Genomic DNA, 246,291 nt, shown 5'->3' with positions numbered 1-246,291 from the left:
TGGGAAAAGCTCTGGGAATTGTGTGGGGATTTGGGGGAGGCAGAGGGTGAAGGGGGACCAGGGGCACGTGGGGTGGGCAGAGGATTCCTTCCTGGCTCCATGCTTTGAGAATTTGGACCAGAAGAGGATTTTGTGGTGCTGGGCTCTCCTGGGGAATGTTTGGGATCCTAGTGATGGATGCTACAGCATCCAGGGGTGCCACTGATGGAGGCTCAGGACCTTGGGGATCCCAGTGATGGAGGTTCAGAAATCCAGAGATCCAGGTCCCAGGCTCATCCCACAGTGTAGGCAGGAGGAGAAGGGGGAATTCTGCCCCTCTGTCCTGCTCAGGTGAGACCCCATCTGCACAGCTGCCTTCAGCTCTGGGGTCCAACAGCAGAAGGACGTGGAGCAAGTCCAGAGGAGGCCATGGAGATGCTCCAAGGGCTGGAGCTCCTCTGCTCTGGAGCCAGGCTGAGAGAGCTGGGAATGTCCAGCCTGGAGAAGAGAAGGATCCAGGGAGAGCTCAGAGCCCCTTCCAGTGCCTAAAGGGGCTCCAGGAGAGCTGGAGAGGGACTTGGGATAAGGCATGGAGGGACAGGACACAGGGAATGGCTTCCCACTGCCAGAGGGCAGGGATATATGGGATGTTGGGAAGGAATTCTTCCCTGGGAGGGTGGTGAGGGGCTGGAATGGGATTCCCAGAGAAGCTGTGGCTGCTCCATCCTTGGAAGTGTCCAAGGCCAGGTTGGATGGGGCTTGGAGCAACCTGGGATAGTGGGAGGTGTCCCTGCCCATGGCAGGGATTGGAACTGGATGACCTTAAAAAATCCCTTCCAATCCAAATTCTTTTGTGATTCCATGACTCCAGTGGGGCTGGATGGCCATGGAGCAGCAGTTTGCACCAGCTGGCAGTGGCTCAGTGAGGATTGGGATATTTAGGATTTTACCCCCATGTGGGCTGGAGTTGCAGAGAGAGAAATCTCCATCTTTCCACTGGCTGCCTGCAAATCTCCCCTTTCCCAAAGAATTTGGGGACATAGAGGGTGGAAAGGAGATCGCGAAGGGATTTTATTTTCCTCGCTTTATCCATGAATTAACTTCTGTTTCCCCCCCTCCTCTGGAGCAGAATAAGCTTTTGTTCAGGGCAATAAGCTGCAGAGATAGTGGCTGCTTGTGTTTATCTTTTCCATTTCCAGGCAAAAATCCCATTCCAGAGCCCCCTGAACGCCAGGCTGGGAACTGAATATCCCGACTGGAGAGAGCTGTGGTGGATGGAGGATCAGAATAGAAGATTGTTTTTCCACAGGGGACTGAGCAGCCGGGGTTTGGCTTCTGATGTCCATCCAAAACACGTGGGTGGAGAAGGAATGCTCTGTTTTCAGTCGGCGATGGAATCACTGGTTTAATTTTAGCCTCTCTGGAGCAACGCTCGAAGGAAGGAGTTCCCAGAGCAAAGCACCCTATGGAGGCTGGAAGGGGCAGAGGAGCTGGAGTCTCCATGTGGCTCCCAGGAATTGTGGTGTTTCCCAAACTGGTGATGATGCTGAGCACCCAAAATTCATGGTTCTTCTTAAAAAACTCATCCGTGCAGGTCAGAGGAAGCATTGGGACATCGTGGAGCTGTCGGGAGGACAAGGAGAAGCCATGGATGTGCCAAGCTCTGTGAAGAGGAGCCCCACCAAAACACAAAGGAGCTTCAGTGGGTGAAATGGCAGGAAAAACGGATGCCAAGAGGAATCAAGCCAGTTGAATTCCCTCTGTGACTTTCGGATGTGCATCGACCTCTGTTTTTCTGAGTGGTGCCGCCCACAGAGCTCCAGAGATCCAGCTGGGAGAGGGACCAGGTCCAAAAAAAACCCCAGGAAGGTCTCAAAAATTCACCGCCTTCTTCCTGAAAATCCTTCCCTCTCATCCAGGGCTCTGATGCCGCTTTTCCCTCAGCTGCCGTAAGATCCAGCAAAAGCCACGGCTCAGATTGCCAGGAACAGTTTGTTTCCCCTCTCTTTGGTGCTGTTGTGAAATTCCTGAAACCAAAAGGATTTGCAAATGTTTTTTGCAAGGAACACAGGAGTGGCAGGTCCTGCAAGGTGAGAATTTGGTAACGGCAGCTGGTGGTGTAACTACATTAAATTGGGATAAAAACAGATCCTGGGATGGCCACGGGCTCTGGGAAGAGCTCTGCTGGACAATGCTGGTCAGTGGTGCAAGATGAGCATCCAAACAGTATTTCCAATCCAAATATTTACAATTGGCAGTGTATGGATTTCTTTCTTAACCTTTCCAAGCAGGGAAAAGTCCAAGGCCCAAGCGGCTGGGGAGCAAAGTCCTCTCCCCTTCCCAGCTGAAGGTGGATCAATATGGATGTTTTCACACAAACAAATATTTTTGGGCATTCTGCTATGGTTTCCTGGTGGATTGGTTCTATCCCTTGGAATTGGCACAGGAAAAGCCATGATTCCATTGCCAGGATATGGTGGAGAATCATGGGATGGTTTGGGTTGGAAGGGACCTTCAAGATCATGGAATTCCAACTCCTTCCATGGGCAGGGACACCTTCCACTATCCCAGGTTTCTGCAAGCCCCGTCCAACCTGGCCTTGGACACTTCCAGGGATGGAGCAGCCACAGCTTCTCTGGGAATTCCATTCCAGTTCCACATCACCCTCCCAGGGAAGAATTCCTTCCCAATATTCCGTCCATCCCTGCCCTCTGGCAGTGGGAAGCCATTCCCCCTTGTGCTGCCACTCCATTCACTTGCCCCAAGTCCCTCTCCAGCTCTCCTGGAGCCCCTTTAGGCCCTGGAAGGGGCTCTGAGGTCTCGCTGGATCCTTCTCTTCTCCCGGCTGGACATTCCCAGCTCTCCCAGCCTGGCTCCAGAGCAGAGGAGTTCCAGCCCTTGGAGCATCTCCATGGCCTCCTCTGGACTCGCTCCAACATCTCCACATCCTTCTGCTATTGGAGGACTCCAGAACTGGGTCCTGTGAGTCTCTGTGGTCACCTCCTCGCTCAGTAAAGAAAACACATTTTGCTGTGGGATGTCACAGCCCCTACGATCCCATTCCTGCAGAGCAGAGGATTTAGGACATTTTCGGATTAATTGAGGTTTTTTATCCATGGTTGGTCCTTCTGCCTCTGTGGAATTGCCAAATGAACCATCCTGAATTCAGTGGGAGAACCACAGAGGAAGATTTGCTCTCCCATCCCTGCTTGAAATACCTTGGAAAATAATTCCTACTGGGAATGACAACAACATGGAAGCACAGAGATCATCCCTCTGGTTTCTCCCTTTCCCAGACACGTGGATTCAGGTCTGTGTGCAGCTCCTGCCCCAGCAGCCACACTGGAGGCAAGAAACATCCTCAAAAACCAGACACCACAATAAAACCCCCAGCACCCACTTGATAAATGCCAGCAGCTTTTCCTTTAGGATCCTGCAGCCATTTCTTTTCCTGTTACTGACATTTCCCTCTCTGTTTTCCATCTAACCCAGGAGACATCTCCTTCCCTTGAGCCTCGCTCCGGAGTCTTGCTGTTATCAGCAAAAAAAATGTGAGTCGAGAGTTTGTTTGCCCTTGGGAAGCACTTTTCTTTTTTTTCCCCCCCCTTTGAGTTAAAATAGGAAAAATCTTTTGGAGAAGAAGCAAATTTCTTCAGTGGTAAATAATTGCTGAGCTCCTCTCGGAGCTGGGGCTGTGTCCATGGATTTCTGTAGGAATGGGAGAAAGGGTTTTTATTATGGCTAGGAGTGACAGGATGAGGGGTGATGGATTTGAACAGAAAGGGGAGAGGTTTAGGTCGGAGATAAAGAGGAATTTGCTCACTATGAGGATGGTGAGATCCTGGATTGGGTTGCTCAGGAGAGTTGTGGATGCCCCATCCCTGGAAATATTAAGGAGGGGAAGGAGAAAGACACATGAAAAAGGAGGAGGAGGAAGAGGAGGAGAGAAAGAGGAGAAGAAGGAGAAGGAGGAGAAGGAGAAGGAGAAGGATAAGGAGAAGGAGAAGGAGGAGAATGAGAGACAAAGAAAAGGAGAAGGAAAAGGAGGAGGGAGAAGGAGAGAAAGAGAATGAGGAAGAGAATGAGGAAGAGAAGGAGGGAGAGAAGGAGAAGGAAAATGAAAAGGAAAAGGAGAAGGAAAAGGAGGAAAAGGAAAAGGAAAAGGAGGAAAAGGAAAAGGAAAAGGAAAAGGAAAAGGAGGAAAAGGAAAAGGAAAAGGAAAAGGAAAAGGAAAAGGAAAAGTTCTGTGGCTGGATCACATCCCATGAGCCCATGCCATGGCTGGTGCTGGTAAAGGAGGGAATGGGTCACTCACCTCCAGGCTCTTTTCTTCCCAATCCTTCGGGAAAAGGATGCAGGGAACAACCACTGACCTTGAGACTGCGCAGGTGATGTTTTAAACCTTCACTCTCTTGATTTTCCACTTGCTCCTGGGTTCTCTCCCATTTCTTTTTTTGCATTTTAATTAAGGCATCTCCCTGAAATCTTGACACAATGATCCAACTGAGACTCACAAGTGCTGGAAGACATTCCAGAGAATCTGTGGCTGCCCCATCCCTGGAATTGTTCCAGGCCAGGTTGGATGGGGCTTGGAGCAACCTGGGATAGTGGAAGGTGTCCCTGCCCGTGGTGGGGGGTGGAATTCCATGACTTTGAAGGTCCTTTCCTATCCAAACCATTCCATGATTCCATGATGTGCCCCCAGAGAGAACGATTGCTGTCCCACACCTGCTGTGCCTACAAATGGATCTCTGGCAGTGCTGGGTGTTTTAGGATCCACGGATCCTCTGGCACTGGATCTGCCCTGGGATAGTGCTTTAGGACATTGGAAGGATTTATTTTGGGCTGAACGAGACAATTTGATTCCTATTCCATGTGTTCCCTTCCCTAGGGTGTTTACTCACACCCAAAACCCTGCACTTGCTTTTGGGGTTTTTTTCCCCCTTTTTTAAAAAAAATTAAATTAGACTTCCAAAGTGTCACAGAAATTTCATTAATTAAAAGTGCCATGAATTTCTTTTGGATATGTTGCTTGGAACAGGAATGGGCTGGAAAGCCAAAAAAAAAAAAAAAAAAAGGATTTATTTTAATATTTAATATTTTAACATTTTTGTTTCTTCTTTGCCCTCTGCACAAATCCCAGGGGAGATTCAGGAAATTCTGCCAGCTGCTTGTCCCAAGGCAGGATGCTCCTCTCTATTCCCTGGAGAAGATCCAGTTCATGCTTCAATTGCTGCTTCTCCTCCTTTGGATACCCCCATCCCAAAGCTCTCCCGATGGAAAACATCTGAGGATGACCCCAAGTGTGTCCAAGATCCTCCAAACTTTGCATTTTCTCCTTACAAATTTTGGTGTAAATTGGCAAAACAGCTTTGAGTTCGCCTTTTCCCCGAGGTTGGATTTTGTGGGAGTGGTGGATCCACGGCGTCCCTGGGTTAAAAATGAGCATTTCCTCCACGAGTGCTGAATTCATTTCAATTCAGAGCAGCTCGTTCCGAGCTCATTTATGCAAAGCACTCGACTCCCTGTGCCAGCACAAGGGAGGGAAGGAGCAGCTGGGAGTGGAGGAGGATTTTTTTTGGCACAAGTGCCAATTCCTGTCAGTTTAAAGCCATTATGGAACCCTGGGTGGGATTTGGGATCGATTGAAGCTGATCTGAGGCCGCCCAAAGGGAAGAGATCTGTCAGTTCTGCCTGCCTGGTTCCCAGCCTGCTCCCATGTGTGCAAGACTTGGAGAAAAAGAGAGGATTTGGGGTGTTTTTTTAGCAGTTTTAGGCAATCAGGAGAGGATAATAAGGGTCAGACTCCCTAAATTCTTTGTATTTTGCTCCCAGAATGGTTTATCCCAACAAGCTGGTTCTTCCATATTCCACTTTAAAACGCCACAAAACACCATTAATAATTTACCAAATCTCCCTTTCCAAGCAGGGAAATTGTGGGCTCATCCCAGAGATGTGATTTGACCAGAGCTGGGACAGGCAGAGCTCCCCAGCTGCATCGGGAAGTGAGAGATCCCAAGGGGCAGTGTCTGGTTTAGGGATTTGAGGCTGATAATGGGTTGCTTTTCCAAAGGTTCCATCCTGGTGTTGTGTTGCTCCAGCTCCTTGGCTCGTTTTTTTGTTCCCTGAATAATTTTAGGCTGGAGTTTTATCTCCTTTGCAGACTTGACGCTCTGCTACTCTTTGTTTATGGGGTTTATTCCCTCAGGGAAGAGCGAAAAGATTTGGAAAACAAACTCCTTCAGGATTTTCATCAGTACCATGAGTGAATTTGCAGCTTTGGGACTGGTTTTCCTGTAAAACCTTTCAAAAATGACAGCTGAAGTGGGGGAAATAAGGAATCATGAGGCTGATGGGTGGAATTGAAGTCTTCTTGCTGGAGATTGTCCCATGGATCACCCTCATGCCTGGCTGTGGGAAAATACTGGTGATGGGAGAGGGCAGAGGGGACAGGGGATGGGGACAGCTGGACCAGATTCACCTTGGTACAGGAAATTCCAGAATCCTGGAATGGTTTGGGTTGGAAGAAACCTTGAAGATCATCCAATTCCAATCCCCTGCCATGGGCAGGGACACTTTCCCCTGTTCCAGGTTGCTCCAAGCCTCATCCAACCTGGCCTTAGACATTTCCAGGGATGGGGCAGCCACAGCTTCTCTGGGAATTCCATTCCAGCCCCTCACCACCCTCCCAGGGAAGAATTCCTTCCCAATATCCCATCCATCCCTGCCCTCTGGCAGTGGGAAGCCATTCCCTGTGTCCTGATATTCCATCCCTTGTCCCAAGTCCCTCTCCAGCTCTCCTGGAGCCCCTTTAGGCACTGGAAGGGTCTCTGAGGTCTCCCTGGATCCTTCTCTTCTCCAGGCTGGACATTCCCAGCTCTCCCAGCCTGGCTCCAAGATTTCCAGTTTCCAAGTAGATAAACTGTGCTTCACACATCTCAGTAATTGCAGCCTGAATGAGCCTCGGGAGCTGCAGATGTGGAGAAAAGAGAGAAGAAGAAACTTGGGATAAAACATCACCCAACCCCCAACACAACAGAACATGGAACCAATGGACCAGGGAGAGGTGGAGAAACAACCAAGGCCAGGAGAAGGAAAAACCAGCTCCCCCTTTTCTGTGCAGAACCGGAAATAATTCCAATATTTTGGCTCAGTTTGTGGATCAGGGTCTTGCACGCTGCGTGGAAGAAGTGTTTTTTGGGACAACAGTCATGGGAGAAATGCTGCAGCCATCTGATCATTGGGAAGATGGGGACAGCTGGACTAGGCTGGGATGGGGACAGGAGATGGCTGGATGAGGTTGTGGAAGGAACAGAGGCTGGGGACAAGGGCTGGGGACAGAAGAGCCAGGGTGGCCCAGGCTGAGGACAGGGGCTAGGAACAGCTGGTCCAGACTGAGATGGGAACAGGGGACAGGGTCTGGTGGCAGTTGGACCAGGCTGAGATGGGAACAGGGGGCAGCCGAGCTATCCTAGGCTGGGGACAGAGGCCAGGGACACCCGGGCCGGGCTGGGTTAGGCCCAATCTCAGGCCCAGCCCCAGGCTCAGTTTAGGCCGCGCTGTCCCGTCCCCGTTGCCCGGCAACGGTCGCGGGCGTCACGTGACCGCTCGGGGGTGCTCACGTGGTCCGTTGGCGGCGGGCGGCGCCGGTTGATGACGTCACGGGGGCGCGGGGCCGTGCGGCAGCGCTGCGGGGATGGAGGAACGGGAGCGGCTGTGCCGGGAGATCCGAGTGCTCCAGGGTGCGGGGATCGGGGGGATCCGGGAACGGGAGCGGCTGTGCCGGGAGATCCGAGTGCTCCAGGGTGCGGGGATCGGGGGGATCCGGGAACGGGAGCGGCTGTGCCGGGAGATCCGAGTGCTCCAGGGTGCGGGGATCGGGGGGATCTGGGAATATTGGGAACGGGAGCGGCTGTGCCGGGAGATCCGAGTGCTCCAGGGTGCGGGGATCGGGGGGATCTGGGAATATTGGGAACGGGAGCGGCTGTGCCGGGAGATCCGAGTGCTCCAGGGTGCGGGGATCGGGGGGATCCGGGAACGGGAGCGGCTGTGCCGGGAGATCCGAGTGCTCCAGGGTGCGGGGATCGGGGGGATCCGGGAACGGGAGCGGCTGTGCCGGGAGATCCGAGTGCTCCGGGGTGCGGGGATCGGGGGGATCTGGGAACGGGAGCGGCTGTGCCGGGAGATCCGAGTGCTCCGGGGTGCGGGGATCGGGGGGATCCGGAAATATTGGGAACGGGAGCGGCTGTGCCGGGAGATCCGAGTGCTCCGGGGTGCGGGGATCGGGGGGATCTGGGAATATTGGGAACGGGAGCGGCTGTGCCGGGAGATCCGAGTGCTCCGGGGTGCGGGGATCGGGGGGATCCGGGAATATTGGGAGCGGCTGTGCCGGGAGATCCGAGTGCTCCGGGGTGCGGGGATCGGGGGGATCCGGGAATGGGGTGAACACCGGGGTACCTGGGATGCTGGAATATCCAGGTCCTATGAGGGGAACGGGGGAAACGGGGAATCAGGAGGGGAATGGGGTGCGGGAACGGGAGCGGCTGTGCCGGGAAATTCCAGTGCTCCGGGGTGGGGGGGATCGGTGGGATCCGGGATTGGGAGAGGCCGGGACACCGAGGGGAGCGGGGAAAAAAGGGAGGAGGGGGGCGAGGAAAAGAAGCCGGGGTCGGGAAACAGGGAGCGGCTGCTACGAGGGGATCCGGGAGGGACGTGAGAGGACCTGGAGGAGGGATAAGGGGAAATCTTGGCATCCTGGGGGGCGGCGCGGTGTTTTAAGGGAATTTTGGGAATCTAGGGTGGGACAGGGACGGGTTGTGGCAGGATCTGGGGAGTCCTTGGTGGAGGAGGGACGAACTGTGGAAGGGATTTTGGATTTTAGGGGGAAGTGTGAGTGGGATGGGGATGGGATCTTCTGGGAAGGGGAAGGGCCCAAGAGGAGGTGGAGGTGGAGAGGGAGGGAATCCAGAAATGGTGGGGGAAAGTGGGAAGGGAAGATGGAGACCCCAGGAGTGCTGGGAAAAGGGAGAAGGGACCCAGGAATGCTGGGAAAAGGAGGGAAAGGGGAGAAGAGAGGACTCTGGAGTTCTGGGAGAAGAGGGGAATGATCCAGGGAGTGCTGGGAAAAGATGGAAAGGGAAAAGAGCCAGGAAAGCCGAGTGGGCCACGGAGCACTGGGGGATTTTGGCATCCCCATGCCAGGGAATTCCCGCCCTGCTGCTCCCGGCAGGATCTGGGACTCTCCTGGCTTTGGGAAGGGGGTGTTCCCTGTCCCACAGCCCCAGGCTGGGAGCACAGAGGTGGGATGTGTATCCATGTGCCCTTCCCAAGCTCTGGAAAGCACCAGGATTTCTCTTTAGCACCAACTCCTTCTATTTTTGTCCCTCAGAGTAATTTTTCCTCGTTAGTGAGGCCACAAGCTCTGCTCAGGACTTGGGATTTGCCTCTCTGGGAGCTCCTCCGTGGGGGAATGATGGGAGCCAGGAAAGCAATCCTTGCTGTTCCATGAGGAATGTGCTGACTCGGCTTTCCCGGCAGCGCCGTGACCCCGGGGAAGGAAAAACTCCTCTTCCTGAAATACCAGGCTCCAAATTCCTTCAGGAATCACTCATGGGAAAGGTTTTCTGAAACAGTGAGGCTGGGCAAGGGCAGAAATTCCCGAGTTAACGGGAATGTTGGTGGATCAAAGCACCAGGGAGAGGTGGTGGCTTCCGGAGGGACGTGGCAGCAAAGCCTCGGAGTGTCCTTGTTGCTGCTTTGAAGGGAAGCAAGGAGGGGAATTTGGGAAGGGTCTGGAGCAGCAGGAGCAGCTGAAGGAGCTGGGGGGGAGAAAAGGAGGCTCAGGGGGGACCTTCTGGCTCCCTAAAATTCCCTGACAGGAGGGTGGAGCCAGGTGGGATCAGGATCTGCTGCCAGGACAAGGAGGAATGGTTTCCCACTGCCAGAGGGCAGGGATAGATGGGATATTGGGAAGGAATTCTTCCCTGGGAGAGCGATGAGGGGCTGGAATGGAATTCCCAGAGCAGCTGTGGCTGCCCCATCCCTGGAAGTGTCCAAGGCCAGGTTGGGTGGGGCTTGGAGCCACCTGTGGAATCCAGGGATATATGGGGATTGGAACAAGATGGTCTTGAAGATCCCTTCTGACCCGAACCATTCCTGGATTCGGTGATTCCATGACTTGTCTTTCCACCCTGGCTTATCCAAAACCTGAGCGACGATGTAATTCCAGCGTGAGGAAAAGCAGCGCCGCGTCACTCTCACATTCCCGTGGGATCAGGGAATTAACGCTCTGCCTTTTCCATAGGTCTCATAAACAGCCACAGGAACATGCATGGGAATGTTCCACATCCGGCGCCGTCGGCTCCTCCCAGGTGGAACAACCCCCACCAGCCCAGCTACACCAGGAGAGGAGCCTTTTCCACCAGGTACCCCCAGCAGGCTCCCAGGAATTTCCACCCACGCCAGACTCATTCCTGGAGGAAAAAATACTCCCTGGTCAACCGGCTGCCGGGATCGGGTTATGACGTTGGAAGCGCTTCCAGCACTTCCCGAGGTTTTGGGAGCCTTGGGGACAGCCAAACTCCCGAGCCACTGGAATCGTCCCTGGAAAGACATGTGGACTTCACCATGGATGGGAACATCGTCGTGGATATCCAGGTGCCACAAAGGGCTGGCCAGGAAAATGTGGGTCCTTACAGCGAGTTTTCCAGGCGGGAAGCGGCGGTGGCTCCTTCGGCGGATGGGAATATCCAGAAATCTCTTCTCCAGAAGGAAGAGAGAAGACCTTCCCTATCCATTTCCTTCAGTTCCACGTCAAGGACGGTGTGCCTGCCTGGAAGTGGAGCTGGGAGCTCCTTTTCCACCTCTGGAAGCACCAGTGAAAGTGCCGTGGCGCTGAAGTCGGAGCCACAAAAACCTTTGGAATTGCCAGGTCAGGAGCCAGCCCAGCACTCGGCACGGATCAAGGCAGAACCCCCCTCTCCAGGGCAGCCGAGTGGTGAGGAAGTCCGGGATGCTTCCTTACACCCCAAACTCTTTGGGAATGCTGAGGTGCTCTCTGGACCTGCTCAGATTGGGGTGGCTCTGGTGAAAAGCAGATTTCCCGTCATTCCCAAAGCTCCCGGTCTCCAAAAAGCTGCCTCAGCATCCATCTCTGGCAAATCGCAGAAATTCAGGAAAAATAACTACACCTGGGTGGCAAACCCTGGGAAAAACTCTCGGATCGTGAAGAGGTGGGTGAGCCCTCGAGCCGAAAATTCCAAGAAGGGCATCCCAGGAACGGACAAAGGTGCTAAAATCTCCCCCAAAGCGGATTTGGGAGCAAAGATAAAAAAATTGGGATTGCAATCCAAGCTGGGGGTTTCTCCCAGTAAATATAAGTGGAAAGCCTCCAGCTTGCAGACTTTGCCTTCCACTTCCAAGTCAGCATTCCAGTGGAGATCCGAGGACCAGAAGAAGCCTCCAGCCCCAAATATCCCTCGAGCCACCTCCATCCCGCCGGCTCCGAGCACGGCGTCCGTTGTTCCCGGTGGGATGAAATCCTTTGGAGAGGCTGCGCTGTCCAGTTACAAAGTGAAGAGCCGGACGAAAATCATCAAGAGGAAAGGGAATGTGGGGTAAGTTGTTGGTTGGATTTTGTGTCCGTGGATTTCGTGTTGAAGTTGTGGCTTCTTGTGGGAGAAATTCCAGTGAGGGTCGTTGGGTGCTGGAGGATTTATGGAATCATGGAACGGTTTGGGTTGGAAGATCTTAAAGATCAGGGAATTCCAGTCCCTCTGTCATGGGCAGGGACACCTTCCCCTATCCCAGGTTGCTCCAAGCCTCATCCAACCTGGCCTTGGACACTTCAGGGGTGGAGCAGCCACAGCTTCTCAGGGAATTCCATTCCAACCCCTCACCACCCTCCCAGCCAAGAATTCCCTCCCAGTATCCCATCTAACCCTGCCCTCTGGCAGTGGGAAGCCATTCCCTGTATCCTGTCCCTCCATCCCTTGTCCCAAGTCCCTCTCCAGCTCTCCTGGAGCCCCTTCAGGCCCTGGAAGGGTCTCTGAGGTTTCCCTGGATCCTTCCCTTCTCCAGGCTGGACATTCCCAGCTCTCCCAGCCTGGCTCCAGAGCAGAGGGGCTCCAGCCCTTGGAGCATCTCCGTGGCCTCCTCTGGACTCGCTCCAGCAGCTCCATATTTTTCTGATGCTGGGTGATCCAGAGTTGGATCCTGGGAATCCCTGTGCTCACTGACACTTCCTCACTCACTAAAGGGAGCTGGATTTTTTTTTCCTGGATTTATTTTCAAATTCCCATAACTGTTTTGTGGGACTGGGAAAAAGAGGAGGAATGTTTTGGATCCCTGTATCGTGTCTGGTCTATCCTTGGGGAAGCCCTGTGCAGATCCTGGGATGCAGCAGCGATGGGATATGAGCTCTGCTGGTATTTTCCTCCCTTCCATCCCTTTGGAAAACTGTTCCAAGTGATGAAGTGAACAGCATTGATTTGGAAATCTGGTTCCTTCATTCCTGCTTGAGTTTCCCACATCCTCTCAGTGCTTCCCAACAGGTTTCCATCCTTTCCTTGCCCTCCTGCTTTGCCTGGAAAGCTGCCAGTGAGTGGATTGTGCTGGGAAAATCACTCTGGAGCAGCCTGGAGAAGCTGGGAATGTTTGGGATTTTTTGGCAGTTCAGGGAGACCTTCCACACCTTGCTAAATTCCAGCAGAATCAGGGAAGGGAACATCCCCCTGTGCTGGGCACTGCTGAGGCTCCTCAAATCCTGGGGGCAGGATATTGAGGATCTGGAGCGTGTCCAGAGATGGGAATGTAGCTGGGGAAGGGTCTGGAGCACCAGGAGTGGCTGAGAGAGCTGGGAGAGCTCATCCTGGAGAAAAGGAGGCTCAGGGGGGACTTCTGGATCCCTAAAATTCCCTGACAGGAGGATGGAGCCAGGAGGGATCGGGATCTGCTCCCAGGGAACAGGGACAGGACAAGAGGAAACAGCCTCAAGTTGCTCCAGGGGAGCTTTAGTTTGGATATTGGGAAAATTCCTTCTTGGAAAGGGTGGTCAGGCATTGGGAATCCCCATCCCTGGAGGGATTTAAGATCCCTGTGGATGTGGCACTTGGGGACATGGTCAGTGGTGGCCTTGGCAGTGCTGGGGAATGCTTGGACTTGACAATCTCAGAGCTCTTTTCCAACCCAAACAATTCCATGATTCCATGATTGAATCCCTCACATCTGTTGAGCAGAAGGCAGCGAGCGAGTTCGGCTGTCAGAACACCTCATTCTCCATCTGTTCCTTGCCAGGAATTCCTCTCATTTGCCTGTTTCCTTGGAATTTTCTGTTCAGAGCTTCTCCTCCCCCTCAGCCAGAGGAGAATCCTGCTGGGATTTGACTCCTCTTGGAGCTCTGGAGAAGGACACCAAGAATGTTTTGGTCCCTTCCCTGCTCCCTCCTAACCGTGTGATATTCCCATTCCCAGTTCCCCCACGGATAAGAAGAACATCTCCCCCACCACAGCTCTGAAGAGCCGCTTCCACCTCCGGAGGAAAAATTCCGTGCGTGGAAAACCTTCGGTGACGCCGAAACGCTCCTCGCCCCGGGGCCTGGTGCAGATTTCCAAGCACAGGCTCTGCCGGATGCCGGCGACCAGGACACAGGTGGCCACCAAGGAAGGTAGGAACAGGCATTCCGAGGGCTCAGTGAAGGGATTCCAAGGGTTCTTGGATTTAGGAATGTGTTGCTGAGTCCTCCTGGAGGTCTTGTTGATCACTGAGGAGAAGTTGGACTCCGTATCTGTGTTGTCCTTTGGCATCTCCACACAAAAGCTGTTTCCTGCTTTTCCTGGGGTTTCCCTGGATTTTCAGGTGTCATGTAGGAAGTTTTTCTGGGAAGGAAGAGGTTGGCCTAGGCAGGAATACACAATCTCTCACCTGTATCCCAGTGCCGTGGCCAGTTTTGCATCTAATTTGCTGAAAACACCGATAATTAGTGGAATACTGAATCCAGCATGGAACAGGGAATTTGCATCCATGTCCTGCTGCCTTGGAGCAGAACTCGGAGCTCAGCGTGGCACCTCTGAGTGTCTGGAATGTTGTTGGGATGTTGGTGGCTCCAAGTGTGGTTCTGCTGTTCCCTGGGGACGTTTTTGTGGATAAAAGGCTTCCCCCACCTGGGATTTAGTTGTTTCAGATGGATACGAGACACATTTTCCCTGTGGCCCCATGAAATTCCCTGTGGGAATTGCTGGAGCTGGGAGAGGGGTTTGGACCGTGACGTAGCTGGGATTTGTCTCCAGGTATATTTTGGGATTATTTTGTGTTCAAACAGCTCCCTTGAGATGTTGACTTTTCCTGGATGAGGGATTTTGGACAAAGGCCTGAAGTGCCAGGACACAGGGAATGGCTTCCCAGTGCCAGAGGGCAGGGATAGATGGGATAATGGGGAGGAATTCTTCCCTGGGAGGGTGGTGAGGGGCTGGAATGGAATTCCTGGAGCAGCTGTGGCTGCCCCTGGATCCCTGGAAATGTCTAAGGCCAGGTTGGGTGGGGCTTGGAGCAACCTGGGATAGTGGAAGGTGTCCCTGCCCATGGCGGGGAACTGGAATTCCCTGATCTTTAAGATCTTCCAGCCCAAATCATTCCATGATGCCATGAAAAGATAGAAAGCTTTGGAAACACGGAGCAATTTTGGATTGCTACAGCATTTTAACCTTGGAGGAGCTTGAGGAAGTGCTGCTTCCAAGGATATCAGCTGGTTTGGAATCCCGTTCCCTTGACTGAAGGGAATGTTCCCATACTGAAATCTTGATTTTAACTGGATAGGAATGAATAAAATAAAGCAGGAATGTGGTTGTGGAAAGTTGGCAAATAAAGAAGGTTGGAGAAAGGAAGAAAAAAAGGGAATAGGTCTGGAAGTGACCTTGGGAGAGCAGGTAGTTCATTCCCCCCTCCAAAAGTGGATCCAATTATCCAACCTTTCCCGACAGATGCTTCTCCATGTGGCACCTTCTCCTTCACAGAGAAATTCAGGAAGGGATTCCCTCAGTGAATTCTTGGATTTGCTTCCTTTGATTCAAATTGCGTTTCTGGATTTGAATCCTTTTGTACTTCAGGATTTTTCCTGGAGAGCTTCAATCCCAGGTGGAGGATTTGCAGCTTCATGTGTTGGAATATTCTTAAACTCTGTGTTTGGAAAGCTGTGGAATTATTCCAGGGCTGTTCCTCCACATGCTCCAGGACTCCCCAGGTTTAGTAGGAAAAGATTATTGGCTGATGGATGGGGCAGGGATATTCCCAAGTCTGGGAGATCCTGGCTGCTCACAGGGTTTGGGGACAACTCCCACATTCCCTGTTCCCCCTAAATGTGTAATTATGGATGAGGTGTCTTCTGGTTCCACAGGGAGCTGGGAGTAAGTGAAGTCTTGTGGATTTGATTCCTGCCTCCCAGGTTATCCAAGAGGTTTTGGGAAGGTTGTTTTGGTTTCTTTTGGGATATGAGTCCCAGCAAAATATTGTGGATATTAATCACCATAAAGTGATGGAATTTTCAGTCTTTTCCACTTCTCCTTGGACAAACGGGAGGGAATTAAATGGGTTTACTGGGATACACTGGGAGCAGAGTGGGGCAGGAATGGAGCAGGGGGATGGATGTTGAGGAGCTGGGATTTCTGGGATCACACCAGACGGAAAGGCAGAGGGGAGGGATGGTCCCAACTTCCTGCATGGCAGCGTGGCTGGAAAAGCTGGATCAGCCCCGTCATCCCCACAGATGTGGGGCCTGTGGTGACACAGCCTGGCTGGTTTCCTGTTTGTCCTGTTCCTCAGGATTTTGGGATACGTGGCACGGCTCTGTGGTCTGTACAAAGACATTGTTCCTGCTTTTCCCAAGTTCTTGTCTCTCTCCCGACTCTTCGATTCCCTTTTGGACCCAAATGGATCTGTTTGGTCTCATCAGTAGGGAAGCTCTTCCAGCCACTGCTGAGTCTTGGACTGGGATTGGTGTTTCCCAAAGTATCCAGAGGCGCTTCCCTCTGTGGGAATTGCTTTTGTTTAGGGATCAGAGAGCCCATGGAAAGTGGCAGATTGGTAGGAATTCTTTTGGGATTATTTGGGCTGTTTCGTGAGAGATCCACCTGCAGCTCTCATCAATTAATGCCAGAATATTAAAGTGGAATGTTTAATAACAGCTCAGATATTGGAATGTGTCCTGACTGGAAGTTTTTTCCAGTGGGATGCTGGAGCAGGGAAGAAGTGCCAGGGCTGCCTCACTCGCCTCTGGGATCTTCAGGGATCAAGCAGTGGTTGCTTCTCTCGTTATCCAGGGAAAAGCTGGAGGACCGGCAAGGATCATCAGGGTCATGGGTGCCACTGTATTGGATAAAACCATGGAATGGTTTGGGTGGGAAGGGACCTTCAAGATCATGGAATTCTCCAGCCCCTGCCATGGGCAGGAACACCTTCTACTATCCCAGGTTGTTCCAAGCCCCATCCAACCCGGACTTGGACACTTCCAGGGATGGGGCAGCCACAGCTGCTCTGGGAATTCCATTCCAGCCCCTCACCCTCCTCACAAGGAGGAATTCCTTCCCAATATCCCATCCATCCCTGCCCTCTGGCAGTGGGAAGCCATTCCCTGTGTCCTGTCCCTCCATCCCTTGTCCCCAGTCCCTCTCCAGCTCTCCTGGAGCCCCTTTAGGCCCTGGAAAGGGCTCTGAGGTCTCTCTGGATCCTTCTCTTCTCCAGGCTGGACATTCCCAGCTTTCCCATCCAGTCCAAATAAGCTTTATGTCCATGTTCTCTCCCATCATCTTGGGAATCCTTTATCCGGTTTCTCGAAACAGGAGTTGGGCTTATTCCCAGAAGTTCAGGGATGGCATCTTTTTCTCACCAGTTTTGAGGGAAAACACCAACTTCTAAGTGAGGTTTGATTGATCCAGGTGTGGTAACAGTGGGATATTCCTGCTTTTCCCATCCTAAAAGTCCCATGCCAGAGGATATGGCAATCCCACGCTTTTCCAACAGCTCTTTCCTGTCTTTATCTGGGATTTCTTGCAGGATGAGGCTTTTTCCCAACTCCTTTTTTAATGACAGACAGGTGAGTTCTGGGAGTTGGGAACTTTTCCTCGCCATTCCTTGGCTCATCCTGCTTGGGATATCCGAGTTGTCACTTCTTGTTCCCAGGGCATTTTCCTTAGAAAAAACTAGGAATAAGTGCTTCAAAGGGAGATTTATTGATTTTTTTGGTGCCATTTTAACGTCGGAGATGTGGCAAATCGGGTGAGGAGAATGGGAGTGCAGTGTGGGAAAATTGGGATTTCTGTGGGAGAATCGGCAGCTTTTCCAGGAGAATTGGGGATTTTGGGAAGCGCACACAGCCCTGCAGAGGGCACTCGTGCCTCTCCCATCTCCTCAGTCCACCTTTTTCTGGTTATTGATGGCCTAATTTCGTCTTTATGTGAAAGAAAGCAGATCTGGAGTAATTTGCAGCAATAACCTGCTAATGCCGGGCCAGTATCAAAATTCCCATGTTCATTCCCGGTGGCAGATAAAACACTAATATATAATTATCCTTGCAAATTGGATTGTTTTAAATAACCAAAAGGCTACGGCCGGCGAGAAAACCATCCCATTTCCCTGGAGTTCCTATTGCGGGGTAATTGCTGCGTTCAATCAATTTCCTTGGCATTAGAAATTCCATCACAATCAACATTAAGCTTTATTCATTGTGATGGCAAAGAGCCGGATCATTTCTCCTCTTTTCCTTAACTGGCAAAATTAATCAGGGAAAAGATTTTAAACATTTACCCGTGCGAAAGAGGTCAGCTCTGCCACTATATTGCTCAGCAGATAAGGGGGCTAATAAAAAGAAAATTGAATTACTAATGATCGCCAGGAACAGAGTATATAAAACCTGGCAATCGCCCGGTGCAGGAAAAAAAGGGAATCAATTTTCTCCGGACAAGGTGCGCTCGTTTTTTATTTTGGCTCATATTATCAGCAATTTAATTGGAGAGAGCATAAACAGGAGGAAACAGTTAGGGAATAATGAGGCTGGAGGTGTAAAATCCTGCAGGATAGATGCTGGACACAATTTATTTGGCACAACAGATAATCACTTTAATTGAATCCAAAAGTGCAGCGTTCAGCAGCGCCGGCTCCGCGCCTCGCCCGGGGGGATCATGGAATATTACAAAGAGGCTCCTCCGTGTCTTTCCCCCCCTCTGTAATGTCCCCTTCCAGGCAGGAATGCTCCGGGATTGCTTCGGCACGGTCACAGCTGGCTGGCAGGAGGAGATGGAGAAAGCAGGAGGGAGATTCTCCAGGGACTTTTCCTTATTTATGTGTGTTTGTTCCTTAAATAATTTGGCGATTGCGGGGTTGGATGGTTCCGTGTGAGACTGGTCGTGTCCTGCTTGAGGTGAACTTGGAATCATGGAATGGTTTGGGTTGGGAGGGACCTTAAGGATCAACTTATCTTGCTGGGTCCTGAGTTCAAAGCCTGGCTCCCTTTTCCTGCTGTGATCGCCAGGTCTGGGCATTAAAGGAGTTTTTAAGGAGCCTTTGGATGTTTTCCTGGGAAAGGTGGGTGGTTCATCCTTGAATTTAGATCCCAAAATGCTTTGGGTTGGAAGGGTCCTTGAAGATCATCCCATTCCACCCCCCTGCCATGGGCAGGGACACCTTCCACTATCCCAGGTTGCTCCAAGCCTCATCCAAGGTGGCCTTGGACAGTTCCAGGGATGGGGCAGCCACAGCTTCTCTGGGAATTCCATTCCCAGGGAAGAATTCCTTCCCAATATCCCATTTACCTTCCCTCCTTCAGCATAAGTAGATGGGGAATTGTTGCAATTCCCCCTCTGTGGTTGTGCAACTCCATGGCCAGAGGAGGAGTAAACTGGGAGCACGTCCTTGTTGGATCCACTACTCCGACCTGGTTTTGTGTTGTTCCCCTTCAAAATATTCCTTCCCTCCTTTGTCTTTCCCTTTCTCCTCCTCCAAAGTGAGATAAGCCAGTGGTTTGTGTTACCAGCTTCCTGCTCTTCCTGTGTTGCCACCCCACTGTTGAAACTCCCAAACAGGAGGAATCCTATTTTTATTCCCATCTTCCTAAAGAGAAATTCCACGGGATTCCTGAGACTCGCTTCACTCTGCATCTGCAGAAGCTTCTATGACTCTTTACTGCCAGAATCACCCTCCAAAAATTTCCCTAAATCCTCGTTTCTCGCCTCGCTCTACAGGGGGGAACATAAGGGGGTCGGGATGGGCAAGGAGCGTTTGCTTGGAAAAACGCTGGAGGCAAAAGTGGCAGGAGCTGCTTTGCATTACTCAGGCGAGTAAAGGGGGTGTAAATGGTGAGGAGCAAGTTATGGGAGGCATCCGAATGCTCAGCTGCTGATAATTTTATTGACACCGCGTGTTTGGATCCCTCTGGCAGCTCTGGAAATCTCAGCCCTGGATTTTATACCCTCTCCTGTTTTTTTTCTTGATGTTTCCAGTGGGATGATTCCCAGTGGGACAGCAACTCAGGGAATGTTTGGAGGTTTTTTCCCTTGTTTTGTGTCTTATTTTGTATTTATTTTTTTTTCTTTTGACTCGCACGAGGTTTTGCTGCTCTTCGAGGCAACGCCTCCGATCGCGTTACAGCCGAGTTAAGCTCTTGATCCCTTCCCTCAGGGAAGCCCTTGGATCACACATAGAACTCCTTGGAGTTCATCACATCTTTTTCTTTGCTCCATCATTACTCCCGTTTTCCCGAGTTCCTTCCAGCTGATCCAAACCCTTCCCAGGTCGCCGCTCAAGGCTAGCGTCGCTCGTTTGTCCCGTGTAGGTTTGACCTTGCCTGGAAATCATCCCACTGCCAGCTCTCTCTTGCCTCTGGCTTGTCCTTGGGATCCAGGGATGGAGCGTGGCTGGTGAGGTGGCTCCTCACTCCTTCAGGAATTGGGAAAAGTTCACATTCTTGGCTCTTTGCCGGCCCCGGTTACGTCAGCGGTCGTAAGTAACGGTTTTGGGTTTCCGCCTTGACTTGGCATTTCCAGGTGACTCGTCCCGAGCTGCAAGAGGAGCTGCGGGCATGGAGCCAGGATTGGGAATTCTCTTTGCGGAGCCCTCTTTTAAAAATAACAGCCTGCCGGGAGCGGGGGAATGGGCCCTGCTCAAGGAAGTGTTCCCGTGTAGATGTTGGATTTGGGATCAGGGAAAGGGAACATCCAGAGGGAAATGGGGCAGAGATCTCGAAGGTGACAATTCCCGAGTGTCTCTTCCCCTGTGGAATTCAACCTGCACACTCAGTTTGTTATGGAAGGCACATCCCTGGAGTGTTCCAGGCCAGGTTGGATGGGAGTTGGAGCAGCCTGGTCCAGTGGAATGTGTCCCATGGCAGGGGGATGGAATGAGATGACCTTGAAGGTCCCTTCCCACCCAAACCATTCCACGTTTTAATCCAAGTCACCTCTCAATCCCTATTTTAGGTAGTTTTTCCTCAGTATTTTTTACCCCAATCCCCATTTTAGAGCATCTCCCTGTACCATGTGCAGCTCCAGCTCCGTTGGATTGGGAAATTCCATTGGTAACCAGCAGCTCTTTGGGGAACGATCTATTTATACACTAAGAGGAAAAATACTTGGCTTTGGGGATGGATGAGATCCTTCTTTGGCTCTGACCCCTGATATTTCCAAGTCCGTGGGGGGCTTTGTCTAAGGATCCAAACCTATCAGGGATGGCGCAGTGTGGAACTAAGACAAGGGAAAAAAAACAGAGGGAAAAAAAACCCGGGAAACAGAGCAGTAGGACCTGAACTCCTCCTTTGGCTTCCTTGGGATTGCCTGGCCTTAAATATTTCCAGGGATGGAGCAGCCACAAAATTCTCTGGGCAACCAGGTCCTCACCACCCTCACAGGGAAGAATCCTTTCCCAAATCCCATCTAAGTCTGCTCTCAGTTTAAGCACTTCCCCCTCATCCTGTCACTCCGTGCTCTTGGAAAGAGATCTTGATCTTGGAAATAGAGATTTATTTGTCCATGGAATGCTTTGGCTTGGAAGGGACCTTTAGGAGTCTCCTAATCCAACCAAAAATGAAGCTTTTAGACCAGTTTTGGACCTCCTGTTTGGAATTGGGTGGAATTTCAGTGCTGATCCCTCTTATCCCTCAGCTTGTCTTTCCTTGGCCTCCTAAATAAAAATAAGGAAAATAAAAACAGGTGTTTAAGGCACTTAAAAAACCCCCCCATAACCTGAAAAGTGATGATGAGTCCCTGTTCCCTGTCTTTTTTTCCTTCCTTTTGCTATTTTCTCCCACTTAATGAACTGTCTGATGGTATTCCCGGCACGGTCACAGTTGGAATTACCGATGCCGGTGTGGATGATCGGAGTATCCTCCACTGCTCTGTCAGGATTCCCAAAATCCCACCTTGGCAGATGCTCAATTCCCTGTAAAACCTGTGTAGGTTTCTCTGTTCTGCTTTCTGCTTCCTGCTCTTTCCCAAATCCCTCTTTACACCCTTCTAATTTTCTTGTGGAAATCTTCCCATTTGATTTTCCCTGTAATGACTCGGAAGCGTCGTAGGGAAAATTCCTCTCCCCGGCTACTGAGCTGAGTTGAGCCGTTCATTCCAGGACTTTGTGGATCACTCCATGTGCTCTACAAAGCGCTAGGAATGAGTAAAACTCCCTTGGAATACGGAACAGATGCCGGAGTGCACCTGGAATAAGGGATTTGTGGACTCGGCAGCATCTCCCGAGTCCTACAAAACTCTGCTGTTCCAGCAGCTTTGCCGGAGTTTCTGCTTCAGCCTAAGGGATGAGGAGACGCCTTGACTTCACTTGTCAATGGGAATTTTGCTGTCATCCCTCGGGAAATTCGAGTCCAAGGAACGTTTCCTTCTCCCCTGTGCCTCTGGATAATCCCCACGCGTGCCGTTTTCGGGGGGTGTTTCTATTTTGGATTCTTTGGAGTGGTGTCAAGTGGGGATTTTGTGTGGATATGTGGACGAGATCAGTTCCAAAGCTGATCCCACATGTTATCGGCCCTTAAGCTGCCCTCAGGGGCTCTCCATTGGAAAAGGGCACGGGAATTCTTGGAGCCTTAGCGTGGGCTGTAAACTCCAGCGTTGATTGCAATGGGAAACTCCGTGTTGTTCCTCATGGCACTGGCAAATGTCCTGGGACATCTTGTCTTTGGATGGGACAGGGAGAGCCCAGAGAGGGGTGAGTGCGTGGGATGTGCCATCAAACTTTGATTTTTTCCATGGAATCACAGAATGATTTGGGAAGATCTTAAAATATCATTCAGTTCCAATCCCCTGCCATGGGCAGGGACACCTTCCACTGTCCCAGGTTGCTCTGAGACCTGTCCAGCCTGGCCTTGGACACTTCCAGGGATGGGGCAGCCACAGCTCCTCTGGGAATTCCATTCCAGCCCCTCATCCTCCTCACAAGGAGGAACTCCTTCCCAATATCCCATCCATCCCTGCCCTCTGGCAGTGGGAAGCCATTCCCTGTGTCCTGTCCCTCCATCCCTTGTCCCCAGTCCCTCTCCAGCTCTCCTGGAGCCCCTTTAGGCACTGGAAGGGGCTCTGAGGTCTCTCTGGATCCTTCCCTTCTCCAGGCTGGACATTCCCAGCTCTCCCAGCCTGGCTCCAGAGCAGAGGAGCTCCAGCCCTTGGAGCATCTCCGTGGCCTCCTCTGGGCTCGCTCCAGCAGCTCCATGTCCTTCTGCTGTTGGACCTCAGAGCTGGAGGCAGAATTCCAGGTGGGATCTCACCTGAGTGGGGCAGAGGGGCAGAAATTCCCCCTTTTCCTGCTGCCCACAGTGTGGGATGAGCCCAGGACATGGGGGATTTTTGGGATGTGAGCGCACATGGATGGGGCATGTCCAGTTTTTCAGCCACCAACACCCCCAAGTCCTTCTCCTCGGGACTGCTCTCGATCCATTCTTTATCCAGCTTTGGGGTGGGAAAGACGCTCGAATCCCGGGAACCAGATGGATCAGTGTCAAATGCTCTTTTTGAGATTAAAAAAAGCAGGGAATTCTTTCCTTTAGAAGAAGAGCCCAACCTGCCACCCAAATAATATTTGCAGTGATTGGTGACCTTAATTTAGCAGCGCTGACTTCCAAATGCTTTCCCTGTTATCAGGAATCCAAGGAGTGGAGTTCTCCCTTATCAGGAAGCAAATCAAAAGGGAATTTGATGGGGTGAAACGAGTCCATCAGAGATCCCGCTCTGTTTTTAAAACAAGATTTACTCTGCTCTCTCCACATTAACTGGGGCATTTTACGGTGCTCCCCTTTCCGTGAGCTTCCGTGATCCATCATTTCCCGGCTCGCCTGCCGGAGTGGTTGTTAGATTTTACTACAGCAAACACTGTAAAAGGGCATTAGAGCAGTTAAATCTGGAGTCTTGCTTCCATAAGGAAAAAGAAAATGCTGAATTAGGCACCAGAAAAGGCAACCACAGCGATACTTTAATCTTGCATAAATTATCAGAAGAGTCAGAGGCAAGTGATTTTATGTATTGTTAGAGCTCTGCTAATTAATTATTCTGGAATAATTGATGTTTAGAAGGACCAAAGTTGGGTCCTTTCCTGCCTTAATGGACTTTCAATATGGCAGCTGGATTTTTATTTCTGTCTTCATTTTAACCCTCCCTTCCACGGGGTTAATGAAGTTGCTTTCCTAAATATGAAGAGTCTAAATAATAATTAATCAAGAAAATATCGCTCCACGAATTGTGGGTCTAAGTCAAAGGGTGGTTTTGGAGACATTCCTGACATCCAGAGGAAGTTGAGTCCCCAGCAGGAATATTTGAAGGATGAAATGCCCTAAAGAAATGGATAAATGGAGATAAGCTGAAGAAGGGGAGGAATTAAATGGGATATTGGGAAGGAATCCTTCCCTGGGAGAGTGGTGAGGAACTGGAATGGAATTTCTGGAGAAGCTATGGCTGCGCCATCCCTGGAAGTGTCCGAGGCCAGGTTGGATTGGTTTTGGAGCAACCTGGGATAGTGGAAGGTGTCCCTGCCCTTTGCAGGGGTGGAACTGGATGAGCTTTAAGGTCTTTCCAGTCCAAACCATTCCATGATTCCCTTTGACAGGAAGAGACGGCTTTCCTCCAGTTGGTGGAATTGCACAGAGTCTTCTCATCAGTGTCTTCATCTCTTTCTGGAGAGTTTGCATTCATTGTTTCCAAAGGATTTCAGATCCCAGTAAACCCAGAGCCCCGAATTCCAGCTGGTGTTAACCCTCTCTTTGGCACCGGTGGGGTCGTACTGGTAACCAGTGGCTGCCTTGGGCCATCCCAGTTCAGGAAGGATACAAAGAGATGATCCCAATGGATCTTGGGATTACCTTGGGAATGTGACCTAAGGAAGAGGTTGAGGGCACTGGGCTTAACTCGGGGAGCGGTGGAGTCTCTGCCTTTGGAAGTGTTTGAGATCTGGGAAGAGGGAGCAGAATTGGTGTCCATGGAGGTCATGCTGAGCAGATGGTTGAGCCGGAGACATCCAGAGGTTCCACCTAAATTTCTGTGGATCTAAGGAAGCAACTTAACCTGCTCCAGGGCTGAATTTCCTACTTAAAGCACTAAAATCCCTTTGCAGCTTTTTCAGGAAAGAATGGAATTGGTGATAAGATCCCTGCACTCCCTTTTCCAGCTGGTGGCCTGCAGCACATCCATCCCCATCTGCTGCTTCCCAAGTGTCCTTCCATGCTGTTGCCAGTCGTTTTTAAGGAATTTTGACCTCTTAAGATGCTGCTGGTGCCTCTCTGGGATGAGAGTTGGATCTGGCTGAACCCTGGAACTTCACAGGCTGAGAGAGCTGGGAGCATCCAGCCTGGAAAAGAGAAGGCTCCAGGGAGAGCTCAGAGCCCCTTCCAGTGCCTAAAGGGGCTCCAGGAGAGCTGGAGAGGGACTTGGGACAAGGGATGGAGGGACAGGACACAGAGAACAGCTTCCCACTGCCAGAGGGCAGGGTTAGATGGGATATTGGGAAGGAATTCCTCCCTGGGAGGGTGGAGAGGGGCTGGAATGGAATTCCCAGAGGATCTGTGGCTGCCCCATCCCTGGAAGTGTCCAAGGCCAGGTTGGAGCATAGTGGGGAATAGTGGGAGGTGTCCCTGCCCATGGCAGGGGGTTGGAATGCGGTGATCTTTAAGGTCCTTTCCAACCCAAACCATTCCATGATTCCATGATCATGACCTTGCAGGGATCCTGCCCTTTCCTGCTGCCTGTGGACATTGAGGAATCAGTGGTAAAATCCACGCAGGCACATTGGATTTTGCAGTTTCTTCCCAGAGCTTGGGAATCATCTGCTTGATTGGATTTTGTAGCACATCCATCCCCTCCCCTGTTTTTTGGGATCAGGGAGGATGGGGCCTGCAAAGGACAGGTGAGGACAGGGCACGAAGTGAACAAACACTTGTTGAGCCGAACGGGGTTTAGGAAAACCGGGACATACAATGCTGGTAAAGTGATCCCTGCTCCCGAGCAATTCCAGCCCCCCGGAGCAGGGGGATGCCCAGCCCCAGCGACTCTCCCACTGTCACCATTCTTCCTTTTGGGGCTGGGCAGGGCGTGGGTGACAGACATTCCATGGCCTGGCCACAACGTGGGGAAAGCAGCTTTGTGGAAAAGCGTCCTGAACTTGATATCCTTGTTTATCTCTTCCCAGGCCCTGCCTGGCCCCTCGAGATAAACAGGTGCCAGTGCTTGCAATTCCCAACAGCCGGAATAACTCCGAAAGGAGGTTGTGTTTACGTGGGGAGTTATTCCTGCCTCCCTTCAGGGCTGGAGCATCCCTGTGGCAAATGGGCTGGCAGTGGACACAGCCCCAGGTCTTGGACTTGCTCCATGCTGGCCTTGGACACTTCCAGGGACGGGGCAGCCACAGCTTCTCTGGGCAACCTGTGCCAGGGCCCCAGCGCCCACCCAGGGAAGGATTTCTTCCCATGATCCCATCTAACCCCACCCTCTGGCAGTGGGAAGTCATTCCCTGTGTCCTGGCATTCTATCCTTTATCCAAAGTCCCCCTCCAGCTCTCCAGGAGCCCCTTGAGGCACTGGAAGGGGCTCCAAGGTCTCCCCAGAGTCTTCCCTTTTCTCCCAGTCTGTCTCCAGCCCCTGGAGCAACTCCATGGCTTCCTTTTGGTTGCTTCCCTCCCTTTCTGGACACATCTAAGACATTCCAGCCCCTTGGACTCATCAATAACTTAAACCCCAGGATCTTGTGCCTGAATTATTTTCCTTTATTTCCCTTTTTTCCCTCTCTCCCTGCCCAGTGGGATCCCTCTTCCTTCTCCCTGCTCCAGCCCAGCCCTCACGTGCCTTGGCTTAGCACAGGGAATCCTCAGCTCCTCTCCTGGGTGCTCCCAGCATTGCTGTCATTCCCTGAGGGAACACTGTGCCCCGCTCCAGGGTTGTTTAGTGTCTCGACTTAGAGACATTCCTGAATGGAACCTCCTTAATTCCCACACGAGTGCTGCGGGAACAGCATAAAGCCCAGTAATAAAATGTAGTGAAGAATTCCAGAGTGAAATCGAGATGGGAAACCTCTGCTGCTGCCAGGCTGGAGATCTCCAGTCTGGAGTTTCCCTGGGCTTTTTAATGGAAGCAGGAGCTTGTTTAATATTGTGTCATGTCATGGGCTCTGAAGTGGAGGCGGGATCAGTTCTGGAATTCCGGGATCAGTTCTGGGGCCCTCATGACAGGAAAGACATTGAGGGCTTGGAGCATATCCAGGGAAAGGAACAGAGTTGGGCAAGGTCTGGAGCAACCAGCAGCAGCTGAGGGAGCTGGAGGGGCTCAGCCTGCAGAAAAGGAGGCTCAGGGGCCACAATTCCCTGAGGGTGGAATCAGGTGGGGATCGGGATCTGCTTCCAGGGAATGAGGGACAGGACCAGAGGAAACGCCCTCAAGTTGTGGCGGGGGAACTTTAGTTTGGATATCGGGAAAATGTTTTCCATGGAAAGGGTTGTAAAGCATTGGAATGGGCTGCTTGGAGGAGTGGGGGAGTCACATCCCTGGAAGTGTCCAACAAAATGTGTGGATGTGTGGATTTGGCACTTGAGGACAGGGATTAGTGTGTGGTGCTGGGCTGAGGTTTGGACTCGATGATCTTGGAGCTCCTTTCCAGCTTTCAGTTCCATGATTTTGTACTTTGCTCTGTGTTTTTCCTCTCGTTCTCACTCTCTGCCTCGATCCTGTGCCTGACAGAAATGGTTTGGAATTTGGACATGGAATTTGATTTCTTTTTTGGAGTATCCCAGAATGGTTTGAGTTGGGAGGGACCTTCAAGACCATCGAATCCCACTCCCCCTGCCATGGGCAGGGACACCTTCCACTATCCCAGGTTGCTCCAAGCCCTGTCCAGCCTGGCCTTGGACGCTTCCAGGGATGGCGCAGCCACAGCTTCTCTGGGAATTCCATTCCAGTTCCTCCCCACCCTCCCAGGGAAGAATTCCTTCCCAATATCCCATCTATCCCTGCCCTCTGGCAGTGGGAAGCCATTCCCTGTGTCCTGTCCCTCCATCCCTTATTGAAATTCCCTCTCCAGCTTTCTTAGAGCCCCTTCAGGCACTGGAAGTACTAATTCTGATTTATTCCTGTTATTTTTTTTTCTTTCATTCCTTAACACGTTCCCAGATTTTTCTGGATTTCTGGTTAACACGTGGTAGGAAACATCAATTCCAATATTTTTTTTTGCCTTGTTATTCCCAGTCAGTTTTCCCTTTCAACTGAAAGGACATTTTCCTCTTTGTTGCATTTCCATTAATGGATTCTCACTATGGATCTGCTTCCCGTTGCGTGTCAGTCGCTGCCTCTTCCGAAGGGCTCATTCCACACTAAGTGGTGTCGGAAAAGACTTTTCCCTTCCCATTCCATCCTCTTAAAACCCAATCCTGGACATCACAGTGGCCACTTTGGCTGTGCTGACGCTTCCTTTGTCCTGTCCTCTCTTCCCAGGGATCTGAGTGCACATTCCAGGCTGCCTCATTCCCTAATGCTTTGCTTTTTCTCCTTTAAATATTCATGGGAGCGGAGTGGCCGGGTTATTTAATGGAACAGCATTATCCTTGGAATTCAAAGCAGGAGTGGGCTTGTCAATATGTTTTAAAAACTTTTCCCAAATCTGGGAGCGTTTGGGATTGAGGTATTTTCCCAATTTTTAAGTTTAAATGAATTCTGGAATTGCTGTGAATGTGCTGCCTTGGGAGAAGGAGAAATTCCATGAACTTCCAGTTTCTCACTAGACAAGGATGTTTTATCCTGTTCAAAGGATCACTGATACCCCTGAGGGATTTTTAGTGGGTGGCTTTCCCTGTAAACCCTGGTTAAGAAGTAGTCAGAAGGAATTTGGAGTCATGGAATGGTTTGGATTGGAAGGGATCTTTAGGATCATCCAGTTCCATCCCCTGCTGTGGGCAGGGACACCTTCAACTATCCCAGGTTGCTCCGAGCCCCATCCAACCTGGAATTTGGGCTTGAGTCAGGATTTGCAGCTCCAGATGCTGTTGGATATCCCATGGATTATCGAAGAGTAAAATGAAGGAATGTCAGAAATTTTTCAGGGGATTTTTTTTTCTTCCAGCTCTGCCAAGCAGGCAGCTCCCAGTTCACTCAGGTCACTGGTGGGATGAGGGCTGGAAGTCTGAGTCTCCTGCTCTTTAAATATTCCATAGATTTAGGAGATGGTGCCTGACACATAGCCGGGAGAGAATAATTGGATGTGGCAGCTGAGTGAAAAAGGCTGGATGGGATTTTTCCTTCCAGTGTGTTATGATGGAGGAAATTTGGGATGGTTTGTTTTATTTTTATTTAGGGGGGGGGGAAATAGAGGAAAACAAAACAAATTCCAGCAAAACCACCAATAAAAAACCTTTATGTTCCAATCAGCTGGGATCAAATGGGGATTCAGCCAACACTGGGAGACAGGAGGGATTTCTTTTCCCAGTTCTGGAATTTCTGGTGGCCTAAAGAGGTGTTTACCATTTGGAAATACTCTTAAATTGGAATACCAGCAGTCTCTGGAATACCCTGGGAATGTCCTTCAAATCCATTTGGAGTTGGTTGAAACCAAACAGACTTCACTGTCACTGGACCTCCGTAACCTTGGGATAAATGATTTTACTGCTGTTCCTGGGTTTTCCTGCCTGGGAGATGGGAAGAGCAAATCTGGGAAGAAAGATGTGTGGGATCTGGGGGAAAAAAAAACCTCAGGCAGATCCCAGCACTGTGGGATCGGGACCAAAATCTCACAATTGGGAGATTGTGAGGTGGGGAGGCCCTGGCCCAGGTTTCCCAGAGAAGCTGTGGTTGTTCCATTTCTGGAAGCATTCTGAGACAGGTTGGATGGATCTCGGAGCAATCTGGGATAATGGAAGGTGTCCCTGCCCATGGCAGGGGTTGGAATGGGATGAGCTTTAAGGTCCCTTCCAAAGCATTCCAGGATTCTGTTTCCGTGTGCTCTCACTCCTTCCTGGGTGTGACTGTTGATCCTACAGGTCCCCATTCCTGTGGGATCACAGTGGTATTGGGGAGATGAAGCAAAAGAAAATGGGGAGAAAACCGAAGGGCTTTGGAGATGGCAGAGGCAAGTGGATGAGGGCCAAAGAAATCATGGAATCATTGAGGTTGGAAAAGGCCTCCAAGGTCATCGAGTCCAACCATTAACCCAGCACCATCCCATATTCCCAAGTTCCACATATTTTTTGAACCCTTTTAGGGATTGTGGTTCCACCACTGCCCTGGAAATCCCATTCCAGGGCTTGTCAACTCTTTCCATGGAGAAATTTTTCCCTGATATCCAAGCTGAACCTCCCCTGGTGCAACTTGAGGGCCATTCCCTCTCATCTTGTCCTTTGTTCCCTGGGAGCAGATCCCAGCTCCCACCTGGCTCCACCCTCCTGGCAGGGAATTGCAGAGTGAGAAGGTCCTTCCAGAGCCTCCTCTTCTCCAGGCTGAGCCCCTTTCCGAGCTCCTTCAGCCTCTCCTGGTTCTCCAGACTCTTCCCAGCTCCATTCCCTTCTCTTGGACTCACTGACGTTTGAGAGCTTTTCCATCGATTCCATGCTGAGCAGGGAGTCAGGATCAGGGAAGAGCTTGGGGAGAGCTGGGTCAGGGAGAAAGATGCCAAGGACATTTTGTGAGCAGGATTTTAAGGAATGACAGGAAACCTGGAGTTGTCACTCTTCTCCCTCAGGAGCGCCGGAGGGATGGGATCCAAGTGGAAAGGAAAAGCATCAAATCCTGGCTTGTTCTTCCTCCCCTTCCAGTTTTCTCTGAGTTCAGAAAGTTTATTTCCGAGGGAGAAGAGCGGAGCAGCTTTTTTCCAGCCTGGAGTGGTGTTAATTGGTTTTTGTTTGAAATATTTACGGGATGGGAACATCAGGGATGAGCCGCTCTCCCTCTTAAGTGGCCTTGACAGGTGACATTCCCTGGCAACTCCAAGTCCCCACAGTGCAATCGGGTGGATTTGGGAATTGCTGACTCTCCAAATAAACCAGGTTTATGGATCGGCCTCAGTCTTGTCCTAAATCTTGTTTTCTTTTGGATTTCATGGAAAAGTTTGGTGTGGACTGGTAATGATTTGGGATCTTGGAAGTTTTTGTGTTCGGGTTGATCCGTCTAAATATAGTGCTAAAATCATAGAATTTTGGGAAAGGTTTTCATCTGGGAAGTAGGATCTGAGGATTGGTGGGATCTCTCTATCCCAGCAAGAGGAGAAGGTGTGTTTTTAGGGATTGGAACGTGTTTAGAATGTGGGGTGGCCCTTGAAACAGCTGGGTGGTACCGGCGGACCACAGTGACCCCAGAACTGCATCTGTGACAGCAAATCTGCACCTGGAAATGTGGAAATCTCTTGGAAAAGGCTGTGGAAGGAATCTCTGCTCTCTCCAGGCCAGGTTGGACAGGACTTGGAGCAACCTGGGATAGTGGAAGGTGTCCCTGCCCATGGCACAGGGCTTGGAATGTGATGGTCTCGGAGGTTGCTTCCAACCTCTGTGATTTATTTTTTCTGTGGAACTTTTTTTTTTGTCGTGGAGTCTCCAAAGGGAGTGTGTCCCTTCTCCAAAGGGAGTGTGTCCCTTCTCCCAGAAATTTCAAAACTGAGGAGCTTGGCTTGAGGGATCCTTGGAGCAAACTTCCACTGGGATATTTCTTCCCCATGCTCTTGTGCCGCCCGTGTTGTTTGCAGCCCTGGGAAGCTGCTGTGTGTATCCAGCAGGTTCCTCTGGAATGTGGTAACCCCATTCCTTGGGAATACAATTTGAGCTATGACATAATCCCTGGAGCAAGTGAGGAGCCATTAGCAGCTTCTTCCTTACGGCAGTTGGTGGAGCGGAGCTGTGCCTTGGGATTCTGCTCATTCCTGGGCATTTTCTCAGGCTCCAAACTCCGACAGGTGGCACCCGGGAATGACTGGGCAGGGAATTCTGTTTTAAATCATTCAGCACCTCGGAACAGCTTCCACTGTTTGTCTGAATTATAGCGCTGACCTCCAGAATTCCTTAGGGATATGCCCTTAATCGGCTCCATGTGATGGGAGAACCCCATCCCGGAGCGTGACGTTGCCTGTGTCTCACCCGCTGTCCAAAGGATCCCATCTTGGGAAAGGGAAAATTGGGATAAATGAGAAGGAGAAGGAGCTTGAGGTGGTCCCAGCTTGGATTACAACTGGATCACAAACGTTGGAAAACATTTACGAAGGAGATCCGGGACCACGTGGATGCGCTCCACAGATTCAGCGCGTTCCAGGGCCCATCTCCCAAGTTGCCACATCCTACAATCCCTCAGACCTGTTGGGATGTGGGTGTGATCCATGGGTGATCATCTCCTCACTCTGCCCAGCTTTCCCTTTGAAAATTTGGGATAAAAATTAAATAAGCAGGGATGTCAATGAGGGATCTTGGAGCACTTGATGGGAAAAAAGGACTGGAAGGAGCAACGCTGGCATTTCCCTTTTTAACTGGGAATCAAGGAACTGTTGGATTGATGTGGCTGAAAATGCTGCTTTTCCCAGCTGTTTCCCTTCCAGCCAGTCTCTTTCCTGGGATTTTCTCCAAACTTCCCTGTCTGGAAGCAAATCCATATTTGAATTCCATGAGAATCTGTGCTCAATCTGGGAGATTTTTGGTTGCTTCTTCCATAGTTCCGGAGAAAGGGACAAGATGAGGTGGTGGTTTGGAAGTTTATCCCTAAAATTCTTGGATGTTGAGTCCTGAGAGAATGGGAATTGCACCTGGGAAGTAAAAAGTTTAAGGTGAAGGTCAGGGAGAAGGGAAAAATGAGATATTCACCTGTGGGATGTTCCTGTGGATCCTTCCATGGGTGGTATCCTGATCATGGAGCATCACTTGGATCCTGCATGGAAAACAGGAGATGGGAAGCATCAGCATCTCCTCAATTCTCCCTCCTTGCTCTCTCCAGGAGCTGCTTCCGTGGGTGAAAGGAGAGGGAACGGATTAAAAATTCCGTAATTAGCGCAGCCAGGGCTCTGCTCCAGGCTCCAGCCGGCATTAATTACTTATCCCAACAATTATGGCATTGTTAGGAAAAATCAACTCATTAAAGCTCTTTGTTTTGGATTTGTTTGGCACCTCCTGGGATGGGATCCCAGACAATGAGTGCGGGATGCTGAGCAGCTGCCACTGGAGCGATCCCATTAAAATACGGAGATCCGATCTCGGATTCAATTCCGGCTCTAAAGACTATCCCGGGAAGTCGTTTTGTTGCTCCCCAGAGCATCTCCAGCTCCCGTGTCACGTTGTCACCCCTTGGAATAGGCTGAATTATGGCTGTTGTTATTTCAGGAGAAATATTAATGGAGTATTTCCTTTTAATCCCATAACTCTTCCTTATTTTCCTTCCCGTAAACCTGCTTTTCCTCCTGCTGTTCCTTGCAGCATTCCCTGCTTGGATTTCAGTGCAGGAGCAGGAAATTCACCCCTCTAAAATGCACTTTATTATCTTTATTTGTTCTCAGATTCTGGGTCGCTGCTCCTTTCCCTCCCTGGCACTTCCCAGGAAAAAAAAATGAATCCTTATGTTGTTCCTTAACTCTTGGGAATTGTTGGGAGACCTCCAGGTATTTTACACCTGTAATAGAAAATAATAAGTGCTGCATTCCTGGGTTTTTGTGGGATTTCAGGGAATTTTTGTGCAGTGGAGGAGCAGAGGTTGAAGAAGTGATGCCTGCAATTCCTTGGAATGCTGCTGATTGTGTTGCAGCCAAGCTTTGACATTGGGAATATTCAGCACTTGTGGGAATTTCCGTATCTGGATTTGGTCCTGCGAACAAACGTCCTGTGAATAATTGTCCTGATCTGGTAAAATTTAGGATTTATTTCCAATTGTCAGTTTGGCAATCCAGGAAAATAAAACCCTTCCTCATCCACAGGATGGGCAGAGGATGGTTTGGGAATTTTGAAAGTCATGGAATTCCAATGACCATGGGCAGGGACACCTTCTACTATCTCAAGTTGCTCCAAGCCTCATCCAACCTGGCCTTGGACACTTCCAGGGATCCAGGGGCAGCCACAGATCCTCTAGGAATTCCATTCCAGCCCCTCACCACCCTCCCAGGGAGGAATTCCTTCCCAACATCCCATCCATCCCTGCCCTCTGGCAGTGGGAAGCCATTCCCTGTGTCCTGTCCCTCCATCCCTTGTCCCAAGTTCCTCTCCAGCTCTCCTGGAGCCCCTTTGGGCACTGGAAGGGGCTCTGAGATCTCCCTGGATCCTTCTCTTCTCCAGGCTGGACATTCCCAGCTCTCCCAGCCTCTCTTCAGCCCTTGGAGCATCTCCATGGCCTCCTCTGGACTCGCACCAGAACACCCACGGATTGGGATGGAGCTGGAATTAGAACCAAGGTTATGACCCCACATCCCATGTCCTGGCAGGTCCTTGGGCTCAGTGGGTCCGGGAAGCGCTGGAAGGATCCACCTCCATGGCTGTGATGCTCCAGGATATTCTTCCATCCAATTTTTCCATGTAACCGGAATATTTGCAGGTGTGAAGTGCAGGTCCAGGAAAGTGTAGGAGAGGAAAAACCTTCCTCTTTCCTCTAGGATTACTTAAAGGAATTGGAATTCCTGCTTATTAAGATTTAGTTCCCCCCTGTGCTATTCCATATATTATTGTTTTCCAATGAAGGAAAATTAATGGGAGTTTTCTGTAGCCACAAACAGAAAAGAACGTTCCAAGAGCATCCCACGGATTTCAGAGGTGACACCCGTGGTTCTTATTCCTTTGAGTGACATTTGTACATCTCCGGAGATTGTCCCATCCCTCAACTCTGGAATCAGCATGGAAAAGGAGCAAGGAATGTCCAAACTGCTCCTTTCCAGGGCTGTGCCTTGGGTTTGACTCCTGGAAGTTGGTTTCGGCAGGCTGTGGAAATATTCCCGCTGAAATCCTTAATGGAAACACCTGTTCCGAGTCATCATCTTTTCCCTTTTCCATCTCTCGTGTCCATATATAACAGCGGGAGTGATGAAAATTCCCAATTAGCTGCCTGTGAGAAAACGAGAGAATGCCAGCTGTGAGCAAGCCACTTCTCCCTCCCTCGGGATAGAGTAACCTTATCCCATTCCCAACTTCCCTCCCCATACTCCCAAGCGGGGGGATCACTTCTGGGGGAGAACAGGGAGACAGCACACGAGGAAAAAGGGGAAAACTGGGAACAAGAGGAACTCCAAACGCAGGTTTGTCTTGGTGTGCTGGATCTATCTTTACCCTCCTTGGCTCGGGATAGCGCTTGGATTTGTCAAGTCCCTACAGAAACATCCAGCTTGGCATCCGACTCATGACAGGAACGTTGGCCCTGGCTCGGCCTCCACTCCGCAGCCTCGGGAAGCTCCTCGCTCCTTCCACAGGTGCCTTTCCAATTTTAAGATTCGGTTCGGATGCGTAGAATTGATGGAATTCATCATGGAATGCTCCGGGCGAGATGCAATTCCCGTCAATTAAAAAAGCATCCCGGGCCAGCACGGAGAGCTGGAGAGGGCTGGAGATCAGGGGCTCTTGAGGCCAACGGGGAATCATGTGGGATTCGATTCCTGACACCTCCCGGGATAATTTTTGCAGATGATCTCATCCCAATCCTCTTGTTGATTTGCCACTTGGCTCATCTGATTCCTTGTGGATTGACCCCCCCTTCCCTTGTCTGTCATTCCATGAGGGCTGGGAAGGAGTTGAGGAGGTGATGGAGGATGGGTGTTATTGCTGTGCTCCCTTCTCCTTTTCCTGGGATAAAATCCCTGCTTGCTGTCAGCTTGGTGGCCCTCGCGTTCTGAAAATCCTGGAATAGTTTGGGTTGGAAAGGACCTTAAAGCTCATCTAGTTCCACCCCGTGCCATGAACAGGGACACCTTCCACCATCCCAGCTTGCTCCAAGCCCCATCCAACCTGGCCTGGAAAATTCCAGGGGTGAGGACTCCACAACTTCTCCACCTTCCTGCAGGTTTCCCTCAAAAAGCAGCGCTGGTGATGGGGAACATCCCTGGAAGTTGTGTCACTGTTGGGTCCAATCCCAGAGCTCCTTTTTCCTTTCTTCACCTTGAATGGAGGGACAGGACACAGGGAATGGCTTCCCATTGCAAGAGGGCAGGGTTGGATGGGATATTGGGGAGGAATTCTTCCCTGGGAGGCACTGAAATGGAATTCCCAGAGAAGCTGTGGCTGCCCCATCCCTGGAAGTGTCCAAGGCCAGGCTGGATGAGGCTTGGAGCAGCCTGGGATAGTGGAAGGTGTAGGGGTTGGAATTCCATGATCTCCAATGTCCCTTCCCACCCAAACCATTCCATAATCCTATAATTCAGAGCCTGGACCTTCCAGTCTGGCTCTGGTACCACCTTCCAAGAACTTCCCAGGTACCACTTGCCAAACTCATTATTCCAACACCACCCACACCTGCAAATGCCTTTCCCTTTTTTTTTTTCCTTTTTTTTTTTTTTCTTTTCTTTTCTTGGACCTTTTCCAAAGCTCCCAAACAAATGGGAAGCTCCTGGTCAGGATCCACAGCTGTCCCTGTGCTCAGGCTGGTGATGAAACAAGTGTGGGGTGGGGTTTATTTTCCCTCCCCTTTTCCCGCTGGGAATGCCACAGGGCTGGATAATTCCAGGTGTCTGATTAGCCACGCTTAATTAAAGAGCCAGGGATCTTGGAACGAGCCTGATGGACTCAGCAGAAGGAAGCCTGAAGGGAAGGCTCAACTCATTCCTTGTGGGAATGTCAGCTCCAGGCTACCCAGTCCTTTGGGATTGCTGCATCCTCATCTTCCCAATTTCATGGTTTTCTTGGAATAACCACTCGGGAAAGGTGTCCTGAGACACTGGGAAGCAGCAAAGTTGTTGCTGACAGTGGAGCAGGACATTCCTGTGCCCCATGGAAAGCGTGACTTGGGGTTTGGGATTTAGGATTTGGGATTTGGGATAAACCAGGGCTGCTGCCTCTGCAAAACCAGGCATTTTTGGCTCCTTAAATTCCACCAGGAAAACACTTTTCCACCCCCAGACAGTTCTTTTAAAGAGGAGCAGTCCCCCTCCTCATCCATGGATGCTCCTCCGGCTCTGTCCTGTGTTGGGATATTCCCTTTCCGTCCCTTTCCCAGGATGGATCCTTCACCTTGGCAGCTCCCTGAGGCAGGAGCAGCCTTTTCCTTGTTTTTCTCCGCCTCATTGACTCCCATCTGTTCCCACTCTCCAGCTTCAAACCTATTCCTTTTGGCTTTTCCCTGTTACTCCCCTTCCACTTTCCCATTTAATTGTAGTCGTGTTGTTGGACTCGGCATTTTCCCAGCGCTGAAATGTGGGAAGAGATTTGGGAATGGGAGAAGGGTCGGTGAATAAACCCCCCCCTGAGGCTTTGAGCAAGTCCACATCCCAGAGGGATCATTTTGGGATGATTTTTAGGGATAACTGGACTCAGCCCAGCAGCAGCAGCTTCCCTGGAGAGCTGAATTCCACATGTGTCTCGCTCCAGCAAAACAAGAAGGGATCTTTTCCCTGTAGTCCTTGGTTTGGGATTGATCTTTTCCCTGTATTCCTTGGTTTAATTACACCAATTTCCTAATTGGAAAGGAAAATTCAGAGGGATAAAATTTGGAGCTTGTTCTGCAAAGTTTAAAATTCCCGGATTCATTCTCCCCCCTTTTTCCCCAATTCTTTACACATTCCGGATTTTACAAAGCGTGTTCAGGCACAGGTGTGAAATCTATGGGAAGAAACGGATTTTTCCTTCCCTCTCTTTCCTGTTGGGATATGGAAAAGTGGGATCTGACACCAGGACCCACCGTGGTACCCTCTAGGGGGCACGATGCCTCCGCCGTTTTTCCAGAGAAAGGAGGTTTTTTTCCATAGGGAAAGACGAGCTGAGAGTTACAAGAAGCAGCAAAATATCCGTGTGTTCAGCAGGAATCGCAGGCTGGCCGGAACTGCTTGGAATTTCCCCGGCAGTGATGCCCTGCCTTCATTTTTGTGGGAATTTTAGGGTATGTTTGGGTTTAATCCCTAATTCTGCCCTTCGATCCCGAATAAAGTGAGGCGTATCCCAGCTCCTCTTTAGTTAAACCCGCTGGGGTCTCCGTGCATCCTGGATAATTTGGGATATCCTGGATAACCTGTGAGGTGCAAGAATTGTATTTAAACACTCTGTTTTTTTTTAACTCCTTCATTCCCAGTATTCCCGAACTATTGGGAATGAGAACGGAATGAGACACCGAGAAAATTATGCTCCGTAAAAAACCCCTTTGGGAATAAATCCTGTTTTCCAGTGCTCCTGTAATTACCTTTTCCCACTCCGTGTGGGATTCCTGCCTTAGGGACAGAGCTGCTGTTGCTTTTGTGCTGCCTCTGGGATGTTTCCCACACGGAGCCGATTCCTGTCCCGTTAATTGATTCCCAAGACCGGTGAGTTAACTGGGAATTTTTTATTGGAGCGTATTATTTTATTTCCCTGCCTTCCCAAAACTTTCACCCTGTCCTTAGCCACAATTAGTTAATTAATTAATTGCTGTTTTAATTGCTCCACAAGAAGAGGGAATGGGGTGGTGGCATCACCTCCGGACCCCGCGGAGCAGGACAACAGCGGGAAAGGCTCCGTCGGGAAATCAAATCCATCTTTTCCAGTCAGTCCCTGACAACCTGGATTATTTTGGATTTTATGGCAAAGAGCTTCGTGCCAGAGTGACCAAATTAAGGAGTGAGGAGATCCCTGGAAAGGATAAAAATGGGATGTGCATCCTTGGCTTTTCATGGACAAAAATTCGGGATTAAAAAAATCCCAAACCACCACCAATTACAGTTTGAGTAAATGGGAACATTCCTGTTTTATAGCATAAAATTCCTTCTCCAAAATAAAAAAACAACTTCCAAATCCTCATTTTTCCATGAAATATCCTCTGGCTGGGATTTCCACCCCCCCCCCCCCCCCCCCCCCCCCCCTTTTTTTTTTTCTTTCTTTTACATCCCCAGGAGGATTTTGTTCCGGAGAGGGGAATGTTGAGGCACAAGCTCCGTGCTGGAACTCCGCTCCAACCCGATCCTGCTGCATCTGCTTCCCTCTGCCTCATCCTTCTCCACTTTTCCTGCTGGGTCAGGATTTTTCCGACTCGTAATCATTCCAGCAGATGGTGGGATAAAGGGATGCTGACCAGGAAATTACCTGGGAGCCGGGAGCAGCGGCACCTTTATGTCACAGAGTGCCAAAAATCCATTTTCAGCACGGCTTGGTTTGTTCAGGGAGGGCACGGATTTATGGAAAAGAGTGGGAAAAACTCCCCACTTCTTTTCTGGGAATCAGGATGAGGGGTTTTTTTTCGGGAAAAGGCTGAATTGGTGATTTCAACCTGCTCTGTTGGTGATTTAAGGTGGGGTTTGGTGATGTGCTACAAAGTTTCCACAGGGAAAATCGGCTGCTCCTGTGGCTTGAGGCTCCAGGAATTTTCTGTGGGAGAGTGGGATCTCTAGGAGATTCTTGGTGGAGCAGGGCAGGCCCTTTGGGATTTTTTCTCCTGCCAGGAAAACGGGGCTGTGCTGTGGATTCAGGCTCCTGGTGTTTGACTTGGGGGAATTGGATTTCTAGGAGATTCCTGGAAAAGCAGGCAGAGCCTTTGGGATGTGTTGTCCAGCCAGGAAAACTGGGCTGTCCTTGGATTCAGGCATTTGGTGTAGGAGGATGGGATCTCCTGGAGATTCCCAGAGGAGCAGGACAGATCTTTTGGGATGTGTTCTGCCAGGGAGCACATTTCTCCCAGGATTTTATCACCTCAGAAAGAGGGAAGTGGAAAACCACCATTCCATAAGATGAATCCCTTCCTCCCTCCTGCCCTGTACCCTTTTTTAAGGAATATCAGCAGGGCAGGTGCTGCCATGGGAATACAAAGCTCTGCTCCCGTTTTCCCAGTGCCTTCCCCCGGCTCAGGAAGTATCCGGTAAATCAGACACTCCCGGCTCACTCCATCGCCGAGTAATGAAGTGGGAATGAACTCTGGAACAGGGAAGGGGGGGGTGGGGGTTAACTCCCGCCAGCCGCGCTCGGCTCCCGAGATTGATGGGATGTGCTGACGTCGGGGCCCAAACACGACCATCTCACTTTTCCAAGCAATCCATCTGGAGCTTCGGTGATCTGTCATCCCAGAGAGCCGGGAAATTCGTTAGGAGACTTGGGAAAGAGCTCCCACCTTGGCGGTTTTTCGGCCGCTCGCTCCTTCCCTTCGGGAAAGAGCTGAAGGGGGACGTAAAGGAATCCTGGGAGCTTTTTCCCGGGATTCCTGAGGGTGTTAATTTGGTGACGCAGGAGTCTAAAAACACTTGGATGAATCAAGGAATTCCTTGATATTTGGAAAAATTGGTTTATTCCGGGTTCTTTTTTTAAAGTAGGGCCAGAATGGAGAATGGGAAGGAGATTCCTTAGGATTTAGGGCAGTCAAAGAAGTGTTAAAGCAGCTTTAGAAGGGAAAAAAAAGGTGATTCTGGGAATTTTTTTGAGTTTTATCCTTGTTTTTGCTGTTGATACTTCTGTCTGCTCTAGGAAGAGTCCATTTGTCTTTCTGCTTCCAGGTTTTTCTGCTTTTAAATGAGGAAAACTGGCATGTTGAGGGCTGTGTTAAAAAATTCCTCCGAGGTATCCTAAGGGAAGGCCACAGTATTCCCCATTGTGCTCATTCCTGCCTGGATTTGCATCAGAATTAATCCCAAATTCCATGGAATGATCCAGAGTAACCACTTTTTAAGTGGAGGGACAATGATCCCTGGAATCTGAGACTTGGAATGTGACAGGGGCTAGACTTTAAAACTGAGTTTGAGGTTTTCCTAGAGGGATTTGCAGGAGAATTAATCCCAAATTTTTAAGGATGAATCTCTGGAAGTGAAAGGCAGAATGATCCCTGGAATCTGAGGGATGTGGGATGTGACAGAGGATAAAGCTCCTTTAAATATCACTTTGAGGTTTTCCTGCAGGGGTTTGTGGCAGAATTAACCCCAAATTCCATGTAATGATCCAGATGAGCCACTTTTTCAGGATGCATTTTGGGAGTTGGGGGTAGAGCGATCCCTAGATCCAGGGATCAGCACTGGGACTGGTTTTATGGAAAGGGCCACACAGTCCTTGGTCCAGACTTCCAACACACAGTTGTTCCCAATCCAGAGGCACAGCTGGCATGCCATGGCCGTGTCCCAGCACCCCGGGATGTATTAATAGTTTGGGAATTCACTGCTGGACCGAAACCTGACTCCAGCCTCTTTCCCACCCTGCACATGGACACGATTATCTTGGAGACTCCCAATGCTGCCATTTCCAGTGCCTGGTGCTGGAAAAGTGCAGCTCTTTTGTTTACATCCCACTTTTTTCCTCTCTCCTGGATGCCCGGAGAAGGGATCAGGTGTTAATTAAAGGGAGGGGAAATCCTGGGAAGTGAGGGCAGCACCGATGTTTCCATTGCTTTTCCAGCAAAGTATCTTGGACACAGCCTCAGTTTCCCCACCTGATTCCCTCCTTCCTAAGCCTCCCACCTGGTTATTCCCAGGAAGCTGCATAGAGAAAGGAATTTCTCCTTCCTTCCATGAAAAGCAGTGACTGGAGCCTCGAGGAGCAAATGTAAGTGGAGGTGGGTGCAAATTCCAGGTGGCAAAATGCAAAGTCCGTGAGATAAAATCATGGAATCATTAAGGTTGGGAAAGACCTTGGAGCCCACTGAGTCCAGTCATTCCCCCCGCACTGCCAAGGCCACCACTGACCGTGTCCCCAAGTGCCACATCCACATGGATTTTGAATTCTTCACTTTGCCAGTGCCTGACCACTTTTTCCATGAAGAAATTTCCCAATATCCAACTTAAACCTCTCCTGGTGCAGCTTGAGGCTGTTTCCTCTCATGCTGTCCCTTGCTCCCTGAGAGCGGATCCTGACTCCCACCTGGCTCCACCATCCTGTCCAGGAGTTGTGGAGAGTGAGAAGGTCCCACCTGAGCCTCCTTTTCTCCAGGCTGAGCCCTCCCAGCTCCCATTTGTGTTCCAGAGGTTCTCCACAGAAATTATCCCTGCAAATCCACCCTCATTCTCCCTTTTTCTTCCTGCAAATCCACACGTAAATACCCTGAATCCCAGAATGGTTTGGAATGGGTTTAGAAGGGACCTTAAAACCACCTCATTCCAACCCTTTTCATGGATAGGGACGGCTTCCACAAGACCAGATTTCTGGGATTCCCTTCCAGGGAATAGAATATTTATGGAATAAACACACCCACGGTGTATTTTGGCAGTGGTGTTGTCACTGCTTTGCATCCAATTTGGTGCAAATTCCCAGTCCCTGTATCAATAATTGCTTCCCAGCTCGTTATAAATTTCTATCAGATAAATATTGATATTCCACTCCCAACTTTATGGATAAACATCCTCCCAGGCTTCCATATTGTCCCAGGTTTTATGGATAGGAAAAAATCAAAGGTGGTTTATGATTTGAAACAGCCTCAAGTTGCTTTGGGTTGTTTCATGTCCACTTGTGTTAATCAACAGTGAGGTGTGGGATTTATTCCAAGAGAGGTTTCGGTGACTTTTGGGGTTTCGGATGGTGTTATCCATGAGGGAATCCAGGGGGATTCTGGGAAGTGGCAAGTTAACGGAGAAGTTCTGGAGCTCTGAGCAGGACATGGATTATTTTTTCCCACTTGAGAGCAACTTTGGCAACTTCCCAGGAGCCCGTGGTGCCGCTCGGTGGTTGTGTCATCCTTGGATCCCGAGGAGCTGCTGGAGGGGCTGGAAAATCTCCAGGTGCAAATGAAGCTCTGATGGAAGGTGCTGCTCCTGGGGTTCCTCTTCCTGCATTCCTTGGGGTGGGAAGCGGATCCCGTGGGCACCTCCCGTGTGATGTCTGTGCCCAGAAGGAAGGGAAAAAACTGGAGACAAAGGATAAGAGGAGGAGTGTGCTGTGTGCTGCTCCGCTGGCTCTCCCCAGCCTCGAATTGCTCGGAGACACGGCAGTGGCTCCGTGCCTTCCTGGGAGCCACCACCCTGAAGGAAGCACATTCCTTCCCCAAAGAGCCAAGGGATGTCTAGGGACCTTCCTGCCGCTTCTGGGACTCTCACAGGTACATCAAGAGGAGAAAATCAGCCCGGAGAAGCCTCTTCCCGAGGTTTGTGCTGAGCTTGGAGGAAGATTTTGCTTAATTGATTGGCTTTTGTTATCCTCAAGGATGTTTAGCCCCCTCTGGAAGACTCATTCCTTGGGCTGGAGGAGTTGGGCGGACACTGGGGACAGCATGTGTTGAGTTCCTGGAGAAAAACAGCTGGAATGTGTAGTCCCAGAAATAAGGATCTGTTAGAGAGGGTCCAAAGGGACATGATGAAGAGTCTGGAGGGGAAAAACCTGGAGAAGAAGAGACTGGAGGAAGAATTGTTGGGATCTGGAGCTTCCTCAGGAGCGGAAACTCCAATCTCTGCTCTCTGTGACCACGGACAGGACCTGAGGGAATGGCTGGAAATGTGTCAGGGGAAGTTTATGCTGGATATCAGGAAAAGGTTCTTCCCCCAAAGGGTCGTTGGGTGGTGGGACAGGATCCCCAGGGAATAGTCACGGCCCCAAGGCTGCCAGAGCCTTTGGAAAGGGCTCTCTGGCACAGGGTGGGATTTTTGGGATGTCCTGTGCAGGGCCAGGAGTTGAACTTGTTAATCCTCATGGTTCCCTTCCAACTCAGGATATCTGATGAGTCCAGAGGGTGTTTTGGCTGGTGGACAAATCCCTTTGACCCTGAAGTCTATTCCCCATCAGGCACAAGTATCCAAGGAATATTTTAACTAAGATTCAGTTATTTTCTGCCTTGAACACCTTAAAACTCTTGGTAAAATCACCACATGCTCGGCAATTTTCTCCTCAAGCCCATCTTTTCCATGAGCATCTGATTCCCAAGTTCTCAGCTTTTCCCCCCTCGCCCCCCCTGTTAATTGTTATAATTACTTTTAAAACCTGGCCCCTGATTAGGCACTAGGTGGACACAGTGGCTGGGTTTTATTGCAGAACCTGCTCCTGCTCAAGGAGTTATTTTTGCTGAAGGCTTCCCCGGAATTGCTGAGTCAAGACAACGCTTTGATGGGATAAACATCTTCCCGCTCCCTTCTGTTCAGACCCTGGAGCCCCATTTGCCTGAGTAAAGATGTTGAGTTTCTTGGAATGCAGCTCCTGTTAAAGGAGCCCTGGAGCAAACACGACGAGTTCTTGCTGTAATTTAAGAGTTGATCCCAAATCCATGAATGACCGACCCAAATCCAGGGGGTCAAAGTTGGTTCCTTGTCTTGACTGCGGGGTCTCTCCCAAGACCTGCAAGTGGTTTGAACTCCCACTGATCTTGGAGCTGGTCAGTGCTTTCCTCATGGAGACACCGCCCAGGAGCCACTGCTGGTCACCTGCTCTTAACGTGACTTTTCCAGAAGGGTTTGGCCAAAAGATCAAAGCTCAAGTGCTCAATGGAGCCGTTCCTGATGGATGTGCGGGGAGGCTTCCAGGGGGAGTGTGCGGGGTTTACACAGAAATAGTCGCTCATCCGACTGAATCGTTAATGCCCATTGCCCGCGGAGACTAATTAAGGAGAGCTGCAGCTGTTTTGGGAAGCACTTTGTGGGGATTACACGGCGAGCGCGGGCTGGAGGAGCTCTCGGAGTGTGAAACATTAGGAAAGGCGTTTTGTGCCACTGCGCTCCGAGGAGTTGAGGGAGGAGGGGTTGTGGGGACAGAGTTCTCCAAACTGTTTTCTTGGAGATGGTTTGAGTTTGGCCAAACAATGGGATGGGAGTGGTGACAGCATGGCTTTGCCATGGACACATCAGGAAGCCTGGGAGAGAAAGGTTAACTAAGTGTCCCTGCTGCCTTTCCTTAAAATCCTGCTGCCTTTTCCGTGTGCCCGTTTGGGCAGTGGGGCAGCTTGGGGAGTTGGTGCTTCCCTCTGTCACGTTGGTGTCTCCAAAGAGCTCATGTGACAGACCTCAGGTTGGCTGTTGTCCAGAGAAGGGAACGGAGCTGGGAAGGGTCAGGAGCACCAGGAGTGGCTGAGGGAGCTGGGGGGGGGCTCGGCCTGGAGAAAAGGAGGCTCAGGGGGGACTTCTGGCTCTCTGGCTCTCTACAGCACTATCCCAGGTTGCTCCAGACTGGCCTTGGACACTTCCAGAGATGGGGCAGCCACAGCTTCTCTGGACAACCTGTGCCAGGGTCTCCCCACCCTCCCAGGGAAGAATTCTTTCCCAGTATTCCATCTAACCCTGCCCTCTGGCAGTGGGGACCCTCTACCCCATTGTGCTAAAACTGTGCGATACAAGATTTCCTTTATTCCTCCTTTTGAATTTTCTGGTGGTTTTATTTGATCATTTTATTAATGTCTCTTCATTTATAAGATAAGATTCATAAGAGCAAATTTTCCTGCACATGGGACGTAAATTTTCCAAGACCGTGGATCACTTTGGGTTATTTTAAAAGAAAATATATGGATGCTTTGTAAAACCTTGTACCTGGTTTTGTGGAACTCATGAGCCATCCTGGAAATCTTTGATTCCTTGGTCATAAACCCTCCCAAAGGATTTGCTGTACTGGATTAGATCCTTAGGCCCTGTGCCTGAGAAACAGCCATTGCATGGATCTTCTGGAAGCCAACGGGAAAACTTTGGGAGGCATTACTGCAGTTGAGATTCGGGATGAGAGTCTGGCTATTCACACTCCACAGTGGCATGTGCAGAATCCCTGGAGCTCCAGGGATTACGGCTTTATGGTTCACACGTGGGATTTGCTGTGAGCTCCTGGTTCTTTTTATAGAGTCTATTCTGGGAGGATTTTGGAGAGGGAATTTCTGACCTTTGGACAAGAAGCCATCAAGCTGTGGATCAGCAGGAAATCCAAAGTGATATAGTCCATGGTCCTTTTTAAAATCCAGCTCTTTCCTGGTTTAGGATGTTGTTTCTTGGGGCTGGAGCTGTGCTAAGGCAGGGTCTTGGTGCACTTGCCTTGTGTCTTCATGGAATCTGGGAATGGTTTGGGTGGGAAGGGATCCTTCAAGACCATCTCATTCCATTAACCCTGGACAGGGTCACCTTCTACTAGACCAGGTTGCTCCAAGCCCCATCCAACCTGGCCTTGGACACTTCCAGGAATGGGGCAGCCACAGCCTCTCTGGAAAACCTGTGCCAGGGTCTCACCACCTTCCCAGTTTCCTGTCCATCCCTGCCCTCTGGCAGTGGGAAGCCATTCTCTGTGTCCTGTCCCTCCATCCCTTGTCCCAAGTCCCTCTCCAGCTCTCCTGGAGCCCATTTAGGCACTGGAAGGGGCTCTGAATTCTCCCTGGATCCTTTCCTTCTCCAGGCTGGACATTCCCAGCTCTCCCAGCCTGGCTCCAGAGCAGAGGGGCTCCAGCCCTTGGAGCATGGTGGTGGAATCACCATCCCTGGAAGTGTCCAAGGAACGTGTGGATGTGGCATTTGGGGACACAGTTTAGTGGTTAATGTGGCAGTGCTGAGTTTACAGGTGGACTTAATGATCTTGGATGTATTTTCCAACCTCAACAATTCCATGATTCTGGGTTTATCTTCCCTCCATCATCCCTCCTGGCTCAGGGCAGGTGAACCGGGCTCCCACGTGGCTTGTGAGATGTATGGAATTCTGCAGGACTCCCACCTGGAGGATTTATTTGGAGGAGGAGGCGGATTGTAGCTGTTTCTCCCCTCTAAAATATGTATTTGGTTAATAACCAGCAAGAGCACGTGCCCTTTTCCCTGAGACTACGGAACAATCCTGGAGCGCTGTCAATGAAAAGATTCCCTGACAGCTTTGGAAGGGAAATGAAAATTTATCAAATATTTCTCCCCCTGTCTGGAGCAGCTCGTCAGATACAGAGGCTGGAAAAGGGAGATTTGTTGTTCTTCCCCTCTCCCACTCTGACACCCCCCGGTGATCCTGAGGGTGCGACAAAGGGAACACTCTGCTCACCTGTCAGCAGACTTTGGAAAATTAGTTTTTTGTTGGAACAGAATCCAGGTGCCCCCGGAGGTTTACAGTCGCAGGAAAAGATCGAAGGAACATGGTTTGGGTTGGAAGAAGCCTCAAAGGTCATCTCATTCCAACCCTTTGCCATGGGCAGGGACACCTTCTGTGAGTCCAGGTTGCTCCAAGCCCCGTCCAACCTGGGCTTGGCCGGATGCTGTTTCCTTCAAGCTGTGCTGTTGAACAGGCTGGGATGATGCTAAGGGATGCAGGGATAGAAACCTGAATGTAAAGCACTGGATCGGAGCACAGAGATGGGATTATGGACATTTTGGGTGAAAGAGCTTTTGCTTTCCACCAAAAATGGAATTTTTTCTTTGTTTTCTTCCCTTATTCGTTATCCTTGGATTTAGCAAAGTTATTTGGGATCAGGTGGCTTGGAGGTCTGAGTTTTCCTTATTATGATGTTGTTGACCTCAGGAACTGAGGAGCTTCCAATGCCAAAGCTTTCCTCTTTTCCCTTTCCTAAAAAAGCGATGTGGGATCATCTTTGTGCCTTTATGCTTCGAAACGATGACTAAAAGGGATCATGGAATATCCTGAGTTGGAAGGGACCCACAGTGATCATCAAGTCCAATTCCTGGCCCTGCACAGGACACCCCAAGGATCCCACTGTGTGCTGGGGAGGACCTTGGATCAAAATTATTCCACAGTCTTGTGGTGTGGTGCTTATTTGGGATTTTCTAAGGAGGAATGGCTCTCCTGAGCCATCCAGCTAGCCAGTGGGAATTTCCTTCTTGTAATCCTGTTTTCCACATCATAAATTTCAATGACCATGGTGCCTATGTGGATTTGAGCCAAGAGAAAGTCCTGGCCTTGTGTTTCCATGATTTAAGCTCCCTCTCACTGCACCCCATCCTGAAGAGGATGTTTATTTGGATCAGACCTATGAGAAAATTCCATCTCTGGGGCAGGAATGGTGGTTTTGGGTCATCAGGTCCCATTTAAACCCTAGTGGTCAATTCCTTGAGTTCTGCCCATGGAATGGGATGGTGGGTAGGGTTTGGGCCATCCAACCCCATGCTGAGCATGGAATGCTGTCGGATTCTTTCTCCTCCAGCACAGCTGAAGCCATGGTCTTTGGGGAGGTGGGAGAAGTGGATGAGTGCCAAGCTCATCCAGCTGGATCACCCAAATGGGCAATCCAAGGAAATCAACCACATGCCCTGATGCTCATGCACAGCTTAGGCTGTGAAATTCCTTATTTATAGGAACTTAACGGATCCTGTAACAGCTTCAAGCAGATGAACACATTTCATTAAAGCAACAGCAACGTTCTTCCTCCTCGAGGGGGAAAGTTTTAACTCAAAGAGGGAAGATTTAGAGCATAAATAAGGAAGGAATTCTTCCCTGTGAGAGTAGTGAGGCCCTGGTACAGATTGCCCAGAGAAGTGTTGGCTGTCCCATCCCTGGAAGTGTTCCAGGCTGGGTTGGATGGGGCTTGGAGTAACCTGGGATAGTGGAAGGTGTCCCTGCCCATGGCAGGTGTTTGGAACTGGAAGATCTTCAAGGTCTCTTCCCACCCAAACCATTCTGGGATTCTCTGAAGTCGTGTTGAAGGGAAGGAGCTGGGATAGAAACAGCACTGAAAAGACCGCACACGTTTTCCCCTTCTTCCTTCCCATCCATCCTGAGCTTTGTCGAGCGATGGATAAAAAGGGGGGAAAAAAAACAACCAACCCACCCACAATAATCTATAGCAACTGTCAGCCAGCAAACTACTCCCATTTCATAGGGATAGGTTGGATGTCAGCGCGGGATCGATGGCTCTCGCGCCGTAATTATAAAAACTCGCGGGTTGTGTTGCTTGAGTGAGTTTGGGAAGAGTAGGGTCTCAATCTTCCCTCTAATGGGGCTTTGGCAGTCGGTGGCGCAGCGGCTTCGTCTTAGTCTGACAGTGTTGTCATTAAACACCAGGTAGCGTGGAACAACAGGGAACACGGCTCCGGAGCGGCCGGGAACACGCGGCTTTGACAGGAGCGATTTGTCATCGAGGAGCTGCCCAAGCTCCTGAGCCTGGAATACGGGCGGCTGCTTAAAGTGACTTATTGCCCCTGTCGGCGGCTGCAGTTGTGATTTGATAATCGGTAAATGTTTGTCAAAGATGAATTCCCTCCCTGATGCAGTGCAGTGCTGGAAAAGCAAATGAAAAGCAGGGAAAAAGAACATATTGGATGCATTAAAGACTAGGGCAGGATAAGGGTGATGGAAACAACAGGTTTCCCTGTTAACTTGGCGTCCTTCCTTCAGGGAGGTGAAGCGTCGAGGTTTGGGATACTGGGATGGGGACTCACTGTCAACATGGGTGCTGGGGGACCAGGAATGCTGCAACATTAATTCAATTTCAGGAAAAATTTCTTCGTGGAAAGGGTTGTTAAGCATTGGAAGGGGCTGCCCAGGGAGGTGGTGGAGTTCCCATCCCTGGAGGTGTTCAAGGAATAACTGGATGTGGCCCTCAGTGCTCTGCTCTGGGTGAGAAGGTGGGGATTGGTCACGAATTGGACTTGATGATCATGGAGGTCTTTTCCAACCTTAATGATTCTGTGATTATAAGGAGGGTTTTTTTTCCAGATTTCAAAGATCCTGGAGCTGTGCTTGGTCTTGAGGGATTGTAGACTGGTGTGGAGCAACGGATATCCTTTGCTTAACTGCATAGAATCATGGAATGGTTTGAGTTGGAAAAGACCTTAAAGATCACCTCATTCCAACCCCCTGCCATGGGCAGGGAACCACTGTGGTGTCCCTGACCTCGTTCTATCCCAGGCATTGCCCAGAAGGTTTCAAGAGGTTTTTTTAGGAAGGAAAACAACGTCCTGATTGTTTCTTTCCATGGATGTGGTGCTTTTCTGGCTTTTTGGCAAATACTTCCCTCGGCAAACCCGTGTGCACCTACTCAGTGGTTACAACTTGTAGTTGAATCTCTTTGTTTCTCATTGGGACGGATTTCGAGCCTTTCCATTGCCTGCTTTATATCAAAGTTTAGAAAGGAGAATTGAAAGGATCTTAATGAACCTTCTGCCTGCAAAGTTTTCCTCCCATCTGCCTGAGTTTGTCCAAGTTCCTCTGCTGATGCTGGAGTCAGGTCAGGTTCTTTTTAAGTGGATACTTAGGAAAGCTTAAAGACGGGTGGCCTTCAGTTGGAAAAGTGGCTTTGAGGGTGGGGAATACCTAAGAGATTCAAATTTTTCCTTGTTAAATTTAAATAAAATAAAATAAAAATGAAGTCAATCCTAAAGCATGAATGCAAATGGAATTCCAGCCCGCCGAGCGCTCCCATCGTTTCCTGAGGCAGAGCCACCTCTCCCCGTGCCACGGCGAGGCGTGAACACGAGATCCCTGAACCCATTTGATTATAACCGGGGTTTTTCTGGTGTCTGAAGTGCTGGAAACGATCAAGAGCAGGAAAAGTGGAGTGATTTATTAGACTCATAAAAATTCATACTTTGTTATTCCAGTCGTCTTCCATCTGCAGCTTGTTAGAACGAGCACCCCTGGCAGCTCCCGCCGTGAGGCCGGGGGGAGGAGGGCATTTATCAGCTTTCCTCCTGCCATCCCGCTCTCATTTAGAGGAATGGATCCAGCTCCTGGAAACACATTAATAATCATTCACTGAGGGAAGGGGGGAAGGAAAACCCACCACCCTCTTTTGTTATAATAATAAAGGTTGTGTTTGAAAAAGGGCCGATGCTCCAGAGACCCATTCAGGCTCTTTAACACAGGCTGGAGCTGGGACAAGGGTGTTTAGAGCCTTCAGTGTGACCTCCTCTTGCCACTCCTGGTGGATAATGTGGGATCTCCTCATCCTTGGAAGGCTCATCCGCTCCTGTGACCTTTGGGAAGGCCATCCTGGGGCTTTTTGGCAGTGGGGATGGGGATGTGACAGAGCTGGTGGGGTTACTGGGATTACTGGGAGCTTGGTGACAGGTGATGTGTCCTACTGTCCCCAGCAAGACCTTGTTGGACCCCTCTATCTCTGCATCTCTCCATGGTTTGGGATTGGAGGGAATAAACCAAGATACTTGCCAGTGTTCTGTTGCAGTTGGAATATTGGTATTGGAATTGTAGGGCTGAGTCAAAGGCACTGTTCTTCCTGTTATTTTCTGTGGCTTCCCAAATCACCTGGCTCCAGGGGCTGGTGGGGTTGAAGTGATCCAGACCCCTTCGGTAAATGATATGGATTGGTCTTGTGTGGATAAATGTAAGATGGCTTTGGTTGGGAAAGACCTCTGAGATCACTGCATCCCAACCGTTCCGCCAGCACTGCCAACGCCACCACTAATTCATGTCCCCAAATGCCACATCCACACATTTTGGAACATTTCCAGGGATGGTATTCCACAAAGGATGGGAAGGATCTGGAGCACCAGGAGCGGCTGAGGGAGCTGGAGGGGTTCAATCTGGAGAAAAGGAGGCTCGGGGGAACCTTCTGGCTCTGCACAACTCCCTGACAGGAGGGTGGAGCCAGGCAGAGGTCGGGATCTGCTCCCAGGGTACAAGGGAAAGGACAAGAGGAAATGACCTCAAGTTGTGCCAAGATTGGGTATTAGAGATCTTCATGGAATAGTGATCAGGCATTGGAATAGGCTCCCTTGGCAGTTGTGGAATTACCATCCCTGGTGATGCCATGAAGATTTTTTGCCTTTTCTTTTATCCCCCTGTTATAGCTTTCATACAACTTCTGTATTCTTAGTGCTTTTTGCCTACATTCTTGGACTTGTTTATCGAGCTGAGAGACTCAACATTTTAGAAGCTTCGTAGCTAGGGATCAGTGTGCCCCAGACCCCAAGGTCCTCTCCAGAACACATTCTGTAAACCAGGATAGAACCACCCAGGAGAAGGCTCCTTGGGGAGGGGGGCTCACTCGAGCTGCTCATTGAGGAATTTTGATAAATATGCTAATTAGTAACACCTATAATGTTATACCTGATCTTTTGGGGTGGGCATTTTGCGGGGTGCATCTCTGTGCATATGACCTGGACGTGTGCACCTAAAGATCCTTAAAATAAATACCGAGGTAAAATCCCTTTTCCCCTTCTAACCGTGTATGACTCTTGATTTTAAGACCAGGAAAAAGCATCACTGAAAGTGTTAAAAAATGTGGGGATGAAGAACTTGGGCTCATGGTTTATTAGGGCCCTTGGCAGTGCTGAGGGAATGATTGGACTCAATGATCTTAGTGCTCTTTTCCAACCTAAACCATTCCATGATTCCACGTTGGGTTTTGTGGCGTGCTGGGAACAACCAAACCCCAAAGACACCAGATCCTCTAAAATCCATTCTGTGCAGCATCCCAGCTGCAGATGGAAGTGGGGATTGCACCAGTGGGCTGGAAAGGGAGTGCAGGTCCTCAGCCATTTGGGAGGCTGATCCTGAGTGTCTTTTGCAGCAGCATTTTTCCAGGGAGTTTCTTGGAGCTCCATGACTTTCACATCTGCTGCTTTTCTTTCTGCTTCTCTCCCGTCACGCTCGCTGCCGATGTTTCCTCACTGTTGGATTTCTCCTGGCTATGCCACCCCCAGCTTATGCAGATGCTCTTCTCCTCACTCCCCTTCTTTCTTCTCAACAGCTCAGGGATCACTTTGTTCCCTTGTGACATCTCCACGCACGGTGCGGCTTTCCTAAACTTTTGGATTTTTGAAAGGCTCTAATATGGTCTCCCTGGAGCCTTCCCTACTCCAGGCTGGACATTCCCAGCTCTCCCAGCCTGGCTCCAGAGCAGAGGGCCTCCAGCCCCTGGAGCATCTCCATGGCCTCCTCTGGACTTGCTCCAGCAGCTCCACGTCCTTCTGCTTTTGGACACCAGAGCTGGATGCAGAATTCCAGGTGGGGTCTCACCTGAGCAGGGCAGAGGGGCAGAATCCCTCCTGCCCCTGCTGCCAGAATTTTTCTCTTCAAGTTGGGTGATGTTTTCCTACTCTGTATTTCCTGGAAACAAAAGTCCTGTACTTTTTACCTAGACCCAGGAATTTTGGATGCAGACCCAGACCCATGGAATTTATTGGATATGTGCATTTGCCCAGAGAGGTTGTGAATCCCCATCTCTGGAAGTGTCCAAGGCCAGGTTGGACAGGGCTTGGAGCAGCCTGGGATAGTGGAAGGCATCCCTGCCCATGTCAAGGGTTTTGGAATATGATGATCTTTAAGACCCCATCCAAGCCAAACAATTCCATGAATTTAATACTTTTCCTGCTAAAATGGGTGTTTCCTTACAGTTCATCTCCAAGTGCCAGTGCCCAACTCAGCCTCGCTCCTGGTGAATTCCATTAACTTCCTCTTTTCCTGTGGTCTGATTGGCATAACGGAATTAGCCAAGCAGATTTGGTATTAATTCCCCAAATATTTCCAGCTGAAAGCAGCTGCCATGCTAAGCAAATTTTCCAACGGTTTTGGAGCCCTCTAAAATGTTTCAGCTCCAAATCCCGCCCTTCTCCCGTCCTCTCTGAATGTGACAACCGGAGCAGCCGCTGTGCTCTGGGTCTCAGGTAAAGCACTTTGGATCAATTGGATTTATTTCCTATTAAGCAGCAGTTCATGATCATAAAGCATCGTTTACATGCTGGCATAAAGAGCCGTCGCTCTTGAAAGAGCTCGGAACTGAATGAGTGTGAAAATTAAATTCCCCTCTTAAACCCAAGGATGGTCCTTTTGGAAGCTGATTCCAGTCGCAACATAATTAACCTCTTGCTGTGCCATTCTGTGGGAACATATTGAACCTGCTCCGAGATAATCAGCCCTAATACTGGTGTCTGCTTTCACACTGAATTCCTAACAGTATTACAGTAATCCCAAAGCTTTTGTTAACTCCAGGGACTTGGCCAAGTTGGCAGCCAGGACAAAAGGTGTCAGAGCTGCGCAGTTCAGAGCTGATGCCATCCAGGTGATGCTGGTGTGATGGGAAACACCAGAACCATTTGCTTTTGGGTGGAGGAGCTGTGGTGGAACTTACTCAGGTTTCTCATGGATTTATTCCTGTTGAAGGTCATTTCCAAATGCTTGGAGCAACTTGGTCTAGTGGAAGGTATCCCTGCCCATGGCAAAAGGTTGGAACTCAATGGTGTTGAAGATCCCTTCCAACCCAAACCATTCCATGACTGTTGTTTTAGCCCAACTTCTCTCTGTCTTCCTCAGTTTTTCCCTCCATTGCTATTCCCTTCCCATCCACAGTTTTTCTCATCCAAGGAAGGAAGTGGTGTTGGGGATAATCCCCAGAAGGTTTGGGTGTTTTTCCACCTCTGCATCCAATGATGAGCTGAAGTCTGAGACTGGAGAAGAGAAGGATCCAGGGAGACCTTGGAGTCCCTTCCAGTGCCTAAAGGGGCTCCGGGAGAGCTGGAGAGGGACTTGGGACAAGCGAATGGAGTGGCAGCACAGGGCGGAATGGTTTCCCACTGCCAGAGGGCAGGGTTAGATGGAATATTGGGAAGGAATTTTTCCCTGTGAAGGTGGTGAGGGGCTGGGATGGAATTCCCAGAGAAGCTGTGGCTGCTGCATCCCTGGAAGTGTCCAAGACCAGGTTGGATGGAGTTTGGAGCAGCCTGGCTCTCGGTTGATATGAAGGGCAATGATTGGGATTCCCAATCCCTGTAATCTGCTGTTGCAGCGGGAGCGACGGTGATCCATCCTGGCCATCAGAGCTTCCTGTGGGGCTTCTGCTGTTGAGGTTGCTCCTGGCTGCAAACTCCTCTTCTGCCCCCACATTTGCCCTTGGACCTTCTTACTAAAATCCTGAAAAGCTCCTCCACCACCACTTCCCTTCATCCGTGAGGTGGGTGACAGCACGGAAGGATCGGATCTATTAGGAAATGGTCTTGCAAGGACTTTACAAGGAGTGGATGTGGGGGCCTCATTCCATGCCTTGACATTGGTCATCCCAAACTCCACATAATGGAAGCCAGCAGCAATTTGTTTTGAGTCAGGGATGCCTTTTCCCATGGAAAAGAGGGAGCTTTGGTGCCATACCATCCCAGAGCATCACTGGATGCGTGTGATTGTCCTGCTGCAGCCTCGGATGGCTTCAGATGAGCGGCCTCTTTGTTCTGGGATACAGGGAGAAGATAATGGTGGGATTTGCTAAATCTTCATTTCCAGACCTGGAGCAAATCCCATGGCGAGGGATTCATTTTCATGTTGGGAAGGGTTTGCTTCCAGAAAACCCTTCAGCAGAGATTTTCAGTTCTTTTTGGAGCTGCTTTGTGTTCCAATTGCAAATTTTTTACCCTCTATCAGGAGCTGGGACATGCTGGTGGCTCCTTTGCACTTATCCTAGTAGTCCTTAACCCTTTATTTTTTTTTCCTCATGCCTGTTTGGAAAGAGCAATTTGGTTTTATCAGAGGTTTTTTGGTCTCTGCATTGCTTTTTCCCTTGGGGTGGTCCTGCTGCATCCCTTTCATCCCTGAGATTTTCCCTGGCACTGAGGACAATCCTGGCAGCGTATCCAAGGTTCAGCTTCTACTCCCCAATTTGCATTCGTGCCTGCTCCTGTCTCGCTTCCAAGTGCTGGAAGATCAATGTACCTGTCACTCACTGCTTCCCGTCTTGCCTCCGATTGGGATTAACGGCACAGCTCGGAATTGAGCCTCGATGGAGACACACGGGAAGGGTCGTGGTGGTCAAGGCTTGAGGATGGGAGGCCTTGTGGCACCCAGGTCATGACTTAATTTAGTTCTTTTCTCCATTCCTGTGCCTGTACAGGAAGCTTTTCTATCCCATATCCTTTTCCAAAAGCAGCAATAATCTCTTGGATTTGGGAATCTGCCCTCCTGAAATTCCCCTTGCTTATTTAACTTCCTTCTTCCCAGCAGTAGCTGGACAGGATTTACTCCACCAATATCGTGGTTTCCCTAATCCATCCTGAGCAGCAGCATCTTCCTCTTGCCTCATGGATTTAGAGTCACAGAATCATGGATAATCATTCAGGTTGGAAAAGAGCTCTAAGATCATCAAGTCCAAATGTTATCGAGCACCAAGGCCACCACTAAACTCTGTCCCCAAGTGCCACATCAACACGATTTTTAGGGACATCTTTCACTAGACCAGGTTGCTCCAAGCCCCATCCAAACCGTGGGTGGGGCACCCACAACTTCTCTGGGCAACCTGTGCCAGAGCCTCACCACCCTCCCAGAGAAGAATTCCTTCCCAGTATCCCATCTATCCCTGCCCTCTGGCAGCGGGAAGCCATTGCTCCGTGTCCTGTCACTCCAGGACCTTGTCCAAAGTAATTTCCTGTATTTCTTTTAAGCCTCCTTTAAAAGAAGGTTTCTCCAGACCCTTCCCCAGGTAAAATATTCCAGGAGCACACTCTTCTTACGCCCTCCCTGCTTCAACTTCCCCAGGGGGCCAATTCCTGGTGCTTCTCTCAGGAAAATAAGAGAAGAACTAAGGACCCTTGCATCCAACCCCTTTCCTAAGGGATGTCTGTGCTGGTGGCTCCTGGATCCCACCTGCTTGGAGCACCCTGGGGAGAGGTTTTGGCAACAAATTCCCCATCTCAAGGTCAGCATTGGACAAGAGGAAGGAGCATTATGTTGCACCAGCGGAAGTTTTGATTGGGTATTTGGAAGAATTTCTCCACTGAAGGGGTGCTTGGGGTGCCCAGGGAAGCGGTGGAATCATCATCCCTGGAGGGATTTAAAAGCCACGTAGATGTGGCACTTGGGAACGTGCTTTAGTGGTGGCCTTGGCAGCACTGAGTTGATGACCTTAGAGGTCTTTTCCAACCTTAACAATGCTACATTTTGTGTTTACACCAGGATTTTTTTCCCTGGGAACGGGAGGCATGAGCGGCGCTCGCGGGATTCGCGGCTCCGCAGAAAGCCCCGAGCTCAGCAGCGCACGGCCCTGGCTGATAAATGATGCTCATATCCCATTCGAATATGATGCAAGCAGTTTTTTTGTAGTTTGTCTTCCATGGCGGTAGTAAAGTTTTTAATTAGGAAAGCTAATGAGATCGATTAGTCATTAGAAGTGACCTCTGGATCGCGGCGAGGAGTGGGGATGTGTGCACCGGGCTGATAACGGGGGACGCTGGGGTATTGTTTGTAATAAAAGCGTGAAGTGTTTGATTTGAGTGAAATGTGCCACGGGGAATACATCACGCGGAGAGGAAAAAATTACAACCCTGGGAGCCTGTAATGAAGGGAATTAAACCAACATCCTGTCTAAATAACATGATTATCTACACAAAACCCCTCAGCTAGCAAGTAATAATAGAAAACGGAGCTCTTCGGAGAGGCTCTTTGAGGAGGTGGTTAATGCCGGAGTCGCGCATCAGGCACTTTCCAAGGAGCAGCTTCGGAATGAATACACCATCCAATTACCTCTGGGAATAGAGTTTACCAGGTGCCAGCGTGTTTTGGGGAAGGAGGAGGAGGAGGGGGATGCCTGCAATAATTTGGGACTTCTCTTTCTTGTCAGGCAGGAGTTTGATGCAGTTCTGGGTTGATTGGTGGCAGCTCGAGCTTGTGTGGGGGCAAAAAAAAGTTAATTATGTATTCAGTGAATTCCCAGTTTAGTAATTCCGTGAGGTTGGAGTGGAGGAGGGAAAGGGGCAACTTGTGCTGTTGCTGTTTGGGGAGGATGTGGGATTGTGGCTCTCATCCCTTTCCCAGTGGGAAGGAAGTCCTTTGGGTACGTGGTTGGTGCTGTATCCATGAGAAGCTGGGTGTGTGCACATGTTCTGGGTGACAAAAGTGACAGAAGGCAGGGTTAGATGGGATATTGGGAAGAAATTCTTCCCTGGGAGGGTGGGGAGGCCCTGGCACAGGTTGTCCAGAGAAGCTGTGGCTGCCCCATGATCCCTGGAAGTGTCCAAGGCCAGGTTGGATGGGGCTTGGAGCAGCCTGGGATAGGGGAAGGTGTCCCTGCCTGTGGCAGGGGATGGAACTGGATGGTCTTCAAAGTCCCTTCCAACCCAAACCAATCCATGATTTCATGATTTCAGGACAGTCCCACCATCACCGTAGCTGGGATTTCATCGTATGTATGGTGTTGGTACCTCTGTCCTTTTATTGTTCCCATTTTCCCATCCTAAATACAGTTCCCTGAAGGAAAAGGCTCCAAGTTTGCCAGTACTTGGGAGCAATTTTAATTGTAATTAGAGCTTCAACTTCGCAAAGGCTTTAAAAGCCCACGCAGGGGTTTGGTCACTGCTCTGAAGAATTTGATCTGCTACAAAAAAATCCCAGGACAGGGAAAGAGCAATAAAATCCTGTTTGCTTTCCGTGTTCTTTCCTCACTCCCTTCTTGCCTCCCCTCTAAAGTGACCTCTAAAGTTCCTCACCTCTAAAGTGGCTGCAATTCCTCCAGTCATTGAATCGTCAAATGGTTTCTACTGGAAGAGAATTTGGAAGATCCTTTAGTTCCATGATTTATCCCATGGGTTCAGATGGCAGAACATTGTGAGCATCATCTTTAATATGAAAAATTCCAGTGATTTTTCTGTTGTGGCAGAGCCTGGTTTTCCCCTTTTCCCATCACCAGGAGTTGTAACTTTTTTGCTGAGTTGGGGAATGGAAATCTGTGTTGCCTGATCCCTCCCAAAGCCAACACAAGTCATCAACTTGTTGGGAATGCTCAAGAAGGAAAATATTCCCTGTATGAAACTGTGAAGCTGTGGATTGATGTTGCCACTGTTGCAGGGAAATGGGGGAGCTGCTCCCTCCTTTCTAGGGAATGGTATCAGCTCTAAAATGTATTTCTCTATTTTTCCTAGTTTACCTGGGAATCCACCTTATTCTCCCTCCTCTCACAGAGACAAACACGGGGATGGGTCTAACGTTTTCAGCGGAAATAACGATCCCGCTTTTCCCCTCCCAATCTCTCCATAATTTTAATGAGAGGATCTCCAAGAAAAACAGCTGGCCCTTTAAATCAGTTATAAAACCCAGAGACCGAGGCTCAGCATGGAGTGTCAGCTTTAATTATCTGGGCAGTTACAGCTGTATGTTATAAAAGTCGGGCAATTAGGTGCATTCCTGAAAGCTTTGGGGGAAAAAAAAAAAAAAAGGGCTCGTGGAGGAAAACCACAGTCAAACGTAGAACTGTTAATTGCACGAAACATTCCGCGGAATAACCCGGGATGTAGATCATCCTGAAACATAGAGAATCCAGGAATGGGTAGGGATGGAAGGGAGCTTAAAGCTCATCCAGTTCCTTGCCCTGGGCAGGGACACCTTCCACTATCCCAGGTTGCTCCAAACCACGTCCAGCCTGGACTTCAACACTTCCAGGGGTGAAAAATATGATGGAAAGGCCAAGAATTAAAGGCATACGTTTATTTCCGGTGTGGATGCTGGCATCAAGGTGTTGTTGGTGAATCCATGATTCCCCCGGTAGAGTTTTGCTGATGGGCTGGTGAGGCCAAACACTCCCAACCCCACCAGGATCTTCCTGTTACCATCAGCCACGGTGGTCCCATTCCTGAAACTTCACCCCTTTTTTCGGGTGCTAAAAAGTTGGATGTAGGACTTAAGTTGGATGTGGGACCAATGACTGTTGAACTTGATGATCTTAAAGGTCTTTTCCAACCTTAAAAATTCCACGATTCAGTGAGAATGTCTGTGAGATCCCTCCTGTCCCATCCACACCTGAATTTCAAGCCTGTTTTTCCATGTTTTTTCTCCTAGGATCCAACTTCCACTTCGTAAGGAGCCCCCCAGCCAACAAGGTGATAAAGACGCGTTATAGGATCGTGAAGAAGAACGTGGTGTCTCCAGCCTTATCATCCTTCACCAGCCCCATTCCCACCTGGAAGACCAGGCGCCCCATGACATCCAGGTAATTCTTCCATCCCTGGAACACAGCTGGTTGGGATGTGGGAGCCACGGGACCTCCCACATTGGCTCCGTGTTTTTCCGTTGCGTCTTTGCTGTTTAATTTCTGTATTTGTTTGGTCTACGAAGAGTTTATTGACTTAAAGTGTAAAATCATATTAGGAATTGTGTTATCCTGAGCTGGTGCCAACAGCTTACGCCTGTGGCTTCCTATTTATTCCCTCTTGGAATTAATTGTTTCCATGGAGCAGTTAACTAAGCTGAAAAGAGGATGAATGCACATGTGGATGTTGGTGATGAAGGGGAGCGTGTTGGATGCTCCAAACCTACACCAGGATGTAGGTGCTGTGCCAAACTGGCTTATTCCCAATTATCTGGATGGGTGGAACATCAGGAAATATTTTGTCACTGCCTAGAGAAGGGAGACACCGAAGGTGCCATAACCTTGAGTTGGAATATTCCTAAATCTGTAGAGGTAGAGATGTTTCCAGGGAGCATCTCAGAGGCCAAGACAAGACCTTGCGTAGAAGCAGGAAGGTCGTTAAAATAATCGATTCTTTAAAACAAGGTGCAATTAGAAGTGATGGGTTTGGTGAAAATACAGATTTTGGCTATTTTTAGGTCAGGAATAACTTGTCCTCCCCCTGAAATGCCAGGAGTCACGGGCAGTGTTTTGGGAAAAGAGAGCCTGCTCTGCTCTTCTCCAGCTTTGTTCTCCTTGCTCTGGGTGATTTCCTCCAAAAGCCGTTCCCCAGAAGTGCCCTGAGGATTGGTGGCTTTTATGGTAGAGCTATGGAGGGACAAAAATTGTGGTGATTGTTTTTGAAGCCTGACTCGGCCTGATTTTTCCCTTTAATAGTGAATTTTGGGATTCACAAATCAGTATCTGAAGGGATGGTTGGTTTTGGAAGAGGTCAGGGTGATGATGCGAAGTATGGGATAAACAGAGAGATTGGAAAAAAAGGTTGGGTCAATTCTTTTGTCTGTTTTCCAAGGTCTTGGTTGAGAAACTCCACATCTCCTATACTCTGCTGGCCTCAAAATGCTTCTTCTAGTATGGAAACTGGGATCCTTTCGGAGTTATGGTCAACCTTACCTTCACCACCTCCTCCTTTGTCTTCACATTCTACTTTTCCCTTTGAGATTTTCCCGCCTGGGCATCATCCCTGAGATCCACACATCTCCTTTTGTTCTGGGTTGTCTCCTCCGATTACTGCTCGACTTGGAGGTGCCACTTCCATTTGCACATCCTTGGGACCAAATTCTTGCATTTCCCTTTCCAGAAACAAACCACGTAATTTTTTGCCTGCTCCATCATCCTGCAATTTCATGGAATCAGAGGATGGTTGGGTTGTAAGCAACCTTTAAGATCCATGAGTTCCAACCCTCTGCCATGGGCAGGGACACCTTCCACTATTCCAGGTTGCTCCAGCCTGGCCTTGAACACTTCCAGGGATGGGGCAGCCACAGATTCTCTGGGAAACCTGTGCCAGGGCCTCAGCACCCTGCCCATGGCAGGAGGTTGAAACAAGGTGGTCTTGTTTCAACCCTCCCAAATCAAAACATTCCATGATTCTGTGACTTTCAGCCTTAATTAATAGAAAACAGCTTATCCTCCAACTGTTGGGCTCAGCTTCTTCCTTCGCACCTTGTTACTCCAGATCTGGATAGTTGATGGATGGAGGATCCATGGTGAGAATCAAGGAGGGGAGAAGCTTTAGGCATGGAATTCAGAGCAGGAACCTCTGGGATCTGGGTGGTGGCTCTAGCTCAACCCAGCGGTGATTTTCCAAGGAACGACCTCGTTCCGCCGCAATTGGCCGAGAGCTCCCACTTGTAGGATCATTTTCTCCGTATTAATCTCCGACGTCATTAAATTGGTGTAGTTTAGATCTTACAGCTGCTTCAGACAAATCTTGATAAAATGCCATCAGCAAATTAAAACAATTATGTTTTAAAGAAGCCATAAATCTCCGTCTCCCAATTACCTTCATTGGGGGTGATCAATCATCTGGCCTGTCTGGAGGAAGCACATGGCAAATGCTTCTCCTGGAGTTTTTACAGGAGTTTTTGCTCCATCGTTCCTATCATCATCTTGGATCTGTCACAAGCAACATGCCAAGAGCTGCTTTTTTCCTGATTTTCTTTGCTCTTCCCAAAACAAGGAGCAGCTCTCCCCTTTAGTCACCTCAGTTTTATTTTTCATACTGGGTAGTCAATTATTTGTAATATTTATATAATATTTTTCATTTTAATAATTATAATATTTCTATAATTATTTGATATTTTTAATATCATCTTCCCCTTAAGCCAGCAGTGGGATGTCAACTGGTGGTGCTGCCCTCCAGTGCTACTCCCAAACTGGTTCCCACCTGGCACTAAGGAGCAATTTCTTCCATGAAGTCCAGGTTTTTGGATATCTGGAAGTGATGTGCCAGGGTTTTACTTCGTTGGGACATCCAGGATGTTGCCCTTTTTGCCAATAAACCCCCAAATAACCAGACTAAGATGAAGAGGGATGTGGCTTTGGGAAATGAGTGACAGGGAGAGTTGCTGGAGGTACCTGATGCCAATCCCTCGGGAATGAATTCCGTCCTCCCTTTCTTGCTGGGTTGCATTAAACTCAGCCCTGCTGCTGACTTTTCTTCAAGGCAATAGGTGGGAGTATATTTTAAATTAATTTTACTCCACTTTTTGTAATATTTTTGTTTTAAATAGATTTATAAGCAGCTCGGGGCCTATTTCTCCAAATTTATGAAGATAATTTTCACTCTCTTGATAAGGTGAAATTTACACCTGCTATTTCCATATTAATTCACATTGCTAAGTGGATCTCATTTTCTTCCGTTCTTCTATCTGGTGAGTGTGGCCTTTCCTAATGCAATTTCCCCCTCACTAAATCACTGTGATCGGGAGTCATGATCGAGTTAAATTAACTTAAATTAATTTACTTAATAAGAGCTCCAGATCATTGTGAATGAGGTTAAGATTTATTGATTCTCCTTTTCACTCCTCCCCCTTATCTCCCGCGGCTTTGCCGGGAGCGCAGCTCACAAGGGCTGTGATTTGCTGGCCTGAAATTTCGGTTGCTCCTGGTGACATTGAGGTTGATCATCCCTTAAAAATCCTGGAGGGAGATGTCCTCTCTCCTCACAGCCTCTCTCTGCTGGAAAAGGGATGAGGGATTTGCCATGGAAGAGTTGGGATGGGTGAAGCGTCACGCTGAGAGATGGCAGCGATGCTGCTCCTGCTTCCAGCCTCTTTCCATGGGTCATGTGGATGTGTCCATCAAAGAAATGGGATGTCCACGTCTCACAGACCTTGCACAGAGGCAGCAGAAGCCTTCTGGGGATGGCGATCAGAGGGATGGAGCACCTTTCCTACAAGGAAAGGCTGAAAGAATTGGGATTGTTCAGCCTGGAGAAGAGAAGCTTCAGGGTGACCTCACTGCAACCTTGCAGTGCCTGAAGAGGCTGACAGGAAAGATGGAGAGGGAATTTTTGCAAGGAGGAGTGATGGGACAAGGGGGAATGGCTTCCCACTGAAAATGAGTAGCATTAGATTGGATATCAGGAAGAAGTTCTTCCCTGTGAGAGTGGTGAGGCCCTTGCACGGGTTTCCCAGAAAAGCTGGGTCCCCAGGGAAGTGGTCATGGTCCCAAAGCTTCCAGATCTCAAGAAGCATTTGGACAACACTCTCAGGCACAGTGTGAGATTTTTGAGGTGTCCTGTGCAGGACCAGGAGTTGGACTAGATGATCCTTGTGTATCCTTTCCAACTCAGAATATTCTAGGCATCTCTAAACTCCTTCAGAAGACTCTAGTTCTCCCTCTGGAGAGCCAGAACAGCTTCTAAGACATGTTTTTGGGAGCAGAGGGACCTTTGAGTTGAGTTTATAGACCCCCAGTGGGGGAATGAAACACTTGACCCACTTTGAAGAGTTTTCTTCTCAAATCCTGCTGCAAGTGTGGAAAACAAAAGTCACCTGTCTGCAAATAATGAGTTGTGTCTGGCACTGCTGGGGAAACTCTGATATTTCTTCCTGAAAACTTTGCGGCGCCTCTTGAGGGACAATCCTACCCCTCCAGCACTATAAATAAGTAAAGAACAAGATGATCCAACATTTGTCAGAGAAATGCCTGCTCAGGAGAAAGGAATTCGTCAGCGGAGGATTTGCTTGTGTGATTTAGTTTTGTTTTCTTTTTTCCTTTTATTTTCTTCTCTTTTGTTCCGTTCTGTGGCCTGGAGCGCGTTGAATGGATTAAGATGGAAACAGTTGTCACCATCCCTGGGGGTATTCAAGAAATGACTGGATGTGGCACTCAGCGCTCTGGGCTGGTTAAGGTGGTGATTGGTCAAAGTTTGGACTTGATGGTCTTTTCCAGCCTAAATGATTCTGTGATATGGTGATTACAAGGATTTTTTTTCCCAGGTTCCAAAGTCTGAAGCCTTTAGGGATTAGAGCTGGAAGATAAAGTGGGCGATGCATGTTTTGAAATGGGGCTCAGCCACTGTGGTGGGTGTGAGGGTCCCTTCCCTGGGAAAGGGGAGATACGGCTGGGCATCCAAGAGGAGGAGGAACCACCATCCCTTCCAGTCACCCTCTGCAGGAGGTTGGGATGTTGTGTTCCAGGTCACTTGGACACACCGACCTCCTTGTCCCATCCCTTCCTTTCCGTCACAGTGCGTGGGTTTGGGTTTCCCATTTCTTTTTGCTCCCTTAGCGACACTTTTTAGGTACCAGCTGCTGACCGCTGACCCAGCTCATGACCCAGTTCAGAGAATCATGGAATGGTTTGGGTTAGAAGGGACCTTGGAACAGCATCTGGTTCCAACTCCCCTGCTATAGGCAGGGATGCTACCCACTAGACCAGCTTGTTCCAAGCCCTATCCAGCCTGGCCTTGAACATTTTCATGGGATGGGACCATCCATTTCATGCAGGCCCTGTCATCCATTCCCAGGGAAGCCTTCCCGATTTTCCTCCCCATTTTTCTGGCATTCCTTGAGTGTTGTTACAAGTTTCCTTGCAGGAGTGATTTCACTGCCTTGAGACAACGGCATCGTGTGGTGGGGAAGGGCACTTGGCTTCCCTTCTGTGGTAGATTATTTCCCATGTTATTCCGGAGTGAGTGGAGCCGCAGGTGCTGGTCCTGGTGTGCTGTCAGCGTGTAATTAACCCTTTCTCCCTAAATCCTTGGGGAAGGGAGACATGGTGGAATGGGAATCTTGGGTTACGAGATAGAGTTGCATGTTGCCCATTGGATGCATTCCAGTTCCTGTATCTCATTCCCACAAAATGGTGTGGTTGACTTGGCATGGATGAAATGAACATAAAAACTCAGTATGTTCCCTCTCTTTTGGGGAGGACAACATATCCTTGGGAATTCCGAGGAAGCTTTCTCATCCTTTCCATCTTCCTCGTGTTGGAGGCTGGGGCAATCAGGGTCTGCACCAAGTCATCCACCATAATCCCATTGATGGACAGTAATGGGTTAAACCAGACTAATTCCATCACTTCTGAGCTTTTCGGTTGCACTCTAAGGGTCCCTAAGAAGTCCATCCATTTGAGAAATGGGATGGGGTCACGCAACAACTGTTACACCTCTGGGAGCTGTTGGGAGGTGCTTGGGATATGTTGGTTGCTCATTGTGCAACCCAATGTTGGCTTGGGGTGGTGGTGAGACCCTGGCACAGGCTACCCAGACGAGTTGTAGCTGCCCCATCCCTGGAAGTATTCCAGGCCGGGTTGGACAGGGCCTGGAGCAACCTGGGACAGTGGAAAGCATCCCTGCCCATGGTTGGAACTCTATGGTTTTTAATGCCCCTCCCAACCCAAACCATTCTGGGTTTCTTTGTTCACGATCCTGGAAGGTCAGTGGTTGGAGCTGAGAACTGAGAGCGGAGTTTGGGACCGTAATTCATGGTGGATGGAGCAAATCCATATTTCTCTGGTTCTGGGGTGTCATCTCAAAAGTTGCAGAGAAAACAGGGAAAACTGTTAACGTCGGCTTCCACGGCGGAAAATTGCCGAGCGCTCCGACGGGAGAGGCTTTAATCGACGTTCCCATATATTGTGAGCAGACAGGGATGGGGATTTTAAAGATCTCAGCAAATGCCGTCTTCTCTCCTTGATCCATTTATTTTTTCCACCAGTCTGTACCTCATGGGGTCCAAGAGGTGGGATCCCAACGTCCCACAGGCCAATTTGGAGCACAAACTGGACTGGTGGTGTGGGCCAGATGCTTTTAAGTAGTGTGAGTGGTTGAATCCCAGTTTTGGGGGGTTTCAAGCACAGCTTTTTATGTTGTTTATTTAATTGGGATGCTGCTCTGTTGGGACTCCACCTCCCGGTGCCGATTGCTCCGGGATCTCCCTGCAACGGGACTAAGGAATCGTGAGCAGAGGGCAGAGGTTGGGACACCGGGAGTTAATTTCCTTTTATCAAGATGATAAAATCCCCCCTCCGCCTTCCCGGCTTTTGCCGCGTTAATCTGCGAACGGAGTCGGAATGTGACGAATGGCCTTAAAGTTGCTGTCAATTTTTTTCTTCCCAAATTCATTTGACATGAAAGTGAGAAGTAAACAGAAAGCCTGTGGTTAAGCAGATAACTTGGAAAGCCTTTTCCATCACATTTAAAAACGGCCGTGTCATGGATTCTGCGAATTGGCGGCTCCTATTTTGTTTGATTTTATTTTGTCTGTGTGGTAAATTTTCTTTTAATAATCCCGACGTGGTTTGACGAGGTTTTAGGCCTCGGATTTTTTTTGAAGGGATGTTAAACCATTCTCCAAAATGACATCTCATTAAAGTGAAATTCATCTGCTGGGATTGGAGCCGTTACAGGCGGGAGGGAACAGTGACTCCCATTTGGAAATCCATATTTTTTGTTTCTATAGGAAGTACTTTTAATCCCTTTAATGAGGCTGGGATGAGATGCACAACCCGGATTGTTTTGGAGCAGCCCTGACATCTGGCCCAGCATAATCCAGTTTCTGTTCCGGACTGGTTTAGAGGCTTTAAAAAACAATGGCACCTCTTTGGGGCAAAGCTTGGGATTAATCCTCCCTGCTCCTGGTGCTCCCCCCTTCCCGAGAGACGGACACTGAGGAAAACTCACTCCTCTCTTCCGTCTTCCTTTGCTTTTTATTTCTTATCTCTGTTTCTTCTTCCCCATTTTCTCCTTCCTCTTTTTCCTCTTTCCCTTTTTCTTGTTATTTTCTTTTTCTTCTTCCTTTCTCTCTTTTCCTTTTTTTGTTTCCCCCTTTTTAATTTGTTTTGCCTTTGCTATCTTTTCTTTTCCCTTTTTCTAGATTTTCCCCCTTTTACTTTATATCTTCTTTCTTTTTCCTTTTTTTTCTTCTTCCATTTTCACCTTCTTGCCTTTTTTCTCTTTTCCTTTTTCCCCCTTTCCTTTTCTCCTTTTTCCTTTTTTCCCTTTTCCCTTTTTTCTCCTTTTATTTCCTACCCTCCTTTCCCTTTCTTTTCTTTTCCTTTGCTTTTTCTTTTTCTCTTTTGCTTTTTTCCTTTTTTTTTTCCCATTTCCTCTTATCGTTTTTCTTTTGCTCCCTTCCATCCTTTTTTGCCTTTTTCCCTTTTACACTTTTTTCTTTTCTTTTTTCCTTTTCCTCCTTTTTTCCTTTCTTCCTTTTTATTTTTCATGATTCTTTTCCCTTCTCCCGTTTTTCTATTTCCTTTTTTCCTTTATTTCCCTTTTTTAACTTTTTCTTTTTCCTTTTTTCTCTGTTCTCATTTTATCTCCTTTACTCCTTTCCCTTTTTTCCCTTTTCCTCCTGTTTTCCTTTTCCTTTTCCTTTTTCCCTTTTTTCCCTTTTTCTTCTTCCTCTTCCTTTTTTTTTTTCTTCTCCCCCATTTTTTCCCTTTTCCCCTTTCCTCCTTTTTTCCTTTCTCATTTTCTTTTTCCCATTTTCCCCTTTTTTCATTTTCCCTTTTTCCTTTTTTTGTTTTTCCTTTTTCCCCTATTTTCTTTCCCCCTTAAAATCGTCTTTCATATTTTTCCTTTATTTCTCTTTTCTCCCCTTTTCTTTTTTCCTTCTTATTCCACTTCTCTTTTTTTTTTTTCATTTTTTCTCCCCTTTTCCTTCCCCCAAACATCTCTCCCAGCCGGTTGCTTTCCCACCCGGCAAACTCAGCAGCAGATCCAAGTTGTGCAGCTTCCAGTGGGATTCAGGGACTCCACCACCCCCACTCCCTGCCCTGACTCCCCCATCCTCCCAGTCTCCCCAGTCCCATCCAGTTCCTGGGCAACCTTATGCTGCGGGGTTGTATTTTTCCTGCTTTTCCATGAATTCCAGGCTGCTGGCGCTGGGGGGAAGCGCTCCTGTTCCCTCCTCGCAGGGTCAGCCCCAGTAATCGAGCTCCACTTCGGAGGAAGTAATGAAACTAAAATAAAAGTGGGACTCAGGGGTTAATGACCAGCTCTAAATGCACATGAACATCCTTAGGAATAATGGGATTTTCCTTTTTTAATTTTGGTTAATGGAGTCGTCGTGTTTTGAATGGATTCCATTAAAAAGAAAACTGCCACATCCGATCCCGGGGACAGGGAGGGGTTATTTACTCGGCAGGGTGTTGTGTGGATCTTGGATCAGCTCTTCCCCTGGAGCCTGGAGCATCCTTGTTGGGGAGCCCAGCATTCCGTAAACCTGGAACTTTTCTTCCTGGGAGATCTGGCAGCTTCATCCTGTGCCGGAGCTGTGTTGGATTTGATGATCTGAAAGGGCTTTTGCCATGTAATCCCTTGAGAGCCCCCCAGCCTGGCAGTGGCTTTCTGCCTCATGAGGTGTTGGATTTTCTGCACCCTTTGGCATGAGATTACAAAATCCCAGGATCATTTAGGTTGGAAGAGACCTCCAAGATCATTGAGTCCACCCTGTGACTGATCCCCACCTTGTCACCCAGATCAGAGCACTGAGTGTCACATCCAGCTGTTCCTTGAACACCTCTGGGGATGGTGATTCCACCACCTCCCTGGGCAGTCCATTTCAATTTTACTCTTTTTTTGTGAAAAAATTCCTCCTAAGATGCTCAAGTTGGATGGAAATGATCTGGAAGCCATCCAGTCCATAATTTGGAAAACATAATTGGAATTGCCTTTCTTCTGTCTCATTTCCCATCACTCCAAACCGAGTTGTGATGGTGCAAAACCACCGTAGGAGAGCTCAGTGCCACTCTTCCCGACCGGAATTGGCGGCATCCTCAGCGGGATTTTCATCTGGGTCAGGACAGCATTTCAAAATTGCTCTCCTGATTGAGACATCTCGAGTTATTGGGCTTCACAGACCAGTCTTGGAGGCTCAAACTCAACCCCAGGTAGATAAAACCATTCGTGAGGATGTTCAGCAGCTCCTGGTGGACTTTGGATTGTCAAGGGCCAGGTAAGAGCAAAGCAAAGGATGTGGTTTTGTTGGAATGTGTTTGATCTGCAGTGTGGATTTAGGGTCCTCAGCACCAGGTTGGCTCTAGAGATCTACTCTGAAGGGTCCCCACTACTTTTGGGATACTGTGGGTCAGGGACGAGGAGATTCTGGAACCCTGATGGAGTTTGCAACCAAAGGATCCTATCGAAAAAGATAAACTGAGATGATAAATGAGATAAAAAAAGGAGACTCTGCATTCCAGGAAGTGTTTGTTTGGAGAGGTGCAGGGGAGTCCCGAGTGGTTTGGGGTGAGGAACCATCTCCCAGTTCCATTGGGGTGCCACACAGGCATTCCCAGTCCCCAGGGCTGGACAAACCAAGGGGAAAGATCCCGTAGGGACTAAAACCAGCATGGAGGGCATCGCTTCTGTTGTGTCACAGAGCAGAGGTGCTCATGGTGGTGCCACTTCTCAGCGAGCTCCTGGGCAACATCTTCCTGACTTGCTGCTGCCACCATTCCATTCCCATTCCATTGGAATTCCCATGGAATTTTGAGTTAATATGTTTTCCTTAGTGTTTCTAATAGGCTGAGAGCACATGCACAGGTGGCTCGAGGAGGATTTGCTCAGGAGCGGTTTTCATCAGCCAGGATTTCTTTCCCTCCTCTTTTGTGAGGCCTTTCCATGCTTTCCAAGTCCAGCAGCTGTCAGAGAAAAGAGGAACATCCTTAGTGAGGAAGTTTAGAGGGATTAAAAGTTGGGATTTCGTGGCTATGGATCAGCGATTTTAGGTCGGGGATAGATTGTCTGGTGCAGGAACTCAGGTGAGAGGGGGAAAATGTGGGCTCAAGTAATCCAAGAGATCTTCCCCAGTGATGGGTGCCATCTCCAGGTGTTGGGACACCCAACTGGAGATGGTCATTCCCATGCCAAGGTGGAAAAAGTAAAAAATTCTCTGAGTGCTCTGGAGCCAGGCTGGAAGAGCTGGGAGGGCCCAGCCTGGACAAGAGAAGGCTCCAGGGAGAACATAGAGCCCCTTCCAGTGCCTAAAGGGGGCTCCAGGAGAGCTGGAGAGGGACTTGGGACAAGGGATGGAGGGACAGGACACAGGGAATGGCTTCCCACTGCCAGCGGGCAGGGTTCCCAGAGAAGCTGTGGCTGCCCCATCCCTGGAAGTGTCCAAGGCCAGGTTGGGTGGGGCTTGGAGCAATCTGGGATAGTGGAAGATGTCCCTGCCCATGGCAGGGGTTTGAAACTGGATGGTCTTTAAGGTCCCTTCCCACCCAAACCATTCCATGATTCCATTACAAAATGTTAATTATGGCTGTGATGCTGTTTTTTATGGATTAGTGTGCAGGGTCCAGGCCCAGATGGGCTCCAAGCAACCAGGGCTGATGCCATGGGAAGGAAGCAGAGGATTGATCCTTCTTCATCCAGTCTTGGGGTAAATCTTGTTCAAAGTCCCCCAGGACCGAGCGTGGTCCTGTTGAGATTTGAGCTGGTCTTTAAAGCCCTTTAACCCTCTTGGTGCTGCTCACTCTGTCCCAGGGCATCCATTTATTCCTGCCCAGGTGCTCCAGGATAACATCTGTCATGGGACCACGAAGTTCCAAGTTGAACTCTTCCTTTTCTCCATCCGAATTCCCCAAACACCAGCTGTAATTTTAAATAATACGAATTTGATGGGATATTATTCACCTTTTCTAACCTGGACTTCAACAGCAACAGAGTAGCTTGGCCAGGTGAAATCTCCCTGAGAATAAAGTTTTCCAAATTGGCCACATGCTGTATTTAAAACTCATTTTGAAGTGGTTTGGACCCTTTGGAAGTGGTTTTTCTAAGGCTAATTATCCCTCCTAAGAGCATCCCATTTGGAATATATTTTCCAGTGCTGGGTATTTACATGCTCCCTGTTTTTTCACCTGACAGTGACAGCTGTGGGAGAGAGGAATGTATTTAATTCCTAAATTTCTACTCTAATAAGAGATTAGTAATGGCAGAGCTGCTTTTTTTCCACCCTTTTCCCAGATGGTTTTCCCTACAAAGGGTCGTAACTTCTCCAACCTTTTAGCAGATTGAGCCCTGAAGTTTTCCTGTGCCAATTCCAGTGTAAAAGTTGGAATTAAAGAGAAAAAACAGCCAAAAAAAGGAGGAAAGGGGAAGCGGAGCATGGCTGAATGGCAGCTCCACAAGGCATAAATTCCCTGAATTACTTCTTATCCTTATAAAATTGGGATAAAATTGGGATAAATTCCTTTAAACCTCATTGTGAGCTGCTGCACTGAGCCGAGTCCAACTGGTGCCGGCATCTGGGCTGAGCTCGGGGCTGTGCCCGGGCAGGTCTCGGAGCTCGGGAATGAGCAATCCAGTTTTTGGGGGCAAAAAAGGTCACTTGGCAAGTGCTGGAGCATCGTTTTCCACTGATTAATTCTGTCCAGGCTAAGTAAACATTTAGGCTTCTTTCAGGCTGAAGGATGGATCCATCTGTTTCATCCTGGTGGGAGAAATCAGGGAGTGTCCTGAGCTGGAAGGATCATCAAATCCAACTCCTGGCTCTGCACAGGAACATCCCCAAAAAAGATACAAAATACTCTAAAAAAGATGGAAGAAACGGATTGGCAAATGCACAGGGATCCTAAATAAGATCTCCAAGAGCTTCACTGGGCAGCAGGATCTGTTTTCCAGGAGCTGGAAAGGGCTTCATGCAATGGAGGGAAGGAAAAGAAGGAAGGAAAGGAAGGAAGGAATTTGTACATCTCCCCCATGGGTCAAATTTCACCCTTGGGCTGAGTTAATGAAATTTCCGCTTAAGCGTCTTTTGTACTCAACATGGAGAAAAATTCCTAAGTAATTATATATTCATATCCAAAATCTACATAATGTTTGGAAGATCTGCTGGAAGGGGGTTGGAATGAGATGATCTTTACGGTCCCTTCCAACCCAAATTGTTCTGGGATTATGTCATCAGCTTTCTCAGTCCCTGGGTGTTTATTTCCTTCTGCTGCCTTGGAAATAATTGGAATTAGCTCGTTAATACCAACTAATATCCCTCCTACCAGGTCTGGTCTCTCTCCAGCAGAGCACTGAGATTTCCTCTTTCTACACCCAAATTCTCTGTCTGACAGAGCTTCCTTTGGGATGAAGCCATTGTGTTCCCTCCAAACCTTGGTTTTATTCCGTTAGGGAATGTGTGGATGATGCAGGACTATCCAGTCTCTCCTTGGCTCTTCCTGGGCTGGATCCTGGCACCTCTGTGTGGATTCTGCACGAGGCCGGATTCGCCACTGCCCTTGGCACCGGCAAAGCCGACCATCTGCATCCGGCAGCTTCCCTGTTCCCGGTCCATCCATCCATCCATCCCCAGGTGCCAGTCAGGCTCCGCAGCATCTGCAGCTCCTGCTGCCCTCCGGGCTCGCCTGGAAGGAGGATTTGCAGGAGGATATGGGGAGGTCTGAGAGGTCACAGCTGTTAGAGCTGGGAAAGTGGGAAAAAAAGAGCAGAGGGATTCCCAAAGTTGGCACGGATCCCGCAGCCACCTGTCCGTGAGCAGGAACGGTTTTCCAAGCTGAAATAACATTTTGATTGCAAATAATTTCCTTTAATCCCCCCCCAATAAGTGGAGATTTAATAATTGCTTCTGGAATTGTTGGTAGTGAATCCAGATCTGTGTTCCTGCCGTCCTCTGGTGTGGAAAGGAGGATGTTAACGGAGGCAATGAGGGGTGAATCTCTGGGGAAACTCCAAAGCTATTCCAGTTCGGGATATTTTATATGGAAAAAGGTTTTATGGCTCAATAAGGAGGAGCAGGGAGTGTCGAAGGTGACGTCTGTGCTGCTTTAAATTCCTTCTTAAATGCAAGGATAAAAGGGGGCAAAGGGGAAGCGTTATTTGTGTCTGGGAAGGAACTTTGTGGGAGTTGTGGGAGGCAGTGGGAATGTTTTCCTGTTCCCTCCCTCTGCAAAATTCCTGGTCTCTTCTGCATCTAAAATAACGCTGTTTCAACCCAAATCAGGGTGTGGAATCATGGAATCATTGTGGTTGGGTAAGCCCTCATTGAGTTGAACCATTCCTCCAGCACGGCTAAGGTCACCACTGAGCCATGTCCCCAAGTGCCACATCCACATGGCTTTTAAATCCCTCCAGGAACGGTGATTCCACCCCTGCTCTGGGCAGCTGTGCCAGGGCTTGATAACCCTTTCAGTGATAAAATTCATCCTCATGTCCATCCTGAACCTCTCCTGGCACAGCTTGAGGCCATTTCCTCTTGTCCTGTCCCTTGTTTCCTGAGAGCAGATCCCGAACCCCACCTGGCTCCACCCTCCAGTCAGGGAGTTGTGGAGAGCCCAAAGGTCCCCCCTGAGCCTCCTTTTCCCCAGGCTGAGTCCCCCCAGCTCCCTCAGCCGCTCCTGGTGCTCCAGACCCTTCCCCAGCTCCATTCCCTTCTCTGGACACACTCAGCTCCTCAACGTCTGTTTTTCTGAACTCCTGGGTTTTTAAGAATAAAAAGGTGATGAATAAGGAGGAGGAGGAAAGGACTTCCTTGTACAACATGTGAAGATGTGGGATTAGAATCATGGAATCATGGGATGGTTTGGGTTGGAAGGGACCTTAAAGACCATCCAGTTTCACCCCCTGCATGGGCAGGGACACCTTCCACTACCCCCAGTTGCTCCAAGCCCCGTCCAACCTGGCCTTGGGACACTTCCAGGGATGGGAAGTCCACAACCTCTCTGGGCAGTCTGTTTCAATCCAGCAGGACTAACCAGATGTGCTGCCCCTGTTTGTAATCCTTGACATTAATTCTGTGTCATCCACGGGATTGTGGATGGACAGGGAATTAGGCAGGATGAATCTTACCCTGCACCTGCTTTCCAGTCCCGGCACATCCCATTGGGCAACTCCTCATGGATCTGCATCATTCCTACCTATGCACAGGTGACACCAACCAACTTGCAAACGTGAGGGAGGGCAGCGACTGCACTGGCCGGACCCAGAGCTGTGGCAAAATCCTCCAGAGGCTGGGATCCATCTGGGAGGGCATCTTGGCAAATCCTCTGTGGGAAATGCAGTAGGAAGCGCTTCGTGGAGCATCCAAGAACGCTCTGCCTGCCCGGGGAGCGCAGCTTTGGGAGCCTTTTTGCCTGCGTTGGTGAAACTCTCGCCTCCTATTTTTCCCCCTTTTTTTTCCCGTCGGCACTGCTGAAGTGAGGCTTCCTTGCGCAGGTTTTTTACAATTTGGATTTGATGAGAACAGTCGGTTACGACTCCCTGAGTGCTGTAAAAGTTGATGCGATGGTCGCTCCGCGCCTGTGCTCATTTTTATAATTTTTTATTTTATGAAACAGGACAGGGAGCTTAGTGACTTATTACTATTCATTTCGTTTCAATGCAGTAAATATTGATTCAGTGGGGGCTTTTCAATTTAAACCACTTGCCAATTATATAAAATATTACTGGCCTCTGGAATTATGCTTACGGATCCCTTTGGCTGCTCATTAACGAAGGAGCGCAATTTTTAGATCCCTTTGCTTTCATCATCCAAATAAATGGGCCAAGCTTCCTCTTCCCAGGGAAGGTGCTGTAGACTCAGCTCGCAGGGGCTTGACAGCCTCGATGGAGCTCTTAATTTGGAGCTGCTTTCAAAGGATTTTGTACGTCGGGATTTTTTTTCATTTTGAGACATTGAGGTCTGTTCCTCTGATTTTTCAGCTGTGGAACGACAGCTGGGATAAACGGAGCTCAGGTTCATCAGCTTCTCCCACTGTTGGGTCCTTGGATGTTGCTTGAGCTCCAAGGATCTGTTTACACCTGTCATGAGGAGCAGGATAAAAAGTTTAGAAAGAGGGAGAGGGGATTGAAACCTGACAGGTGCAATTCCAGTGGTGGAAGGGTCTTGTTGGCTGTGGTCACTTGGGGTTATCTGTGATGGACGTTCCCATGGCAAAACTTCCCATGGAACCAGCTCAGACAACTCACAAAGTGTTGCTTCAACAACAAATGTTGGAGCCCCTCCGTGTAGGGATGGGGTTAAATAAGCTTTGGGAAAATGCCTTTGATGCCACCAGAGCTCATGGTGATGGGACTGTACGCCTGGGATGTTGCCCATGCATAGATGAGCCCATTTCAGAAGCTTTCCCTTCCTATTGTTGGACCTTTCCATGCTCACAGTCTCCTGTTGAGCCCTTTGGAGTGTGAGCTCCTTGCCGTGCTCCTCCTGGCATCTCGTCACTAGAAAGACATGAGATCAGGATCATGAAAACCTCGAGCTCCTTCTCCAACCCGTTTGTCCTGAGGCCACGGAGAGCGGGGCATGGATGGATGCAGGATATTCTAATGAGATTTGAAAGAAATAAATCAGACCTAGAGGAGCATCCCCACAGTTGAGAATTATCACTTTTGGGGGTTAATTACTGGGGAAGAAACTACCTTCAAGTGGTTTCAGGTGCCATCAAGATGAAAAGAGGGAAAAGTTGGGATTGACCTCAACTTCTCGACCGTATTTAAACCCAAATGAGAACGCGCAATGGTCAGGAGGAGACTCGGAAATCGTCTGGTTTAGCAAGAGCTGCATGAATTGGATCAATGTTAAAATGTGATTTAAAGCACGTTGTCAGTGGAGCAGAGGATTTGGCCAAGGATCTGGTTCCAAGGGTGAGTTACGACGCTGGATCTCGGGGCCAAGATGTTCTTCACATTATGCTTTGTGCAGCACTTAACCTGTGGTGGATTTCCCCAAAAATAACCAATGATGTGACCAGAAAGAACCTGGATGAGGCTTCAAATTGGAAAAGAAAGAGCTAAAACTCCACTGCTGTGGAGCCAACTTACATAATTAAACACTGGTTTAAATACCACTTTTAGGCCAGGTTTAAGGGTGGTAGTAAAGCAACTTTACAATAATCAATGGTTTTTAGACTGCCTGCGTAATTCAAACTCACCAGCCCCTTCTCCCCCAGTGGTTCAGAGCTAATCTCACTGATTGGTTGCAGCAGGATCGACACTGTCGCGGTGAAGGTGACCTGGAATCCCTTTGTGTGAGTGGGTTTTTGTCAGCTAAATTCAAGGAATTTATCCTTTTTTATGCAAAACCTCAGGGTAATGTATTCATCAGGTTGCTAGCTCACCTGTTGCTGGAGATGAATGTGTATTATTTTAATGCTAAGATTAATAAGGACTTTCTGAAGTCCTGCTTAAAGTATTCTCTGATGGTATTTGAGGACTTAATTTGAGTGTAAAGACGGGATAATTGTGGGGCATCGCAGCACATGGAAAGCGCTGGGAGTTTCGGAGCAAGACAAGAGCTTCCATGGGAGACTGGCACAAATTGTGGAAAGGCTTCCCCAGATCCCCTTGGAGTCCCTGTGTGCACTTCAACCTGAGGGGTTTTGCAGCAGCAGTGAGCTGGCAGAAGGGGGGTTTACCCCTCGTGTGCCGACACAAAGAAGCCCGGAGGTCAAAGCTGAAACCCCTCTGGAAGGCGGCACTCAGTGCCCAACACACAATGAAAAAGGGGCAGAGCTCCTCACCCAAAAGGGGCCGTATCTTCCTGTCGCTGTTAAGCAGGCACGCAGGCCAAGGCAAAGAAGAAAGAGAGGGGACTCTCCATTTGTGTTCCACACAGGTTTATTGGGGTGAAAAGGCAGGGACAAAGAGGCCAAATTGGCAGGAGGGTCCAGGGATTTTATACTGGGTACAGAATAGGCAGGGAAAGGGATCTCAGCCAATGGGATAGAGACAAGCAGGTGGGATTGACAGGAAGGGAACCAATGGGAACAACACACAGGAGGGACTTAGGGAAGGATCCAATGGGGCATCGAGGAACAAAGAACTTTCTAGAACTGATACATATTAAACAAGGGAAATGAATATACATAACTGCATACATAAAACAGGGAGGGGAAAACATTAACCAATCAGGGAAAACATGCAAACATCAGAACAAAGAACTTACGGGTTTTCACCATGACTGCAAAGTTATATACTAAACTGAGGTTGCTGACCACCACAGCTGGTGGTCTGAGTTCTCCTCGGGAGACAAGTGGCTGGAGCCATGTGCACTGCCACATCAACCACTTTAGGATTTTTAATTGCTTTGTGAAATCATGGAATCATCAGATGATGTGACTTGGAAAAGACTTTTAAAGATTATCTTTTTCCAACCCATGGGCAGGGGCACTTTCCACTCTCCCAGGTTGTTCACAGCTCCACCCAACCTGGCCCTGGATACTTCCAGGGATGGGGCAGCCACAGCTTCCCTGGAAAACCTGTGCCAGGGCCTCCCCACCCTCCCAGGGAACAATTCCTTCCCAACATCCCATCCATCCCTGCCCTCTGGCAGTGGGAAGCCATTCCCTGTGTCCTGTCCCTCCATCCCTTGTCCCAAGTCCCTCTCCAGCTCTCTTGGAGCCCCTTGAGGCACTGGAAGGGCTCTGAGGTCTCCCTGGAGCCTTCTCTTCTCCAGGAGCAGGTTCCTTTTATTGTGAGGGAGACATGGAGTCGTTTGTCCTTGTTGAGTGAGTATTTATGATGGGAGCTCCGGATGGTGTTTCCTTCTGATTGGATTTCTGCAGCTGGCAGGAATTGCTGCCATCCTCCCCAAAGGTCCCTTTTCACCTGGCAGGACACACTGCAGCCTTTTGCCTCTTTATTCTTGTCCGTTGATTTAATCCATGGCCATTGGGGTGGCCAGAACACCGGGATCTTCAGAATTTCTGTGCTGCGCTGTGTCCATGGGTTGGATTTCTCCTACTCTTTTATTTTGAAATTTTTAAAAAATCCTGCTCAATATTCAAGGACCGTAAAAACGTTCCGCACTTATCATGAGCTGTTATCTCAACGACTCCTCACCATTATTAATAATCACTCTCAGAGTTCTGTATTGCTCTTCCTTATGGCTCCTGAGGCAAATCATGGATGCAGGGAAGGATTTCTAATGGTTGAGTCGCAGGCTGGGGAGGATCAGAGCTGTTTTGCCTCTTCCTGAAAGCAGCACGACAGGTTTGGAGTTGTTTCTGTGGGTCCTGGTGGCCACCTGCCGAAGGGGAGCCTCCTGAACATGGTCCTGCTGTGTCCTCCTGCAGACGATGGCATCCATGGAGATGCTCCATGGGCATTTTGGTATCTACCTGGCATAGGGAGGTGCAAATGTGAACAGGTATCCAGGTGCATCCAAGGGGATGGAGGCCGGCCAGTCCCACCAGGATGCTGGGGAACCCCCGAAGCTCCCAAGCTTTGGTGTGAGATCTTTCCCCTTAAATGTATTTGAAAACCGTAGAAGGGTTTGGGTGGGAAGGGACCTTCCAAGGTCATCCAGTTCCAACCTCCTGCCATGGGCAGGGACACCTTCCACTATCCCAGGTTGCTCCAAGCCCCGTCCAGTCTGGCCTTGGATGCTTTCAGGGATGGGGCAGCCACAGCTTCTCTGGGAATTCCATTCCAGTGCCTCACCACCCTCCCAGGGAAGAATTCCTTCCCAATATCCCATCTAATCCTGCCCTCTGGCAGTTTAAAGCCATCTGGTGGTTGGCAACTGGTTCTGGATGGCCCTGCTTGAGCAGGGGATTGGGCCAGATTTCCAGGGATTCCTTCCAGCCTCAAACATTCTGTGATCTCTCCCGCAGACCTCTGGGCATTGCTGTTGTTGATCATGGCACATCCTGTCTTGGGGCACTGGGACATCCAGGGGGATTTGAGATTTTTTCCAGAGAAGCTTTGGCTGCCCCATCCCTGGAAGTGTCCAAGGCCAGGTTGGACGAGGCTTGAAGCAACCTGGTCTAGTGGAAGGTGTCCCTGCCTATGGCAGAGGGGTTTGAACGAGATGATCTTTAAGGTCCTTTCCAACCCAAACCATTCCAGGATTTTATGATTTTATGTCAAAAACTAACCCTGGGCTGGTGATTGGACTCTCCTACTACAAACCTGGAGACGACTTGGTCTTGCATGAACTCTGGGATATCTGGAATTGCTGGTGGATCAAAGAGCTCCCATTCCCACCTTTAGTCTTCCAAATAGATATTTCCAAACCCACCCTTGAATTCCCAATCCATGCTCCTCCTCCACCTGGTTTTCACTGCTGGGTGATGGCCTCGAAAGCAGTGACCCCTCAAAAGTTGACTGATGGGTGCCATCCCACTGGGAAAGGTGACTTCCCTCTTTCCTTCTCCAAGTCAGTAGTGGATTTTATTTTTTCCCCTTGTTTTGGGGGTTGTTTTTGTTTTCCTTTTTCCCAGCTCGGCGCGGTTCAGCGCTTCGGCCTCACGAGCTGGAACGCCCAGATTAATTTGTGGTTAGATCTCTGTTAAGATTGCATCCACTTCCCCAGTCAGCACTTAATTGGCAGTCACTTGATTTAACAGCGTGGGAGCCGGCTCCGGAAAAATGGCTTGGATAAATCACTGCCTGACGCCAGAAAATAGATATAATCTCAACATTAACTACATTAATAGTAGCAGGAGCCGAATTAAGAAAGCCATAAAGTAGAGGCAGGAGAGTATAAATTATGGCCATCTCGCTGTCTTCTTCTCCAGACTCTGCTTTCCTTCCTCTCCTGGCCGATGGGATGGGATCGCGCCAGTCTTGGCTCCAGTTGGCTCTGCTGGGGACAAGGAGAAGAGCAATTCCCACAATTCACACCATTCCCAGCTCATGGCCCATCTTTGGGACAACACCAGATTGGTCTAATCAGTTTTAGTGGTTTGAGATTGATTTAGGTGGATCCGGAATGTTGAAATCACGGATTTTATTTCTTCCCTCCGGAGTCTCGACTGGGGCCATGGGGTCTTTCATGGTCCTTTGGTCACATGGATTTCTAAGATGATTATTTGGGATTGGATAAGGGGAGAAGAGACACTTCCTAATGATGTGGATGGAAATCTTTGTAGGGCATGTGGTGAGGTGGCCAACTCCCAGCTCCTGGAGAGCCCTCAGCATATCCCTCGCTTGTGGGTGTCTGTGCTGTTGTTCCCAAGGGAAACTTTACCTTTATTTCCGGTCTGTGAAAACCAGGGAAATCAACTCGGGATAAGGGCTGCGAGGGCTTGTTTTTCCCAATGCTCTGGATAATGGTGACCTTCACAACTTCTCCTGCTCTTCTGGAGTTCCAGGAGAAGTGTTCCTCCAGCTTCTGTGTGCTGTGGAATTGTAAAAACCATCCCAGCTCTTCCAGTTGTTGCTTTGTATAGGATTTTGATCCTTCCATAATTTATAAACAGTTTTATAAATTTGGAAGCAAATCTGGTTGGTTGGTTGTTTTTCCCTTCAGTCTGGTGTTAGGTCCAGCTTTGGTTCATGAGGTGACACTTCAGGATTTTCTGTGGACATACTGGAGTGGAGATGCTCCACGTGGAGATATTTGGGAGTCCTGAGATGGAGGTGGAGGCTGAGCAGCTTCATGAGGACCAAACCCTCAGAGGGAACATGAGTTAGAGGTGCTGGTGGTACCTCCCTACTGGTGAGGGGGGTGCCATGCAGGTAATGCCCTAGAGCATCATAAAAATCCTTTTCCATCCACTTTTCCATAGAAAAATGTAAAGAGGGGGATGATGATGCCATGGAAGTTGCCTTGAAAGTTACATCCCACCATGTGGAGGATCGGGTCACAAGCTGGAGTGCTACAAGCTGGAGGCAAGTTTTGGGTTCATTTAGGAAGTTTTCTGCATTTTTCTGGTCGGCCTGGAGATTTCCGTGAGGTTTTTGGAAGTTTGGGAATTGTTCTTGGTCTGGTGCCAGCAGAGGGAAACAGCTCTGCAGGAGTCTGGTGTGGGAAGGGCTAATTGGAAGTTAATGAGAGAGGAAGAATTACTTTGTTTCGTCTTTGAGCACACGTTGAACTACTGTGCCAAAATTTGGGACAGTAGAGCCATTAAAATCCTATATAAATGAACCTCTTCCCAAATTTTCCCCCACAGTCCCTGATTAAAAGCATCTCTTGGCTGTTTGGATGTGCAAATGCTGCTAGGGCTTTTATTTTATTTATTATTTTATTTAGTGATAAATTTATATTCTTTATTGATAAATAGTTTTATTTGCTTATATTTATTTTATAAATTTAGCTTGTTATCTATCTCTAGGAAGCATTCACATCACAAAATCATGGAATAGTTTGGTTTGGAAGGGACCTTAAAACTCATCTCGTTCCAACCCCCTGCCATGGGCAGGGACACCTTCCACCAGACCAGGTTGCTCCAAGCCCCGTCCAGTCTGGCCTTGGACACTTCCAGGGATCCAGGGGCAACGCAGCTTCTCTGGGCAACCTGTGCCAGGGCCTCCCCACCCTCGCAGGGAAGAATTCCTTCCCAATATCCCATCCATCCCTGCCCTCTGGCAGTGGGAAGCCATTCCTTTTGTCCTGTCCCTCCATCCCTTGTCCCAAGTCCCTCTCCAGCTCTCCTGGAGCCCCTTGAGGCACTGGAAGGGGCTCTGAGGTCTCCCTGGATCCTTCTCTTCTCCAGGCTGGACATTCCCAGCTCTCCCAACCTGGCTCCAGAGCAGAGGGGCTCCAGCCCTTGGAGCATCTCTGTGGCCTCCTCTGGATTCGCTCCAGCAGCTCCAAGTCCTTCTGCTGTTGGAGACCCCAGAGCTGAAGGCAGCTGTGCAGGTGGGGTCTCACCTGAGCAGGGCAGAGGGGCAGAATTCCCCCTTTCCTGCTGCCCACGCTGTGGGATGAGCCCAGGACACGGGGAATTTCTGGGTTTCCATTGCCGGGTCATGTCCAGCTTCTCATCCACCAACACCCCCAAGTCCTTTTTTCTCAGGTTTGTCCTGACCTTTTCAACTTAAATTCCAGATTTTTGGTTCAGTTGCACCCCCCTTCGCCACGTCCCGTTTTCTCCCCTGGAAATGGATTTTTAAAAGCGTCATCTTCCAGCGAATTTTCCTTTCCATCTTGTTGTTTATTAGGCTCTTAAAGGCAAAGCTTGTAATGCATCCATTGATCCAAATTCCAATTGAAGAGATGTGAGCACATAAAATAGTCCCGACTCTTTAATAATGGAGCGATATCCTTTGGAATGTAGGCAATGCAATTAGGACAAGGAACCAACCCCCTGCCCCTTGATGGGGGCCTTTGAATCATTTTTATCCATTCTGTATGTTCTGAGTTGGAGCTGAGTTCCTTTAAGTGTCTTCCCGGTGAGTATCTGATGGACTGACGCTCTCAGAAGTGTCGGGCCTTTTTTTTTTCTCTTTCTCTTGGAAGCAGATCCAAATTTTTATAGATCTCTATTTATTAATTATGCACGTCTACATTTATAAAATATATATAATGTGTATTTTATGTGTGGATAGAAATTGGGTGGATGGGCCGAGGCCAACGGTGTGAGGGTCAACAAAGCCAAGTGTTGGATCCAGCACCTGGATCACGGCAACCTCGTGGAATGCTCTGGGCTTGTGGATAAAGGGCTGGAGAGATGGAAAAGGACTTGGAGGTGTTGGTGGCAGTAGCTGGACATGAGCCCAGGTGGGCAAGGAGGCCACTGGCACCTGACTTGTACCAGCCATGTTGCATCCATCCCCCTGTGCTGGCACTGCTGGGACACCTCCCATCCTGGCAGGAATTTTGGGACCCTCACCAGAAAGACGTTGAGGGGTTGGAAGGTGTTCAGGGAAAGGAATGGAGCTGGGAAGAGACTGGAGCACCAGGAGTGTCTGAGGGAGCTCAGCCTGGGGAAAAGGAGAGACCTTTGGGCTCTCCGCAACTCCATGACTGGAGGGTGGATCCAGGGGGTGGTTTGAGATCTGCTCCCAGGGAACGAGAAACAGGACGAGAGGAAACAGCCTCAAACTGCACCAGGAGAGGTTCAGGTTGGACATCAGGAGGAATTTCTTCATGGAAAGGGTTGGAATCAGCTGCCTGGGGAGGTGGTGGAATCCCTATCCCTGGAGGTGTCCAAGGAATGCCTGGAAGTGGCACTCAGTGCTCTGGTCTGGGTGACAAGTTTGGGATGAGTGACAGCTTGGACTCAATGGTCTTGGAGCTCTTTTCCAACCTAAGTGATTCCATGATTCCATGATTCCATATATGTGTGTATATACACTTATCTGGGCATGCACAACACTGATATTAATAAATATTTGCTGGATCATGGAATTACAGGGATGCTGAGAGTTCATGCCAAGGAATCAGAGCTGACAGTGCTGCTCCAGTTGTTTTGTGGATCAGCTTATAAATTATGTGGAGACCACAATATTGGATAAATCCATGGATATCCAACTACCTGCTTTAAATTTGGAAAAATAAGCTTGGAGTCAACACCTGACTTTGTTATTTACTCCTTAAATTTAATATAAAGGCAGGAAAATCAACTCTTCAGGGAAAAAAAAAATCATTTATACACTTCTCCCTGCCTTTGTAGCTAAATTTAATTTTAATTTTCAATTAATTAATCAAATTTAAATTTAATTTTCAAAATGCATCGTCCGTGGATGTGTATCCACCCCTAGTCCAAGCCGTGGGCATGGGGTTTTCCAGAGGCAGCCAGTAGCTGGTGTTTTCCCAGCGGATAATTCCCTTTAGCGTGGCCCCGCTGAACTTCTTTAACCTCTTCCGTGCTGAGTTCCTGTTTTTCCATGGAATCCTGCTCCTTGTCCGAGATATTTGCTTTAATTAAAATGTATCAGCTGTTCTGGCTCTTCATAGTATTATTGCTGTTTCCTGTGTGAGGAAAAGAGCATTTAAAGGGAAAATATCTTCGGAAAAAGCAATTATCCCAGGTATTTTTGGAAAGCAGGCAGGAGGGAAAGCCTCCAGTGGGATTTGGCTCCGTGTCTGGCTGATTATTGTGATAAATATTCAAAGTTGGAGCTGTTTGGGTTGGGATACGGACACAGCATTGGAATGATCCTCGGCAATTAGCCTTCCTGGGATATTCCAGCACTTGGAGCACGTCCAGAGCTCTGAAATGGGATTTACAGGGATGAGCAGAGGGAGGAGTATCACTTCTGTGCCAGGACGGGAAGGTCTAGGACCTGCTCTCACTTTCCCTCTGATTTTAGCCCATCACTGAGGGTGGTAGGACACTGTCTGGGAGGGATTAAGGATTAATCCACATGGACACAGGTCCTGGAGCTTCCCAAACGGTGCCACTAAAGCCGGCAACACCTGCCTGGAACGCTGCGAGCTCCATTTCAGCTAATCAGAGTTAAACCCTAACGAACTTTGTCCAATCGCCTGAGCTAATGGGGGTGAAAGGAATCTAATTAACGGGACAATAGTTCCCGGTCTTCCCGGTGTAATCACTGATCCGCCGCCGGCATTAGAGCAGCAGGATGGAAAGCCGAGTATTAGGGACCGTCAGCATTTCCATTCTCAGGCTCAGCCTAAGCGGTTTAACGGGACCTTGGCAGGGGGGTTTGGGCTGAGACTTGACCTACCTTGAAAACAGCTTCATGTGGGCAAATTGTCTTCTCCAAAGGGTCTTTTGTCTCTTCTCCAGGGAGATGTTTTCATAGCGCAGACTTTGCTGGAGAAGCTGGAAATGTTTCCGAGGATCCTGCTGGGGCTCGCTGTGGGTGGGATCAGGCCCAAGGCTGGAGAGAAACCAAGGAGATGGTTTGGAGTTGGGCTGTCAGGGAGTGGGGAGGACAAGAGAATACAGCCTCACATTGTGCCAAGGGAAGTTTAGATTGGATGTCAGGGAGAACTTCTTCATGGAAAGGGTTGTCAAGCATCGGAACAGGCAGTGGTGGAGGAAGGAGGGAAGGGTTAGATGGGATATTGGGAAAAAAATCTTCCCTGTGAGTGTGGTGAGGCCCTGGCCAGGCTTAAAGAATGGTTTGGGGTGGAAGAGATCTTGAAGGTCCCACCCCCTTCTGTGGGCAGGGACACATTCCACTATCCCAGGTTGCTCCAAGCTCCATCCAACCCGGCCTTGGACACTTCCAGGGATGGGGCAGCCACAGCTTCTCTGGGCAACCTGTGCCAGGGCCTCAGCACCCTTCCAGGGAACAATTCCTTCCCAATATCCCACCTGTCCCTGCCCTCTGGCAGTGGGAAGACATTTCTGCTTCTTGTGTCCCTCCATCCCTTGTCCCAAGTCCCTCTCCAGCTCTCCTGGAGCCCCTTTAGGCACTGGAAGGGGCTCTGAGGTCTCCCTGGATCCTTCTTTTCTCCAAGCTGGACATTCCCAGCTCTCCCAGGACAGTTCCACCCCTGCCCTCCTCACCTGGCCACACCAATCCTTCAGTACAGCACATCACAAGGCAAGTTTTTTCCCTGTTTTCCGTGCTTGGCGCGTGGAGCTGGTTTTGTATCCAGGCTCTCCATCTCCCGCAGGAATGAATTGGGTTACAAACAATAGCAGGGATTTAGCAAAGAGGGGCAGGGAAAAGAGCTCTCCTCTCCCACTGCTCTGAGCTCCTCGAGGTGATCCTGGATCTACTGTGTTTTTTGGAGGATTTTGGCAGGATTTCAGGGCTTTCCCTGGGTTCAAGCGGGATGATGAGCCCAGCAGGGGCTGCCAAGTGCCATGTGGAGCTCCAGCTTTTCATGGACACAATGGAGAGGTGAAAGGGAACGGCAGTGTGGGGCTGAATGGCTTCCAGAGGGAAATGGCAATAAATCCAGTGGGAGGGAATAACGGCACACATGAGGGAAGGGATGGCATCCAGAGGGACCGTAACAGGCTGGGCCAGTGCAAACCTTGGGAAGGCCAAGGCCAAGGTCTTATCCCAGAGATAAATCCAGGCTGGATGGAGAATGGATTGAGAGCAGCCTCAAGAAGGATTTGGGGGTATTTATATGGGTGGCTGAAAAACTGAATGTGCCCCATCTATGTGTGCTGGAACCCAGAAATTCCCTGTGTCCTGGGCTCATCCCACAGCACGGGCAGCAGGAGTGGGGAATTCTGTTCCTCTGCCCCACTCAGGTGAGACCCCACCTGCACAGCTGCCTCCAGCTCTGGGGTCCAACAGCAGAAGGACTTGGAGCTGCTGGAGCGAGTCCAGAGGTGACCACAGAGATGCTGTGAGGGCGGGAGCCCCTCTGCTCTGGGCTGGGAATGTCCAGCCTGGAGAAGGGAAGAGGAGGTTCCAGGGAGAGCTCAGAGCCCCTTCCAGTGCCTAAAGGGGCTCCAGGAGAGCTGGAGAGGGACTTGGGACGAGGGATGGAGGGACAGGACACAGGGAATGGCTTCCCACTGCCAGAGGGCAGGGTTAGATGGGATGTTGGGAAGGAATTCTTCCCTGGGAGGGTGGTGAGGCATTGGAATGGAATTCCCAGAGAAGCTGTGGCTGCCCCTGGATCCCTGGAAGTGTCCAAGGCCAGGTTGGATGGGGCTTGGAGCAACTTGAGATAGTGGAAGATGTCCCTGCCCATGGCATGGGGTTGGACTGGATGATCTTGAAGGTCCCTTCCAACCCAAACCATCCCATGATTCTATGGAATGTTCCCCCTCAGTTTAGCCCAAAGGTGCCTGTAAATTTTACAGCCCTTTGAGAAGGCACTGCAGGGATATTGGGATATTTTGTTCATACCTGGGCCTTTCCAAGTGGAATTCTTTAAGGAGAAAAGTTATCCTGTCTATGCAAAGACTGGGGAAAGGCCTCATGCCTAGGAGAGGTGGAAATTGGGAAGAACCACGAAAAACCCCTCCACAAGCCTTCACTGCAGGTGTAATCCCATGTTCCTGGTTTTTTGGGTTTTTTTTGAGGAATCTCTGTTCTCATTGGTTGATAACCATTTAATTTATTTGCAACTATTTTCCTTTCCAGGTCAGGGGGATTTATTGGGAAGGTACGTCTTTATTTAGGTAATTAAGGAGCTTAATAGGTGCTCATTGAAATTCATAATTTTCCCCAGGTTTTGAAAATGCTAAATGAGATCTGGGCTGGATTATTTTTTTTTTCCTTGAGATTAACATTAAGCTGCATTTGAATGGAAATTCAGATTCAATGGAACCAAATTAAAATAGGGGTTTTTTTTTAAAAGTGTTTGTTTCATAATTAGAAGTAATTATTGAAAGGAGGGAATTGTTTATGGGTAAATTAACGAGTTTTTGCTGGTCAGTGTGTATTTAAAACTAATGGATCCTCTGTATTTATGGGTGTATGTTGGGAAAAGAGACATCCCTTTCTATTTTTAATTTCCAATCACTTTTCCAACCTCAAATATCATCAACAGTGGAGTGACTAATTTGAATTATCCCAATCAGGTTCTTTAAATAAATTAAATCTTAATGTAGAAAGTGTTTATTTGAGGTTTGACCTTTTTATTTTAAGGAGAAAACATCGATGTTGATAAAAATCCCATAAATCAAACCTTTCAGTGAAATTACTTGCTTTTAGCTGTAGATTTGGGGTCCTCAGGGATCTGGTGGGTGAGGATAGCGACAGAGCAGCTTCCACAGGAAAGTGGTGAAGCATCTCGAAGCATTCCTGGTGTGTTTGAGGAACACTTTTAACCCTAAAATCCTGTGTTGTTTGCTAAGGAATGACAAATGACTGAGGAAAACATGATTTTTTTGGTTTTGTTTTTCTCCCAAATGGGGATTTTCCATTGCCACCTTCAAGGCTTGTGATGGATGAGCTCTCCCTCCTTCCTCACCTCTCTCCCTGTTGCTTTCCATAACCATTGCCCCTGCGATGATCCGCTCTTTCCTTGGGATTCAAATGCCAGCATGCAAATGTGATTTCTGACTATGTAAGGATTACTTCCAAAAAAAATATAAGCTAAGCCCAAGAAGAAATCCAGTAGTAAAAGAAAACCATTCTTTAAGAGCCACTTGTATCGCCGCCAGCGCCAGGAAATCCTCTCCGTTTCAGCTGGCTGGAAGCGCCGCCGGGATGTTCCTGCTCTGCTCGTGGGGTTGTGTTTAATGTAGAGACGTCAAATACTCTAAAAATTTTCTATTTCAAATATAAGGGAATTTTTGCAGGGGTTTGGGTGGGATTTTTGGATCGCTTGGTCTTGTGTTGATGGGGGGATGGGGGTGTTAAATCTGAGCACGCTGGAGCGACTTGTCCTTGTTTTTAACCTTTGTTTTCCATGTTGGCTTGGAAATCTCCTGGTTTTTTCCTTTTTATAGATTATTTTAAGAGGAACTGTGTTTTCCCAGCATCACTCGCTGGCTCCCGGCTGAAGTTTTGGTGGTTTTACTCCATTCTGAGCAGCTTTGCTGTGTTTGGAGGTGAGGAAAGCGCCTTGAGCTGGGCAGCACCTGACAATTGACTCCACATTATTGTGCTGAGCCCTTTTTCCCCCTCTTCGTCCACTTTGTGCTGTTGGAAGAAACATTTCCATTTCCTAAGGGATTTTCCTTCAGGAAAGCTTGGAGAAAGGGTCCAGATTTTCTTCTTTTCAAGTGATGTGAACTTGGTCAAGGAGAGAAGACTGAGGGAAATTTTGTACACCAGCCACGGTGTGACCAAAGGACCAGGGCAGTGCCTGTCCCCTGTGCCTGGAGCATGTCCAGGGAAGGGAACAGTTCTGGGAATGGAGCTGGAGCACCAGGAGCAGCTGAGGGAGCTTGGGGGGCTCAGCCTGGGGAAAAGGAGGCTCAGGGGGGACTTTTGGCTCTCTACAACTCCCTGACAGGAGGGTGGATCCAGGTGGGATCGGGATCTGCTCCCAGGGTACAAGGGACAGGAAAAGAGGAAACAGCCTCAAGTTGTACCAGGAGAGGTTTAGGTTGGATATTGGGAAGTTTTTTTTCATGGAAAGGTTGGGCAGGCATCGGAACAGGCTGCCCAAGGCACTGGTGGAATCCCCATCCCCGGAGGATTTTAACATCCATGTGGATGTGGCACTTGGGGATGTGGCTTAGTGGTGGTCTTGGCAGTGCTGGGGAATGATCTTGGAGAACTTTTTCCACCTAAAAGCCTCTAGAATTCTCTGAAGGACACAGCAGGGTGGTGTTTAATCCTGGGAAATCAGACTTGGTCGACACGAGCACCTGCAAAGCACCAGCACGAAATGTTCACAGTGAGGCAAAGTTGCTGCTTCAAGAGATGCGCTGGAAAAGGCTGAACCTCAACCCGACAGAATCATGGAATGGTTTGAGTTGGAAGGGACCTTAGCATTTTTCCAAACTGCTGCCATGGACAGGGACACCTTCCACTAGCCCAGGTTGCTCCAAGCCCCATCCAACCTGGCTTTGAGTGTTTTATCAGCCTGGGACTTCCCTTCGTAACGTTTTTAGCACCAGACTCTGATTTTCCCCAGAGTCAGCGTCGAACCTGCGCCGGCTACGCCGCCGTTTTTAAACATTTTTATGTCGTTCCTCCACCCCCTCTTCATTAAAAATTTTTCTTCCACTGTCCACCCCGGGGGTGGGGGAAAGACAACCCTCAACCTTGTGTAGTCAAGGTTATGGCGATAAATTCCGGAGCATTGTCACTTCTATTCGGAGTAAATTGGCCGGCCGCTCTCGGGCTGAAGGGGAGATAATTTGCTGTAGTATTTCAAATGGATTAGAAATGGATTTGAAGGGAAAGTTCATGCCTCCCATTACAAAGGCTAGAAAGAAGACTATCTTAAGGCACTGTTCACACTCTGGCCTTCATTATCCACGCTTAATACCTTTCCTATTTTCCAGCGTTAATGAAATTTCCTGCCGGAGCGGGGCCTTGTGGACGGACGGGAGGACTCTTTAGATCCGCAGGATGCGCGGCAGAAAGGGAATTACAAGGCCCTCGTGTCGAGGGGCCCGGTGTATTCTTCAGGTCCTTGGCCCGGCTATTATCTCATTAATTTTATCCTCTTTTGTCAATACAGTTCATTTCCAAAGGCCGTCCTTTCCATTAGGGTAACAATTCCACGGAGAGCTGGGATCCCGCCGCCGATGAAAAGCGAGTGGGCGTTCGGCTCCGTGCCCTCGCCGGTGGCTTTTTCCCGCCACCGCCAGCTTGGATGTCACTAAGAGGGAGGGGGACACACACTGGTGGCTGTGTTGGGGCCACACAACCACTTGGGAGCAACAACTTGGATGGGAGGGAAATAAAGGGTTCCTGCGAGTGAAGGTTGGGAAATTGAGTGCCCTCCCCGCGCTGCTCTGTGTGCATGGTTTTTCCATATAAAACGTGATTTCCCTTGCATTTTAAATCTCGTGGGGTTCCTATAATATAATAAGTATCCTAGCTAGTATAATAAACAATGAATACAGTAAATATTCTAATAAAGAATATTTTAGATATGTAAAAGGATGAGGGGATATCCCTGCTTGGACATTTGCACCGCCTAGAAGGTGGAAATGGAGGTGGCCAAGCCTCCAGTGAGCTCAAACTGAGTTCCTGGTTGGGACTCCCCATCCCTGGAAGTGTTCAAGGACAGGTTGAATGGGGCTTGGAGTGACCTGTTCTACTGGAAGGTGGCCCTGCCCATGGAGGGGGGATTGGAACTTGGTGATTTTGAAAGTCCCTTTCAACCCAAACCATTCTGTGATTTGATGATTCCATGGCTTCGGTCTGGTGGCGCTGGGGCCTTGGCAGCCCGAGCAGATGTTCTGCAAAAGCTTTGTTTGGAGACCACCCAGAAGTCACTTTTCTACCTCAAAAATCCAACAAATCTAAATGAGAGGAGGTTCAGCCCCACTCCCTTTGGGGAATGAGATGAGTTTTGATGCTCTTCGCCCAAATCCTTGAAAAAATCATAGGTTCATGGAGTGGTTTAGGTTGGAAGGAACCTTAAAAATCATCCTGTTCAAACCCTGTGCCTCAGTGGGAATGTTCTGATACAGTGCCTGTGTTTGGAGGCTCCCTCAGTTTGGAGCTTGGCCATCCCTAAGGAATTCCAAAGAAGAGAGAGGCGTGCAGCCACTGGAGTGGCTGAGTGCAGCAAGGCAGGAAAATAAATATCTCGAGGATTTGTGGGATTCAACCAACTGGATCTTAAACTGGTGCTTAAACCAGTGTGAGTCAGGCTTAGGTGGTGTGAGCACGCCCTGGGACTGTGCAGGGCTTGGGATGGGTTGGGTTTTCTTGACCTTACAGCCAAAAAAAATTTGAATTTATTATATTATCTCATATATGTGTGTATATGTGATAATATAATGTATTAAGGCATATATAAAATTTATATTCAATATATACTGAATATATCTCTATAGATACAGAATATTTTTAATATATACAGATACATCTACATGTAATATATAGATATAACTATATAGATACAATATCTATTTAAATATATTAAATATTCTACTGAAATATATTTATCCTGTATATATATTTGTCTGTATATAGTTTATCTATATATCTGTATAGTATATCTATGTATCCATATATCTATGCCTTGAGTGCTGCCACAGCTGTGCCACATCCCAGCCTTTCCCTACAAACCAGAGTGGGAAATGTTGGATGAACCCCTGGCTTCTTCCCTCCCCTCTAATAGACTTAAGGAAAATATGAAATGTATAATATGTAGAAAATTATAGTTATATATTATATCTATTACCTATTTATTAGTGAATATATGTAATTCAATATATATTCTGTATATTCAATAATATATGAATAATACAAAGTGCTAAGAATAAAAATAGTATCTGGGCCCCATATAAACTCTCTCTAGGTATTATTAAATAGATATATTGAATATATCTAGATATTATTGAACATATATGATTCAATCTATGTATTCAGTGCATATATTCAATAGTATCTGGAGATAATTGATGGATATACAAGGCCCAGAGAATACAGATAGTAATTTATGGATTTATGTACAAAAGTATCCATATTTATTGTTCTATATAATATATAGGTCTTGTATTTCAATACATAGAGTATATATGTTCAATAATTTGTGTATCTGTATGGAAATAGATGCGTGTGGATATCTCTATATTTTACCCAGAGATAACATATAGGGAATATATATAGAATTAGAAGAAGTCTTTGAAGGGACTGATTTGGCTGGGAAAGAGGAGCCCAAAATCCATTGGCACTGCAGCCCCTGTGAATGAAGGAATGGAGCATCCTGGGGCCTCCCAGGGATGTGTCACTGGGAGGAAGAGGAGATGGATGGAGCTGCAATGGGTCTTGCCACAACCGTGGTGACGTCTTCATTAGAATCGTGGAATGGGTTGGGTTGGAAGGTTAAAGATCATCCAGTTCCATGGATGTCATGGCCAGGGACACCTTCCACTACCCCACGTTGCTCCAAGCCCCATCCAGCTTGACTTTGGACACTTCCAGGGATGGCGCAGCCACAGCTTCTCTGGGAACTCCATTCCAGTGCCTCAGCACCCTCCCAGGGAAGAATTCCTTCCCAATATCTTATCTAATTCTGCCCTCTGGCAGTGGGAAGCCATTCCTGCTTGTCCTGTCTCTCCATCCCTTTTCCACAGTCCCTCTCCAGCTCTCCTGGAGCCCCTTTAGGCACTGGAAGGGGCTCTGAGGTCTCCCTGGATCTTTCTCTTCTCCAGGTTGAACACCCCTAGCTCTCCCAACCTGGCTCCAGAGCAGAGGGGCTCCATCCCTCGGAGCATCTCCATGGCCTCCTCTGGACTTGCTCCAACAGATCCATGTCCTTCTACTGCTGGGACCCCAGAGCTGGACACAGAACTCCAGATGGGATCTCAGAAAAGCAGAGTAGAAGGGGAAAATCCTCTCCGTCATCCTCCCGGCCATTGGATGTTTGATATCATCTTTATTGCCCCCGATATGGCCACAAGACCTTTCTTCAGGTCTTGCATCCAATGCTGGATGCATCCTTGGCCTTGCTGGAGTTTTCTGGGATGTGCTGGGTGATCCGTGAGTGACCCAAGTGTCCCTCATGCCATCTCCACCTTCAACCAACGGCGCCACCGCTGTGAATCTTTGCGAGTCACTAAGGCTCGATGCTCCTCTCTGGAGCAGTTCCATGAGGAGGAGACCCTGGGGGAACTGAAACGAGGAATTTATCGAATTCCCGTCCCCTTCCACAAAAACCAGGCAGCAAATTTTCCGAGCTCGGTAGCCAGTGGCAACAGCCCTCCGGAATGAATAGGCTGTCACGCTCAGCATTAGGAAATGTAACTATTCCATTTTCCAGCTCTCTTTTTCTTTGGAGCACATGTTCATTTAAAGGAAATGCTCTCCGGGGTTTGCATTCCGCTGATAGGATAGCGGGATCTTAATTTACGGATATTCTCCGGTAATGCGCGGTTTATATACGTTCTGCTAATAGCATTATGAGCATAGTTTGGGCTAATACAAAATTAGAGCTCTAATTTGCATAAACAAATTACTGTTTGGATTAGCGCTAAATGAGGAAGGCGACTGATATTGGAGGAGATTTGATTTGGCTGCAGTGGCTCTATTTGGATAATGGGGGATGGATAGGAATGAGCTGGGAGGCTGCGTTGTGGGTCGGGAGGGAGGTAGGATGGTGCAGCAGATGTCGGGTCATGGAGTGGACAAGATTTTGGGTGGCAGAGGAACCTCTCTGGGACATATGAAGAGGTGGGGATTGGCCTCTTCCCTGTCAACCAGCAACAGGATGAGAGGAAATGGCCTCAAGCTGTGCCAGGGGAGGTTCAGGTTGGACATCAGAAGGGATTTCTTCATGGAAAGGGTTTTTAAACATTGGGATGAGCTGTCCAGGGAGGTGGAATGGAGCCCTCATCCCTGGAGGTGTTCAAGGAATGCCTGGACATGGCACTCAGTGCTCTGGTCTAATTGACAAAGTGGTGATTAGTCACAGGTTGGACTTCATGGCCTTGGAGGTCTTTTCTAACTGAAAAGATTTTGGGATTCTGTGATATTTATCCCTCAGGTGTCACTTCAGGACTTCCTGGTCCTTCAGAATAACATTATGGGCAGCAGTAAATGGATCGCGATTCCTGATCCATCTGCGTCCCACTGCCTCAATATTGGTGGGGTTTGTGAATTTAGGGAGAATTGAGGAGGTGGGGACACATCCCCAGCCCTGCCCATTGGACCCCGCTGAGGTCCAGCATCAGCTCCAGGTGACAGATGGGGGATGCAAGTGCTCTTGGGTGACTTGTCCCATGCGGCGATTGAGGAAAATCCTTCCCAAGAGCCAGATTTGGGGGCAGAATAAAAATATCAAAGTTGTGGTATCTGATTAATAATAGGAATAATGATACCAAAAATACAGACTAATGGAATGTTTTGGGTTGGAAGGGACCTTAAAGACCATCTAGTTCCAAACCCCTGCCATGGACAGGTTTGCCACCCTCTGGATCAGGTTGCTCAGAGTCCCTTCCAACCTGGCTTTGACGCACTTGCAGGGATGTCAAAGCTTGTAGAGCTCCATAAAACTTGGCTAAGCTCAGTGAAGGTCTCACCTTGCTGATTCTCTCATGGGATTGCATCCACATTTCCTTATTTCTGCCGGGGCTGGAGGTGCAAGACAAGGGTGGGAGAAGTTGGGAGAGAGTCCTTGAAGGTCGTTCTTTTGGTGTCAGTCATGAGGAATCAGAGCTTTTCCTCTGTCAACAGCAAGAACATCCCGGGTTCTTCCATAGATCTCCTCCATTCTAGTGGGAGCTGTCCCTGCCCACGGCAATGGGGTTGGAATGAGATCTTGAAGATCCCTTTGAACCCAAACCATTCCATGAGTCTCTGATCCCATGGTTTGCTCATGAAGCAGCACCTCCTTGTGACATTCTCCCAAATTTGGGCTGACCTTGACTTTATTTTTCCTGCAGGTCCCCGTTGTTAAACCAAACCCGACCCTCACTCCAAGGTGGCAAATCCCAGCTCGTCCAACAGCACTGGAGGAGCAAAGGCTTCTGCTGCATCGGCGGGGTCATGTACCGGGTGTCGGCCAACAAACTCTCCAAAACTTCCAGCGGCCCTGTCCGGGTCAGGGACCTGAGCACCAAAACTCCCATCAGAGCAGGTGAGCAGCAGGAATTTGTCCAAAATCTACTGAATTCAGTTTTTAGCTGTTTGTTCCCAGCCCGTGGGTTGCGACCCATCCTCTGGCCTTGTAGGATTCCAGATGTGAAGGTGGTGGACATCCATGGTGCCAAGAGCTGTTCTTGCTTTACAGTAGCTCTGAAGGGGAAATAATGTTGGAGAAATTTAAGGTTTAGGAAAACTGAGGTTTTTCTTGCGTCAGACTTAGTTCAAGCTTGTGGAGATGTGCCGTTAAACTTGGTTTAACGAGCAAAGTCTTGGGTAACTGCAAACAGCACCAGGAGGTTGAATGTGCTTGAGATGCTCATCAAATTACGTTCAATATTGACCTAAAAATTTGGGAAGATCATTCTCCTGATAACCATGGAATGATGCCTCCAATGTGATGAATTCCTGGCTTTAGATTGTGGCTTTGATTAAATTTGTGTTTCAGTTCCCGCTGTGTTTGATGCCTCAAGTGTGGCTCTTAAAAAAGAGCAGATTTTAACTGTGGGGTTTTTTTTTTTTTTTTATTTCTTCTTGGTCTCAAATACTTTTGCTCCCTAAATGCTTTAATGAGAATTTTTGGGGATAGTTAAACTGGGAATGGCAAAACTGATGGCCTTGTGCTGATGTTTTCCTTGGCTGGAAGGATGAAGGGAGCAGAGATGAGGATTTTTATGGATGATGCTGGAAATGAGGCAATGAGGAGTGGTTTGGATTGGAAGGGACCTTCAAGGTCATCCGGTTCCATCCCCCTGGGACACCTTCCACTAGACCAGGTTGCTTCCAGCCCCGTCCGGCTTGGCCTTGAATGCCAAAATATGATGGGAAAGCACATGAAGAGAAGAGATGCAGCCTTTGAAACCATCTGCACCACAATTCCAGTGGGAATTATGGGGCATCCTGGGTGGTTTTAAACCCACAAAGAGCAGGGTTAGGGAGGGAAGGAGGTTTGTTCTGGAATGGGAAGTGGAGCTGCCTGTTGATGATGGCAGAGATGAGGATGAGGCGGTGGCCAAGGGACGTGGAGCCGATGGAGCGTCGCTTCCAGGTAATTTCCCTTCTGAGAGCATTAACGGAAGGCTCAGCAGCAGTTCAGGAATGGTTTGTTGGTGTTTTCACAACTCAGCTCTTCTCAGGACAGATTTTTGGTGCCTGACTCTCCTGCAGCCTCCTCCTTGCTGCCAACTCCTCAAATAGGGACGAACACACTCAGGAGCACGTGTCCGAATGGATTCTTTTGGAATCTGGAGTCCTGCCTGGTAAGTCCTTGGCTTTGGTGCTGCCTCTGAGGAGGAGGGGCAAGGATCAGCCTTTGGAGACTCAGAAGAGGTGTCCATAAAGCAGCTCAGGGGTTTGTAGACCAAAAAAATCCCAGTGCCACCGATGTAGGATTTTTTCCACGACCTTGCTACTGGTGATTTTCCAAAGTGTCTGGATTGGGATAATCGGCTGCACAAAAGCAGCTCAAGGGTGGTTCTGCCCTAAGCACCATCTGTGGGCATTGAAGATATCACCAAAGGCAGGAAATACCCTGCAGGAGTGGAAGAAAAGGGGTGAAAAACCCTAAGACGTGGACAGGGATGATGTTAGATGGAGCAGGGGATGGATTTCAGGACAGAGTTGGACCACTAGGAAGAGTTCTGGGGAGAAGCGATGGCTGGAAGGACTGGAAAAGTGGAAGATCTAGAGCTGCCAAGCAAAGGAAGGATGTCTCTCTATGGCCAAGTGGATCAGCCAAAAACCAAGGGGCTTAAACTGCTGGCAGAGCTCTCCAAGGACAAGGATGATGAAGTGCTGGAGACATTTGGCTCTAAAATCTCCATTACTGGGTTTTTTTAAAGAACAGGTTTCATAAACTTCTTTTTGGGGAAGAGGTGGGTCGAATGCTTTGCTGCCTTCCAGCAAGAAGGCGAATTTTTTAATTTGTCCAAGTGCAAGGAGGTCTCTAAATTTGTCTGGAAATAGCAAATTCTCCTGTGGGCAGCATAGCAAGGACTGATGCATTCGGCCTATCCATGAATATCCATCACTGTGTTGGGACCAAGAGGAGAAACACCAGCTTAGAGGCAAATTTCTGGAAGAGGGATTGAGCCAAAGGTATGATGGGAGGATTTCTGCCAATTCAGGCACTGGAATTGCTCATGGGGTTTCTTGAGGGGATTGGGGTGATAGGGCATGGAGGAGATGCGATCGCCCCATTTTTCTTTCCCCACTGAAACCACGTCTTTTAGTGAGGTCTCATTCAGAGAATTGGGTTTAATTAGTCCCACCTGGGGAGAGAAGATCCCTTCCAGGGTTATTCCCTGTAAAATACAGCCCCATCTAATAATTATTTTGAAGATATTCCTTGATGGCTTTGTAACCACAAAACCCGAGGAACTGCTGTGGATCGGTATTTTCATGTCATCTTTCATCTCTCCCCATAATTCATCCTCCTTCCCAAGGATGGATTCCACAGATTCCTCTTGCGTTAGGATAACTGGGCCTGGCAGGGCGGAAGATTTGTGTGTTCTCATCGGCTGCGAACGTTTGCTCAACGCTCTGTGTTTTCAACACTTGACAAAGTTTATTTAAAAGATGGAAAAAAACGGCTTTTCCTTTCCCTCCCAGTGCCAGGTGCCGCGTGTTTGGAATAGTGGAGAGACGGGAAATGCTCCTGACAGTTTAATAGCTTGGAGTTTACTTCCAGTGGGTTATAATTCTGCTCTTTCCCTGGATTTACAGGGTTGGGGTTTTATCTCTACAGTACAAAATCCAATGCTGGGCACTGGGGCTGATCCATCCACGCCATCGTAGCATTCCCAAGTGATTTATTGATGGATGCTGGTGGTGAGTTAAGATTTGGTCCTGGGGATGCACTTCCTGCATCCCTGTGCTGTATTGGGATCAATCCTGAGGCTGCCAGGAGCAGTGGGAGGAGCAGTTTTCCACGGCTCTTCTGGAATCAACTTTGTTAGTGGTAGAGACATGAGGAGGGCACATGGCTTGGGGACAAGGAAAGTATCTCTGCAATTTTTTGAAGTGTTTTGAGCGTAAAAAACCTCCCTGGAGCAATCACAGCATCACCATGGCCTGTGCAGCTGCTGAGAACTTTGCTCTCATCCCATGTGTGGCTCTGCTCCCAAAGGATTTCTGCGCCTTCTGCACTTGTCTCCGGAAAACTGCAAATAAAACACAGAAATAAAAATGCTTTTTGCCTTCCCAGCTGGATAGGGAGCTTGGATGTGGCATAATTCATTGCTTGGACAAGGATGGAGAAGAAAACCCAGAGCTCAAACACTCGCTGCTCATCCCTGTGCAAGACAAAGATGTGGAATCACACACGGAAAAGCTCTTTCCCTTTGGGATAACTGGTATTTCAGCACCCATGTATTTTTTCACTTTGCAGAAGTCTTGGAAAATCAGTGGTGGGATGGTGTGGAAAGCATTTGCTACGTGGCAATTAATTAAGCAAGCGGAATAATTGGGTTTCTCTGCTCACAAGGAACCTTTCCTTCATTTCTTTCTCCAGCTGCTAAGACGTTTTCCAGACTCTTGAGGAATTTCCATGAAATCAGGGAGAGAAGCAAAAGGTCCTGGGCAATGTAGAGTTTCACAAAGAAATACAAAAGGGGAAATACAAGATTGAAAGCAGCAGAAAGCAAATTAAGGTTTGACATTGTCCGGAAATCAGCCCTGACCCCAATCTCGGCACGAGCCGCTGCTGCTGCCGGCAGAGGAATTGCACTCCGTGAGCTGGGACTGGTTCCAGCAGGGTTTTCCAAGTGTCCAGGCTGTTTTCCCAAAGGGCAAATCCTCACCTGCATGATTTCCTCAAGCCCTGCTGAGGTTTTAGCTCTTGGTTGGCGAAAGGCTGGTGGCTTTGGGGACTCCAGAGGTGGCAGCCGGCCCATTGAGCAATGTGATTTTATTTATTGGGGTTTTCAAATTTTCTCCATGGCCGTGTATTCCAGAGCCTTGGAGATACCCAGGATTGCTGAGCTCCCAAAAGTGGAGGTTTAAGAAGAGTTTTAAGTCCTCCCGAGCTGAGGCATCTCCCACACATTGTGACGGTGGCTCTAAACCTCAAAGGAACAAATTATTAATTAAAATGTGGTTGAGTTCAGCCTTCCAGAACTGGGAGGGGCTTTCCCTGGATCCAGATGCTCTCCCTGTCTCCATCCTGCTGTGTAACATCCCCTTCTGCCTCAGTTTCCCCACTCTGCTGAGACAGTGCTCAGCTGGGGAGACTGAAGGTATTGAATCCTGGAATGGTTTGGGTTGGAAGGGACCTGAAAGACCATCTCGTTCCAACCCCCTGCCGTGGGCAGGGACACTTTCCACCAGACCAGGTTGCTCCAAGCCCTGTCCAGTCTGGCCTTGGACACTTCCAGGGATGGTGCAGCCACAGCTTCTCTGGGCAATCTGTGCCAGGGCCTCACCACCCTCACAGAGAAGGATTTCATCCCCATATCCCATCCATCCCTGCCCTCTGGCAGTGGGAAGCCATTCCCTGTGTCCTGTCCCTCCATCCCTTGTCCCAAGTCCCTCTCCAGCTCTCCTGAAGCCCCTTTGGGCACTGGAAGGGGCTCTGAGTTCTCCCCAGAGCCTTCTCCTTTCCAGGTGGGACATTCCCAGCTCTCCCAACCTGGCTCCAGAGCAGAGGGGCTCCTCTTGGAGCACCTCTGTGGCTTCCTCTGGATTCCCTCCTCCACTGCATCCGGCTGGGGACGAGTGACGATGCTCCTGAGCATGATTTGGGCTGCAGTGGGATAACTCCACAGTTGGAGATCTCCATGGTGCTGGAAGAAAGTGCTCCCTGGCCTCCCTGTTTACCAACTAATTTTAGAAGTGCTGAATGCCACAGAAATGCACTTCCCACTTCTTCAGGGATGATGAAATACTCAGCACTGCTGTTGGCTCACTGCCGCCCAGTGCCTGCGGGAATGATGCTCTTTCCTCTGAGCCACTCCTTTTTTCCAGAAGGAAAGGAGGGATTCAGGACTGGAATGTTTCCACCACCCATCTTCTGCCTTTGCTTTTAATGTTGGTGTTGTAAGAGGAATTAGGGAGGATTCTCTCTGGTGTGCCGGGCTTTACGTTTTCCCCTGGTCCATGGAAACATCCCAAGCTTCTTCCTTGTCCACCATGACCCACTTTCCTGACTTCTGTCTTCAACAGACCTTGAATGTGTTGGGATCATTCTGGAGGGATAAGGAGGAATTTGGTGGAGATGAGCCCAATGCACTGAGGTGTGAAAGCAGGAAAATTTGGAATGTTGCTTTCCTCATGTTTCTGCTGGTTTTGGCATTGCTGGTGCTGGGATCCACTTGTGCTCACTCCTTTTGAGGTGAATTCCTTATGTTTGGGATTGCTCAATCTCCTGCCTCTTTAGAACTCAATCCCTTGGCTTCTTGAGGCTCAATCCCTTGGGTTTTGGGATTGTTTAATCCCTCAGACTCTTCAATCTCAATCTCTTGGGTTTGGGATTGCTCTGTCACTTACCCCTCTTGAACTCAATCCCTTGGCCCCTTTGGAAGTAATTCCCTTGGCTTTGGGATTGCTCAATCCCTTGCCCCTCTTTAGCTCAATTCCATGGCCCCTTCAGTCTCAGTGTCTTATCTTTGGGGTTGTGGGATCTCTTGGTCCCTTTTGAACTCGATCCCTTGGCCCCTTTTGTACTCAATCCTTTGTCTTTGGGACTTCTCAATCCCCTACCCCTTTTGAGCTCAATTCCTTCTCTCTGGGGTTGCTCAATCCCTTGGCCCCTTTTGAGGTCAGTTTCATGGCACCTTCAATCTCAAGGCTTTTTGTTTGTGATTGGGGAAACCTTTCAATCTCAATCCATTCAATCTCAATCCCATGGTTTTGGGATTCTTCAATCCTTTACCCCTTTTGAGCTCAATTTCTTGGCCCCTTTGATCTCAATGCCTTCCATGTCTTTGGGATTGAAGGATGCCTTGGCTCCTTCAGTTTCAATCCCTTGTTTTTGGAATTGTTCAGTCTCTTTGAGCTCAATCCCACGATTTTTTTTGGGCTCAGGCCCTTGTTTTTGGGATTCCTCCTTCCCTTACCCCTTTTTAGCTCAGTCCCTGGTTTTGGGGGTTACTGAATCTCTTACCCCTTTTGGCTGCAGTCCCATATATTTCGGGGATTGGTGAGTCAATTCCTTATCCCATTCAAACTTAATCCCTTTTTTTGGGATTACCCTTTCTCAGATCAGCTCCATGGCCCCCTCAATCTCAGTGCCTTATCTTTGGGATTGTGGGATCCCTTGGCCCCTTCCATCTCAATCCCTTGATTTTGGGGTTGTTCAATCCCTCAGGCCTTTTGAGCTCAGTCCCTTGGCCCTTTTAAACTCAATCCCTTGTCTTCGGGGTTCTGGGATCCCTTGGCCCCCTTGGTCTCATACCCTTGATTTTGGGATTGCTCGATCTCTTACCCCTTTTGAGCTCAGTTCCATGGCCCCTTCAATCCCAATGCCTTGTGTTGGGATTATTTAATTCCTGACCTCCTCTGAGATCAATCCCTTGGCCCCTTTTGAACTCTGTCCCTTGGTTTTGGGATTGCTCAATCCCTTTGACCTCTTCACTCTCAATTCCATGGTTTTGGGATTGTTCAATCCTTTTGTCCCTCTTGTGCTCAATCCTTCGCCCCCTTCAGTCTCAATGCCCTGGCTTTGGGATTGCTCAATCCCTTTCACTTTATGAGTTCCATTCCTCAACTCTGGAATTTCAGAGATCAGATCCTGCTCCAGGCTCCTGGCCCACATCTGCTTATACAACATCCAACCCAGAGGTGCTTCATTAATTGAAGTTGCTTCATTAATAAAACATTCGTGACCACCTCACTCAGGGACACTGATGGGATGTGGGGACAATTGGGCAGGAAGACGGGAAAATCTCCGCTTGTTTAGCGGCAGCTCATCCCTTCTTTTTCCGTTGTCTTCTCCGGAATGAGGACTTGTGCTGTCCAGTGAGGGAAATAAATGACCCCCAGCAGCTGCGAGTGCTGATCCTCGGAATCTGCGGAACCCACTTAAATGAATAATAATTAAAGAAATAAATTTCCCCGAGTGCAGCCTCAAAACTTTCCGTTCAGCAATAAAGCCAAGGAGAGACTCGGAAAATGAATCGCTCGGCTCTTTCCAAAGGAAGCCGAGGTGGGTGAGGCGGGATGATAATGGGAGCTATTAAAGGAGCTGGCGTGGTTTAAGGAAGCCTTTTCCAGGTCATGTGGGAACAGGCTGAGGAGAGGTGTGTCGTGATACTGACACCTGAGGGATAAAAGGATTGAGCAATCCCAAACCCATGGAATTGAGAGTGAAGGGGCCAAGGGATTGAGGAATCCCAAAGTCAAGGGATTGAAATTGAAGGGGCCAAGGAGTTGAGCTCAAAAGGGGTCAGGGATTGAGGAATACCAGAGTCAAGGGATTGAAATTGAAGGGGCCAAGGAGTTGAGCTCAAAAGGGGTCAGGGATTGAGGAATCCCAAAGTCAAGGGATTGAAATTGAAGGGGCCAAGGAATTGAGTTCAAAAGGGGTCAGGGATTGAGGACTCCCAAAGTCAAGGGATTGAGATTGAAGGGGCCAAGGAATTGAGCTCAAAAGGGGTAAGGAATTGAGGAATCCCAAACCCAAGGAAATGAACTCAGTGAGCCAAAGGAGTGAGCTCAGAAGGGGTAAGGGACTGAACAATTCCAAAACCACAGGATTGATGAGCAAACAATAACGGGAAGATGGGATGACCCTGTTGGGGTCATCCCCAAGTTGGAGCGCTGGCCAGCGAAGCTGATCACCTGCCTGCCATTGCTTGGGCAAACCCCTGATCGTTTCCCTCTGTGTGTAAGATTTACATAAATTATCCTTGATTTGGGATGGTGGAAGTAGGTGAGAAGCAATGGGCTCAACACTCATCATTCTAATGATGTTCTCACCCTCTTGCCCATCCCTTGGCCCCATCGCATCCCAACTCTGACTTTCTTCCTTTTTTTCTGCCTGTTCCATTTTTCTACACTGATTGGTTTCCTCCATGGGGATGATTTCCATAAATTACCCTTGATGTGGGATGGTGGAAGTAGATGGGAAGCAATGGGCTCAACACTCATCATTTTAATGCTGTTCTCACCCTCTTGCCCATCCCTTGGTTCCAGATTATCCCAACTTTGCATTTCTCCCTTTTTTTGGACTATTCCAGTTTTCTACCCTGGTAGTTTCCCTCCATGTGTAAGATTTCCATAATTTATCCTTGATTTGGGACAGTGGAAGTAGATGGGAAGCAATGGGCTCAGACACTCAACACTCATCATTCTAATGATTTTCTCACCCTCTTGCCCATCCCTTGGTCCCAGCTCATCCCAACTCTGGATTTCTCCCTTTTTTTTTTTTGTGCTAAATCAGTTTTCCACAGCTTTTCCACCATTTAAAAGAAGTAAATTATTGGATAAGATTCTCAAACAGACCTTTCCATGAGATGAGGTCCTGATCCTTGAGCTGTGCCCTAAGAGCAATAAAGTCCTTCCTAAATAATTAAGCAGGTGATAATTAACTGTGATATTTGCAGCCAGTTTTTAATGCAAAGGAATATTTGGAATGTTCTTTTCCAGGTGTGTTTGTTGCATCCCAAGCCCTTGGGCGATGGGGAGCTGAGCAGGGGTGTTGGACTGGATGGGAGCATCCTGATATCCATGTGGGAATGCTGGAAAGCACCGAGTGTTGCTCCCGAGTGCAGTTCCTGGGCTGCCAAGGGAAATCTCTGCCAACCTTTCCCTGGAGGAGAAGGACCTTGAGCCTTGAGCTGTGTTTTGGGGTTATGGAAAAAAAAAACCAGGATGCAGGAGATGGACCTGGACCCTCTTGAGCTGAGTTTTGGGATTAAGGATATGAAAAGGTCGTAATTAAGTTATGAGTGTTGGTGGAGGGGTGCAGCATCCGACCCGCTCATTTTAGTCATGTTTTTGTTTGACAAGGAGAAATCGTGCCTTTTTCTCCTTTCCCATCAAAAGCTGGAATTTCAAACGCTGAGCCGAACGCTGCGGAAAACACCGCGGGACCGCTTGGCTGTGGATTCCTTCCGAGGAGCAGGGAAAAAGAGAAGGAGTTAGGCTGTAGCCCCCGCTATTAATCATAGCTGTAATCATGCATTTAATGAACATGACAGCTCCTGCTCCCTCCGGAGAGACGCGCGGAGTCTCCCGGCTGGATTGGGAGCAACAATCACTTCTCACCGCGAGCCACCGGAGCCGCCGGAGCTGCCAGCGTCGGGCTGGGATGATGCATTAAGAGAAACAACCCCGTTTGCACGGGCTGTGGGTTTCCTTACGGATGATGCTCTTCCAAGCGACTGATTCATCAGGAAAGGGGGAGAGAAATCCACCTGTCCCTTCCACAGGGTGGAAAATATCCCGGCTGATGCCGCTGTGCTGGGTGTAATCACTTCAGAAGCCCTTAATGTGCAGTTCTTGATGCTCTCCCCGGCAGCTTTTTGTATTTTCCTGCTTTTTTTTCCCCTCTCTGTTCCGTTCCTGCTGCCTTGGAGTGTGCACAGGGGAGGAACTTGCCGTGGCACTGCTTTAAATTTCCACAGTGAGGGCACTTTGGCAATGCCAAGGATGTGCGAGTCGCTCTCCTGATCTGACAGCACCGCTGTGTCCCGATGTTCTCCCCAACTGAGAAGCGATTGAGGAGAAAAACGGGACAGGTCTGGGACTGGGATGTGCCCAGTGTTTTGTCTGGACAGAACGAGATTCCCAAAGTTGAGCCCTGGGGGCATCGTTTCAGCTTTTTGTTTAATTTAGGCCAGACTGCAGCAAATTTTGGCTCCTGATGTTTGAATTTAACCCTTCTCCTGTTTTCCATTGTCTTTTGATGTCCAGATTTCACCCCAATTTCAATAATACACCCTCTGATGCCAGGAGTATGATTTATTAATGTATTTATTAATGCAAATCACTTGTAGTGACCAATTGGGAATTCTGAGTTGACAACCAGTCTAAAAATCCAAATTTAGGGTCCTTGGACTTCCTGAAAAGTCGGGAACATCCAACCCCCTCTCTTGCACCCCCTTCTTGTTACTTTGATGCCCACAAAGCTTTTACTTGTATTTAAAGGTCTTTTCCACAATATAAAAGCTTCCAAAAATACCCTTGTGCTGGAGCCTGAGCTTTCTCCATAAATCCCAGTGGGTGGTGAAATGTGTAATTACAGAGCTTCCTTGGGTTGCCTTCTCCTGGGAAATATTTGGGTGGTTTTCTGATAGTTTGGAGAGGATTTGCATGTGGGGTGAATAATTAGGGAGTAGGAAAGCGTGGATGGAGGGTTTCTTTTCCAGCTTCCAGGTGCTTTACCAGATCTGGATGAATTTTGTCATGGGTAGGATCAGCCCTTGGATAGTTAAACTGCCTTTGGGATGTGAGTTAATTCCTGGGACGGGAGATGCACATCATATTAGAGCATGACTTCTTGCTGGAAGATAAAAACTGGGAAAAAACTCCCCAAAAAATCATTCCATGGATGTATTTTTCCTACATAAAAATTCCAACCCACTGGCATGAGGCTGTTGGCCCCTTTTTTTAGTGTCTCTTTATCTCTTTAGTGATTCCTCCTTTCTGGCCATGATGACCTTTAAGGTCACTTCCAGCCCGAACCATTCCACGATTCTGTGATTCCTAGATGTGGATTCACGGCTGCTTTAAATGGGAACGTGTTCATCCCTGTGTATCCACTTTTATCCCCAAATACTAAATATTATGGGGGATCGGCCCCTGCCCTTGGGACCTGATTCCTGGTATAGCCCATCCTGCTGAAAACAGAATTCCAGAGAGCTAAGGATGCTCCAGCCCTATCCTAATGGATTTTAATTTGGGGCTTTCTCCCTGCATTGCTTGGGAAGTCAACCTTGCTCTTAACTGGAGATGCTTCAGAGGCATCTTCGGAGAGTCCCAAAGTTGACAGATGTTTATTGTAGCACTAAAAAAGATGCTCCTACAGCCTGGGACAAGAAGGAATTAAAAAAAACAGGGGAAAAAACCCCTCTCAGTGGTGGCTCAAATGCCCCGTTGATGGAATTTGATGTGCGGAGGGAACAGATGGGGCTTTGCCGACGCCGGCAGCCGAGTGACAGCTCGCGGTGCCGCGCTATCAAATTCCACTCGCTCACTTCCCAACACGCCCGGGATGGCAGGTGAGTGACTGAGCCGCTCTCATCCCACCTGGAAAACTGAAATCCAGCCTTTCTTTCCCATTCGTTCTTCCCTGCACCAGTCAAGGATGATTTAATTCCGTGCGTGCATGGATGGGAGCGGGCGCTGGGTTTCCCCGTCTGTCTGCGGGGAGCGGCCAAGCCAAGCGTGGAAATTTGCTGGATTGATAGTGGAAGCGTGGGATTTGCCCGGAGAAGTGTTTTGGCACGTTTGGGTGCTGAGGGGAAGAAATTCCTGCTGTGTTTGGGGCTGGCAAGGAGCACTTCTTCCGGCGGCTGCTCCAGAGCTGGGAAGTCCCTAAAGGGCATTTTCGTCCCTTGGTTCCCTGGGAGCTCCACGCTTTGGGTTAAGTAAGATCATGGAATCGTGGAACGGTTTGGGTTGGGAGGGATCTTAAAGATCATCCAGTTCCAACCCTCTGCCAGGGGCAGGGACACCTTCCACTATCCCAGGTTGCTCCAAACCCTGTCCAACCTGGCCTGGGACACTTCCAGGGATGGGGCATCCATGGTTTCTCTGGGCAACTTGTACCACGGCCTCCTCATCCTCCAAAGGAAGAATTTCTTCCTGATATCCCATCTATCCCTGCCCTCTGGCAGTGGGAAGCCATTCCCCCTGTTCTGCCACTTCAAGTTCAGTCCAAAGTTCCTCTCCAGCTCTTTTGGAGCCCCTTTAGGCACTGGAAGAGGCTCCCAGGTCTCCCTGGAGCCTTTTCTTCTCCAGGGTGAGCAACCCTAGATCTCCCAGCTTTTCCTCATAGCAGAGGGTCTCCATCCCTCTGATCATTTTTGTGGACCTAAGGTACTGAGGGCTGTGTGAGTTCCTGCAAAATTCCTTGATTCCAAGCAATGATCCATGTTTTTCTTTCTTTCCAGCATTGAGATTGCACTCCACACCCAGTCCTGGGATCTCTCCACCTGGCCTGAGCAGATCCTCAACATGCCGATACATTGCCAGGTTTGTACTCATGGGAAGCAGGAACGACATGCTCTGTCCTCGGAATTATGCTCAGGAGGGAGTCAGGAGCTTGAGGAGCAGCTGTTGAACTGGAGGGTGATATGGCAGAGCTCTGGCTGCTGCTTTTCTTCAGCTTCTACTTCAAGGTGGTTGTAAGCTCAGCCAGAGCCTCCCCAGGGAAGAATTCCTTCCCAATATCCCACCTATCCCTGCCCTCTGGCAGTGGGAAACCATTCCCTCTTGTCCTGTCCCTCCATCCCTTGTCCCCAGTCCCTCTCCAGCTCTCCTGGAGTCCCTTTGGGCACTGGAAAGGGCTCTGAGGTCTCCCTGGAGCCTTCTCTTCTCCAGGCTGGACATTCCCAGCTCTCCCAGCCTGGCTCCAGAGCAGAGGAGTTCCATCCTTCAGAGCATCTCTGTGGCCTCCTCTGGACTTGCTCCAGCAGCTCCACATCCTTCTGCTGTTGGAGACCCCAGAGCTGGAGGCAGCTGTGCAGGTGGGGTCTCACCTGAGTGGGGCAGAGGGGCAGAATTTCCCCTTTCCTGCTGCCCACATATGGGATCAGCACAGGACATTCTGGGCACCCATGGCTGGATCATGTGGAACTTCTCATCCACCAACACCCCCGAGTCCTTTTCCTCAGGGCTGCTCTCCATCCATTCTCCACCCAGCCTGGATTTGTGCTTGGGATTACCCTACGCACATCCAGGACCCTACACTTGGCCTTGCACCTCCTTTTAACCCAGGAGCTGCAGACAACCAACAATTACAGTGGTAAAAATGTGCATTTCTTCTGAAAATGAGTCCCTTGAACCTGTGTTTTTCATGGATTATGTACTGTGTCCTCAGCAAACCAGAGCTGACTGTGCCCTACCACTGAATTATCTGCTCAGAGAGATCTGATGTGCCCCTCATGGTTTGTGTTCACCTGGATCTCAACACTTCTCCTCTTCCACCTGGTCCCACACATCCCTAGAGCTGCTGGGTAATTCCCTCTGCAGCTGGAAGCTCATGGAAAACGTGTTATAAGCAACTTCTGAGCTCCTTAAGTAGCTTCTAGTGGGACCAGGCCATTAAAAAGGAGTTTTTCTACTCTTTGGTGGTACTTTTTGTTCCTGTGGCCATCACGTAGGTCCTTGTTCTTTGAAGTTCATGAGCAGGTGCCCACTTGAAGGCCATGAATAGCATCAGGCCCAGCTGGTGGGACACGTGCTGAAGAGCCCTCCAAGTCATTCAGCCTTGGCATCCTGTGCTGCACAAGGAGGGGATGTTTCCTTCCTCACCATATTCCCTAAAAGTGTGGGAAACTCTCTCCACGCTCATAAAATCTGAGGAGAGAATCAGTTACGGGGATGGGAAGGGATCTCACTGGTGACTGTGGTGTTATCTTGCAGATTTTTAATGATTTGGGGTAAAATTGGCCAAAAATTGAAAATACTTAAGGGCTTGAGCTTCCTGAATATTTCACTCTCCAAAGTGGGGCTCCTCCATCGTTTCAGGTGTTGTTGAGGTGTCTTCTCCACGTCATCGTGATGTTGGAGCTGGAGGTTTTCCCTGACCTTGTCCCTCTTTCTCCTTCAGCCGTGCTGTGCAGAGGAGCTTGGCCATCATCCGTCAAGCCAAGCAGAAGAAAAAAAAGAAGGAATATTGTATGTACTACAACCGCTTCGGGAAGTGCAATCGAGGCGAGAACTGCCCCTACATCCACGATCCAGAGAAAGTGGCCGTCTGCACCAGGTAGGGATGGACGTTGGGTGGCTTTGGTGCTTCCTCGTGGGATATTCCAAAGGGAAACAAACTGATGACAGAGATGTAGGATAACAAGGATGGGAGTTCTGAGTCAGGTGTAGGTTCTGCACTCCTGGGTTGGAAGGACGAGGACAAGAAGAGGCCAGAGAAGCAGGGAATTGTTTTGGTTGGAAAGGACATCAAAAGATCATTGAATTCCAGCCCTCTGCCATGGGCAGGGACACCTTCCACTATCCCAGGTTGCTCCAAGCCCCACCCAACCTGGCCTTGAACACTTTCAGGGATCCAGGGGCAGCCACAGCTTCTCTGGGAATTCCATGCCAGGGCCTCACCACCCTCCCAGGGAAGAATTCCTTCCCAATATCCCATCTATCCCTGCCCTCTGGCAGTGGGAAGCCATTCCCTGTGTCCTGTCCCTCCATCCCTTGTCCCAAGTCCCTCTCCAGCTCTCTTGGAGCCCCTTTAGGCACTGGAAGGGGCTCTAAGGTCCCTTTGGAACCTTCTTTTCTGGGCTGGGTGACTTGAGCCCCTGCCCTGACCATACTCCGGGTTATTCCTTCAGGAGCATTCCTCAGATCTGCTCAGATCCCTACAACAGGTTTGAATCCCTCAGCCTGTGATGTTGTGCAGCTCCGAGACTTGGTGATTTATTCCAGGAGAACTGATCCATGTTGGCATCTCATTAGACATGCCCAAGAGTTGATTAAACTCTATTATGAGTCATTTAAAAAATGCAGAAAAGCCAACTCCACTGATGAACTCCTGGAGTAATTTCTCCATAAAATTGCTGCTGTGCTGGAATCACTTGGAAGTTGCTCAAAGCTCGATGGGGACGGATAGAGGAGGGGAAGGTGATTTATTGTTTTTTTAACTGATTTTACTCCTTCTCACTCATTCTCCCATAAAAAATCCCATAACTCCTTGCCTACTTCAGGAACTGTGCTCCTTGAAGTCTTTTAGGTCTCCATCCTGTCTCATTTCCATGGATCATTGGAGGACAACAGTGATTTCTCCCAGTTTTTTGTCTCCTTATCCCAGTTCCTTGATCTCCAATCCCGTTCTTTAGTGTTCTCTTACCATTTTTTAGTTTTGTTTATCTGCTCTCACTCTGGTCACTCCTAGGAAAGCTCTGACTCCAAACATCCTCATGTGCTTTGAGATCCTGATTTCTGTTCTGGGCCTGTTTTTGCTCCTCCTGGTCATTGGTCACTCACACCTGGAGCTTCATCCAGCATCTCATAGAATGGGATCATAAAATCCTGGAATGGTTTGGATTGGAAGGGACCTTCAAGATCATCCAATCCACCCCCCTTGCCATGGGCAGGGACACCTTCCGCTTACCCCAGGTTGTTCCAAACCCTGTCCAACCTGGCCTTGAACACTTCCAGGGATGGGGCATCCACAACCTTTCTGGGCAACTTGAAGTAATCAGGGCTTTAGGAAGGACCTTTCTCCTTCTGGGAGCATCATGTCTGAATTTTGGGATCCAAGCCTTGCTGTACCTACTAATGAACAGCCAAATATGATGAAAGAATAGAATCCATCAGGAATCATCAGTTGCTCTTCCAGCGAGAGGGATCTGTACTTTTTTATGGTGTGAAATGGGTTTTATGGACAAGCTCGGCAACAATTTTGTGGTTTTGTACAAAACCATGCATTTTGTGACCCAACTCTTGTTCAACCTTCTCCATCTGCTTTACCTCCAGGTTTCTCCGTGGCACGTGCAAGAAGACGGATGGGACCTGTCCGTTTTCCCACAAGGTGTCCAAGGACAAGGTCTGTATGACTTCCCAACGGGAATGTGGTTCTCTGTGCAAGGGGGTGGTTGGAGGAAGGTTCTTCCTCACTGAGTGCTTCCAGCTGAGTTTGGAGTTTCCTTGCTGATCTGTTCAGGCTCCTGAATCATGACAGAACCATGGAATGGTTTGGGATGGATGGGACCTTCAGGATCATCTCATTCCAACCCTTCTGCCATGGGCAGGGCCACCTTCTGCTGTCCCAGGTTGCTCCAAGCCCCACCCAACCTGGCCTTGAATATTTCCAGGGATGGGTCATCCACAGCTGCTCTGTGCCAGGGCCTCACCACCCTATGGTTGAGGTCTAGAAAGGACCTGTGAGGTCTTAGAGGTCTAAAAAAGACCTCCAAGATCATCAAATCCATTCAGTTGCATCTAATCCTTCCCTACTTCCATAAGATCACATTTCCCTGGAAATCCCTCTGTTCTGGGGTCAGAGGATGTTTTAACAAACAGAACTTGGAGGTATAAATTAATAAAACAATTTCTAAAAATCCAAGCAGCAAAATCAGGTTCAAACTGTGTCAGAGCTCTGAAGTTCATTGTTTTCCACCTTGCTGATGTATTTGGAGCTCCGTGGTTTTATTACACAAGGTGGAAAAAAAAATAATCTGGGATTTTTATCTTGGGTTTATCAGTGATGATTTAGCACCTCAGCCTGTGCTCAGTGGCTGGGATCTCCACTTGGATGTAGCTTTGGAGACTCCAGCATGGAAGCTGAGGTGCCTGAGGCACGTTCCTTGTCTGTGGAGAGCTCATAAGTTACCCAGGAAGTCGCTCCAAATGAGACACGGAGCACCAGATGTTTTTTACATGGATTTCTCTTCAGAGTCATTTAATCACGAGTACATAAAACAGGGACAGGGACAGCTGCATTCCCTGGCTTGTGGCGTGCCAGAGATGGGGATGAGGATTAATAGATGGAAAAAAGGACAGTTTGGGGATTTTTTTCATCCTGTAACAGTCAGACTTCAGAAATAAAGAAGCCAAGAATGAAGGAAGCTTTGCAGTGGGATTGGCTGTCGGTTTATCCGAAATGATTGTAATTAGTGAGGCCAACAACTTCTTGTCATCCAAGTAAATGATGCGCAACCCTCTGCCCGTGCCTCTGTGCCGAAGAATTGAAATCCATCCACAGAACCATAAACTCCAAATTAAATGGAATTTCAGAAGGTGGCAAAGCCATTTTTGGTCCCAGGGCAAAAACCTGGATGAAACTTGGGAACTGGACATGCCCAAGGAGCTGTTGCAGTTGGTGGTTTATCCGCCGAAGGATGTGATGGTTGGGTGTGGATGAATTTGTGGTCTCTGTACCCAGGAATATTCCTCGGCATGTTTAAATTCCTGGTGGAGATGTGGCCTCAGTTTCCCCTCCAGGAACGCTGGTGTGTCTTGGTCCCTCAAGGAGGACCTCAAAATTTGGCTTCTGGGCTCCGTTTTGGATGGATAAATTGAGGATGATGAAAAACTCAACCTTTAACTGCACCTCACCACTTAGAGAAGAATAACGGCGATATTGTGGTAATAAAAGTGAATTAAAAAGGAGTGACCACGTCAACGAGCTGTTGGCCAATTGCCTTTTGGAGACAGAATCCCTGGGATGGAATCCCGTGGGATGCAGTGACCTCAGCCCATCTCACCTTTATCCTGAGCTAATGAAGCATCGCCTAAACTCAAGATGAATCATTAATTAACAAACCAAAATCAAAGCAGGCAGTGCCAGCTCTGAAAAGCTTTCGGAGCACGTTTTTCCTGCCATGCTGCATTGGGAAGGGGGATTATTTTTCACAGGATTAACCACCCTGAGGGTGGTTCAAAGGTCTCCCTGTTTGCCACCTTGTCATCAGCTAGGGATGGAAGAGAAACAACCTCCTCCATGGAGTTCAAACTTGTTCCAGGGTGATTTATTGCCACAGGAATGCTGCTTCCCAAAGCGAGAGGCAACTTTGCTTTCCAAGTCCCGGAGCTCCCCATTAACCCAGGTGATTCTTGGCAAAGGTGGCTTTTCCCTCATTTATCAGGGCTGGGAAAAGCAGATGAAGGCTCTCAGCAGAGGAAGGAAGCAGTTTTCCTCCTGCTTGTGGAGTTTTTGGAGCAAATCCCACCTTTTCCTCAGGTAAGGGATTGTGCGGGGTTGGTTTTTGGCTGTTTGAGTTGAGGTTTTAATGCAATTCCTGGTTTTTTTCCATGTGGGATGATATGGTGGTTTGGGAATTCCTGATTTTGTTGGTCCCCTCAATTTCACTTTGTGGTTATTGGAGAGGGACACCCCAAAACCTCCTCATCAGAGGAGCTTCAGGTTGTTGTGTATTTCACCTCGGTGGGATTTTACTGGGATGGGGTATCCAGTCCAGGAGGTGAAGTGTTGCAGTGGGGATCCTGCAACACGCATATATCAAACCAGGAGTCCCGTGGAAAGGAAATATATACGGACAGACAGATTCTTGCTAGCTGTTTCAGAGAGATGTTTATTTCTCCAGCTGCACGGCCGGGGCTCTGCTCAGGAACTGTTCCAGTCACAGGACCAAGGGTCCTTCTGCCCGCGCAGGGAACACAAACCAACCAATGGGAACGAGGCTGAGCAGGGACAGGGAAGCCCCGTGTCTGTGCCCTCAGGGCCCCTCTGCCAGGGCTACACGGCAGGGGAGGGACCCCAACACCTCACCCGTTTTATTTTAATAAAAGGAGAATGAAAACAACTGGATAAACATAACAAGAACAGTTTCAAAACAAAACAAACCACCCTCCTGAGTCTTTAGATGTCCAAACAGATTCTCTGGAACATCTTAGGGCTGACAGAAGGGAGACAGAATTCTCTGAGCATGCTTTGTGGGGAAACTGAGGCAGGAGAGGGTTTAACTTCTTCCCTCCCCCTTTTCATCCCCCACTCGGCATTGGAAAGGGATTTTTGGGGAAACAATTGGCAAAAGCATGGTTTTGTGAGGGAAACCATGGATGAAAAAACGGATTGGGAGTACACTGGGGGTAATAGGATATAGGGTAAAAGGGAAAGGTGGGATTAGGAAAGGGAGACTGTAGGGGGGGCTTACAATGGAGATACTGTCTAACATGACTACGATTTTTTGCATATATACTGCCTTTTACAGGAACACCATCAGGCCCAGTGACCTGCGATGCTTGTAACCCTTTTCTCCCTAGTACAATATTAAATTCCACCACCTCTCCATCTCCCAAGCTTGGGATGCATTTTTCAGGGTTATTCTTTTTAATAGCAGTTCTATGCACGAATATGTCTTGCTGGTTGTCACACCTTGTTATAAAACCATAATTTTGCTTAACATTATACCATTTTACTATCCCTAAGGTCTTAGTTGCTATGATCTTTTCCTTTTTCCGAGTGGCTGCTGTTTTCTGTCTCGCTGCGTCTTTGCTCTCTCCTTCGGTCGCTCCCGTGTTGGAATTCTCGGAGCTGCTGGTGCCTGCGCGCTCTTCCCGGGGTCGCGTTCGGGGCTGCGCGGGCCGGGCTGGGCCACGCCGCTCAGTTCTCCGTGCGTCGCCTCCTCTGGTCGCAGCTTCGCTGCCGCTGCCGGGCGCTGCACCCACGTCTCGGCCGGGCCCCCGAGCGACGACTCCCCCGCGCTCCGCTCCAGCGCGCGTCTCGGCTGGGCGCGGCTCTGCTCCACCGCCACCGCCGCCAGCTGCCGCCCGCGCGCCGCCCCTCTCGGCCGGGCATTCACGGGGCTCGCTCCACCACGCGCTGCACGGGGCCATTCGGGCACCGCCGGGTCCCGCCGCGCCTCGCTCCGCCACCGACACTGCGGCTCGCGTGGCTCCGCCCGCACACGGGAACTGCCTCGCTGCTGCTCGCAGAGCGCTCGGTGCACGTGGCCTGGGCCGCACGGTCCCTGCGCCAGGCTTCCCTTCGTCAAGACACAGCTGACATTGCTCAACAGTCTCAGTAACTAAATAATATTCACGAAAATATTCTTCCATCGGCATATATTTTGACTCCAATATTAACTGTGTCCAAACGGTTTTCCAAAAGCCCTTGGTAAGAATTAAATCCCAAGAAACATAGAAAAAGTTCTTAAACAACCATGCCAGGAAGTGTTTCAGTTCTTTTTGAGCTTGAATCAAGCTAAAATTTACAAATCGTTGTTCAAGAATCATTTTAAGTTTAAGATAAATGTCCATATGCGGCTCTGAGAGCCAAGAGTCTTCCCACGGTTCCTCCATAGTTCAGATATGGAATAGCAAAGCAAAACCAAGAAGAGGAATCCAAAGTTTCCAGGGTTTACTCACACAAATCAGTCGCTTAGGGATCGGGGATCGTTCTGCTCTCAAATCTCCACCATTTGTTGCAGTGGGGATCCTGCAACACGCATATATCAAACCAGGAGTCCCGTGGAAAGGAAATATATACGGACAGACAGATTCTTGCTAGCTGTTTCAGAGAGATGTTTATTTCTCCAGCCGCACGGCCGGGGCTCTGCTCAGGAACTGTTCCAGTCACAGGACCGAGGGTCCTTCTGCCCGCGCAGGGAACACAAACCAACCAATGGGAACGAGGCTGAGCAGGGGCAGGGAAGCCCCGTGTCTGTGCCCTCAGGGCCCCTCTCCCAGGGCTACACGGCAGGGGAGGGACCCCAACAGTGAAGGATCAAGGGCTCGCAGGATTTGGCTCTTGATTTCAGGACAAAACCATTTCTCAACCTTGGTGCACTACCATGCCTCAGTTTCCCCTCTGAAAAATGGAAATGGTCACTATTTTCTATGGGGAAAATCCCTGTTTTCTACGGGAAACCACATGGATTCAGCTGTTGCAGCAGCAGGGAGCTTTTCCCCATCCTGCTCCAAGCAGGGAATGGTCTCCAGGATGGAGGACAGCTCCAGATGGTCACGGAGCTTTGCAGATCCAAACTCTAGTGGTTTCCATCACCCTCTGGTGATGGAAAAAAGAGCCTGGAGAAGAGGGAAAGCTTTTCTTGTTCTGCCACGGGCAGGGACACCTTCCACTATCCCAGGTTGCTCCAGGCCCCGTCCAGCCTGGCCTTGGACACTTCCAGGGATGGGGCAGCCACAGCTTCTCTGGGCAACCTGTGCCAGGGCTTCACCACTTGAGGGATTTTGCTCCACAGGAGACTCAGGCAGAGCCTTTGGTGAGAAGCATCCACCGAAGTGACACACAGGGAATTTTTCCACAATGGATCAGAGCCACTGACACATCCCAGCTATGGGGAGAAACCAGGAAATCTGAAGGAAGCGAAGGTTGCCAGAGGCTGGGACTCGAGCAGCCGCCCGCTGCTGTTCCAACAGCTTTTCCCCTTGAGGAACTCGGAAAGAATCAGCATTTTTCTCCCTAATAGAGCTTCAAAACTCAGTTGTGAGCAATTTGGAGGCTCACGTGGAGTTTCGGGTTCATTTAGCTGCTGCCTCCAGAGCTTGTAGAGAGTCAAAGCTGTCGAAGGCGGCCGCAGCGCCCCAGTGCCTTGAATTAATGTTATTGTTATTTGTGTGGACGTGCTGGGGTGCAAACAAGGTTAATTGAAATGAGAGCGCTGCTTCCTCTTGATAATGGCTCGGTCTTGACAGCGAGGAGGAGTTTATTTTTGTCGGAGAGCTGCCTTTATTATCCCTTTTTATTAGAGCTAATTTGGGCTCTATATCAAAAACTACATTAAGGGAATCGTTTACGGTCACACCACCAGCACCGCCAAAGATCGCCCCAGAGCCCTGTCCTTTATGTTAATGTCTGCAGTTAAAAGACAATTAAAAATAAACTCTCCTCTTTTAAAGCACCCTTTGTTTTCTTTCCTCTCGGCCTCCAGCGAGGCAATTTAGTTCAACCCTTAATGTGCCCTTCAGGGATAAGGGATTTTTCCAGATAGCCCCGGTCGTGGTTATTGCAGGATCGTAAATATTAGTTGGGGATGCTTGAACTGGTGGGACCAGGATGCTACTGGTGAATGGAGGGATCAATACCACGCCGAGCAGTGAGGAAATTCGGGATGTAGGAGCAGGAGGAGCCGGACCTTCAGGAAGCTCATGTTCCCGGTGGCAGCTGCCTGGTTGGGGCGGGAAGCGGGAAGCTGCCGGAGGTAGCCGGTGAGTTAAGGATGCTGAAATATGGCAGCAGGCTGGTAATTTGTTTTTAATGATAACAGCTGGCAGAAGGTGAAGTTTGTGCTTTGAGGACGATGAGGAGAATCCTTGCTCTGTCGGTTTTCCCCGTCGGCTGTCGTGCTGCGGAAGCTCGGGAATGCGGGAGCGCGGGATCAGGGATCTTCTCCGTGTATCCCGCTGCTCTCCTTCTCCAATGCTCATGGCAGGAGCCTGGGCTCTCCTCCTCCTTCCCCTCCCACCCGGAGCATCCCTTCCCCAGTGCACAGGGACAGGCATCACAGCCCTGGGAAATTCCAGGATAATGCCTTAGAATGATGCATCCCCCCCAGAATCCTTGCGGAGGTGCTTTTATCCCCCCTTTCTAGGAACCACCTTTTGAGCCTTTTATCCACCCCCCCTTCCAGCCAGCTCCATTTCCACGGAAGAGCCAAATGGGAAGCACCCCCAGGATGCCGTTTTGGCCTTTGTGATGGCCAGAATTCCTTGTGGGATATTGCAGCCGGGCTGGGTGTGATCCCTGCATTGCTGTTCCCATCTCCATCACTGCATCGTCCCTTGGGAAGGGTGTTCCCGGAGTTTGTGACATTCCCCCAGCCCTTCCCTATGCTGTCCAGAGGGAATTTTCTTCCTCGTGGCAGATTCCAGCTTTTCACCCTCTCTCCAGCATCCTGAAGGATGCTGAGGGAAGCGCCTTTGCTGCCTGCGTATCCAAACACGAGGAACACGTAATACCAGGGAGCTGCTTTGCAGGAAACCAATGGAAGAGCTAAAAATACCTCTGGGATCGGTGGCTGGCAAAAGATTTCTATTTATTTTACACTTGTCACGCTTTTATTTCAGGTCTGGGGGTTGCAATGATTCCGAGTCACGGGTGTAGGGAATGCTGACAGATTTCTCCTCTTGCAGATGCCGGTGTGTTCCTACTACTTGAAGGGGATCTGCAGCAACAGCAACTGCCCCTACAGCCACGTCTACGTGTCCAGGAAGGCAGAAGTGTGCCAGGATTTCCTCAAAGGATATTGTCCCATGGGAGAAAAGGTAAAGAGGGATTTATCCCAGATCTCAGGGGCCGAAGCTGAAGCCATGAGCAGCTTCCTGCACAAGCTATGGCACCACAGGGAAGAGCTGGAAGCTGCTCAGCACCTGGATGCCATGAACTGCAGTCCTGTGCTTTTCCAAAGGGTTTTGGCGGAGTGGTTTTGGTTGGGAAAAAAAGAAATCAGAGGCTTCAGCTCATCAACGTGCTGGCGTTTCCCTGGGAAGAGCTTCCATGGGGTGTCCGTGTTATCAGTGTCCGAGCTGGAAGCACCTGCCCTGAAAACCCCTCACTTAAATAGATGAAAAATGAAGGAAAATGTTTAATACCTAGAAAATCCGTAGGTATTAATGCTTGTTTTCAACACTGGCTCTGTGGCAGGTTAAAACGTGAGCCTTAAATCCTGTGGCTTAGTTTTAGGAGCAAGACCAGCCTTGCTCAGCCAGCTGAGCATCCAGCTGTGCCTGGGGGATTCATGGAGCCACCTCCAGGTCCGGGAGGTGGTTTGGATCCGTGGATCCTCCATGGACTTCCTGTGCACCCTGGGGAGAGTTGCAACCTCATGCATGAGCTTTTTGTATCCGATGTAACGTGGAGCTTGTGGGAGCAGCTTTCCTGGAGCAGGGCTTAGAGCCAGCTGCCATTTGCTGTTCCAAAGGAATTTGAAAGACACAGGATCTCACTTTTTCGTGTCATGGCTAAGGGAGAGGGTTGGCCATGCCTTGGGAATCCTTGTTCCCTTGGGAATCCACATGACTGTCCTGACTCCTCTTTGCTGTTTTCCAAATGGGTTATGGGTTATGGTGTGGGATTTCTGCTCATCCTTGGACAATTGTGACCAGCAGGAAAGGGGGAATTCTGCCTCTCTGCCCCACTCAGGTGAGACCCCACCTGCAGAGCTGCCTCCAGCTCTGGGGTCCAACAGCAGAAGGATGTGGAGCTGCTGGAGCAGGTCCAGAGGAGTCCATGGAGATGCTCTGAGGGCTGGAGCCTCTCAGGCATGGAGCCAGGCTGGGAGAGCTGGGAATGTCCAGCCTAGAAAAGGGAAGGCTCTGAGTAGACTTTGGAACTGCTTCCAGTGCCTCAAGGGGCTCCAGGAGAGCTGGAGAGGGACTTGGGACAAGGACCTGGAGTGCCAGGACAAGGGGGAATGGCTTCCCACTGCCAGAAGGCAGGGATAGATGGGATATTGGGAAGGAGTTCTTGCCTGTTCGGGTGGGGACGCCCTGGCACAGGTTGTCCAGAGGAGTTGTGGATGCCCCAGAGGGCTCTTCTCGTCCTCTCCATCCCGGTAGTGCTCGCTGGCAGAAGTACAACCCATCAAGAGAAGCCGTAGGTGCTCAGATCCCACCAGCGTGGCCACCAACCTGTCCCAGAATCCAAACACAACATTGGATGGAATCCTAGAATCATTTAGGCTGGAAAAGACCTCTAAGGTCATTGAGCCCAGCTTTTAACCCAGCACTGTCAAGTTCCACTAAACCCTGTCTGGTGTTTTCCCCATCCTTTCCCAAGGAGAAACCACTAAAGAGCAGAAACCAGGGAAAAAAGCCAAAAGTAAAGAGTTTTAAGGAAAGCAGGACACAGCAACAGTGATGAGAAGCTCCAATAAATTAGTCTGGACCTAATTACTTTTTGTGGCAGCGCGTGGAGGGGGACTTGATGCAGGATAAACATTCCCTCAGAAGGAAAACACAGGCATCCTGCCACCTCCCTCCAGCACAGCGCCAACCACGCAGGCAGGGTCCCGACAATTATTTTTAAAATATTCCAATTTAAATGAAAATATAAAAGAGATATTTAGAATATTTATTCTATTAGGAAAAGTGCTTACGGCGTCACTTTCGGAATGTCGGGAAAGCATTCTCCTCCAGATGATGGATAGCAGCCTGTAATTATATATGGGGAGAAATTGCTGAGCGGGCCATATTTAACTGGGGAGGAGAAATTCCAGCTTGGGCCATTAAGGGTTAATTTTATTCTCTAAATAATATAAAAAGTGCTGAGTCCGTGCCTTTGCTCCAAGTAGAAAGTCCTCAAATGGACCCCGGAGAGTTTATAATATTCCACTGAATCAAGGAAAAATGTTAACCTTGCTTCATAAAACGATGGCTTGTTAAAGATGCGCAGTCCCTTTTCTTGTGAATTATTTAGGATGGGAGTAAATCTTCCCTTGTTCTGCCTTTCCCTGTCCGAGGAATGTTGGTTTGAAGTGCGAAGAGCACAGAATGCGAAGGTGTACAACTCCGGTGGAGCATCCTGGGTGGATAAACTCCAGCAGGGATGGTCCATAATTAGGAATTTAGGTTGTTTTATGCTGGTATTTGGCACACTGGGCTCTTCTCCCAGTCGCGTTTTCCTCTTTGTGCTCTCACAGAGAAACACAGTCCGTGATTTTCAGCAGACCTCCATCAGAAATGTCCATTATTATCCATAATTTATGACGTGTCGTTGGCAGTGTTGTCTCTCAAGTGCTTCCTAGGATGTGCTGCAGAATTTTCAGGACAAGTCCACCTTTGACCCATTCCATGTGCTGTAATTCCAACTGCTCTTCTACAAATGATTCCAGGACCGACCCGTTCCGGCTTATCAAGGACTTAGAATTAAGTGAGAAAGCTTTAAGTTTACATTCCCAAGTCCTTTTTTCAGGAATGTGGACTGTAGAGGGTCTAAATCCACCCTTGGGGACAGGGGACAGCTCCTGTACGAGACCATGACCACGTCCTTCATTAAGGGGATGTTACCCCAAATATTAAGTAATTGGTCAGTGTTGGACCTGATGATCTTGGAGGTCTTTCCCAACCTAAATGATTCTGGGATTCTGTTTCCAAAAGGGAGCTGGTGGCAGAGCAAGGACCTTGATTTCCAGCATTCCTACAGGTTTCTTGGTCATGGGTTGGGAAGTTTCTCCCCTATGTGTGCTTCCTAAAGGGATCATCCCTGAACACAACGTCATATGTGTCCCTTAAAGCCACGGAGCGATTCCCACCTTGGAGATCTCTGTCCCAATTTTCCTGGAGCTCCCTGCCCTTCCCTGGCACCCTGACCTGGTTGTGCTGGGAGGGGCTGGTCCCTCTGGGCTGGCCACCTGCACTGGAGGAAGCCCCAAGAGAGAAGTGGGAAGAGAGGGAGAAATGGGGCCTCTTGCAGGTTCTCCCCAGGGTTTTCCGGACGTGTTTTAATGAGCTGCTCTACGGTCAAAGCTCCTCTCTGGTTCCACATCCCTCCTCCCATATGGGGCCTCGTGCAGGGGCTTGGAGCAGGAACTCTCTAGGAGAGGATGGGGTGAGGCTGGTGCGTGTAAGGGATGAGGCAGTGCCAGTGGGTGAAGCTGCCCGTGGTGGGGTGACCCCAGAGCAAGGGACAAACAGGACGAGACATTGGATGGAGACATTTTGGATGCCCCATCCCTCGAAGTGTTCAAGGCCAGGTTGGACGTGGCTTGGAGCAACGTGGGATAGTGGAAGGGGTCGCTGCCCATGGCAGAGGGTTGGAACAGGATGGGTTTAAGGACCTTTCTACCTAAACCAAATTTGGTGGCAAACCAGGGGCTAGGATCTCTGTGTGGCCGAGAGCCTGGAACTGGGAATTATGATAAGCCCTTGCATCACATCCATAGGCAGTCCCAAAGCTGCCTTGGGATTTGCTTTACAGGCACAAAAGATGAAGGAGGGTAGATTAAGATGGGATATTGGGAAGAAATTCCTCCCTGTGAGGGTGCTGAGGCCCTGGCACAGGTTGCCCAGAGAAGCTGTGGTTGCCACATCCCTGGAAGCGTCCAAGGCCAGGTTGGGTGGGGCCTGGAGCAACCTGGGATAGTGGAAGGTGTCCCTGCCCTTTGCAGGAGGTTGGAATGTGATCATTGAGGTCCCTTCCAACCCAAACCACGCAATGATTCCATTGCTGCATCTGGAAAATTGTTTTGTATTAAATAATCTTCCCCGCTCCGTGTCCATTAGCGCCGGAGCTGCGTTAAATCCCTCTCTCCGGATTGTTTCCATCGGCTGCCTTGGAGCCTGTGGGTAAATTGTTCCCTCGTGGGAACTGTTAAACAGTAAGACACAGTGAGATTAAACAACGAGGCTTCCCTGGAAAGGCACAGGGAGATGTGCTGGAATAAATCATGGATAAGAGGGAAATCTGTTCCCATCCCTCTGGAATCCTGAATGGCACGACCAGCCTTGTGATGGTGAAGCTTGACCAGGGGACCTGCCATGGCAGGAGGGTTGAGCTGTGCTGGGACCGCTCATCCCAGCTCATCTTATTCCTAAATTCCATCTTTTTGTTGGACAAACAGCTTTCACCAAAGCTCTGATTTCCTCCTTATCCATGTAAAAAATATGGGACAGGGCAGGGCCAGCCCTGCCTGAGGAAATGCTGCTTCCTTGGGAAGAATAATTTTCCTCCCCCAGGTGGAGCTTGGTGTTTTTTTTGCAGTGGCAGCTGCTTGATTTTGCTGTAGAAAATTGAAATGTGGGGATTTTTTCTCAGCTGAAACCTCGTTCTTGTGTGGTTTTTTGTGTGTTTGGTTGGTTATTTTTTCCTTTTTGGGTAGAAGTTCAACAATTTCCCACCAGAAACTTACTTTGTGTGTCTGATACGTTCAATTTGCCACGTTTCTTTAGAAAAAGCCACATGATCTATGTGACAACAGTAAATATTAAATGTTTGTGGGGTTTTCCCTTAATTATCCACTGATGGAGAGCAGAAGCCTGGGATTCTTGTTTTCCTTAAACTTTTATCATGGAAAGGTGAAGCTCAACACTGTTCATGCTTTCTGTTCTCAGCTGGTTTTTCTGCTTCAACCAGCATTTTTCTTTCCTCACAGCCATCAGATCTTGGTGTTTCTGGGTCTCTTGTCCCCCTCCTTTGGTCCCAGGTTGACTCCCAACCAACTTGGCTTTTCGTTGAGGAACTCTTGAACAAAAGGTTGTCCAGCCCTGACACAGGTTGACCCAGGAAGTTGTGGAATACTCATTCCTGGAGGGGTTGAACATCCCTGTGGATGTGGCACTTGGGGACATGACTTAGTGCTGGCCTTGGCAGTGCTGGGGGAATGGGATTTTCCAACGATTCCCTGATTCTATAATAATTTGGAAATAGCTGATGGAGAGCTCTGCCTTTGATAGCTTGTTTATAGTCCACTGCAGCTGTATGAAAATCAACTACAAAAGCAACTTCATTTCATTTATCCTTAATTTTGGCTCTGGTTGACAGATGTTTTCTGGGAGCTTGATTTGGGATTTTTTTTCCCCATAATGTTTCGCAGAAATCTTCAGTCACCAAACTGATGAGTAAGTGAAATTTTTATTTAAAATAAAAAGTCTGTAGGATTGGTAATGGGGCTGTTTTTAAGGTCATCAATATTGTCCAGGATGGATTTGAGCCGGCTGAAATCTCTCCAGGTTCGTCCCATTGCTTTGCTGGGAATGTTGAGTCCTTGTCCATGTCCTCTGGGCAAGGAATGCTGCTGATAAGAAATGATAAATCCCAGTCATGGAAATGGGATCTTCCCATTGGAAGCACTTTGTAGCCTTTAGAAGAGGTTTAAAACAATCAGGATTCTTCCATGGCCAATCCTATCCTTGTATCTCTATGGAAATCTTGTGGGTTTCCAGTTGTATCTCGTAGTTTGTAATGGGATAATGAGGGTTCTTATTGCTCTTTTAATTTAACTGTAGCATCTCCAACAGAATTCCAATCCTTATGTTAAAGATGGGGCTTATCAGGATGAACTGGAACTGCTTTATAGCCTGGGATTGTTGATAACAGCACCAAGATAAATCCCAGGCTGTGATTTTCTCTTTCTTACACTTTAATATCTTTGTAGAAGGAAGTGGGGCACAAAACGTGAAAATTGGGAAGTTTGGGAGAAAAGCAGCTACAGAATCACAGCTCTAAAGTGGGAATGTAGTGATGAGGCAGAGAGTTCCTGATTTCAGCCTGAACTTCTGTAGAGATGAACACAAAACCCAGCAGATTTGGTCTTTGCTTCCTGTCTGGAATCTCCCTTTGATCTGATCTGTTCTCTGTCGGAAAATCCCCACATCCTGTGAGCAGTGGGTGATTCCCAGGATCACAGAATGAGTCAGGTTGGAAGGGACCACAATGGAATCATCTGGTCCAACCTCCCTGCTCCAGCAGGACCATCCCAGAGCACAGGGCACGGGATTGTGTCCAGGTGGTTCTGGATTATCTCCAGCGAGGGAGACTCCACGCCCTCTCTGGTCTCTCTTCAGGGCTTGGTCACTGCACAGGGAAGAATTTCTTCCTCATGTCCAGGTGGAACTCCCTGGGATCAGTTCCTGCCTGTTCCTCTTGTGCCATTGCTGGGCCCCATGGAGCAGAGCCTGGTCGCTGCTCTGAGCCCTCCCTGCAGGCAGGGACAGACAGGGATGAGGTCCCCTGTCAGCTGTGTCTCCTCTTGAGGCTGAACAGCCCCAGCTCCCTCAGCCTTTCCTTGTAAAGGAGATGCTCCAGTCCCTTCATCATCCTGGATGATGCTCCTCTGGACCTGCTCCAGGAGTTCCATGTCTCCAGCACTGGACAGAGCACTCCGGATGTGCCTCATCTGTGCTGAGGAGAGGGGCAGGATCACCTCCCTCAACTTGCTCTTCCTAATGCACCCCAGGATCCCATTGGACTCCTTCCCTGAGCCACCTGGAACCAGGCATGTGGTGGAGCCCCATCATCCCTGATGGAGATGACATTGTTGGGAATGTCCAGTGGGTGTCTGCCTCGCTCCACACCCCGCAGTGATGATTTGGGGTTGGGAATTACCACTGATGACAAGCCTGAGTGAAAGTGGCTCCGTCGTGGCTTTGGAGTGGGATGGATGGGATTGTGGGGGTCCCTGATGGAAACGGGGTTCATCAAAGCACTGGAGTGGGATGGATGGGATTGTGGGGTCCCTGATGGAAACGGGGTTCATCAAAGCACTGTAGTGGGATGGATGGGATTGTGAGGGTCCCTGGTAGAAACAGGGTTCCTCAAAGCACTGGAGTGGGATGGATGGGATTGTGGGGGTCCCTGATGGAAACGGGGTTCATCAAAGCACTGTAGTGGGATGGATGGGATTGTGAGGGTCCCTGGTAGAAACAGGGTTCCTCAAAGCACTGGAGTGGGATGGATGGGATTGTGGGGGTCCCTGATGGAAACGGGGTTCCTCAAAGCACTGGAGTGGGATGGATGGGATTGTGGGGGTCCCTGGTGGATACGGGGTTCCTCAAAGCACTGGAGTGGGATGGATGGGATTGTGAGGGTCCCTGGTGGATACGGGGTTCCTCAAAGCACTGGAGTGGGATGGATGGGATTGTGGGGGTCCCTGGTGGAAACGGGGTTCATCAAAGCACTGGAGTGGGATGGATGGGATTGTGGGGGTCCCTGGTGGATACGGGGTTCCTCAAAGCACTGGAGTGGGATGGATGGGATTGTGAGGGTCCCTGGTGGATACGGGGTTCCTCAAAGCACTGGAGTGGGATGGATGGGATTGTGGGGGTCCCTGGTGGAAACGGGGTTCATCAAAGCACTGGAGTGGGATGGATGGGATTATGGGGGTCCCTGGTGGATACGGGGTTCCTCAAAGCACTGGAGTGGGATGGATGGGATTGTGGGGGTCCCTGGTGGATATGGGGTTCCTCAAGGCACTGTAGTGGGATGGATGGGATTGTGGGGGTCCCTGATGGTTACGGGGTTCCTCAAAGCACTGGAGTGCCATGGTTGAATTCCATAGGCATTGCCACAGAGGGATGAATGCCGGGTTCAGAATTCACCTTCTGGATGTCCAAAGAATTACAGCCAGTGACTCGATACCCAGTGGAAACCAGTGACAAGTGGTGTCCCTCAAGGGTCTGTACGGGGACCAGTGCTAATTAAGGCCTTCATTAATGACATAATGGGATTGGGTGCCCCCTTGGCAAGTTTGCAGATGACACCAAGTGAGTGGTGCCATTGTTCCATAGAATCCTGAGACTGCAGACTGGTTTGGGTTGGAAGAGACCTTAAAGACCAGTTCCAACCCCCTGCCATGAACAGGGATTCCCTTCCAGCTGCTTTGCTGCCTCTTAAATAGGATTTTCCCAATGATTTTCAAAACATCATCCCGGTCTTGCTCCAGCTCCAGAGGTATTTTAGCTCAAATGTTGTTTAATTTCCTGAAAATATCAAAGGAGAGTGTTTATGGATTTGAGGTAGATCCCAGAGAGCTTTTAGATCCCAAATCCCTCTGAACATTTGGAGATGACCATCAGGAGTCATTCCTTCCCTGCAGGCATTTTGCTGGGCAAACTCTTTTGAGGGCAGAAACCTGTTTTGGAGCAAATTCCTTCAGGTAACCACATCGGTTAAACTTCTCCATCATTATTCCCAGTGTGGATGATGTTCGGATGTATTGTCCTCCCGGTTTTAATGACAGGGAGCTGGGATTTTTTTCTTTTTAAGGCTTTTTCCATCTGCACCCAATTATAAAAAAGCCATCGGAAAAAATCCATTTACTGGCTGTCACTTCGGAGTGTTGTCAAAACAGCTCCAGCACCTCCAGCCATCACTTCCCAACAGCCACTTAGAAGGACATTAAAACAGCCTGACATCCATCCAGTCCGTTTATCCCACTGCTTGGCCATGGGGATACCTGGAATAGCTTTGGCAAAAGCTGCATGGATGCTCAGGAGGCCTTTAAAAAGTAGAAGACACTGGAGTTGAGGCAGTTAAGTTTTGGGGATTTTAATGCTCCTCTTCCCCTGAAGGTCTGGTTGGTGGGACTTGTGTCCGTCATGATGGACAGAGGGATGGACGTGGATCTCAAGGAGATGGGAAGATGCTCCAGCACTTGGTCATCTCTTCACAGAATCACAGAGTATTCTGAGTTGGAAGGGACCCACAAGGATCATCAAAGTCCAACCCTTGTCACCTGCTGTCCCCCAGCGCTGGGAAAGGAGCGGGGGGTGAGATTAAGCCTGGAGATACTTGAGAAGTTCAGCCTGGGCAAACTGCTGCCCAGGAGCCAGGAATGCCAGGCTGGATGGGATCTCTCCTCCCCACCCCATACCGTCAGTGGGTGGTTGTTGGTTGGCCCAGTGACCTAGCTGCACCTTCCTCCCACCCTGCATCCCCTCCTGCCAAGCTTGTTCATGGAAAATGTTCATTAAATCATTCCCAAGACTGAGCCAGGACTTTCCACCAGTTGCTGCCTCCTCCTTTGCCAGCTCCGTGCTAAAGAAGGCTGGGCCCTGCAAAATTCCTCATCCCTGTCTCACTCTTGGAGCACATTGGGCCCCGTTGGACCATTTAAGGCCTTGTTGATCCTTGACAGCACCTGGAATTTCACCCAAAGCTGCCTTGGCAGCCAGGGAGGAGTCCTGGACACGGGATTTGCCAGCTGGGCACCATCCCAATCCCAGGCACCGGACAGGCTGTGGGGGGAACGGCACAGCGGGGAGTCCTGCACTGGGACATACCCATGGGATGTTGGCATCCTCGTCAGCACCTGGTGGAGCTGGACTGGGGTGAGATTTCTCCGCGTGGCTTTTTAGGGATTCTGTGGGGTTTTCTCATCTCTCTGGTGGAAGGGACCAGACTTTTTTCCCTTTTTATGGCCCAACCTGTAGTCTGGCGGGGGTCCCAGGGGGGTATAATTAGCCACCCCAACAGGTGGCAGGGATCAGATGGCCCCCAGCACCACCCCACAGCCCCGCTGAGCTTTGCCCCGGCTGATGCGTGGCCGGTGGCAGAATTCCCTACGGAAGCCCAACTGCAGCACGTTGGATCTGGCAGGAGCAGGAGAGCTCCTGTAAATAAACAGAAGGGGCTTTTCCAGCCTCCGGAGGCTATTCCAGCCTCACTATCCCAGCCCTGGGACAACGGGGATGGATGGGGTGTTATGGAAGAAGGGCCAGAGTGCCGGGAACGGCGGGAATGGTGTGGAAAAGTCATTAGAAACCCGATCTGGGGACACGGCCCTGGGATTAGTCTCACACGGTTTGTTTTCTTTATTAAGTATCTTTTTGCCATGGAGCCAATAAACATGGGCTGCTCCAAGGATTCACTTGGAGGTCGGGGCTGGGGAGAGCACTGGGGAGGTAGCACATCCCGATCCCGGTGCCCAGCCAGGATCATGGCACTGTCCCACCCCGCAGGGATTTGTAATCGGTGTCCCACTGGGAAGGAACAGCCGCGTTTCTTGGCCTTTTCCCAAAATAACATCATTCCTCGGTGTAGCACTGATGCATCTCTGTGGCTTTTTGAGGTCAGGGCTCTTTTTTCCTGCTCTCCTTTCCAAGTCCATTTTGTGCTGGAAACCCCTGTACAGAAGAGGATTTCACATCCTTTTCAGGGATCATCCTGAGCAGAGCCAGGATTTGGACTTGATGATCTTTGGGAATCCCTTTCAGCTCAGGACTTTCTGTGATTCTGTGATTCCAGGACCCGGCATCAAGGGCCTGCCCACCCCCACAACCCTGTGCCCTTCCAGGTGGGCTTGGAAGCTCTGCCCCCACATTCATCCCAGTCTTCAATCCCTAATGGGCTGTTCCTTTATTTTTTTCTCTTCTTTAATTTTGTTCCATTTATTTTAAAAGGATTGAGGGATTTGCTTTTCTGCTTGCTAATATTTTGGGAGAAATTCCTGTGTTTGAATTCCTGTCCAGTCACTGCCATTTCCAAGTGTTTTTCTTTGGTCCAGGATGTATCCTGTCTGCAGGTGAAGTGGGAAAATGAAGAAAATATCCTTTGGAGCCAGGCTGGGAGAGCTGGGAATGTCCAGCCTGGAGAAAAGAAGGCTCCAGGGAGAACACAGAGCCTCTTCCAGTGTCTAAAGGGGCTCCAAGAGAGCTGGAGAAGGACTTTGGACAAAGGCCTGGAGGGACAGGACACAGGAAATGGCTTCCCACTGCCAGAGGGCAGGGATAGATGGGATATTGGGAAGAAATTTTTCCCTGTGAAGCTGGTGAGGCCCTGGACTGGAATTCCCAGAGAATCTGTGGTTGCCCCATCCCTGGAAGTGTCCAAGCCCAGGTTGGGTGGGGCTTGGAGCAACCTGGGACAGTGGAAGGTGTCCCTGCCCATGGCAGGAGGTTGGAATTCAATGATTTCTAAGTCCCTTCCAACCCAAACTCTTCCATGATTCCATGTTCCTATGAAACACAGGATTTGGGAGTAATGGCAAAGCCAGGCACTGTTCAGACCTGACTCTACGTCCAGGTTGCCCGTTGGTTGTGTAGTTACTCCTATTCCAGCTCCTTGAAATAGAAGTGGAAAATCATAGGAATGGGGGTTTTAAATGGATTTTTTGTGGAAAAGCAGCGCTATCACTGCACTGTCCCCCCCATCGAGCCCATATCCATGTGTCCGTGTGGATCCCAGCCCTCCTGCTGCTCAGCACCATCCCCAACCTCCAGCACACGAGCTCCTTACTGCGCTGCCCACTTCAGCGCTCAGCCCCGGGCAATGGAGCTGCCGAATCCTTCTGCTTTTCAAGGAGAGAGCTCAGCAGGGATCCCGCTTAATCCCAAAGGTCAGCACAGGGAGCGGCTCCCATGTCCCCAAAGTCAAGTTGCATTAAAAGGGCAGGAACTGACCTCCATCCTGCATTGTGGGGAAGATGGATTTTTATAAACAGGCCAGAATGGTGGTGCTGAAACCCTCCCTGTGTTTCTCTTCCCATGGATTTATCTCATTTTCCCCAAAATTTGAGTGTCTGTAGCACAGAGAAATTGGATGCGTGGGTATCTGAGTGTGGAAGGACCAATGTTTCTCGTGGAGAAGGTCAGCAAGGGAATGGATGTTGGAGTTGGGAATTCTTGGTTGTGCCATGTGTGTTGGTTTGAGTCTCTCCATGGATGTCATGGCATGGTCCAAAAGCCAGACTGGGTGGGATGAAGCATCCTGGGTGGGAATGGGTCCACATGGGACTTAGAGGGGTCCAGGACCTGCTGCCACCCTTCATCCCTCGGGATATGCTGGGATGAGCTCTCTGGATTGCCGGGAACAGAGATTTCTTTTTCCTTCCTCCCACTAACATTCCCAGCCTACCCAGATAGAAACCCCAGCTGAAGACATCTCCTCTTCCCTGCCTGCATCTCTTCCTGCCTTTCCCACTGCCAAAAAGTGCCATTTCTGAGCAGAAATCCTTGTGGGAAGCTCTGGGACACTGATGACACCTCGCTCCCACCAGCAGTGCCGGTGGCTGCTGGGAGCTGCCAAAGTCCAGAGCTGGAAGTGTAGGAGCAGTTTCAGGGATGAACATCTCGATGCTGTTGTTTTGACAGCCCCCTTCCATGGCCACGCTGAGCTTCCTTGGATGGGAGAGCATCAGTCAAACCTTGGGAAGAGCAGGTTGAGCTCCAGCCCTCATCCATCTTCCTCAGAAGGGTGGTCCCAGGCAGCAATCCCAAAATAAGTCCTAAAAGGATTTTGTTCCTGCTCTTCCCTGCTCTTTCCCAAGTCCCAGGTATGTCTGGAACAAGAAAACGCTGTGTCCTCTCCAAAACCATCTTCTCCAGCCCAGTTAACCTCCTTGGGATCTCCCAGCACCACTGCTGTGGGGGTAAATCATTGTTCTTAAGGCTTTGGTGGTTTGAAGCCGTAAAATCAAGCACTGGGAAAAACCGTGGGCGAGTGTGGAATGTCCCAGAGTAGAAAATTATTTTTAGTAGTGTTTTTTTCATGGAATATTGTTTTGATGCGGAGAAGAAAACACCAACACATCCCTCTCTCCCTTTAGCAAGGTGGTGGTGCCACCTGAAGGAGCTCAGCTGTGGATTCCTGTGCTCCCACAGGGTTTTCCCTGCCTTTTCCAACTCCCCTCCCTCTTTCCCTGGCAGTGCAAGAAGAAGCACACGCTGGTTTGTCCCGACTTTGCCAAGAAAGGCGTCTGTCCCAAGGGTGTGCGGTGCAAACTCCTGCACCCCCAGAAGAGACGTCACCCACAGCAGGTTGGAGATGATGGAGACCACAACAACCCCCCTTCCAAGTGGAGACGGATCCAGGAGGTGTCGGGCAGGTAGGAAAGAGCTCATTTTGCTTCTTTCAACACTTTTCTTCCCAACCTGCGCCAGATTTTTCCTCTTCCAGGTGTGTTCCATCTGTGTCCTGGTTTAGTTTAAGATCTTGTTGATGTGGGTCACTGCGGTGCTTCCTGATGGAGCCACGCTTGGGATGGGCAGTGTCCATGCTTGAGGAAGAGCTGATGGAAAGAGTGGATTCACCCTTAGGAATGTGCCATCCAGGGCTTTGGCACCTCCAAGTATCTCCGAGGCTTTTGTAGACCTTCCTCTAGGAGATGGAGGAGCCCTGATGGAGATTCCACTGCTGGAAGTGGGTCCAGGTTATCCGCAGTGATGTGGGAAACTGGAAAACATCATCATCCCTCTTCCTTATGTCCATGTTGGAGAGCAGAGCTGAGCCCTCTCCATGGCATGGAGGCACTGGAGAATCAGAAATGGGAGTGGACATGGAGATAAGAGGCTTAGGAAAAATTTGGTGCCGGGCTGGGCCCTTGGTTAATCCTTGGAAGCTCTCTGAGCTCTCCCTGATGTTTTTGGGTGCCAGGGTGGAGCTGCAGGTTGATGATGGATGTGTTGATCCTCATCCTCACAGGGAGATGGATTTTCCTAAGCTTGGCATATCCTCTGCCCTCACTCTCAAGTCCTGCCTGCAGGACAACTATATCCCAATGGAAGTAAAATTAAAAGCCAAACGGAAATTTGGTTTTAAAAGCCAAAATCTCCAAGTCCTGCTCAGAAGGAGGGAGGAGAAAGGATCGATTTGGGTGCTTGGCTTCTCTGTGGCTTTTTGCAGCGGGAGGTGGGAGTGAAGGTGGGATGGAAAAGGATGGACCTGGGAGCTTTGTGAGGCTGGTCCATGCTCCTGGAATTCTCCATGGTCTGGGCCTGGGCCTCATCCTGGCCCTGCCTTGTAAGGTAGCAGAGGGGGACGAGCAGCTCCGCGGGTTCTCCGAACTTATCCCGGGTGACAGAAGGGCCTTGGAATGACACCCAGCTCACGTTCCCGGTGTGAACGAAGTGTAAAATAGCTCCTTGCTCTTTTTAGGGAAGGAGGAATGAGCTCAGGCCTGGCTGGTTGGGAGGCTCCTGGCGTCCTCTGCTGGGAAGGGAGCACGCCCCGGCTTGGAAGCTGCTCCAGAGGGTTTTTTTTTCCTTTATTGGCACCGTCATGGGAGATGTCAAAGGAGCTGGAGTGTCAAGTTAGCTTGGGAGAGAGTGGCAGGGCTGGGAATGAGCCAAGCCCAGCAGGACACCTCCCCACGCCCTCCATCTCCCCTTCCCTCTGCTCAATCCCAAACAGGAGCCCAGCACCTCCACAAGAATCTGAGGAGCTGGGAACCTTGCAGGGAAGTGCAGGACAGAGAATCCAGCTGGGGAGGGAGAAACTCTGGCTGAATCCGTGCTGGCTCCAGGGAAGTCAGGGATACGGCATGGCCTTGGATGGAGACCTGGGAGCTCCAAGGCTCTTCCATTGCATGTGATGCCATGCCCAGCATTGCCAAGCGAGATTGTTCTACTTTTCCTTATTGTTTTTCCCATCTGCCCCCTGCAGGAATGATCCAGCTCATCTCCAGGATGATGGGGAAATTCCCGGACCCTCCAGTGCGGAGCAAGAGGTGAAGTTTTTGAAAGAGGAGGACCCCAAGCCAAGCAGCTGCCTGCAAAAGCTGCCATCCTTCATCTCCCTCCGATCCCCGGAATCTCCCAGTTCCCAGGGCTGCAAAGGGGAGAGGGATGAGGACGAGCCAGAGGATGAGCCAGGTAGGAATCACATCCTCTGCTTGGAGCTGCTCTGGTTTTCCAAGAAAAAATGTTATTCCCTGCTGCTCTTCATGGATTTTGGTGGGATCCGTGTTCCTTGAGAGTCACCAAATCAGTTAAGACTGGGAACCCAAACTAGGATGGCAGTCAGGATTCCCATCTGGGCACAAATCTGTCTCTGTTCCCAAAAACTGTGCGTGAGGACTTTTTCCGCTTATTTTATCAACTCCTTCCTTATCCGATGATGAATCTGGTCTCATTTCCATGGTGGAATCACAGCGCTGCCCTACAGGGAAGGTGTTTAGTGGGATGCAGGGATGCTCTGCCTCTGGTGGACCTCTGGACCATCCATCATATCTGTTTCCCAGCAGGAAATAGCTTGGAAGCTTTCCAATAAAAACATTCCAGTGGGAGGTGGAATGGAGTGTTTGCAGATTGGAAGTTTGAGGGAAGAGCTGTGTTAGGCTGGGGTTATCTACTTTGGAAGTCAGTAAAATTTTTGGAAAATGCTGTCTAGGATGAGCAGAACTTTTTAGGAATTCCTAAAAAGAGAGCAAGCGGCTTCTCCTCCGATGTTTTCCTTGGTTCCTCCTCTTCTAATTCAGCTCCTCTACAGGAAAATCCTTTAATCACCAGTAAGGGATGGGATTTTGGGGTGCTCCAGGGATGTACCCCCAGGAGCAGAGGTGATGGAGATGTCAAGGGTGGGATTGTGCCTGGTTCTTCCCAGCTCTGAGTGGGAGGTTTTTGGCTGGACGATGCTCCACACTTCCCTTTTTCCCTCCCATCCTTCTCCAGAGGGATGCACAGCTTCCTCATCTCCGGAGCACCATCCTGGAATGGTCTCAGAAATCACAATATTTTGTGGGAGTAATGATGAAATTCCTGTTGCCAGCTTGTCTGGCACAAGGTGTAGCTCAGTGTGAGCCCTTCCCATCTTTGATCCCTGCTTTCCATGCAGCTGGAGCAGGATCCTGCTGGGATAAGGGATGAATTCCATTGCAAAAGCCAGGCTGGAGCATTTGCAGGATCATCCATAAAGATCTGGAAAGCTCTGCCTGGCTCAGCCACTTCAAGCCAGGGAGGGCTGAGATGCCTTAACACTGTCGGAAAGAGAATTCCCAGGATTAACAACATATTCCCAAAGTCACAGACGAGCGCGGGCACTGTTGAACCACAGTGTGGGGGAGACAGCGAGGGGCCCATTCCGGCTGGGAATGCTCCTCTCTGCAACACGGAGGGAAACACTCAGCTTCCCTTTCCAGGGATTTCTTGTCCCCTCCTTCCTTTTCCTTGGCCCTGGTTCAACTCCCTTTTGATCTTGGGAAGTGTTCCCAAAGCAGTGGCTTAATTGGGGTTTTTAGCTCCATGATGAAGTCGGAGCAGTTAATCCATGGACAAGAAGGCTGTTGAAATGCCTTGGAATACACTCGGCAGCCTGGAGTAACTCGGGATCAAGGGTATCCTTTTCCTCTTAATTCCGGTGTCTGCATCCAGGGGAGGATGATTTCCCAGCATTTTGGGTGGCAGGATGAGGAGGAGGAGCTGGTCCAGTTGGGAATGTCGGCAGGAAGGCTGGGTGAAGCTGGCAGGTACGAGGTCAGGGCACTCATCCCTCCGTGCTCCTTTGCCCAGGGAAGCTCATGGCATTGGGAAAGCAGATGCTGGAGGATCCATAGGAAAGGAAAACCAGGCAGGAGTCACAGACGGCTGTAAAATCATCCGATGATGAAGCAATTTCCCTGCCAAAGCGATGTCGTGCCGACTCTGGACATGGGAATGTTGATCCATGGGTTTGCCCATGCTTGGGTCTCATCTTAATCCCAACTAAGGGATTTGGGGGCACAGCAGCACCCGGGGACCCCCAAATCCAATGGGAGAAGTGGAGCCCTGGCCACCACCCCAAGAGAATGCGGGATGAGGCCGTTGATGCTCCTGAAGGACCAAACACTTTGTGGTGGCTACATCACCTGGACTGGACTCCATGATCCTTGTGGTTACCTTCCAGAATTCCTGCCTCCCTTCAGAATATTCGGTGATTCTGAGATTGAGTTTGGAGCTGAGCGGGCGGTCAGGATGAGTCCTTGGGTAGCTCTAGGAAGTAGCCGGAGTCTGGGGTGGGATTTGGGGAACTGTGCCAGCAATAACGTTGGGTTTGTGCTCGTGAAGCCTGAAGCTGACACACAAATTATTGGGATGGTAAATATGGAGGAGGACAGGCTGTTATTAAGGAATGAGCTGAATTCCTTGGTTAAACGGTCACAATTGGAGAAAATGCCTTTTAATCCTGGGAAATGCAGGAGGAATGAAGGAAAACACCGGCTCCAGGCACAGGAGGGATGGGGAGGGGGTCTGGAGATGACCTTTAAGGACCAGCATGAGCAACAGCATCAGCTTGCGGGGTCTCGGTGGGGGTCTGGGCTCGGGATATAGGGAAAGGGGATTGGAAAGGAGGGATGTGGTCTGTGTGCGTGGAGCGGAGCTGCTGTCGTGGTCCCAACCCTCCAGAGGAGCCTGGAAATTTGAGGTCGGAGAAGTAATTTGTTGACAGGGTGGTGATTGGGTAAAGGTTGATCTTGGAGGTCTTTTCCAACCCAGATAATTCCGTGATTCTGTAATTTGAGAGCGTGGTGTTTTCCAAGCATCCTTCAGAAAGCCAATCCGTGCAGCACAGGGAGAGCCAACCGCTCCCAGTCAAACATCCCGAATGGGAAGGGTGGGTTTGGTGGCATCCCATCCTTCACCTTCTGTTATCCACCCAGGAGCACGGAGCCAGAGGGAGAACAGGCTTCCCTACTCCTCTGACTCCCGTTTTCCAGGTAATGGGCTTTTCCATATTTCACCTTCCAGTTAAATCGCCTGTGCTGGAGCCTAACTGGCCTCCCTGCGCTAATTGCACCAATGCAAACCATTCCAATCGAGTGCTAATTTAATTAGAAAGCACCCATTTTAGTTAATTTGTTCGAGAAGATCACTGCAAACTCCTGGAGAGAACAGATGTTCCCCTCTCCCCCGATGAACATTCCGGGCTTTGTAAATGGCTCCGCTCAGCCTTGTTTAGGAGAGAAAAGAGGATTTTATAGCCGCAAACGACCCTTTCTGTAAACATTTTACAGCTCTCTGCACGTTTGAGTGACGATAAACCCCGAGCAGCTCGGCGGGCTGCAAATTTGGGACCATACGGCCGTCATTTTATTGTCATATTTCACGGTCGTAACGTTAATGGAAGATGCTCGCTCCAGTCTTTTTTAACGGCTCCGCTGAGCACGCTCAACCGCCTCAGCTTCCGAGGAATTCGGGGAGGTGCGGCGGCAGCTTCTGGGTTTGTTTACGGCTTCCAGTTCTGGAGGGATAAGTTTGGGAATGTGGATTTTCGCCTCTTTTCTCGCCGTGGCTGAGAGACGACCCCAACAGGGCACAGAACTGCCACTGCCCCCCTTGGTGGCGGGTCTTGATCCAACCATTCCCAGCTCCAGGAATCAGAGAATATCCCAAATTGGAAGGGACTCACAAGTCCAACTCCTGGTCCTGCCCAGCCCAAATTTAATTTATGAGAAAGCCGGTGCTGTCACCCTCCATGTGGATGTGGCCAGTCCCCCTTGGGTCCCGTGGGATCTTCATCGCTTTCAGCATCTCCTTCAGTGTTTCTTCTGCCACCAGATCTTTGCTCAAGAACTCTTTTTGGCAGCCAGGTGAGGCAACCACGCCTTTGATCAGTGCAAGTCCCCTGAGGTCTTCTGCTCCTGTAGGATAAACGATCAGGATATGGACAGGGAGCAGGAAATCTCCATCATTCTTCCTGATGGGACCCATGAGCTCATAAATCAGGAGCCCCAGAAGGACTCTGGGGCAGCTTGGACCTTGGTGGCACCTTCCCAACTCTTCTCCTGGCACTTGGCAGATTTTCCTTGTAACGGAGAGGGTGAAAACGCACCTGGCAGGTGGTGATGGGATGCTCCTGTTGTCACCTGGATCTCCTCCTTGCCTTGGCCGTGTTATCCCACCATAGGTGGATGCTTCTCTCGTCAGCATCCTGGAAAACACGTGCAGGGAAAGTTTAGTTAGGGAGGATCAGAATTCTTCCATAACCGAATTAATGACCCCCTAATAAAATTTGGGTAATAAATTAGCAAATTGCATTTGCTAATTCAAACATCCATCGAGCTGCACCCATCCCTCGAGCAGGACAACATGGATCCTTTGAATCCCACTAACAGGCCGGATTCACTTGGATCATTAGCAATTCCATCTTCTCCTCCTGAGTCAGCAGGTCCTTATGGGTCAGAGGCTGTTCTGGTGGGGCCTCTGTAGTGAGGGAGGTTTAGGTTGGTTTCATCCACCTGGAATGTTGGCCTGGTGGATGTCACCAGGGGGATTTCAATGAACTCCAGAATGATTTGGATCAGAAGGCACATTAAAGACCATCTCGTTCCAACCCCCTGTCACGGGCAGGGACATCTTCCACTATCCCAGGTTGCTCCAAGCCCCATCCAACCTGGCCTTGAACACCTCCAGGGATGGGGCAGCCACAACTTCCATGGGCAAGGTTCTGGTGGATCTTGCCCATCCCTCTGCAGCAATGCCTCATAAGTTGCCTCCATCTCTCCATCAATTTTAGCCTGGAGAAAAGGAGACTCCAGGGGAACCTTCTCACTCCACAACTCCCTGACAGGAGGTGGAGCCTCGTGGAGGTTGGGCTCTGCTCCCAGGGAATGAGGGACAGGACAAGAGGAAATGGTCTTAAGTTGCACCAGGGGAGGTTCAAGTTGGATATCAGGAAGAATTTCTTCATGGAAAGGGTTGTCAAGCATTGGAAGGGGCTGCCCAGGGAGGTGGTGGAGTCCCCATCCCTGGAGCAGTCCAAGGAATGACTGGATGTGGTACTCAGGGCTCTGGTCTGGTGACTCGGTGGGGATTGGTCACAGGTTGGGCTTGATGATCTTGGAGGTCTTTTCCAACCTTAATGATTCTGTGGTCCTTCCATCTCCATCCCCTGCATCCACCAGACCCCTTTAGGCTTGGGATACCTTCAGCCTTTGCTGTGCCACAGGTGACCCAGCTGTTTTTGGAGGCTGGGGTTGGATCTTCTCATGTCTTGGTGGCTCTGAGAAGCTCCAAAAGCCAGAAACCTAACTTTTATTTAATTTCCTTATTGCAGTGTCCAATTTAGCACCTGCCAAGTCTCGCTCCTTTGCCAGGACTGAAATCTTCCCTATTAATTTTTTGCCCATTTTTTTCATGGAATCCTAGAATGACTTGGGTTGGAAGGGATCTTAAGGACCATCTAATTCCCATGGGCAGGGACACCTTCCACTGGGATATTTAGACTCAATTTTTAGGGTCTCATCCACCTGTGGCAGAAGATTTGGGTGGAACAGCAGCAGGATGAGATTTTAGTGCAGGTTGTCACCACGTGGATTTTAGTGCAGGATGGAGCCAAGGAGATCCAGCCCTCCCCATCTGCTTTTTCCATATGAAAAATCATTTGTGGAAAATTCTGGGATGTAGCCCTTGCTGCTGGGCTTTCCAACCCATCATCTTTTGTTGTTGAGTGTTATTTATTTAAAAAAAAAAAAAAAAATTTAAAAGGCATCTCCCAGCCCAAGTTTCTCCGGGAGCACTTTGGCTACAAATGGAAAATACCTTTCCAAGGCAGATTCAGCCCCTGGACTCCCCTACCATGTCCTGGGAAGGGTTAAGGGATATTTTTCCTTTGGAAATGAGGAGGAAAAGTGTGTTTGGAGGGAATTTCTCCTCATGGTGTTAAACCTTGAGCATCCAGCAGGAAAATGCTGAGATGGATCTCGGTGCTCCAAGCCTTCCTGGAGGAAGAGGCAGGACAGGATGAAACCCTTTGGTGGCGTCAGGAGAACGATGGAGACCAAACATTCCATCAGGCTGGAGGGTGTTGAGGAAAGGAAGCCAACAAAAATTCCAGTTTTTCTCCTGCTGGATGGCAAAGTTTGGAAAGCTGCAAGGGAGTTTTCTTTCCCTGCATCCCGTTTCTTTGGGACTTGGGGATCTTCCGCCCCTGATGTGGGGCTGCCTTCCACCTCCCCACCTTGTGGAGAAGCCCAATTTTGTAATCCCTCAGGGATCAGGAATGATGAACAGGGAGAGGATTTGGGGCCCAGGCCCAGACCCACCTCCTTTCACCCTTCATCTGAGAGGATTCCCCACCTTGAAATCCCTTTCAATCCCTCTCAGATCAGCATCTGGATGAAACAAATTTGGTTTTAACTTCCCTGCCGGATGCAGCTGGAGCCGCTTGGCTCCGGCTGGGGGAAAACCAGGTTTTATTGAAAAATCTAATGGTGCCACCTGAAGTGTGATTTACTGCACTGTCCACTCCTCGGACTTGATAATATATTTCTATTAGATTTCCTTCTTTTCCCTCTTTTTTCTTGGAGAAGAGTGGCAAGTTTCTCCGTCTGCCTGACACCTTCTTAGGCTTAGGCAAAATAAATGTTGATTTCCATCAGGAGGAAGAGCGCTGGAAGTCCTAATTCTCCGGCAAGCCTGACAAGCTCAGCGAAAACCGCCTGGTTTTCGATGGAAAACTCGTGATCCGGCCTCGGTTCTCCTCCTTTGGAAGCTGTTCAATCATCGGAATGAAAAAGGGGTTGCTTTCGCTAACTAGAAATTATATACCTGGTTCCTTGGAAGATGGATTGCGCCGCTCCCGGAATGCTGGGAAAGGCGGCGGGGGGAGAGAGTGAAGGAGCTGGAGATGCGACCCAAGATTGATCACGCCATTTGCAGGATCTCCCAAGCACAAAACTGGAAAAATATCTTTTCCTTTGCTGGGGTTGGGTGAAGTGACACCCCCATCTGATCCAGGTTTTCCCTCCTGGGGTTATTTTGGGATGTGGTGTTCGCCCATCGGCTGCACCATCCTTCCTCCATCTCCCTCCATCCAAGGGGAGAAACTGAACCAGTTTAGCCCTCTCACAACCTGTTGTGGGTTTATTTTCTCGTTCTTGCCTCGATTTTTTTGAGGAATCTGTTGGAAATCAAGCATGGATGCTCTGGAAGTATCCTGGCTCCGTGCAGTCAGTACTAAAATCAGGAAGTTAATTACAGTCGATTTAAAAATCACCTTTTTTTCCCTCCCAAAACCAGCAACAACAACAACAACAACAAAATCTATATTTCTACTTCTGTAATCATGTTTGCTTTGAGCTGCCTCACGGATATCAGCTATGGAAGTTTTCCCTGGCTCATCCAAAGGGAATTGAGTCGTTCCCACCATTCCTATTGAACTGACACCCTGTTCTGGTGGGACAAGAGTGTGGAGATGCTGATTTTGACCCCTTGAGGTGACAATCGGCCACTCTGGACCCTCATTCCAGCAACCAGGATGGCGTTTGAAAATCCCAGGCTGGAAAAACCACCTGGCTGGATGCCAAAGGGAAAAACTGGGAGGGTGGGGACGTGATGGGTATTTTGCTCCATGCCACTGTTCCCAAAAGCCGGATTCGGCTGCGTTGCTGGTGAGGAATATCCGGATCCGCCGTGTCTGCCTTGCATCCTGCTGATGTATGGGTGTTATATTAAGGGTGGAAAGGTGCTAAATGAGCCCTCTTTATTTTCCATAAATTAACTCGGCAGCAATGAATCACTGCCAGCGTGGCTTCGACTCCCAGCAAGTTTGTTTATCCAAGTTGGAAAGCAAAGGAAAACTCTTGGAGACTCCCCGTTGTTGGGTCCTCACCTGTCCTGCCTCCCCTGCTCAAAAAATGTTCTCCTTTGGGCTCTCAAGGCTGCTCGAAGGTGTCCTTGGTCCCACCTCTGTGTTGGGTCCATTGTTTGGGAAGTGCCATGCAGAATTTTGTGGGAACACAGGCAACAGAACATCTGGAGGGGGTTTGGGCTGGATTCCCTCCATCTTCTCCATGACCTTCTCCACTTCCATTAATCTCAGGTGAAGGGGGACTTTTCCCACTAAACCTCATCATTCAAAAAGCTGTGGGTCCTTTTTTTCCTGGGAAACCTCCTTTTTTTCCATCCTCGTTCATCTTGGTGGCCAAGTGGCCACCACTTTCCTTCCCACCCATCACTCTGATAGGTGGAACCCCATGACCACCTCTCCAAACCCTTTGGAGAGGGAAAATAGGAGAACCTGCAGAAAGGTGCTTCCAATGTTGTGGTTGAAATGGAGAAGGATTCCACTCTGTCCACCTTGGTCCATGGGATGGTCCTGGACTTGTCCTACAAGGTCACATCCCAGAGGCACTTCATGGCATTTTGGCTCTACATGAGCATCCAGAACCCTCTTTGGACGAAGCACCATATTCCAGCAAGCAGAAGACATCACCTAGAGCATCCTAAAGGGATGCTGGGAATGCTTGGGGGGATGATTGCTGGTGCTCAGCTCTTTCTGGCTCCATCCCACCACCAAAGCAAGTTCTGGTGTTCACTTTGTGCTTCCAGTGGGAAGGGTTGAATCCTTTTTAATTCTCTTTTTCACCCATAACTTGGGAATTTTGCAGCATATTTGCTGCTCTGTGGTGGGAAGTGACCTCTGAGTGCCACTTGTAGGGAGCTGAGGATGCTCAGGGATTTGGGGAATGAGCCACCTCCGTCCTTGACGTGGCCAAGGGGGATGTGAAGCAGAAGAGGAACTTAGGACACTCCTACACCTGCATTCTGAGGGATTTCCAAGGTGACCCGAGCCAACCTCAGCGACTTTCTCCTCTTTTCTTCCTTTCCTTCCCTTCCCAGGCAGCGCCAAACGGAGGAGGATTTTGCCAAGGTCATCCCTGCAGGATTCCGAGAACCCCCGTGTGGCGGGTGGCAGAGGTGAGTCCAGTGGGTGCTGCCAGGGTAGAGAACCACCCGCATTCCCGGTTTCCCGGTGCTCATCCCCAGTGCTTTAACCCCTTCCCATGACCAGGCAAGGAGAAGCCTGGGAGTGTCCAGCTGTGTCCCGTCCCCCCCCTTCCCACCATCACCATTCCCTTTCCTCCCTCCAGGCAAACGGCTGCAGATCAAGCCCCGGCTGTGAGTCAATCCCGATCCCGTGGCAGCCGACCAGCTCAGGAACCGGAGAGCCAGGGAAAGACCTGGCACCTACCTCAGGATGCCATGTCCAGGCATGGCACCCCCTCCTCCTCTTGCTTTTCCGGGACGTCGTTTGGACGCGGAGTCGTGTGGCAGCGTGGGAATACACCACTCATTCCTGCAGGGAAGCAGCTTTGTTTGGAATCTTTGAATTGACCAATAAATGACCTTTTCAGCTGGTTTGTTGAAGGCAAGTCCTGCCACCTCTTTGGATGCTTGTGGGGCTGGGAAGAGCTTCCCATCCGCATCCATGCTCCGGTGCTGTCCTGGCCACGAGGTGACAGGGGGACCTGAGGTGGTTTAACGCCATCAGGTGACATTCCCACATCCAGGTCAGGATGAACTGGGGACAAGTCACCGTGCTGGGATGTAATGGGTGTAAAGCCCCCACAGCCCTGATCCCTCCATTCCAAGAGCCCATCCTGCTCCATCCCCTTGCTTTTGGGAGGAAATTTCTTGGAGCTGAGAGCATCCCGCATGGAAATGTGTTGGGAGCAGTGCTGAGCTCACACTCTGCATTTTGGGGTCTCCCATGGCCCGACCCCCACCTCTCTCTATCTCCGTGGGGGTTTGGGCTCCATTGGGAAACCCAAACCAGCTCTCCAGGGTTTTGGGTTTTTTGGGACTCTCCAAATCCAAGCAGGAGCAGAGTGAAGGGAGAGCATTATGCCACTGGAACAATGGGGTTTTGCATCCATAGGTACAATTTCCAAGGGATTTTGGGGTGGCAGGTGCTGTTCCCCCACACGGATGAGATTTTGGGAACAGCTCCCTTTGCCAAGAAGTGCTGAGAGCTGGGACAGGCATGCGGGGTGGTGGGATTTGCTTATCCACTGCCCCTCAGGCAAAATCCCATGGGGAAGAGGCATCAGCAGGGATTTGGGAAGAGCTGGGGCTCCCTGGAGATGCGGCATCCAGGTGTGATCAGAGATGGGGTGGGAAACGCCAACGGGCAGTGGCTTTGCCCCCCAAACAGGACCCCACAGGGGGTTTCCCTTCCCCAAGTGACCCCCATGGAGGGGTTTTGTCACCATCCCAAATCCACAACACCCCCCAGGTGCTGGAGGACCAGTGGGTCCCCACCCTGGGATGTCACTTGTGCCCCAGGGTGTGTCCAACGAGTTGATTTTTAATAAAAAACGTCGTGTTTTTCGTTGGTATTAAAATGTCTTTTGTTAACTCCTGTGTTTTGATATGTAAATAAAGAGATTCCTCCCCTGGGACGGAGGAGCCTCCCTGTGGCTTTCCTCTTTTTTCAGCAGTGCGTGAACATTCCATCAAATACCCATCCAGATCCAGTGGAGGACTCACTGCAGTCCCTAAATCCTTGTGTTTTTTAATTATTAAAACTTTTTACCCAGAAACGATGTTTCTTCACATGGTGGTTTCCTGAAAAATCCCAGCTGAATTCCCTAAAAACCACCCTGGAGGAGACGGTACTGCTGTGAATCTTCAGGGATGGCCAGTGGTGGCCGGCAGCTTTGGTTTTTCCATGGATCCTTAACGAGGATAATCCTTGTGCTGCACTAATTAAACGAGGCAATGAGCAGCTCCGCTCCGAGCCGTGGCTTCGCCGCCCACCGGCACCGCTGCTCCCTTCCCAGGAAGGATTGGAATTTCCAGCCGGCTGTCATTAAAGCTCTGCTTGGGGGTGATTAATTTCCAAGCAGGGATAAACGCGGCCCCTGGAGAGGTGTCACTGAACTCCGGTGGGTTCTCCCTCTGTCTCCAACATCCTCAGTTCCTCGGCTGAGGGCTCCCATGGGATTTATCCATCCTCGCTGTGAAGCCGGGGTGCACGGCTGGGCTTGGGGACCAAGCAAAGACATTCCCTGGGGGTGCCACGGCGGGAAGGTTGGCTCGGGGTGGAGTTTCTGGAGGGCTCCGTAAACATTTCCTGGAAAACCTTCCTGCGGCGGGTGCTGCTGGCACCACTCTTGGTCCCCTGCCGGGGAAGCAGGTGCCGGCTGAACGTCACCAGCCGGGATCGGTTTTCTGTCCGTCATCAGGGTGGCTGTTCCTTGCCCTCCTTCTTCTCCACCTTCTCATCCTCCTCCCAGCCTCTCCATATGATTCCCCCCCCCTGCAACAACTGGGTCATGGGGCAGATGCTGGTGGATCATCACCAAGATGGTCCCACCCTCTCCGTGCAGTGCATCGTGGTGGACACCACCCTCCCATGGGGTGAGGTCACTGTCCCCGAGCCACCAACACCCCAGCTGGGAGCCGTGTGCCATGCAGGGAAACTGAGGCAGCCCCAGGTGGGCACCCGGCCCTGCTCCAAGGGGTGATGGGGCACACGAGCTCTAAAAGGGAAAGGTGACGCCATCCCGCCACCATCCCGAGGCCACCAACCTGGTTATGTCACTTGACCGCCTGTGAGTAAACTTAGCTGACGGGCCCGCCGCGGCGGGGAGGGTTGGGGACATGCCGTGGGCATTTCCTAAAAATACCCCCGGGGGTGTTGCGGGGGAGCCACGGCCCCGTTGGAGCCCGGCCCGGTCCTAATCCCTTGGTGGCTCCTGTCCTAGCGCGGGTGGCAGGTGCTGGTGGGGGCCGGGTGCCCCCAAGGTGGAGCAGCTCTGGGGAGGAGCACAGTGCCAGGGGCAGGGAGGTGGCACCCCATCTTCTCCCAGTGCAGGATCCCAATATCCCACTGCACCGGTGGGATGATGATGGATTTAGGGTCACGCAGTGAAGGAAAAAGGGTTAAAACCACTGCACGAAAAGGTTTTTTTGTTGTCCAGTTCTTTGCCCCCTCCTTCAAGTTGTACCCAAGTTTGGGGTCTCCAACGGGGGATCACCAGGGAATGGGGGTCATGTTTAGGGCTTTGCCTGCATCCATGACCCTTCCCTGACTCAATCAGCAGGAGGAAGATGGACCCTCTCCAGAGGGCAGATCCAGCAAAAGCAATAATGTGGGATTTTAATTGCTGGAGTTGCAGCGGGATAAAGGTTTTCATCCTCAAAAAACACCTTTTTTGCATTAATTTGACCCTACGTCTCCAGGATCGATTAGCAGTCGTGGAGGGCAGTGTCCCCTGTCCCTAAGTTCCCAAGCAGCCACTGGGTGGATGAGGGGAATGTCTCCCCCAACATCCCGAGGAGCTGCCTGTGGGATGCAGCCGGGCTGGGATGCAGTGGGACCCAGGATGCATCCTGTGGGTGACAGAGACAATCCTGGACCCCGAGGGGATGAGTGGGTAGGTGTTGCCAGCCTCTGTGGGATGAAGCTGCTCATCCCTTGGGATTAAATGGGACAACTCCGTGGTGACTGCCCCGTGCCTCGGTTTCCCTGTCCTGTTCCTCCCAGGCTTCAGCAGCCATGAGGTGGCGGATGGAGCAACGCAGCTGCATCCCAGCCAGGGCCTCATCCAGGGGTGTGATGAGCACCCCCAAAACTCCCTGACCAGCTGCCACTCGGCTCCAGGGACACCTTTTCCAGGTGCTGGGATGGTGGTCCTGGTCCTCCATCTGGTGACACTCCCAGTCGTGCCAGGTGTGGATGTCACCTGTGCCAGGTGTGGATGTCACCTCTGAAACCAGAGGCAGCACTGGAGCACAGAGGTGCACGTGGCTGCTCCCTGACCACCAACAGCTTATGGGAAAGCCCGAAAATACCAAAATTGTATTTATTTGACTTTCTGAAAGGATGAAAGTGCTTTGGGAAGGATCCTGGGCTGTTCCTGAGGCGGGGAAGGGGCTGCGCTCCAATGTCATCCAGTGGGATGCTGTGATCCCCCGGCGAGGTGACACCAAACCTGATTTAGGCTCAACCATCCTTTTTTTTGATATTTCCCAATTTTGGGGAGTACGAAATTAGGATTTTTGGCTGTTTTTCTCCACTCCACGCTCAGCTCCGGGCGGTGGGTGGCAGATGAAGCCACACATCGGGATGCGGGAGCCGAAAGGGTCCAGGGGGTACCCGGAACATTTCCCTCCTCTCCGGAGATTGACAGCTGCCCTGGGGGCGTTGCCATGGGGATATGCAAATCCAAGCGGGCTGTCGGGGCGCTGATAGGCTGGAAGATCTTAGCCCCGCCTTGCTGGGAGGGGCCGTGCCTCGTTTTCCCCGTATAAAAGGCGGTGAGTTCCATTGAGCGCCCGGCGGCGGCGGCGCCGGTCGCGGGCAGGGGCGGGAAGGGGAGCGGCCCCCGCCCCCAGGGCGCCGTGTCCCGGCGGGAGGAGGCGGCGGGAGAAGGCTCGGAGCCCGGGGAGGTGGGGCCGGGGCAGGTGCCAGGGGAGGCAGGAAGGGGCGGGCAGGGCGCTGCCCGCTCCTCGCCATTGGGGACCGGCCGCAGGCAGCGGCGGAGCCCGCCCGGCCCGAGCGCAGAGCCGTGGCGGCCGGAGGAGGGTCCCGGAGCCCAGCAGCGGAGCCCGGCTGCGCAGCGGAGCCGAGCCCCGACGGAGAGAGGTGGCTGCCCCGCAGCCCCGGCTGGGGATTCCGGAGCCCCGTTCCGGAGCCCGGCTGAACCGCGCCGCAAAGTCCCGTCGGAGGCGAGCACCGGAGCCCGGCTGAGCCCCGCAGCAGAGCCGCGGCGGAGGGTCCCGGAGCCCGGCTGAGCCCCGCAGCAGAGCCCCATCCCGGACGCCGCTGAACCTCCCCGCGAAGTCCCATCGGAGCGTCCCGGAGCGCGGCTGAGCCTCGCAGCGGATCCCGGTCGCAGCGTCCCGGAGCCCCGCTGAACGCCACAGCAGAGCTCCGTCAGAAGGTCCCGTAGCCCGGCTGAATCGCGCCGCAAAGTCCCGTCGGGAGGTCCCGGAGCGCGGCTGAGCCCCGCAGCGGAGCCCCGCGGAGGGTCCCGGAGCCCCGCTGAACCACACCGCAAAGCCCCATCGGAGGGTTCCGGAGCCCGGTCGGGGCAGCCGCTTGCGCCGGAGCCCGCTCGGAGGAGGCTCCCGGAGCCCGCGGGACCCTCGGTGAGCGGCGGTGCCCGGGGGCTCCCCCTCCGGTCCCTCCATGGACTGAGATGGCCTCGGAGCTGGCCATGAGCGCGGAGCTGCCCACGAGCCCCCTCGCCATCGAGTACGTGAACGATTTCGACCTGATGAAGTTTGAGGTGAAGAAGGAGCCGGCGGAGGCGGAGCGGCTGTGCCACCGTCTGCCCGCCGGCTCCCTGTCGTCCACCCCGCTCAGCACGCCCTGCTCCTCCGTGCCTTCCTCGCCCAGCTTCTGCGCTCCCAGCCCAGGTGGGCAACCGGCCCCCGGCCCCCCGGCTACCACCGCCGCTTCCCTGGGCTCCAAACAGCAGCTGGAGGAGCTGTACTGGATGTCGGGTTACCAGCATCACCTCAACCCCGAAGCTCTCAACCTGACGCCGGAGGACGCGGTGGAGGCGTTGATCGGTGCCCCTCACCATCATCATCATCACCACCAAGGGTACGAGCCCTTCCGACCTCAACCCTTCGGGGGTGAGGAGCTGCCGCCGGCCGCCCATCACCATCCCGGCCATCACCATCATCATCATCACCACCTACGCCTGGAGGACCGGTTCTCCGACGATCAGCTGGTGAGTATGTCCGTGCGGGAGCTGAACCGGCAGCTGCGGGGCTTCAGCAAGGAGGAGGTGATCCGCCTCAAGCAGAAGAGGAGGACCTTGAAGAACCGGGGCTACGCTCAATCCTGCCGCTACAAGCGGGTCCAGCAACGGCACATCTTGGAGAACGAGAAATGCCAACTGCAGAGCCAGGTGGAGCAGCTCAAGCAGGAGGTGACCCGCTTGGCCAAGGAAAGGGATCTGTACAAAGAAAAATATGAGAAGTTGGCTGGCCGGGGCTTCCCGAGGGAGCCCTCCCCATCCGCTGCCCCGAAAGCCACCGCTGACTTCTTCATGTGAGCCGGGCTGGTGGGATGGGGTGGGATCCCCTTTTTGTTTTTTTCCTCATGCGGGGGAGAGCAAACCTGCCGCTTATATTAAAAAAAAAAAAAAAATTATGAAGTCCCCACTGAAATTCTGGGGAGGAGAAGTTGAACTCACTCCCTCCCTCCCTCCCATCACACACCCACCCATCGGGACTCGGGGTGGGGGGTCCCGGGGTGGGGGAGTGGGGGGCAGCCCTGCATGCGGGACGTGTACGGCCACCCGCCCCCCTTCCCGGGAGCATCAACACCATCCAGGTGGCTTCTCCCCCCCCCCCCCCGCCCTTTTCCTGCGGGTTTTCCCCTCCATTGGGATTTTTATTCTTCGAGGGGTCCCCACGGATCGGCCGGGGGGGTCCCCGGCAGCGCTGCGCCCTGCCCGGCCCCTCCACCCACCCCCCATTCCCGGCCGGCAAACCTGAGCCACATTTAACTTATTCACCCTTGTAAATATGTAGAAAATTAGTTCGTTTTTGCCTTTTTTTTTTTCTTTTCTTTTCTTTTTTTTTCCCTTGAGCCTATATTTTGCTTGGTGATTTACGAGAAAAAGAAAACGAACAAAAAAAAAAACAAAAAAATGAACAAAAAAACCCTAAAATCCTTTAGAAAAGAGAAAAAAAAATACACGAGTCTTAAAAGTTTGTATGTAATAGCATGCAAATAATATCCGAGTTAATTTAACGATGTTGGGAAGAAGCCGAATGCACTATATACAGGAATCGATTGGGTGAAATAATACTGTTTTATAGAGATTTAAAATTATCTATGCTCTTAAAAATAGTGGGGAGGGGAGGGAGGGGAAGAGGTAACAATTTTAGGGTGACCTGAAAGGCAATATAGTAATATATGGACTGCAAACGGTTGGCTGCTATCTCACTATGCACCAGATTTATTTATTAACCCTCGGGAAACGGAAAAATCTTATTTTAACCTCGATGTTTGGGAAAAAAAAAAAAAAAAAGGACGGCAAGAAAATGCACATTATTTGTTGTGGAAACAAGAGGAAAAAAAAAGAGGATTAAGAATTCGTGCAATCGTTGGAGCGAAAGCGGGACCGATCCTGCGCGGAGGAGCGGGGCGGGTTTGTTTTGTTTTTGTTTTTTTAAACGAGTTGCTTATTTAAAAAAGGAGAAAAAAAAAACATTAAAAAAACAAATTTTGGGGCGGGGGGGGGGGGGCGGAAAACAAAAGGGTCCTGCGGACAAAGCGAGCTTGGGAGCCTGGTGCATTTTAGGGACTAATCGTGCGAAGCGTTTTTAACGACCTGTTGTTTCGATTTGTGACGGTTTTAATGATGTTGCATCAAGATAAAAACTTATATTCAACTAGAGCCTGGGTCGGGTTTTCTCTCAACTTTGGGGGGGTCCCGCAGCATCGGGGTTTTGTTTGGGGGTTGTTTATTCTTCCCTTTGATTCCCGGGGCGGATGCAAAAGCTTCCCCGAGCTCCCGCTGAGATAAGTCCGGCGTTGAGCGTCGCCTCTGCCCCATTGAACTCTGGCTTTTCACTTTTCCTGCCTTTTTGTTTTTTGTTTTTTCCAGCCGGGTTCTGGGTGGTTTTGGTTTTCTTTCCCGGCTGGAGGGTCCTGGAGACCTTCGTCCCTGCAGCTGCTGGAAAGTCACCGGATCCAGTTTGGTCCCAGCTTGTCCGACACCGTCCTGACGAGCCGCTGGCTTGATTTTCAACGGTAATAAATGATTTTTCTTTCCTCTTTTGGCTTCTCCCTCTTGAATTCTTTATTTAAAAAAGGATAAAAAAAAAAACCCTTAACAAACCAAGCCCACACCTTCCCCAATCCAAGCTTTTGAGTTGGTTTTTTACTGATTTTGGGGACTCTTTTTAAGGATATTTTTCCCTTTGCCGCAAACCCTGAGCGTGGCTGCAGCTTTTCCTGGACTCAGCGGGACAAATTCCAATGCAACCCTTGGTCCAACATAGTTTTTGGGCATTTTATGTCATTTTTTAATATTTAGGTGTATTTTCTGTCTTATATTTTTGCCCAGGCTCAGCCGTGGCAGGTCCCCAGGCTGTGGCGTGTTCCCTCCTGCCGCTTCCATAAGTCTCCACCGTGCTCATGTAACCCCCCGGCTTCTCCTGGGATTTGTGGGGTGTGCCTGTGACCCCACAACCCTCTAGTCTTACCTCTTCTGCACCCCCAAGCCTCACTCCCCCTTTTCTTCATCTTTTTCCGTCTTTTTGGTGTCTTATTTTGTGGCCAGAGGGTTTTTGAGCAGCCTGAGCTCGGCTCAATATCGGACTTGGATTTTGGGATGGGAGCTGGGATGCAAAGAGGGACATTTGTCCCAGGGCTGGACAAAAAGGGGGGTTTGGAAGGTGGTGGATTCACCCCTTATTCCTGTATTTATTTAGATCCAGGGAAGCTTTGCAAACCTGGCTCTAAATAAAATTAACCCGTGCAGCCGCTCGCGGGACATTGCATCCTCCCATTTTTTGGAGGTGAATCACAGCTTCCTGGTGGGTTATTCCCTAATTTTCCTCCCAATATCCCCTTCTCTTGGTGTGTTTGTTTTATTTTTTTTGGGAGAACGCATCCAGCTGCCTGGTTGTGATCAAATAAGGAGACTTTGGGGAGGAAAAGTGCTTGGGGCTGGTGCCTTCCCCAAACCAGCCGAGGGATCTCAGCCCCCGCCATCTGAATCCTCACTAATGGATCTTCCCATGACCCACGTTCCCGATGGGCACATCCTGGGGGTCACTGCCCCTTTTCCCAGCTGCGCTGGGGCTGGTTGGAGAAGCAGAGCTGACTTCAGGGGCTCTGTGGGATTTTCTGGGAATGCTGACCCATGGGCTGTCACCCCAGGACCCAGCACGATGCCTGCGGGGTGACGGCGCTCGCCTCCTGCTCTGGAATCCTTTCTTCACTTCCATGGCAGAGCGAAGGCAGCAATTTAGGATTCCCACTTTTCCCCTTTGCCTCCTCCTTTTTGATTTATAGATTTCATTTTTGGGGGGGCAACAACCTGGGAGGGATCCCGGATTATTTTGGCAATCCAGATATTATCCCTTCCCCTTCATCCCGAAGGGATCCCCAATTCCTTGTGCCACTGTGATTTTTAGTTTTAGTTACCCGCTCATTTTTTTTCCCCCCGAACCCTCCTGGAAATCCCTGGAAATCCCCTAAATAAGGGAATAGCTGAAGCAGGACACAGGGTGTTGCTGCCACCCGTTATCATTGGTTCTCCATGGGGGACCCCATCCCACAGTTTTTTGGGGAGATTTGAGGGTGGAATTGCACCCTTCTGCCCCTTCATCCTGACTTTCTCTGGGCTCCTGAAGCTCCCAGCTTTCTGGGATTTGGCTTTGCTGAATAAATAATAAAAACTAAAGTGGTTTAAGCCCAAATTTGGCTGGTTTATGACTCGTCTCCTTTTTGGGGCTGATTCCCCCCCTGCACCCTGGGATCTGGGTGGTCCCAGCTTGGGTTTGCAGAGTTTTTTGGGATGGCTGCAATATTTTCAGGATTGTGTGTGTATTCCAAGGGTGTTGGCGCATGTTTTGGGATGGGGATGAGGTGGGACAGGGTCGTGTGTTCCTGTGTGCCGCAGGACTGCGGCGATCTGCGGGTGCCACCACGTCTGCTGCAGGAGGATGTTTGGCGTTTGGGGTCACTCTGACCTTGTTTCAAAGCTTTTCCCTCATTTTTCCTGATCCCTGAGTGGGGCTGGAGCCTCCTTCTCCATCTTCCTACTGCTTTTTGGGGTCTGCATGGGGTTGCAGGACCTCAGGACACCACCCCCTCCCTCCTGTGAGGATCTGCAGTCCCTCCGCTCCTCATGGGCATCTCCTGCATCCTCAGCTCCATCCTCAGCCTTTTCCAGGGGTGAGAACAGCAGCCCGGTCCAAAGGGATGCTCCAAGGGCTGCCTGGCACTTGGGATGGGGACATGGGGACAAGCCCTGGGGGTCCCCTCCACGTCCCCCTCCTGCAGAGCTCCTTAACCCCATTTTCAAGCTTTACTTGCCCATCGAAGGCCCCGTGGGCTTTGCTGGGCTGGGAAATGGCTGGAATTCCTCCAGCTTCCCAGCCCGTGGGTTTTCCATGGGGCAGAGGGGTGATTTTGGGGGGATGCTCTCCCCCAAACACAGCAGCACCTTGGAGCACCTTATCCATGGATGCTCAGGATCAGTCACAGTCACACACTCCTGCTGGGTGCTCTGTGCCACCTCCAAGCAGGAATTACCGGGATCGCTGGAAACGGGCAGAAAACCACAAGGAGCCGATCAATGCGGCATCTCCAAAGTGTCCCTCGCTCCTTCCTCCTCACTTATTGATGCTCCCACCTGACAGGTTTGTCCCAAAAGTGCTCCGGTGTTCCACACAAAACCCAACATCTCCGTAAGGTGAGAACTCCAGTCCTGGAGTTCAATCCCAGGGAAGAAATGGGCTGGGGTGCTGGTCATGGAGGAATTTGGGGTAATGTTCACTTAAAAAGCAGGAATTCATTCGAATCTCAGCCAAATTAATCCTGGACAAAAGAAAATCTTGGATTTGGCTCTGAGCTCGGGGTTGAGCTACTGTGAGCAGTGCCTGAGCTCGGTTTGGAGCTGGAATCTTTTGGCTTGAATGGATCTTTATATTCTGTATTGCCCAGATTTGGGGTTTTGCACATTCCCTCCTTTCCATGCTCCATGCCTGGCTGCCTCCTCAATATTCCCGCATCCCTGGGAGCCAAACACTGCCCTGCTCACTTTATATATAAAAATATATTTATATAAGATAAATTTATCTCCATTTATCACCTTGGTAGAACAGAGCTCTGCTATGGGATCATGGCTTTGGCACTGCACGGCTCATCCTGAAGCCTGGAATTTTTTCCAGCTCTATTCCTTCCCCCAGTTCCATTGATGCCATCCCTAAACTCAGCAGGAGGTGAGGTCCTTCCTGAAAGCCAGGACGTGGAAAACCCCCCTGCATAACACGAACAGGACCACAGCTGGGGTTTTATCCCAAATTCCTTGGGTTTGGGTGGGTTTGCATCACCCAGGGGTGCTGCTGGTGCTGTGGGATTTGTGGATCCTGAATATGGGTATGGGATGCAGGAGGAGGGATATGGGATGCAGGATGCAGGACATTGGATGTGGGATGTAGGTAGCGGGATGCAGGAGGCGGGATGTGAGATGCAGGATTTGGGATAAAGGATATGGGATGCAGGATGCAAGGATACAGGACACTGGGTGTGAGATGCAGATGGTGGGATATAGGGTGCAGGGATGCAAGGATAGAGAATATTGGATGTGGCATAAAGGACATGACAAATAGGATATGAGAATTGGGATGCAGGATATGGGGAATAGGAGATGGGATATGGAATGTGGGATAGGGGATGCTCCCTGCAGCAGGGTGTGTGCTGGTTGTCACTGCCCCTTGATCCAGGAGAAACGGGAAGCTCTGGATCGTGAGGAGCAAGAAGGAGCCCGGCACTGCCCAGCCCACCCTTCCCTGACCGGATAAACTCCATCAAGGATGCAACACCGGCAAATCCCAGCAATTCCAACTCCTAGCCATCGCTGCCCGTGTGTGTGCAGGTGGTGCAATAAAGTAGGTGGGATATGGGTTGCGAGATGCAAGCTGTGGGATGCAGGATGCACATCCATGTGTGTGCAGGGAAAACAGCTCCACTGCCAAGTGGGAAACATTCCAGGACAGCGTCAGTCCTCAGATCCAGAGGTGATCAGATCTCACCAGCCCTCTGCTATCCCAGCTGTCTGGGAAGTGCAGCTTTCCTTGGAGTCACCATCCCCAGTGCCTGGGAATCCCCTTGTTCCCCTCTCCATCCCCACAACTCCGTGTCCCTCCTTGCCAAGCTCCCAATTAAGTCATCTGCTCAGTGTTTAATTACCCACACCATACAATCCAAAGGTTCCTTGGGTTTTCAGCCCCCTCCAATCCTCCCTTTCCATGGATGAGAGTGGAGGGAAAGCAGAGGGAGCGTCTTCCCACCCCCACCAGGTTATTTATTCATGGAAGAGGCTGAGGCTGGAGCGTGGCTCCTGCACAGCCCTGGCAGCTGGCGGCTCCCTGGGAGCTGTAATTTGCACAAGCAAAAATAAACTAATTGTTATTTTCCATTTACATAAAGGGAAGGGAAGAGAGGTTGGAAGAGAGGGGGAAGGAGGCCGGGAATGCGAAAGGAATGTGCTGCCAACCCCTTCTGGGAGGGCTGTGCCAAAGTACCGGCTCTTTTCCTGCTCCCGTGGGGTTCATCCTGCCTGTCTGGTTGCTGGAGGAGTTGAAATTTATGGAAATGCTGGCTCTGGACCATCATCTTTCTCACCGTGGAGTCAGGGCCCACTTCCAGAGGTGTGAAGCCCATCCTGATGAAGGTGCAACACAACAGGAGAGAGAGGACAACCACTTCTATCAGCTGGATGGAAGAAAAAACCTGCTGGCATCAGGACAGATTTGAGGGGTGGATGGAGATTTGTTTGGAGTTTTCACTTTGGCCGTGGTGTGTGGATCCTAAAGAAGGGCCTGGGCATGGAACTATGGAATGTTTTGGGTTGGGAGGGAACTTAAAGATCATCCAGTTCCAACCTCCTGCCATGGGCAGGGACACCTTCCACTATCCCAGGTTGCTCCAAGCCCTGTCCAACCTGGCCTTGGACACTTCCAGGGTGGGGCAGCCACAGCTTCTCTGGTAAACCTGTGCCAGGGCCTCCCCACCCTCGCAGGGAAGAATTTCTTCCCAATATCCCATCTAACCCTGTCCTCTGGCAGTGGGAAACTTCAGATCTTTGAAACTTTAACCCTTTTCACAAGTGACCATTGCTGAAGGGCACCTGGTGGGGATGTGTTTGTGGATCTGGGCTTGGGATGGAGGTGGGACTGAGGATAAACAGCAGAGGGGGATGAGAATGCTCCTCTCTCACCAGCTCTGTGCAGCCCAAGGATTCCTTGGACCAGGAAGGAAGAAGAAGAGGTTTCCCAGAGAGGCTGTGGATTCCCCAACCCTGGAAGTGTTCAAAGCCAGATTGGATGGGCTTGGAGCAACCTGGTCTAGTGGAAGGTATCCCTGCCCATGGCAGTGTTGTTGGAACAAGATGATCCTTAAGGTCCATTCCAACCCAAACCATTCCACAATTTTATGAGGAACACATCCATGACCTCATGCGTTGGCTACAGTGAAGACTGGAGATGCTGTCACCAGCAGCATCAGCATTGGAGAGACCCCTTCCATGCTGCCACATCTTGGGAACCTTTGTCATAACACTTGGAACGAGACGTTGTGGGCGTTTAATTCCGATTTACGCCGACAGGTCCTGTCCGTTAATTAAATATCCATTGATTGTTCGGAGAACACTTCCTTGGGTTTATCGCGTTTCTCCGAGACAAATCAAATTGCCACGTCATTAACTTCCAGCTCTCCAATCCATACATAATTACTGCCTTATTAATACCTCCGAGTTACGAGGAAGTTTGAGGCAATTAATATTTGTGGGATAGTTTGTATCAAGTTAATTCCGTCAGGGTTATGTTAATAATGCGGACATCTAATAAGCTGGATAATTAACATCTTTCTCGTTAGCATCTTCTCAGGTGCCAGTTAAATGTCAGGCCAGGCTTTGTGGCCGGGCTGTGTTTAATTAAACTCGTTATTACAGAGGGATTCATGGCTGTTATATGTGAATGGAACCAGGTAGGAGCAGCACGTGATTCCTGCCCTGCCTGGGCTTTGGATGCAAAATGGGTTTGGGGATGGGTTGGAAATGGGATGTAGGGGATGTTCCAAGGGTGGATACAGGAGGAGGGAGTTTTTTGCCTCGCAGGAAGGACGGGATACGCTCCTGGTCAGTGTTGGTCCATCGTGCTTGATTCAGAGCTGGGTTCAGATTTAACGGATGGTCTTCCAAGAAAGTGGCAGAAACCATGGGTTCCCTGATATGGTCATGGACAGTGGAGTGGGGATGGTGCTGGGAGCATCTGTGACCACATTCCCCAGCAAGCCCAAAAATGGTCCAAAACCAATCCCCATGAAAATTAGGCAAATTTTAGGTTCAGCTTTAGCCCAAATTTTGAGCTTTGGGTTGGTTTTCTTCTCGAGCTGGCAGAAGCTTTGCCAGTGCACCCCAGCCCTGGGATCATCTCACTTCACGTTGCTTCCCTGGGATTTTCCTGCTGCCGCATCCCTTGAGCCAGCATCACAGAGCTCTTGGCCATAAGAACTTCTCTGGGAGACATCCGTGACCTGACTGAGCTTGGATCTCTCCGCCCACAGCCTTTTTTCCCCTGCTGTTCATGAATAAAAGATGGACCCCGTCTACCTGGCCTGTTTGTCTTCGTGAAAAATTCATCGGCTGCTGATTAAGTTTTAAGGAAGGGCCGTGTTGCCCAGGTGGGTTGATGTTCTCCAGCTGTCTGGGGGGGTGGGAAGCCGTGGAGTTGGGATTTGCCCCCTCTGATTGCTCTGGGAAAAGAATGGGGAGAGCTTCGTTCCTTCCCTGCTCCTGATTGGGATCTCTGCAAGAAATCCTCATGGAATAGTGGGAGGGGAAGGAGCAGGCTGGGCTTGGCTTATATTTGGGGAGGTGATGATCCACAGCAGTTCCAGAGCACGTCAAAAATGGTAGAATTTGGGAAAGGAGACACAAGCCATGACCACAGAGGGGAAAAAGGCCCCAGGTGACCTGAACAAGGTCCTTCATCCCTGAAGAGTGTGGTGACCACTGAGGTTCTGCGTCAACAGAGGGACAGCATTGCCATTGGGAAAAAGAGGGAACTAACCAAAATTAAAATATTTTTCCTTTCTGATTATACGTAGTCCCTAAAATAAAGGCGCTGCTGCTTATTTCTTCCCTCCCCTCCTCTTGTCTCACACCAAGGGCAGAGAGGAGGTGCTCTGGAGCTCATTTTTACTTGCATTTAGGAGCTCATTTAATGTTATCCCCAAAAATGTTCTTGCTGGAGGTGGCTCCTCATGTTCCCTCTTCTGGGACAGGCTGGGGAAGGAGAAGAGGGAAGGATCCTCCACCACTCCACGTGCAGGGACCGTGCTCATGCTGCCACCACAAAGTTGCCTCCCTGGTCAGAGGTTCCTGCTCCATAAATATTTCAGGAAGCAGCGTGGGGGTCCCGAGGGTCTCCTGGGATGGGTCATTAGTGCAGGATGAGGAAGTACCGGACAGACAGCAGAAGAGGAGGGGAAAAACTGCGAAGAAAACCAAGCAAAAGCTGCCAAAGCCACAAGGTCAGGGATGAAATATTCATGGAGCCATCCATGCTGGAAGGCAGGTGTGGCGGTCCTGGGGAGGCTACGGAAACCCAGCTCTGGCTTCCTTCTCTCTCGTCACCAATGCTCAGCTGGCAAAGTTTGGGGCAGTGGTTAAAGATGTATGAGCCCAGTTGTGCAACAGCTGGACACATCTGGCACCACGTCCCCCTGGTGATCCTCTCCTGCACTCCATAAAAGGCGGATTGTGGGATTGGGAGGGGATACTTGGTGGCTACTGTGAGGGCTGGGCCCTTTGGGAATCACAGGGAGAAATGGGCTTTGGGATGGAGGTGGTTGGGTGGGAGGGATGGGCTTTGGGAATGAGATGGTTGATGGGAGAGATGGGCAACAGGATGGGGGTGGTTGGATGGGAGGGATGGGATGGAGGTGGTTGGATGAGATGGATGGGCAATGGGATGGAAGTTACCAGGAGGGATGGGCAGTGGGAGGGATGGATGTAGTTGAGTTGGAGGGATTGGCAAAGGGCTTTCGTTGGGTCATTTAGGAATGGATGGATGGATGGATGGATGGATGGATGGATGGATGGATGGATGGATGGATGGAAGTGCTTGTGGTGTAGGAATAGGCAATGGAATCAAGGAGTTTGGGTTGGAGGGATGAGCAATGGGAGGCAGGTGGACTGTGGGAGGAAGGGGCAATGGGATGGAGGTGGTTTGATGGGAAGGATGGAACCTTCGGATGGAGGTTTTTCCCTGCATTTCTCTTTTTGGGAAAGTTGTACATCCTGTTTGGCCCCTCCGTGCCCTGTCAGAGCAGCCCATGAGCTCTGCACCAGACAGCCTTCCCAAATCCCACCTCCAGCTGGGAATTCAGCCCCATGCCCATGGACCACCACCTTCCTTCCTGGTCACAGCATCTCCTGGCAGCCTGTTACCACCCTGGAGAGGAAATTCCTGAGCTGGTGTTGAACCAACTCTTCCTAGAAATAACACCCCATTTTCTTACACAAATGATTTCCTTTTGCCTCTGTGGAAGCTCATTAGAATTCCTAAATGCGACCGCACGGATCGATGAGGTGCCAGGCAAGTGCACGGCAGTCGATTCCTGTTTTCCAGGAGACTTTTCCTCCCCGTCTAATCAGGGAAGGCAACGTCTTTCTCCCTGATTTTTGCTCCGGTATTGGTCCCCCGCTGATTAATTTCCAATGGGTCACCTCAGCAGGGAAAGAGGCTCTCCGGTTTAATTAGGAATGGGTAATATGAGCGTGGATTATCCCGCAGCTGTCCAGTGGTTATTGTGGATCAGTGCCAAGAGTTTCACCCTTTCCTAAAATAAAATTCAAAAAGAAAATACTTGGAATAAAAGGCTTTGTGTTTATCAGGACAGTGTCCCATTCGGGAGCTGATTAAGCGGCTTCATTGCCACCTGCCTGAGCCCACAGGCAGCTTATCCCAGGCCTTTCCACAGGGAGCTGAGGTCGGGATGCTGTTCCCAAAACGGTGAGTGCCACCAGATAGTAGAGCATGGAACAACTCTTTGCTTTATGGGAATTTATGGTGTGGGAGTGCAACATCCCTGCTTTGCCCCTGTGCCATATTGTCCCCCAGGAGCATTGTAACACTCGAATCTGTGCACGCGCACTCGCTCCCGTTGGTTTTCCCTGGCTCCAGGTCTCCTTGTCGGGAGCTGCCGAGTCAGCAGGCTGCACATCTGCAGCACGGGATCCACCGGAGGACGATATTAATCAGGATTTTTTTCTCCTGGACTTTGGCAGCTTCCCGGCGCTTGCAGCTGTGCCTGCGCCCTGGGAAATCAGCTCCGGTGACTCCCGCGCTGTCGGCTGGGAATGCGCCTTGTCCCCAGGAGCTTTTGGGGCTGTGGGGACAGATGTGTCCCCTCCAATGGATGAGTTGGAAGGAAGGGAGATGCTGTTAATTCCCTAATCCTGGGGGTGCTGTCCTGACACCCCTTTCCGTGCATTAAGCAGCTTCATCCCTATCCCTTCTCCTCGGTTTTCTTGGATGTTGTTTCCATCAAGGAGAACATCCTGGACCAAGCAGCACCATTGTGGTCCCAAACCCTCCCCACGATGCTCGGAGGAGGGAATAAGGTGTTATGGAATATGGGAAACCCATTAGGATGGCGACCTCCCTTCCAAGTGTGGGATCCCATGTGCCACTCCTGACATCACACATTCCTCATCCAGAAGCTGGATGAGGCCACGTGGATGATTAGGATAATGGATTGTACTAAGGTAGTGTTTGGCCTCGGTGGGAATGGTGGGAAGGCTGGAGGAGAATCTTCTCCCACTAAGAACCTCTAATCCTATTCTTGGAGAATAAATTGTCCCAGTGCCTCAGTTTCCCTGGATGGAAATAGGGATCTGTGGGGTGGATCGGTGACATGGCCCAGTCTGAGGGTCATGTAACGTTTTCCAAGGGACTTGGGGCAGGCACTGCCACATGCCTGTTTTTCATCCATATTTTCCATCACCTGGATCTCCAACCCCCCTTCCCTGACATCCTAACAGTGGATGTGGTTAGGGGCAGATGGAAAAATGGGATGTGGGAGTTGGGGAGGGATTTTGCTCAACCCTTGCTGGCCCCACTCCTTTTGTTTTTGCGCTGTGCTCCCTTCCCTATGGACACGGGTTCTCCACAGGGGTTGGAAGTGGGAAAGGTGCAGGGAAGGGGGGGAATTCTCTCTCTCTTTCGATCCCTTTGTGTCCCGCTGTAATCAGCTCTCATTTATTCTCTTTGATTATTCTTTTTTTTTTTTTGCTCCTTTTTGTTGTTGTTATTTTTCATTTTTCCTCAATGTCGGCACTTTTTTCCCCAATCTCTCCCTGGCTCCTCCTTTCCCTCTGATCCACCAGAGACCGGGAATCATTTGGGATGCAAAAGGGCCATTAGTGGGTCACTGGTCTCCTGTGGCGGCATCTTCCAGCTTCCAAGCTGTTAACCCTTCCCAAGCCACAAGAGGAATCCTCCACACATCTCCCTTGCCCCCTCACAGATCCCCATGGAAAAATTCCCAGCGATCCTTGAAATCCTCCTGCAGAAGGGCCAGATGAGATGGGTTTGGGTGAATTTGGGCTGAAAAAAATGGCTTTGTGGCCGTTGGAATGCTGTGTGCTCTGCTGGGAGGTGGCCAGGGGAACTATCGCTCCCTTGGGAATTTGGAATACCATTTGTGGTTGGGATGGCGATGGGACATTGGAGGTTGCTTGGATCAGTTTGCAGACAGCACAGCCCTATGGGCAAAACCAGAGCAACAGGAAATTTTGGGGTTTTGGGAAGAGTTCTAAGCACTGAAATACTGGGATAATGGGGGATTTGGTGCTGCCAGCAGCAAATCCTCCTGGGATGCTGGGGACAGACTTGCAGACACCAACATAGTGGGGAATACTGGATTAGGATTTGGAGCAGAAATCATTCCAGGGATGGAGATGTGAGGATCTGGGCAGCATGGTGGGCAGGGAGGTGTTTGGGAATGCCAGGATTAGACCTGTTGGCTATAGAGGGACAGTGGGTGGGATTTAGGGCACCACGGCAGTCTGGGATAAATGGTGGGATGGGAGGTGTACTGCTGTTATAGGATGTCAGGGATGAAGGGCTGTCCCATCTGCACAGAGCAGATGTTTGGAAGAGCCCATGTTGGAAAACACGCTCTGGATGTTGCTTTGGAATGGCTGCTTCCCAAATATGGGACTGGAAAACTGCAACCAGCACAGAGAGAGGGAGCATCAGGATCCTACAGGATCCTACAGGATTCTATGTCTGGTTTTGCGACCCTCAGGACAAGAAAGACGTTGAGGGGTTGGAGAGTGTCCAGAGAAGAGAAAGGAGCTGGGGAAGGGTCTGGAGCACCAGGAGTGGCCGAGCTGGGAGGGCTCCTGGAGAAAAGGAGACTCAGTGGGGACCTTCTCCCTCTCTGCAATTCCCTGACAGGAGGGTAGAGCCAGGTGGGTCAGATCTGCTCCCAGGCAACAACGGACAGGAAAAGAGGAAAAGGCCTGAACCTGTGTCAGGGCAGGTCTAGGCTGGATACCAGGGAAAATTACTTCATGGAAAGCATTGTCCAGCCCTGGCACAGATGCCCAGGGCAGTGGTGTCACCATCCCTGGAGGGATTTAACATCCATGTGGATGTGGCACTTGGGGACATGGTCAGTGGTGGCCTTGGCAGAGCTGGGGAAGAGCTGGGCTTGATCTTAGAGGGCTTTTCCAACCTGAATGATTCCATGATTCCATGACGGATGGACGACAGGGAGCTGTTGACCACCACATGTCCCCACCAAGCTCCTCTTGTCCTGGAGAAAAGCCGTTTCCCTACGGTTTTGTCACCACTCCCCAGAACGAGGAGGAATAAATCCATGAGGATATGGAGAAGCAGGAAAAAAAATCCATCACATTTAAAGCCAGCCTGGCTGTTCTTCCAGTATTTGGGAGGTGTGTGTTTCTCTCCCGACTTGTTTGGCACCCGAGGCTATCGGGAACACTCGATCTCAACCTTTTTGGTCTGCTCCCAAAAAATTCATTGGAGGATGCAGATAAGTGGATCAGTTCCTAAGTGCTGCATCAAGAAAGTTGCAGTTCAAACAGATTTTATATTATTTTATATCTATTGTTTTTTATTATTTATTTTTTTTTTTCTTCACCAGAGTTTCTAGGAAATTAAAAAAAACATTCCATGGAAGTGAAGAACAAGGCAGATTTCCTGATGTGATAGGCAAATAAAATTATAAGAGATAAACCCCCAAGGCCTCTTTAGCCACCGCAGCTGAAATACCCAATTTTTAGGCTTTCCTAGCCTGGATTATGAGGAAAACAGAGGTGGGGGTACTGATATATTTGCTGGTGGTTTTAAAAGCAGCCACTTTTTATACTGAAGGCTCCTCTGCACCTCGTGGTGACACAAGCGGTGTGTGGCTAAAAAGTCATCAGGGTTGTCACTCCAGTGGAGCTAAATTTGCTCAGAAAAAAAAGAATGAAAATAAAAATAGCCATGAAAATATTTAAGCAACCACAAAGAAAAAAAAAAAAGGGAAAAGCAAACCTGGCCAGGATCCATAAAGCAAAGAGCTGAGCAAATTGGGGCAATTGTCAAGGGAGGTCAACGCTGTCGCCTGTCAAGGTTGGCAGTTTTCTCTAGAAAGGACTTGATGTGGATCCTCCCCCCGGAACACGGTTGGTGTCCAGGGGCAGCTCTGCTTTCCTGATGTGCATCTTTTCTGTGGGATGAGTTTTGCCTACGCAGCCGCGTCTGATTTTACATCACAGTGAGCATTTAGCAGTTCCCCTCCCGCTCTTTTCGCTGGTTCTGTTTGGATCCAGTTTAGGTGATCTTTGCTGGCGGAGTTGGGAACAAGGAGAAGCCACGCAGCACATGGGATCAGCATCTGGTTCTGCTCCAATGTGCCAGAGAGAGGCAGCACAGGGATTAAAACCATCTCTGCCCCAAAAAGGAGCCATGTGGCTCCTAAGGGCACCTAAAACTTCCACAAAAAGGAATTTTTGAGGAGACCACGGAGATGCTCCGAGGGCTGGAGTCCCTCTGCTCTGGAGCCAGGCTGGGAGATCTGGGAATGTTCAGCCTGGAAAAGGGAAACCTCTTAGAGCCCTTTCCAGTGCATAAAGGAGCTCCGAGAGAGCTGGAGACGAGTCTTGGAGTGGCAGGAAAAGAGGGAATGGGTTCCCACTGCCAGAGGGCAGGGTTGGATGGGATACTGGGAAGAACAGCCCCTCTTGGCAACCTCAGCCGAGAGGCAGAGGGAGAAGGAGGAAGGAAACAATTCCCCAACTGCTGGAGATGTTTATTCCACGTGAACATCAGCAGGGCTCCAGGGATTTGTCCAGCACGTCATTCTCCTTGGCACTGGAATGACCTCAGCTCCCTCTTGGCTGGCGCTCTGAACCCATTGCTGGCCTGCGAGAAAATAATAAAGAATTAATTAAGACCAAGGTCTCATCAGTGTTAATGCTTCAGAGCCCCTTCAGCCGCCGTTCCCGAGCATTCCAGGTGCTTATTCCTTATGAAATAATCAGGATGGAGATGCAGCCAGAGCAGTGGCCTCGGCCCTGGGCACTGATCCCAAAATGGGTCCAGAAAAAAATGGATTTCAAAGATTTCACTCCTTCATTTTCCTCATCACACTGCTCTTCTTTCTTCCCTAACAACATTTTCTTTTCCTCTTCCTCTCCCCCATAGAATTCCGGTGTTTCCCTGCTGTTTAAACTCCCACAGCCCAAATCTTCTCCAGCACAGACCTCAAGGGTGAGACTGCTGTGGTGACATCCCCTAGGAGACATTCCCAAGCTCTGATGGCCCTGCAAACCTCCTTCAGGTCACAGCATTCCCATGGCATCTCTATCCACAGCATCCACCACAGGGAAATCTCACTTCCAAACAGATCCTGCCCATCCCTAGGAGGAACACCAAACCTTTGGAGCTCTCTCTGGACTGTCAGAACAACTCTGAAGTCATGGTTGACCCACCACACCTGAGCCCTTGGAGCATCTTTGTGGCCCAGTGCTTCCGTGAGGTCACTGGAGATGACCTGAAGGACTGGTTTTTAAGGGAATGTGAATTCCTGTTGGACAATGACTCCTACAACATGTAGGGAACTGCTGCCTGTGGATCCAAGGGGTGCCAATGAGAGTAACCACCAGGAACATGGGAAGGGGTTTTTTACTCCTTGGTGGTTGTTGTCCAAGACTTCCAGCTCTTCTCAGAGGAGGCCATGCTGCTCCAAAAGGTTTTCTGACTGAAAAATCCCCCTTTTTTTCCCCTCTTGGAAATTTTAAGGGATCTGCTCCCTGATGAGACTTCCCACAAGGTCTTCCAGAGGGCTGGAGGGGATATGGGTTGGGAACATGGATTTCTTTCCGTCAGGAATAGCAAAATAACTCCTGGATTAAAGAGTTGTCTGGACTTGAAGTGCCCATATCCTTAGCCTGGACTGAGAGGGAATGAGGACTGGGATTGAGAAGGCCAGAAATTCAAAGCTGTGGGGCAAAGCCATAAGATCCAGTGCAGCCAGAGCTGGTTCCTCATCCCAGCAGAGCAAAAAGGGCTCCAGAACCTTGCTTATTCCCACAAGGGACTCCAAGAATGAGGATGGAATCAGGCTGTATCCTCAGAAACGGCTGTGTCCGCAAAATCTTTGGGAATATTCGGTGCAGCAACTGCTGGTGGCAAGAGGCAGTGCAAAGAAACTCCATGGGGCATCACAGAACAAGCTGAGCTTGGGGAAATTTCTTAATCCCTCTCCTTACTCAAAGGATAGATTTTGCCTTCTCCATCACTCTGGAGAAAGGAGCCTCGAGTGCTGCTGGCTTGGGATGGGACTCGGAGCCAGAGCCTGGTCTCTGAACGTGAGCTCAGCTTTGAGGAGGAGAAACTGAGAGCTGGGAAATGCTAAAAGAGCCATTAAATCATCTGCTCCATCCCCGGGAGGGCCGGGAGGATTGTCCCCCCAAGGTGGCTGGCATGGAAATGCTGCTGTTGTGGGGTTTTCATGGAGATCCTCTGGGAACAGCTCTCTGCCAGTGGAGGAAACTCTGTGAAACCTCTACCTTTTGCTTCTCGTTAGTGCAGCCTGATCATCCCCCTCTTCCCAGGGGGATTTCTGCCCTCCAGGTACAGGAGACCTTTCTTCCATCTGCTTTTCCAGCTGTCTGTCTACCCAGGTCCCGGCAGGTCGGTGCTAACCTGGAAGGGATTTTTCTGAGCCTTTGGGTCCTGGCAGCCCCCAGGGCAGGAGAAGAGACAGGAACAGCAGTTGAATGATTGGGCAGGATGCAAACAAAAGGAAAGGGTGTCCAAGGAGGATTGTCCTGGCTTAGGAATTCCCCTGGAACACATCAGGAAATTTCATGTCTCAACGCCTGTGAGGCTGCATTCTCCCGAGGCCAGTGCCACCTTTCCCAAGCTGTGCAGGAGCTGGAAGCCAGGATTGCCTCATTCCCTGTGGGACAGCAGAGATGTTTATGTATTTGCTTCCCAACAGGCAGCTTGTGCGACTAAAGGGATCAGGATGCAGAGCCTGTGTCAAAGTGGAGAGCTGGGAATGGGGACTGGATCAGGGTGGGGATGGTTCAACCCCAGAGCTGGGGCAAAATTGGGATGAGAAGGTTTGCGGCTCCTCTGGCCAAGCAGGAGAGATGAGTTGTCTGTAAGAAGGAGGGGAAGGAACTGTGAGGCCTCAGGTGAGACATGATGGGTCTGAAGTGGGTTTTCCAGAGGGTTTTGAAAGCTGTGCAGAGCCGGAGGAACAGAGAAAGGGATGTTGGTGCAACACCTCTGGACATGGGCTCACCATGATTGGAAATGATCCAGTAGCCACCCCAGTCTGGGAGGGAATTTTTTGCTATTTAAACCCAGAGCTTATCAGAGCTGGCAGAGATCTCTCCTCTGATGGAAAAGCTGCTCCCATCACACCTCCTTCCACCTGGGAAATGACCCACATTCCCACAAGCATTGCTTTGCTCGGAAGTACTAATCATCCCCTGGTCCAGCAGTTCCTGTGCTGAACAAAATCGGGAGTGAAAGCTCCAGTTTTGGAGTCTGGGAATAAAAACACAATCCAGAAATAACCAAGGTGGATTTAGGCTGTGAACGTGTGCTGTGAATCCAATTTAAATTGTAAAATGTTTAGGAAGCTGCCTGCTGGTGACAAGGACCTGCCCTGCCCTGCCTCCAGAGCTGCACGGAGCATCCCAGGGGATGGCCGGGTGCTGTCACTCCACGTGTGACAAGGACAGCGATAACTGACCAAATCACTCATGAAAACATTGGAATGGCAGCTCTGAGGGCTCCAGAGGCTCTTTATGTCCTGGAGAACGTGAATCCAACATGGGACAACAGGAAGATGCAGCTCCAAATCCCTGGAGCCACTTCCACCTGCCTGGTTTGGATCCTGCTCCATCACCTGCTGGATTGCATTCACCCCTTCCCATATCCCACGGCAGAGGAGTTGGAGCTGGATTATCTTTAAGGTCCCTTCCAACCCAAACCACTCTACAGTTCTGGGATAACTTCGCAGACCCGTGAGGGGTGGGGTGAGGCCAGGATGCCGCAGTTGCAATCCCAGAGGACTCCCCACGGCTCCCAATCCCTTGATCTCAGGATCAAGGAGCTCTGGGACCACATCTGCCAGCCTTGTGCTGGTGGCATCACGCTGCTGCTGAAGCAGCAGGATGGGGCAGCCCATGGGAGGGACAACACCGATCTTCCACCCCTAAAAAACATCCTGGGATCAAGCACTCTGATGTTTCTCCCTATCCCATGGCATGAGGTCCCCCTCGGCTTCCACGCCAGCATTTCCAGTCTTGCAGCCCCCCCGGGTTAACCCGGGAGCATCCCCCTCCCCTCCCCTCCCCTCCCCTCCCCTCCCCTCCCCTCCCCTCCCCTCCCCTCCCCTCCCCTCCCCTCCCCTCCCCTCCCCTCCCCTCCCCTCCCCTCCCGTCCCCGTCTCGGCGCTCGCCCCCGCCGGCAGCCACGAGGCTCTTTCAGGTACCTCGGAGCTTTAATTGAAAGCAGCCGCCGCTGCACACAAAACACGCCGAGAGCCGGGAGCCACTCTGAAGCCTGACTCAGGATGGGGACCCCGCCGGCGCGACGCGGGGCGACAGATAATTAAAGTGACAATCGCGCACGCGGGGGATGCAGCGATGCCTCCCCCGAGGACGGCGCGGCAGCATCTGGCGAGTCGTGCCGGGCCGGTGGCTCCTTTTTGGCCATCTCCAGCCCGGCTACGCGGCCACCTCCACCTCCCGAGCCGGATTTGAAGTCCCCCGGGTGCCGTCGGTGCGGGACAAACAGGCAGGGCTTGATCGCTGGAGGCTCGGGGCGTTTAAAAGCGGGAGCAGGAGCGACAGTCGTGTGTGAGCGTGAAGACAGATGGGCTAAAATTTCTGAATGCTCATGAAAGATTCAGGGGCGTCACTTGTTAAATTTAATTGGGAGAAACCCGACTCGGTGCCTGACTGCACGGTTTGGTGGCTTTTGCTTAAGAAGTCAAGTGACAAGCTTGTCGTCTGTGTTTTTCCCTTCTTTCCTTCCCTCGTTTCCTCCCGCCTGCTTTTCCCAGCTCCTGCCATCGTGAATAATTTGGGGAGGATTATCTCCTGTCTCCTGTTGGGGCGAGTATCACTCCAGGGAGGAGAGAGGTGGGATTGTGGTGATGCTGTCAGCTTGGGATGCAGGAGATGGGAGTTTAGGGGCTGCTGGATTTTGATCCAGATTCAGGAAAGAATGTAGGAGCTTCAATAAATGTCATGTGCCAGCAAAAATCTGGGATGCGATCCCTCTGCCGTGGGGCTGGGACACCTTTCTTCCCCACATGAACACCTGGTGGGAGAGGGGGAGGTGACAAAACCCCTCTCCTGGGCAGGATCTCCTCTGGAGCTGAGTTTTCCAGAGGCTGGAGGAAAGTTTTGCTCAAGCAGGAGTGACAATGAAATTTAATGGCTTCTTCTCCTGGGGGATTTTGAAAGTGATGGGTGTTTTCAGTGACTGATTCTTCTTTGTAAAAAGGAAATTCCAGGAGGGAACAATCCCTCCAAAAGCCGATTTCTGTGCTCATTGTGGCTGCCTCTGCTTCCAAAGAGAAAAACAGTCCCTGCTGGAGGGTCAATTCATCTCCTGTGAACTTTGATGTCTGCAGGAAAGCAGATGAATCACACTTGAAAATCCCGCTTCTCCCAAATGACTCCAAGAGAAGCTGGAGTGACTCCCCAAGGTGTTCTCCTGCTCCACAGATATCCTCAGAGAGGTGATGTGGACCCTCCCCACTCAGGGGTTTGGCATCCTGGGCATAACCTGACCTCAGGGATTAGGGACAGTGGTAGAGCTCCCTAGAGCTGGTGGGTGGGAATGGGAGCTCCTGGATAAATTGTGGAGCAGTTGGAACCCTCCCCAGGTGACCTGGTTGTCACTTCAAATGCACCAACGATGCAGGGCATGACCCTTTTTAATGGGGTTTGTCTGGTGGGATCTAAAGGGGAACTTTCCCTGCATTGAGACTTTGTAAAAAATCCTCCCATCTTTCCGATTATCCATTTATCCTTCCATCCATCCATCCATCCATCCATCCACAGAATCATGGAATGGTTTAGGTTGGAAAGGACCTTAAAGATCATCCAGTTCCACCACCTGCCATGGGCAGGGACACCTTCCACTATCCCAGGTTGTTCCAAACCCCATCCAATGTGGCCTTGGACACTTCCAGGGATGGAGCAGCCACAGCTTCTCTGGGAATTGCATTCCAGGGCCTCAGCATGCTCCTAGGGAGGAATTCCTTCCCAATATTCCATGAAACCCTTCCCTCTAGCAGTGGGAAGTCATTCCTCGTCCTGGCATTCCAGGCTTATGAAATGGGTTTATGGAATGAATATCTCCCCATTCCAGCTGCAAAGAGTCATCGATTTTCTCTTTTATGTGTCATGGTCCACGATTCCAGGGCCAAAAGGTGTCTTTGGATGAACATCTGGATGTGCTGGAGTGTTCCTGCATGGAGAGGCTTGGACACAGAGCCTGGAGTTTGGACACAGAGTTGTTCAAGGTGGATCTTCCTTGGTTTTAGGTGGCAAACTCTCATGCACTTTATGGGAGTGAGATGTGTTGGCACCGACATCTTCAGCCTAGGTTTGTAGGACACCCCAAGTCACCCAAAATTTCATGTGAATGATGCTGACTTGGGTTTAAGTGAAACCCCACAGAGTAGTAGGGGAAAAGCTCAGGAGGTGGTGGACACCTCACTAAGCTGTACTAAGTGTAAGCTGGGTCAGGGGAAGTTTAGGCTCAGTATTAGGAAAAGGTTCTCTGCCCAGATGGTGTTTGGACACTGGAATAGGTTCCTCAGGGAAGTGATTGCAATCCTAAGCCTGGCAGAGCTCAAGGAGTGCTTGGACAATGCTCCAGGCACAGGGTGGGATTTTTGGGATGTCCTGGAGGGACACGAATCGGTCTGGATGATCACTGTGAGTCACTTCCAGCTCAGGATATTCCATGATTCCATGAATTCATTTCTTCTTGTCATTTTCCCTCACCATGAGCATTCCCTTGAACCCATTCCTGGCTCCGTGGGACCATCCCATGAACAGCAACATCCTCAAAAGCTGAAGGGACAGAAATGAAAGCGCTGCCTCTTTCTTGCCACCATTAATTACCGCCTTTATTAACGACCAAAATTTCCAGTATCCACTGGTCAAGCTTTGCATTTGGATCTTGGCTCTTGGAGACTTGGTCTGCTCTGAGAGAAGTTTTACCAAACCCAGATGTCAGCACAGAGCTGGATTCCCACAGCTCCAGGATGACTCAGGTGCAGTTTCACAGGGATCCGAGTTCTGGCTTTGAATTCCTCAGGATAAGGATCCACATTTTAACAAAATAAAAGGGTGGAATTTGTTCATCACAGCTACCCCACGGAGGAGGGGGGAGTTTATTGCCTGTAATTAAAAAAATTTGTCTTTTTGTGCTCATTCTGCCACAGCTCTTCTCTCTCCGTGGGACCTCCAGGGGAGCCTCTGCTAAGTCCTTGGAATTGCTCCTCAGAGGGGAATTCCCAACATATTGTTGTGCAAAAATAGGGGATTCTGCCCCTCTGCCTTGCTCAGGTGAGATCCCACCTGGAATGCTGCATCCAGCTCTGGATTCCCCAACACAGGAAGGACGTGGAGCTGTTGGAGCGAGTCCAGGGGAGGCACCAAGGTGATCAGAGGGATGGAGCAGCTCTGCTGTGGGGAAAGGCTGAGAGCATTGGGATTGCTCAGCCTGGAAGAGAGAAGCTTTGGGGTGATGTAATTGGGACCTTCCAGGACCTAAAGGAGGTGACAAAAAAGATGGAAATTTTTTACAAGGGCCTGGAGTGACAGGACAAGGGGGAATGGCTTCCCATTGCCACAGGGCAGGATTAGATGGGATATTGGGAAGGAATTCCTCCCTGGAAGGGTGCTGAGGCCCTGGAATGGAATTCCCTGAGAAGCTGTGGCTGCTCCATCCCTGGAAGTGTCCAAGGCCAGGTTGGATGAGGCTTGGAGCAACCTGGAATAGTGGAAGGTGTCCTTGCCCATGGCAGGAGGTTGGAACTGGATGATCTTGAAGGTCCCTTCCAACCCAAACCATTCCATGATTCCATAAAAAACAAAGGGTCAGTGCAGTCCAGAGCACGTCAGGCAGGACCTGCCTTTGGAGCCAATCCCAGCAGCAGCCAGGGATGCTCCTGGATTTGGGTTCTGCTGGCAAAAGGGAAGAATTTCTGTGCGAAATCCCAAACAAAAAAGCAACTTTGTCTTTTGAACACTGCCAGGGATTGTCTCCGCACCTGTCCTTTGTTTTCTTTTTTAAATTCTTTGTCCCTCAGGAAGAGGAAAAACAACCTTCATTCTTCTCTCCATCTGCAAAGGAGGGGGAAAGGGAGGAAAATAATTTAAAAGGAAGAAAAATGCTCCCCATAATTTTTTGTGTTGACAGTGAAATCTCCAAAAATCCCCTGCTTTGCTTTGATGCAGAATAAAAGAATTTTGAGTGACACTGAGACTTTTCTGTTGTTCTTTTCTCCATTTTTCATCTCAAAAATGCAGCAGTGAAGAGGCTTTTATTCCTGAGTCTCCACCAGGATTTATGGATCTGGCTTTTGGGTCCATCCGGTCAGAAGTCAGGGAATCATGGAATCATTTAGGTTGGAAAAGATTGATTCCAACCATTCCCCCAGCACTGCCAAGGCCACCACTGACCATGTCCCCAAGAGCCACATCCACATGGATTTTAAATCCCTTCAGGGATGGGAAATCCACCACCTTCCTGGGAAGCCCATTCCAATGGTTGACCACCCTTTCCATGAGGAAATTAATCCTGAAATTGATTTAGGAGCTGCTTCCAACATGGCTGGTGCTTTTCAGGGATGTTTTTCACTTGTCCTCCAGGGTCAACTGCATCCTTTAATTCCAAGGGTATTTGGTAATAGAGTCAGGCTGTTGGAATGGGCTGGAGCCCACAGAAGGATGTTCCAGGGGTCTCCAGGTCAGTGGAGTTCCCGCCTTGCAGGGCTCTGTTTCATGGAATCGTGGAATGGTTTGGGTTGGAATGGACCTTCAAGATCATCTTGTTCCAACTCCCTGCCACAGGCAGGGACACCTTCTGCTATCCCAGGTTGTTCCAATCCCCGTCCAACCTATCCTTGGACAATTCCAGGGATGGGGAGTTTCCTACCAAGCTACAATACTCGTTGTGGGAGAGGCAGGAGTCCTGCTCTAGGATGTGGCTGTCTTGGATTATCCAGCTGGAGTTGGCGTCCAGTAACAGGCAAGGATTCTGCCCCTGTGCCCCGCTCAGGTGAGATCCCACCTGCGGAGCTGCCTCCAGCTTTGGGATCCAACAGCAGAAGGACTTGGAGCTGCTGGAGCAGGTCCAGAGGAGTTCATGGAGATGTTTCAAGTGCTGGAGCCCCTCTGCTCTGGAGCCAGGCTGGGAGAGCTGGGAATGTCCAGCCTGGAGAAGAGAAGGTTCCAGGGAGACCTCAGAGCCCCTTCCAGCGCCTAAAGGGGTGTCCTGGGTTGCAGTGTATTCTATTCCCATCCTCATGAGCCGTTGAAATCAGGTGGGGCAGTGTTTCCTTTTCTCCTCCCCCCAGACTATCTTTCTGTTAATGGCCCATCATTGTCCTGCCGCATGACTCAGAGATAACTCCCTCCGGACTATCTTCTGTTAATGAGCCTAATCAACACTTGGCCTCATGACTTATCACCCCATTGTGAGATGCTCCACCCAGGGGGAGGAGCCAAGCATCCCATCGTGAATATAATCTGAGATGCTGAACACCAGAGACAACCCTTCCAGTGGATTTCCAGAGGATGGGAGCTACACAGCCACCACTGGACCCTCTGAGGAAGAGCAGACCCCTTTTCTACAGGATCACTACTTCAGAGGACTGCAGCCACCATTCCACCAGACTGCTACCACCACCCTGATTAACAGGGACTCAGGTTGTATCTTGACTCTGTCAGTTTGAACCAGTGTTTTCTGCCTTTACTTTTTGTTTTCCTATTAAATTGTTATTCTGACGTGGTGTCTCCCACTAGTTTGTTTTCAAACTAGTACAAGGGGCTCCAGGAGAGCTGGAGAGGGACTTTGGACATGGACATGGAGTGACACAAGGGGGAATGGCTTCCCACTGCCAGAGGGCAGGGATAGATGGGATATTGGGAAGGAATTCTTCCCTGGGAGGGTGGTGAGGGGCTGGAACAGAATTCCCAGGGAAGCTCTGGCTGCCCCATGTTTGGAATTGACCAAGTCCAGGTTGGGTGGGGCTTGGAGCAACCTGGGATAGTGGAAGGCGTCCCTGCCCATGGCAGGGGGTTGGAACTGGATGATCTTTAAGGTCCTTTCCAACCCCAAATGTTCCATGGTTATATGACCATCAAAGCTGGGACTGAAGCTCTTTTCCTGGGAGCACTCATTGAGCAGGATCTGTGGAAGGCTGGGAAAACCTGGCACGGAGCAGGGCCTGGGCCAGCCTGGGGTCCAGTTTTAAGTTACTGCTGCTTAGGGGCAGAAATAGCTCCTATTAAGTTGCATTTCGGGATTTGGAGCCAGAAGATTGAGGTCACATCCACAAAGCGGGACCTGGTGTTTTGCGTCCTCTGCAATTCCAAGATCTCTCCCCAAGAGCCAGCCTGGGAATGGCATCCCCCTCCTCCTGCTCTGTTGGGACACAATGTCTTCCAGGGGGGATTTCGCTGCCTGAAGTTTCACCTGGCAGGAAAATGTCCATGTGGGAAAGGGAAAATTCTCTCCTGCCTCAGTTTCTCTTTCTCTATATGGAGCAAGGGAAGATTTACCTGATCCCTTAGGAGCTGGTACATCCCATCGGGAGCTGGTGGCCATGTCACTAAACACCAGCATGGAGTTGCCCTTTGAAATCATCCTGTCCTGCATGGAAGGAGAATTCCCCTCCATGGAGAGGGGCCAGGCATCCCTGGAAAGGGACAAGTTTAAAGGTCAGGGACATGGGTTGGATTGAGACCAAAATCCTTTTCCCTCAACGACCTGCTCTTGCTAGAAGGATAAAAAGTTGTTTCCCTGCCTCCCTGGTTCTCATCCAGCCTCATCCCAGAGCACAATTCCATGGACATTCTGGGATATGCCAAACGTCTGGCCAGGATCTCCCTGCCCCTAGTGCTGGTTTCTACATGGATGAATCCCACTGCAAAGCCCCTCTGGAAGTGCTTATGCCACCTTCCCAGCCAAGAGAAATGATGGGAAAAATTTCCAGGGTTTAAAGGATTCAGGAAAGTCTGAAAGCCTCAGACTTTGAGATTCATCTCCACACGGAATTGACCTCAGTGTCCTTGTCACTGGATAACATTGCAAAAAGGGACACCTTTAGATCATGGAATGGTTTGGGCTGGAAAGGGCCTTCAAGACCATCTCATTCCACCCCCCTGCCATGGGCGGGGACACCTTCCACTATCCCAGGTTGTTCCAAGCCCTGTCCAACCTGGCCTTGGGATGGGGCAGCCACAGCTTCTCTGGGAAACCTGTGCCAGGGCCTCACCACCTGAACAGCCAAGAATTCCTTCCCAATATCCCACCTATCCCTGCCCTCTGGAAGTGGGAAGCCATTCTGTCTTGTCCTGTCACTCCATCCCTTGTCCCAAATCCCTCTCCAGCTCTCCTGGAGCCCCTTTAGGTGCTGGAAGAGGCTCTGAGGTCTCCCTGGATCTTTCTCTTCTCCAGGCTGGACATTCCCAGCTCTCCCAGCCTGGCTCCAGAGCAGAGGGGCTCCATCTCTCAGAGCATCTCCATGAACTCCTCTGGACCTGCTCCAGCAGCTCCAAGTCCTTCTGATCTTGGAGGCTTCTTGATGCTCCTCTAGTTTTTGGGCTGCGGAACCATTTCCATACAGTCACAATAATTCTTTCCTCATCCAAACATACTCTGGGATCACTTTTCCTGTTTCTCACTGCTCCTGAAGGGATTCTGATTTTGGGGACTTGCACTTCTCTCATCTCCCTGCCCAGATTTCTTCTCCGTGCTCCCCTCATGAGACATAAAGGGCATTGATGGTGTCCTGGACATGGTGTCTGTGCATCTTCATGGCTGTGATGGCAGGAAAGCAGGATTATCCCTCTCCTAATCATCCTGAGGTAAATTCCTGCCATCCATGGAGTTGTGTGTACCCATTCCTTGGTTTTCCAAACCACTTTTTCAGGGAAGGTGATATCCAGAGCTCCGGGGAGCTCTGGGGAACTTTGGGGAGTTCCAGGCATCAGTGACACTCCCAAGCTCCCTGAATTCTTCCCTCTTCACCTCTCGCCATCCTCCCATCCTACAGCCATGTCAGAGCACTCCAGAGGCGCCCATTCCCGTGGAAGCAGCCACTTGAATTTCCCCCCTTTCCCTCAAAGAGATTTTTCTCCCACTTCCGCGCAGCGTGTGGAGGGAATTTTCGCACCCGTAAACACTTTGCGCTGCTGGCTCCCGGCTAATTGAGTCTGACAGTTCGTGTAGTCAGCAGCTGAATGGTGTCACCGGGAATTAGGCTGCCGGGATAGACTGCCAGGAGCAAATTACTTTGTCACTTCTCAGCTGACTCGAAAATATGGGGCTTTTTTTCTTCTTTTTTTTTTTTAAATTCTTCTTTTTATTTTTGATTTTTTTCCCCCAGGTTTCAGTTTGGTTTTGGAGTATTTTTTGCGTATCTTTGAAGCCCCCCTAAACTGAGCCTGGTTTCTTTAAGGAGTATTTTCTGGCAAGCTGGGAACAAACTCCTTGCCTCCTGAACCCCCCCTGGAATGTTTATGGAGCGGGTTCTGGAAATGATTTTTAGAGGGGATCCAGGGGGATTGAAAGGAAGTGACTCAGAGAGCAGGAAAGGGATTAAACACATCCCTGCTCCTGCCTATGGAATCCATCCAATGCCAAGGATCCATCACTCACCAGGCAGCTTCTATTTGTTTGTTCATCTCCCTGACACGTTCCTTTTGCTGTGCAGTATTCCAGGATTGCGTCCAGCTCCCAACTGGTTATCCATCATCTGGCTGTGGGGTGTCTCTGGTCCATCCTTATCTGTCCCTTTGCTGAGTTTATCCCTTCACCCTTTCCCAAATTCCTCCCATGATGCCATGATCCCATGTTGGGATGGTTGTTGTCAAGCTCTCCATCCTCCCCTTTTGAGGTCCTGCTGGAAAACTGGTTGTTGGAAAGTTGTTGGATGTGAAATCTGTTGTTTGGATATCCTGAATCTCCTGGTGTCAATCCAATTCCAGCCTCTCTGAAAAAACGGGATGAGTGGGATTTTAACCAGGTAAAAGCAGGTAATTCCGGAAGTGACAGAGCCAAGCCCTGTTTCAATGCCCCATTGATGCCAGCCTGAGCTCTCCCAAACTCTGTTACCTCTCACAATCATGTCCAAGAGGTTGTTCCCCTGAAAACATTCCTCTGCTTCCATGCCAGACCTTGGAACGTCACCCAGACCAGCTCAAGGCCAGAGGAGAAAGTCATGGAACAACTTCCCAGCTCCATGTAACTGGAAGTGAAGAAGAGCCCTGGACCATGTTCATCCAGCTGGAACACTTTTCTGGGGAAGATCCAGAGTTTTGGCTCTATTAGCTTAATCCTGCACTGGAAGGGCTTTTCATCCAGGTGGGAATGAGGCAAGGGTTGGTGCACCTGAAAACTGATTTTTGGGGATTTTTTTGGTAATGTTTTAATTAAAGACATTTCCACTCCCTGATGTTTCTGCATCTGTAGCCCAGCACTGCTCGTGCAGTGCTGCTCCAGGGACAATTTGCATTTTTCCAAGTGTGATCCCACCCCCTAAAAATCGTGACTTCACATTTATGGTGACAAAACCCACACTTTTTAAATGATTATCACCTGTACAATGTCTTCCCCCACTCTCCCTTCCTGTCATCCTGGGGCTGAGGATGCTCTGAATGTTTCTCTCTTAAATCCTCCAGTACTTTGGATTTGTGCATCACTGTTGTAAATTTTATAGGAATATTTTATTAAATTCTTTAACTTAAGCTGTCAATTAAATTTAAAGGCTGTTAAATCATTAGGCTTGAACTGTTGGTCAAGCCCAGGGCTCAGTTTAGCAACAGGGTCTGATCTGAAGCTTGTGCCTCAACAGGATGGTTTTCCTGATTCCTTTTTATGCTTACCCTTTTCCTTTCACTCCCTGACATCTCTCCATGCTCCTCCATGGGATGATTTCCTACCCCTCAGTTTCTCCGAAGCCTAAAGCACCTGGACACCAAAATCCCCTACCAGAGAGGAACCCAGTGGCCAGAACCTTGCAGCCGGGTCCTGCTGCAAGACCAGCAAAAATGGGGTAATCCCACCTGGAAGAGACTTTGCACAGCTGGGCTCACCCTGGGCACGTGGCAGAGATGCTGCAGCAGGTAAATCCTCCATGGAAACACCAACTCTGTCTCTGCTTCCCAACAATAAATCCAAGTTTAATCCTCAAATTGCCTGGGCCTCCCTCCTGCCAGGCTCTGGCTCCTACACAAATTGTCCATCAACCCTAAGTAGGATTTCTTGGCCACACAAAAAAAGAGGTACCATGGCTGCCATGGAGGGGAAATAAATGCAGGGATGGGGGGATGGGGCTGCTGGGCTCCCTCTGGATGTTTTTGGCCTGGTCCTTTCTCATGGATGCTTTGGGAAGAGGTGATTATCCACCCAGCCTGCCTTGGTGAATCCTCCTGATGCCATTTAGCTGGAGCTGGAAGCTCCAGCACCCCTGTTTCAGAGAAGAAACTGCAATTTCCGCTCATTCCCAGTGGATTGTGGACTGCTGGCTGGTTAGCTGGGTATTCCAAGTTCTGGAACACCTGAAATCCTGGAATGGTTTGGGTTGGAAAGTGTAGGTTACGGGTGTGGGTTCGGCAATCACGGTGGGCGCCAGACTGTAGGTTGTGGGGGTTCTGGGGTCCAGTCGGGACGGCCGGACGTAGACGGTGACGGATGGAGACGAGAGATCTCTATAGGCAGGTCTTGGGACACAGTCGGTTTATTGTAAAGGGCGTGGGTATTGGGGCACTGCTCAGAGCTGGTAGACTCAGCTCTGAGCAGGCCCAAGAGAGCAAGAGAGTGAACGGGTGAGAGAGAGAGAGAGAGAGAGTAGGAGCATGAGTGGAAGTGGAAGAGAGAGAATGAGAATGAGAGAGAGAATGAGAATGAGAATGAGAAATGAGAATGAGAAGAGAGAGAGTGAGAATGTCTGAAGTCCTGGTTACAATACAATAAATCATCTTCTGTACTGAATATTCTAATTGTCACTAACCAATCTAATACAAGATACAAATCCTATAGCATTTACATACAGCCTATAAGAGTTCTTATATTACCATAGAGTGTTACATCTTAACTTCTAAAAACTACTCTTTGGACCCCTTCTGCTGAGCTAGTAGGGTCTGCTCTGACCCTTGGACCTGTTTGCAAGCAGAGGGTATTGTTCCATCAAGAGGGGATTACTTCAGTCGGCCATACCATTGTTTTCTAGTTGTTCAGCAACTAAGACCTGGTATTTCAAAAGTGGCTTTCATTTCGATGTTGCCTGTAGTTTTCATATTCCCAAAATCTTTTGTCAGGCAATCATATTTCCAAGGCTTTCCTGTTTCATCTTCCCCAACAGGAAAGGACCTTAAAGATCATCCAGTTCCAACCTCCTGCCATGGGCAGGGAGACCTCCTGCTATCCCAGGTTGCTCCAAGCTCCATCCAACCTGGCCTTGAAAGGGTCTGGACTTGTGCCCCAGACCAGACAGTTTTGTTGGAGTCTCTAAAGGAGCTGACTGTCCTCCAGGATGCTCCAAGCCTTCCCACTGGTCCTTGAGGTGTAAAGAATCTTGTCTGGATGGCTGGGAGAAGGCAAAAACCTGGAAGATATCCCATCCAAAGCAGGAATTTTGTCTTTGCCTTTGCCTGCTGCCTGCCCAGGCAGGAAGACCATGATGACCTGATCTCTGGGAATTTCAGAAGGCAGATAGGGATTCTGCCCTTCTACTCTGCTTTGGTGAGATCCCACCTGGAATGTTGCATCCAGCTCTGGTGTCCCAGCACAGGAAGTACGTGGAGCTGTGGGATCGAGTCCAGAGGAGGCACCAAGATAATCAGAGGGATGGAGCACCTCTGGAAAGACTCTGAGAATTGGGATTGTTCCACCTGGAGAAGAGAAGCTTTGGGGTGACCTAATTGTGGCCTTCCAGGACCTGAAGGAGTCGACAAAAAAGATGAAGAGGGACTTTTTACAAGGATCTGGAGTGACAGGACAAGGGGAAATGGCTTCCCACTGACAGAGGGTAAAGTTAGATCGGATATTGGGAAGAAAGGATGTTTGACAAGCAGGTGGAAGGACAAGCGTGATGGCTCCAAAGAGGAGAAGACATCCCTGCAAAGCAGCATCCTGAGGGATTTGTGGGCGCTCACCTTGTTCATGGAACTGCCGTAGGCAAATCCAACCTAACCATGAATTTTGGTGTCATTCTGTAATTCCTCTTGGAAAGGGTGAAAAAACATGAGGAGAATGAAGGATATTTCACAAATTTGGCAAGGTTTGGGTGTTCCTCAACTGCTCCTGCAGAGCAGGACCTCTAATCTTTCCAAGATTCCTTCTTATTTTGGTGGCCACTTTTTCCTTTCCAACGCTCAGGGATGGAGGCACCTCTGGCTCCAGGGAAAGCTGACGTGAGTGATGGGTGCTCAGAGCTTCCTGGGACCCATGGAAGGGATGGTTTGGAGATTGGATGACCTTGGGAGGGGAAGAACAACTCCAGCCTGTCAAGAGGAGGGCTGTGTTTTTTGGGAAAGAGCCAAAGGAAAATTGATCAACGGAGCATGGGAGAGAAAATGAGACACCCAGAATAGCTCTGGGTTTGATTCTGTGCCTCGCTGGGAAAGTCTGAACATCCACATGATCTTCCCTCCTGCCTGGCTGCTCCACCATCCCAGTGAGGGGCTCTCCCAGTGTGCCAAGGTCCTGGCACCCTGTGACACAGCCATGGCACCGCCAGCCATGATCCCTGGCAGAGACAGAGCCTGGGAGAATGATCCCTCAGGAAGAACTGAGCTCAGGACAAGTTTTTAAAGTGGGATTTTTCTTATCAGGAGGATTAATCATAAATTTGGGTGGGGGGCAGTGTGGAATCTGCATCTGGGATTTAAATGTGCCCATCCCTTGTGGCTTCCTGCCCCACAGGGCACCTGATTTTCCCTCTGCAAGGCAGGGACCTCTCCAAACGGAATTTTCTCTTCCCTTTTTGCTCCACTTTCCCCATTTCTCCCAAAATCCTTGTAGTGCCCTGCACCAGTGCATATTGCAGGGAGTTTTGGGGTTCCGTGTCCTGGTAAACTCAGATTTTGCAACAAATCTTGTTCCTTCCATCAGGGACTCAAAACAATTCTCTGTGCACCAGCGAGCCAAATGAATCAGGGAGGGATGGGGGGAACATGGACTTTGTGGAACAGAGCCAAAACCAACTCTGGATAAAAACCCCTGCCCAGAAAGAAACAGGAAGTTTTGAGGAACAATTAGAGGAGAAAATGAAGAGCAAACTTCCCCCAGAGCAGGAATGGGAAGCATTCCGGGGCTGGCCAGGCCTCCAGGCGATGAGTTCCTCACTTCACAGTTTTGGGAGCACATGTCATAGTTGAGGTTCATTAATCTCCCCCTGCCAGCGTCCTTGATGAGTGATTTTAATTTTGCTGCCTCTCAGGTTACCCTGAGCTGTGAGGAGGTTTAAAAACATCCTTGGGTTGGGACATTTTGATTTTCCCAAGTAGAATTGAGGTGCAACCTCTCTGAGAGTGGATCCTGCTCTTTCACTCTGCAGCTGTGGTGGCAACACGGGGTGATCCCAGATCCCTGAGTTTTGCACAGGAGCAGCCTTGGAGGTGCCTTAAAGGTCACATCTGATGGAATTCTGCCCTGTTTGGCACTGATGATGGCTCTGAACATCTTGTTCAGGGTAAGGAAAGGGCTCTGACACAAGAGAAGCAGCAGCATCCTCTAAAAACACAGCAGAGCCAGCTCTGTCCCAGAAAACTTTATCCTTGTCCTTCATCCCCTCGAATTCCACGCACACACGAATCCCTGTAGGTCCACAGCCACGTACAAAAAACCAGGAGCTGTCTCCATTCTCCTCCCTCTGCACAAGCACACTCTCCTTTTCCTGGGAAAATCCCTCTCTTTGGGTTTCTTCAGCCTCGCAGCCTTTAGGGGTCACTCCTAGCAAGATTTCCACCATTTCCCTGCATTTCCCATCTGTGGCTTTACCTGGTCATGATCGCCTCGCCTCCGCCTCGCCTCCCCCTCGCCTCGCCTCCCCCTCGCCTCGCCTCCCCTTCCCCCCTCTCCCCTCTCCCCTCTCCCCTCTCCCCTCCCCTCCCCTCCCCAGCTCGAGATGGGCTCAGTAAAGTGGGATGAACTCGTTTGGAATGGGAATAACAGCAGAGATCACGCACCTTTCCCACTGTGACATGAGGGCAGGGATTCGCCTGCTTTATCCCCTCGGTGGCTGCCATTGGCTACACCCAGAGAGACGATTCCAACAGCGGGAGAGAACGTTCCTGGGCAGTGGAATTCCATCACCTGCCCTTTTCCATTGGGCCCAGGCCAGAACATTCTGTCTCCAGGAATTCGGGTCGGGGGTCCAGCTCCAGAACAACTTGATCTGGTTGAAGATGTCCCTGTTCTTGCTGGGGGACCAAGTTGCTCCAAGCCCCATCCAACCTGGACTTGGACACTTCCAGGGATGCGGCAGCCGCAGCTTCTCTGGGAATTCTATTCCAGGACCTCACCACCCTCAAAAGGAGGAATTCCTTCCCAATATCCCATCTATCCCTGCCCTCTGGCAGTGGGAAGCCATTCCCCCTTGTGCTGTCCCTCCATCCCTTGTCTGAAATCCCTCTCCAGCTCTCCTGGAGCCCCTTTTAGGCACTGGAAGAGGCTCTGTGTTCTCCCTGGAGCCTTTTCTTCTCCAGGTGAGCACCCGCAGCTCTCCCAGCATGTCTCCAGAGCATTCCCTACCCCTGCACATCTTCCCCCCTGAATCAGCAGCCCCCCCATAACTCTCAGGGAGTGGTTATCACCCCTGGAGAAGTGGTTCCCATCCTGGGAAGGCAACATTCCCCCTGGCATAACGTTCACAACAGCCAGAGATGCCCTCCAGCTCCCAAACTTTTGGCTCCAGGAGTGCAGTCGGGGTTGTCAGGCACAGAGGGATGGCAGCAGAGGATGCAAAGCCAGTGTTTGCCTTGGGATCCCTATTGACCAGATTTCCTGGAGAAGCCCAAAAGCCCAAATAAAGGGAATTGTTCAATAATGAGAAACAGACAATTGGACTCTACAAAGTGTCAGAGCCAGACACTTCCAGCAGCAGCCAGAGGCTGGCTCAGGATCCCTGCTTGCTCCCAGAGGAGAAGTGGCTGTGGAACAGGGAATGGCCAGGAAAACTGGTGCTGGTACCAGTTTGCCGAGGACATTTTGGGCTGTCCCAGGCCCTGGAAGTGAGAGAGTGGCTCCTGGCAGAGCTCCAGGACTGGCACAACAGCACTGGACTGCGAAGTGTCTGGTGGGAGGGATATCCAAGGGCTGTCCACGCATCTTTGATGTGGGATACCGGATGGTGCAGCCACACACGAGTAGGGAGAGTGAGATGGGAGATCAAACAGCCTGGGAAAGGGATATGCAGCATTTAAAGCCCCACTGCCACATCCCTGGATGTGTCCAAGGCCAGGTTGGATGGGGCTCGGAACAACCTGGGATAGTGGAAGGTGTCCCTGCCCATGGGAGTGGTTTGGAACTTGATGATCTTGAAGGTCCCTTCCAACACAAACCATTCCATGATGAGTATATGGAAAGCAGGGAGATGAAGGGATGTGGTGAGGTGTGATTTGTTCTCTCTCAGCATTGCAGTGACCCTCAGTGTCACTCGACTGTCCCCTCCGAATGAGCGATTGTCCTGGTCCTGCAGTGCTGCCTCTGGTGCTGAATGGTCCAATCAGGTGGAATTCTGCTGATCCCCACCTGTCCCTCCAGGATGAAACCTTAGCTTGGTGTTGGGCCCTCTGTCTGTGCTCGTTCAGAGCCTGTATAGATTTTGTCCCCCTGCCTGAGGAGGAATCCGCCGCTGGAGCCTCGCACTTCCCTGTGCCAGGTCCCGGCGGTGTAAGCGGATCCCTGCAACTCATGGCTCGTTATGTTTCCCAGCACAGTCTGTGCCGGTTAATTTGTACCTCCAGGAATTTGGAGATGCTCCTTCCAGCAGGGAGGCCCCTGGGTAAGACATGGCATCTTCTCTCCATGACATAAGCCCTTCCTGAGCCAAATAGCTCTGTGCCCGGCTGCTCTGTGCTCCAGCATGGATCATGGAATCATTTAAGCTGGAAAACTCCTTTAAGACCATCACATTTCCTGCTGTAAAACTGTACCTTGAAACCTTCATCCTTCTCCACCCTGGGGATACACAGCTTCATTACGGAGGTGCAGGAATGATGGGAATAATGTGAGTGCCTCATTGTTGGGGTGCTTCCTTTGGGATAACTCCATGTTATCCGGTGAATCTCCCGCTGTGGAACCGCTGGTAACACTGGGGGAAGCCCGTGGGTGGGGGATGAGGTCCCAGCAGGAGGTGGGGATGCATCAGGTGTCAGCCCTGGGTGCCAGCCAAGGTGTCTTCTAACAGCACCCCGGGGACCTGGCGCTGCCTCTGGGTGAGGGAGCCAAGCAGTCCCTGTGTGAGGTGCCCTCAGGAGGGGAGGAACAGCTGGGGGACGGACATTTGAGAACCAGCTCCCTGCACCCCAGGGGGCCCTGGCCAAGATGGAGCTGCCAAGCAGGTCAGGAAGGATAGACATCTCCCCTCTCCAACACTGGGAAAGGACCAGAAGAGTTTCTCTTTGGCTTGGATGAATGTCCAGGGGCCTGAAAGATGGTTTGGAGCAGCTTTCTCCCTCAGGTCAGCCCCATGTTAGATTTGGAGCCTGGGTTTCCCTGCAAAATCCCACCAATTTCCCCACAAATCCTGTCTGGGATCTCATTATATTCTTTACAATTCCCTGGAAATAAGACCAGAAGGTTCCTCCTTTCACTTTTTTTCTCCCCACCATCCCTGACTTGCCTGTGTTCAACAGGGTCCACCTGAAATGCTGATGTTTCTCTGCCTTTCTTGTCACTCCAAAAGTTTTTATCCTCATCCCATTTTCTGTTTTTCCCCCTATCTGTATTCCTGAAGAGGTCCCTCCTCCATGAGATAAGTCCAACGTTTCTGTAGAATCATAACCATGGAAGAGTTCGTGTTGGAAGGGACCTCTGAAGGTCATCTAATTCCAAGCCCCAAACCCTCTTGGCTTCAATTAAATTGTTCAAGAAGTCATGGAATCATGGAATGATTTGGGTTGGAAGGGACCTTAAAGATCATCTTGTTCTACCCCTCTGGCATGTCCCCCTGCAGGGACAGCTTCCACCATCCCAGGTTGCTCAAAGCCCTGTCCAACCTGGCCTTGAACGCTTCCAGGAATGGGGCAGCCACAGCTTCTCTGGGGAATCTGTTCCCATGCCTCACCACCCTCACACGGAGGAATTTTTTCCTGATATCCAATCTAAACTTACTTCCTGTCAGTTTGGAGCCATTCCCCCTTTTCCTCTCATCCCAGGCCCTTGTAAACCATTCCGTTCTGTCTTTTTTGTAGATCCCTTCAAGTACTGGAAAGCTGCAATTAGGTCACCTCCAAACCTTCCCTTTTCCATATTTTAGGATCATCCAGACCCTCCCATTCAAGACTTCATCAGGGTTAAACCAAGCACCAAATGAATCACTCTTGGCTCCTTCTGCAGGAGTGTCCCCATCATCCTCAAACTGGAATTCACTGTGGACACTGCTAATTACAGCTGTAATTCCCTCTGGAATAAGGACTTTTCCCCGTCCCCTCACAAGCCTTTTGTGCTCCCACATCACCCTCCCCCCCCATCCAGCAGCCTCTCTCTCCAGCAGGGAAATCTAAAATCCAGGTCTCCTGAAGGAAGTGGAATCGCAAGGGTCATTTTCGCCTCTGCAGATGCTAAATCGTGCTCTGCTGACTGCTGGAAAACCTTTCCCTCCCCCTCCCAATCCACGCAGAAGTTTTGCAACAGCAGCAAATCCCTTGATAACCCTCCTGTGCTGGAAGCAAAGCCCTCCCCAACTCAGCGCACCAAGAAGTGCAGAACATCAGCTTCCGTGATATCCCTCTGTTTCCCTCTTTTTCTTGGGAGCTCCAGGCAAGGGACAGACTTCTGAGCCAGGCTCTTTCTTCAGGTCCTAATTCAGGGCCTTTTGCAAAAGGATTAGTTTCTGTTTGAAGGGTTTTTTTCCTGCTCCGGGGTAGTATCCAGGCAGGAGAAGCCAGCTAAGGGAGAGAGGAGCCTCACAGAGTCCATTCCGACTCCCTTTTCCCAGTCGAACTGGCAGCCTGGGATGGGATCTGTGGGACCGATGTGTTGTACCCAAGGTCTTCTCTCTACTCTTCTCTGAGGTTTGACTTGGAGCAGGTGAGAAGAAAAGTGGGGACTCAGCATCTCTGTACCTCACCCACTTCCAGCTGACTTCCAGGTGCCTCCATCTCCTCTCACCCTTCATTTTTCCCTGGACGGGAGTTATCCATCCCCACTGTTGCTTTTCTATTCCCAGCCCCCATCAACAGCTCCCTGCCCCAGGTGCCAAGTGCATGGTCCAGCCCATTTCAGTGCTGCCAAACTGCCTCGCATCCCAAATCCCTGTGGCTCCATCCACGTGGCCTCTTGGGACAGCTCCAAACTCCTTTTTTGGGAACAGCCCCATCCAGCAGTGGTGCCGGAGATTTTATCCATAGTCCCAGCTGCCTGAGCATCTTCCATGCTTTGCAAGCCAAGCTTCTCACTTTTTCCAGCAGAGAGAGAGATCCATGGTCTTGGGCACAGCACATGGTCTCATGCTGGATCTCCACGGATCTCCATCCACGGGATTAAATCCAGCAGTGAATCCATAAGTCGATCCATGGCTTGCTTTTCCTCATTGCTGGCTTCTGGTAGAAGTTCCTGGCTCATAGCTTTGCATCCAGACCTCGCGCTAGTTTAGGATAAAAGATTGCAATTCCAAGGATAGGCCTGTGGCCGTGAGAAGATCCAATTCTGTATTTTCCAGAGGCATCGTCTTCTCTGATGTTTAGGGCATGGACTGTTCTTATCCAAAGGAAAGTCATGCAGAAGGGTTTGATGGACACTGGGATATCATCCTGAGGCTGAGCTTGAAGGAACAGAAGAGAGACACAGCCCCTCTCACAACATTTCCATGGATTCCACAGTGGAGTCACGCTTGTGCCGGTGCTTTCCTGCTGTTTTCTCCCAGCTCCTCTGTCCTTCCACATTGTCCCAATGATCTCAAGCATTCCCGATCCCAAGGAGTCCTCCCAAGGATCGACACTTGGGTTGGGCTGTCTGGCTGCTATTCTGGCCTTGCCACTTACGGATTCATGGTTGGACTCGGTGATCTTAGAGGTCTTTTCCAGCCTAAAGGATTCTGTGATTTCCATGGTGATTCCTGTTTCTTCTCCCTCATTCTTCCCAGATTTTACTGCTGGTGGGAAGCAATTGTTACAATCCTGAAGATTCTCCAGTGCCACCACCAGCCCCCTCTCCATCCTCTCATATTCACGTCCTGAATTCGTAGCACAGAATCATGGAATCTCCTGAGCTGGGAGGGTCCCACAAGGATCATTGAGTCCAACTCCTGGCCTTGCACAGAACAACCCCAACAATCCCACCACATCCAACTCCATTATTATCCAAATTGCTGGAAGTTTCTGAACTATTTAAAAAGAGCTACCTTTGGCCAAAACTGCCTTAAACCCTCAGCTCAAATCCCAATGGTCCCGCAAAAACTGAGTGGCTCCATCAGGTGAATGTTTTCCCATTTCCATCCTGCCCAAAGGGAAGAGACCTCCAGCTTTCATCTTTGAATAAACCTTCCAACACCCTATGGAATTTCCTTCCCTCTCTCCACAGTTTGTGCCTGGCTCTTCCTGCTCTCCAGCTGAAATGAGAGCAGCCTTGGGTCAAGTGTAATCATTTTTATAGAGCTGGGGATCAATAACTGCTGGAGAGAAATGCTGTCTGTCAGAGTCCCCTCGGATCCTGGAAAACCAAAGGAACGCTGCATGGAAGAGCACTTACTGTATTACTGCTGCAGGCAGATGCAGCTCTGTGCCAGAGGCTTGGCAAAGCTTTGGAAGTGCTGGAAGGATTCATGCCCAGCCTCTCTGGGAATAGGGAGAAACATCCCTACCCTGCACAGCCCTTCCTTCTTCCCATCTTTCCCAAGGAACATCCCTGTTTTACTAACATCAGCTGTGAGAACACCTGGGAATCAGTGGCTTCATCCCAAGCTGATGGATAAAGCAAGGAAAACATGGATACACATAGATTTAACACCATTCTGCCCCAACACATCTCTTTGGGAAGTTTTTTTCATGGTTTATGGTTTTTATTGCCCGTTTGGGTCTGCTCTGTTGCTGTGGGCTGCTGGAAAAGCTGAAATTTCCAGGGATAGACACCTAGAACCAATCCCTGCAAAGCACTTTGGGACAAGGTATTGGATAAGTGTCAACAGAAAAACCCTGGGAATAATCTAAGCTGGTTAAAAATTCTCCTGGGATGGAACCAAATTTAATTTGGGTAATTGGTGGCTTGAAGAGGAGGAAGTGGGGATGAGATGGAAGTGCCTGGACGGGCACATCAGGTGACAAATGTCCTTTTTCTCTCACATGACACTTTCTGTGGTGCAACATCGTTGGTCTGTGGCTTGTTATGGATGTGTGGGATTTGTCCAAGCATTTCCAGAGCCTTGTCACCTGTGTCTTCTGCCTCCCTCTCCTTTTCCCATCTCTGTCCCTTGTGTAGTTACTCCAATGCAGTTGGGCTCAGGAGCTCACTGAGGGGGGATTTCCAAGAGATTCCTGTTCTGCACAGAGAGGAAGAGCTCATATCCCCTTCCCCGCCACTATCCACGGATGTGCTATCCAGACTATCCTGAGGATGAATCCAGCTTTAGCCCCCTATAGCCTGGTCCAGCTTAATTTGGGAAATGAAAATTAATGCTTGGCCTGGTGAGATGCAGCATCATCAGCTTAGTGTAGGAATCCAAGGGATGAGCAATTAGTCATGGATGGGACTGTCACCTATGCCTGGGTATCCTCCTCTCTTTTCCTAGTTTCCCATGGTGGTGGTTTTGTGTCTCTGCAGTGGGAGTGGAGGAACTGGAGAAGCAGAGATCATTTCCAGGGATATTGAGTCTCTTTGGGTTAGAATTAGGGTTTGCACAAGAGGAATTTTATAGCAGAATCCTTTGGAAAGGGAAATTCTTCTCCATTCCAAGAGAGATCCGTTCCTGAGCTTTGTCTGCTCCTATCCTGTTGCTCCACACATCAGGATTGGGATAGAATCCTAAAATCCTGGGATAATTTAGGTTGCAAAGGATCTTTAAAGGCCATCTGGTTCAACCACACTGCAAGGAGCGAGGAGATCTTCAATCAGATCAGGCTGCTCATAGCCCCATCCAACCTGACTCTGAATTTTTCCAGGAATGGGGCATCCACCTCTCTGCAATTGTGCCAGTTGTTTTCCACCCCTTCCAAGCAGGAAAGCTTCAGGGAGCCGAAATGTTTTAGGTCAGTCTGATAACTGAAATGCACTGACAGGAGTCGGGGTGCGTTGGGAACCCATCGATCCTGTCTCCATCCATTTATGGAGAGTTTTTCCCTTTACCCATCCATACATCCATCAAACCATCTCCAATCCATCCTCTTGGTGCTGCACAGGAAGGTTTGACAGGCGGAGACGGGGAAGTGCCAGGTCATCACTTCTGTTATTGTTGCAAATGAATTTTATGGATGGATATTTACATCACCTGACTTTATGACCCTCTGCTTTTTACTAAGGAAAGACATTTAAATCCATAGGAAAGCTCTCCAGGGCCATGGTTTTATCAGACAGAAAAAGTCTGAACAGAGCAGATCTTCAAGGCCAGAATTCCACTGGTTCTCCTTCCTTCCAACACCACCATGCAGCGATTTTGGAGGGATTTTCCATGCAGATTCCTTGTGGCAGAGGTTTAGCTCCATCAGCATGCTTGGATCACAAATGGGAATGTGCCTCCTCTCCCTCTTCAGCCCCATGAGACCGTTTTAGGACACCTGAACCTTGTATCTGTTCTGACCAAGGCTGGTGTCAGCCAAGGATTCATTCCCGTGGGATATTTTGACAGTGAAATCTCCCTCCCCACTTTTCCCTCTCCTGCTGGATTGGCAGGTTGAGGTGGGATCTGTTCCTCCACCTGTCTCCTTAAGCTGCCCTTTCCACCTGGATGGTGGCTTTCTGAGTCTGAATCCATCTCCTAAGAACTGAGTGGGTTTCTCCTCCTCGTTCCCCACTTGGTCCCGGTTCCCTCATCCCTAGTGCCGATGAACTCTGTATTCCATGTCATCCTTACCTGAGACAGTTTGGTTCTTCCATGACGGACAAAAAGGACTAAACTTCACCACCTTCCCTTCTCCTCCGTGCTAGAGCTCAGCTAATGGACATCCAAGTCCTGGCCCCAATCCTGATGGATTCTGGTTGTCCTGAGGAGACCCAGGCTGTGTCCAGGGTACAAACCAGGCTTCGGATTGGGAGATGTTGTCCCAGGGCATTCTGCCCACACAGCTGTCCCCTCACCTGATGTCCCCAAACCACAATGGCGATGAGTAGCTCACACCAACCAGCTGTGATCCCTCTGCATCTCCTCAGCCCTGGTGAGGAACATCTGGGTGCTGTGTCCAGTTCTGGGCTCCTCAGGACAGGAGCGACATGGAGCTCTTGGAGCAGGTCCAGAGGAGGACAATGAGGATGATAAAGGGACTGTAATGGGTTGAACCTGAGTTGATGGACAGTCTTTTAGACTGATGACGCTTCTCACAATTTACATATTTAAACCGCACGGAAAGGCAGGATTTTCCCTTTTGTCCAAGCTCGCCTCCTGGAAGGTGGGGGGGCTCCGAGCCTCCAGGCCCCGCCGGGCCGGGCCGGGGCCACTGCCCCTTCCCCCCTTTCCCAACACTGCGGCACTGACCCTGGGTCGCTGCGGGGGGACTGTCCCAGAGCCGCAGGCAGCTAAAACCAGCCATGGACTGCTCACAGCTAAACCCATCCAGCGCGGCTTCTGGGGACAGGCGGGTCCTTCTCCTCTCCATGCGGAGCCGGCGGAGTCAACAGGAGCCGGCAGAGCCTCCTGTCTGCAGCCAGCACACTTCGTGCTGAACTGAAGAAGACACCATGCAGCCAGCAGCACAGAGGGAGCGAGGCTTTCCCCACCGTAAAGCCTGAACAAGAGCACTCTTCAACATGGCAGCTTTAGAGTCAAAGAGAAGTGAGTCACGTGAGACAAAGCTGAAAATGGCGACGGGAGAAAAGAGGGCGGTGCCGCGATTCTCGCGCGTAGCTTAAAAACCTTCTTGCATGCCGTGGTAAGAAACTGTAATACCACAAACTGTTTGTCTCTTTAATCCATTTGAAGTACATGGGGGGATGGAGAATCCGTGTGTGGCCTGTGAAGATTGTGAAGAGGGCCTATGCCAGGCTATATAGAAGTAGTGAGAGGCTTTTAGAGACTTGTGGCAAAGAAAGCCTTTGCCTGCAGGCCAAAATAACTTATCCTTAAAAAGATTAATAACCCCATGTGATGGCCCATGTTTTGCAGTGTGAAGGAACTGTGAGATTTTTCATGGGAGAGATGTTTCACACCACAGCAGATTGATTGTTTCCGTGCGGGTCTGCTGTTGGTGGCAGTTTGGGAACCACGTGCAACTGAAGAAAACCCTTTTTTCCTTAAGCATAAGAGAGAGACTTTTCAAGAACTGCAACACTGACTAACATCCCATGTTCTGTTATCCTTTGTGCGAGTTGGGTAAAAGGAGAGAAATGCTGGAAAGGAGGGGGGGGGATTTGCTTTAATTTCTTGTTATTTTTCTTTACTTTTAATTCTATTAGTAATAAAACTCATTGTACTGCAACTGTTTAAGGTTTGTGCCTGCTTTGCTTTCTCCTAATTCTTATCTCACAGAAGGAAAATAAGTAAGTAATGAATATTTTGAACCAAAACCCCTACACCTAATTGGTGTTTCTGCCCAGTTTCGAACTCAACCCGCTACAAGCATCTCCCTTATGAGGAAAGGCTGAGGGAGCTGGGGCTGTTCAGCCTCAAGAGGAGACACAGCTGACAGGGGACCTCATCCCTGTCTGTCCCTGCCTGCAGGGAGGGCTCAGAGCAGCGACCAGGCTCTGCTCCATGGGGCCCAGCAATGGCACAAGAGGAACAGGCAGGAACTGATCCCAGGGAGTTCCACCTGGACATGAGGAAGAACTTCTTCCCTGTGCAGTGACCAAGCCCTGAAGAGAGAGGGTGTGGAGTCTCCCTCGCTGGAGATAATCCAGAACCACCTGGACACAATCTCGTGCCCTGTGCTCTGGGATGGCCCTACTTGGGAAGGGAGGTTGGACCAGATGATTCCATTGTGGTCCCTTCCAACCTGACCCATTCCATGATTCTGTGATCAGACATCACTTCAAACTCTGGCATGAGTCAGCAGTGACCATGGCCACGCCACGGCCAGCTTTGGAGCTGATGGGGGAGATCCTGACCAGGCTGGGACAGGAATATCCAAAGCCACAACCTGCTCTGCAGGCGTTGGAAGCAGCAGGAAGCTGGGCCTGGCCTCTTCCCCTCAGAGCCTGCAGTTAAATATTGACAAGGGAGGGCTGTTTTTAAGGGATGACTGATTTTATGAGCAATCATCAAGGAATGCGGGGATGCCACGAGCTCATCCAATATCCTGTCTCTGAGATCATCCCCTCCCAGCTGCCTGGGAGGAAGGAGTCAGCCGCTGTAATGGACACTTACCCAATAATTTGCCAAAGGGGGCAGTTTCTCGCTAACCTCAAGTGGTTTGTGTTTGGCGTGTGGCCTGAAAAACAACCCTGACATCCCTCATAAATATTTATCCCAGCTGCTGGAGCAGCAGAGATGTTTGACCACTGCCAGCCTTTGTGGGAGTTTTCCAAGCACTTGTTTCAGAGAGCCCCCGTGTGCTCAGGGCAAGGGGCAGCTCCTGAGTCAGCTCCAATCCGCTGCCAGGGAAGTGTCCTGGGAGGAAACGCACCCAGGAACGCGTTGGGGTGCAGCGGCTCCTCTGGATTTGAATACTAAGCAGGATCACGGCATGGAATATTCAGTCACTGTCCCTAATTGTCAGCACAGGGTTTGACACCGTTTCCACCTGGCTGCTCCAGACGCTGGTGGATCGAGGACACAGGGGCTGGCAGAGACCAGGGTGATCTCTCCAGAAGTGGATGATGCCACCATGCCAGCAAATGTCACCCTCCAGGGCTCCACCTGTGTGTCTCCAGGGATCAGGATGGGGATTGCCCACCAGGACTGGGAGGCCAGGGAACAGGATGAGGCTGGGGCTCCAAAGACCCCATTTTTCCTATGTTAGAGGTTCCTTAGGCAAGGCATGGGAGCACCCTGGGCTCCATGGCAATGCTCTGTCTTGTCCCAGGGACTCTGCTGAGTGTTGTAATACCCAGGCTGAGGCACCTGGGACAATCCTCCCCTTCACATCTGCTGACACTTCGTGGGAATATTGCTTTGATTTCTGCTCCCTGTTTTCCTCCTTGGGCTGCTCTGAGCCCCCTCTCTCAAGGGACACACAGTGGGGAGTCACAGCAGAGCCCCAGGGGACCCTGGGCAAATGCCATTCTTGCCCATATCCCAAAAGCTGGAACCTCTCCCCTCTTGTTTTTGGACACATCCAGGCTCCTTTGAGGTGTGGCAGTTCAAGGGTTAAGCCCTTGTCCTTTAGGAGCAATGAATTTATCTCATCACTCAGTCCAGGTCCTCCACTCCCAGAGCAGCATTCAAGGAAAGCCTCCCTCCCCCAGTTCCTGGGGGCAGCCAAGCCTGAAGCCCCTCTCGCCTCCCACCAGCGGGAACAATGTTATTCTGCACTGAGGCAATTACCGCCATCTAATTAAAACCGAGGCGCGTGCCATCCCTCAATGACACGGGGCTGGAGGTGGCGGGGAACAGGGAAGGCAGCTGCTCTGCCTTATCCCCCCTGTTTCCAGACCTCCTTCCCTACTTCCCTGTGGGACTTTGCTGTGGGGCCGCTCCCCAGGAAGCTCAGGAAGGTGGGCAGGAGGGAGGGGGAATGGGAGGAGGGACAGAAAAGAGATGGATGCCGATGATTTTGCGGGAGGTGCCTCTGGAGCGTGTAAGCTCTTGGGGGGCTTTGTCCCATCCCTTCCTCCCACCCCTCCCCTCCAACCTTTTAACAGCCACTCAGCTCCAGAGGCTCTTGATTGACTTTAAATGTAATTAAATCGCAGGCACGCCGAGGATAATTCAGGGAGGTTTCATTGCCCGTCGGAGAGAGCGAGGCAGCGGAGACAGAGGGGTGTTAATAATGCACTTTTTTATTGCCCAGCAGTTGGAAGAGGTTCACGGCATTTCTGGAGAAGGAGGAGCCTTGGACCAGGCAGGGGGGTTGGGATCAGGGAAGAGGAGTCTGGGATTTTTAGTTTGAATCCCGAAAGTCCTCAGAGGGATGGGGGATATCCTGTAGTCAGTCAGGTGGGGTGTCCTGCCACACCATCCCATGGCAGAGCTGAGTCTTTGGATCAGTCCCCAAGGGATGCAAAGGTTCTCCCACGCAATTAGTGCCAGGAAAAGAGGAAACAGAATCAAGTTGTGCCAGGGGAGCTTCAGGTTGGACATCAGGAAGAATTTGTTCATGGGAAGGATTGTCAGACATTGGGATGGGCTGCCCAGGGTGGGGTGGAGTCACCATCCCTGGAGGTGTTCAAGGAACGACTGGACGTGGCAGGGGATCGGTCACAGGTTGGACTGGAAGATCTTGGAGGTGTTTCCCAAGATTCTGTGAGAATTCTCTGAGAAAGGAGGGAATTCACCTTGCATAGTCAGGAATGCCCAAAGTCAGGATAAGGATTCCTGTTTTTTTCATGGCACCTTGTTGTGGATCCTTGCTGTGTCCCATCACATGGGGAGACAACTCTGCTTTAGGTCCTCTGGGTAAACCCAGTTTACCTGAACACCAAACTGGGTGGTTTTTCCTGCACTGGTCTTTCAGCTGATGCTGATTTTTCCTACTTGTCTATTTTATCTCTCTCTTTTTTTCTTTATTCCACCAGAAATCACTTCTGCTGCTTCCTCTAGAAGATGAACTGGGCATATATGTCCCTTGGGAAGAAGTCCTTCCATGAGTTTTGTTGGGCTTCAGGCTGTCCCAAATCCAGGTGTGACAGCTCCGTGCTTGGGTTGATCCAGGGAAGACCTGGAAAACTCCTACGTGGCAAGGAAAAACGCAGAGGTTCACTTGGTGTGAACCTGGGGGCACATCCAAACTTTTTGCTGGAGAAACAAGAGGCACAAATTTAGATTTCATTGATATGGAAAAATTCCCCACAGAAGTTGAGTGGGTTGAAGGTGACTTCAAGGTCCAGAAATGTTGGAGGCTTTGCCTTGTTTGCAGATGATGTTGGTAGCAAAGAAGGATCCAGTGGTGCCATGGCATCCTCCTGTCTTGGTTTTACGCAAGCCTAGCTGAGTTTTACTAAGCTGTGCTTAAGTCTGGGCCCAGTGAGACCCGAGGAATGTGTCGTTGGTCCACACTGGTGGAGTCTGAAAATTGTGTGAGACAGAACCTCTTCTTCCACCTCCTTTTTGTCATTTGTCACATCAGGCCATGCTGCCTCAGTTTGAGATTCACAGGTGAAAACGTGGGATGGGGCTGTGGATGAATATTTCCTTGGAGAGGGGGCATGGCTGAAAGGTTTGGGAGTACAAGAGGTCTGGCTTTCAGCAAGGAGGCATCTCAAGTAGCATTTTTTGTGGTGAAAGCTGACTTGGGGACTGTTTCCAGAGGAAGGAACGTCTCACAATTTGTTGCATGAGAAGCAGAAGTTGCCTGGGAGTTCTGACCCCTGCAGAATTAGAGTTGTCCTTCAGAGGGAACCCACAGGGTGATGAGATCGAACCAGTCCATCTCCTGTCACCTACTGGTTGGCCCTCTTCCTAAATTCCCAGGTTTGGAGGCCTGGCTGGGCCAGTGTGGCACCTTGCGTGGTGCTTTGCTGTTTGCTACAGTAAATTCACCTCTCCACTGCCATCTTAATTTGGGAGAATATCCTTAGACCAACCCAAAGCAATCAGTTGAAACCCCTCAAGGTTAATTTCCCCTTGATGCTCTTGGTATTTTGTTCCTGTGGCCACCATGGGACCACCAACATCTCATGGAGCAGAAGGTGGGAGCTGCAGCTTCCACCTTCTCCCAGAGAGGCCCAGAGAACTGGTCAAAGGGTCCAGGAAAAGCAATTCCAGGTGTGGAGTGGGTCCCCATGCCTGGTTAGGCCAGGCAGAGCCTGCTGGAGCATCTGATGGGGCGGGGAGGGGGTGGGGAGTGGATTAAAATTCTCGTTTCTTCACGCTGGGTGAGAATGCTACAGTGGATTAGGCCGGGAGCTGCTCCTGGCTGTGGTGCTGTGCTGAATTAGCAACATGTTTGAATGAGATAAAAGGGGCAGCTTTACCCCAGCGCCCTCGTTCCGCTAATCCCACTACAGCTGTGAAATGAAGAGCAGCAGATCCGCTTTACTCCCTCCCCTGACTATTTCCTACCCTTGAGACCGAGGCAGCTCTGCGTGGCTTTACCAAACCTGGCCCCGCAGGCAGATTCCTGCTCCAGCCGGATGCTCCCTTTGCTGTGTCGGGCCCTATCCCAGGACTTTTTGGCATGGGGGACTCTTGAAGAATTGGAGAGTGTGCTTGGTTGCCCTGGGAAGTGTTTGTCCACCTCGCCAAGCCTTACAAGATTCTGTGTTGCCATGATGTGCTGGAGGAGGGAAAACTCATCCCTGTTCCAGCAGGTCACCTCAGCAGTGTGGAAAGGGTGGGGTTTTCTCCTGCTTTTCCCTGGGAATCCATCAGGCAGCTAAGCAGATGATGGTCCTTGGTCTTGCAGCTGGGGCTGCGCCCACCCAACCTCCACTTCGCTGATCCCACTTTGCCCTGTGGTGGCACCTCTTGCTTGGGTGGACATCCGAGTATGAGACTGGTCACAGCTCCAGGGACATGGACAATGTCTCCTGGTGCTGGGGGTGATCCCACCAGTACAACTTCATCTTTCAAGTGGGCCCCAGTGTGGTTCCGACACCTTTTTCACACAAGGATGTTGCAGTGTTGGGGTAACTTGGGACCACAAGTCCCATCTCCTCTCATGCAAAGAAAACTTTGTAGAGGGAGATGAGAGAAGGAGACTGTAAATAGCCAGGTAAAGATCTGAGAGGTCTTTAAAAGTAATCTTAACAGTCTTTAAAAAGGATCTTGGAGGTCTTTTCCAACCTCAACAATTTGGAGGTGATAGAACTTGGAGGACGGGGCTGCAACCAATCTTTGGGTCTGTTGACCTGCTCCTGAAATGGGTTATCTCCTTCTTATCAGTGAGCCAGGAGTCACAACAGCTGGATGTCACTCCCCTGGAGTTGGAGAGCTCAGACGTGTCCTTTTCCCGTTCACTTAAAGGCTGGAGTTCATCCCTTCTGTTTTGGGAGCTGTCACACAGGTGTAGCCATTGGAATGGTGCTTTTATGCTCCTGCACATCCAGGAGTTTAAATCTGTGCCATCCACGAAGCTGAGGCAGCAAATTGTCCACTTGGGTGGAATTTTCTGCCTTAAGAAGAGTGGAAAAATTCCCTCAGCTCTGCTAACTGGATCAGCTTGTTGTGCATCCATGGGAAAAAGGTATCTCCACTGCAGACACCCTGTTTAATCCAGTCAAAACACCTTTTACCCACATCTCTGTAACAGAGGTAGGAAAACAAACCTGCTGTAGGATTGGATCCATCTGTTTGCACAGGAATCACAAAGATTTGGAAGCTGGCTGAAGTTTGGTGTGTTTTTCCTCAAAAATTTGTTTGTGTGGATCCAGAACTAGCTCAGCTGGAAATTGTTCTTCCAGAGGAAGGTTCAAGAGAACCCACAAGGGATCTCATGGAGCTTCATCCTTACTCCTGCTGAATGAGAGATTTGACCTTTCTTGAATTATTCCTCTGCTGCAATAACTTCAAAATCCAAAGTTTTTTGCTGTGTGTCCCATGTTTTCCACTCTGGAAGGACCCCACTGCCTTTCCCTTCATGGCTCTGTGTCTTTTGATCACTGTTTAGAAGGTCAGCTTCAACACTGGGGGTTCCATCGCCATCCCTGCTTAAATCCTGGCATTTCCCAGCAAGATAATTGGGCAGAGAGAATTAATTGGTGGTCTAAACATACAGGACATGTCTTGGTGACTCATTTTTCTCCTTCTGTGGGCCACTCGAGCGTCTCAACCTCCAAAACCGCAATTCCCACCTGTGAAGTCGAGCTTTCCAGCCTCCAGAATCTCAATTCCCACCTGTGAAGGTGGAGGTTGAGCATCCCAGAATCCAAGCGTGCACAAACCCATCACCTCTTCTGATGCAGAGCTGGAATTATCTGATGTTTTTCTGCAGTTGTGGCCTAATTTCAGCACGATGAGCACCAAAATGATTCCACGGTGAGGAACTCTGATCCCATCTTCTCCAGGTGTGGCTGATCCCAGATGTGGCCAATGAAAAGTCTCCTCACAGCAAGGTGAGGATGATGAGGATGATCTGGCCCTGGGTTTGTATTTTGGGTTGGATTCATAGAATCATGGAATCAGTGAGGCTGGAACATATCTCCAAGACCATCAAATCCAACCTTTGACCGAACACCACCACGTCAAAAGAATTTTAGCTCCCTTAAAATTATTTTGATGCTGAGTTTGAAGCTGAAGGTGACACTGGATCCCTTGGGAAGAAGGGACGCTGCTGTGAGGGTGTCCTGAGATGACAGAGTTGACACCTTGCTCAAGAATCCCAGCTCCTCATCCACTGCTTGGATAATCACAGGAAGGCACCGATCCGAATTTCCGATTCCATCCTAAAAGATGGAGCCTGTTTGTGTGTGATCACACGCAGTTCCCCTCTGCATCCCACATTCCTGGGAGAGGTGGAATCCTTCACATCCTCCATTTCAAAGACGTCTGTATTAACAGGACAATGGAAGAATAAGCACTTTCCTTTATTCATTTCCCCGCTGTCTGATAAAATCATATTGATGATAATTTTCCTTTAATGGACCATTTGCAGTAATTATGATGCAGAGGGTGAGTAATTGGAGCTGACGCCGATGCCTCCTACGGAACTCGACAAACTTAATTCGCTCCCTTGTCTGTGAGGAAGGGAGGGAGAGGAGAGAGACTGTGGGGGAGGGGCCAATCCCACAGGCCCCTCTCCCCTCCCAAATGGTCAGCAGAGCAAATTATTGCTTCTCCTGCCTCTGTAGGATTTGCTTCAGTGCATCAATTTGTGCCTTTCCCTTTCCTTCCCTTTCCTACCAGTTCCCAAATTTGCATTCTCTGTCCTACTGTCTCCATGTTACCACTTTTCAAGCTCCAGGATGATTCCTGCATGGTCTGTTAAGTGCTTTTCCCCATCACTTAGCAGCACGTTCTTGTCTTGGATGTGTCATGGAATTACAGAATTAGGTTGGAAAAGCCTTCCAAGATCATTGAGTCCAACCATTCCTTGGCACAGCCAAGGCCACCACTAAACCATGTGGTGCCACATCCACATGGCTTTTAAATCCCTCCAGAGATGGTGTCCAGCCTGTGCCAGGGCTGGAGAGCCTGTCAGTGAGGAAATTTTTTCCCTAATATCCAACCTAAACCTGCAATGGCACAACTTGAGGCCGTTTCCTTTTGTCGTGTCCCTTGTTCCCTGGGAGCAGATCCCAACCCCCACCTGGTTCCACCCTCTTTTCAGGGAATTGCAGAGGGTGAGAAGGTCCTTCCTGAGCCTCCTTTTCTCCAGGCTTTTTTCCAGCTCCCTCAGCTGCTCTTCATCAGATCTGTGCTCCAGACCTTTGTCTTCCTTTAAAAACCCAGATATCCTTGGGATAGGCCCATACACAGACTCCCTGCACCATTATCTCATCCTGAAGATCCTCCCCTCTGGATCCTTCTCTGCAGGCAAGAGGAATGAGCCTCTGGAAGGCACTTTGTTGGAAAACCATGTTTCCTGGCTGTGGTCCAGCCCTGAATTCCATGGGAAAGCTCTGGCTGTGGCCGGAACCAGGAGCTGTGATCCAGGGAAAAATAAGGCATGGAATGATCTGATTATCTGTGAGCAGAAAGCATCCTTGACTGGGAGAAGGCAACTGGGAAGCATTCCATCCTGGATTTGAAGCCATTGGCCTAAGTCTCTTTGGAAGTGTCGTGGTTTAACCCATCAGTGTCCGACAGTGACTTCCTCAATCCCCCCTGAATTCAGTGGGATAGGGAAAGAATTAGGAAAAAAAGGTAAAATTGGGGACTTGAGATAAAAACAGTTTACTAGGACAGAAAAGGAAGGGAAAATCATGATAATAATCCTAGAATTCCAGAATGGTTTGGGTTGGAAGGGACCCTAAGGGTCATCCAGTTCCAACCCCCCATGGACAAGGACACCTTGACCACCTGAAGCTGGAGATGGGATGAAGTTGTGGAGGGATGAACTTGGATGCTCTTGGTAGTGATGCAACCAGCCTGCATGAATCCATGGGATCATCCAGTGGGAGATGAGGCTGCAGGGAGAAGAGCAGGGAAATTTGGACAGGCAGAGAATCCGTGTATCTCCTTAAAGAAGAGCAGATACAAAACCATCAGGTTCATCAGTATTCTTGGAATTGGATTGGGATGGAAATGAACATTTCTCTATGTATTCCAGCAGACTGACTACTTGGAAAAAAATAATGGAGGCCAATTGAGCGATTGGCTCCCAACAATTGGTTGCAATATTTTGTTTCAGTCAGGAACGCTCCAAGTTGGCTCCAAGTTTGGTCTTTTTTTTTAAATTCAAGATGAATTTCAAGAGTTGTTCTCAGCTGCAAAATGAAAATGTCTTTTTTAATGCGTTTCTTTCTAATTTTAATTTCTTGGAATTAGGAAGGCAATTTGAGCACCAAAAATTCAATGGAATTGAACTGTGGTTGAGAAATGCTTCGATATTGTTAAAACTCCTTTTTTTGTTTTTTGGCTCTAAGAGATTTTTCATGAGAAAACTTCTCCCCAAGCTCTGCTCTCTGGGAAATTTGGAGTGATAAATTTTGTAGTTATGAAAGACCAGTGGATGTCTTTGTGGAGAAATCTGGGAGAAGAGCAACCCTCCTCCCATCTCCTGATTTCTCCATCGTTCTCACTGAGGAATTGCCTCCGAGTTCAGTGTTTTCTCCCAGGTTTCATTTCTGGAAATTAGCTGTTAAGAGGAATGAAATTCTTGGATTTTCTCCTGTGTGGAGATCCAATTCTCTGCCCATCCATCTCTCTCCATTTCACAGAACTAAAGCAGCTGTTTGGTCCAGCTTTCCTTGTCCATAGGAAATAAATCATGGGAAAATGAAATGTGGTGCCCTTGGGGCCACGTGGTTGAGTTTTACCCCTGGTTTTGGGGAACAAATCCTGAAACAAGGAGTTCTGGGACTTGGAGTGGGGTCTTCGTGGTTCAGAGAGTTCCTGGAAAGACTGGGCATGGATTAGACCTGAGAAGTGTCCTTTCCACCTGGGACAAACATCTGCCAAGCCTGGATGTCTTGAGGTGGCCAGACACAACTCTTTGTCCCTGGAAGTGTTCAAGATCAGGTTGGATGTGGCTTGGAGCAACCTGTGATAGTGGAAAGTGTTCAAGATCAGGTTGCTCCAGACCCCATCCAACTTGGCCTTGAATACTTCCAGGGATGCAGCATCCCCAGTGCACCCACTCCTCATGGGAGAGGCAGCAGCTGATGTTTGCTCTGGAGACACGTCTGGCTTTCCCATCCCATGCATGGAGTATGACCAATCCCTCCCAAATCCCAGGGCTTGCTCTGTGGGAATCACCAATATTTACAAGAATTAGTAGGAAACCTGTTCATTAGCCCAGGAGTTTAACAGGAATTTAATAGGAATTCAGACTGGTGTTGGATGCCAGTTATTTCCATCTTTGCCCTTGGTGATGTTGATGGGAAAAGGTGGATCTGGACCCTGTGTATGGCTGAAATTCCATTCAAAATTCGAAACTGGGCATGTGTCGTGTTGGAATAGGATTTCTTTAGGATTCGTGGTTATTCCTCCTCCATTATTCTTTATAACTGGAAGATTCTCCTTCGGGGAAGCCTGAAGGATACAGCCTTTTCCAAGGCTCCTTTGTTGTTTCTCACAGGACTAAATCCAGGCCTGCCTTTAGTCCAGAGTAATTAAAAAAATAATTATGGATGCCCCTTATTTTTCCAAATGGGACCAAGCCATTCACAACAGAAGGGATCACCAGCTTCTCCCACGGGACTGTGGCATCAGCCCTAAAACCCCGTGGAAGTTGGCAGTGGATATCAGTAATTATGGGAAAATAAATTATAGGGATGGTACAATTATCCCAGAGCCAGAGGCAATAAACCCAGACATGCAGAGTTAATGTGAAACTTTAAATAAATCCAGTATTTTAAGGTGGTGTTTTCCGGGATCCAAAGAGCCCTGGGCCAGCCCCTCTGGACTTCCAATCACATTTCAAATAATTGGAAATTGGGATGGAATCTGTATTTTCTTATGGAGGATGAACAGGAATATTCTCTCTACTTTTTCACACGGAAAAGCCTTTTAAAATTAAGTTCATTTTCTTCCCTGATTTTTAGGTTCCTGAGGAGGGGGGGATTATGTTTCTATTTCTGATGTCAAATAATGGCAAAAAAATTCCCAAGAAGCTTGAAAATCAAAAAATTCATCAAATTAGATAGAATATATTAAAATTTTCCATATTCTGGGAGAAAGGATGAACTGGGAGAAAAGGCAGCAGTTTGTTTTTTGGAAACTCTCCTCGGATAAGTCTGATTCATTGTCCTATGGAAATCTTCCACTTTGCACATCCCCGACCGAGACATCTGGGTGGTGAACACCTCCTGGGAAGGAATTGGGAATAGGTGGGAAAGGATTAAGAGTGGCTGGGGACAGGCTGGAAGCGTGGTGAGATACTTGGATACAGTCTGGGAGGGACTAAATCCCTAATGGTGAATAAACAGAGCTGGCTCCTGAGGGAAATCCACGTCTGTGTGGCTAAATCCTGGAGCAGGATGATCCCATCCAATCTGCCAGGAAAGTGGCATTTTGGGGTGTCTTCTTCATCCTGGAAGGCACATCTGATTAAAGTGAAAACTTTAATCTCCAGAGTTTTGAGGGAAATGCAGGAGATCCACAAATGTAGGATCCTCCCACCTTTTTGGCCACCAGAGCCAGGAGAAAGTGGGAAAACCAACCTGTGCTGGAAAGCCTGAATTTCCCAGTGAATCCTTTTCCTTTCCCCTCACCCAGGAACCTCTTTTTTCCACATTTTTGTTTGTTTGTTTGTGTATTTAGGTGTTTTGTTTGCTGTTTATTTGTTCTTTTGGGCTTTTTGTCATATTTTTTGGGCTGCTTTTAGTTTTTTTTTCCCATGGGTGTTATCCCTGGACATGTTGACTATGAAATATCACCCAGTTTATGTTCCAGCTGTCCCAGCTTTGGCCATTTCATTGATTTCTTTCCACAGACGAGTGGAAAATCAGGAAACTGAGCCTGGGCTAACTCCTGGAAAATTCATCCTGTGAATTCAAAGGAAGGAGCCTTATTCCCTTCATTTCTTGATTCTTTGGAAAATTAGCACAGAATCATGGAATAATTTAGGTTGGAAAAGCCCTCTAAGATCATTGAGTCCAACCATTCCTCAGCACAGCCAAGGCCACCACTAAACCATGTCCCCAAGTGCCACATCCACATGGATGTTAAATCCCTCCAGGAACGGTGACTCCACCTCTACCCTGGGCAGCTGTGCCAGGTCTGGGCCACCCTTTCCATGAAGAATTTTTCTCCTGATATCCAACCTAAACCTCCCCTGGTGCAACTTGAGACCATCTCCTCTCATCCTGTTCCCGTTCCCCAAGAGCAGATCCTGATCCCGCCTGGCTCCACCCTCTTTTCAGGGAGTTGTGGAGAGCCAGAAGGTCCCCCTGGAGCCTCCTTTTCTCCAGGCTGAGCTCCCCCAGCTCCCTCAGCAGCTCCTGGTGCTCCAGCCCCTTTCCCAGCTCCATTCCCTTCTTGGGACATGCTCCATCGTATTTCTTCTGTGGGAATATTGCGGGAAATGCATCAAAGGCTTTCCTAAAATCCGGGTAGATTCCACAGCTTTTCCCTCATCCTTTAAATGTCACCTTGTCAGAGAGGAAGCATCACACGGGCCCCTTTTTGGGACACTGGTATTTGGGATGGATTTTTTTTTGGGAAAAAAGGAGTTGCCTTCCCAAGGGATTCTTGGACATGGTGAAGCCGTTTTCCACTCTGGGCTTTTCCTTTGGCAAAGAGCAGGATCCTGACTGAGAAAAAACCCAAACCCTCCATGTCACACCTTATTTGGGACCCTCTGGAAGCTTGGCTGCCTCTCCCTTCCCAAAAATCTTCCCATCCCTGCCGTGGCTCTTAATGAGGATGGAGCGACTCATTTGGGATCCTGGATGTCTTTATAACCTGAGCCCACGGCTCAGAGCTGCTTCTCCTGATGATTTTAATCTCCTCATCTGTCTTTTCTGGTCAATAAACTCCCTCTCGAATCAAATTGTTACCGAACATATCCCAACGCTGATGTCCATCGGACTCCCGGCTCCAGCGGATAATGGAGTTTGTCATAATTAAGTGTCCTGCCTAATTAATTGAGTGGTCAGGATGCTAATTAGCCAGGTTTATTGAGACTGGAGGAGTATGAAGGGCAATACCGCAGCTCATCAAAAGCACTGGGACTAGGAATCAAGTGCAGCTCCCTTCCCTCTCCAGACAAATCCGTGGCTCCGGAGATTTATGGACTGGGAGATGGGGAGGAGCAAGGTTGTGCTGGGCTTTGTTTCAGTGTGGCCAAGGTTTCCCAGCCTTTGCTCCCATTTTCCACACATTCCTGGAGCTCATCCGTCACTACAGCCCTAACTCAGGTGTCTCCTCATTCCCCATCTGATGCTCATTCCTGCGTTCCCTGCTCAGACAAAGCAGGACTTCCAATAGAAATTCGGGACACCTGATGGCTCATATTTACATCGGAAATTCCCTGAGTGGCGGTTCCTTGACTTCTCCTGCCCTATCTGGTTTCCATCCTCTAATTCCCAATGCTCAAATCCTCTTTTTTATTTTCTTTGAAAAATGTTAACCTGACCTGAATTCTAGAACTTCCTGGTCTATCCCCATGATCCATGAAGAAAAAGATTTGTCTCTTTATATCCAAAACCAGGACAGGGATTTTCATAAGGAATCAAGAAAAGAATGGTGATCATGCGGCTGAAGGAGGTTCTTTATCTGGGATCTGGAATCAAGTCCTGGCTCTCTTACTGGGTCTCCGGATTATTTTAGGGAAGCTGGCCTTAGGGAATTTGTTGTTCCTCAACCAAGAAATCCTTCAGGATCTCTCAAGTTTGTTTACGTGAGTGGCAGGATTGGGAAGAGAGGGAGTGATCTTAGGAAATGAAGGAATATTTGATATGAATTTGCAATTCTCTTTTTTGCAACACGAGGATTGGAGCATTCCCAGAGGGATTGAGGTGAGGATTCCCATTTGGAGACACCCAAGGAGAACCAGGGCAAGCTCAGTACTTGGGTAGGGAGTGAGGAGCTTTTATTCAAACTTTGCTTTTCTTTGGGAATGTTTAAAACTAGAGAAGTGGGAATCTGTGGAGGCCAAAAGTGAGTTTTGGAATGCAGCTGGAAATCTGGGAGTAATCCTGGAGCTGAGGATGCAAGTGTTCCTCAGGGTTACAGCCTCCCACGTGATAGAGGTGGACTTTGGCATTCCCCTGGGGGATGGATCTTTTTACATTATTCCCTTCATTTCTGGGCTCAAGGAACACACAGTAAAAAAACCTTCATCCCTTATCCCATCTTCCATGCTTAAAATCATGAAATGTGCCTCATCCAAAAATTGTTTTACATCCCATTTCTACTCCAAGTGATGAGATTTTTGCCCTATTTTGGCTGGAATAATTTTGTTCCCAGCAAAGATTCATCCATCCTGCCCTGATTTGGGGGCAGCATCCATGAAAGTCCATAACTCCCTCTCTCCAGTATTTATTTTGGTGGCTTTGGCATTGGAGTTTGGCTGCTCTATGGGGAGAGCAGGCAGGGATGAAATCTGGAAGGAAACTTCCCATGCCTGGCGTATTTTTAGTGTTTCTTTTGAGAAATTCCAGATGGAGATGGCTGTGCATGGCCAAGACTTCCAAGGAATAAGAACAAAAGGAGGACGTGGAGCTGCTGCAGAGTGTCCAGAAGCGGCCACGGAAATCTTCCAAGGGCTGGAATCCCTCTGCTCTGGAGCCAGGCTGGGAGAGCTGGGAATGTCCAGCCTGGAGAAGGGAAGGATCCAGGGAGACCTCAGAGCCCCTTCCAGCGCCTAAAGGGGCTCCAGGAGAGCTGGAGAGGGATTTGGGACAAGGGATGGAGTGACAGGACAAGACAGAATGGCTTCCCACTGCCAGAGGGCAGGGATAGGTGGGATATTGGGAAGGAATTCTTGGCTGTTCGGGTGGTGAGGCCCTGGCACAGGTTTTCCAGGGAAGCTGTGGTTGCCTCTGGATCCCTGGAAGTGTCCAAGGCCAGGTTTGATGGGGCTTGGAGCAACCTGGGATAGTGGGAGGTCTCCCTGCCCATGGAACTGGATGATCTTTAAAGTCCCTCCCAACCCAGACCATTCCACGATTCCATGATTATCCCTTATTTGCAGAATATTCCTTGGAAAAAACAATAATCACATCCCTCATAGTAAAAAAACTCACTTTTTAGTAGAACAGCAGGAATTTGACTCCATGTCCCTGACAACTGAAGAGATCAAAGTGATCCAATGATCCGTAATCCACTCACTGGATGGATTTGGAATGATCTGTCTGGACAAGGATTGCTCTGCACTTCCCTTGTTCCATATATTCTTTCCCAAAATATCCACAACCAAAACTTTTGGGGATGAGACATAAGATTTGTGTCTTCTCCATGGCCTAAAAATTAGGGAGAAATGATTTGTGTAAATTAGTAGTTAAGAGGTTTTCCTGATAATTTTCCTTCTTCCTAATGGGATAGGCAAAATGAGGATGTAAATACTGGTCTTAGACATATTAATGATATTTATATTTATTTTATAAATATTTATAGAATTTTTTTGGGTATCTGTTTGGGTCTAATAATGCCAAAATTTGGCCAGATGATCCTGATTTAAGGATTTGCCTTAAAATCCACCCGGATGTGTCCTGTTCCACTTTCCCTTGTGGAAAACCAATCTTAAACAGATTAAAAAAACCCCAAACCATTAGATAAACAACAAGAAAGAAATATAATTTGCATTAATTGAACAGAGCTTGTTGAGCATATTCCAGTGGGAGATTTCCATTGGGATAGGGCAGCTTGATAGAAATTAGGGAAAACTCAGCTTTTGCCAGGACACACCGCTGTATTTTTATGGCTTTTTGATGAGTCAGGAAAGTTCATTTCGATTTTATGATTTTTAGGACATTTCAATGAAGAGAAACATCAGAGCAGGGATGGCTTGAGGGATATTTTTAGGAATGTGCCTTCCATAAAAATTCCATGTATTTCCATATAGACACACCTAAAAATATAATTAAAAATACATTTCTATTTCTCCGTGTCTTTTTTATAAAAATAAATATAAATCTTGACTTGGGATGAAGCAGGAGAGAAAATTTGAAAGTGTGACCCAGCCTAATTCCAAAATATCCCTTTCTTGATATATTTTCAGTCCTAGATTTAGTAAACCAGCTTATTCCAGGTTAAATTCCTGAGGTGGTACATTTTGGGATTTTCTTTTCTTTGCTCTGCAATTCAGCTCCCAACAAATAGGCTATACCTGGATGCGGGAGGCTGTTGGAAGTGCAATTCTGGGAGTGTTTTAAAGCAGAATTATCCCATTCCCAAAATCCTTTACTTTGGTTTAATTGCCCTAAATCAAATTCCTGTTTTATTGGGATATCATTGTGTATTTGGGAATGAAAAATTTCTTCCCCTTCTTCCCGAATTCATGATTTTTTTGGGATCAGAAATAAAACTGGATCTAGTAGTGGATTCCTGATATCCCTCAGTTCCCAGGTGGTGGGATGAGATCCTGGTACCAAATCCCTGATCCATTTTGAGGGATAATTTTCCCACCTGATGGATGCTTTTTTTTCCTGGAAAAACAGCTGAAGGCAACACCTCTCCCCACTCCAGGAATCTCCTTGAGCTGGCTGGGTTTAAAAATAAATTTGGGGGATCCCAGGATGGAGAGAGGGTGGAATGAAGTCCTCAAGAGGTGGATTGAAGAAGGAATTTCCACCACCTCACACTTCCCTGGTGAGGTGAGAGCTGCCCTCATGGGAGGCATCTTTTTGGGAATAGAGTTGGCATTCTGGGGAGGAATGTCCCTAAGCCCCAGCCAGCATCCCAATGGGATCCTGTCCTGTCCCTCCCCAGTGAGGAGAACATTTTTCCAGTGGTGCTTCCTCACTCCTGTCACCCCCGGCCAGAAGATGTTAAACGGCTCTGCAGGACTTCCCATCTCCCTCGGATCCATCTTCCCTCGGATCCATCTTCCCTGGAATCGCTGCATTGCAACCAAACAGGATTTGTTCCACTCCAATTTGTCAAGATTGGACAAGGCCTCAAAGTTGGCGGAGACGTTTATGAAAGGTTTCCCAGGGATTGGAGTGGGAGAAGCAATTTCCTTCCTGGGCTCGGAGCGTGGCTCCCATCCCTGTAGGGGTGGATGAGGGGGTTTCTCTTCCTTCTCTGCCAATAAAAATTGGATAAAGTCCCTCTTTTCCATCCCCAAGTAGCCACCTAAGAGGGACCAATATTTGTTATCCTCCTTTTCCAGCTGCAGGAAAAGGGGAAAGGTGATGGATGGGGATGAGTCACGGAGGCATGGTCCACATGTGCCACCCCGGGACTTCTGGGTGCAACCATCCCAAAGCTTTTAAATTCAGGGAAGAGGCAGATGCCTGCATGGACCCCCTCAAGAGGCAGATTTGGGAATCAGACAGGGTAGTTCTGGGAACGTGGCGGGAATGACATCACGGCTCTGGAGGGATGCCAGCCCCCTCGGGATTGGGAGGTGGCATTTTGTGCCAGCCAAACCACTCTGCTCCAGTGTGAAATCTTTGGGGGAATTCTGTTCCTTAGAACTCCCCTCCTTCCTCATTTTTTTCGCCCCAAATTAATTTCCAGAGTTTTCCCACCCTGTGAAGAGTGGGAAGCAGGGGAAGGTTGCTCCAGAAAAGTGGTTGTGTCTGAGGGAAGGTGACTGACAATATCTCCTCCTCATCTAGGTGAGTGTTCCAGGGGCTGACTCATTTTGGATAATACGGAATAACTCCAGGGAAGTCACCAGGGATGGCAGAGGAGCAAACCCAGCAGGAACGGAAACAGAAATTAACCCTTGGCATGTGCCCATGGATTTATCTGAAGGCAAAGGATTTTATTACACTGGCTTAAGTGGGCTTTGGATGGAGCCTCTGGAAAAAGCAGGGAAAGGTTGCTAGAATCCTTCCTGAGCTAATTAATCAAATATATAATAAATAAATCACCTGCAGTCACAGTCAGGTGTCTGGAATGGAGGTGGCACAGCTTTAAGCAGAATTCCAGGCTTTGTATCTCCGGGATTATTGTTGTTTAATTATATTGGAGCTGCCTTTGGAAGCTGGTGGGCAGCAGGTACCAGGTGAGAGCTCCCTGCTTTATTCTGAGGCAAGATTTGATCTCTCTGTTCCAGTGATGAATTTTCCCTGATGAAATTAAACTTATTTCAAATTAAGGGGTGGGGGTGGGGGGGGGGGGGGAAGTGTTTTCTATTTTGAGCTGCAAGAGAAGCGAAGAAATAACTCCCTACTGAGATTAATTCTTATCATTTTAAGATATGATGACAGATAAAAAAGAACTTCAGAGATGATATAAAATGAGATTCTGAGCTTTGCAGGGGGAAAAGGGCCAATATTTTGGGGGAATTTTCATGGAAATACCTTCCTGTATTTTTGTTGACAAAACATGGATTTGAAAGGCTTTGATTGCCCCGCTCACATCCAACAATTGTACAACCCCCGGGGTTAATTTTTAGGGATTGTCAAGGAGAACTGAAAGCCAAACCCATCACCAGGACAAGAGGGAGAAGGATGAGTTTAACTTCCCCTTTTATTTGGTTTATTAACATGGAATGTTTCCCTCCTTTGGATTCTGGCTGGAGATTGCAATTCCTTTCTTTCTGAGCACTGAACTCCTGCTGACTTCCAGGCTGAACCTCTTTTCCAGCCTCATTTCAGCACCGCTGGATGCAGGAGAGTGAGGATTAGAGCACCAGAACTGTGAGGATTTTGCTTTTTTGGGTCGTTGGAAGCTCTGCTTTTCCTGCTGATGGTGTGGCCTCCATCCCTGAGCATCCTCATCCTCATGGGAGTGATTTTTGGAGTGTTACAAGTCCAGACCCTCTTCCCAGGCAAAATTCCTTAACACTTGGTGTTATCGAAACACTTGGTGTAAAATCAAAATTACATCCAGGACAGGATTTTCTCCCTGGCAAGGCAAAGTCAACCCCATTTCCTGATTTTTCACATTTTAATTTCACTTCCCAGGTGCTGCTGGGTTTCCTGCTAAAGGAGGAGGGCTTGTCCCATGATTATGGAATCAGTGGGGGCTTAGGAGATTGGATGTGACACCCGGAGCACCTGGAAAAGTCACTTAATCCCCTTGCAACAACGGAAAAGGGAGTTGGGGCTGAATTTCCAGCAGCTCAGCCTGATCGGAGATTCCCAGGTGCCTGAAATTGTCTCTTACCTGTGCAACCAAGTGAGGGCAAAAATCCTTCTCTCTTTACAACAACTTCAATTAACAGTTCGGATTAATTACCTGCACCAATGGTGTGACCTTGTTCATGACACGTTGTGATCTCAAGGCTCACAGAAAATTCCAGGTGGTGTCTAAACTTCTCCATCAGAATGAAGACCTGGTATCCCACTAAGTGTCCTCTCCCTGGCTTTCGTCCAGCCTCCAGAGGGAATGAGGGTGGGATATTTGAGGGTGGAATCACAACTAATGGGGAGGTTTGACAGCCCTAGGTGAAAATTTGGCTGGATCCAGGCTGGGAGAGCTGGGGGTGTCCAGCGTGGAGAAGAGGAGACCCCGGGGAGACCTCAGAGCCCCTTCCAGTGCCTAAAGGGGCTCCAGGAGAGCTGGAGAGGGACTTGGGACAAGGGATGGAGGGACAGAACACAGGGAATGGCTTCCCACTGCCAGAGAGCAGGGTCAGATGGAATGTTGGGAAGGAATTCCTAGTTGTGAGGGTGGTGAGGCCCTGGCACAGGTCTTCCAGGGAAGCTGTGGCTGTCCCTGGATCCCTGGAAGTGTCCAAGGCCAGGTTTGATGTGGCTTGGAGCAACCTGGGATAGTGGAAGGTGTCCCTGCCCATGGCAGGAGTTTGGAACTGGGTGATCTTTGAGATCCATTTTAACCCAAACCATTCCAGGATTCTTGAATTCTGTTATGCTTTGGCCCTGGAAGAGATGGGAGCAGGATGTACAAGCAGCAGCCCTTCCATTCCCATTCCCAGAAGGCAATTCCCAGAGCAGTAACCAGGACGGGGAATGTTGGAGAAGCCTCCTGTGAGGCTGGGTCTCTTTTTCCACTTCTGCTCTCCTCCTTGGTGCACAGAGAATTTTGGGATGAAGATGGAGGTGATGGAACAAGAAAATGGGAATGACTGAGGCTGAGACAAGATTCCAGGGAAGATCCCACAAACTCTGCCTGTCTTTTCTGCCTCCTCCAGTTCTTTATCACTGCTGTTTTCCCTCTCTCCTTTCCTCGAGCTCTTGGCAGCATTCCTGGCTGCCTTTCCCTGCTGGTGCCCAGCCCTGGCTGGATGAGGTCAGGGACAACAAGAAGGAAAACAGGAGGAAACCAGGCCAATTTGTCCCGCTCATCCCTGTCTCCCTATCTGTCATCCCCAGTCCAGATCCGCTTGCCCTCCTTAAACAAGATCTCAACTGACTGTAAGGCTTCTGTCACTCCACCAAAATCAAACCCCTTCCCTCATCAAATCCCTAATCAGCCGGAACGGCTCCGTTATCCGTGCGAAATTGACTCCTCTCCGCTCCTTCTGCTGACCGCTGCCCTTCAATGAGCCGGCCCCGGCTCTGACTCCGAGGGCAACATCTTGTCTAATTATATTTCCCCTGCCTTCTCCAAATCCTCTCAGACACCCAGACGAGCCCAGGTATTGAGGAGAGTGGGAGGATTAATGGAGAAGCCAGGCGTGGATTGCAGCGGGAAAATGTGAGGCCGTGTGCTCCCGGCTAGTTTGGGAGGGGTGATTTTGGGGCAGGAATGGGAATGCTCCTGCTCCAAGGTGGAGGTGGTGGCATGGTGGGACCTTGAGGGTGAACGTGGCAGCCGTGTTCACCCCTTCCCAGGAAAAATTCATTGCCTTCTGGCCACCCAAAAGAGAGGAGAAAGGGATGGAGGGAGGACAGAGAATGTTTTGCGCTCTGGTGGCACCACATATCCTCCATTATCTAATTTTCCAAGACAAAAGAAATATCCCTGTGTCCACAGCCAGCCTTGAAAATAGCTTTGTGTTAATTGGTTTCAGATTCCCAAAAAAGATGTAGAAGGAGGGACTCAGGTTAAAACTGGGATATAAAAAAGGAACAACCACGAGCAGTCATTTAGGAATGCTGCAGGGATCTGCTTTCCCCCAAGAACAAGCTTGGGGAGGATCCTTTTCTGCTGGGCCAGGCTGGCCAAGAGACACCAGGAATTCTGGGACCATGGGAAGAGCTGTGAGGACGGGCAGGAGTCCAAATGTGGAAGTGGGATGATATTCCAAATTGTGCAGCTCAGTCAGGGCAAGAAGCTCAGTGGAGCTGGTGGGAATGTGAGGGGGCAACACTCATCTAATCCAGCTGGAAAAACCTGACCCCGAGTGAGTCAGGATGTAGGGAATGCTGGGATTTATTCCATTCTCCCCACTCCACAGGATTTTCCCCGTGATGCCACATTCCTGCCAGGAACACCTCAATGTCAAATCTCAGGGCTGCGTTTTTCAGCCCAAAGATGGGAACGGATTAACGAGGGAGGGGATTTGATTCTGTGGAAATAAACTTGGTCTTTGGAAATGGAATTAGTGCAGGATGTTTAATCAAAGGAAAAGATGGATTGGCAGTGGGCTAATGCCAAGCCCTGGCCACAATAACCACAATTTATGGCTTGTGTTGCCACAAAGTCAATTTGGGTTTAATTTCCTGCTTTGCTCTAGCTCTGTTTTCCGACAGCTCCCTCTGATGAAAGGTGGGTGATGGGAAACGCTGGTATTTTGGAATTTAGAAGTTGGAGGGTGTTCTTGCCTGGGATATTCAGGATTTTAGTCCTTTTCCTGCTGCCTTTGGGATGACCTTTCATGCCACCAGAGGTGAAGGTCTTCCCTGGCTCCGGGAGAATTTCCTGGAATCAAGGAGTTGCTCCTTCAGGTGATTTAAGATCAAAGCCTGACCTAGCAGAGCACACAGTGATGGAGGCTTTATTCCCTCTGTTCAGACCTTCTGGAGAAGAGGATTGGAGAAGGAATTGAGGTGAATGGAAGTGTCACCATGGATAAGAAACCAATGGGAATGGTGCATTGAGGTCTGATGGGAATTCTGATCCCTGCCTGGGGATTATGCACCACCCAAGTGTGTTTTTACTGGTCCTCCCAGTTCCAAGAGTGGTGTGTGCTGGGCACAGGCAGCCACTGTAATCCAGGGAAAGCATTTCTGGTTCCAATCCTTGTGCTCAGCCCAGGTTTCCTCTCCAAAATCCTGGGATAAGTGATGTTGGAAAAGAGCAAGAGGCCTCTGGACAGCCTGTTCCAACTTGTGACCACCTTCCTCTTCCAAACGTGTCAAGCTGTATCCTCTTCCATTTCAACTTGGATCTTCTCCCTTGAGGATGGTGACAATGGAGCCCGGCATTAGAACGAGGCAGTGAGGCCAGAACCCATCCCAGTTCCTGCTGTGGGGACCAGCTGGTCATGGATATCAGCCCTGGCTCTGGCATCTTTCCCTGGATAACTCCAGGAGCTGTGTCCTCTTCTTGAGCCATGACATTAAACTTGGTTCCCCATCTTTGGGACTTTGCCATAACTCACTTGCAGAATTCCAAGGGAAGAAGATTCCTTCATTCTTTTCTCTTCTGGCTTTTCCTGCCCTGGTGCCCCGCTCCCTGCAGAGGAGGGGAATCAGGTCCAGGCCTTTAGGAGCTTTTTCCTTAGTGCAGTTTTGAAAAAATAACAGGAAAATAAAGAAACCACTTCCCTTAATTCTGTGGAACAAACCCAGCGAGTTCCAATCCATAAAATTTTATGGACAACAATAAACCAAAACCGTTGGCCCCTCTATTGAGTTGTTTAAGAGGCTGCTGGGGGATTTTCCTGCCTTGTTATGCCCGTGCTCCACAGTGGGAATATAAATCACCTGGAACAAGTGTTAGACTCGAGCTCAGACACATCCCAGGTAGGAGGGAAAGGGAGAAGGAGCAGGATAATCCATGGGCTGAACCGCTCATGGCTCTGGATATGTTTCTTTGGAAGTGAATAAAGGATATTTGCCAAATATTGAACTAGTTTGGTTGTTCCCTGTCCTTCCCTTATGGGAATTTACTCCTGATGCTGATCCTACAGGCATTGTTTACTTTGATCCAATAAAGGATTTATGGGAGCAGGAGGGAATGTTGTAAACAGTGGGAGATCAGGTGTGAGGTTTGCCTTCAATAGCTGAAATTTTCTGGCAAAAAAGTACTTTCATTAAGAAAAAAAAAGCCAACAAAACCCCCAAAACCTGACCCACAAAAAGCCAAAGTAAACCAAAAAACCCTAAAAACTATTCTTGACCAGCCCTGCTTATAATTCCCTAATATTTTTGACCCTTTAAGCTGAAATTTCTGATTCTTCTCTTATCTCAACAAAAATACTCCAGAACCACTTAAAAAATAAAGATATTTTCAACACAGTAGCAAAATTCAATGTTTTTTCTCTATTTCTCAAATTCACGTGAAAAATGGGATTTTTTTCCTCAGAGAAGCTGCAGAGTAACACTGGATATTGGATGCTGTTGTTCCGGGACATCAAAACATGGCATGGGATGAGCCTTCCAGGGCAAGACTTAAATCAATAAGCTTTGAGCCTGGGAAAATAGGACATTCATTGGAGATGTTTACAGCCAGCGCATGTTTTCTTTCCCCTTTTCCCATGTTTTGCATATGAGGAAGGATTCTTTCATCTGGATTATTCCCTCATTAAAGCCAAGGGCTGTCAGATTTGCTGCCAGGATCAGGGCTTGGCTTCCTAAAGTGCTCCCGTGGGAAGCTGTTCCTTTGTGAGGATTTTAAGGAGGGCTGTGCTGAGATTCCTGACATTAGGGGGACAATCCCCATTTTCCATTTGGGTTTGAGGGGTTTTTAGGAAATTGTACCTCCCAATCTGCCCAAGATAAATTGAACCAGAGCCTCCATCCCTGGAAGTGTTCAAGGAAAGCCTGGACATGGCATTTAGTGCTCTGGTTGGTGATGGCCAAAGTTGGACTCGATGACCTTGGAGGTATTTTCCAACCTTAGTGATTCCGAGATTCTTGGATTGCCCTCAGAGCTTCATGCTGGAAAAGCTGGAGGAGAAAACTCAACTTCATGTCCACTCTTGGATTTGATGAAGAACAGCAGAACCACCCTGGAGATGTTGCTGCTCACAGGATCATTCTCATGATCGCACCTGGAAATCATTCCACTGTCTGAATCTCATGATTTCCCAAACTTTTTAGTGGATGAGGGAAAGGCTGTGGATGTGTCTGCCTAGATTTTATTACAGCTTTTGATGCTGTTTCCCACATCATTCTCCTGGAAAAACTGGCTGTTTATGGCTTGGATGGATGCCTTGTTTCCTGGAAAAAAACTGGCTGCGCCCAAAGAGTGGCAGGGAATGGAGTGAAATCCATTTGGGACTGGTGTGGTGTTCCAGAGGGTTCAGTACTGGGAAAAATCTTGTTTAATAGATTTATCAGTGATTTGGATGAGGGGATCAAGGGAATCCTAAAGTTTGGAGATGACACCATGTTGGAGCATTGATGTGCTGGAGGGCAGGCAGGCTCTGCAGAGGGATCAGGACAGGCTGGATCCATGGGCTGAGGCCAGTGGGATGTGGTTCAACAAGGCCAAGTGATGGGTCATGTGCTGGGTCACAACAATCCCATGGAATGCTCCAGACTTGGGGAATCGTGGCTGGAAATCTTCTCATTGGAAAATCGGGAATGCTGGTTGACAGCAGCTGAACATGAGTCTAGGTGTGCCCAGGTGGCCAAGAAGTCCTAGGGCACCTGGTTTGTCCCAACTGTGGTGGGAACACAGGACCAGGGCAGTGATTGTGCTGCTGTGCTGGCACTGCTGGGGCACCTCCGATCCTGGGGTCAGTTTTGGGTCCTTCACAACAAAGACATTGAGGGGCTGGAGTATGTCCAGAGAAAGGAACGGAGCTAGGAAGGGTCTGGAGCACCAGGAGCAGCTGAGGGATCTGGAGCTGGAGAAAAGGAGGCTCGGGGGGACCTTCTGGCTCTTCACAACTCCCTGAGAGGAGGGTGCAACCAGGTGGGAGTCGGGATCTGCTCCCAGGAAACAAGGGACAGGACAAGAGGAAACGGCCTCAAGTTGTGCCAGGGGAGATTTAGATTGGATATTAGGGAAAAAGTTCTTCATGGAAAGATGGTCAAGCATTGGAGCAGTCACCCTTGGCAGCTGAACTGCCATTCCTGGAAGTGTTCAAGAAAGGTGTGGATGTGGCACATGGGGACATGGTTTAGTGGTGGCCTTGGCACTGCTGGGTTAATGCTTGGACTTGAATCTTAAAGGTCTTTTCCAACCTAAATGATTCCATGATTTTTTCCAGGACCAGCAGCGAAAGCATCATGATGAGACCCCTTGAGAGGTTATGTGGAGAGAGAGCTTCACTGATGGATTTATGGTAGAAATCTGGGATGCTGCTCCCACATCCCATCCTCTCATCCATACCCCTCACACCTGCTGGTTGCCTTTTACTCCCAGAGATCATTCCTAACTCCCAAATCCCCTAAGAACAGAGAGTAGTTCCCAGGAATCCCAAACCACTCAACCCTGCTTCCAGAGCCCATTTTCTTTATTTGCTCCTTTTCCCAAGATCTGCAAAGAGAAGCTCCAGATTTTCCTTCCCTCTGGGACCACCGTGGTTGGGACAAAACCCACGAATGTTGTCCCCCTGTCCCTATATCTTCAGTAATTCCCTGTGCTAAACTTTTTCCCAACTAATTTGAGCAGTTGGCAGATTTTGTGTCTAATGGGCTGTGGAGGACACGGGCAGTTAAACATTCCCAAAGTGTCTGGAGAAACCCATCCCATCATCACAACGATGGAGATTAAGGCTCCAATTAAAAGGAGACAGGGAAGTGCTCAAGCATGATCAGCCTGGATTCCCAAAGAGCTGATTTAGGGAATGATTGAAGTAGGAATGGGGTGGGAGCAAGATGGGACCTGAGGGAGGGAGGGAGGGAATGATCCTATAATCAGGGGATGGTGCTGTGTATCTGTGGGAAGGATTTTCAAAGTGGACAAGTGGGAGGAGAAAAAATTCCTGCAAAGTGTTTGCTTTGGTGAGACCAGATCCCTGAAGGAGTAAGATGTGTTTGGCATTAGCTGCAATTCCAGGCTCTCCCCTCTTTCCTGAAAATCCACCTCTCTCCTTCCCCCAACATCAACAACAGTCTTCCCTCTTTCTCCAGTCCCTTTTTCCCTCCCTTTACCTTTCTTCCCAACCTGGTCCTGTGCACTGCCAGGCAGGAAAAGGCAATGCCCTGCATTGTGAGAAAGCCTTGAACTGTTTTTTTTTCAAGGATAAGAGGAACTCCTGGCTGAGATTTTCCTGGAAAAACCCAATTTATCTGATGGGAGATTGGGAACACGAAACTGTCTGTGTTTATAGAGGTGTTGGAATGAAGAGTAGCACTGGGAAACTCCAGGAGAGGAGAATATTTCTCTTTTCGGACACACAGGAAATAATGGATGGGAGAAACCAGACACAGGAATATTTCCTTCTCCAGTGGTTGCAGTCCAGGGTCTGCAAGCTGGGAAGGAGCAGATCTGCTCTGGAACTCGGCAAAGGCAGGGACTGAAGCTGTCCCGGAAACCTGGGAAGCTGCATCTCATGTACCTCTGCTGTTGGATTGTGGAAAACTCACGGTTCCCTAATGTTCACCCAAACCTTTGCAACCTCCCCTCATGTTCTTGTTACTCCATATGGAATCCTGGAATGGTTTGAGTGGGAAGGGACCACAAAGATCATCTCATTCCAACCCCTGCCATGGGCAGGGACACCTTCCACTATCCCAGGTTGCTCCAAGCTCCATCCAACCTGGCCTTGGACACTTCCAGGGATGGGGCAGCCACAGCTTCTCTGGGCAGCCTGTGCCAGGGCCTCACTACTGTCACAGGGGAGAATTTCTTCCCAATATCCCATCCATCCCTGCCCTCTGGCAGTGGGAAGCCATTCCCTGTGTCCTGTCCCTCTGTCCCCTGTCCAAAGTCCCTCTCCAGCTCTCTTGGAGCCCCTCTAGGCACTGGAAGAGGCTCTAAGTTCTCCTTGGAGCCTTCTCTTCTCCAACTGAGCATTTCCAGCTCCTCTGTAGGAGAAATGCTCCAGCCTTGTGATCAAATTAGCGGCCTCCTCTGGAATTACTACAACAGGAACATCTGTACCTGTCTCAGGTTCCTTCTGCTGTTCCATGAAGCAAAGGAAAAGTCCAGACAATACCTGCTTGGAGAGGGCAGACAGTAGGGATATTTCTAGGATGCAACAATTTAAATGGAAGTTTCTAAGGGAGGGAAGAAAGGTGGGAAAGGCTCAAAAGAAAAATCATTCTTGATAAAGATGATGATGATAATGATGATCATGATGATGGTGATGATGAGTAGAAATCTTCCCAGCTCTCCAGCCACAACCATGACCATCTGAGCCCTGAATTTCGGAGCAGAAATCTGCCTGGAAAACAGGGGTCAACTGAAATGTCAGCAGCAATGTGGTTTCCCAGGGATTTAGTTCAAAATTAATCCCATGCAACTTCGAAAGACTCGCAATTCACTTACCCAGCACTGTGGGTACTTAACATCACGGCATCACCTGCTCACGGAAAATCCTGGATAATAGATCTGGAGCAGTTCCTAAGATGGGATTGCATTCCCTTCTCAGGCAGCCTGACTGGCATATTTGCTGTGTGAACAAGTAGGTGAGTCTGTCCCAAAACTCAGAAATTCTTCTCCTGGCTGAGTTCCGTCCAATCTGACCCCTTCTGGGGTTGAGGCATCATCCATCCTCCAGTCGTTCATTTTACAGGCTCTTGTAAAAGGAATTTACAACCAAAATTTACAACCAAAATTCCGAGCGCTGGTGACCCTGCAGGAAAGGAATGTGAAGCATCTTCAGGGACAGAACTGGAGATCATGGAAGGTTTCCTATGGGATGCCAAGGGGCAGACATTTTATCCACATAGTCCTGACATTCTTGTGGTGAATTATCCCATCCTGGGTTAGGGAGAGATCTCGGGATTTCCTACCCTGTCTCTCCCACCACTCCCACTCTGAGAGTTGGGATTTCTGTCCTCACCACAATCACTGGAAGGGAAGCAGGTCATTTTCCATCACCAGGAGTAGCAGCCATTCCTTATCCTCCAGGGATTCCACTCCCAGTATGTGATGGAAACCCAAGGCCTCCATCGAGATGGGTGAGTAGCTCTCTGGAAATGCAACTTTTTTGGGAATTCCAGCCCTCACCACAAGCCAGGAGAAGAAAACCAACCTGGGGCTACCAGAGACCCAACTGAAGACCTCGGTGTAAGATCTGCACCTCTGAGCCCGTCCCTTTCCCTGGATTCACCCGAACCACAAACACCTCTGCTGTCCCCCTCCGGAATCAAAGATCCTTGGCAGCTGAATCTGTGAACGATGGAGAGCAGCAGCCTGGCTGTCCTGAGCCTCCCATCCCTGCCTGTAAATCAGGGAAGAGGGGTGGATAAATCAATCAGAGAAATCGACAGGCTGGCACTGGAATGTATTGTTGGTTTATCAGTCAATAGTTATCGACTGGGATCATGTTCCCAGGGTGATAATCCTGCTGTCAGAAGGGACCCCACACCCCCATGGAAATGTCGGCTGTGGAAGCTCTCAGCAGACTGAGAGGAGATATGGGAAGAGAGGCTGGAAAAAGAGGTACAATGAGGAGAAGATCAAGCACCTGGAAAGGATCTACGGGAATGTTACAGACAAGGAATGCTGGTGGAGGGAGAGGAGAGGAGACAAGGATGTGACAGTTTGTACTTGCGACATAAAGACAAGGAGAAGAGTCCACACAAGCTCCATAAACCCTTTCCCAAAGCCAACCAGGAATCCAGGAGTCCCAGTTCTCCCAGTCCCCTCCAGACAGATTGCAAGGACAGGCCGCAAAAGCTGGGATTTAAGGGTTGTATCTCTGCAGGAGGGTCGACACTGGAGCCGGTCCCATTCCCTTAAATCTGCCATGGCAAACTGCCCAATCCCTGTCAAAATTCCCCCAAAAGGTCAGGTCAGTACAAACTGGTTGAAATCTTGCTGGGGAGAGAGTTCTCAGGCCTAAATCTCTTCTCATTGTCCATGGTTTTGACAGTTCTCTTGCCGGGCAAGCAAACTCTTTCCAAAAGACATCTATTTGGACATCTCTTTCCAAGAGAAAATGGCCTCTGGAGTTGGTGGCTGTTGGGGTTTTAGTTTAGTCTTAGGTTTTCCTGTTAAAGGAATTTTCTCCCATATGCATGTTGCTAGGGGACAAATAGCTGTACTTAAGAAAGACAAAAAGGGGAGTGGGGCGGGCCTGGCTACTCTTTTGTCTACACCTGGGTGTGGGGACAGTTCGCTCTGAGCGTCAGGAGAGAGAAGCTGCAGAGAAAGGAGCTGCTGCTTCTTTCTTTTTGGCCGTTCTTTCTTCCTGCTGGAAGCAATGCCGGGACCCCAAAAGCCGCTTTCCCTGCCCTGCTGGAGACCGAGCTGTGGCTGCCCTGCTCCGCTGCTGCTTCGAGTTTTCGCTACGCTGTAGCCCTGCTCGCCCTGCCTGCCTGGGCCTCCGTGGTTTTTTTTCCCATCTGGATACATCTCGTCTGCCACCCGGGATTTGCCGTTCGTCCCTGCCATTCCAGCCTGCTGTTCCTGAGAGCCCGGGATCAGCTGCCCAGGGGTTTGTGAAGCCTTTGTTCCATCCTTCCCGGGATCCCAGGGCACCAGAGCCGCGGGTTTCCCGAGCTCGCTCCGGAGCGCCCCCTGCAGCCGCGGGGGAACCATCGCACCTGCCCTGCTCACCGGGAGCCGCCAGCGCCCCTGCCGGCTGCGAGCGGAACTGCACCCGAGGGGAAAGGGCCTGACAGCCGAGAAGGCTGGCACTGGGTTTGTGATTGCTGTTACTGCCAGAGTTGTTGTTGTTTTGTTTGACTGGTTATATACATATATATATATAGTAAAGAACTGTTATTCCTATTTCCCACATCTTCGCCTAAAGGCTCTTGATTTCAAAATATAATAACTTGGAGGGAAAAGGGGTTATATCTGCCACTTCAAGGGGGGCCTCTGCCTTCCTTAGCAGACACCTGTCTTTCAAAACCGAGACAGTGGCATTTCCAGGGCTGACAGGGTCATTTTAATCCCAAAGAAATTTGGTGACACTTTCAGGGTAGAAGTCGCTTGCCTATCCTATTTCCATCCTGGCTAGGAATGGAAGAGAATCCAGTTTTAAATGAACTTCCTGCTCTGACATCCAGAGAATCCCCAAATCATTATGGTTGGAAAGGACCTCCAAGATCATTGAGTCCAACTTTTGACTCAACACTGAGTGCCATGTCCACTCTTTTCTTGGATATCTCCATGGATGGGGACTCCACCACATCCCCTTGCAGCCCGTTCCAATGCCTCAAAACCCTTTCCATGAAGAAATTCCTCTTGATGTCCAACCTGAACCTCCCCTGGTGTAGCTTGAGGCCATGTCCTCTTGTCCTGTCACTGGTTGACCCCCACCTGCCTCCACCGTCTTGTCAGGGAGCTGTGGAGAGCAGTAAGGTCCCCCCTGAGCCTCCTTTTCTCCAGATAAAGAGCAGCAGTGATGGATGAAGTCTCTGAACTAATGCAGAATCGTTTCCTCCCTCCTTTATCTCTCTTTGAAAGGAAAAAAAAGGGGAAAAAAACCGAACAAAAAAGGAAGAAAAAAGGGAGGGGGATGAGAGCTTGTCAAGTTGTTGGATGTGACCCCCCCACCCATGTTCACCTTGGCAGATGGCAGATCATTGCTTAGCACTGCATGTTTGACATCCCACAGAAACAGTGAGGATGAGGTGGTGGATCCGGAGCCATTGGCAGCTGCTCCGGTACCTGCACCGGGAGAGGGAGGTGTGGATTCCTTTCACACCTCCCCATGCACAAACACGCTTTTGGGAAGCAACTTGTGGCACATCTGTTTGTCCCCACCACCTCCTTTTTCTCTCCTGCAGTGACTCGTGGTGGTGGCTGGCGGGTTGGGGGGTGTTGCTCATCTTGTCACCAGCTCGTGTGACAGGTGAGGAAACGCAGAGTTGCGGAGGTGCCAAGGAGGTGCTCCGGGGCTTTCCCGCTTCAGCAAGGGGGGTTTGGTGGAGGGAAAGCAGAAAAACATCTGTTCCTGTCTCCACTTTGCAAAGAACGGGGAGATGAACAGGGAGGAAACAGTGGAAGATGGGAGTTTTTCTGCCCAGCAAACCAGGGAAGTTTCCCTTATCCAGGTTTTTCCAAGGATTAAGGTTCACCCAAGCCTGGAGTGACCTCTCTGTGTCCTGTAAATATGTGGAATAAGGAATGACCCAAGGACTTCTTAGCTCAGGGATTTTGGGCATTCAGGTGCTGTGACTGGATGTGCTAGAGTTGAGATTCCAGGTGACCACTCTGGATGTGTGTCCTGTCCTTCCTCGGAGTTGGGATTCCATGGGCACGGTCTCCTGCTGGACATTCTGATGGTGAGGCTCCTGCTAATTCCTTGTTTAATTCAGTGTTGTGAAGGGTGGACTGCTGGGAATGCTGGAAAAACACAGGCACAAGGAAGCCAGAAAATCCAGGAGGAAAATGACAAAATCCCCAGTCCACGGGCAGCTCCCTCCACCACACAAAACTGGAAGGACTTTGTCGCCTGTTGCTGCAAGAAAATCTCAGGGATAAATCCTGCTGCTGGATTATAGGGAACATAACTGACGTCACCATGTTCTCTCCTCATCACTGCATCCATGAAGTTTCCAACTTCTTTAAGGACACAGCAGTCATAAAACATTAACTGCCTTGGATCAAGGATTACGGAAAAAGCTTGGCTCAAAGACCTCCATGAGAATTCCCAATCTCTGAACCACATCAGTCCCAAGCTGGAGACCTTTAAACTGGTGTCTCACCTGGGAATAAGCACGCAGCGATCTGGAGATTGTTTCTCCAACTCATTGCCCAACTTTTTACATTTTTGTGGGTTAAAGCAATGCTTGGAAGTGAATCAAGAAGTGACTGGAAACTTACAGATCGGAAAGAAGGAAAAGGAAGCAACAAATGATCCTGGAAGTGTTCGAGGCCACGTTGGAAGGGACTTGGAGCAACCTGGTCTAGTGGAAGGTTCCCTGCCCATGGTAGGGGGTTGGAATGGGGTGATCTTTAAGTTCTCTTCCTACCCAAAATATTCCATGATTCCATGAAACAGCCCTAAAACATTGGTGATCATGGTCTTCAAACAGCTGGAAAATCAATCAATCTTCAAATGTCAAAGTTCCCTCTGGAATTATCCAGTTCAGAGGCTGGATCTGGCTGGTTAAGGATGATTCCTACTGACATCTGTGGTGTCCAATACCACGCAAGTCATCAGGAGATTTCCCAAGGATCCACCTGGGAGACATGAGTCCTTTGGGACTGGCAAGTCAACAAGGATAACTTGAGATATCTCCAAAGACACCTGTGCAGACAACTGGGTTGAGCTGCTGGAAATAAAAGGCAGGAAAGCCCAGCAGATCCAACGGGAATAGTGGGAATACCTTCTCTTGTCACTTTGGAGTAGGATCAGGACAGCACCAGAGCTTTGGTAGATTTGAACAAATCCACTGTGGTCGAAACTGTTCCCAGTCCAGGATGACAGGATGGAAACTGGTCCCCCAGGATGACAGGATGGAAACTGTTCCCCCAGGATGACACTCCTTAAATGTCCCAATCTCTGTGCCATGAGTCCATCCCGGCTCATTTTGAGATGGGAACAAGGCACAGGACAGGATTTCATGGCTGATATTCCAATCCATCTCAATAGCCCAGCAGGTGAGGAAGAAGATAAGGGAGGGGTTTGCAAACCACTTTGAGTTTCTCCTTTGTTTGTGTGTGGCATCAGGAAAATTCCCTTTTGACATCAGGAAATTCCCTCTTTCTGCCCATGATTGTAATATTTCAGAGCCCTTTGCTGCATCCTGCCTTCAAACCGTTGGCACTTCCAAGAGCCTTTGGTTTAGCAAAAAATCACCGGGACACAAAAGTGTCCAGAAGCAATCCTGAAGTGCTGCTTCCTGGGAGAACATCATGGAGAGGGCAGAAGGATATGGATAGTGCTGGAAAGAGGGAATGTGTTTCATAGCTGCTAGGCTGTGCCTTCTACCTCTCCAGCTGTGGCTCTGGCTGCCACCACTGCTTGTCCTGATGCTCGGTGGCACTGCTGGCCAGGATCTGCTGGGAGGTCACCGTGAGAAGGAGCCGAGGTCACTGAGCCATGCTCGACTCCTGGAGCAGCTGTCAGTGTTATTTGGTTTGGCAGCCTCTTCTTCTCCCAGCCGGAAAAACTGAAACCTAACCCCTCAATGCACGCTTTGTTTTGGAATTAGCTGCTGGAAGTGGTGGTTCCTGGGGCCGGTGTGGGATATAAGCTGCTGTCCATCAGGATGATGGGGCAGGGTGACAGCTTGTCTCTCTCACTGGCACAGGTTGGAAAGGGCTGGAATGCTGTTTCCAAGTGCTTTGCTGCATGGGAGAGAAAGGATGGTCCTTGGTGTGGTCTCCAGAGGTTTGGAGGAGATGCAGAATGATGCAGGCTCTCTGCAGTGGCCCTGGTTTTCCTTTTGGATGGTTTATTCCACAGGCTTTTTCAGGGATGAATTGGGATTGGGCAGAGCCGGTGCAGCAGGATGTGGCCATCTGCAATCCATGATCTAATGGGGCTGGATGGGGCTTGGAGCAACCTGGGATACTTGAAGGTGTCCCTGTCCATGGCAGGGATTGGAACAAGATGATCTTTCAGGTCCCTTCCAACCCAAACCATTCCATGATTCTATGTAAAAAACATATCTTTGTTGTGTAAATCATTGTAAATTATGTTCTTCTGGAGCCCTCTGGAATCCAGACCACGGATAACAGATAATCCCATGGGAGAGCTTTGAAATCATCCACCCCAATACTCCACGTGGGTCAGTTTTACTGGAGCCTTCACACACGAGGTTTGTTCCAAGTGCCAGTGGCACAGGATGAGTCCTGTTTCCCCAAGCGCCTCCCAAGATTCCATGAAAAGCGAGCACGTCTAAAATCCCTGTGTAGTAACCATGTCCGATGCCTAGATAACGCTTCTAGGATCCCCTGAAATCCCTGTAATTTCTCTTACTCTCAAGATGGAACATCCATAGATTGAGGTCCCTGTTTGAATGAGAGTCACTGAGAAGTATTGAACAGCAAGCAGCACAGTTCCCAAATATTCCAATGGCTTTCCACAAATGGAACATTTTTTTTATGTGAAATGGAGAGCTGTCAGAGATTTAAGAGCCCATTCATCTGTTCCTTCTCTTGTCCACAAGTATTTGGAGGATCTGTTGCTTTATTCTGACTTCATTTTCCAGAAGTTTCACAGAGTCCTAGAAGGGTTTGGGTTGGGAAGGATCTCCAAGACCATCCAGTTCCAAACCCCCTGCCATGGGCAGGGACACCTTCCACTATCCCAGGTTGCTCCAAGCTCCATCCAGCCTGGCCTTGGACACTTCCAGGGATGGAACAGCCACAGCATCTCTGGGAAACCTGTGCCAGGGTCTCACCATTCACACAGGGGAGAATTTCTTCCCAATATCCAATTTAAACCTTCCCTCTGTCAGTTTAAAGCCATTCCCCTTTATCCTGTCACTCCACCCTTTGTCCCAAGTCCCTTTCCAGCTCTCCTGGAGCCCCTTTAGGCTCTGGAAAGGGCTCTGAGGTCTCCTTGGAGCCTTCTTTTCTCCAGGCTGGATGATCCCAGCTCTCCCAGCCTGGATCCAGCCCTGTTTCATTTAAATGGTTTTAATTTATCCTCCAGTCAGGCACTTTATTTAAACTTCTCTTCTGCCTTCCCCACCGTGGTCAGAAGCAGAGCTATAAAGTTGAGATAGGATCTACCTGGGACTTGTCAAACACTTGTTCAGGCAGCAATGGGAAACTCCTAGTACATTTGTTGGATTAAAAGGAATATGAGTCCCAGGAGAGCTTTTCCTAGTAAATTTTGCAGTTCACTAAACAATCAATTTCCTCTGTGCACCTTCCCTGAATTCCATGGAGCAGGGGCTTGATTCTCCTGTGTTATGTCGTGATTTCTCCAACCTATTGGATCCTTTTCCCTGTGCAGCAGCTGTTGCTGATGGTTGGATATCAGGGCAGGGATATGGATGGCAGCAGGATGTGCTATCCCTGTACCTCTTCCCATAATCCTTATTTCTTGGTCATGCTTAGTTAGAGCCTCCCAGCATGTGAGTTTGGACAGCTGCTCCCTGCATGGCTCAGCCCTTCACCCCAATGGCCCAAGGAATTCCTGGGAAATTGCAGGAATCAAGAATTCCTTATTATTTTGGCTTTTTTTTCCTGAATACCAGTTTCAAGTAACTTTTGCTTCCAATATGACATTCCCAGGGAATGTCTCTCCATGGCCTGCAGTCAAGGGATCTTCATTCTCTGCCAGTGAGGGAAATTCCTGTCCCTTCAAGGAAAATGTCCCTCAGGGGTGGTGAAGCCCTGGAAGAGGTTTCCCAGACAAGCTGTGGATGCCCCATCCCTGGAAGTGTTCAAGGCCGGGTTGGATGGGGCTTGGAGACCCCTGGGATAGTGGAAGGTGTCCCTGCCCGTGGCCGAAGTTTGGAACAAGATCATCTTTAAGTCCCCTTCCAGCCCAAATCATCCCATGATTCCATGATTCCATGATACTTCAAATTCATTGGCACTGGAGATAAAGATATTCCTGCAGGGAGTTTAAGATGAATCCTTCGTGTGAGATGAATCATTCCCTAAAACTGCTTCTGTCATTGCCCTGACTCTGTGGAGAGCATATGGAGAGGGATTGAGCTGGATTCATCCACTCAACCAAGAAATCCATGCCCAGATCTTTTCCATGCTGCCTGATTTCAGCCAAGACCTGATTCCTTCACCTTGGGAGAAAGGGTTGTCTGCATTGTTACATCATTCCCAGCCAAAGAATATTCCAGGGATATTGAAATCCTCCTGTGATGCTGCCAGAAATCCGTGGACATGCTCTCCTTAGTGTGTCCTCAGTGGTTGGACTGGACAACGTCCTTCCTTGGAAAGAACCTCGGCTTTCATGCTGGATTTTGCTTCTGCTCTCCTCACCTCACCTCACCTCTCCATCATCTTTCCTGTTCCCACCCTGATCATCCACAAATTTCACCAGTGACCTCATTCCTTTCTTCTGCCTCTCCAGGTCCTGAGTAAGACCACGGGGATGTTGCAGATGTCACCATCAGCGGCTGTAGCTTGTGATCCCTTCATCCTGCTGCTTCCTTCCTATTCCAGGCTGGCAAGGGATGCTCTGCTGGCTCTGCCCCGAGTCCTGCGTCATCTTGGAGTTCCTCATGTGGTGCAGGGAATGTAGCTTGGTGGCTTTGCCAAGATGGTTGAGGATTAGGGACAATCCAGCTCGATGGTGCCACCAGTCTTTGAGCAGCCAGAACTACCTCAGGACGAGTTTCTCTCCTCTTGCTGTTTACTTCCCCAAAAAGCCCTGTTGCTGTAAGCTGAGGAAGGCTTCCAAACATCTGGATCTTCTCAGTTATTTCACTGATTTCCTAAGGAGGCTTTTCCCAAGCTGTATAATCCCCTCTTCTCCAAATGAAGTGGGAGGGATGGGAGGAATACAGAGCTGTGAGTGACTGGTTTTGGGACATCAGGATAGATCTTGATTGTAACCTGAGTGGGATCTGCCCAGCTGGGGGTTAGTCAGGGTCATGGAATAATTTAGGATAGAAGAGAGTGGTGGCATTTCCATTTCAACCCCTTGAATGGCCAACCTCAACATTAGACCAGGCTTAGCTCCTCGAGGCCTTGTTGAGCTGAGGATGGAGATTCCACAGCCTTTCCCAGGGTCTGCCCACCCTCATGTTGGGAATTTTCCCTTGGTGCCCCCTGTGATTGTCCCCACTTTTCCTTTGCTGTGGAACTTGGAGAAGAACCTGACTTCCTCCTCTCCATGAACATCTCCTGTGAAAAAGGTGGAAAAAAGGTGTTCCTTAACTTCCCTCTTTCCAGTTCATCTTAGTCACTTCATACACTTTATTCCCCAACCCATCTTGGTGTCCTCCCAAAACCCATCTTGGTGTCCCTCACCGGACTTGCTCTATTTTGTCACTGGGGCCCTGAAGCTGAGCTCATTACTCCAGATTTGTCCTCCCAAGTGTCACATCCAGGGGACAAATCCCTCCCTTTCCCTTGCAAATAAAACCTGGGATGCAGTTGGCTGAGAGGGATGGAGCTGAAGGAGGCAATTGATCCAAGCTGGATCCTTATCGTGTGCTCCAAAGGATATCCACAGCCTGGGGCATCACCTTGGTAACATCTGGAATGAGAAGCCATGGAAACAGGTGGGGAATGGAGGATTTCATTGTGGGGAATGCGCTCGGGGATTTTTGGGATCATGGAGAAGGTCGTTGTCATATCCATCACGTCATTTAGGGACTGGAAAGGAGCTGCATTCCCAAGTTCTGTTCAGCTGGTGCTTCTGAAGAACTCAATTATTGGGCGATGCTCTGTCAGCCTCATCTTCAAGACCAGAAGAGGACGGAATATTAACATCACCTTTCCTAACTTGAGGAAAACCCCTTTTGGGATGTGATGAAAAATCCAGAGGTAAAGCACTAGTCAAGATAACCTGTTTTTCCGTTTGAGTTTTGGGTTGGTTTTTTTTTTTTTTTTTTTGTTTTCTTTTGTTTTGTTGTTTTTTTTTTTTTTTACTCTTCATTTGTTTGTGTTTTATTTTTATTTTGTTTTGGTTTTTTTTTAATTCTTATTTTTTTATCAAGAGTATGAACAGCTCCTGTGTCCTGGCAAATGGATAATCCTGGGACAATCACCTCTATTATAAGAACTGGATTCAGAAGATGTCAAGCTGGTGCTGCAAGGATGGAGACAAGAGGGACATTTAGACCCCCTAAACTGGATATTTCCCCATGGATCTCTTTTAACCTAATTGTGGGGATCTCCTCCTCAAAGGAGAGGAGAGACCTGTGCTCACCATAGCCCAGGCCAGTGTCACACAAACATATCCAGGGATATTGCAAAGGAAAAAGGGTCAAGGACGTGGCTCCTGCTGAGGGACATGAACAGGGACAACCTCTGGGTTTGCAGGTAAAAATCTGGCACCTGCTGATGGCTCGTGGCTGGATATGGGCACCTTTCCCTCCTTTAGAGCAGGACATGGATAAATCCAGGACCTTGCACCGTCCAGCACTGTGCACCATGCTGGAGAAACTCCTCGAGGTGTGTTAGATCCCAGTCTTCTCTCTTCCCTGCTGATATTCCTGCACTGCAGCCCTGCCTGAAGGTGAGGACTTGGATGTCCTTATCTTTGAGCTTTTAGACTGGGGGAGGGGGATAACAGCTTATTCCCAAGAAAATCTTGCTGTTTTGACCTCTGCACCTTCCAGCCCATCTCCTGTCCCCAAATTTCCTTGGTCATCCCTGCTGGTGGAGAAAGGGAATCACTTTTATACCAAAGTCTCCTTAGCTCAGCCCCGTTCTCACACCTCACCCCCAAGAATCTGCTCCAGCTCCCGTGGCCTTTTCCTTTTAATCTTCCTGCCTTCTTCCCATCTTGGAGCAGTTGCCAATTAAGAGCAAACCATTTGATCATGACATAATCCCAATGCCAGCAGGCAGAGCCGTTGGAGCACGGAAAGGGAGGGAAAAAAAGGAGAGAGAGAGTGGGGAATAATAATAAAAATAATAATAATATAGAGGAGGGGAAGAGAATAAAAAGCAGCCTCTTCTTCCAGCTCTCCGCTCACAAGGTAAAGAATCAAAAAGTCATTTGATGCATAATTGATTGCTTTGGAGTGACTCACAAATTGCTCAGGAGCCTTGATTCTCGGGATAATCAGCACATGGAAAACACAGGGACGTTTTGACCGCGGGGTTGTGGAGAGGGGGGGGTCTGGGGAGGAGGGAAAAATAAACACAAAAAGAGCACAGCAGCACCGGAGCGAGTCCCAAATATTTTAATGAGTGCCAAGAACAAGGGATTTCAGAAGCTCGAGCTCAGGACAAAACAATAAATTAGCAAACAAAAAACGGGAACAAAACAGAAAGGGGCTTTTTAGTTTTTCTTTTTCCTTTTTTTTTCCCTGACAGAAAAGCACAAAAGCGCTGAGCTGGCGGGGCTGGGGCTGCAGGTCGCTCTCCCCCTCCCTGTTTCTCTGGAATGTGGGGATGGAAAGGAGAGGGATGCAGCCTTGAGGCTTTGTGTGTGCATTCCCTCACTCTGCCTGTCCCACCCCGGGTCATCCCATCTCCCGGAATACTCCAACAGAATCTCTGGCTCATTGTAAATTTCTCTGTGACTGGAAAACAGAGGTGTTGGGACACTTGGATTTCATAATCCTGGTGATTTACCTCCAGAAAAAGAAGGGAAGAGAAGGATTGGACTTCCATTGATCTCCTGACTCAGTCCTTTTCCAGGACGGAGTTTTACTGACCCAGAGTTCCCAGACCTTTTGGAAGCTGGGAAATGACTACAGCAGCACCACAGTCCAAATGGGATTGAAAACCCTCCGAAAGACTATCTGGCCCTAAGAGCCTTGCACAACCCATATGTGGGATTTTGGAAACTGCTCCTTCTTCCAGCATCATCCGATCCCTGTTGTCCGCTCCCTGTGGGTGTTGTGATCGCCTTTCCTCGGGTCTGACCACACCTTTCTTCTCCAGCCTTTCTTGATTTTCTGATGCAAGGGATGAATCCCTGGGGGTGTTGTTGTTGTGTAGTTCAGGCCCAGATATTGTCATCCTGAAATATCCAGCGGAGGACCTTCCCAGGGTTGCTGGACGGAGAAATTTGCACAAGTAAGTTGTCCCAAAACATCGAATCATTCCTCAGTTTACTTTTCCTTCCCTGTCCTGGCCCCAGCCTTTGGAAACAGACACACCTCAGCTCTGTTTTACCCAAAATTAACTCATGGGATGCCTGAATGCACTAAGGAGTTTGGAATTCTTTAGGGAGAAAACCTGTTTCCCAGTGTGACTGGAGAGGGCTGGAATCCCTGCAGGAACTGGTGGGGTGAATCCATCTCTGACACAAGGATAAGTGCCTTTTCCTGCTTCCTTGCAGTCTCTCATGTTGGGAGGCAACTGCTGGATGCCATTAGCCCAGCTGGAGACTGGATTTCAGCTTCTGCTCAGAGCTCTAAATGTGCTGGAAATGTTGGGAAGGGGCTTTTCCATGGATTTTGGGGCTTGCTCGGTGCCTCTGCCCACCACATCCTCAGGGTTCCTGACCTGGAGTCTCACCCCAGGCCATTGCAGTCCTGGAATGTGCTCCAGGTTCCTGAGCAGCTCAGGGGGATTTTGGGGTGGGAAATAAGGCTGTGAGGTAGATGCTCATCCCAGATTTTTGGCTCTTGAAATCCATGGGATGAGGTGAAGCAGAACCTTCGAGTCAGGCAGGGAATGTGAGTGCTCCCAGTGGAGAGTTCAGATGTGTTTGTGGGAGAGCCTGGCTGAGTTCAATAGCGACCAAATCCTGGAATATAAGAAATGACGTTGGGAGAGAGACTTCCCTTCCCTTCCCTTCCCTTCCCTTCCCTTCCCTTCCCTTCCCTTCCCTTCCCTTCCCTTCCCTTCCCTTCCCTTCCCTTCCCTTCCCTTCCCTTCCCTTCCCTTCCCTTCCCTTCCCTTCCCTTCCCTTCCCTTCCCTTCCCTTCCCTTCCCTTCCCTTCCCTTCCCTTCCCTTCCCTTCCCTTCCCTTCCCTTCCCTTCCTTCCCTTCCCTTCCCTTCCCTTCCCTTCCCTTCCCTTCCCTTCCCTTCCCTTCCCTTCCCTTCCCTTCCCTTCCTTCCCTTCCCTTCCCTTCCCTTCCCTTCCCTTCCCTTCCCTTCCCTTCCCTTCCCTTCCCTTCCCTTCCCTTCCCTTCCCTTCCCTTCCCTTCCCTTCCCTTCCCTTCCCTTCCCTTCCCTTCCCTTCCCTTCCCTTCCCTTCCCTTCCCTTCCCTTCCCTTCCCTTCTTTTCCTTTTAATGGTGGGGTTTTCCATCTCCTTCCCACACCACCTCTTCTCCACCAGGCACCAGGGAATGGGAATCATTGGTGGATGGAAGCTCCTAGGAAAAGATTAAACTAAAGTAACTTGGGTGGGTCCCTCCATCCCCCCAACCTCTGCACCCCATGGACGGCCCAGTGACACCGGAAGGACGAAAGTGACCTTGGAAGTGGCCAGTGGGTGACAGAAGTTGCCCAGAGAAGCTGCGGCTTCCCCTGGATCCCTGGAAATGTTCAAGGCCGGGTTGGATGGAGCTTGGAGCAACCTGGTGTAGTGGAAGGTGGTCCTGCCCACAGCAGGGGGTTTGGAATGAGATGAGCTTTAAGGTCCTTTCCAACCCAAACCGTTCTGGGATTCCATGATCTTTCCAGCCCCAAATCCTGTCTTATTCCTCTCTGAGGCCTCAATTGGCTTTGAAGCCAATCCCTGGAATCACCCATGGTAATGCTGGGTGAACATCAGCCATGGGAAGAAACTTTGCTGTTGGTCATCCCAAAAAATCCCCTCCCGGCAGCAGGGATGAGGAAAGGTGATGGGATTGTGGCTCTCCATCACTCTGGGACACCCTGGGACACCCAGAGGACAAACCTCACCTTCAGAGTTGGTGACAGAACCACCCTTTCCTGCTCTAACCAGAAAACCACGATGCCTCCCTATGGATGGGTGATGCCTGTTGGGAAGGGGGATGACACATCCTTGGCATTCCCACATAAATCCATCCATCCTGGCTGGAATAAACTGGTTTAACCCATACCACGCTTGGCACACCAGTTGCACACCAAGCTTGGAAGGTCTTGCCCAAAGCACCATCCCAGTGTGGAAACCTGCACCCCTCCACCACACGGAGCTTCCCGATGCCGCTGCCAGATTCCAGCGGCAAGAGCTCGTTAATATTCCGACAGCTCCGATGTCGCTCTCTAAACGAAGGCTGCTCTTAAAGAGGGGTTTTTATTTAATTGGGCCCTGACTCCGCCGCATGTGGCCTTGTCAAGCACCTTGGCGGCTCTCCTCAGAAAAAAGGAAAAATTGGGAAAAGTGAAGGGGGCAGGGGAGGAAAGGAAAGGGAAAGGCTGGAAGGAAGCGACCCCGAGCCCGGCTTTGAAAGGGAAGCAAAGAGAAGGAACCTGTCAGTGGGATCAAGCCGGCAGTGGCCGTGAAAAGCCTGGCAGCTCCTGCTCCGTGAAGGTGGGGAGGGGAAGCGGTGGGAATCCACGGGGCGATCCGTAAGGAGATGAAGGCGGAATGACAGCCCCTGAGGCTGGCAGGGTTTGAAAGGAGAACACACAGGAGCCAAAACCTGCGGAGAGACACTTGCAACTTCTCACTTATTCCCTTTGACAAGACAATGGAGTTTTCTTTCCGTCTCCCCCCGGTCCCCCCCTTCCTTGTTTTTTAAAGTGGGTCCCATAGGGAGAAGCAGAGAGTTCTCAAAGGATGAAACAACTGGAGTGATGGAGAGGGGAGGAGGGAAAAAGGGAAGGAAGGAGCGAGCAGCAGAGCTCATTTCCACACGGGACTCTGCTTTACCTGGGAGGAGAAGGAAGGATTGAGCCAAGAGGGGCATTTCTCTCCCCTTGGATTCCCAGGATTCCCACTCAAAAGAGGGGATCACAGACTGGGGAGGGGGACACCGATGTAGGATGAAGCCAGGGACCTGATTCCATAGTGATGGGAAGTTTCCCTGATTCCTCTGTGAGCTGGGAGGAGGGATGGTGGCAGGTGGAGGAAGGGGAGCAGAGCAAAGGGACTGAGTCCTTTTCTAAGTTGGTTCTGTTCCCACTGGTACCAGGGAAGGGAGGTTGGATTTCTGTGCTTGACAGAATTCCCAGGGAAAATGGGGATCAGGGTGCTTGGCAAAGCCACCTTCTCCCTCCCAGTCTTCAGGCTGTGAAACTGGGAAGACTGGGAAAATGCCAGTAAGGACTGTTGGGCTGTGTCCCCTCTGTCCAAGCCCTGCAGGGACACGAGGTGTGGCCAGCCCAGGGTGAATCCCAGCTCCAAGGCTACTCCAGGATTTAATTACACTCTGGAGAAACCCTCTGTCCCTCCCTTCATCTTGCTCCTAAGTTTTCCAGGTGAGATTCCCCACAGGAGAGCTTTAAATGAACCTAATAAACAAAATAACTTTGGGGGGAAGTTTTTTCCTGAGTGTCTCTGCCTTAACCTCATCCCTGTCTGTCAGAGATGGTGGGAGGGAAGGATGGGACAGACCTGGGCCAAAATGGGATCAGGATGCTGCAGTCTTGGATAAATCCAGGAAAAAAAATTTTTGGAAGCTCTTCACTGTCCCACATGTAAAAGAAATTTTGGCTTTCCCAGAAGGGAAACAGGATGGGCCCAGAGCTTGGCAAAAGATTCTGGGAAGGACAAGGAGCTGTTTTCCAGGTAGTTAATTACAACTTGTCTTGTGCTCAGGTTGTTTCCAAGGAGAAGGGACCCCTCAGCCTCTCTGGGATCCTGCCGACGGGGAGAAAAATTCCTCCTATCAGCCATGACTTCCCATATTCCTGATTCTCCCTGTTGTCCTCCTGCTGTGACACTTCAAGACGAGTCTGCCTCTCTCTCCCCTACTCTCTCCCACCAAGGATTAAATGACTGACACCAAAAATTTGGGAAGTATCAACCAAAGAGCTGGGAATGGCCACATGGTCACATTCCTGAATCCTGAACTCTCACCATTTATCCCTCTGCATAACCATCAAGCAGGAACCACCATCAACCTTCTCATCATTTCCAAGCACTGGGTGAACGAGATCAACACCATTACCCCCATTTTAGGGGGATAGGCAATGAAGACATGGAAAAATGAGTCATTGGAAAAGGAGAATCCAGGGTGGGACATTCCTCTTTTACCTTCAGGGACCTGTGGATGAGCTGTATCCCCACCATCCTTTGTGGTCAGTGGGGTTTATCATGGAATTGGGTTGAAAGAGATCTTAAGGATCTTAAGGATCACTCAGTTCCAACTTCCCTGCTATGGGCAGGGACACCTTCCACTATCCCAGGTTGCTCCAAGCCCCATCCAAGCTGGCCTTGAGCACTTTCAGGGATGGGGCAGCCACAGCTTCCCTGGACAGCCTATGCCAGGGCCTCACCACTCTCACAGGGAGGAATTTCTTCTGTAAATTGAACCCAAATTTCCCCACTTTCAGTTTGAAGCCATTCACCCCTATCCTGTCACTCCAGGCTCCTGAAAATTGTCTCTTACCATCTTCCTTGGCTCCCTCAGGTACTGGAAAGCCACAATCACATCACTCCAGTCACATCACTCCAAGCTTTCTCTTCTCCAGGCTGAAAAATCCCAGTTCTCCCAGCCTTCCCTCACAGCAGAGCTGCTCCATCCCTCTGATCACCTTGGTGCCTCCCCTGGACTCGTTCTGACAGGTCCACATCCTTCCTGTGCTGGGAATCCCAGAGCTGGAGGCAGCTCTGCAGGTGGGATCTCACCTGCGTGAGGTAGAGGGGCAGAATTCCCTCCTTTAATCCTGGACTGAAATCCATCTCCCTTCCCTGAGGAAGTAAAAGCGTTTGGAAAATCAGGGGCTTTATCAGGCATTGCTACTCCAGAGTGACATCCAGGAAGGGAATGGCCAAGGTGGTCGCTGGAATGTTCTGCTTCATCTCTCTTTGAGGTATGAGAGAATGTGGGGTCAAATATGGGATCCACCACAGTATTCCTATGGTGGGACATCTTCCAGCACCTCCTGCTTGTCCTGGTCTGTCCAGACCCTCCCAAAAGAGACCTGGTTGCTAATACCAGGTCCTGCTCCCTGGGGCCTTCGTGGATCCTTTGCTGGTGGCATCTGAATGTCACCTGGCCCAAGGCCAGTGTGCCCTGGATCCCGTGTGCAGGAGCTGCTGGAAATAGGACTGGAAAAGCTCCTTCTCTTTCCCAATGGGAATGGCACGAGAGGTGGGGCAGTTGATGGCATGTAGGGAAGATTTGTCTGAACTAGGTCCCCTTTAAGACCCCAAAATTCCTTTTCTGGGCTTCTTAGGAAGCAAAAAGAGACTCAAAGGTGCCTGGCTCAGGTGAAGATGCCACAGAAACAGCATTCACATGGTGGGTGTGAGAAGAACCCTGTGAAAAATGGGATTTTTTGTGCTTCTGTTTCTTTGGCGGCTCTGGGAAGGACATGTCCTCTGCCCTAAAGCATTCCCAAGCGCTGCTTTTCCATCACCCTGAGATCTGACCTATTTTTTATTCCTTTTTTATCTCTCAGAGCAGAGATTGAACACCTGGAACCTGATGCAGGTGCTGACCCTACAACTGGAGCTGCCAGGCTCTGCCAACAGGTATGGAAAGGGGAATAGAGGGAAGGATATTCCCCTAGGACAAGTGACATTCCAGCCATCACCACGGCCCCACCTGCAGCTGGGAGGGTGCCCTGGAGACTCTCCCTGGAGAACATCTCAGCCATCCCACCACTGGGGACCATCAGCTGGGTCACTTTGTGTGTTGATGTCGTTGTGGCACATCCCGCTGTCCGCTGAGTGGGAAAGGCGGATGTGCAATCCCTTGGGAGAACCATCCGAGGCAGGGAGCACAATCAGGCTGGCCAGAGGACGGGGGTCACAAAGAATCCCACCTCCCAAATTCTCCCAATTCTCCTTGGCTGAGCATGCCCAGGACTATGGGAATCATCCTTCATCCCAACCCTCACCTTTATTTTCTCTCCCTGCTTTCAGCCTCCCTCCCTCTCTCTTTGTCTTTCCTTTCTCTCCACCCCTCCTCGCTTTGCCACTCCTATTTCTCCCTCTTCCTCCCTTTTTCCTGCCCTGCTCCGGCAGGCTTGGAATTCACATGGATCACACCCAGCTCACACATTCCCGGCGCTTTGTACCGGCTTTGGCCTCCGCATTTCCATCGGCAGCGGCTTAATGGGTGCTTAGCGAGGAACTTTTTGTATTATTTTCCCTGTGTGAATTACCTGGCCCGCAGCATCACCGCGGAAGATTGGAAATGCTGGAAATGCTCCTGCCATGGACCTTTACATGGCACATTTTAGGATCCCTGCTGTGTTTTCTTTCCAAGAAGAAGAAAGACCTGTCAGCATTAAGCAAATCAGCCGCACGTCTCGCGCCCTGAGCTGTGTCACACATGAATATCTGAGGGCTTTTTTCCCCCTCCACCTTCTCTTTCCCTTCTCCCCTCTCCTTTCCCGTTCCCATCCTCTTGGTTTTTAACGAAAGAAAAGTTTAATGCACTCACAAAGGAAGGAGAGGCAGAAATATCCATAAAACTCCAATTTAAACCCCTTTAACCCGTTCCTTTGCTTTTCCTTTCAACCTGAGAGCAAACCCTTTTTTCTTCCTAATAGGAAGAAGGTTTGAATTTCTCGAGCAGCTGGAGGGGGAGAAAGAGGAGGAGGAGGAGGAGGAATGTGGAGGGGAAGGAAGAGTTTCTGCATGAGGGTTTCAGGAATGGAAAAACAGGGATGAAGCAGGACAAGATTTTCCTTTCACTGTCTTGTCTTGCCTGCGCAGGCTGCAAATTCAGTGTCCAGTTGCCCCCAAACAAGGAAGATGTGGATAAATAAAACACCAAAGTATTAAAAATAGTGGAGATTTTAAATCTCCTTATCTTAGGAATAAATTTAGGGCCAAAATTAGGACCTTCCATAGAAAAAGATGGTCAGAAACTGCTAAAACTCAGGAGTGGGTGACACCAGACACCCAAAAAGGCCCCTGACCAGGACACCTCGTTGAAAGTGATGTAGTTGAGTTATGGGGTCACTAGAGCTGCAAAATTTGTCCCCAGAAGGATTCAGGAGTTGGTGTTCCCATCCTGTCCCGAGCCTAGGGATCCATGTCTGCATGGGGATTTGTGCCACGAGTGGAATTCCTGATGGAGATTTCTTTTATCCCTTTCACCAGCCCTTCCCCACTCAACCTCCCAATTAGTAGGGAAGAGCAAATCCGAAAGTGCAGACTCATTCCAGCCAGGAAAGGACTGGCAACATCCAAATATCCACATGTAAATGCACACACACTTCCTTGTCCGGATTTTCATTGGAAAGAGCAGGTGTGGATGAGCATCTCCAAATCCTTGTCTTTTGGAGGAGGAAAAGTAGGAATGGGTTCAGCTCCTTTTCACTTCACAAAGCTTTTTCTGAGCCAAAAAATTGCTGGGAATGAGTTGGGGAGGATGTGGGAGAGGAGAGAAGGAATCAAATGTGTCTCCTCATGGAATCTGAATGAAAATTGGGGAAATCAGGGAAAATCAGCCCCATCACAAACTCCACGGTACCTTGGACCTGGATGAGGCTGGGAGCTGAAGGAACATCTGATCAGGCCTGAAAAACAGGAGAATCCATGTGAATCAGCACCAGGGAATTTTCACTTCCAGACTCTGGGATTTCCCATCTGAGTAATTTATCTTCCTTGCCCATTAATGCTTAATTGATCCATGGCTCTAACTGACTGCATGGGAGACACACCGTGCAGAAAGAGCCAGAAACAAAAGCAGGATCCAAGGAAATTCGGGAGCTTCCTGGATGTGCTGAAGGGAGCTCATGTGTGGGGAAGCCGGGATGGTTTCTGGGCCTCAGGAATTTCCATCCATTGCTGTAACAAGAGCTCTGTGCTTTCATCTCCCTGGTCCTTGTGGTGAACCCCAAACTAGACTTGTCCCTTAATCCTGAATGACCTTGAATTCCTTATTCCTTTTATGGCTCCTGAGTTTCCTTCAACCCCACAAAGCTTGCATCACGTGGTCTCTCCCAGTTTCTTGGGATAGATCCTTCTGGGGATCCTTGGGGTCCTCCCAAAGTGGTGGCCAAGAAGGTCAATGGCCCCTGGCTTGTATCTGGCACAGGGTGGCAACAAGACCAGGGCAAGGATTGTCCCCCTGTGCTGTCACTGCTGAGGCCACACCTCAAATCCTGGGATCACTTTTGGGCTTCTCAGGAGAAAAAAAAATCATTGAGGAGCTGGAGCATGTCTAGGGAAAGCAATGGAGCTGGGGAAGAGTCTGGAGCACCAGGAGCGGCTGAGGGAGCTGAAGGGGCTCAGCCAGGCAAAAAGGAGGCTCAGGGGGGACCTTCTGGCTCTCCACAACTCCCTGATGGGAGGTGGAGCCAGGGAAGGTTGGGCTCAGCTCCCAGGGAATGTGGGATAGGATGACAGGAAATGGCCTCAAGTTATGCCAGGGGAGGTTTAGTTTGGGTATCAGGAAAAAATTCTTCATGGAAAGGGTTGTCCAGCCCTGGCACATCTTCCCAGGGCAGTGTGTGGGTGTGGCACTTGGGGACATGGTTTGGTGGTGGCCTTGGCAGTGCTGGCAAACAGCTGGACGTCACGATCTTCACGATCTTTTCAAATGGAAATGGTTCTGTGATTCCATGGCTATTGGTAATGGCATCTTGTCCTGTGATTTATGCAGAACTATCCTTAAGAACATTTGGGAAGCAGCTCATGGGCTGCTCCATGACATCCCAGGGGCTGCACTGATGATGGAGCAGCGATTGGATCGCAATCCTGAGCCCATTCCCTGCCACTGCCTGAATCCTGACACAGCCCAGTGCCTCAGGAAGTTTGGTGAAATTATTTTCCAGTGTGAGAGCCTGAAACCTTCCCAAAGCCTTGCATGGAGCCAAGTGAATGCATTGCGCATCCCGTCGCAATTCCCTGCACGGCTGGGGCTGCCTCATGCAATCCCAGCTTCCCACTGTGCCCTTCCCGACTCCCGGGGACTTCCTGCCTCTTGGTTCTGGCTCATCCACACTCCAGTTCATTCCGGCTGCCTCCAGCTCTCAGCACATCCATCTGCCCCCGCTGACTTCATCCCTCCAGTGCCTGGGACATGTGCCAGGGCACAGGAATTGCGCATCCCACCTTCCCCAGGGTGTACTTCTTGGAATTGCTGAGCTGAGCAGAACCACACGGAGCTCTCAATCTTTTCCCCTCACCCCCAAATTTAGGGGAGATGAGGGGAAATGCTGGCAGAGCTGTGCTGCCATGGAGTTATCCTGGAGCTTGTGCTGCCTCCCTCCATCCCAGGATGCTGAGAGCTGGGATTTGTGCTGTGCTGTGGAGATGGTGGAATGATTTAGGGATGCGACGCTGCCTTTGGATGCAACAGGTCCCGACGGATGCTGTGATGAGCCCTGCGGCAGAACAGAATCCTCTAAACCAGCAGACAAGCTCATTAATTATTAATTGCATTGCACACTTCATTCATCAGCTCGTTCCAAGGGCAGCAGCACAGCTCTGGAGTGGGAACGGCATCCCGGCTCCCTTGAGGAAGGAGCAGAGGGCTTGGGATAGAATTAGGATGGGACAACTTGTTGGAAGCCCTGGATTGTCACCCCAGGCACAGAAACATCATCCTATGTGGTTCACATCCCATCCAAAAGGATTCTCTGTGGATTTCTCATGCCTGGAAGTGTCCAAAGCCAGGTTGGATGGGGCTTGGAGCAAACTGGGATAGTGGAAAGTGTCCCTGCCCATGGCAGGGGTTGGAATGGGATGATCTTGGTGTCTTCCAACCCAAACCATTCCATGATTCCATGGTTTTCTGCTGTCTCTCACTCATGTTTGGCTGCTGATGGGGGGGGGGGCGAAACCAAGCACTGGAACAGCCAAATCCCAGTGGAGACAGATATTTGGAAAACCAGTTGCCATCTGACTCCATTTTCCTTGGGAATACAGGTGGCAAGAAGATCGGATTTGGGGCTAATGACCACTTCAGGTATTTCTCATTTCTCCATTAAAACATTCCCAGTTCCTGTTTTGAAGGCTGATGGACAAGAAATGGATATTTTGCACTGTCTAATCCTTTTACCCTGTTAAACAGGGACACCCTGGAATTTCCCAATTTGGATGGAGCTGGAGTCTCTCTTATGGAAGTTACGGCTGGATTTCCATGGCGAAACCACCCCGAAGCACCACAGATCCCCAACATCCTAATGGAGAGGAAACACATCCCAAAACCCACAAAAATGTGTGGGAAACAAACCAAACCTCAGAGCATCTCCCAAGCGGAGTGGAGAGGAAAGGTGGGAGCAGGGAGAGTTGGGAGGGAGGGAGGATGACAGGGGTGAGCTCTGCATTTCCGAGCGTTTTCCAGGAAGGGCTTTAATGCATCGGAAAGTGGAAGGTTTCCCATCTGATTCTTGTCACGGGCAGTGGGACTAATCGGAGAGATGCCATTTCCAGGGGGAAGGAAAAACCCCAGGAATGGACAAATCGCTTTGCTCAGAGGGGCTGCTGCCCTTAAGAGGCTTTTACTGCCGAGGCTCCTCGGCTTGGCAGAGGTGCTGTCATTAGAGTGACACTAAAAGTATCCAAGGATTAGTGGTGACGGACGGACTGACCTGTCCCTGTCAAGATTGGAGCAGCTGAAGGGGGAGGAAGGGGGAGAAAAGAGGAGGGAGAAGCAGCTTTTCCCCCGAAATGAGTGATTCCCATCAAAACCAGGCAGTGCTGGTACCCAGCTCAGAATATTTCCAATGATCACCTCCAATCAGTCCATAAATCCCAAAAGATTTGGAATCCACCCACTTTTCACAGAAATTGGGTGTTTTCCCTGCCTTCGGCAGGGCTGGATGAAGGACAAGCTTCCAGCTTTGAAGATGCTGCCAATCCACCCTTTTTGCCAGGGTTTTGCAAGGAGAATTGAGGAAAGCCATGGCCTGGCAGTGCCATTAATGTCCCCATGTCCCACCAGCAGAGAATCCCTTTCCTGATCTATTATCTCTGCCCATGGCAAAGGGCTTGGAATTAGATGAGATCTTTAAGGTTGCTCCCAATCCAAACCATTCCATGGTTCGTTCTCAATCCAGCTCTGATTTTAAGGGGATCTTGCTCTTGTTTATCTCTGGACAGAGCCGAAATTGTCTCCTTCAGGGACAGGCAGAGTTTTCCTTGAGGACAGCAACCCCTTTGGGTAAAATCCTGTTTCCTCCCCCCACCATTTCATGGGAACCTCATCCCTTGAACTTGAAATAGGAGTATCCCTCATCCCAGGAGAGGATGTGACCCTCTCCATGGGAAGAGCCCATCCCTAGATGCCCACATAGTGGGAAAACATGGAAAAAAGCAGCTTTTTAATATTTCTTGTGGCTGTGGCTAAATTTCACTCATATTTCTGCACTCCCTGACAGAAAACCTCACCAGAGCTTCCCTGCTGGATTTTGGATTTTGACCTTGGCCAGGGCTGACCTGGGAAGATGCCAAATTTCCTGCTGGAGTCCTTTCCCTGATCCCAGCATACCTCACATCCCTGCTCCCTGTTTTACCTCTCCTCCTTGCCCCTTCTCAAGGGATCGTTTCCCAGCCACAGTTCCATTATTCTGCTCCCGAGGCTGAAATTTTCCTTTTAATTCTTCTCCTTGTGGAAAATGGATCTAATTTCTTTTCCCTTCCACCTCCCCTCCTCCTCCTAAGCCCCTTCCTGGATGCTTGCAAAGAGAGGTTTTAGACACCAATTTCAAGGTGGATTCAGCCCTGGGAAATGGGGGAATTGAACATCAAGAAGTTGTTTGAGGCTGTGGAGTGGTCTGGGCTCCCTCCTGAGCTGGAGGAGTCCAACGAAACCCTTGGAAGTGCAAGTCCAGCTAATCAAGCTTTTGGAAAGGCAGGAGGACTCCTGGGGATGGGGGTGGGGGGGGGTTTCTTCAAACTCAGCTCTTCAGGAAAGGCAGGGAAACTCAGGGGACAGGAAAACTGGGGGATGCGGGAACAGGATTTGGGATGTGGTGGCTCTGCTGTGGGAGTCCTTGGTCAAGTCACTTCCCAGCCTTGAATTCCAGTTTTCCCACCTGTTTAGTGATGGTGAGCTCCTCTCCACGGACCTGTGGGAATCTGCTCTGGATGACCTGGAGGAACAACACGTTGTCCTGTTGTTGGTTGGCAAAGCCAGGAAATGGCAAAGCTGAGGGATGTCAATGAGACCTAAAAAACTCTGTCTCCAGAGAATCTGTGGATGCCCCATCCCTGGACCTGCGGATATCCCACTGGACCTGCCAGTGTTCCATCTAAGAACTGGATTATATCAGGCACAGCTGAGTGGAAACGCGTCCAGAAACTTAAAACTGAATCGTGGAATGTTTTTGGTTGGAAGGGACCTTAAAGCCCATCCAATCCATGGGCAGGAACACCTTCCACTATCCCAGGTTGCTCCAAGCCCCATCCAACCTGCCTGGAATATTTCCAGGGATGGAGCATCCACAGCTTCACTGGATGATCTGGTCCAGTGTTTTTCCACCGTTGTTGTAAAAAACCTTTTCCTTACATCTAATTTAGGGATCATATCCATACATTTAGCGGATATGGGAGCTCTACGTGGCTCCACAGAGTCCATCAAAATCCAGGGAATGGCATGTTTTGGGAACAGCCATTTTTCCTTCTGCATAATCTGAGCCCACCTAAGCTGCCAAATGGCATCAATTAAAAGCTCACCAAAAAGAGCAATTTTTCCCCAAGTCTGGGAATTTAACTCGATGCAGTGATAAAAATCCTGAATTTATGTAATAAAGAGGATTGTGGAAGGGGGAGAATCCCTTTGGTGAGTGGAACAAAAAGGAATGAAGGAATTCCAGGTTGGGAATACTGAATTTGTCCCAGTATTGCTGAGGGATTTGCCCCAAACAGCAAATCCAGTGGAAAAACGACCTGGGAGTATCCAAAAATGCTTTGCTGTTCTGTCACCCTTATATTCCAACTTTTCCTAAACTTTCCCATGCACCTGGATAGTGGGATAAACAGCTCAGGACAGCAAGGTAAATCCATGTTTTTCCATACTCTGCCTGCTCAGTGCATGGAAAGCGGAATCCAGACCCTTCAGATAAAACCTGATATTTAAACGGTGTTTAAGGAAGATTAAAACATTCCCCAAATCTGGGAAAGCTGCACAATCTGGGACTATGGGAAGAGCATAATTCTTCCAGGAACAGGCTCCAAGTTAAAGGGGAATCATGTTTGTGTCAGGGATTCCTGCTGGGATCATAAATAAACCAAACCCTGACTTCCCAGTTTTCCTGCAAAGCTCTGAAGACTTTTCCTTTGCTCCACGTTCCCTGGAAGCATTCAAAACTCGTCCAAGCATTTTTCTGATGCTCCATGAAAAATATTTGCTCAGCTGTTCTGGAAACCACAAGCTCCAAGGAAGTTGAAGGCAAGGGATTCACCTTGCCCTGGGCTGCTGGAAATTGCTTTGCTCCACAGCTTGTGTTGGAAAAGAGGGAGATCAGCGGGGTGGGAGCCCAGTAAAGGTCATGGAGGATGTGGAATGACATTGGAATTTGGGACACGGGGCAGGAGTCTCCCTCCCATGGTCTGAGCGCAGCATCTTTCCCAGTAATTCTGTGCTGGAGAGGTTTGAGGGATGGAGAGGAGTGAAGGGAGGATGGAGGGAAGGAGATGGAGAGCTCCGGAAATGGTCCCACGTTGTGCCAGCAGTGGTGGCCAGAGGTCAGGGGACATCGCTGCACCCTCTTATCATGGAATCATGGAATGCTTTGGGTGGGAAGGGACCTTAAGGATCATTGAATTCCAGCCCTCCTGCCATGGGCGAGGACACCTTCCACTATCCCAGGCTGCTCCAAGCCTCATCCAACCTGGCCTTGGACACTCCCAGGGATGGGGCAGCCACAGCTTTCTGGGAACTCCATTCCAGCCCCTCACCACCCTCACAGGGAAGAATTTCTTCCCAATATCCCATCCATCCCTGCCCTCTGGCAGTGGGAAGCCATTCCCTGTGTCCTGTCCCTCCATCCCTTGTCCCAAGTCCCTCTCCAGCTCTCCTGAAACCCCTTTAGGCCCTGGAAGGGACTTTGAGGTTTCCCTGGAGCTTTCTTTTCTCCAGGCTGGACATACCCAGCTTTTCTCCCAGCCTGGCTCCAGAGCAGAGGGATTCCAACCCTTGGAGTATCTCCGTGGCCTCCTCTGGACTCATTCCAGCAGCTCCATGTCCTTCTGCTGTTGGACCCCAGAGCTGCTTCCCGTAAGTCTTTCCTGCAGGTGACACTGCGACAATCTAGGAAGTCCTTTCCTGCAGCAAGGGATAGGACAAGGGGGCATTGCTTCAAATTTAAGGAGAGGAGGGCTAGATGGGATATTGGGAAGAAATTCTGCCCTGGAAGGGTGGTGAGGCACTAAAATGGAATTCCCAGAGAAGCTGTGGCTGCCCCATCCCTGGAAGTGTCCAAGGCCAGGTTGGATGGAGCTTGGAGCAACCTGGGAATAGTGGAAGGTCTCCTTTCCCACAGCAAGGAGTGGAACGAGATGATCTTGAAAGTCCTTCCCACCCAAACCATTCCATGATTCCACAACGAGCAACCATTGCAGAGCCTCCCCAAAACAGCTGGTGACTCCAATTAAGGAATTCTCTGTGTTTTTTGGGGAAAGAGAGGAGGAATTCAGGCAAATCCAGCCAACAAACATGAGGAAGGGACAGGGAAATCTTCCTTGGGCCCTTCCCCGGAGCCACCACGATTTGCTGATTTTCAGGGTGCTCCTCATCCTCATGGCTCCTTCTGGACCATGATGGATGAGCGTGAACCTCTGCCTGCTTTCCTGGAATTGCTTTGCCATCGGAAGCCGTGTCCGGGGAGCTCCCAGGGGGTCGATGAGGATGGGGAGGAGGGGTGTGGTGGCCGGGGGGGATTTTCCTGGTGTGGGGTTGTTGTGGATGGAAGTTAATGGAGCCAGGAGATTCAGCTGCTGCCGGGGAAGCATCCAGGGATTCTTTTCGCTCCGGCACTGCCGGCAGGAACATCCTGGAGCCTCCGCAGCACGTAAGTAACTACAATGGGTGATTCCTTAATAATTAAAGATATGCAGCGCTTGGATTGCCTCCCAGAGCCGGAGCAGATCGGGGAGAGCAGGGAGGAAAACTTCCCCTCTTACAGGAAATCTTCCCGTGCCGAAGCCCCCCACGCCTGCCGGGGGATTTGGCTGGAATCAATTCCCCTCTGCCAGCAGTCGCAGGAAGCTGCTGTTGGGATCCTGCCATGGATTAACTAAGCGACCTTGGAGTGCTGCTTCCCTCCTTGCCATGCCGTGTTTTCCCCTCCCAGAGTTGGGATGCTGTCTGGAGGTATCCAAGTGTTCCATGGGAGAGGTTGGAACCTCCAGATGTTGCAGCTGAGAAGTCTCAGGAGAAGGTTTTTAATGGGTGATCCCAAAGCTCTCTGAGATCGTAAATCGGCCTTTTTCATGGAATCCTGGAATGGTTTGGGTGGGAAGGGACCTTCAAGATCATCTCCTTCCAACCGCTTGCCATGGGCAGGGATACTTCCCACTATCCCAGGTTTCTCCAAGCCCCGTCCAGCCTGCCCTTGGAGATGCTCTGCTCTTCCCACCTTCATTGTTTGTCCTTCAACCGCTTGGAACTTGAGCCAGCATAGGAAAAAACAATATTCCCACCCTGGAAAGAGCATCCAGGCTGGGCAGCTGGGGCTGGATATACGCTGCTCCCTGTGGCCAGGACAGCTCGGACACGCCACCCGGGAGCCGTCGGGATGGTGAGGAGCCCTCTGGCACAGGTCGCCGTTCCCTGACAGCTCCACTTTATTCCCAGCGCTGATTCCAGGCGACACACGAGCGGATTGATGAACTCCGCTCTCCCGCTTTTCCCAGCCTTGGAGAGAAAAGGCAGAGCCCGGGGCCAAGGCTAAAAACCTCAGTTAACATTAAAGTGAAGGATCTGCCGGTGCTTCTGCCGGGGGCAGAGGGGAGCGGATGCGCTTTTCTCTGCATCCAGACGCGTGTCGGCTCCGCGGGAGGGGGTTTGCCTTTTCCCGGGATGGATGTCACCGGTGCAGGGAGGGCGGGATGGGGATGCTGACTCAGCAGCCGCCGCTCCATTGCCTGGAAAGACGCGGAACGGCGTTTGGAGCATCGAGTTTTGCGTTGCGGGGCTGTGCCCAGCTTCCTTTGCTTCCCCCCGCCCCCCCCCCCCCGGGCGCTGATCCCGATCCAGGCTGAGGGATGTGACAGGAATTTGTGCCTGGGCCTGGCTTTTATCATGCAGATCGTGCATAAATCATGCTAATTGACCCTGGAGTCAGGGATGACTTCAAGGTCAACTTGGATTAGGCTTGGAGTATCCTGGGCTAGTGGGAGATGTCCCTGCACGTGGCAGGGGGGTTGGAATGACATAAAATCCCCTCCATCCCAAACATTTCTAGGGTTCAATGATATCACAGTGGTGTCAAACTGGTGCAAGAAGAGAACTCCACCTTAAATCCCACTTTAAATCCCTCACCCTTATATTGAAGTTGCCATTCCCTCCGTGTAACAGCTCTGAGTTGGATTTTAACTTCCCAGGGTGAAAATCCTCATTTATTCCCGCAATGAGGATGGAGGGAGAGATCAGGGAGCTGAGGGATGGCTTACAACAAGATGAGCCAGCTGTGACCCAGCATTCCCATTCCTCTGAATCCCCTTTGCCTCCCTCTGGAGCCCTCAAATTGTTTTATCTCTGCCTGGGCTTGTGCCTGGAGCTAGCACGACTTTGCCCAGATTTCCCGGCTTGCATAAGGTTTTCCCGTTGGGATTAACCCCTTGGAGAGGCAGGGCCCGCCTGGAACCATAGCCCAGAGCTGATCACCTGAATCCCTGCAAAATTCAGACAGTGGGGACTAAAATGATACAGCAATGAGGCTCTGGATTTGCCAGCAGCTCTCCCAGGGCTGAGCCAAAGCCTCCTGCTTTTCCTGAATTTTATGCTTAACTGAGGAGTCAAAGAAATTCAAATTTACACCACAGTTGATTTGACAAGAAACGCATCATTCTCTTTCTGCTTGGGGTGATTTGAAAGAAAAGCTTTGCTTGGACACTGAAAAATTAGGGAATCTGTCCTTAAACATTCCTGCTCCTTATCTGCTGGAATCAGGGATGAGGATTTCTGGGGGGTTCTGCTGGATCAGGAGGCAGGGAAAGCCTCTGGATATCCCTGCCACATGCAGGGTTATCATGGATATGATATCAGCCAGGGATACTGGGATATTTTCAGCGATTTTTGATGTTACTTTCTAGGAAGAAATTCTTCCCTGTGAAGAACTGGATGAGGTTGTCCAGAGAAGCTGTGGCTGTCCCATCCCTGGAAGTTTTTCAAGACCCCTGGACGGGGCTTGGAACAACCTGGGATAGTGGGAGGTGTCCCTGCCCATGGCAAGGAATGAAATGAGATGGGCTTTGAGATCTCTCCAACTCAAAGCTCTCTATGATTTTATGAAATTTGGGAGATGCCGCTGGGAATTCACTCCTTTCCGTGCCTCAGTTTCCCCAGCAGAAGGAGCAGTTCCTCCTTTCCCACCCGCGAGGGAGAGACGGGAATTGCTCGGGCTTCACTTCTTCCGCCAGGGCTGGATTTTCCAAGCTCAGCACTTCTGCAGAGCCAATCTTTGAAGCTGGTGAAGTGCTGTGGGAGCGAGGATGCGCTGGATACCCGAGCC

The 246,291-nt window shown here is 49.8% G+C and overlaps 2 protein-coding genes across 3 annotated transcripts; both read left to right on the top strand.

Moving 5' to 3' along the window:
• The first annotated feature begins 2,876 nt into the window (after positions 1 to 2,876).
• ZC3H3 (zinc finger CCCH-type containing 3) lies at positions 2,877 to 142,266 on the top strand. 2 transcript variants are annotated; one of them, XM_048286529.1, is made up of 14 exons: positions 2,877 to 3,289; positions 3,472 to 3,530; positions 10,283 to 11,594; positions 13,449 to 13,642; positions 59,095 to 59,245; positions 94,208 to 94,401; positions 106,460 to 106,541; positions 108,121 to 108,276; positions 109,995 to 110,064; positions 117,075 to 117,206; positions 130,023 to 130,201; positions 131,758 to 131,966; positions 140,691 to 140,768; positions 140,942 to 142,266. In XM_048286529.1, exons 1-14 carry the CDS (start codon positions 3,222 to 3,224, stop codon positions 140,971 to 140,973), a joined length of 2,916 nt encoding a protein of 971 aa, XP_048142486.1. In that variant the 5' UTR covers positions 2,877 to 3,221; the 3' UTR covers positions 140,974 to 142,266. The 2 variants fall into 2 exon arrangements, with proteins under 2 accessions (XP_048142486.1, XP_048142487.1); XM_048286530.1 differs by lacking the exons at positions 2,877 to 3,289; positions 3,472 to 3,530 and adding an exon at positions 7,643 to 7,721.
• Positions 142,267 to 145,995: 3,729 nt separating this feature from the next.
• On the top strand, positions 145,996 to 148,219 carry MAFA (MAF bZIP transcription factor A). Its single transcript, XM_048287057.1, has one exon. It carries the CDS (start codon positions 146,000 to 146,002, stop codon positions 146,864 to 146,866), a length of 867 nt encoding a protein of 288 aa, XP_048143014.1. The 5' UTR covers positions 145,996 to 145,999; the 3' UTR covers positions 146,867 to 148,219.
• The last annotated feature ends 98,072 nt before the right edge of the window (positions 148,220 to 246,291 follow it).

The sequence above is a fragment of the Corvus hawaiiensis genome, chromosome 26 (assembly GCF_020740725.1).
Source record: "Corvus hawaiiensis isolate bCorHaw1 chromosome 26, bCorHaw1.pri.cur, whole genome shotgun sequence".
Lineage (NCBI taxonomy): Eukaryota > Metazoa > Chordata > Aves > Passeriformes > Corvidae > Corvus > Corvus hawaiiensis.
Note: the sequence above shows the minus strand (reverse complement) of the source record. Positions and strands in the feature narration are given on the sequence as shown.

Excerpts from the sequence above, each read along its gene's own strand:
- ZC3H3 (XM_048286529.1), top strand. The coding sequence starts at position 3,222 with ATGACAACAACATGGAAGCACAGAGATCATCCCTCTGGTTTCTCCCTT. Across the intron at positions 59,246-94,207 it reads AGGCGCCCCATGACATCCAG|GTCCCCGTTGTTAAACCAAA; the intron begins GTAATTCTTCCA and ends TTTTTCCTGCAG. Across the intron at positions 131,967-140,690 it reads CGAGCCAGAGGATGAGCCAG|GCAGCGCCAAACGGAGGAGG; the intron begins GTAGGAATCACA and ends TTCCCTTCCCAG.
- MAFA (XM_048287057.1), top strand. The coding sequence starts at position 146,000 with ATGGCCTCGGAGCTGGCCATGAGCGCGGAGCTGCCCACGAGCCCCCTC.